Source organism: Heterodontus francisci, chromosome 13 (genome assembly GCF_036365525.1).
Source record: "Heterodontus francisci isolate sHetFra1 chromosome 13, sHetFra1.hap1, whole genome shotgun sequence".
Classification (NCBI taxonomy): domain Eukaryota; kingdom Metazoa; phylum Chordata; class Chondrichthyes; order Heterodontiformes; family Heterodontidae; genus Heterodontus; species Heterodontus francisci.
Genome location: NC_090383.1, coordinates 2133371 through 2397280, shown reverse-complemented (window position 1 = coordinate 2397280; position 263910 = coordinate 2133371). Strand labels below are relative to the sequence as shown.

Genomic DNA, 263910 nt, shown 5'->3' with positions numbered 1-263910 from the left:
CAGGGGAGGGGGAGGGGGTGGAGGGGGTAAGATGAGGGGAGGTAGTGAGGGTGTGGGGAAGATCAGGGGAGGGGGAGGGGGAGGGGGTGGGGGGGTAAGATCAGGGGAGGGAGGGAGTGGGGGGGGTAAGATGAGGGGAGGGAGGGAGTGGGGGGGGTAAGATGAGGGGAGGTAGTGAGGGGGTGGGGAAGATCAGGGGAGGGGGAGGGGGTGGGGAGGTAAGATCAGGGGAGGGAGGGAGGGAGTGGGGGGGGTAAGATGAGGGGAGGGAGGGAGTGGGGGGGTAAGATCAGGGGAGGGGGTAAGATCAGGGGAGGGAGGGAGGGGGTAACATCAGGGGAGGGGGTGGGGGGGGTAAGATGAGGGGAGGGAGGGAGGGAGGGAGGGGGTGGGGGTTGATCGAGGGAGGGAGGGGGTGGGGGTGATCAGGGGAGGGTGGGGGGGGTAAGATCAGGGGGGTGGGGGGGTAAGATCGAGGGAGGGGGTGGGGGGGTGATCGAGGGAGGGAGGGGGTGGGGGTGATCAGGAGAGGGAGGGGGTGGGGGGTAAGATCGAGGGACGGAGGGGGTGGGGGGGTAAGATCGAGGGAGGGAGGGGGTGGGGGGTGATCAGGGGAGGGAGGGAGGGGGGTGGGGGGTAAGGTCAGATCAGGGGAGGGGGGTGGGGGGGGTAAGATCAGGGGAGGGAGGGGGTGGGGGGTAAGGTCAGGGGAGGGGGTGGTGGGTAAGGTCAGGGGAGGAAGGGGGTGGTGGCTCGTAAGATCAGGGAAGGGAGGGGGTGGGGGGGTAAGATCAGGGGAGGGAGGGGGTGGGGAGGTAAGATCGAGGGAGGGAGGCAGTGGGGGAGGTAAGATCAGGGGAGGGAGGGGGGTGGGGGTAAGATCAGGGGAGGGAGGGAGGGAGGGGGTGGGGGGTAAGATCGAGGAGGTGGGGGGTAAGATCAGGGGAGGGAGGGGGTGGGGGCCAGGTAAGATCTGGGGAGGGAGGGGTCAGGTAAGATCAGGGGAAGGAGGGAGGGGGTGGGGGGTAAGATCGAGGGGGTGGGGGGTAAGGTCAGATCAGGGGAGGGAGGGTGTGGGGGGTAAAGTCAGATCAGGGGAGGGAGGGAGGGGGTGGTGGCTTAAGATCAGGGGAGGGAGGGAAGGACGGGTGGGGGGGTAAGATCAGGGTAAGATCAGGGGAAGGTGGGGGGGTAAGGTCAGATCAGGGGGGGAGGGAGGGGGTGGGGGGGGTAAGATCAGGGGAGGGAGGGGGTGGGGGGTGTAAGATCGAGGGAGGGAGGAGGTGGGGGGGTAAGATCGAGGGAGGGAGGGGGTGGGGGGTAAGATCAGGGGTGGGGGGTAAGATCAGGGGAGGGTGGGGGGGGGGTAAGATCAGGGGGGGATAAGATCAGGGGAGGGGGAGGGGGTGGAGGGGGTAAGATGAGGGGAGGTAGTGAGGGTGTGGGGAAGATCAGGGGAGGGGGAGGGGGAGGGGGAGGGGGTGGGGGGGTAAGATCAGGGGAGGGAGGGAGTGGGGGGGGTAAGATGAGGGGAGGGAGGGAGTGGGGGGGGGTAAGATGAGGGGAGGTAGTGAGGGGGTGGGGAAGATCAGGGGAGGGGGAGGGGGTGGGGAGGTAAGATCAGGGGAGGGAGGGAGGGAGTGGGGGGGGTAAGATGAGGGGAGGGAGGGAGTGGGGGGGTAAGATCAGGGGAGGGGGTAAGATCAGGGGAGGGAGGGAGGGGGTAACATCAGGGGAGGGGGTGGGGGGGGTAAGATGAGGGGAGGGAGGGAGGGAGGGAGGGGGTGGGGGTTGATCGAGGGAGGGAGGGGGTGGGGGTGATCAGGGGAGGGTGGGGGGGGTAAGATCAGGGGGGTGGGGGGGTAAGATCGAGGGAGGGGGTGGGGGGGTGATCGAGGGAGGGAGGGGGTGGGGGTGATCAGGAGAGGGAGGGGGTGGGGGGTAAGATCGAGGGACGGAGGGGGTGGGGGGGTAAGAACGAGGGAGGGAGGGGGTGGGGGGTGATCAGGGGAGGGAGGGAGGGGGGTGGGGGGTAAGGTCAGATCAGGGGAGGGGGGTGGGGGGGGTAAGATCAGGGGAGGGAGGGGGTGGGGGGTAAGGTCAGGGGAGGGGGTGGTGGGTAAGGTCAGGGGAGGAAGGGGGTGGTGGCTCGTAAGATCAGGGAAGGGAGGGGGTGGGGGGGTAAGATCAGGGGAGGGAGGGGGTGGGGAGGTAAGATCGAGGGAGGGAGGCAGTGGGGGAGGTAAGATCAGGGGAGGGAGGGGGGTGGGGGTAAGATCAGGGGAGGGAGGGAGGGAGGGGGTGGGGGGTAAGATCGAGGAGGTGGGGGGTAAGATCAGGGGAGGGAGGGGGTGGGGGCCAGGTAAGATCTGGGGAGGGAGGGGTCAGGTAAGATCAGGGGAAGGAGGGAGGGGGTGGGGGGTAAGATCGAGGGGGTGGGGGGTAAGGTCAGATCAGGGGAGGGAGGGTGTGGGGGGTAAAGTCAGATCAGGGGAGGGAGGGAGGGGGTGGTGGCTTAAGATCAGGGGAGGGAGGGAAGGACGGGTGGGGGGGTAAGATCAGGGTAAGATCAGGGGAAGGTGGGGGGGTAAGGTCAGATCAGGGGGGGAGGGAGGGGGTGGGGGGGGTAAGATCAGGGGAGGGAGGGGGTGGGGGGTGTAAGATCGAGGGAGGGAGGAGGTGGGGGGGTAAGATCGAGGGAGGGAGGGGGTGGGGGGTAAGATCAGGGGTGGGGGGTAAGATCAGGGGAGGGGGGATTGGGGGGTAAGGTCAGGTCAGGGGAGGGGGTGGTGGGTAAGGTCAGGGGAGGGAGGGAGGGGTTGGGGGGGTTGTCAGGGGACGGACGGGGTGGGGGGTAAGGTCAGGGGAGGGAGGGAGTGGTGGCTCAGGTAAGATCAGGGGAGGGAGGGAGGGAGGGGGTGGTGGGTAAGGTCAGGGGAGGGAGGGAGGGGGTGGTGGGTAAGGTCAGGGGAGGGAGGGAGGGAGGGGGTGGTGGCTCAGGTAAGGGGAGGGAGGGGGTGGGGGGGTAAGATCAGGGGAGGGAGGGGGTGGGGGGTAAGGTCAGGTCAGGGGAGGGGGTGGGGAGTGTAAGATCAGGGGAGGGTGGGGGGGGTTAAGATCGAGGGAGGGAGGGGGTGGGGGGATAAGATCGTGGGGGGGGGGTGGGGGGTAAGGTCAGATCAGGGGAGGGAGGGAGGGGGTGGGGGGTAAGATCAGGGGAGGGAGGGAGGGGGTGGGGGGTAAGGTCAGATCAGGGGAGGGAGGAGGTGGTGGGTTAAGATCAGGGGAGGGACGGAGGGAGGGGGTGGGGGGTGAGGTCAGGTCAGGGGAGGGGGTTGTGGGTAAGGTCAGGGGGGGAGGGAGGGAGGGGCTGGGGGGTGTCAGGGGACGGACGGGGTGGGGGGTAAGATCGTGGGGGGGAGGGGGTGGGGGGGGTAAGATCAGGGGAGGGGGTGGTGGGTAAGGTCAGGGGAGGGAGGGAGGGGGTGGTGGGTAAGGTCAGGTCACGGGAGAGGGGGGGTGGTGGGTAAGGTCAGGTCAGGGGAGGGAGGGAGGGGGTGGTTAAGGTCAGGGGAGGGAGGGTGGGGGTGGTGGGTAAGGTCAGGGGAGGGAGTGGGTAGGGGTCAGGGGTGGGATGGGGTTGGGTGGGGAAGGTCAGGGGAGGAGGTGGGTGGGGGGGTAAGATCAGGGGAGGATGGTGGGGAGGGGGTGGGGGGTAAGGTCAGATCAGGGGAGGGAGGGAGGGGGTGGGGGGGTAAGATCAGGGGAGGGAGGGGGTGGGGGGGGGTAAGATCGTGGGAGGGAGGGGGTGGGGGGTGATCAGGGGAGGGAGGGATGGGGTGCGGGGGTAAGATCAGAGGAGGGAAGGAGGGGGTGGTGGGTAAGGTCAGGTCAGAGGAGGGAGGGGGTGGTGGGTAAGGTCAGGGGAGGGAGGGGGTGGTGGGTCAGGTCAGGGGAGGGAGGGAGGGGGTGGGTTGTAAGGTCAGGGGACGGAGGGGGTGGGGGTTAAGATCAGGGGAGGGAGGGAGGGGGTGGGGGGTAAGATCAGGGGAGGGAGGGAGGGGGTGGTGGGTCAGGTCAGGGGAGGGGGTGGTGGGTCAGGGGAGGGAGGGGGTGGTGGGTAAGGTCAGGTCAGGGGAGGGGGTGGTGGGTCAGGTCAGGGAAGGGAGGGAGGGGGTGGGTGGGGAAAGTCAGGGGAGGGAGGGGGGTGGGTGGGGTAGGCAGGGGAGGGGGGTGGGTGGGGATGGTCAGGGGAGGGAGGGAGGGAGGAGGTGGGGAAGGGCAGGGGAGGGAGGGAGTGGTGGGGAAGGTCAGGGGAGGGAGGGAGGGAGTGGGGTGGGTGGGTAAGGGGGAGGGGGGTGGGTGGGTGAGGTGGTGGGGGGGAGGGGTTGTGGGTGGGTGAGGGGAAGGGGTGTGGAGGGGAGGGGATGGGTGGGGAGGGGGCGGAGAATGAGGAGGGGGAGAGGATGAGGGGAGGAGAAGGAAGAAGTGGGCTACGAACAGAGAGTAAGAGAAGAGTGGGGAGGGATTGACTGGGTTGGATTTGCTGTTGTCAATGTCAGGCGGTCCTCTGGTTTTATTCCTTATTGACATTTTGTAGGAGTTTGATAGAACTAAGGCCATTTAAGAGTGAATCACATTGCTGTGGGTCCAGAGTCACATGTAGGCCAGACCAGGTAAGGACAGCAGATTTCCTTCCCTAAAGGGCATTAGTGAACCAGATGAGTTTTTACAACAATTGACAGTGGTTTTAGAGTTTTTAAACCTAGACATTGATTAATTGAGTTTAAATTCCATCTTCTGCCATGGTGGGATTTGAACTCATGTCCCCAGAGCAATATCCTGGGTTTCTGGTCCAGTGACAATACCACTATGCCATCACCTCCCCTCTTGTGCCATTGTTTTTGCTTTCGCTTTGGACAGTGAGTTGTGATATGGACAATGGTTTGAAAAGACAGTTGGAAAAAAATTGCCAAGGGAGCAAACCCCATCTCAGCCTATTCCAGCTCTTTGAAAAGCTCTGCGAAGCAAATGTAAGAAATTGCCTGAATAATTTTTTTTTGGTTAATTGGTGTATGTGTGTGTGTGTGTGTATGTGTGAGGGGCAAAGGGAACTTTTATATTTCAATCTGTGTGTTAATGCTTTTCATTGTTACTGGTTAAGACTTGTTTTATAATAAACTGATAATTTTGTTGTTATCCATAGTGACCATCCATGGAAAACCACTATTCATAATTTGATCAGACACTCAGTCAGCTAATTTGAGTTTTCAAACTCAATATCACAAAAACAACAGACAATTCTCAGCAGACGCTCATTGAAAGGACACTGATCAAAATGCTTACATAGGAACAGCAGGAGGCTGTTCACCCCTCGAGCTTGTTCTGCCATTCAACGAGATCATGGCTGATCTGCGAGCTAATTCCATATACCCTCCTTTCCCCCCATATCCCTTAATACCTTTAATTAAGAAAGATATATCTGTCTCAGTTTTAAAAACTAACAATTGATCTAGCATCAATTGCTGTTTGTAGAAGAGACTTCCAAACTTCCATTACTCTTTGTGTGAAGTACTGTTTTCTGATTTCACTCTTGAAAGGTTTGGCTCTAATTTTTAGGCTGTGTTCCCCCTAGTCCTAGACTGCCCAATGTGTAGAAATACTTACATTACTGTTTAGTAGCAACAAAACTACAAAAGGTTAAACTGCTTTTTGTTTTGTAAAACATTTAACAACAGAACATACATTGAAAGAGATGGTATAGTTAAAGTACATTCAACACTTAAGAACATACGAATTAGGAGCAGGAGTAGGTCACTCAGCCCCTCGAGCCTGCTCCGCCATTCATTAAGATCATGGCTGATCTGATTGTAACCTCAACTCTACATTCCTGCCTATCCCCAGTAATCTTTCACCCCCTTGCTTATCAAGAAACTATTTATCTCTGCCTTTAAAAATGTTCAAAGACTCTACTTCCACCACCTTTTGAGGAAGAGAGTTCCAAAGACTCATGACCCTCTGAGAGAAAAAAATTCTCCTCTCTTTTTTTAAATGGGTGACCCCTTATTTTTAAACAGTGACCCCTAGTTCTAGATTCTCCCACAAGAGGAAACATCCTTTCCACATCCACCCTGTCGAGACCCCTCAGAATCTTGCGTGTTTCAATCAAGTCGCCTCTTACTCTTCTAAACTCCAGCAGGTACAAGCCTAGCCTGTCCAACCTTTTCTCATAAGACAACCTGCCCATTCCAGGTATTAGTCTAGTCAACCTTCCCTGAACTATTCCAACGCATTTACATCCTTCCTTAAATAAAGAGACCAATACTGCACACACTACTCCAGATGTGGTCTCACCAATGCCCTGTATAACTGAAGCATAACCTCCCTACCTTTGTATTCAATTCATCTCACAATAAACAACAACATTCTATTAGCTTTCCAAATTACGTGCTGTACCTACATACTAACCTTTTGTGATTCATGTACTAGGATACCAAGATCCTGCTGCATCTCAGAGCTCTGCAATCTCTCACCATTTAGGTAATATGCTTTTTTATTCTTCCTGCCAAAATGGACAATTTCACATTTTCCCATATTATACTCCATTTGCCAGGTCTTTGCCCACTCACTTAACCAATCTATATCCCTTTGTAGCCTCCTTATGTCCTCTTCACAACTTACTTTCCTACCTATCTTTGTGTCATCATCAAATTTAGCAACCATACCTTCAGTCCTTTCAGCCAAGCCATTTATATAAATTGTAAAAAGTTTGCTGCAGAAGGGTCAATAAGTAAAGGCTTGTTAAAGGACTAAACCAAGAGACCCAGGAGTCTCGAGACTTAATACTCAACATGCCAAAACAATGCAAAGCAACAATCGAGCAAGCTATTGAAATGTTGACCTAAACAGGCAAAATACTGAATTTGAGTAAGAGAGAACTGTGACGGAACTATAGCAGAACTATAAAGGTCAAACCGTATTTTGTGTCTAGGTTGCTGAGATATAAGGATGACATTTCAGCTCCAGAAATAGTGCCAAGAAGAACAATGAGGTTGAACCCTAGTGTCAGTAGTTGACTTAGAATCAATATCATCAAAAAAATTATCCAGTCATTTTAACATCACTGTTTGTGGGATCTTGCTGTGCACAAATTGGCTGCTGCATTTCCTACATTACAACAGTGACTACACTGCAAAAGTACTCCATTGGCTGTAAACGCTTAGGGATGTCCTGAGGTGAACGGTGCTACAGAAATGGAAGTTTTTCTTTCCTTCTTTATCCTTTTGCACTCTCAGTTTTGAGACAGTCCCTTTTTCTAGAAACTTTAAATGCTCCTGAACAAGCCACTGCTGTTTCTTGGTCAACAATCTTTTCTTTTAATCTTTGAATTTCTTTTTCCTGTGCTTCTATTTCTAACTGTTCCTGCTTATTTGATTTTTAAAAAATCTTCATAGGCAGTAGCAGCTGTTGACTGTAACTAACCCATCTAATTCCAAAAAGATTTTACCCTGTTCCAGAATATCACATTCTCCAGAGAGAATTTTCTCTGCACAGAAGTGAGCAGCTTTCTCTACAAACAACTCTTTATTCTCTACCGCACCATCCAGATGGTCTCACACAGGTTTAAACAGCTCCTCTCCCTAACAGACGTTGTTGCTTTTATTAAAAACAGGAAGTGCTGGAAATACCCAGCAGGTCTGGCAGCATCTGCGGAGAGAGAAACAGAGTTAACATTCTTTGTTAAGCCTTTTATTGTCGTTTTTTTCTCATTCACCAACCCCTCTATCTGAGTCATCACTGTCACATATGGCTCGTCTGTCTTGGTCATCACAGTGACCAACGCCTCACCGAATATGTCAATTAGCTGCTTTTGAGGTGTTTCCCTGACAGTTGCCATGGCTACTCAAACTACAGGAGGGATAGCTCCGTACCCCTGTGGAAATGATTTCCTACTTAAATGAAATTCGGTTTTGTACAATTCTCGACCATCCTAAGTACTCGGTATCACACAAACAGGACTATTGATAGTTAGGGTGCTGCCTCATTCACCAATTGTAAGACATTTGGAATCTGACAACCAAATTCATGGTTTGCAACTCAATCCTTTTTATTGTGTTTGACACATGAAGTGTCTCTAAGCATTAGACATATAGAGAAAGAAACAATATTACCCTGTTTGCCCCCTGGGTAGAGACATAACCTTCATCAATCCTCTCTCTACAAATTGTAAAGGAAAGCTCAAGATATTTAGTATGATAGTAGAATGAAGGGTAGGTAGTTATTTAGATCTTAGAGTAGGTTAAAGGTTCGGCACAACATCGTGGGCCGAAGGGCCTGTACTGTGCTGTACTGTTCTATGTTCTATATCTTTAGGTCTCTAATCATGCAAACTGTCCTTGCTGATTCATTATGGCATGACAGATGTTGTTGTGAACAACACCCACAAAATGAAAGAGTTTGTACAAACTTCCAGATGCTCAATCTGTTTATCATCTAGGATGCAACTCATCATCCTGAACTCATTGTCCCATCTCCTTATCTTAAGATTGTATTGGCTATCTCGTTCCATAATTTGGTGCAAAAATAAGGCAACAGGTTTGAATCACACTCCCTGCACTTTCAGCAGAATCAGCTAAATTGCATCCTGACACATTAAACCATAAAGCGTCCTAGGAATGAACAATTTTAACCTTTTCATTATTTCTAGCTACAGTACAAATTCACAAAGTATCTGTAAAAATAAAATTAAAACTTTAATTATGTGAAATATAAACGGGTCTTTTTCTGGGTGGCAGGCAGTGACTAGTGGATACTGCAGGGATCAGTGCTTGGGCTTCAGCTATTAACAATATATATTAATGACTTGGGTGAGGGAAGTAAATGTAACATTTCCAAGTTTACAGACAACACAAAGCTGGGGGGAATGTGAGCTGTGAGGAGAATGCAAAGAGGCTCCAATGTGATTTGGACAAGTTGGGTGAGTGGGCAAATGCATGGCAGATGCAGTATAACGTGGATAAATGTGAGGTTATCCACTTTGGTTGTAAAAACAGAAAGGCAGATTATTATCTGAATGGTGATAGATTGGGAAAGGGGGAGGTGCAACGAGACCTAGGTGTCCTTGTACACCAGTTGCTGAAAGCAAGCATTCAGGTGCAGCAAGCAATTAGGAAGGCGAATGGTATGTTGGCCTTCATTGCAAGAGGATTTGAGTACAGGAGCAAGGATGTCTTACTGCAGTTATACAGGCCTTGGTGAGACCACATCTGGAGTATTGTGTGCAGTTTTGGTCTCCTTATCTGAGGAAGGATGTTCTTGCCATGGAGGGAGCGCAAAGAAGATTTACTAGACTGATTCCTGGGAAGGCAGGATTGACATATGAGGAGAGATTGGGTCAACTAGACCTACATTCACTAGAGTTTAGAAGAATGAGTGGGGATCCCATAGAAACCTATAAAATTCTAACAGGACTAGACAGGCTAGATGCAGGGAGGATGTTCCCGATGGCTGGTGTGTCCAGAACCAGGGGTCACAGTCTCAGGATACGGGGTATGCCATTTAGAACCGAGATGAGGAGAAATTTCTTCATTCAGAGGGTGGTGAACCTGTGGAATTCTCTACCGCAGAAGGCAGTGGAGGCCAAATCATTAAATATATTCAAGAAGGAGACAGGTGTATTTCTTGGTGCCAAAGGGAGCAAGGGATATTTGGAAAAAGCGGGAACAGGGGACTGAATTCGACAATCAGCCATGATCTTTTTTGAATGGCGGAGCAGGCCTGAAGGGCTGAATGGCCTACTCCTGCTCCTATTTTTCTGTGTTTCTAAACCAAACATCATCCTGCAAATATAAATATATATATATATGTATCCTTTCTTCGTGTTCACTGTCAGTATTGGCATTGTGGTAGATACTGATAGATAGCTGAGTCTCACTTATCCATTATAGACTTCAAATTATAGCTGCATTCAATAGAAGGCAATATTATACCTCCTGTATCTATAAGCAGACATTTAATTTAAAAGAGGAAATTTCCTGTAAACCTAATTGTGCACCAGCAGTGTTAATTTAGTGATGTCATGAAATAACATGTCAGTATCTCCGAGTGTGACTCACACTGCTAGTAAAGATCATCTCAAGGAGCAGCTGGAAAAGGGCAAGGAGAGATACCTGGGAAATGGCCCAAAGATTTTCTTCAGTTTTGTCTGGAGACTTACTTGTTGGCTGAATTAGTCCTGTGCATTAAGGGCAAGGAGTCCAAACATCTCACCATTTTTGAAGATTGAATATCTATTATTAGAACCAACTTGTAGCAGTTCAGTCATAATACTGCAATGGAAAATTTCTGAGTTCTAAAAATAAGCATCAAAAATAGCAGAGGTAAGAATCTTAGCATCATGTCATACATTATCTGTGATTATTTATATATATATATATATATATATATATTAAATCAAACGTTCTTACTATAATAGGAGTCGTATCAATGTGTCCAAATCCACTTCCTCACTTTAAAGCATGATTTAGGTTGGCAAACAACCACAGAGTTGACTGAATGCAGTGTTTTCAGAGTGGTCTTTCTTGGGTTGAAACATTAAGCTATGTCTGCCTGCCATGCTAGTTCAGGATGATATTGACAATCCCACTGTATTGAAGAAAGAAGGATATTCTCCTGGTGTCCAGTCTGGCATTCCCTAGCCAACACCACCAAAACAAAAGCTTAACTGGTTCTCCATCTCGTTGCTGTTTTGGGATCCTACTGCCATGTTTGTTTACATTACAAAAGTCACAGTATCAGAAGTAATATATTATGCGCATTGAGAGGCTTCTGAAGAATGCAGAATGGATTGCTAGCTGGCTTCAAGACAGAAAGCAGAGAGTGGGAGTAAAGGGTAGTTATTCAGAGTGGCAGAAGATGGGAAGTGGTGTTCCTCAAGGATCAGTGCTGGGACCACTGCTGTTCACTATTTACATTAACAATTTGGATTTTGGAATCAAAAACACAATTTCTAAATTTGAAGATGACACCAAATTGGGTTGGAGTTGGGGTTGGTGATGGTAATTCATGAGGAGGACATTAATAAACTTGCAGAATGAGCAAATAATTGACAAAAGAAGTTCACAGATAAATGTGAGATTTTGGTAGGAAGGTCACTTGTTACTTGGAAGGTGCGAGTCCACCTTGGCCTCCTCCTGAAGTCCCCAGCATCACGGATGCCAGTCTTCAGCCAATTCGATTCACTCCACGTGAATTGAAGAAAAGACTGAAGGCACTGGATACTGCAAAGGCTGTGGGCCCTGACAATATTCCGGCAATAGTACTGAAGACCTGTGCTCCAGAACTTGCCGCACCCCTAGCCAAGCTGTTCCAGTACAGCTACAACGCTGGCATCTACCCAGCAATATGGAAAATTGCCCAGGTATGTCCTGTCCACAAAAAGCAGGACAAGTCCAACCTGGCCAATTACCATCAGTCTACTCTCAATCATCAGTAAAGTGATGGAAGGTGTGGTCGACCGTGCTACCAAATGGCACTTGCTTAGCAATAACCTGCTCACTGATCCTCAGTTTGGATTCCACAATCCACTCAGCTCCAGACTTCATTACAGCCTTGGTTCAAACATGGACAAAAGAGCTGAACTCAAGAGGTGAAGTGAGAATGACTGCCCTTGACATCAAGGCAGCATTTTACCAAGTATGGCATCAAGGAGCCCGAGCAAAATTGAAGTCAAGGGGAATCAGGGGCAAAACTCTCTGCTGGTTGGAGTCATACCTAATGCAAAGGAAGATGGTTGTGGTTGTTGGAGGTCAATTATCTCAGCTCCATTACATCACTGCAGGAGTTCCTCAGGGTAGTGTCCTGGGCCCAACCATCTTCAGCTGCTTCATCAATGGCCTTCCTTCAATCATAAGGTCAAAAGTGCAGATGTTTGCTGATGATTGCACAATGTTCAGCACCATTCGCGACTCCTCAGATACTGAAGCAGTCTGTGTAGAAATGCAGCAAGACCTGGACAATATCCAGACTTGGGCTGATAAGTGGCAAGTAACATTCATGCCACACAAGTGCCAGGCAAAGACCATCTCCAACAAGAGAAAATCTAACCATCTCCCCTTGACATTAAATGGCATTACCATCACTGAATCCCCCACTATCAACATCCTGGGGGTTACCATTGACCAGAAATAACTGGAGTAGCCATATAAATACCATGGCTACAAGAGCAGGTCAGAGGCTAGGAATCCTGCGGCATGTATCTCACCTCCTGACTCCCCAAAACCTGTCCACCATCTACAAGGCACAAGTCAGGAGTGTGTTGGAATACTCTCCACTTGCCTGGATGGGTGCAGCTCCAACAACACTCAAGAAGCTCAACACCATCCAGGACAAAGCAGCCCACTTGATTGGCACTCCATCCACAAACATTCACTCCCTCCACCACCAACGCACAGTGGCAGCAGTGTGTACCATCTACAAGATGCACTGCAGCAATGCACCAAGGATCCTTAGACAGAACCTTCCAAACCCGCGACCTCTACCAACTAGAAGGACAAGAGCAGCAGATGCATGGGAACACCACCACCTGCAAATTCCCTCCAAGTCACGGACTATCCTGACTTGGAACTATATCGCCGTTCCTTCACTGTCGCTGGGTCAAAATCCTGGAACTCCCTTCCTAAAAGCACTGTGGGTGTACCTACCCCACCTGGACTGCAGCGGTTCAAGAAGGCAGCTCACCACCACCTTTTCAAGGGTAATTAGGGATGGGCAATAAGTGCTGGCCTAGCCAGTGACGCCCACATCTGATGAATGAGAAAAAAAATTGCATACAGCAGGTGCTGTTGGGCATAATTTTGTTGGTCATAGTAACATCTTGCGCATTGGCTGCAAAAACTGTCAGTAAATTTCTAATCAGTGTCAGCACGACATATTAAATATTTGAGAAATTTTAAGTGGCTAGTTTTAAAACAACTTTGCCTGTTTTTCTCCTTTTATAGCAAAATAACAGGGGAAAGACCCTGGTTCAATGGCAGTCCACAGCCTATCGAACAAGACCGAGCGTACACCAACAATGTGTGTCTACTGTTCCACCATATCACACATAAGCATAGTTCACAGAGTTTACGCTCTGCACCCAAGGGGTTAACTGAGGGTGCCATCTCTAAATGGCAAACAGGACCACATATTGGAAATCCAACATTTATGGAACAAAAATCACGAAGGAGTGAATCTGGCGTATGCATTCCGCAATACCAGTATTGTGCAAACACATTTGGGAACGGCTCTGCTTTAGTTTTACTACCCACGTAGGAAGGGAGAGAAAAGAAAACAAAACTTTGTGACGAAAAACACAAAGGACAATATCAATACTGTAACAGCTGGTATGTGTACTGGCCCCTCCTGTAACAGAATATTTCTAAGCACTAATGCCTATCTGCCACAACCTAACCCTGAGAGCTGGAGCCGCCAGATGAGTTTATCAGCTGCCAAAACCAGGTTTGATTGCCCTGTCTGTAAATCACGCTGTGTGGATACTGGGCACTTCTAGTGCATTGCAACCTACCTGAGATCCCTTCAGGGTCCTCCTCATATTGGGAAGCCCATTGGGTTCCATAGTGTTATAGGGAAAGATAAAATCAAGCAATTGTCACTGCAAAGTTTAAGAAATGGAAAGCAGGTCAGAAATGTCCTGAAAGTAGTAAAAAGAAGTTATTTTATTGTCCTTTAAATTTACTTACCTGCAATAGTCATCACCTGACAACACTGGGCTCTTAATTACAATGGGTATTATTTACAAAACCTTAGTAACAGAGTAAAGCGAGAAAGAATGGTCTCAGAACAGCGTGTTTGCATCATTTAAACATAAGGAAGCTTCCCACCATTTCTCCTGTCTGTCACAGCCAGAAATTAGCTAAATGACCAGCTAATCTGTTTTTTAAGGGATAAATATTGGCTAGGATACTGGGGAAAATTCTTCTTCATGATCTAGGCCATGGAATCACTTACCTGCATCTAAGAAGACGGCAAGATGATCAATAAAGCATTCAATATCCTGGCCTTTATTAATAGAGAACAAGAGGTTATATTGAACTTGGATAAGACACCAGTTCGGCCTCAGCTCGAGTATTGTGTCCAATTCTAGGTGCTGCACTTTAGGAAAGATGTGAAGGCATTGCAGAGAGTACAGAAAAGATTCACAAGAATGGTTCCAGGGGTGAGGAATTTCAGTTATGAAGATAGATTGGAGAAGTTGGGACTGTTTTCCTTGCAGAAGAGAAGGCTGAGAGGTGATTTGATAGAGGTATTCAAAATCATGAGGAATCTGGACAGAGTGGATAGAGAGAAACTGTTCCCACTCGTGAAAAGGATTGAGAACGAGAGGGCACAGATTAAAAGTAATTGGCAAAAGAAGCAAAAGTGACATGAGGAAAAACTTTTTAACACAGACAGTGGTTAAGGTCTGGAATGCGCTGCCTGAGAGCGTGGTGGAGGCAGGTTCAATTGAAGCATTCAAAAGGAAATGAGACTGTTTTCTAAAAAGGAAGAATGTGCAGGGTTACATACTCCTTTAGTACTTCCCCCTCCAACAGTGCAACACTCCTTTAGTACTTCCCCCTCCAACAGTGCAACACTCCTTTAGTACTTCCCCCTCCAACAGTGCAACACTCCTTGAGTACTTCCCCCTCCAACAGTGCAGCACTCCTTTAGTACTTCCCCCTCCAACAGTGCAACACTCCTTTAGTACTTCCCCCTCCAACAGTGCAACACTCCTTTAGTACTGCCCCCTCCAACAGTGCAGCACTCCTTTAGTACTGCTCCCTCCAACAGTGCAGCACTCCTTTAGTACTGCTCCCTCCAACAGTGCAGCACTCCTTTAGTACTGCTCCCTCCAACAGTGCAGCACTCCTTTAGTACTGCTCCCTCCAACAGTGCAGCACTCCTTTAGTACTGCTCCCTCCATCAGTGCAACACTCCTTTAGTACTGCTCCCTCCAACAGTGCAGCACTCCTTTAGTACTGCTCCCTCCAACAGTGCAACACACCTTTAGTACTGCTCCCTCCAACAGTGCAGCACTCCTTTAGTACTGCTCCCTCCATCAGTGCAACACTCCTTTAGTACTGCTCCCTCCAACAGTGCAGCACTCCTTTAGTACTGCTCCCTCCAACAGTGCAGCACTCCTTTAGTACTGCTCCCTCCATCAGTGCAACACTCCTTTAGTACTGCTCCCTCCAACAGTGCAGCACTCCTTTAGTACTGCCCCCTCCAACAGTGCAGCACTCCTTTAGTACTGCTCCCTCCAACAGTGCAGCACTCCTTTAGTACTGCTCCCTCCATCAGTGCAACACTCCTTTAGTACTGCTCCCTCCAACAGTGCAGCACTCCTTTAGTACTGCCCCCTCCAACAGTGCAGCACTCCTTTAGTACTGCTCCCTCCATCAGTGCAGCACTCCTTTAGTACTGCTCCCTCCAACAGTGCAGCACTCCTTTAGTACTGCTCCCTCCATCAGTGCAACACTCCTTTAGTACTGCTCCCTCCATCAGTGCAACACTCCTTTAGTACTGCTCCCTCCAACAGTGCAACACTCCTTTAGTACTGCTCCCTCCATCAGTGCAACACTCCTTTAGTACTGCTCCCTCCAACAGTGCAACACTCCTTTAGTACTGCTCCCTCCATCAGTGCAACACTCCTTTAGTACTGCTCCCTCCATCAGTGCAACACTCCTTTAGTACTGCTCCCTCCATCAGTGCAACACTCCTTTAGTACTGCTCCCTCCATCAGTGCAACACTCCTTTAGTACTGCTCCCTCCAACAGTGCAACACTCCTTTAGTACTGCTCCCTCCATCAGTGCAACACTCCTTTAGTACTGCTCCCTCCAACAGTGCAGCACTCCTTTAGTACTGCCCCCTCCAACAGTGCAGCACTCCTTTAGTACTGCCCCCTCCAACAGTGCAGCACTCCTTTAGTACTGCTCCCTCCATCAGTGCAACACTCCTTTAGTACTGCTCCCTCCAACAGTGCAGCACTCCTTTAGTATTGCTCCCTCCAACAGTGCAGCACTCCTTTAGTACTGCCCCCTCCAACAGTGCAACACTCCTTTAGTACTGCTCCCTCCAACAGTGCAACACTCCTTTAGTACTGCTCCCTCCATCAGTGCAACACTCCTTTAGTACTGCCCCCTCCATCAGTGCAACACTCCTTTAGTACTGCCCCCTCCAACAGTGCAGCACTCCTTTAGTACTGCTCCCTCCAACAGTGCAGCACTCCTTTAGTACTGCCCCCTCCAACAGTGCAGCACTCCTTTAGTACTGCTCCCTCCAACAGTGCAGCACTCCTTTAGTACTGCTCCCTCCAACAGTGCAGCACTCCTTTAGTACTGCTCCCTCCAACAGTGCAGCACTCCTTTAGTACTGCTCCCTCCATCAGTGCAACACTCCTTTAGTACTGCTCCCTCCAACAGTGCAGCACTCCTTTAGTACTGCTCCCTCCAACAGTGCAACACACCTTTAGTACTGCTCCCTCCATCAGTGCAACACTCCTTTAGTACTGCTCCCTCCAACAGTGCAGCACTCCTTTAGTACTGCTCCCTCCAACAGTGCAGCACTCCTTTAGTACTGCTCCCTCCATCAGTGCAGCACTCCTTTAGTACTGCTCCCTCCAACAGTACAGCACTCCTTTAGTACTGCTCCCTCCATCAGTGCAACACTCCTTTAGTACTGCTCCCTCCAACAGTGCAGCACTCCTTTAGTACTGCCCCCTCCAACAGTGCAGCACTCCTTTAGTACTGCTCCCTCCAAAAGTGCAGCACTCCTTTAGTACTGCTCCCTCCATCAGTGCAACACTCCTTTAGTACTGCTCCCTCCATCAGTGCAACACTCCTTTAGTACTGCTCCCTCCAACAGTGCAACACTCCTTTAGTACTGCTCCCTCCAACAGTGCAACACTCCTTTAGTACTGCTCCCTCCATCAGTGCAACACTCCTTTAGTACTGCCCCCTCCAACAGTGCAGCACTCCTTTAGTACTGCTCCCTCCATCAGTGCAACACTCCTTTAGTACTGCTCCCTCCAACAGTGCAGCACTCCTTTAGTATTGCTCCCTCCAACAGTGCAGCACTCCTTTAGTACTGCTCCCTCCAACAGTGCAACACTCCTTTAGTACTGCTCCCTCCATCAGTGCAACACTCCTTTAGTACTGCTCCCTCCAACAGTGCAGCACTCCTTTAGTACTGCTCCCTCCAACAGTGCAGCACTCCTTTAGTACTGCTCCCTCCAACAGTGCAACACTCCTTTAGTACTGCTCCCTCCATCAGTGCAACACTCCTTTAGTACTGCTCCCTCCAACAGTGCAGCACTCCTTTAGTACTGCTCCCTCCAACAGTGCAGCACTCCTTTAGTACTGCTCCCTCCAACAGTGCAGCACTCCTTTAGTACTGCTCCCTCCATCAGTGCAACACTCCTTTAGTACTGCTCCCTCCAACAGTGCAGCACTCCTTTAGTACTGCTCCCTCCAACAGTGCAACACACCTTTAGTACTGCTCCCTCCATCAGTGCAACACTCCTTTAGTACTGCTCCCTCCAACAGTGCAGCACTCCTTTAGTACTGCTCCCTCCAACAGTGCAGCACTCCTTTAGTACTGCTCCCTCCATCAGTGCAGCACTCCTTTAGTACTGCTCCCTCCAACAGTACAGCACTCCTTTAGTACTGCTCCCTCCATCAGTGCAACACTCCTTTAGTACTGCTCCCTCCAACAGTGCAGCACTCCTTTAGTACTGCCCCCTCCAACAGTGCAGCACTCCTTTAGTACTGCTCCCTCCAAAAGTGCAGCACTCCTTTAGTACTGCTCCCTCCATCAGTGCAACACTCCTTTAGTACTGCTCCCTCCATCAGTGCAACACTCCTTTAGTACTGCTCCCTCCAACAGTGCAACACTCCTTTAGTACTGCTCCCTCCAACAGTGCAACACTCCTTTAGTACTGCTCCCTCCATCAGTGCAACACTCCTTTAGTACTGCCCCCTCCAACAGTGCAGCACTCCTTTAGTACTGCTCCCTCCATCAGTGCAACACTCCTTTAGTACTGCTCCCTCCAACAGTGCAGCACTCCTTTAGTACTGCTCCCTCCAACAGTGCAGCACTCCTTTAGTACTGCTCCCTCCAACAGTGCAACACTCCTTTAGTACTGCTCCCTCCATCAGTGCAACACTCCTTTAGTACTGCCCCCTCCATCAGTGCAACACTCCTTTAGTACTGCTCCCTCCAACAGTGCAACACTCCTTTAGTACTGCTCCCTCCATCAGTGCAACACTCCTTTAGTACTGCTCCCTCCAACAGTGCAGCACTCCTTTAGTACTGCTCCCTCCAACAGTGCAGCACTCCTTTAGTACTGCTCCCTCCATCAGTGCAACACTCCTTTAGTACTGCTCCCTCCAACAGTGCAGCACTCCTTTAGTACTGCTCCCTCCAACAGTGCAGCACTCCTTTAGTACTGCTCCCTCCATCAGTGCAACACTCCTTTCGTACTGCTCCCTCCATCAGTGCAACACTCCTTTCGTACTGCTCCCTCCAACAGTGCAACACTCCTTTAGTACTGCTCCCTCCATCAGTGCAACACTCCTTTAGTACTGCTCCCTCCAACAGTGCAACACTCCTTTAGTACTGCTCCCTCCATCAGTGCAACACTCCTTTAGTACTGCCCCCTCCAACAGTGCAGCACTCCTTTAGTACTGCTCCCTCCATCAGTGCAACACTCCTTTAGTACTGCTCCCTCCAACAGTGCAGCACTCCTTTAGTACTGCTCCCTCCATCAGTGCAACACTCCTTTAGTACTGCTCCCTCCAACAGTGCAGCACTCCTTTAGTACTGCCCCCTCCAACAGTGCAGCACTCCTTTAGTACTGCTCCCTCCAACAGTGCAGCACTCCTTTAGTACTGCTCTCTCCATCAGTGCAACACTCCTTTAGTACTGCTCCCTCCAACAGTGCTGCACTCCTTTAGTACTGCTCCCTCCAACAGTGCAGCACTCCTTTAGTACTGCCCCCTCCAACAGTGCAACACTCATTTAGTACTGCTCCCTCCAACAGTGCAACACTCCTTTAGTACTGCCCCCTCCATCAGTGCAACACTCCTTTAGTACTGCTCCCTCCAACAGTGCAACACTCCTTTAGTACTGCTCCCTCCATCAGTGCAACACTCCTTTAGTACTGCTCCCTCCAACAGTGCAGCACTCCTTTAGTACTGCTCCCTCCAACAGTGCAACACTCCTTTAGTACTGCTCCCTCCAACAGTGCAGCACTCCTTTAGGACTGCTCCCTCCAACAGTGCAACACTCCTTTAGTACTGCTCCCTCCATCAGTGCAACACTCCTTTAGTACTGCTCCCTCCAACAGTGCAGCACTCCTTTAGTACTGCTCCCTCCAACAGTGCAGCACTCCTTTAGTACTGCTCCCTCCATCAGTGCAACACTCCTTTCGTACTGCTCCCTCCAACAGTGCAGCACTCCTTTAGTACTGCTCCCTCCATCAGTGCAGCACTCCTTTAGTACTGCCCCCTCCAACAGTGCAGCACTCCTTTAGTACTGCTCCCTCCATCAGTGCAACACTCCTTTAGTACTGCTCCCTCCATCAGTGCAACACTCCTTTGGTACTGCCCCCTCCAACAGTGCAACACTCCTTTAGTACTGCTCCCTCCATCAGTGCAACACTCCTTTAGTACTGCCCCCTCCAACAGTGCAACACTCCTTTAGTACTGCCCCCTCCAACAGTGCAGCACTCCTTTAGTACTGCCCCCTCCATCAGTGCAACACTCCTTTAGTACTGCTCCCTCCATCAGTGCAACCCTCCTTTAGTACTGCTCCCTCCATCAGTGCAACACTCCTTTAGTACTGCTCCCTCCAACAGTGCAGCACTCCTTTAGTACTGCTCCCTCCAACAGTGCAGCACTCCTTTAGTACTGCCCCCTCCAACAGTGCAGCACTCCTTTAGTACTGCCCCCTCCATCAGTGCAACACTCCTTTAGTACTGCTCCCTCCATCAGTGCAACCCTCCTTTAGTACTGCTCCCTCCATCAGTGCAACACTCCTTTAGTACTGCTCCCTCCAACAGTGCAGCACTCCTTTAGTACTGCTCCCTCCAACAGTGCAGCACTCCTTTAGTACTGCTCCCTCCAACAGTGCAGCACTCCTTTAGTACTGCTCCCTCCAACAGTGCAGCACTCCTTTAGTACTGCCCCCTCCAACAGTGCAGCACTCCTTTAGTACTGCCCCCTCCATCAGTGCAACACTCCTTTAGTACTGCTCCCTCCATCAGTGCAACACTCCTTTAGTACTGCTCCCTCCATCAGTGCAACACTCCTTTAGTACTGCTCCCTCCATCAGTGCAACACTCCTTTAGTACTGCTCCCTCCAACAGTGCAACACTCCTTTAGTACTGCTCCCTCCATCAGTGCAGCACTCCTTTAGTACTGCTCCCTCCATCAGTGCAGCACTCCTTTAGTACTGCTCCCTCCATCAGTGCAACACTCCTTTAGTACTGCTCCCTCCAACAGTGCAACACTCCTTTAGTACTGCTCCCTCCATCAGTGCAACACTCCTTTAGTACTGCTCCCTCCAACAGTGCAACACTCCTTTAGTACTGCTCCCTCCATCAGTGCAACACTCCTTTAGTACTGCTCCCTCCATCAGTGCAACACTCCTTTAGTACTGCTCCCTCCATCAGTGCAACACTCCTTTAGTACTGCTCCCTCCATCAGTGCAACACTCCTTTAGTACTGCTCCCTCCAACAGTGCAACACTCCTTTAGTACTGCTCCCTCCAACAGTGCAAAACTCCTTTAGTACTGCCCCCTCCAACAGTGCAACACTCCTTTAGTACTGCTCCCTCCATCAGTGCAACACTCCTTTAGTACTGCTCCCTCCAACAGTGCAGCACTCCTTTAGTACTGCTCCCTCCATCAGTGCAACACTCCTTTAGTACTGCTCCCTCCAACAGTGCAGCACTCCTTTAGTACTGCTCCCTCCAACAGTGCAGCACTCCTTTAGTACTGCCCCCTCCAACAGTGCAGCACCCCTTTAGTACTGCCCCCTCCATCAGTGCAACACTCCTTTAGTACTGCTCCCTCCATCAGTGCAACCCTCCTTTAGTACTGCTCCCTCCATCAGTGCAACACTCCTTTAGTACTGCTCCCTCCAACAGTGCAGCACTCCTTTAGTACTGCTCCCTCCAACAGTGCAGCACTCCTTTAGTACTGCTCCCTCCAACAGTGCAGCACTCCTTTAGTACTGCTCCCTCCAACAGTGCAGCACTCCTTTAGTACTGCCCCCTCCATCAGTGCAACACTCCTTTAGTACTGCTCCCTCCATCAGTGCAACACTCCTTTAGTACTGCTCCCTCCAACAGTGCAACACTCCTTTAGTACTGCTCCCTCCATCAGTGCAGCACTCAAGCAGCATCCTAGATTATCTGCTCAAGTTTCTGTTCTGGTACTTTAACTTACAACCTTTGGAGTATGAGTGCTACTCACTGTGCCGTGGGGGAGACCTGGAATAGAAACTAGACTACCGGATTTGTAGTTCTCTTTGTCTTTTTTGACACTCCTTTTGAATACAAACACAGTTTTAGCCTATTTCCAAATGACTGGCTTTACCCCAGTGACTAACAACACTCTCATATTCACTGTCAATCCTTCCACAGATCTGTGCCTCCGGGACTCTGGGTTAAATATTACCTAGCACTGGGAATTTATTTATCTCAAACCCTTTTGACTTTCCAGGAGTTCTTTCTCATTTGTAACCAAGTCTTCAAGCTTATTTGCATCTTTTATTTTACAAATAGTTAGTGAACGGAGAAAGTAATGATTTGAAGTGAATTGCAGCTTGTCTCACAATGCTCTAGCTGGCACAGGAAATAGATTTTTAAAAATCAGTCTTTTTTTAGTTGGATAAAAGGAAATTTCCCTCGGGACCTGGGTGTACTGTGTCTGAGGATTTGCCAGATGATACAAGGACACAAGAAATAGGAGCAGAAGTAGACCATTTGGCCCATCGAGCCTGCTCCGCCATTCAATACTATCATGGCTGATCTTGGGCTACAATTCCATTTTCCTGCCCACTCTCCATATCCCTTAATTCACTGCAAGACCAAAAATCTATCTATCCCAGCCTTAAATATATTCAGTGATGGAGCATCCACAACCCTCTGGGGTAGCGAACTCCAAAGATTCACAACCCTTTGAGTGAAGTAATTTCTCCTCATCTCAGTCCTGAATGATTGGCCCCTTATCCTGAGACTGTGTCCCCGTGTTCTAGATTCCCTGACCAGTGGGAACAATCTCTCAGCTTCTACCCTATCAAGCCCTTTCAGAATCTTGTATGTCTCAATTAGATCACCTCTAATTCTTCTAAACTCCAGAGAATATCGGCCCAATTTACTCAGCCTCTCATCTTAGGACAACCCCCTCACCCCAGCGACCAATTTAGTAAATCTTCGCTGCACTGCCTCCAGTGCAAGTCTATCGTTTCTTAAATGTGAAGACCAAAACTGCAGACAGTATTCCAGGTGCGGTCTCACCAAAGCCCTGTACAATTTTAGTAAGACTTTTTTATTCCTGTACTCCAATCCCCTTGCAATAAAGGCCAACATGCCAGTTGCCTTCCTAATAGCCTGCTGCACCTGCATGTAAACTTTGTGCATTCCTTGTACGAGTACCCGCAAGTCTCTCTGAACATCAACATTTACCAGTTTCACACCTTTTAAAAAATATTCTGCTTTTATATTTTTACGACCAAAGTGAACAACTTCACACTTCCCTACATTATACTCCATTTGCCATCTTGTTGCCCACTCACTTAACCTGTTTATATCTCTTTGCAGCCTCTCGACATCCTCCCCGCAGTTTACCTTTCCACTGAGCTTTGTATCAACAGGAAACTTAGATACATTACTCTTTGTCTCTTCATCCAAGTCATTAATATAGATTGTAAATAGCTGAGGCCTCAGCACTGATCCTTGCGACACCCCACTATTCACTGCCTGCCAACTGGAAAATGCCCCATTTATGCTCACTCTCTGCTTCCTGTCTGTTAACCAATCCTCTATCCACGCTAATATATTACCCCCAACACCATGAGCCCTTATCTTCCCTATTAATCTTTTATGTCGTACTTTATCGAATGCCTTTTGAAAATCCAGGTATACTACATCTACCGGTTCCCCTTAATCTAGGTTAGATCCTTTAAAAATTCTAATACGTCAAACAGGATTTCCCTTTAATAAAATAATGCTGACTTTTTCTAATCATATGTCTACTATGCTTTTCCAAGTGCAATGTTAAGAGTTCTTTAATAATAGTTTCCAGCATCTTCCCAACGACTGACATTAGGCTAACTGGCCTGTAATTCCCATTTTCTTTATTTGTTCTTAAGATATGGGCATTACTGGCCTTGAACTGAGTGTCAAGCACATTGCTGTGGGTCTGGAGTCACATGTAGGCCAGACCAGGTAAGGATGACGGATTTCCTTCCTTAAAGGGTACAAATGAACCAGATGGGTTTTTACAACAATTGTTTTACAACAATGGTCACCATTGGATTAGCTTTTATTTCCAGATCTATTAGTTGAATTCAAATTTCACCATTTGTTGTGGAATTTGAACCAATATCCCCAGAGCATTAGCCTGGGTCACTGGAGTACTGGGCCACTGACATTACCACTACACCACCACCTCTTTCTCTTTACCTCCTTTTTTGAAAAGCTGTGTACCATTTGCCAACTTCCAATCTGACAGGGCCATTCCTGAATCTAAGGAATTCTGGAAAATCATAGCCAGCGCATCCACTATCTCTGCAGCTATCTCTTTTAGAACCCTAGGCCATCTGGTCCCGGGGACTTGTCAGATTTTAGTCCCTCAAGTTTCTCCAATACTTTTTCTCAGCTGATATTAATTTCCTCACTCTTTTTAGCCCCTAGGTTACTGCCTATTTCTGGTATGAAGCTTGTATCTTCGACTGTGAAGACAGACACAAAATATTTGTTCAATGCCTCTGCCATTTCCTCATTCCCCATGATGATTTCTCCTGTCTCTGCCTCTAAGGGACCAATGTCTACTTTAGCTACTCTTTTACGTACTTACAAAAGCTCTTACAATCTGTTTTTATATTGCTAGCTAGTTTACTCATATTCAAACGAAACCAGCTACTGTGTCACCCATCTCCCCACCCCCTAGAGAAACTAGTTCTCTGCTGCTCTACTGTGAAGAAGCTATGATAACATAACTGGTGTGAAAGGTCACTGGAATGTATAAATGGAATGGCTTTGCGTCAGTCTGAAGTGATACGTGGGAGGTGCCAGTTCTTGAACCTGATTATTCTGGTTTGCATTCGTACCTTTCACCACTTGATGACTAAGAATGACGCTGAAATCATTATGTGGCAAAATATTTAGAAACTGCACGTACTTCACATCGGTCAAGTATATAGACATTGTAGTGTGTTTTCTGAATTTAACTGATCCATTTACACATTACGGTTTTATTTAATAAGTAACTTGGATTCTGTATGAAATGACCACTAAATAAATGGGATCGGAAATACAGGAAGGAACTCTGAAAATGAATGTTATTTCAGTAAATAGAATGCTTAGACCTGAAGTCTGACATTTGACAGGTCAATAAAAACACTGCCTTATTGCTTAACAGCTGACGTTTAAACATTCTGATCTCACAATACTGTCATGTTCCATTAATAACCCTTTGAAGATGTCGAGGCATTTCTTTGCCAACATTAAAATGATCCCCAGCGTATTTTTTGAGGGTAGGAGCACTTTCATCTGTTTACTAAGATCCTGGATAGACACCTCTGTGTTGTTGCGACTAAATTCTACAGCATTTACTGCAGAGGATTGTGCAGTGTGTGAATAGGGTGTGAGCTGGGAACAGAGGGGCCAAGTGTTCCGGAACCACTGTGATCAGCAGGCACACTACTTCCATTATACATCTGGTGCCTGGAGTTGGATTCTAGTGGGAAAAGAGGCTGGACTGTAAATGTGCCTGCAGTGAGGCTTCTTTGATGATTTCCACCATTGGAAATCTGGTTTAGGTGGATTTTGTACCTCGCTTGCTTGTACTTTTAATATTTCCAAACATCAACAGAAATATTACCGATAATATTAGATAGCGGCCCAAGGAACTGTTATGGCAGCTAAATCTCAAAATTATTTTCCTAGAATGTCATGGATGAGAATTTTGCATTTTTTGGCGGGCGGGCTTTTATTCCCGACCTGTGGTCAGGTAGTACAGTACAGGTAGTACAGTACAGGTAATACAGTACAGGTAGTATAGTACAGGTAGTACAGTACAGGTAGTACAGTACAGGTAGTATAGTACAGGTAGTACAGTACAGGTAGTACAGTACAGGTAGTATAGTACAGGTAGTACAGTACAGGTAGTACAGTACAGGTAGTATAGTACAGGTAGTACAGTACAGGTAGTACAGTACAGGTAGTATAGTACAGGTAGTACAGTACAGGTAGTACAGTACAGGTAGTATAGTACAGGTAGTACAGTACAGGTAGTATAGTACAGGTAGTACAGTACAGGTAGTACAGTACAGGTAGTATAGTACAGGTAGTACAGTACAGGTAGTTTGAGCAGCGTGACAGTGAAACTGCATGACGAAGCAGTGAACCTTACTCTGTATCTAACCTTTTTTTAGGTGATGACAGCTGAGGTAGTGGAGTAAGACTCATTGTTGGGGTAGTGTAGAGTTTTATTCTGTATCTAATCCGTGCTGTACCTGTCCTGGGAGAATTTTGTTTTTTGATGGAATGTGACAGGAAAGAAAATGGAGAAATTTTGCCCATTACGATTGGCTGTTTTATTATTTACCAAGTCAAAAAGTGCAGAGTTAACAAACTAAAACGGAAAAAAAACCTGTCGGACCGTCACAACAATTAGAAGGTAGCTCACCAAAACCTTCTCGAGGGCGATTAGGAATGGGCAGATACCATGAAAGATTACAAACAATGTAGAATTAAACACACCTGTGACGTGAATAAAAACTCTTGCCAAAACCCAAACACCTGAAATCCAGTTCAAAGACACTTGAAAGGTTTTAAAGAAAAGGCATAGATTAAGGTTTGATTGCAATGAGATATTGGTGTGCACAGGAAGATATTGGCAGCTCAAATATTTTAAGGGAAGTATGTTATTCACTACACTGCTAGTTTTTTTTGATTAGAGATACAGCACTGAAAGTGGGAAGCTCTTGATTCCTGTTGACACTTGACAAGGATTCAAGCCCAGATTTGACTGTTTTCCAACAATCAACTTACTGTAATTTCTGGAAAATAAGCAGGATCTCTTCAGGGTCAAAGCGGCTTCAATGTGATTGGAACTTGGAACTAAGTCACTGCTGTGGCGGAATGCACCAGGTACTTGAAACAGGCTGGTACGCAGTGTACCAGGGCACTGTTTAATTATTAATCAGCTAGCCAAACTCATTTACAAAATCTGGAGGTATCAGTCTGTCACTGAAAGCTGTGCTTCTTCAACTCCAGATATTACAAGCTATGGTTCCGATAGGTAGAGTGGTCTTGGATGGGCAAGCAGTGGGACCAGAGAGTTGAATTGCAGCATTCCAACATTCCTATAAGTAGCTCTGGTAAACTGCCTGCCACCGGCTGCTTACACTCCAACCACACTCCTGTCCGCCTTTGGAGATCTCCAGGCCATCAATCAGCTAAACTGTGCCAAAGTTTTCTAGAATAAAAACAGTGCAGAAAACACTCAGCAGGTCTGGCAGTGTCTGTGGAAAGAAGAACAGAGTTAACATTTCAGGTCTGTTACCTTTCATCAGAACTGGGAAATGTTAGAGATAGAAAAGGTTTTGAGCAAGTGAAAAGGGAGGGGGGTGGGGTGAGGGGAGAATGGAGATTTGTGTATCTTAAATCATATAATTATCTCTGTTACATTTTTAAGTTTAAGATTTACCAGGATTGTCCCAGGGATGGGGGATTTTAGTTCCAAGGATAAGGTTGTTACAAGGAAAAGCTGGGATTGTTCTCCCACTACATCCATTATACATCTGGGGAAGAGGGTCTGGGGGTTGAGCTGGGGCTGGGACGGAGGGGGTGGGGGGGGGAGGGCTGGGGATGGGCGGGGGAGGGGCTGGGGCTGTGGCTCACACATTGCACAACAGCCAGGGATCAAATGCTATGAAGGTTTGTATGAGGGAACCAAATAAATTCAAACAGCATTCAGCCAGTTTCTCCTGGGGTGGTGGTGGGGGATGGGTGTGGGTGGGGAGGGGGTGGGATGGGTGGGGGGGATGGGTGTGGGTGGGGAGGGGGTGGGGGGGATGGGTGTGGGTGGGGAGGGGGTGGGATGGGTGGGGGGGATGGGTGTGGGTGGGGAGGGGGTGGGGGGGATGGGTGTGGGTGGGGAGGGGGTGGGGGGGATGGGTGTGGGTGGGGAGGGGGTGGGGGGATGGGTGTGGGTGGGGAGGGGGTGGGGGGGGATGGGTGTGGGTGGGGGGGATGGGTGTGGGTGGGGAGGGGGTGGGGGGGAGGGGGGATGGGTGTGGGTGGGGTGGGGGGGATGGGTGTGGGTGGGAAGGGGGTGGGGAGGGGGGATGGGTGTGGGTGGGGAGGGGTTGGGGGGGATGGGTGTGGGTGGGGAGGGGATGGGGGATGGGGGTGGGGGGGATGGGTGTGGGTGGGGAGGGGTTGGGGAGGGGGGGTGGGTGTGGGTGGGTGGGGGGGATGGGTGGGGAGGGGATGGGGGTGGGTGGGGAGGGTTTGGGGGGGATGGGTGGGGGTGGGGGGGATGGGTGTGGGTGGGGAGGGGGTGGGGGATGGGTGTGGGTGGGGAGGGTGTGGGTGGGGAGGGGGTGGGGGGGATGGGTGTGGGTGGGGAGGGGATGGGGGTGGGGGTGGGGGGGATGGGTGTGGGTGGGGAGGGGGTGGGGGATGGGTGTGGGTGGGGAGGGGGTGGGGGGATGGGTGGGGAGGGGGTGGGGGGTGATGGGTGTGGGTGGGGAGGGGATGGAGGGGGGTGCAGATTGTGTTGTGAATGATGTATCCAGTGTTTGATGCCTTTGTGATCTTTATTTTGTTTATTTTTTGCTGCCAATACTTATGGAAAAGAGTGATAACAATTGAACAAGTTGGCTCAGTGCACTGCGCCCTGAAGCGAACGATGTTTGGGTAGAATCATAGAAGGTTTAAGGCACAGAAAAAGGCCGCTTGGCCCATCGTGTCTGTGCCAGCCGAAGAACAATCCACCTATTCTAATCCCACATTCCAGCATTTGGTCCGTAGCCCTGCAGATTACAGCACTTGAGGTGCATATCCAGACTCCTTTTGAATGAGTTGAGGGTCTCTGCCTCAACTATCCTTTCAGGCAGTGAGTTCCAGACCCTGCCACCCTCTGGGTGAAAATACATTTCCTCATCTCCCCTCTAATTTTTATACCAATCACTTTAAATCTATGCCCCCTTGTCACTGACCTCTCTGCTAAGTTGAATAGACCCTTCACCTCCACTCTATCCAGGCCCCTCAAAATGTTGTACATTTCAATCAGATCTCCCCTCAGCCTGCTCTGTTCCAAGGAGAACAATCCCAGCCTATCCAATCTTTAGCAGCAAGAGAGAGAGCAGTTCGAGCAAGCAGCTGGGGACAGATTATGGAAGAACTGATACTGTGGTCATTGGGGGGGGGGGGGGGGTGGTGGAGACACAAAGCCAAAGGGCAGCTTTGGAGAGAAGGGCTGGACGCTTGGAGGATTGACCACAGATGGGGGAGTGGAAAGGGGCAGAGGAAGAGTGAGAAGATGTGCAGGGCTATGGGAAAAAGGTGGGGAGTGGGACTAGGTGAGTTGCTCTTGCAAGGAGCAGGCACAAACACATTGTGTCTTATAACCATTCTATGATTCCTTGGAGCAAAGGAGATTGAAGGGAGATTTGATAGGGGTGTATGACAGGCTTCGAAAAGTTAACAAGGGAAAAACTGTTCCCATTAATTGATTGTACAAGGACTGGGGGACACAGATTTTGAGTAAGAGATGCAGGGGGAATGTGAGGAAGAACTTTTTTTACGCAGCGGGTGGTAATGACCTGGAACTCACTGCCCACGAGGGTGGTGGAAGTAGAGACAATGAATGATTTCAAAAAGGAAATTGGATGGGCACTTGAAGGAAATAAACTTGTGAGGCTATGGGAATCGAGCAGCAGACTGAGACTGAATGGATTTCTCCACAGAGAGTCAGCATGAACTCAATGGACCGAATGGCCGTCTCCTGTGCCATCACTGACTATAAGAAAAGGGAAGGTCTGTGATAGGGAAGAGGGTGGGACAGATTAAATGACAAAAGGTTTCATGGTACAAAGCCAAAGGGAGTGGTAATGGGATAAGTAAAGAAACAAAAGCTGTGTCCAGAGGGGGTGTGAATGACAGGATAGCAGTCGTCCAAACACAAAGTAGAGATTAAAATAGAAACAAGAGAGAGAAAAAAACAGCAAAAAAAAAACACAAAACAAAATGGGGGCAGAGGTTATGATCAAAAATTGTTGAACTCAATGTTGAGTCAAGAAAGCTGTAAAGTGTCCATTCAAAAGATGAGGTGCTGTTCCTCAAGCTTGCATTGAGCTTCATTAGAACATTGTAGCAGGCCAAGGACAGAAAGATCAGAGTGAGAGCAAGGTAGAGAATTGAAATGACAAGCGACAGAAGCTTAGGGTTATGCTTGCGGAACAGGATTTCTGGATATAGGTAAATGAATTACTGTGGGGCGAACGTGCACTTTATACAGAACAGAAATAGAAGCCCGACCAATTTTAACCACTCCACCATTGGCGGTCGTGCCTTTAGCTGGAATTCCCTCCCTAAACCTCTCTGCCTCTCACCTCTCTCTCCTACTTTGAGACATTGCTTAAACCTCCCTCTTTGACCAAGCTTTTGATCATCTGACCCTAACGTCTCATGTGGCTCAGTGTCAAATTTTGTTTGATGATCACTCCTGTGAAGCCCCTCGGGACATTGGATTGTTAAAGGTGCTATATTAATACACATTGTTACTGTTGTAGATTTCACAGTTGGGTAAATTGGAGACGCTTAAACAATGATATATTTCAATGCATCTCAAGACACCAGGTAAGACCAAAAAAAAAGTCTGCAGAAGGAATGTTAAACGTTAATAAGGAAGGATGTCAAATTAAATTGAAATGTAACAGCACTGCCTGATGTCTGCATTGGTGAGCAGCACCAAGAGCAAGTAATCCTCTTACATTAAAACTTGACTTTTAGGCATTCTCCCTTCTTCCCAGAACAAACTGGTTAATACAACTGGCTTGTATTGATCAGTACAATCATTAGAAGATAAATATATGATATATGAAGGAGCTTGTTAATGGGATGTGATCTGAAAGACCATTTTAATGATTGTTAAATTTAAACTAACACACAAGCCCCATCTTGTGGCCATTGTGTTGTATGGCTTTACTTTCTTGCATGTGTATTTACATCTAATTTGACGATGGGGGGGTGGGGGCAGGTGCAGTGCTTTCCAGTGATACAGAGCTTTAATTCCCATGTCTGAGTTCCCAAATATCAGCTATATTGCAGTGAGGAGATGCCAGTCTAGGGCCATCAAGTTTAGGTGAAGGCATTCCTGGAAGGTTTGATCCTGTATTGTTTGACCATGTGATGCTTGATCACTTTACTCCTGCCAATTTCAATAGTATTTTGTTGTCACAGTCTCTGCTTTAAAAATATTTAAATACTCGATATAAATTTTATTTTCAGATGTCCACTTTAGTTGTAGAAATCTCCCTTTACAACTCCTATTCCAAAGACCTGAATCCATAATCCAGGCTGACAGCTCAGTGCAGTAATGAGGGAGTGCTGCATGGTCAGAAGTGTCAGATTAGACATTAAACTGAGACCTCCTCTGCCCTCTTAGGTTGGTGTAAAAGATCCCATAGCACTATTTTGAAGAGCAGGGGAGTTTGCCCTGGTGTCCTGATCAATATTTATCCTTCAACCAACGTCACAGATTATCTGCTTATTGCTGTTTTGCTTGGACCTTGCTGTATCCAAATTGGCTGCCACGTTTCCTTCAGTAGAACAGTGACTTCACGGCAAAATTGGCTATAAAGTGCTTTGGGACATCCTGAAGTTGTGAAAGGCGCTATAGAAATGTACATTATCTTTATTTAAATAGCACAATTTACCCTGCATCATTTAATTATTAACTGAAACACTGAGCAGAATCAGCTACAAGCAAAAGGAAAATAGTCTGTCAGTTCAGCTGACTGGTATTGATGTACCTGGAAATTTAAAATGTGGCAGAGACAGCATTGTGCCAGCTACACCCAAAGCAAGAGAATCTCAACAAAATATCAAGTACAAACAGACGTTATAAAGAGACACATTTCAATGGATAATTTTAATTATTTCAATGAGTCACGTATTAAGATTTAAAACAGAATTGAAAGTTATTTTGGATGTTATTACTGTGTGAAAAATGGCTCTACCCCATTGTGGTACAAAAGGAGGATCTCAATGCTAGTGGCTTTAAAGTCTTCTTTGGCCTCCTTGTCTCGAGAGACAATGGGTAAGCGCCTAGAGGTGGTCAGTGGTTTGTGGAGCAGCGCCTGGAGTGGCTATAAAGGCCAATTCTAGAGTGACACACTCTTCCACAGGCGCTGCAGATAAAATTGGTTGTCGGGGCTGTTACACAGTTGGCTCTCTCCTTGCGCTTCTGTCTTTTTTCCTGCCAACTGCCAAGTCTCTTTGACTCGTCACTCTTTAGCCCCGCCTTTATGGCTGTCTGCCAGCTCTGGCGATCACTGGCAACTGACTCCCACGACTTGTGATCAATATCGCAGGACTTCATGTCGTGTTTGCAGACATCTTTAAAGCAGAGACATGGACGGGCGGTGGGTCTGAGACCAGTGACGAGCTCGCTGTACAATGTGTCCTTGGGGATCCTGCCATCTTCCATGCGGCTCACATGGCCAAGCCATCTCAAGCACCGCTGGCTCAGTAGGGTGTATATGCTGGGGATGTTGGCCGCCTCGAGGACTTCTGTGTTGGAGATACGGTCCTGCCACCTGATGCCAAGTATTCTCCGGAGGCAGCGAAGATGGAATGAATTGAGACGTCGCTCTTGGCTGACATACGTTGTCCAGGCCTCGCTGCCATAGAGCAAGGTACTGAGGACACAGGCTTGATACGCTCGGACCTTTGTGTTCCGTGTCAGTGCGCCATTTTCCCACACTCTCTTGGCCAGTCTGGACATAGCAGTGGAAGCCTTTCCCATGCGCTTGTTGATTTCTGCATCTGGAGACAGGTTACTGGTGATAGTTGAGCCTAGGTAGGTGAGCTCTTGAACCACTTCCAGAGTGTGGTCACCAATATTGATGGATGGAGCATTTCTGACGTCCTGCCCCACGATGTTCGTTTTCTTGAGGCGGATGGTTAGGCCAAATTCATTGCAGGCAGCCGCAAACCTGTCGATGAGATTCTGCAGGCACTCTTCAGTGTGAGATGTTAAAGCAGCATCGTCAGCAAAGAGGAGTTCCCTGATGAGGACTTTCCGTACTTTGGACTTCGCTCTTAGACAGGCAAGGTTGAACAACCTGCCCCCTGATCTTGTGTGGAGGAAAATTCCTTCTTCAGGAGGACTTGAACGCATGTGAAAGCAGCAGGGAGAAGAAAATCCCAAAAAGTGTGGGTGCGAGAACACAGCCCTGTTTCACACCACTCAGGATAGGAAAGGGGTCTGATGAGGTACCACCATGTTGAATTGTGCCTTTCATATTGTCATGGAATGAAGTGATGATACTTAGTAGCTTTGGTGGACATCCAATCTTTTCTAGTAATCTGAAGAGACCACGTCTGCTGACGAGGTCAAAGGCTTTGGTGAGATCAATTAAAGCAATGTAGAGGGGCATCTGTTGTTCGCGGCATTTCTCCTGTATCTGACGAAGGGAGAACAGCATGTCAACTGTCAATCTCTCTGCACGAAAGCCACACTGTGCCTCAGGATAGACACGCTCAGCCAGCTTCTGGAGCCTGTTTAGAGCGACTCGAGCAAAGACTTTCCCCACTATGCTGAGCAGGGAGATTCCACGGTAGTTGTTGCAGTCACCGCGGTCACCTTTGTTTTTATAGAGGGTGATGATATTGGCATCGCGCATGTCCTGTGGTACTGCTCCCTCGTCCCAGCACAGGCATAGCAGTTCATGTAGTGCTGAGAGTATAGCAGGCTTGGCACTCTTGATTATTTCAGGGGTAATGCTGTCCTTCCCAGGGGCTTTTCCGCTGGCTAGAGAATCAATGGCATCACCGAGTTCTGATTTTGTTGGCTGTATGTCCAGCTCATCCATGACTGGTAGAGGCTGGGCTGCATTGAGGGCAGTCTCAGTGATAACATTCTCCCTGGAGTACAGTTCTAGGTAGTGCTCAACCCAGCGGTCTGTTTGTTTGCGTTGGTCAGTGATTATGTCCCCTGATTTCGATTTGAGGGGGGCGATCTTCTTGATGGTTGGCCCAAAAGCTCTCTTAATGCCATCATACATTCCTCTGATGTTTCCGGTGTCGGAGGCCAGCTGAATATGACTGCATAGGTGTTGCCAGTAGTCATTTGCACAGCGCCTGGCTGTTGTTTGTGCAGTGCTTCTGGCTGCTTTAAGTGCTACGGATGTTAACTCGCTGGGGGCTTTCTTGTAGTTCAACAGTGCAATGCGCTTAGCGGCTATGACAGGTTCCAGCTCTTCAAAATGAGATTGAAACCAGTCTGCATTTCTCTTTGCACGTTTGCTGTAGATGGCGTCTCTGATGTGGGCCCACTTGGTCTCAGCATCCCCTGTGGGAGTGTTTTGAAGGGCTGTTACAAGTGAATTTAGAAATTTTTGTAACAGCTGTGGGTGAGAAATTCTGCTCGTGTTGATGCTCGGGTGGCCCTTCTGCTTGGAATGATGCAACTTCTTTGGTCTGAGTCTAACCTTGCTGCACACCAGGGAGTGGTCGGTGTCGCAGTCCGCACTGTGGAAGCTGCGTGTGATTTGAACACTGTTTAAGGAGGCTCGCCTTGTGACGATGAGGTCTAGCTGGTGCCAACGACGCGATCTTGGGTGCCTCCATGAAACCTGATGACAGGGTTTAGTGTGAAAGAACGAGTTGGTGATGCAGAGGTTATGATAGGTACACAACTCAAGCAGTCTCTGCCCGTTCTCATTCATCCTTCTAACGCCATAGCGCCAAAGGCAGGAGGGCCACGAGCATAGCCCTAGAGGAAAACACTGGGAACTAGCTCGAGGATATGTGTTGCAGGATCAAACTGGTATTCCATCACTGTTGTGATGCTCCACCACTTATTAAAACTTCTCATCCTACAACACTTGGAAATTGTTACTAAAGGTTCATAAATTCACCCGCAGTTCTAGTATAAAGATCAGTTTGGCAAGTAGTTCCACTAGAACTAGTGGGCGGCGCAGTGGCGCAGTGGTTAGCACCGCAGCCTCACAGCTCCAGGGACCCGGGTTCGATTCTGGGTACTGCCTGTGCGGAGTTTGCAAGTTCTCCCTGTGTCTGCGTGGGTTTCCTCCGGGTGCTCCGGTTTCCTCCCACATGCCAAAGACTTGCAGGTTGATAGGTTAATTGGCCATTATAAATTGCCCTAGTATAGGTAGGTGGTAGGGAAATATATAGGGACAGGTGGGGATGTGGTAGGAATATGGGATTAGTGTAGGATTAGTATAAATGGGTGGCTGATGGTCGGCACAGACTCGGTGGGCCGAAGGGCCTGTTTCAGTGCTGTATCTCTAAACTAAACTAAACTAAACTAGAACACTATGGCAGTGAGTGAAATAATATGCGAGAGACAGATTTAGTTAATTCAAGTTATTTTTCTAGGTTTCTTGTATTTCTACACTGGAAACCGGGAATACAATTATGTACGAATGAAAAACTGCTCAAGGAATACAAAAGAAACAAAGCAGGCTATTGGTAGGACATTTATTATTTTTATGCCTTCCCTACATAGGACAATGAACATATTGAATATTAACTGTTACAGTGCAGCTCAAGATTCCTTACGCAAGATTTTAATGGAGATAAGATTCAGTTTGATTCATTTTCAAGATTCAGTTTGATTCATTTTACCACAAACACTGAACATTACACAACAGTGATTATATTTAGATAGGCAATGTTCTCAAACACTTGACAGGTACTCAGAGGCTGTCTTTTTCTCCCCAACTAGCTCTTTGGCAGTATCTTTCATCTTTTCACAGGAGAAGTCACTGATTGGCAGACATTCAACAATATTCCAAGTTTTATTCTGGAACAAAGACAGGCAATAAATGTACATCTCCATGTAAATAAAGCACATTTTAAGAATTAAAACATATTTCACACGAGTATCGCTAAAATCAGCCACTCTACAGATACGGTTCTTATGAAGCAATTAGAATACAGATGAAATATGCTAATACCTCCCCGAGATAGACTACGAGCAGCTAGGGGCTAAATTAAAAAGCAGAACCTCAAACCACTGCGGCACAGTGGCGCAGTGGTTAGCACCGCAGCCTCACAGCTCCAGTGACCCGGGTTCAATTCTGGGTACTGCCTGTGTGGAGTTTGCAAGTTCTCCCTGTGTCTGCGTGGGTTTCCTCCGGGTGCTCCGGTTTCCTCCCACAGCCAAAAGACTTGCAGGTTGATCGGTAAATTGGCCATTATAAAATTGCCCCTAGTATAGGTAGGTGGTAGGGGAATATAGGGACAGGTGAGGATGTGGTAGGAATATGGGATTAGTATAAATGGGTGGTTAATGGTCGGCACAGACTAGGTGGGCTGAAGGGCCTGTTTCAGTGCTGTATCTCTAAATCTAAAAAAAAGAGCCACAAGCAAATTGGAGTAGGGCAAAGATTAGCGAGAGAGAGCCAGCGAGCAAGTGACACAAAGAGAGGGGCTAAGGTAAAAAGGGAACTTTTATATTTCAAATCGGTGTGTTTATGCTTTGCTTTATTACTGTTTCAGACTTATTTTATAATAAACTGATAATTTTTCTTGTTTATTAAAGAAACCTGGTCAGTGTGTTTTATTCTGGGATAAAAATCGTCCCCATGATTGACCATATCTGGTGTGTGGGAATAAATTTTAATATATGTTGTGACCTGTGGAGAAGTGGAACTAGAATAAACAATGCACTCCCTGAGCTGGGAGTCGGGGACGAAACTGAGCCTGCGCAGTGAGCGAGTGACCTCACTATGATGTCATCATGCATGCGATGCAGCTTCTTGCAGATTTGGTGTCAGGAGGGTAAGTAAACAGGTGGTCGGGTCGGGCTCAGGTCGAGTAGTGGCGGGTTCGGGTCGGGTTCTTTTTTCCCGACCCGAGCAGGCCTCTAACTCACCTCCCATCTCTCCGGTGCTTGTCCACCGTCAACAAGGCACAAGTCAGGAGTGTGATGCAATACTCTCCACTTGCCTACTCTCCAACAATGCTCAAAGTGCAAAAGTCACCCAGGACAAAGCAGCCCACTTGATTGGCACCCCATCCACCACCTTCAACATTCACTCCCTCCACCACCGATGCACAGTGGCAGCAGTGTGCACCATCTATAAAATGCACTGCAACAACCCACTAAGGTTCCTTCGACAGCTCCTTCCAAACCCGTGACCTCTACCACCTAGAAGGACAAGGGCAGCAGTTGCATGGGAACACCACCACCTGCAAGTTCCCCTCCAAGCCACACACCATCCTGACTTGGAACTATATCGCCATTCCTTCACTGTCACTGGGTTAAAATCTTGGAACTCCCTCACAGCACTGTGGGTGTACCTACCCGAAATGGACTGCAGCGGTTCAAGAAGACAGCTCACCACCACTTTCTCAAGGGCAATTAGGGATAGGCAATAAATGCTGTCCTAACCAGCGACATCCACATCCATGAACAAAAAAAAAAAATTCTTACAGGACTTGACAGGGTAGATGCAGGATAGATGTTTCCTCTGCTTGGGGAAATGGGGTGTCTAGAACCAGGGGACACCGTCTCAGAAAAAGAGGTAGGCCGTTTGGCACTGAGATAAGGAGGAATTGCTTCATTCAGAGTGGGGGATCTTTGGAATTCTCTACCCCAGAGGACCGTGGAGGCCCAGTCATTGGAGTATATTCAGGACAGAGATCGACAGATTTCTAGATATTAAAGATAAAGAGATATGAGGGAAAATGGTGTTCAGGTAGATGATCAGCCATGGTCTAGTTGAATGACAGAGCAGGCTCGAGGGGCCGAATGGCCTACTCCTATTTGCTATGCTCCTGTTTCGAGAAGGAAAACAAATCAATTAACAGCTTACCTTGATTTTAACCGGGAATGAATAAACCAAGTCTTCGGGGATACCGTAAGTATTCCCATCAGAAATCACTCCCATGGACACCCATTCACCCTGAACAAACAGAAAAGTGTCATCAATCTTGCACCATCTGCCTCAAGTGTAGCTTTATTCAGGAAGCTCTAAAGATCTTGAGTGGAATAATCAAAATCAACAAAAAGTTCAACTGAATTAGCAAGTGCGTGTTAGAAAAGGCAGGCTCTGGCACATATTCTGAACAGACAGCATGAAACATTTGTTAGGTGACAATCAAATTAATTCTCTGATTTATATTGTAATGTGAGCTTGAAAATCCACTGGATGTTCAAACTACAGAATTTAAAAGCTCCATGTCAACTTTGATGGCAATAAAGTAAATTTATACCATTTAGAAGCAGAACCATGTATTTTTGTTGTAGTGGGGAGCCGATACTGTTGCTAGAATGGGCTAGAAGAGTTGCTGGAAAAATGTTGGCCAGATTAATGACACGGTGTTATCAGCGTAAGAAATCCAGCTTACTTGGCAAGGTAGAATTACATTACAGGTTGTGAAACTCCACAAAGTGCTGGTGCTGCTCCATCAATAGCCTTGCAAAAAAGGGAGCTCCCCACAAGATTCAAGAATTGGTGCTGTAAATAGAAATTAAACTTGCCACAGAAAGTCAGGGCTGCAATTTCACAAGATAAGGAACCTTTTAATGAGTTTTTGCAATGCCACTCAATTTTGGTGGCCCAGAAAGGGAATGGAAATCGTCAAGTCTCACTCCTGCAACAAGTAAAATGTTGAGGTTTATTAAATGCTATTTTACTTTTCCTTACTGTATTTTTTTTTTGTCTTAATGCAATCTTTCTTTCCCTCTCTATTTCTCTTTCTCGAATGAAATCAACTAATTCACCCGATTTCTTTCCGCAGCATTCACTCCATTGCTTTCTTTTTCTACCTATAAATTTCCTTGAATTTGGCAGAACGCCGGCTCTGCCGTTCAGAAGTTCCAGACGTCCTGTTATCAGCTCACGCAGCTGGAAATGACGGGTGTAGAAAAAAATCCAATTAACAGCGAGGTGGCCCTCTCTAACACATTCTGGGCCAGTGAACAAGGTACTTGGCATAGAACGCATGTGGGCCTTGAGCTTGAAAGTTTTAATACTGCTAGAGGGTAGGGAAGCAAGACCCAATAATAGATGTTCAAAAACACAATGGGAGCAGAGACGTTTTTTTTTGGTTGGAGGGGAGGGTCAAAGAAAGTTAAAAACAGGATTCTTTGATCATTTATCATAAAGCACCAGCATTCAAATTCTACAGTTCATGCCTACACAGCTTCCACGATCCCTATCCAGTAAGGTGCAAACTGGGGAATGAACATGCTAGTGTAAAGCACAAAACAGAGTCTTATAGGAAGCATAATATAAAACATTCAAAGTGAATGACATATGCAATGATTATTCACTCCAGGGAAAGAATTAGTGTAAAAGGTAGCCCAGTTCAGATAGTTAGTTAACATACCTCAGGAGTGCCAAACCAGAGGTCCCTCAGGTGATCAGAAATTGCCTTAGCAGCCGACATTGCACTAGAAAGTTTCCGTGCCTTAATCACTTCGGCACCACGCTGCTGCACAAACTGTCCGTACAAAGAAAGAAACAAGTTTATCACCAATATTTCAAAACAATCCAAGTTTACCAATTTGATTACATGCCAGTATGTCACTTGCAGTGTCAGTATCAGGGAGTGGGAGCTGGAGGTTTATCTTTTTCTCAACTTTCTTTCCTAAAGGCACTGACTGTTCTGTTGGGATGTGGTTCCAGCAGCATTGCTAACTGCCACAGGAAACTAAACATATTTTAAGCCTGTGCACAAAGATAAAACCAGATGGAAACCAATACATAAATACATTTAACAGCACTATTGACTGAAAATAAATATCTGGGAAGTCATTTTACACAGCACATTTATAAACGGAATTTTTTTTTTAAAAAACAGTATACTTAAGGAAACTCAAATCTGATGTCTAACCAGGGCTGTTGGACACAAATGTATTTTTTTAGAACCACAATCAACGTCATGTATACTGGACACCAGCTTGACAGAACAAACATTATATGTGACATTTGCCGATCTGGTTTACAAAATTCATGAAGGCAACAAATTTTGCAAAAGCAACACTGTTGTGAGATCAGATTAAAACCATCTGGTGCTTTGTTTAAAACCAAAACACACAGTGTCACCAAATGCTTTTGAACAGCAAGATATATTTTGCTGTTTTACAACCATCCCTCTTTACCCTTGCGAGAGCACTGGACAGACACTGCTGCATTAAATGGTGTGGCATTCAATTTCAGTCCCTGTTTAGTCCCAGAATCTGATTTAAATGAAAAGCAAACTTTACTGGCACTGCTTCAAAGCTTACAGTGCTTCTGATAATGATATTAACATTCTTTGACCAAGAACACAGTTCTGGCACGGTTTCTAGGATTGTGCCTGTGTTCACAACTCTCATGCAATATTCCTTCCCTCACTCTCCTTCCAACTTTTTAAACTAAGTCACATACAGCCATAAGTTAGCAGCAATCAAAATGATATTTTTATGCCAATGATTATGCATGCATCACCTTAATATTCCATTTGGAAAAAATAAAGTAAAAAGAAAAGAAAGACTTGCATTTATATAGTGCCTTTCACTACTACCTGACATCTCAAAGCGCTTTACAGCCAATGAAGTACCTTTTGAAGTGTTGTAATACAGAAAATGCAGCAGCCAATTTGTGCACAGCAAGCTCCCAATAACAAAGTGATAATGACCAGATCATTTTTTTGTGTGATGTTGATTGAGGGATAAATATTGGCCAGGACACCGGGGAGAACTCCCCAACTCTTCTTCAAAACAGTGCTGTGGGATTTTACATCCACCCGCGCTGCAAGATGTGGCCTCAGTTTAACATCTCATCCAAAACATAGCACCTGTGACAGTGCAGTGCTCCTTCAGTACTGCACTGGAGCGTCAGTGTTGATTTTTGTGCTCAAGCCTGGAGTGGAACTTGAACTTGGAACCTTGTGATTCAGAGGCGCTATCCACCGAGCCAAAGCTGACATTATCAAAACAAGAAGCTTGAAATGGGTGTGTAAAAGGGTAGAGTTCTTTAAGTAGCCTCAACCTCTCAGTCTGAAGGTAACACACCAGTGACAGAGACTAATCACTGACTTCTCAAAAACAAGAGTATTGTACTGAGTATCCCAGGTTTAGGATTTTGTAAATTAACACACTGTGGGCTCCTCAATAGCAAGTTTATCCAGAGTGGCTGACCCACAGACTAGGAAGGTGGCCAATTTGGACTCCATTCTATGCCAATTTACCTGTGCTAGGCAGGGCACTACATTTTCACCTCAGTAACCCTTGGTAAAAGTGCATGGGAGAAGACAAAATGGCTTCAGTTGTTATCTATGCAAATTACCTGCTGACGTTTACTGAAAAATACAATAATGGCCACTTTAGGGAAGGTATGGCAGGACCAGCCTGGTGCAGCATAATCCAATAAAGGAGCTAACACCTTGCTCCATACAAAATAACCAATTTAATTTCCACGGCAATTCAGTTTTGTAAGTAAAATTGGAGAAGGTATATGGTATTACCGAATTTGCAAATATTTTTGTTAAAACTTGGCATCTGTATTTTTAAAACTGAAGTGGCATCCAATTATTCAACTTTTGGACACCTTGCCGAAAACAAAAGCGGGACATCAATATATACTCACTATCATGGATATGGCTACTTGATTCCCAGAGGCCATTCCCTTGAGGACAATTACTGCTAAGGTAGTAATAGAGAAGTTATTCCAATTCTTTATTAGAAAGGTACCATCAAACTCTCAAAACAATGCTCAGGGCGTACTGTCATGAATATCCCCATGATTGGGAAAAAGGGCTAGGATTTTATTTGCCACTAGAGATTCACCGAATGAGTCTACTGATTTTAGTCTTTTTGAATTGGTTTACAGACACGAGATAAGACATCCTCTAAAACTAATCAAAGAAAGGTTTCTAGAACAGAGATATGAATCTTCAGCACTAGATTATGTATCCGTGTTCTGGGAACGGCTTACAAAAGCTTGCAATGTGGCTCAGGAACACCATTAAGCATCCCAAACCACTATGATAAAATGGGTAGACAAGCATGCTAAGACCTGGACATTTCAACCAGGGGATGAAGTGTTAGTATTATCTTTACAGGGTGAACCATTAAAAGCACGGTTCAGTGGTCCATATAAAGTGGTCAAAAGAATTGGCAAGGTAAATTATTTGACTGACACCACAGATCGCCAGAAAAAGAGTCAACTGTGTCATGTCAATGTTAAAACATTATCATCACAGGGAGGATAAGCAAGCAAGGGTATGCCAGGTAGTAGGGACCATGAAGAATGAAAGGGTCGGAAGGAGGCCTAGACAATTCTCAAATTGAACCGATTATCCAGTTAGCTAATTCTGAATTGCTAGGAAGATTGGACACCATGCTTTCATATTTAGGTGCAGAACGAGAAGTCCTAACAAAGCTACTCACAGCATTTAAGAGAGTCTGTAGGGATAAGCCAGGATGTACAACCTTAGCCGCACATGTGGACGTAGGGGAATCTGTTCCTATAAAACGGCATCCTTACTGCTTAGGTATAGACAAACAGGCCCAGGTAAAAGCAGAAATCCAACACGTGCTGAAAACCACCTAATTGAAACTAATCAAACCAGCTGGAGTTCACCAATAGTATTAGTGCCTAAACCAGATGGGTCAACCAGATTTTGCATAGACTACAGAAAAGCTAATGCAGTAACAATGGCAAACTCCTGCCCAATTCCTCACTTGGAAGACTGTATTGACAGAGTGGGACGTGTCACGTTTCCTACAAAGATAGATTCATTAAAGGGATACTGGCCAGTTTCCTTTAACATCCCGAGCTAAAGAAATATCAGCTTTTGTCACACCAGACAATCTTTAAGAGTGCCGAGTGATGCCATTCAGGCTATAAAATGCCCCAGCAACCTTTCAAGGACTAATGAATCAAGTGATAGCCAGTGTTCCTAACTGTGTAGTGCATCTTGGTGATGTGATGTATAAGTAACACTCGGAAGGGACACTTGAAACAGTTAAAAAAAATTTCAAGCAGCTGATTTAGTGATAAACCTGGCCGCAAGTGAATTCGCAAAAAAGAGTGTGACCTACCTCGGGCATATAGTAGGGCAAGGACAAGTTTGCCAAGAACGGCGAACGTACAAGCCTTGGTGGAGTTCCCTACCCCCAAGACTAAGAGACAACTCAAGTTTTTGGGGGATGTGTGGTTTTTAAAGAAAGTTTGTACCAAATTTCAGATTGTAGCTGCTCCACTAACAGATTTGCTACAGAAAAAGAAAACCAAGTTGGCACGGTCAGGGGAATGCCAGGCATCTTTTGAAAAGCTGAAGGCCATTTTGACGAATGAACCAGTGTTGGCTGCTCCAAATTTTACTAAGCCCTTTAAAGTTAGCGATTGATGCTCATGACCTGGGGGCTGGTGCAGTCCTGTTACATGATGAATCAGGCATAGAAAGAGCAGTGGGATACTTTTCAAAAAAACTAAATCGCCACCAAAAAGAATTGCACCATGGAAAAAGAAACGTTAGGTCCATTATTGGCTCTTAAACATTTTGAAGTCTCTGTCTGCAACAACTACAGAGAAACACTAATATATACTGATCATAACCCATTTACCTATGTGGAAAAATTTTAAACCCAGAATGCCAGAATATTCCAATGGAGTTTACTGCTACAACCCTATCACTTAAAGTTTGTCCACGTTATTGCAGATGCTTTGTCATGAATCTAACTTTGTTTGAGTTATATGAGTAAAGATGGTAGAAAGCAAAATTGTATTAATTACAAGTATAGAGTGAATGGGAGACGAGTGTGGAATGTGTTTAAAATGCTTAACTTTTTTTTTTATACATTGCAATGAAACACATTCAAAAATGGTGCTTCATTTCACCAAGGACAGAGGTGTTATGGAGTTTTCCTTTTTTTTGTTAAAACTTGGAATCTGTATTTTTAAAACTGGAGAGGCTGACCTTTGTGTGTGTTTTTTTTAAAAAAAAGGTTGACCTGTAAACAAGTCTTTCTGGAAAGCTTGTGATTTCCAGTAAACATAGCAGGGGGTTTGACCCAAGAGTTACCCTTTGTTGTGACAACAGAGAATTTATGACTTAGCTTGAGACTTGCTTGGAAAAAAGTTTGTTTCACTTGGAACTGTTAAAAGATGCTGGTTTTTGGACTAAAAGCAGGCAGATAAAATCTGCATATGGACCTGCCAGGAGATGAGAAAAAAAAAATAACTGTTACCTCTTTGAGGAATCCCTACTAGTGAAAAGCAAAAGCCTGTATGAAGTGGTACTCTTACATCCTGCATTTTTAAGAAACCCTGAATGCTTGCAGAAACCTTGCATCTTTAGAAGACTTTTGCCTCGAATGTGAGAACTGATGCTTGTTGGAAGAACGATGTGAAGCTTCTGCAGTTGAATTTCTTTGAATGCCTACTCAAAATTGACCTTGCTTGCAAAGACTCCAAGTGGCATCCAACTATTCAACTTTTGGATACCTTGCCAAATCAAAGGACTTCCATCTCTTTGCTTCAGTATAAGTTTTTTCCCCCCTTTATTCCTTTAAAACAGCTGTAAATAAAAATCCCTTTTTTCCCCGATTAACTGGTTTTTGGATTGTATGTGCGTGTGGGCTATGATAATAATACGGGGCTTTAATATTTTGACAAACGTATCCATTTACTTCATCATTGGTTCGGATTTGGTTTTATAATAAATAGATAATTTTGTTGTTAAATATTAAAGAAACCTAGTTGGTGCACTTTATTCTGGGGACAAATCGAGTATCTAATTGGCTGTTTTGGTAAGTGGGAAATTTATTGATATGCTGTGAACTGTGGAGAAGTGGGACTGAATAACAGTGCACTCCTCAGTCGTAACAATGGATTCATTGTAAAAACTACAAAGGAAACTGAACTTAGAAGGGACTAGTGCCAATTCCGAACTCTTTCTGATCACTGTTGTACTTATTGGTATTCCTTATAAATGAATACAAATATTTATGAAGATGAATTATAAAGTTACTTACACTGATAAAGTCACCCTTCAGCCAGCTATCATTCTTAACAGCATCAAAGACGCTCATTTCCTTTCCGTGAACTTTTACGGTAGCATGGCTGACATCTGGATATTGAGTGGAAGAATGGTTGCCCCAGATGATAACATTCTTTACATCATTAGAAGCCACGTTCATTTTGTATGCAATCTAAAAGATAGCGAATATTACAAATTAAGCTTTAAGAGAAACAGAATTTACATCAATAAGCAGAACAGAGGGGGAAAAATATCTTCCAACCTTTCTAAGTATCGCCATCAGACCGCAACTCGTTTATTCGGTCTAAGTTCTCAATCTCTGTCCACATTTGTTATTTGGAAACTTGCAAACTGTTCATTCAAAACATTAATGAAATCTTGGATGTTACCTTATCATTCAACCACAACTGCTATTTTGTGTTTAAGTACAAGAAACTACATAATGAACTAAATGCGTGCTTTTTTTTGGCCATTGTCCCAAAAAGCAGAGAGAAAGGTCTCGAGCAAGATTTTCAAGACAACTGAATTTTGGCAAGATGCAGAATGAAGACCCTCCCCCGCCACTAAATAACTGCACTTTAAAGCTGACTCTACAAATACCTGAGCTCTTGCTCGGTTATAATCCAAGCGAGTCAGGCAAGAGAAGTTCTCTTTCGGAATCGATGGTGCACACTTAATTGCAGTCAAACAATTGGTATTGGCTGGGTTGCCCACAACAAGAACCTGTAAAGAAATAATATGATTTGTTACAACTGTACCAGAAAAAAGAATCCAGTATTAGAGTCAGAGTTATACAGCACAGAAACAGGCCATTCGGCCCATCGTGTCCATGGCGGCCATCAAGCACCTATCTATTCTAATACCATTTTCCAGCACTTGGCCCGTAGCCTTGTATGCTATGGCGTTTCAAGTGCTCATCTAAATACTTCTTAAATGTCGTGAGTGTTCCTGCCTCTACCACCTCTTCAGGCAGTGTGTTCCAGATTCCAACCACCCTCTGGGTGAAAATTTCTTTCCTCAAATCCCTCTATCTAAATCTCCTGCCCCTTACCTTAAATCTATGCCTCCTTATTGATACCTCCGCTAAGGGAAAAAGCTTCTTCCTATCTACACCCCTCATAATTTTGTATACCGCAATCAAGTCCCCCCTCAGCCTTCTCTGCTCCAAGGAAAATAACCCCAGCCTATCCAGTTTCTCTTCATAGCTGAAATGCTCCAGCCCAGGCAACATCCTGGTGAATCTCCTCTGCACCCTGTCCAGTGCAATCACATCCTTCCTATAGTGTGGCAACCAGAACTGTAGACAGTACTCCAGCTGTGGCCTAACTAATGTTTTATACAGCTCCATCATAACCTTCCTGCTCTTATATTCGATGCCTTGGCTAATAAAGGCAAGTATCCCATATGCCTTCCTAACCACCTTATCTACCTGTGCTGCTGCCTTCAGTGATCTATGGACAAGTACTATCTAGGGTCCTGCCATCGAATGTATATTCTCTTGCCTGGTTAGTCCTCCCAATATTCTTGAAACATTTCTTTAATGTATTACTGGTAATGTTTAAGGGCATGAAATTGTAACAGGTATGGTAAAGCTCAAAAAAAAACTTTCATCTAACAATGCAAAGGAAATAGGATCTGAAGTATTACCAAATGTACAAGGTGTTCAATTAGGCATAACAAATCAGGTGTTCCTGGAATATTAAAATAAACTAAAGAGTTAAACCAAATTAACATTGAGTACATGCTTATTTAAGTTTGCAGTGTCTGAACTGTAACCCAAAATAAAAACTGCAAGGTAACTGCCGTTTATTTTACCAATGTACACAAGCAATTTGTAACTGCATTTCCATGACCCCATTACCTGCAGAGTTGCATGTTTTCTACAGAATTTTTGATCACATTTCATAGAAAGAACATTTCACAGGTTTAGACAAACAATTAGCAAAAGAAAATGCAACATAAAAGATGGGACTAATAGACGGGGCAGCACAGTGGCACAGTGGTTAGCACCGCAGCCTCACAGCTCCAGGGACCCAGGTTCGATTCTGGGTACTGCCTGTGCGGAGTTTGCAAGTTCTCCCTGTGACCGCGTGGGTTTTCGCCGGGTGCTCCGGTTTCCTCCCACAGCCAAAGACTTGCAGGCTGATAGGTAAATTGGCCATTGTAAATTGCGCCTAGTGTAGGTAGGTGATTTGGGATTACTGCAGGGTTATTATAAATGGGTGGTTGATGGTCGGCACAGACTCGGTGGGCCGAAGGGCCTGTTTCAGTGCTGTATCTCTAAAAAAAAACTGGGCACTGGAGTTGTTTTGAGTGTATGTGTTTGTACATACCTAACATTTGTTTTTATTTCAAATTTCCAGCATCCGCAGTATTTTGCTTTTGAATTCAGAAAATATAACTTGTTAAAAGGATAGGCAGGAAGAAAAAAAACCTTACGTCAATTTAAGAAACACCCTGGGATCTTCCAACTCCTGAACATGATCCAGGAGACCAGATAATCCCCAGCAAATCCACTACCTTCTATATGTAGCTATGCCCAGCAGGTATCCCATTCCACTCATTCAGGAACTCAACCAGATCCCTTCTGAATGTCTGCAGCGACTCCGCACTCTGGTGGGCATCGTCACTCTGCAAAAAGAAACTCCCAACATTGGACATATGCTTTCCTTTTGGAACTTGTACTTGTGTCCCCTGGTCCTCCCTAATCATTCAGCTCAAATAACCTATCCACTTTGACAGAGTCTAATCTTTCATTATTTTAAAGCTCTCTATCAAACCTCTAAGGCTTCAAATTTCTAAAGTTAAAAATTTTATTTTATTTTTATTTATTTAGAGATACAGCACTGAAACAGGCCCTTCGGCCCACCGATTCTGTGCCGACCAAGAATCACCCATTTATACTAACCCTACAGTAATCCCATATTCCCTATCACCTACCTACACTAGGGGCAATTTACAATGGCCAATTTACCCATCACCTGCAAGTCTTTGGCAGTGGGAGGAAACCGGAGCACCCGGCGGAAACCCACGCAGTTACAGGGAGAACTTGCAAACTCCGCACAGGCAGTACCCAAAATTGAACCCGGGTCCCTGGAGCCGTGAGGCTGCGGTGCTAACCACTGCGCCACTGTGCCGCCCCATCTTTGATTTTGGTCACCTGTCCCAATATCTCCTTATGTGGTTCCGGGTCAAATTTTATTTGATAATTGTTCCTGTGAAGTGCCTTGAGATGTTTTACTACATTAAAGGCACTATATAAATGCAAGTTGTTGTTATTCTGGTAATTATGGGCTATTGAAGGATGAATGCAGTGGCTCTCCTCTGAACCTTTTCCAAGGATTATTCATCCCCCACCATATGAGGGGACTAAAACATGACTATTTTGATATAGCCTGAATAAACCCTATACAGAGAAAGGAGTGCTTTTTCTAATTTAACTGTGCTGGCAATATGCCCCAGCACTACACTGGCTTTTTGTATCAGTCTTGCTGCACTGGTCATAGATCTTCAATGTCTTTTGCAATGATAATGGATGTCCTTTGCCCACTCAGTGCCCTTAAACAAGCACCCTGGTGGTGACCCTATTTACTACAGTCAAGCATCTGACTGATGCTTGAATACATTTATTTGCAAGAAACTTTTTCTTATGAATATATTAAACAGTCCTATTTGATGCACTCTTTATTCTACTCCTAATTCATATGTTTTATGTTCTGGTTTCTTGTTTCCATAGTAATGTTACACATTGACATCAACTGCACTAGTCATCGACAGGACCAATTATCCCAAATCCTTCTGAATCAGGGCAGCATCTGGAGAGCGAGAGACGACGTTTCAGGTTCATGTCTTGATGATTCTGATGAAGGGTCACAGACCTGAAACGTTAACTCTGTTTCTCTCTCCACAGACGCTGCCAGACCTGCTGAGTATTTCCAGCACTTTTATTTCAGATTTCCAGCATCCACAGCATTTTGCTTTTGTCCTTCTGGATCCAGTTACATTATTTATTATTTGTCTTGATTCCTACTTCAGTTTTTCTTAATAAACTTGGCGTATTTTGCTTACAATAGACATCCAATTCATACATATCAAAAATAGCTTGGGCCCCAAAAGTGATCCAGAGTACCCTAATCATAACCCTTTCAGAGTCTGTAACGTTCCCATTTTTGTCGGCCTTGCTTTTAAGCCAATTATCTACCCATTTCCATGCTTCACCCCATTTTAATTACTCTTTATCCTTTCCTTCCATCCCAAACTTTCGAAAGAATCCAAGTATATAATATTGATTGCATTTCAACCACATCAGTGATAATTCAGTACAGTTTTTGGAAGGCAAGTTTAAATATGGTCTCTCCTTCTGTTTTTTAGTTTTTTTTAGTTTTAGATATACAGCACTGAAACAGGCCCTTCGGCCCACCGAGTCTGTGCCGACCATTAACCACCCATTTTATACAAATCCTACACTAATCCCATATTCCTGTCACATCCCCAACTGTCTCTATATATTTCCCTACCATCTACCTATACTAGTGACAATTTATAATGGCCAATTAACCTATCAACCTGCAAGTCTTTTGGCATGTGGGAGGAAACCGGAGCACCCGGAGGAAACCCACGCAGACACAGGGAGAACTTGCAAACTCCGCACAGGCAGTACCCAGAATCGAACCCGGGTCCCTGGAGCTGTGAGGCTGCGGTGCTAACCACTGCGCCACTGTGCCGCCCAGTCCTACCAGTCCTTTAACAAGTTATATTTCCTGAATTCAAAAGCAAAATACTGCGGATGCTGGAAATTTGAAATAAAAACAAATGTTCTGATGACACGTCACTGATCTGAAATGTTAAGTATTTCTCTCTTCAGACCAGCTGAGTATTTCCAGCACTCTCTTTCTACTTTCCAAATGTTCACAATCTCTGTATAGAATCTCAATAGTTACACAACAGATGGTGACCATTCGGCCTGCTGTCTCTGCGCTTCAGCAACTCAGCTAGTGCCACTCCCCAGCCTTCTCCCTGCAGCCCTCGAATGCCTCGATTGAATCCGCCTCCACTACATACTCAGGCAGTGCATTCCAAATCTCAACCACTCGCTGCATGAAAATGTTTTTCCTCATGTCGCTATTGCTTCTTTTGCCAATTACCCTAAATCTGTGCCCTCTTGCTCTCCATCCTTCCACCATTGGGAACAGTTTCTCCATATCTACTCTGTCCAGACTCCTCATGATTTTGAACATTTCTATCAAATGTCTCAACCTTCTCTTCTCCAAGAGAAACAGCCCTAACTTCTCCAATCTATCCACGTAACTGAAGTTTCGCATCTTTCCTAAAGTGTGGCACCCAGAACTGGACACAATACTCCATTTTAGACTGAAACAGTGTTTTATACAAGTTTAACATAACTTCCTTGCTCTTGTACTCTATGTCCCATTAATAAAGCCCAGGATACTGTATGTATTATACACGCTCTCAACCCGTCCTGCCACCTTCAATGACTTATGCACATATACCCCCAGGTCCCTCTGCTCCTGAACCCCCTTTAGAATTGTACCCTTTATTTTAGACCATCTCTCCACATTCTTCCTTCCAAAATGAATCACTTCATACTTCTCTACATTAAATTTCATCTGCCACTTGTCTGCCTATTCCACCAACTTGTCTATGTCCTTCACAATGTTTCCAAGTTTCCTATCATTCACAAATTTTGAAATTGTGCCCTGTACACCAAGGTCTAAGTCATTAATATATATATCAGGAAGAGCAAGGGTCCCAGCACTGACCCCTGAGGAACTCCACTACAAACTTTCCTCCAGTCCAAAAAACATCCTTAACTACTGATCTTTGTTTCCTGTCACTCAGCCAATTTCGTATCCATGTTGCTACTGTCCCTTTTATTCCACGAGATATAATTTTGCCCACAAGTCTGTTGTGTGGCACTTTATCAAATGCCTTTTGGAAATCCATGTGCACCAAATCAACATTACCCTCATCAAACCTGTTATCTCATCAAAAAACTCCAGCAACTTATTTAAACACCATTTGCCCTTAACAAATTCATGCTAGCTTTCCTTAATTAACACACATTCACCCAAGTGACCATTCATTTTGTCCCGAACTAATCTTTCGAGAAGTTTCCCCATCACCAAGGTTAAACTGACTGGCCTGTAGTTGCTGGGCTAATCTTTACACCCTTTCTCGAACAAGGTTATAACATTTGCACTTCCCCAGACCTCAGACGCCAACCGAGTCTAAGACTGGAAAATTATGGCCAGTGCCTTCGCAATTTCCACTCTCACTTCCTTCAATATCCAGATGCATCTCATCTTGTCCTGGTGCCTTAACTTCAAGTATAGACAGCCTATCCAGTACCACCTCCTTATCAATTTTAAACCCTTCAAGTGTCTGAATTACCTCTTTCACCACGACCTGTGCAGCATCATCTTCCTTGCTAAAGACAGATGCAAAATGTTCATTTAATACTTTAGCTATGTCCCCTGCCTCCATTCGTAAATCCCCTTTTTGGTCCATAATCAGTTCCATAGAAACACAAAAATATTACAGCACAGAAGGAGGCCATTCAGCCCATCGTGTCTGTGCTGGCTGAAAAAACTAGCCGCCCAATCTAATCCTGCCTTCCAGCACGTGGTCCGTAGCCTTGCTGATTACAGCACTTCAGGTGCATGTCCAGATACCTTTTAAAAGAATTGAGGGTTTCAGTCTCCACCACTGTTCCTGGCAGTGAATTCCAGACACCCAGCACCCTCTGGGTGAAAAAGGTTTTTCCTCATGTTCTCTCTAATCCTTCTATCAACCACGTTAAATCTGTGCCCCCTGGTAATTGACCTCTCCGCTAGGGGAAACAGGTCCTTCCTGTCTATTCCATCTCGGCCTCTTATAATTTCGTACACCTCAATTAAATCATCCCTCAGCCTCCTCTGTTCCAAGGAAAACAGCCCTAGCCGATCCAATCTTTCCTCATAACTGCAATTTTCAAACACTGGCAACATTCTTGTAAATCTCCTCTGCACTCTCTCAAAGAGGAATTATGTCCTTCTTGTAATATAATCTCCCCTGTCACCAATTGCCCCATTATTCAATGCCTTGCTACTAAAAAGAATTAAAAAGATGAATGTGGCTTCACACCGATTACGATTGTACTACAGCCAGCGTGAAGCCCAGAGCGTTGCAAGTCTGCTTCATCGAGGCAATGTCTTACTAACTCTATAAATTTGAGTAGGACGGTCTTGCAGCTGCATTAAAGTGCGCAGTGTGAATTTTCAAGCACTAGCAACATTCTTGTAAATCTCCTCTGTTCTCTCTCCAGAGCAATTATGTCCTTCCTGTAATGTGGTGACCAGAACTGTACGCAATACTCCAGCTGTGGCTTAATCAGCATTTTATCCTGCTTTTGTATTCTATACCTCTGCCAATAAAGGAAAGCATTCCATATGCCTTCTTCACCGCTTTATCTACCTGTCCTGCCAGCTTCAGGGACCTGTGGACATGCACTCTAAGGTCCCTCACTTCTTCTACCCCTCTCAATATCCTCCTGTTTATTGTATATTCCCTTGCTTTGTTTGCCTTCCTCAAATGCATGACCTCTCACTTCTCCGGATTGAATTCCATTTGTCACTTTTCCGTTCCCTGAACTAAACTTCCACTCCTCCTTTTACCACCCGTTTACTATTTATGTGCCTACAGAAGACTTTTGGATTCCCTTTATATTAGCTGCCAGTCTCTTTTCATACTCTCTCTTTGCTTCTTACTTCCCCTCCGAACCTTCTACAGTCAGCCTGGGTCTCCATTGTATTATCCACCTGACATCTGTCGTAAGCACATTTTTTCTTCTTCATCTTAATCTTTATCTCTTTCATCATCCAGAGAGCTCTGGATTTGTTTCCCTTCCTTTGCCCTTGGTGGGAATATACCTTGACTGTGTCCGAACTATCTCTTCTTTAAAGGCAGCCCATTGTTCAGTTACTGTTTTGCTCACCAACCTTTGATTCCAATTTATGTAGGCCAGATCCATTCTTATCCCATTCAAGTTTGCTTTCCCCCTGTTAATTATTTTTACTCTGGATTGTTCTTTATCCTTTTACATAGCTAATCTAAACCTTATGATATAATGATCACTGTCCCCTAAATACTCTCCTACTGAAACTGGATTCACTTGACCCACCTCATTCCCAAGAACCAGGTATCACACAGTGCCTCCTTTCTCATTGGACTGGAAACATACTGTAGAAAATTTTCCTGAACACACTTTAGGAACTCTTGCCCCTCTCTGTCCTTTACACTACTACTATCCCAGTCTCTACTCAAATAATTGAAGACCCCCATTATAACTGCTTTATAATTCTTACGGTGTATAGTGTCGTATGTGAGTAGTCCCTTTGTACACTTGTCAGCCGCACATTCACGACAGCATGGATGTGAACAAGGAGCACTGGTCTCTCACTATTATTCAACTCTTACTTATGCTTCCAAGGAGCTGGTAGTGCACACCAGTGGGCACACCCCAGGGCCTCAACCAGACTGGCGTGCTAAACTAAGTGAGGGGAACAGCAACTTCACAAGATGTTGTACAAGGGGCGTCACCCTTTCCAAGTACATAAAGCCTGGACCAGCGGCTGAGGCAGGAGAACTCACTATTGAGAATCAATGGCTCAGAAGGTGCAACAGCAAAATATGAGACACATCTATGGCAGTCATGACACTCAAGGACAAATAGGCAATCACCTTGGAAGAGTCAGGGTACTCCCCCATAGTTAGTCATGGAATCTAGTTTAAACAACGGTAGTGATGTAGGCAGACCTGGGCCCCCTGCGGAGATGTCTACGGTAAATAGGAACAGTGAAGATGATGACTTATTAGGAAGTAGGAATAGCTGGGTGAATGATGAGGGCAGTCTGAACCAGGAAGAAAAGCTACCATCTGATGATGCTACTCTCAAACCCTGAGAAGAACTCTTGAAAATCGGAACACGGATTGTGAGGACACTCTACCAGAGTGGTAAAATAGACAACTGCATGAAAGAGATGTTAGACTCAACATTGACATCTTAGGATTGTGAGACTTTAGATGGACGGCATCTGGGAAAATAGACAAAGGTAAACAGGTGATGATCATCTCAGGTGGTAGAGAACACACGAATGGAGTTGGAATAATGATGTCTAGGAAGGTAGCAAAAACAATGCAAGGGTACTGGCCAACATCAGAGACTGATTATGGCAAAATTTAAAGGGAAACCAATGAACATTGTGTTTACAACTGTGTGGTACATGCAGGATCACAGTGATGAAGTGATGGAAGTATGATACGAGGAGGTGCAAAAAACATTGAAGCATGTGAAGAGTAGAGACATCTAGATAGGCACAAGCGATTTGAATACAAAGGTTGGCGGGGGGGGGGGGGGGGCATGCAAATGTGGGAGCAGTTTCTGGACGAGGAACAAAGAACAGAGGTGAATGTGAGTTCTGTGAGGAAAACTCCTTGGTCATCTTGAATACACTCTTCAAACAACAACCAAGAATGTACACCTGGAAGAGTCCAGGAGATGTTCATGAAAATCAAACAGATTTTTTGATGATCAATGAAAGATACAAAAATAGCATCAAGAATGCCTTCACTTACCCAGGTACAGACATTAATTCAGATCACTGCCTGCTTGTAAAGATGATGATGATCAGGCTGCAAATCCCAAAAAGGAATCCCATGAAAGATCAAGCCAACTTAAACAGACAGAGAGGAAGATGTAATGATGAAGTATGCTGCGGCGGTTACAAAGTATGAAGCTTTACTTCAGGAAGGGACAGTGCAAGATCTTAGTGAAGAGGAAACAACAGAAAGGCATTGGGAAAGGCTGAAACAGAACATGAAATACACTGTAACTGAGACAGTCCCAAAGAAAGAGGAGGAAACATCAAGAGTGGATGACAGATGAAAAACTAAATATGAAAAGGAGACAGAAGAAAAATATGACAAAATAGAAAGGCAGATAAGAAAAGCATGCAGGGTGGCCAAGGAAAGGTGGTTATGAAGATTGTTGCAAGGAAATAGAAGAACTGGAGAAAAGGCGCGATGAGAGCATCGCATGAGAAAGTTAAAGCACTGGCAGACAAGAAAATAGTCACAAATAGTGGCTGTATAAGGAGCAAGGAAGGTGAACTTCTCTTTGAAAAAGAAAAGGTCGAGAAACAGGTGGGGTACATCTCAGTGAGCTGTATGATGATGAAGACGGAGGTGAATTGGTACCACCAGAGGGAAGAGAAGGACCAGAGATAATAGAGGCAGATGTCAGTGCAGCGATGAAAAAGATGAAAGCAAAGAAAGCACCTGGAATCGATGAAATACCAACAGAATTCCTGAAAGCCCTGAATGATGTTAACATTGGGAAACTGACAGACCTTTGCAACAAAATTTACAGAACAGGATTCATACCTTTGGATCTTATGCAGCCAAAAGCCCTAGAGTGTTTAGAGCACAGGACAATAAGCCTCATGAGCCAAGTGATGAAAATGATTTTAATTATCATTTTGGAAAATAATGATTCAGACCAAAGAAAGGAAGAGAGAGCACCTTTTAACTCGAGAGTAATGATCGAATGATATCTGGAAGTACAAAACCTGTAAATATATGTTTATAGACGATGAGAAGGCTTTTGATAGAGTCTACCATCAGAAAATAATGGAGTGCTTAAAGAAACTAGAAAGAAATGGCGGCACAGTGGTTAGCACCGCAGCCTCACAGCTCCAGGGACCCGGGTTCAATTCTGGGTACTGTCTGTGTTTGCAAATTCTCCCTGTGTCTGCGTGGGTTTTCGCCGGGTGCTCCGGTTTCCTCCCACATGCCAAAGACTTGCAGGTGATTGGTAAATTGGCTGTTATAAATTGCCCCTAGTGTAGGTAGATGGTAGGGCATATGGGATTACTGTAGGGTTAGTATAAATGAGTGGTTGTTGGTCGGCACAGACTCGGTGGGCCGAAGGGATTGTTTCAGTGCTGTATCTCTAAATAAAAAAAAAATTAAAAAAATAAAAGGATAATTCAGAATCTATACTGGAATCAATCAGCGGTGATGAGACTAGATAGCAGCTCGTCAGAAAGCTTCCCAATGAAAAGATGATTGTGTCAGGGATGTATGTCCTCAAAACTGTTTAACCTGTACACTGAAGCTATCTTCAGAGACATAGAATGTCTACCAGGTTGCAATATTGGTGGGTTGAACATTAACAACTTGAGATACACATAACACTGCACTGATTGCAGAGTCAGAAGAGGCCCTACAGGAAATTGGGAACAAAATGAATACAAGGAGTGTGGATTACGAATTAAGAATGAATGTGAAGAAAACCAAGACAATGGTGATAAGCAGTGACCTAACCCCAGAAGTAAAAATTGAAATAAATGGTCAAGTCCTGGGTCAAGTGAAATGGTTCACATACCTTGGGCAGGTTATCACAGACGATGGGAGAACTGACGGAGATCCGAAGGAGAACTGAGATAACCAAGACCAGCTTTGTCAGAATGAAGGACTTGTTAACATCAAAGAAACTGACCCTGAATCTTAGGAAAAGAATGCTGAGCTGCTACATTTTGTCATTTATGTTATATGCCTCAGAGACATGGACAACAAATAAAGAGACTACTGATAAGCTGAATGCATTCGAGATGTGGACATATTGCAGGATGTTCCGCATATCTTACAGACAGACTAATGAGGAAGTGCTGGAAATGGCTGACGAGAGGAACTTCGTGCATAACATCAAAGAGAAAGGTCACATCATTACAGCAGAAGGTAGACAAAGACAATTATTGGAAAGATCAATGGAAAACGTAGGAGAGGGAAGCAGAGAAGAAAATGGATGACAGATATAATGGACTGGATACAGCTGACCTATGCAGAATGTGTAAGGACAGCACAGGACAGACAGAGGTGGAGTTCCATGACAGTCAACCTTCTGGGAAGATGACAACAACAAACGAGTAATTCTTGTGCCTCTCCTTGCGAATTTGTTCCTCTACATCTTTCCCATTGGTTGGTGGTCTATAAACTACACTGAGCAATGTCATCGTACTTTTTTGTTCCTTACATGTAGCCAAATAGATTCAAGATTTTTCCGACAATTAATGTGGTTTTAATTCCCAGGGTGTATTTTGTTTAACAGGATTTTTTTAAAGCCACTTGCTGGTCCTTGGGTATCTCCCTTGAATATGGAAAGATTACAAAAAAAAGTAAAATTTACCAGTCCCAATTAAATATGTGGCTGCAAATTCTACATGAAGATGGCGCCACTTATAAACCAATTCCAAATTTTTGTCACCTTGACTGTCTTTTTGGCGAACGTGTCCAAAGCAATACCCTGGGATTTGAAGATCTTGACATTCGCTTGCAGCAGCTCCTTCCTTTCCATGCCCTCCCGCCTAGGCATAGAGCCCACCAGAATCGCCACATCAATTCCCTCGAAAGCAACCTCCTCTTTGTCAGTTGCAATGACATCTGCAACAAACAGACATAAATTAAGAGCAATCTGATTTCTATGATGAATTATATTTATTAAAAAAAAACAATCAACTCCCCTAATGGCATTCCTAGTCCAGAACAGCACTGACAGCAACCTAGATTCAGATTTTCAGCAGGTGAGTGCTTGGTTCAGAAAAGGGAAACAAACTACACTTTCCCCCTCAAGTAAACCACTGCATATTGTCAGGGAACTGTTTTGTTTCTCCTCTGTTTAAAACAGTGTGCCTTTAAGACTGAGCACAGTGTGCCAGCAGCTGCACCGTTTCCTAGGCCACAGCAGGAGAGAGGTCACATGGTGTACTGTAACTTAACTGTGGATAAAGACTGGTTTCAACCAGTTTGAACTAGAGTCCAGCAAAGCACCCTCTGAAGGAAGAAGCTGTATATCTCTCTTAGCAGGAGAATCTACATTTATCTTAAGGCTGTATTGCCTTGGAAAAAAAATCTGGAAAAACATTTGCCTTCAAGAGGGACTCCCTGTCATTTGTTTGTGTTTGCTGGAATTCTCAGTAAAGTTTCTACTGAAAAACTACCAATTTTAGAATCCAAATAGACCTGTGGCTATACTCCTTGTTAAAAGAACCCGTCTAAGAGCGAAGACCAAAGTACGGAAAGTCCTCATCAGGGAACTCCTCTTTGCTGACGATGCTGCTTTAACATCTCACACTGAAGAGTGCCTGCAGAATCTCATCGACAGGTTTGCGGCTGCCTGCAACGAATTTGGCCTAACCATCAGCCTCAAGAAAATGAACATCATGGGACAGGACGTCAGAAATGCTCTATCCATCAATATCGGCGACCACGCTCTGGAAGTGGTTCAAGAGTTCACCTACCTAGGCTCAACTATCACCAGCAACCTGTCTCTAGATGCAGAAATCAACAAGCGCCTGGGAAAGGCTTTCACTGCTATGTCCAGACTGGCCAAGAGAGTGTGGGAAAATGGCGCTACGACACGGAACACAAAAGTCCGAGTGTATCAAGCCTGTGTCCTCAGTACCTTGCTCTATGGCAGCGAGGCCTGGACAACGTATGTCAGCCAAGACCGACGTCTCAATTCATTCCATCTTCGCTGCCTCCGGAGAATACTTGGCATCAGGTGGCAGGACCGTATCTCCAACACAGAGGTCCTCGAGGCGGCCAACATCCCCAGCTTATACACACTACTGAGTCAGCGGCGCTTGAGATGGCTTGGCCATGTGAGCCGCATGAAAGATGGCAGGATCCCCAAAGACACATTGTACAGCGAGCTCATCACTGGTATCAGACCCACCGGCCGTCCATGTCTCCGCTTTAAAGACGTCTGCAAACGCGACATGAAGTCCTGTGACATTGATCACAAGTCGTGGGAGTCAGTTGCCAGCGATTGCCAGAACTGGCGGGCAGCCATAAAGGCGGGGCTAAAGTGTGGCGAGTCGAAGAGACTTAGCAGTTGGCAGGAAAAAAAGACAGAAGCGCAAGGGGAGAGCCAACTGTGAAACAGCCCCGACAAACAAATTTTTCTGCAGCACCTGTGGAAGAGTCTGTCACTCCAGAATTGGCCTTTATAGCCACTCCAGGTCCTGCTCCACAAACCACTGACCACCTCCAGGCGCTTACCCATTGTCTCTCGAGACAAGGAGGCCAAAGAAGATGCCTGCTGCAACCGAAGTGCTTTGAACACCTGTTATAAAGTGTCAAATTCACCTGGAGACTTCGGGAACAAAGAAATGGCTGACCAACTAAAAGCATATTTTGGTTCTGTCTTCACAAAGGAGGACACAAATATCATACCAAAAACGTTGGGGAACACAGGGCTTAGTGAGAGAGGGGAACGGAAGGAAATCAGTATCAGTAGAGAAATGGTGTTGGGGAAATTGATGCGATTGAAGGCCAATAAATCCCCAGGGCCTGATGGTATGCATCCCAGAATACTTAAGGAAGTAGAAATAGTGGATGCATTGGTGGTCATCCTTCAGATTCTATAGACTCTGAAACAGTTCCTACAGATTGGAGGGTAGCTAAATGTAACCCCACTGTTTAAAAAGGGAGGTAGCAAGAAAACAGGGAAATATAGACCAGTCAGCCGGACGGCAGTAGTAGGGGAAATTCTAGAGTCTGTTATCAAAGATTTTATAGCAGAGCACTTGGAGAACAGTGGTAGAATTGGACAGAGTCAGCATGGATTTACAAAAGGGAAATCATGCTCGACAAACCTACTAGAATTCTTCAAGGATGTAACTAGTAGAGTTGGTGAGGGGGAGGGGGAGCCAGTGGATGTTGTTTATATGGACTTTCAGAAAGCTTTTGACAAAGTTCCACAAAAGAGGTTAACGTGTAAAATTAAAGTGCATGGGATTGGGGGATGTGCATTGTGATGGATAGAAAATTGGTTGGCAGACAGGAAACAAAGGGTAGGAATAAATGGGTCTTTTTCCAAATGGCAGGCAGTGACTAGTGGGGTACCCCAGGGATCGGTGCTAGGACCCCAGCTATTCACAATATATATTAATGATTTAGATGAGGGAACTAAATGTAATATCTCCAAATTTGCAGATGACATAAAACTGGGTGGGAGGGCAAGTTGTGAGGAGGATGCAGAGATGCTGCAGGGTGATTTGGACAAGTTGAGTGAGTGGGCAAATGCATGGCAGATGCAGTATAATGTGGATAAATGTGAGGTTATCCACTTTGGTAGCAAAAACAGGAAGACAAATTATCTGAATGGCTGTAAACAGAGAGGGGAATATGCAACGAGACCTTACAGTCGCTGAAGGTAAGCATGCAGATGCAGCAGGTGGTAAAAAGAGCAAATGGTATGTTGGCCTTCATAGCGAGAGGATTTGAATATAGGAGCAGGGATGTCTTGCTGCAATTATACAGGGCCTTGGTGAGGCCACACCTGGAATATTGTGTGCAGTTTTGGTCTCCTTATCTGAGGAAGGATGTTCTTGCTATAGAGGGAGTGCAGCAAAGGTTTACCAGACTGATTCCTGGGATGGTGGGACTGACATGAGGAGAGATTGAGTCGGTTAGGATTATATCCGCTGGAGTTCAGAAGAGTGAGGGGGGATCTCATAGAAACCTATAAATTTCTAACAGGACTTGACAGGGTAGATACAGGAAGGATGTTCCCGATGGCGGGGGAGTCCAGAACCAGGGGTCATAGTCTAAGGATACGGGGTAAACCTTTCAGGACTGAGATGAGGAGAAATTTCTTCACCCAGAGAGTGGTGAGCCTGTGGAATTCGCTACCACAGAAAGCAGTTGAGGCCGAAACATTGTATGTTTTCGAGAAGGAGTTAGATATAGGTCTTGGGTCTAAAGGGATCAAAGGATATGGGGCAAAAGCGGGAACAGGCTACTGAGTTGGATGATCAGTCATGATCATAATGAATGGTGAAGCAGGTTTGAAGGGCCGGATGGCCTACTCCTGCTCCCATTTTCTATGTTTCTATGTTTCGAGTGGCATCTGATTGTTCTAATATGGGACATCTCACCAACCAGGAACATAACAGGATTTACAACCCAGCCACTTAATTTATTCCTAAGAAATACTATTTTTTAAAAACTGGTTAACCGTTAATTTTTGAATGCACGCGTTAGGGTTAAGAGAAAATAAGTTATAAAGTCTTTAGACATAAATTTATCTTAATAGTGTTTAAGATTTAGTTTATTAATAGTTTAGTTTAGAGATACAGCACTGAAACAGGCCCTTCGGCCCACCGAGTCTGTGCCGACCATCAACCACCCATTTATACTAATCCTACACTAATCCCATATTCCTACCACATCCCCACCTGTCCCTATATTTCCCTACCACCTACCTATACTAGGGGCAATTTATAATGGCCAATTTACCTACCAACCTGCAAGTCTTTTGGCACCCGGAGGAAACCCACGCAGACACAGGGAGAACTTGCAAACTCCACACAGGCAGTACCCAGAATTGAACCCGGGTTGCTGGAGCTGTGAGGCTGCAGTGCTAACCACAGCGCCACTGTGCCGCCCAATAGTTAATTTGTTATTGTCTAAAAATACCTGGATTGGTCTGTTTAATTCTGGGGGTTAATAAAGTGTTTAATTAGGCTAATTTCCAGTAGATGGGAAATTTTAATATGCTGCGACCTGTGGAGTACTGGGACTGAATTGACTGTGCATTGCTCCCAACTTGGTTGTAACAATATCCATAGCATGCTTGGTAGGAGTAGAACTACTTAGGTAGGAGTTGCTGTTTTCCTGGGTGTGGTCAATGTTGCTTTTGCTATGAATTTCTAGCAGACAGGGAAAGGAAGAGCAGTTTCCTTTCCTCTTAGAGCGAGCAGCCATGATATTGCCAGAACTTCGTCTGTTAAACTGACAAGTTAAGCACCATGTATTTCAAGGCCAGAAGTTAAGTCAGTCAAGAGAATCTTTATTTGCAAGATTGACCTCAGGCTAGGAGTGGGAAAGGTTCGACACTATAGTTTCTTAGAATTTGGTTCTCCCTCCAGAAGGTATGGATGACAAACATCAGTTGTTGTTGCTCAGTGCTCCAGCTTTAGAAAGGCTCCAAGAGCTTCCCCCAATTATTTAATGGACGAGCACACTCCTGATGTGATATTACGCTATTTGGAGCAGAACTGGGACACCAGTAATGTGATACACTGGCCTCAGCATGTATGAACTAGGGAAGAGAAAAGAGTCCACAGTTCCCACTCCTGAATGTCTTCCAGTGACCTCTGCTTCAAAGTGTGCCTGTGGGAAATGAGGTTAAAACAAGACTGTACCTGTCCATAATGCCTCTCAGACAAGTAGCCTGTCAACAATCGTACTGAAAATCATAAGTGAATATTTATTTTATTGAGGCAGAAGAGTTCTGCCTGCACTCATGCAACCAGACCCAAGGATATGCCAGCACCTTTGAGAGGAGTAAAAAAAAGAACACTCCCAATGACTTTTAAAAATTCCTCAGGTTTGATCCAATCTGCAATCCACACATTATATAGGTCAGAAGGCAACTGCCTTAATAAGTTACAGGCTTTTTCTAAGCTTGCACACAAGGCTTTTTCCCTAATCAGCAATTCCAAATTTGTAATGTCACAAGAAAATAGGTCATTGTTATTTACTTGTGCTCAGCAGCTAAACCAATGAGAGTTGCGCATTAAATCTTCCTCTTAACCAATAGTTGTGAAACACTAATGATGCAATGTACACATTGAACAGATTGAATCACATTTAACCTGATAATCTACATCCCAGAGTACTTAAGGAAGTGGCCCTAGAAATAGTGGATGCATTGGTGGTCATCTTCCAAGATTCTATAGACTCTGAAACAGTTCCTACAGATTGGAGGGTAGCTAATGTAACCCCACTGTTTAAAAAAAGGTAGAGAGAAAACACGGAATTATAGACCAGTGAGCTTGATGTCAGTAGTGGGGAAAATTCTAGAGTCCATTATCAAAGATTTTATAGCAGAGCACTTGGAGAACAGTGGTAGAATCGGACAGAGTCAGCATGGATTTACGAAAGGGAAATCATGCTCGACTAATCTAGAATTCTTCGAGGATGGAACTAGTAGAGTTGATGAGGGGGAACCAGTGGATGTTGTTTATTTGGACTTTCTGAAGGCTTTTGACAAAGTCCCGCATAAGAGATTAGCATGTAAAATTAAAGCGCATGGGATTGGGGGTAGTGTATTGCGATGGATAGAAAATTGGTTGGCAGACAGGAAACAAAGAGTAGGAATAAATGGGTCTTTTTCCAAATGACAGGCAGTGACTAGTGGGGTACTGCAGGGATCGGTGCTAGGACCCCAGCTATTCACAATATAGATTAATGATTTAGATGCGGGAACAAAATGCAATATCTCCAAATTTGCAGATAACACAAAACTGGGTGGGAGGGTGAGTTGTGAGAAGGGTGCTGAGAAGCTTCAGGGTGATTTGGACAAGTTGAGTGAGTGGGCAAATGCATGACAGATGCAGTATAATGTGGATAAATGTGAGATTACCCACTTTGGTAACAAAAACAGGAAGGCAGATTATCTGAACGGCTATAAACTGAGAGGGGAATATGCAGCGAAACCTGGGTGTTCTCGTACATCAGTCGCTGAAGGTAAGTATGCAGATGCAACAAGTGGTAAAAAGGGCAAATGGTATGTTGGCCTTCATAGCGATAGGATTGGAGTATAGGAGCAGAGATGTCTTGCTGCAATTATGCAGCACCTTGGTGAGGCCACACCTGGAATACTGTGTGCAGTTTTGCTTTCCTTATCTGAGGAAGGATGTTCTTGCTATAGAGGGAGTGCAGCGAAGGTTTACCAGACTGATTCCTGGGATGGCGGGACTGACGTATGAGGAGAGATTGAGTAGGTTAGGATTATATTCGCTGGAGTTAAGAGTGAAGGGGAGGGATCTCATAGAAACCTATAAAATTTTAACAGGCCTTGACAGGGTAGATACAGGAAGGATGTTCCCGATGGCGGGGGAGTCCAGAACCAGGGGTTAAAGGTTTGCCCCGTATCCTTAGACTTTCAGGACTGAGATGAGGAGAAATTTCTTCACCCAGAGAGTGGTGAACCTGTGGAATTTGCTACCACAGAAAGCAGCTGAGGCCAAAACATTGTATGTTTTCAAGAAGGAGTTAGATATAGCTCTTGGGTCTAAAGGGATCAAAGGATATGGGGCAAAAGCGGGAACAGGTTACTGAGTTGGATGATCAGTCATGATCATAATGAATGGCGGAGCAGGCTCGAAGGGCCGAATGGCCTACTCCTTTTCCTATTTTCTATGTAACCTTGTATTAAAGATTTTTAAATATGGTACACAATCATTGCAAAGGCTCAATTCTAACAAAATTAATAAAGTAGCTATACAGCTCCACCACTGGTGGATTTGATTCCCAATAGCACAGTTAGCTGCGTTTTAATGACTTTCAGTTTAACAAATTCTCAATTGGCAGCTGAAATTGATTTTATTTTCAGCACAAAGGAGGTTCGAACTAAATTTGCAGTGCACTGTATTTAGAGTTAACCAAATGCTTTCAAGTAGAAAACAAGAGGATATTTGTAACAAAACTTAGGTGCTTTAAATTTAAATTAACATCTAATGCTCATTTAGCCTACTTACCCTGCACCAGTGGAAGACTACAGTCTCGGATTTCCATCACCACACCTTCTAGCACTGTCATCATTGGTGTAATATCAAGCAGCAGAAGAATGAGGGGCTTTGGGAATTATTAAAAAAAAACAATTCAGTACTGCACAATAGGTGACACTCACCATTCATTCTATGTAATTCAGTGGAATGAAGTATTTTACGAAGAGATAATATCCCTTCAGTAGGTTTCAACTTGGATTCATGATCCACATACAAATTCACAATCTTGGCTGTTCTAAGATGAAACTTCTGAGACAAGACACTATTTTACAGCTGTGAAGGGAAAGAAGTTTTCCCAATCGTCACCAATTGTTGCTTTTGCTACCAGCATTAAATATGTCAATTTGTTAGGCTTTGCCCAGCTGGGTGCAATGCTACAAGGTTAACCTACAACATTGCCGCTGCGGTGAAGATGAGATTCAAACTCATTTCCAAAAAGGAGAAAATGACTTTTCCTGGTGAGAAAGCTGCCTGCTAGAGAATGTAATGTCAGCAGCAGATCCATCTTCAGCCAGTCCTAATGCTATGGAAACCAGCATCCTGCCTGGTTCAACATGCTATTTCTGGCACTCCTATTTGATTTTAAATAGTTTTGGTGAGGGCTGGATTCTAAATTGAAAGTTCTATTTGTTTTCTTTAGCTCTCATCCTATTACCAAGCATTGCTCCTTTCTTAACATACAAACAACCGTGTTATTGCCACACGCCACTGTTCTAGAAAAGCAAAGTAAAAGACTATCTGCTCAATCAACTGTGTTTTTTTTTAAAAACAGTAAACATTACCTGGTCTTTTCCAAAAACATCGCCCTTTGCAATGTTGTAGAGAAGGGAATAGGCAATCTGACCAGCAGCACCGGTTACAAGAACTTTAATGGGCTCTGCCTAGAAGAGAAATTGAACAGCGGGAGAAAGGTTGAGTGATTCAGAGATGAGCATCATTTAAAAAAATACACATTTTCCAAAGTTCAGTCTTTCTGTAGGTGCCAGAAAATGAGCTGCTTCTGCTACACAGCATCCTTTATAAATAGACTAAATATGCTACGCTGCAGGGTTACAGCGTAACATTTTGCACAAGCACTTTGAAAGATTTAACATTTAAATAAAAAACTGAACTTCAAGAAAAAAAACATATCCTTGCAAAATTAAACCCATAGTATCAGTTTGCAAAGCTGAATTGGAATTGATTTGTCTCTGCCATGAACAGAAGAGCATTGAAGCTGAGGCAGATTATTGATCAATTAGCTTCAGAAAGGTTGGTATTAATCTGTGACACACACACACACAAAATCATTAAATTAATTTCACCGAGAAAACTCTTCATTGGTTTAGGAACAATGAAACTAAATTACCCTTTGTAGAAGCAGAAATATAAAATTAGAACGATTTTCAGGATCACATCTTGTAACCAAGGAAACATAACTGGCTTTTACAGTGCCAATACAAACAACAATGTGCCTTTTTATAGCATCATGCAAGTACATTTCATAGGCAGAGGTCAGATTACTGTATCATGTGAACTATCACATCACTCACAAACCACTCCAACACCAGAAGAATTTTCAGCACTGGAAAATGCCACTACACTCCACAATCCTATCTCCCTTTTAAAACAAATCAACCAATTTCTCCAATTAATTGATATTCAGTAACCCCTGATAAAACTTTGCGAATGCCGTGTGAAGGGGTTTAGCTCGAGTGACGTTTCCAGTAAAATCGCAGGTGGGATTTGCTGATTTTTGCGTTAGTGAACCAGAAAGAATGGCTCGTTGTGCAGTTCCAGCACAATCTCCTGCTTAAGGACAGGGTATTTTCTTTTGAAGTGAAAATTGCACAGAAAACCATTTGATATTGTGCTCAAAATTTTACCTGACATTGATCCGGCATTAAATTTAAACCATTCACAAAATGGGGTTTTCCTCGTGGAGAGTCTAAATTTCTTTTAGAAGAGTTTGATGCTCACTGTTGGGGTGGGAATTAATGTAATGCCCATGGTATTTAGCTTGGTTTAAATGTTTGGAAATTTTTCATTTGTTTAAAGTTTCAGAGCTCCAGTTGCATCTCTAATTCTTGGTTACGATGTTAGCTCGAGAAGGCCAGTACAAACCAGTTTTGCACCTGTGACTGGGACTAACTGCGCATTTGTTCAATGAAGCATGAAAGTCTTCACATCCTTGCTATGTGCTCTGATCTGATGATCATAATGTATTCGCTGCTGAGGAAAGCCATTCAGCTCATCCATCCAGATAAACCCTACACAACATTCCCCGATTACCTATGCAAAGTGACCCTCTGACAACGTAGACCCCCCCCCCCGCCGCCGCTGACGTTGTCAGAGCATTCCCAGTTTCGCACATGCACAGAACAGATGCTTGCTGCCAGTATGGTGCTGCGCAGGCACAGCCTACGTCAGCACCCGGCTGGCCACGCGAACACGACTAATTCATGCATGTGCACAAATTAGTCATTTGTTACTCGTCACCCCCCAGCCTCACCACTTCACCTCACTCGGCTCCCTCCCACTTTTGGGCCCTGTGCTCTCTCCCGCTATCGCAGCCTTTCTTCCCTGCACGGGGGAAGTATGGAAAAGAGAGTGACAAGATAGGCAGGGGAGTGGGAGCACAAGCAGCTGAGGGGGAAGGAGGGGCGAGGCCATAGATTCTGTTGAAATGCACATGCAATCCTGCACATGCAGCTATCCTGGAGCTCAGGTCTAAACATAAAGCTCACTGAAGTGATGCTGGATTAAGTTGTTGATTTGGCTCTCTGCCAGTGTTCATGCTGAACACAAGCTCCCAGGATTTATGAGTTCCAACTTCCAAAATGCTTGAAATCTCTAAAATCTTCACTGGTTTAAAATTTGGGTTTATGTCCTGAAATAATAGTCAATAAAATGTATTAAACAACCCATTGCAGGAGCAGAAGCGGGGACCAGATGTGGTCATTTTGTTTTAGTTTGTGATATATTGAGCAGTGCCATCTTTGCTACTGGCAAAACGTCACAGACAGTGACGTTACAGTGCATGAGGCTACATTTGTGCAAATACTGCACCACCTAGTGACTGTGTTGCCAGCAAATGTAACCTTTTCTGTACCCAACTGTTTAAGGTGGTTCCAGGGCTTTTACCTCCTACACTCTAATCTGCACACCCATTTCACATGTTTATCACTTGAAGAACTATTTCCGATATCAGTCCTACAATTACTGTATACAAGCATGAACACGTCAGCTTTGCAGTTCTATCTCTAACACATGAATGTCTCCCCTATTTCTCAACAACTAGAACTGGACACAGTACTCAAGGTGCGGTCTAGCCAACCAAATGTACAGTTTACTCAGAACTTCCTCCAACTTGTCTCCCGTAGATAACATTCTGTTTTGTTGATTGCTACTATACATTGGGCTGAACTTTCCCACGCCCTTGGAGGCGAGGCAATCAAATTCTATAAAAGAGGCGTTAGGCTGGTTTGCCAACCAGTTTCCCATGTCCGGCCACTTTTCCCAGGGGCATTCTGGGTCTGATGCCAGCAACCGCCCCCCCAACCCCGTCCATGGCAGAATGCCAATTAAGGTTGTTGGGTGACTAATTATTGGCAACTTTCACACCACACAGCAACTTTGCATCACACGTGCCCCCGCTGTGTCAGCACTCAGTAACTAAGAGGTGGCAGCTTCACAGTTGGAGGTCAGAACTGTATGAGAACTGAAGAAGTTTTAACGGTTACTGACAGAAAATGGGAAGGCTGCTGTCTTCCCATTAAGTATGGAATACCTGGAGACGGACGTCTCTGATGTCACGGGCCTAACAAGGTCTCAGCCGCTCCAGATACTGGTGCCAGCTCCAATACTTCCCTGCCACTTGGGCCTCAACAGTACTCCCACTGTTCATACAGTGAAGGCTGCTGTACTCCCTTGTAGTGGGCCAGTGCCTGCAGCTCCTGTCTCTGGAACTCACCACCATACCTAATTGGAGGGCAGCTTAGAGGAGGAACAACTGGACACCTCCCAAAAATATTCAGCCAGAAGCGTAAATGACCCCAATGTCGGGTTCCTAACGTTTGTGGCAAAATTCATCCTGAGGAATCTATTAAGATTATGTTTCCTTCAATTTCACTTTGCTCTTTTAAAATCAATCATTCATTCATGGAGTACACGTACTGATCATTTTTCCTTTCCACATGCAGCACATCACATCAATCGTTGTTTGAATAACTCATACGACATGTTAGGAGCTGCCACCTTCAATTCACTGCCCCTTAGTTTTCTATTGCTTGGAAATAGAGCCAATTTGTATTGAGTTTCTGAATTGAAATATTTATGTAAATTATAGACTGTTGTGATTCCAACATCAAGCCCTGGGCCACCCCAATGTTCTTTTAAGATGTTGCGACGAGGACTGAAATCAATTTTGTCAAAGACCACACCAGCCGAATGAAAGGGATAATTTTCAAGGTCATTGCTTCTATTCCGGCTGCACCTTTCCAAAATTGTCGGGGAAGTCTTCCCTTGAAAGAAAGCTTTGGAGATATTTAGAAATAACCACATGTATCCAGTGTTTGCATGGTTTCATAGTCTGCTTTTAAAAATAATTTATAATCAGTTGCACTCAGCTTCCAGGTAAAAATCTGACCTTGCCTTGGTCTATATGAAAGACCAACTAGATTGACATGGTGTTTTCTTCCTACTCTACGCAGTTCATAATTTAACTTCTCAGAACATTAAATTTATACAAAAAAAACTCCTTAGATTGTTGTCCCTTGTTATGACATCCTCTACCCAAGTACAAAAAAAAATCTATTTCATGCAATGTTCTTGCGTTGCTTAATCATGTGATTCCTTAAGCCATCTACTTTTCAACATTAGTTATTTCATTGCTACACATCTTTCACAGGATCAACAGATTTAACCTTGGCTGGTAAATGTTGTGCAGTCATATACAGACTGATTCTTAACTGGAGTTTACATTCCCCACATTACATTGACAGTTTGGTGGAAGGTCAGAATAAACATTATCCTGCAAAATTTTAGTTAGAGTTATAGCTAGTGTGTGACAGTTAGTTATTTCTAGTTAGTAAACTAGTTAGTTATTTCTAGCGAGTGAGCTATAGTGAATTAACCTACTTCCCCCTCAGTGGCCCCAGATATCCACCCAGGTTATAAAGCAAGGTCTTAAGGGTTTATAATGAGGAAAGGAAGCCCACAAACCAGCTCTGAATCACAATATGAGAATAACACCTTATGAGCAAAGCACAATGATGTTTGAGATAGACTATTTTGCTGCATGTAAGCAATGATTGAGACATAATGAATATATGAATTAGGAGCAGGACTAGGCAACTCGGCCCCTCCAGCCTGCTCCACCATTCAACAAGATCATGATTGATCTGATTGTAACCTCAACTCCACATTCCCACCTAACCCCGATAACCTTTCACCCCCTTGCTTATCCAGAATCTATCTACCTCTGCCTTAAAAATATTTAAAGGCTCTGTTTCCACCACCTTTTGAGGAAGAGTGTTCCAAAGACACACGACCCTCTGAGAAAACATTTCTTATCTGTCTTAAATGGGAGACCCCTTTATTTTTTCTTTACCCACAAGGGGAAACATCCTTTCCAAATCCACCCAGTCAAGAATCTTCAGAATCTCAGATGTTTTCATCAAGTCGCGTCTTACCCTTCTAAACTCCAGCGGATACAAGCCTAGCCTGTATCTTTCCTCCTAAGCCACCCATTCCAGGTACTACTCTAGTAAATCTTCTCTGAACTCCTTCCAACACATTTACACCCTTCCAATACTGTACACAGTAATCCAGATGTGCTCTCACCAATGCCCTGCATAACTGAAGCATAACCTCCCTACTTTTGTATTCAATTCCCCTCCAATAAATAACATTCTATTAGCTTTCCTAACTATGTACTGTACCTGCATACTTACCTTTTGCAATTCATGCACTAGGACAACCAGATCCCTCTGCATCTCAAGGCTCTGCAATCTCTCACCATTTAGATAATATGCTATGTCTTTTTTTTTTAATTCTTCCTGCCAAAATGGACAATTTCACAGCCCCTTCCACAGCCCTTAAGCAGGGACTGGGATACTAACCATTCCCCAAACGGTAAACAGGGACTGAAATACTGACATAAAAGCAAAATACTGCAGATGCTGGAAATCTGAAATAAAAACAAGAAATGCTGGAAATACTCAGCAGGTCTGGCAGCATCTGTGGAGAGAGAAACAGAGAGTTAACGTTTCAAGTCAGTTCTGATGAAGGGTCACTGACCTGAAACAATAACTCTGCTTCTCTCTCCACAGATGCTGCCAGACCTGCTGAGTATTTCCAACAGTTTTTGTTTTTATTTCAGATTTCCAGCATCTGCAATATTTTGCTTTTAGTCAATAAGCAAGGACCGAGATACTGACCATTCCGCAATCTTTTAGCAAGGACCGAGATACTGACCATTCCGCAATCTTTTAGCAAGGACCGAGATACTGACCATTCCGCAATCTATTAGCAAGGACCGAGATACTGACCATTCCGCAATCTATTAGCAAGGACCGAGATACTGACCATTCCGCAATCTATTAGCAAGGACCGAGATACTGACCATTCCGCAATCCATTAGCAAGGACCGAGATACTGACCATTCCGCAATCCATTAGCAAGGACCGAGATACTGACCATTCCGCAATCTATTAGCAAGGACCGAGATACTGACCATTCCGCAATCTATTAGCAAGGACCGAGATACTGACCATTCCGCAATCTATTAGCAAGGACCGAGATAGTGACCATTCCGCAATCCTTTAGCAAGGACCGAGATACTGACCATTCCGCAATCTATTAGCAAGGACCGAGATACTGACCATTCCGCAATCTATTAGCAAGGACCGAGATACTGACCATTCCGCAATCTATTAGCAAGGACCGAGATACTGACCATTCCGCAATCTATTAGCAAGGACCGAGATACTGACCATTCCGCAATCTTTTAGCAAGGACCGAGATACTGACCATTCCGCAATCTATTAGCAAAGACCGAGATACTGACCATTCCGCAATCTATTAGCAAGGACCGAGATACTGACCATTCCGCAATCTATTAGCAAGGACCGAGATACTGACCATTCCGCAATCTTTTAGCAAGGACCGAGATACTGACCATTCCGCAATCTATTAGCAAAGACCGAGATACTGACCATTCCGCAATCTATTAGCAAGGACCGAGATACTGACCATTCCGCAATCTTTTAGCAAGGACCGAGATACTGACCATTCCGCAATCTATTAGCAAGGACCGAGATACTGACCATTCCGCAATCTATTAGCAAGGACCGAGATACTGACCATTCCGCAATCTATTAGCAAGGACCGAGATACTGACCATTCCGCAGTCTATTAGCAAAGACCGAGATACTGACCATTCCGCAATCTTTTAGCAAGGACCGAGATACTGACCATTCCGCAATCTATTAGCAAGGACCGAGATACTGACCATTCCGCAATCTATTAGCAAGGACCGAGATACTGACCATTCCGCAATCTTTTAGCAAGGACCGAGATACTGACCATTCCGCAATCTATTAGCAAAGACCGAGATACTGACCATTCCGCAATCTTTTAGCAAGGACCGAGATACTGACCATTCCGCAATCTATTAGCAAGGACCGAGATACTGACCATTCCGCAATCTATTAGCAAGGACCGAGATACTGACCATTCCGCAATCTATTAGCAAGGACCGAGATACTGACCATTCCGCAATCTATTAGCAAGGACCGAGATACTGACCATTCCGCAATCTTTTAGCAAGGACCGAGATACTGACCATTCCGCAATCTATTAGCAAGGACCGAGATACTGACCATTCCGCAATCTTTTAGCAAGGACCGAGATACTGACCATTCCGCAATCTATTAGCAAGGACCGAGATACTGACCATTCCGCAATCTATTAGCAAGGACCGAGATACTGACCATTCCGCAATCTATTAGCAAGGACCGAGATACTGACCATTCCGCAATCTATTAGCAAGGACCGAGATACTGACCATTCCGCAATCTATTAGCAAAGACCGAGATACTGACCATTCCGCAATCTTTTAGCAAGGACCGAGATACTGACCATTCCGCAATCTATTAGCAAGGACCGAGATACTGACCATTCCGCAATCTTTTAGCAAGGACCGAGATACTGACCATTCCGCAATCTATTAGCAAGGACCGAGATACTGACCATTCCGCAATCTATTAGCAAGGACCGAGATACTGACCATTCCGCAATCTATTAGCAAGGACCGAGATACTGACCATTCCGCAATCTTTTAGCAAGGACCGAGATACTGACCATTCCGCAATCTTTTAGCAAGGACCGAGATACTGACCATTCCGCAATCTATTAGCAAAGACCGAGATACTGACCATTCCGCAATCTTTTAGCAAAGACCGAGATACTGACCATTCCGCAATCTTTTAGCAAGGACCGAGATACTGACTATTCCGCAATCTATTAGCAAGGACCGAGATACTGACCATTCCGCAATCTATTAGCAAGGACCGAGATACTGACCATTCCGCAATCTATTAGCAAAGACCGAGATACTGACCATTCCGCAATCTTTTAGCAAGGACCGAGATACTGACCATTCCGCAATCTATTAGCAAGGACCGAGATACTGACCATTCCGCAATCTTTTAGCAAGGACCGAGATACTGACCATTCCGCAATCTATTAGCAAGGACCGAGATACTGACCATTCCGCAATCTTTTAGCAAGGACCGAGATACTGACCATTCCGCAATCTATTATCAAGGACCGAGATACTGACCATTCCGCAATCTATTAGCAAGGACTAGCCGCTACTCCGGACAAGTCACCGCGACCTCTGTCTTCGTCTCTGTTCGACCGCAGCAAATGTAGAGGGCATCACGTGCTCCCGCCACGTCCCGCGTTGACAGGGATTCCGCGCAGTGCTCTCTGGGAGATGTAGTCTCCGCCTCCGGATAGACAGCGCTCTGATTGGACGATCCCCGGCGGACCGGACTCCAACTCCCAGCGTACAGCGCTCGCCCATCTCACACCCAACATTCCTGCGCCTGGCGCAATTCAGGTTCTGGGGAAGAAATAGTGCCACAGCTTAGTGCACCAAACCCCTAAGCTGTAAGAATTAAAACAGTTGGTTTACTTTAATATATTAAGAATTTGTTCTATATTCTAGAAGTGTACAGCTTTTTTTGCCGACCCGTTTGTGTCGCTTTCAATAACACCTTTTTTTAAACGACCGTCGGAAGGATCCGGGACAGGCCGAAATAACAGGCCCATCGAACCAATGCCCCGGAAGAGATTGCGCTAGCCTGCCTATCCAATGGGCAGCCTCCGCTGGTTGCTTGGAGACGGAGGCACAGTAAGGATATCGGCTCCGGACAGGCCGGACAGGTGAGTCCGGGGCAGTGCGGGGCGGGGAGTGAGGAGCCAACAGGTAAAGTTAAAGAAAAACAGAAAGTGCTGGAAAAACTCAGCCGGTCTGGCAACATCCGTGGACAGAGGTTAGATAAATACTTGAAAAGGAAAGAACTTGCAGTGCTGTACTTGCAGTGCTGTGAGGACAGAGCTTGGGACTAACTCTTACAAAGAGCCAGCACAATGGGATGGGTCAGACAGTCATAAAGCCATAGTCTTCTGCGGCACAGAGGCCGTTTGGCCCATCGAGTCCACGCCAGCTCTCTACGGAGCTGGGCTGTCAGTCCCACTCCCTGACTCGTTCCCTGTGGAAGTCCAACTTCCTCTTGAAGTCATTGATTGTCTCCCTTGCATCACCCTTGTGGGCAGTAAGTTTCAGGTCATTACCACCCACTGCGTTAAAAAAGTGCTTCCTCATTGTCCCCCTGCATCTTTTGCCCAAAATTATCAATCTGTGTCCCCTAGTCCTTGTACCATTTGTTAATGGGAACAGAATTTCCTTGTCTATCTTATCTAAGCCTGTCATAATCTTGTACACTTCTATTCAATCTGCTTTGTTCCAAGGAGAACAATCAAGCTTTTCCAACCTAACCTTGTAACTAAAATTCTCCATCCCAGGAACCATTCTGGTAAATCTCCTCTGCACGCTTTCAAGGACTCTCACATCCTTCCTGAAGTGTGGTGACCAGAACTGGATGCAGTACTCCAGTTGGGCCTAACCAGAGCTTTATAAAGGTTCAGCATAACTTCCCTGCTTTTGTACTCAATGCCTCTATTTATACTTTACTAACCACACTTTCAATATGTCCTACCATCTTCAGAGATCTATGCACAGACACCCACAGGTCCTTCTGTTCCTGCACATTCTTTAGAACTGTGCCATTAAGTATATATGGCCTCTTCCTATTCCTTCTGTCAAAATGCATTACCTCATATTTGTCAATATTAAATTCCATCTGCCACATCTCTGCCCATTCTGCGAGCCTGTCTATGTTCTGTTGCAGGCTGCTCATATCATCCTCACTGTTTCTGCACCTCCGAGTTTGATATTGTCAGCAAATTTTGAGATTATACTCTTTCTTCCAAGATCCAAATCATTTGTATATATCAAAAAAAGCAGTGGTCCCAGCACTGACCCTTGGGGGACACCACTGTTTACCATCCTCCAGTCTGACCATTTACTACAACTTGCTGTTTTCTGTCTATAACCCAATTTTATTTATCCAATTGGACACTGACCCTCCTATTCCATGAGCTTCAATTTTCTTAACCAGTCAGGTCAAATGGCACCCCGCCCCCCCCCCCCCCCCCCCCCCACTTGTGCTGTTTAAGTATAAAGGGGAGTGAAAATGGGAAAAGAAGTAAAAGATGTGTCCAGAAGAAGAATAAATAGTTACTGCAGAACTATTACCAGTACCTGCTTTCTGAGAAACTGGGAGCATTGGTTATGATGTGAAATTATTGAACTCATTGTGGAAGCTGGGAGGCTGTAAAGAGCTTAATCGAAAGATGAGGTGCTATTCCATAACACAACTACATGTTTTTTTACTGCAGTTTTTTCAAAAAAAAAATCATTGCAGTGGAAAGCATGAACACAGCCTTCCAATCTTAATAAAGCTGGGATTGGAAAGACTATTAGAAATCTTGTTGGAAATCTAACAATGTCGGTCCTTAATGTATGTGTTATAAAGTCCTCCCATATTGTAACCTATTACTGTAACTAGAAAACATAAGACTGAGGTGTGACCTGATGGAGGGCTTGAAGATTATGAAAGGGTTTGATTGGGTATACATAATGAAGATGTTTACACTTGTGTAGGAGTCCAAAACTAGGGACCATCAATATAAGGTAGTCTGCAATAAATCCAATAGGAAATTCAGGAGCAACCTCTTTACCCAGAGAGTGGTGAAAATGTGGAACTTGCCACCAGGGAGTGGTTGAGGTGAGTAGCATAGATACATTTAAGGGGCAGCTAGATAAGTACATGAGAGAGAAAGGAATAGAAATTTGCGCTGACAGAGTTAGATGAAGAGGGGGTGGAGGGAGGCTCATATAGAGTCGAAGTAGCAGCCTGGACCAGTTGGCCCGGATAGTCTGTTTTTGTGCTGTAATTGCTATGTAATGTAATTACTGTAAAACTATAATAAGATTATTATTTTTTATAAATAACATTCTACTTTTCATGGAATGTTGATATCCCATACCCAGGAAAAAAATTGTCATTACAGTAGCATTAATAAGTCTGCCCAATGTACAGTTCTTGGAGTAAATGCAGTGAAAGTGTACTTTGAGTTAATACCAACTCATTTTGTTTTTGATTATTTGTTTAGGCTATGTATATAATTCATGTTTAAGAAGTTCATCTATCACACTCTGAGTTCGATTGATTCTTTAAACAAAGAACTGATCTTAAGATCTGAATCTGGAAGTTACCTCAGTCCTGTATCTACAGTTTTACAGTGTGTAATAATCTCAGTAACATGCTAATGATGGTTACAGCTGCATTGAAATTGCATTAAGTAACGGTTGAAAAGTAACTAGTTCACTTTTTAAGAAAATAAATTGAAAGTCTTATCATTGGAGGCAGCTAAATAAAAAATTCTTTCTTCACTCCTGTTTTTAATGCTTCCTACAAGAGGCAATGCTTGAATCTAGTGAGGCAACTAAAGCTGTATTCACTGGTGTTAGAGACCTTATCAGTTGGAATTGGCGTAAGTAACACCTCGCCTGCAGTTCATTTCATATTGACATTGCTGCTCAAGCAGTTCATGAACAAAACCTCAACCCAAGCTCGCCTACTGCCATAAATCACAGTCCAGAGTGTTAATTTTTTTTATATATAGAGATATATTGATGATTTTCCATTGAATTGTATTTTCCTTTTATATCAGTTATGTAGCAGAGAATTTTAAACTTTACTATTTGTTGCTTAATATCTGTTATGTCTGGTGAAAAGCAAGAACCCTATTGTCTTTGAGCAATATCTAGTCAGTATTTATTTTTAAATGACTGCTTCAGGTTAAAAAAAAATGCAAATTTAGAAGAGTACACATGTAGAATTACAGATGATTGGAACGATGCTAAGCAATAATGTTCCTGCACTGTGAAGGTTTCTTTAAACAAGACATTGTGATGTTTTAACTGCTTTAGAAATTATTAGAGTCATAGAGTTATACAGCACAGAAACAGGCCCTTTGGCCCATCGTGTCTGTACCGACCATCACGCACCTATCTATTCTATTCTCTTTTTGCAGCATTGGCCCGTAGCCTTGTATGCTATGGCATTTCAAGTGCTCATTTAAATACAACTTAAATGTTGTGAGGGTTCCTGCCTCTACCACCCCTTCAGGCAGTGTGTTCCAAATTCCACCCATCCTCTGGGTGAAAAACATTTTCCTCAAATCCTCTCTAAACCTCCTGCCCCTTACCTTAAATCTATGCCCCCTGGTTATTGACACCTCTGCTAAGGGAAAAAGTTTCTTCCTATCTACCCTATCTATGCCCCCATAATTTTGTATACCTCTATCAGGTCCCCCTCAGCCTTCTCTGCTCTAGGGAAAACAACTTTAGCCTATCCAGTCTCTCTTCATAGCTGAAATGCTCCAGCCCAGGCAATATCCTGGTGAATCTCCTCTGCAACCTCTCCAGTGCAATCACATCCTTCCTATAGTGTGGCGACCAGAACTGTAGACAGTACTCCAGCTGTGGCCTAACTAGCATTTTATACAGCTCCGTCATAACCTCCCTACTCTTGTATTCAATGCATCGGCTAATAAAGGCAAGTATCCCATATGCCTTTCCAACCACCTTATCTACCTGTGCTGCTGCCTTCAGTGAGCTATGGACAAGAACATCAAGGTCCCTCTGACCCTCTGTACTTCCTGGGGTTCTACCATCCATTGTATATTCTCTTGCCATGTTAATCCTTCCAAAATGCATCACCTCACATTTCTCAGGGTTAAATTCCATTTGCCACTGCTCTGCCCATCTTACCAGCCCATCTATATCTCCCTGTAATCTAAGGCTTTCCTCCTCACTATATATGACACCACCAATTTTCATGTCATCTGCGAACTTACTCTTCATACTTCCTATATTCATGTCTAAATCATTAATGTACACTACAAATATCAAGGGTCCCAGCACCGATCCCTGTGGTACACCACTGGTCACAGGCTTCCACTCGCAAACACAACCCTCGACCATCACCCTCTGCCTCCTGCCACTAAGCCAATTTTGGATCCAATTTGCCAAATTAGTTTAGTTTAGTTTAGAGATACAGCACTGAAACAGGCCCTTCGGCCCACCGAGTCTGTGCCGACCATCAACCACCCATTTATACTAATCCTACACTAATTCCATATTCCTACCACATCCCCACCTGTCCCTATATTTCCCTACCACCTACCTATACTAGGGGCAATTTATAATGGCCAATTTACCTATCAACCTGCAAGTCTTTGGCATGTGGGAGGAAACCGGAGCACCCGGAGGAAACCCACGCAGACACAGGGAGAACTTGCAAACTCCACACAGGCCGTACCCAGAATTGAACCCGGGTCGCTGGAGCTGTGAGGCTGCGGTGCTAACCACTGTGCCGCCCCTGGATTGTCCTGGATCCCATGGGCTCTTACCACCTTAACTAATCTCCTATGTGGGACTTTATCAAAAGCCTTACTGAAGTCCATGTTGACTACATCAACTACTTTACCCTCATCTACACATTCAGTCACCTCCTTGAAAAATTCAATCAAGTTTGTTAAACATGATCTCCCCCTGACAAAGCTATGCTGACTATCCCTGATTAATCCCTGCCTCTCCAAGTGGCGATTAATCCTGTCCCTCAGAATTTTTTCCAATAGTTTCCGCACCATTGATGTTATCCTCACGGTCTGTAATTACCTGGTTTATCCCTGCTACCCTTCTTGAATAATGGTACCACATTCGCTGTCCTCCAGTCCTCTGGCACCTCTCCTATGGATTTGAGAGGATTTGAAAATTTGTGTCAGAACCCCTGCTATCTCCTCTCTTGCCTCACGTAACAGCCTGGGATACATCTCATCTGGGTCTGGGGATTTATCCACTTTTACGCCTGCTAAAACTGCTAATACCTCCTCACTTTCAATGATAATTTGTTCGAACATATCACAGTTGTCCTCCATAGTAACACAGATGAAAAGTAATCATTTATAACCTCACCTACATCCTCTGGCTCCACACACACATTTCCACTTTGTTCCCTAATGGGCCCTACCCTTTCCCTGGTTATCCTTATGCCTTAATATACTTATAAAATGCCTTGGAATTTTCCTTTTTCATGCCCCCTCTTTGCTCTCCTGATTACTTTAAGTACCCCCCTACACTTTCTATACTCAAGGGCTAGAGAATTGCAAATGTTACACCCTTCTTCAAAAAAGGGTGTAAAGATAAGCCCGGCAGCTACAGGCCAGTCAGTTTAACTTCGGTGGTGGGAAAACTTCTAGAAAAGATAATTCGGGACAAAATCAATATTCACATGGACAAATGCGAGTTAATTAAGGAATGCCAGCATGGATTTCTTAAGGGAAAATCATGTTTAACTAACTTGCTGGAGTCTTTTGAGAAGGTAGCTGAGAGGGTTGATGAGGGCAATGCTGTTGATGTGGTGTACATGGACTTTCAAAAGGCATTTGATACAGTGCCACACAACAGACTTGCGTGCACACTTGTAGTTCATAAAATAATAGGGACAGTAGCAACATGGATATGAAATTGGCTGAGTGACAAGAAGCAAAGCGTAGTGGTTAATGGATGTTTTTCGGGCTGGAAGAAGATTTGTAGTGGAGTTCCCCAGGGATCAATGTTGGGACCCTTGCTTTTCTTGATGTATATTAATGACCTAGACCTTGATGTACAGGGCACAATTTCAAAGTTTGCAGATGATACGAAACTTGGAAGCATTGTGAACTGTGAGGAGGATAGTGTAGAATTTCAAAAGGACATAGACAAGTTGGTGGAATGGGCAGACAGGTGGCAGATGAAGTTCAATGCAAAGAAATATGAGGTGATTCATTTTGGTAGGAAGAACATGGAGAGACAATATAGAATAAAGGGTACAATTCTAAAGGGGGTGCAGGAGCAGAGGGACCTGGGTGTATATGTGCATAAGTCATTGAAGGTGGCAGGACCGGTTGAGAGAGCAGTTAATAAAGCATACAATATCCTGGGCTTTATTAATAGGGGCATAGAGTACAAGAGCAAGGAAGTTATGCTGAACTTGTATAAGACACTAGTTCGTCCTCAGCTGGAGTATTGCGTCCAATTCTAGGCGCTGCACTTTAAGAAAGATGTGAGGGCATTGGAGAGAGTACAGAAAAGATTCACGAGAATGGTTCAAGGGATGAGGAATTTCAGTTATGAAGATAGATTGGAGAAGTTAGAACTGTTTTCCTTGCAAAAGAGAAGGCTGAGAGGTGATTTGATAGAGGTATTCAAAATCATGAGGGGTCTGGACAGAGTAGCTAGAGAGGCACTGTTACTACTTGTGAAAGGTTCGAGAACGAGAGGGCACAGATTTAAAGTATTTGGTAAAAGAAGCAAAAGTGACATGAGGAAAAACTTTTTCACGCAGCGAGTGGTTAAGGTCTGGAATGCGCTGCTTGGGATCATGGTGGAGGCAGGTTCAATTGAAGCATTCAAAAGGGAATTATACTGTTATATGAAAAGGAAGAATGTGCAGGGCTATGGGGAGAAGGCAGGGGAATAGAACTGAGGGAGTTGCTCTTTCAGACAACCGGTGCAGACATGATGGGCCGAATGGCCTCCTTCTGCACTGTAACAATTCTGAGATTCTGTAAAGACAGGGAAAATAGAAAAACATGGAGATGAAGAATAACCAACAGATTGAAAGATTTATATAGTATTTGATCTTAGTACAAGCTTTTTCCATATGGCATATGGTCTTTTAAAACTTTTCCGCATGGTTATTGAATATTGACACCTTGTGTTTTGGGTGAAACAATAGTAAAAGCCTTTCAGTATCGTATTTTCTTGAAAGAATATACAGTCTATCCATGCATTTTTTATTGGCTGATTACAGGGTCATTACAGCCACAGTACAGGTAGTATTTCATCACTTGGAATAATAAAAGCTTTGGGGACAAGTACAGTGCATGTTATTTCTAACTAAGGAAAGTTATCGTAATTTTCATCTGACGTCTATGTATAAAGCCATAATAATGTATAATATAAAATTGCTATTTGTGTCATACTTCTTCCTTACCACCTTACTAAGTTGCATAGAGCTTAGACACAGGTTGACAGATGTGGATACCCCCAGTATATGTGGGGTACTGCTGGAGTTAACTATTGTGCAGCTTGCCACCATAGAGCAATGACAAGCTGAGATGGACAAATCCCATCCTCAGTGACTGATATACCTTTCTATATCCCATCAATTTGGCTGGTAGTTCATCTATAATACCCTGGAGTGGTATGGAACTACCTGGCTCAGGTATCCAGCCTACCGCAGTGGGTCGACATGGTTCATATTTTCCATCACTACATCTTTCATCTTCTCTTCCCGAACCATCCCCAAGGACAATAATCACCGGTTGATCACCAGGAAACTACAGATGTTGGAAATACTCGGCAGGTCATGCAGCATTTGTGGAGAGAAAAACAATGACTATAGTTTTGAGCCCTTTATTTTTCTTCTTTGGCCTCCTTGTCTCGAGAGACAATGGGTAAGCGCCTGGAGGTGGTCAGTGGTTTGTGGAGCAGCGCCTGGAGTGGCTATAAAGGCCAATTCTAGAGTGACAGTCTCTATTGATGGACAGCAAATATCACAAGCTTATCACATGCTACATGGTGATTTGCATGATTCCCTGTAAAATGTGTGCACCATTGCTACCACTCTCCTGAGCACAGTATGGCTAAACATTAAACACCATTCGGCAATCATTGGATCGGTGGAGTTTCAGCAGCAACTGCTTACCTCTCTGTAATCCAATCATTGTACGCGCATAACCCTGAACCGTGCTCAAAAATGGGGTGGCTACTTCCTACAGCTGCCCAAGCATGTTCCTGAATTATCAGCAAACTTAAAATAAGGGCAGGGACACAGCGGAGGAGAGTTCTACCATAAATTTCTCCCCTGCCCAATGAAGACTGGTGTAACCATACCTCCATAGAACAGGAGATTTCAGTCCAGCATCTCATGTCTGTGAACTATTTTGCCTCTTACTGGTGCACTTTCTATGCAGATGTTTAAACACAGTTTAAACTGATCAGCTACAAAATAAATTGGTTAATAAATATATTATAAGCAACCACAGCAAGGTTGGATCATGAGCAGCAGAAGCCCGAGTAATATGACTAGTCAGATAGATTTGTCAAGTGACTGCTACAGTAATAAGAGAGGCTTGCATTTCTGTAGCAATTTTCAAAACCTCAGGACATCCTAAAACACTCTACAACCAATAAAGTTCTTTTGGAGTGTAGTTACTGTTGTAATGTAGGAAACACAACACTTAATTTTGCACACCAGCAAGCTCCCACAAACAGCAATATGATAATGACCAGATAATTTTTTTTCTGATGTTGGACAAGGGGGAAATATTATCCAGGGCATCAGGGAGAACTCTCCTGCTCTACTTTGACCATGAGATCTTTTTACATCCACCTGTGAGAGCAGACTGGTCTCAGTTTAATATCTTATTCGAAAGATATCTCCTCTGACATTGCAGTGCTCCCTCAGTACTGCACTGAAGCGTCAGCCTAAATTTTTTTGCTCAAGTTTCTGGAGTGGAACTTGAACCCACGACCTTTTGACTCAGGCGAGAGTGTTAATGATTGAGCCACAGCTGACACTTCATTGAATCAATCAGTGCAGTGATGCAAATCATCTTTGATTTGTTAGGTGGTGTAACAACTAGATGCATTAGTGGACTTCTGCAAGAGCTGACATTGCATTAAATTGACCCTGGTGGTTGCTTGTACCAATTAAACACTCATTAGAAATTGTACCTCCATCCCATGTGCAACAGTTATTCCACAGTCGAATCTATTCTCCAGTAACTGCTTAAACAACTGTATAGAAAGTGAACCAGAGTCAAAATAGTCCACAGACATATGTTGCTGGACTGAAATCTCCTGTGCCGTGGAGGTACGATTACTCCAATCTCCATTGGGCAGGGGAGGAATTTACGGTGGAACTCTCCTGCACTGTGTCCCTGCCCTTATTTTAAGTTTGCTGATAATTCAGGAACATATTCGGGCAACTGTAGGAAGTAGCCCACCCCGCTTTTGAGCACTGTTCTGGAAATTGTAAAATGCCAGCTGAACTGCCATTGCCATATCAGTTTCATGTTGCACCAGATCTTTGGCTTTTTTTCCCAGCTTCACATTTGTCTGGTACCCAGAAACATTGACGTGACATTTTTGGTTTGTATTTCTTGTCTGAGTAATAATGGAATTCCCATAGGCAATTTTCTTGATTGATGCAAGAGCATCTATTCCCTTCATCATTGTAGAAACCTCTATCAGACCATCCATAAGTCTGTACCTTTCTAAAATGTAGAGTCCTAACTTTTTAGCCTATCTTGATAACTAAGATGCTTTACACTGGGAGTAAGTCTAGTGGCCCTGCTCTGTACCCTTCCCAAAGCCTCAATATCATCCAGCGTGTGAGGAGACCGAAACTGGACACGTTATTCCAAGTAAAGCCTGACTAAAGTCTTGTGCAAGGAAATTTTTGTTTGCTTTGACTTAGTCAATTAGCCTATAAACGTGCCCCAACACTCTGTTTGCTCTAGCTATCACTTTTTGCAAGACTGACATTCAATTTTCCAATCCCTTAACACAATTGTGAAACTAAAACTGCGAGGCACATGACCTTGATAAGTGGAACTCTTCTGTTCATCCAATGGCTATTTTCAGTTTTTTCCTAAAGACTTTGTAAAGACATTTCCTTTTCACTTAGTTTTGATAATGTCGAGGCACTATGTTGATTGACAGATTAATGCCGACCAGTATCTGTGGGGTTATAGAGAGACGAGGAGGAAAGCAGTTTACGTCGTACAGTTTGTGTCATGTTGCCAAGTATAATGGGGATAGTTACTTAATTCAAAGCAGGAGTTCAGTTGATGTTCCCTTGATTATATGGGAGAGAATGGAGGGTCTAGAATAAAACTGATCAAATGTGATCTCTTTGGGGTCTGTGTGCAAACACTGTAGCAATTCTCCAAACGTGTGCCCTCTTCACGTGCAGCTCTCTGCTGCAATCAGTGAAACATAGAATCAGTTTATCCACCTAGTACTCGGAGGTATTGGAATGTGGTTTTGAGAATGTTACATCTGTTAAACCTTCCTTCCATCAAATTAACAACTGTTTGTATGACGACAGCCAGACTTTGAGTTAGGAGTTAAAATCCACTGGGATTATAAGTATAAGTAATACTGTGAAGTATTTAAACATATTGTATTATAGAACTTATTTCCTATCATTTCAACAATGGGGATATATTTTTCAAGATTTACCCTGGAATTCAAGAAGTGTCGGTAGTGAAACTGCCATAAGAGGGCAGCATTCTCACCATAAAAATCAGCAATGAGCACAAGACTGGTTAACAGGTCATGGAAATTGCAATTTGGTGAAAATTGTTTCCAAATGAAGCCATCAAGACTCCTTGATAGGGTATTGAATCAGCAGGGTACTCCTAAGGTATAGTCTGTACAGTTATGTAGATTATTTAGTATGCTGGAGTGCTGGGCTGTAGAACTCTGGGGCATGGGCTTACTCCTGCAATTTCCCATATGTAACTTCTCTATTGCAGTCAAGCTGGCTGATAGAGTGCTGAATAGAGATAAGGGAGAGAAAAATTTAACAGAGGAAATCAGAAGCTGGATCATTTCGATCATAATTGTCACTGTCAGTGGTCCAGGTCCTGCTTGCACACTTGCGCTCTCAGTTGGGTACTATAAAAATAGGATTTTAAAATGACTTTAACTAAAAAAAAATTACCTGCAATAAACCATCACAGCAGATTGTAACTGTCCTAAGGTTTGTTTGAACTGTTCTACTTATGAACCAGTCATAGGGCTTTATGGAAAATTAATAAACCCCTAACGAGACAGTGGCATAGTGGTAATGTCACTGAAGTAGTAATGCAGAGGCCTTGGGTAATGACCTGGGGACACAGGTTCAAATCCCACCACTGCAGCTGGTGGAATTTAGATTCAATTAATAAAAACTGGTATTAAAAGCTTGTCTCCGTGATGGTGCCATGAAATGATCATTGATTGTCTGGTTCACTAATGCCTTTTCGGGAAGGAAATCTGCCGTCCTTACCTGGTCTGGCCTACGTGTGACTTCAGATCCACAGCAATGTGGTTGACTCTTAAGTGCCCTCTGAAATGGCCTAGCAAACCACCCAGTTCAAGGGCAATTAGGGATGGGCAACAAATGCTGGCCTTGCCATGAAAGAATAAAAAAAGACTTACAGTATGAAAGGGAAATCATGTTTGACCAATTTATTGGAGTTTTTTGAGGATGTAACAAACAATGCAGATAAACGGGAACCTGTGGATGTGCTATACTTAGATTTCCAGAAGGCATTTGACAAGGTGCCACATCAAAGGTTACTAAACAAAATTAGAGCTCATGGTGTTGGTGCTAACATATTAGCATGGATAGAAGATTTGTCAGCTAACAGGAAACTGATAGTAGGCATAAATGGATCATTTTTGGGTTGGCAAGATGTGATGAGTGGAGTGCCACAGGGATCAATGCTGGGACCTCAACTATTTAGAATTTATCTCAATGACTTGGATGAAGGGACAGAATGTATAGTTGCTAAATTTGCTAATGACACAAAGATAGGTAGGAAAGTAAGTTGTGAAGAGGATGTAAGGAGTCTGCAAAGGGATATAGATAGGTTATGTGAGTGGGCAAAGATTTGGCAAATGGAGTATAATGTTAGCAGGAAGAATAGTAAAGCAGCATATTTAAATGGAGAGAGATTGCAGAATTCTGACATACAGAGGGATCTGGGTGTCCTGGTACATGATTCACAAAAGGTTGGTATGCAGATATGGCAAGTGATCAGGAAGCAACTGGATTTTTGTTGTTTGTTGCAAGTGTTATGGCCAAGTGAGGAGGGGGGTCGCAGTTGCCCCCATTTGACTGCAACAGGGTTTATTCCTTTTTAAACCGTGGTTGTGCTTATCACCTCCTTGAGTGTTTACCTTTTACCTTTGCTGTGATTGTGAAAGAACCAATTGGACAGGTTTTCTTGAGTTTAAACAAGAAAGAGGTAAGTTTATTATACTTAACACTAACCCACATTTAAAAATACTAAAAAATACCCTACATACATTCACACAAGAATCTCTCACACACAAATAAATTACAGAGGGAAAAATAGATTAGGTGGGTGGATTAAAGTACAGAATAAGTGGAACTTAAATACACAGTCTGTGAAATGAATGATCCGGTAATCCTCCGACTGAAGCTGTATTCTTGAAGTCTTCGCTGGTCAAAATGCACCTTGTGGTTGGCCTGCTTTGCTTAGGGTTTTCCTGAGGGCAGAATTGTAGTTGGCTCTCTTCCCCTGGTTGCTAGCTGTAGCATTCTGCAGGATTGGAAGGTCACCCAGTCGCAGACAGTTTTCAAACTTGATACTTTCTGCGAGGAGAGAAAGAGAGAGAAAGAAAGGGAAGCATGCAGGCTCCTCTGCTGCTGCATACTCAGTTACTGCTTGTCTTCAGTAAGTTTAACAAAACTCCTGTTTTTTCAGAGATGGACAGACAGTCACATGGTTCTCTCAATCCCCTTGTTTTTAATGAAATACAAGGTTCAGAATTGGCTCCACAGGTTCCAGGTTGCCAATATTTACACTCTGAGGGGTTTGCTCTTTCAAAGTCAATGTGTCAGGATGGCCTGGGCTGCTAATGAAGCATTCCTAAGTAATTGAATTGCTTAGAACAAGCCATTGTTCTGGTTCCAGGGCTTCTCAGACTTCTGCCTGCAATTCAGTCTCCTGGTATTTCAGATGCAAATTGCAGTGGCCATTCTTGGCTGCTAGTTTTTTTTAAAGTTACTGCAGGATTTCTTTCTATTAAAGGTCTAATGTAAGTTTCCAACCAATGAAATTAATATTTCTCATTTAGCATATGGGGTTTTCCTGACACAAGGGGAATGGAATATAAAAATAGGGATGTTTGGCTACAGTTGTATAGGGTATTAGTGAGACCACATCTGGAGTACTGTGTACAGTTTTGGTCTCCTTATTTAAGAATGAGTGATTTACCCAAGATGGCTCCTGGACAGGCAAAGGAGTTCCTTGCTGTATAACTCTATCCTTGGTCAACCGTTCCCATCCATTGCCCTTTCCCTCCCAATCTCCTCTCTTTCACTGTTTAAGTTCCCCTGCCTCTAATAGTGGGTGCATTTCAACCCAAAGTATTAATCAATTGCTAGTTTACAGTGCTGTAGACCCGAAGTAACTCAATGTGACCTGACAATCTACACTCCAAAGGACAAGGGAAATATGCATCCTTTGTGCTTACTGCCTCATTACGGCTTGCAAGTTACTGCTTGGATATCATCTGCTGAGGAACGTGTCGTCCGCCTGGGTTGTGGAGTTCTACTCGTCCTGGTGTGGCCACCTGGAAGGTGCTGGCCAAGGACATGAAAAGCGGCCTGAGTGCACATGGGGCGGTCGTCAATGTTCAGGGCCTCAATCCAGCCTCAGCCGTCCTTCTGCCGTCACTGCTGGGAGCCAGGAAAGAAGCTCCACTGTCAGCTGGATGACAACCACGAGCGCAGCGTCGGCCTGGAGGACGCTGATATCGAGGAGGCTGTGGGCTGGCCCGCTCGCCAGGGGCGCGACCCCTGCCGGATGCCTCCCCCCTTCTCCCCCCTTGCACCCACTTCCCCTCGCACCATCTTCCCCTGCCCCCACCACCTCCTCCCCCCAGCAATCAGCTATCCCTGAGCTGGGGCCCTAAAAACCCCACTGCCTTGTGGGCGTCTCGGGAAAGACCAAGGCTAAGGGAGTAAACCCTAACAGAAAATCCAGAGCAGAACCCCTAAGGCGGTCATGTGTCACCTTTGGCATGTTTCCGGCAGTTCCTGCAGCCATACTGGTGCCAAACATCGTGCTCTGCACTCCTTTGGACCCCACCAGGAGGCCAAGAGGGGGGTTTTGACACTTGGGCAACTCACAAACTCCCAGGCATCGCCATGGAGAGGTCACTCCATAGTCGCCTCACAGCGACCAAAACAACATGGAAGGCAGCAGTTACGGGTCATAAGTTCAGCTTAATTGGCATAGAGATTGGGCGCCACGGGTTGTCTTTGTCAGTGGGAGAGGTCATCGCATCTCACTGGACAGCTACTGCCCGCCTCAAACCGGGCAGCTCCCAGTCAGAAAGGTTCTGTCCCGCCACAGTCCACCTGCTTCAATGGGTGCTTGGAGCTCAGGGTCATTGCCCGAAAGGTGGACTGCAACACCGCACCAAACAGCACGACCAAAAAAGGAAAGAAGGTACCAGCCCTTCGTTTTGCAAGCTGGAACGTCAGAACTATGTGTCCTGGCCTGTCAGAAGACCTTGCACAAATCTATGATTCTCGGAAGACCGCCATCATTAACAACGAGCTCAGTAGACTCAATGTGGAAATTGCAGCACTTCAGGAGACACGCCTCCCTGCGAGCGGATCTCTAAGAGAGCAAGACCACACCTCCTTCTGGCAGGGTAGGGATCCTGAAGAACCAAGACAGCATGGTGTGGGCTTCGCCATCAGAAACTCTTTGCTCAGCATGATAGAGCTACCTTCAAATGGCTCGGAACGCATACTGTGCATCCGACTGCTCACCGCCTCTGGTCCAGCACACCTACTCAGCATCGATGCTGTAACACTCTGCTCCCCATCTGAAATAAAAGACCAGTTCTACGAAGAGCTCCATAATATCATTAGTAGCATTCCTAATATCGAACATTTGTTCCTGCTGGGGGACTTTAATGCCAGGGTTGGGGCCGACCATGATTCATGGCCCTCCTGCCTTGGGCGCTATGGCATTGGAAGGATGAATGAGAATGGACAGAGACTGCTTGAGTTGTGTACCTATCATAACCTCTGCATCACCAACTCATTCTTTCATACTAAACCCTATCACCAGGTTTCTTGGCACCCAAGATCATGTTGTTGGCACCAGCTGGACCTCATTGTCACAAGGCGAGCCTCTTTAAACAGCGTTCAAATCACACGCAGCTTCCACAGTGCAGACTGCGACATCGACCACTCCCTGGTGTGCAGCAAGGTTGGACTCGCCAACGCAGCTTCATCACTCCAAGCAGAAGGGCCACCCGCGCATCAACACTAGCAGAATTTCTTATCCACAGCTGTTACGTAAGTTTCTAAATTCACTTGAAAAACTTCTTCAAAACACTCCTGCAGGGGATGCAGAGACCAAGTGGGCCCACATCAGAGACGCCATCTATGACTCAGCAATGCCCACCTATGGCAAACGCGTGAAGCAGAATGCAGACTGGTTTCAATCTCAGTTTGAAGAGCTGGAACCTGTCATAGCTGTTAAGTGCACTGCACTGTTGAACTACAAGAAAGCCCCCAGCGAGTTAACATCCGTAGCACTTAAAGCAGCCAGAAGCGCTGCACAAAGAACAGCCAGGCGCTGCGCAGATGACTACTGGCAACACCTATGCAGTCATAATCAGCTGGCCTCAGACACCGGAAACATCAGAGGAATGTATGATGGCATTAAGAGAGCTTTTGGGCCAACCATCAGAAAGATTACCCACCCTGTACCCCCCCCCCCCCCCCCCCCAAAGTCTAAATCGGGGGAAACTATCACCGACCAACGCAAGCAAATGGACCGCTGGGTGGAGCATTACCTAGAACTGTACTCCAGGGAAAATGTTGTCACTGATACTGCCCTCAATGCAGCCCAGCCTCTGCCAGTCATAGATGAACTGGATGAACAGCCAACAAAATCGGAACTCAGTGATGCCATTGATTCTCTAGCCAGTGGAAAAGCCCCTGGAAAGGACGGCATTACCCCTGAAATAATCAAGAGTGCCAAGCTTGCTATACTCAGCACTCCACGAACTGCTTTGCCTGTGCTGGGATGAGGGAGCAGTCCTACAAGCCATGCGCGATGCCAATATCATCACCCTCCATAAGAACAAGGGTGACCGCGGTGACTGCAACAACTACCGTGGAATCTCCTTGCTCAGCGTAGTGGGGAAAGGCTTCGCTCAAGTCATTTTAAACAGGCTCCAAAAGCTGGCTGAGCGTGTCTACCCTGAGGCACAGTGTGGTTTTTGAGCCGAGAGATCCACCATTGACATGCTGTTCTCCCTTCGCCAGCTACAGGAGAAATGCCGCGAACAACAGATGCCCCTCTACGTTGCTTTCATTAATCTCGCCAAAGCCTTTGACTTCGTCAGTAGACATGGTCTCTTCAGATTACTAGAAAAGATCGGATGTCCCCCAAAGCTACTAAGTATCATCACCTCATTCCATGACAATATGAAAGGCACAATTCAGCACAGCGGTGCCTCATCAGACCCCTTTCCTATACTGAGTGGTGTGAAACAGGGCTGTGTCCTCGCACCTACACTGTTTGGGATCATCTTCTCACTGTTGCTCTCATAGGCGTTCAAGTCTTCAGAAGAAGGAATTTTCCTCCACACAAGATCAGATGGCAAGTTGTTCAACCCGTCTAAGAGCGAAGACCAAAGTTCGGAAGGTCCTCATCAGGGAACTCCTCTTTGCTGACGATGCTGCATTAACATCTCACACTGAAGAATGTCTGCAGAGACTTATCGACAGGATTGCGGCTGCCTGCAACGAATTTGGCCTAACCATCAGCTTCAAGAAAACGAGCGTCATGGGACAGAACCTCAGAAATGCTTCATCCATCAATATTGGCGACCACGCTCTGGAAGTGGTTCAAGAGTTCACCTACCTAGGCTCAACTATCACCAGTAACCTGTCTCTCGATGCAGAAATCAACAAGCGCATGGGAAAGGCTTCCACTGCTATGTTCAGACTGGCCAAGAAAGTGTGGGAAAATAGCGCACTGACACGGAACACAAAAGTCCGAGTGTATCAAGCCTGTGTCCTCAGTACCTTGCATTACTTTATTAACTCTCTGAGAGCTGATGGGAGGATGAACAATAATGGATACCCCAGTAGGGGATGCAGTGCTGCCCCTGCAGAACTGTCATGTTGATCTCTCTGTGAAGTATGACTATCTCCGTCTTTCCATAGTAGGACAAGAGGGTCCACAACAACAGGGAGACATCGAGGACTGGCAGAGGCATCCCAGACACCAGGCCTTTCTCCGTGGCTGAGGAGGAGGCAGTTGAATAGTGGGGACCCAGGGTGGCCGCTCAATAGTGGATGGTGAGACTGGAGTGTCTGCGCGAGACATTAAGGATTGTCTTCCATTGACATACAAATCACTTCTGGTGATCGCCATCACGCATAGTTGGCATGACGCGATCTGCTCATCCTAACCCACATGTTTGTGTTCTCTCATGCAGGTTGGCGTCCACAGGAGACTCTAGTAGAAAGGGGACATAATTCCACCTCTGAGATGGATCCGAAGTCAGAGAAAACACCGTCACATGACTCTCCTGCACCTTCCACCAGCACAGATACTTTCACTTTGATGGGTTTCTGCTCGGCTGTAGAATCAGGGTCACAAGCTGGTGAGAGCACCACACACACATGCCCTAGCAGCTAGCTGAGACAGCCGAGGCCTCTGACAGTCGGAGGACTGTGGGTGTCCGAGCCAAGGCTGATGACAGCACAGGGCATGCTGGAGTTTCAGAGAAAGGTGAGGCAACATCTGGCGGAGATGCTCGAGGCAGTGTGCAGCCATGAATGGACAATATAGGAGTCCATCCATTGCCATGAGTGCTGCCATGTCTCAGGCATGTGAGCACATGGCTTCCTCCGTTGAGAGGTTGGCGACCCTCTTGGAGAGCCAGATCCAACAAGTGTGCGCAGAGCTGCACACCATTGCCTTGGCCATAAGTTCAATGTGGCAGTGGCAAGGTGAGAGAAGAACAAGGCCCCTGGAGTCTTCTCCAACTCCTCGTCCTTCTCTGATCAGCCAGGAGGTTCAAGGGAGCCTTGAAAGGGAGGAGGAGCGGTTGCCCTCCACATGGGGGGCTCCCCTCAGGGCGCTTTGAGTGTGGACTGTGGTTCCTTAGCCCCCCCCCCCCTGCCAGTGAGTGAGCCCAGCTCCAGTAGCTGTGATGCCCAAGGAAGGTCCTGCACCATTATACCTGAGACGGCCAGAAGACGTCCGCCAAAGTCATCAGAGGCCAAGGGGCAGCCTGATCAGGAGCCTGTCTCCAGCCCAGCTGCTAACACAGGGACCACACCACATAGAAGCACCCGAAAATGTATAAAGAAAACCACCTAGAGCCACTGGGGCTTTCATGGGTATTTGACATTTGTTTTCTCATATCAAGTTCTTTTGTTTTTGAAATTAACTTTCATTGTGGAAAAGTGATTATTCTGTCATTAATTGTGAGCTGCTAACTACACCCTCCACCCCCCTCCCCCCTCCTTAGTGAATGCCAGTACAGGCACAGCCCTCATTTGATTAGCGTCTCCCATGGGACATAGTGCACGGTTCCGCTGGGCACTCGGCACTGAACACACAAAGAAAGGAGACGACAGACTGCATTGAGGTGAGTCTTTATTGTTTTTATTTTGAGAGGCCATCATGGTGGCTGGAAACGGAAGATCAGTTTGGGCAGGGTTTCCAGGAAAAATGCGGCAACAGGGGTTTCAGGGCAGGCCTTGCTGAAGGAATGCAGCATCAATTTCTCTATTTCTTACATGTGCTTCTAAGAACTTCTCAAAGGGATGGAAAAACTGGCAGCCTTTTCTAAGAGCTGGAACAGGCTAAGTTGGGGTTTGTCCTTGGCAGGTTGATTCTTTAACTCCTTTTCAGAACATTGTCCATACCCCAAATACCTGTCCAAAGCGCAACCAAAAACATTTCAGGAGTCAAGCCCCCTGACCCCTATAAATCTTGACCTGTCACTTCTCGGTAACCATCTTCCCCAAGCCAAAAAAGCCCCCTGCTGGGTATTTATCTGAAAACAGGTGCCTTCCAGTAACTGTTGTTTACAAGCCAAGTCCAAAAGATCTTCTGATGACCTCTTTTTTTTTAAAAAAAGTCTCAAAGTTCCAGCATCTATGGAATTTTTTTTCAGTTTTAAAACACAAATCCTCGTAATTTAACAAAAAAAATGGAAACACTCATAACGGTTGAACAATAGGCTGAGGTCAGAGATGCCAGCATGAGAGAAAGGTGTCGAATTAAAATGGCAGGCCACCGGAAGCTCGGGGTCATGCTTACGGACTGACCAGCGATGTTCCACAAAGCTTCACCCAATCTGCATTTGGTCTCCCCAGTGTTGAGCAGACAGCATTGTGAGCAGTGAATACAGTATACTAGATTGAAATAAGTAAAATCACTGTTTCATCTGGAAGGAGTGTTTGGGACCTTGGACAGTGAGGAGAGAAGACGTAGAAGGGCAGGTGTTGTATCTCCTGCACTTGCATGGAAAGGTACTGTGGGAAGGGGATGGGGTGTTGGGGGTGATAAAGGGGTGGACTAGGCTGGCATAGACTTACCTGAAGACCGGAGCAGTGGCAGGCAGACCTGGGAGGAATTGCATCCTGAGCGGGGCTCGAGGCCCTTACTTACCTGTGGACCGGACGGCGGCAGTCTCTCGCTCTCTCTCTGCCAGTTGAGGTTCAAAAGAGGGAAAAAAGAATTGCAGTGACATGGGAAATCTGTAAGGTGATTGGTTGGGTAAGTAGCAGCTGTTCGTGCCTGTAAATAGCTTTAAAAAATAAGGGGAAATTTTTTTTTTAAAAAACCTCAAAACCTACCGTATAAATGATAAGGTTAGTACAACTAAAGTGTCTTTTTTTTTAATTAGTGTAATTTATTAAGGACTTTAGATTGTAGTGGGTAGTGCTTGAAGTAGAACAAGGCCCCTAGCGTAATATTTTTTAATTAAAGGGAGTAACTAAGTAATCTAAAGGTAAGTCATGGCAGGAGAGCTCGCACCCCTGATATGCTCCTCCTGCACTATGTGGAAAATCCGGGACGCTTCCAGTGTCCCTGACGACCATGTGTGCAGGAAGTGTATCCATCTGCAGCTACTGGCTACCCGCATTACGGCGCTGGAGCTGCGGGTGGATTCACTGTGAGCATCCGGATGCTGAGATCATCGTGGATAGCACATTTAGCGAGGTGGTCACACCGCAGGAAAATGCAGCAAAGGCAGAAAGGGAATGGATGACCACCAAGCAGAGTAAAGGGATGCGGGTAGCACAGGATTCCGCTGTGGCCATCCCCCTCTCTTACAGATATACTGCTTTGGATATAGTTGGGGGGAGATGGCTCAGGAAAGCAGCAAGAGCCAAGTTCATGGCACTATGATTGGCTCTACTGCATAGGAGGGGGAGGAAGAAGAGTGGCAGGGCTATAGTGATAGGTGATTCATTCGTAAAGGGAACAGCCAAGTGTTTCTGTGGCCGCAAAAGAGACTCCAGGATGGTATGTTGCCTCCCTGGTGCTAGGATCAAGCATGCCTCTGAGCGGCTGCAAGGCATTCAGAGGGGGGAGGGCAAGCAGCCAGTTATTTATTTTTATTTTTTATTTTATTTAGAGATACAGCACTGAAACAGGCCTTTTGGCCCACCGAGTCTGTGCTGACCAACAACGACCCATTTATACTAACCCTACAGTAATCCCATATTCCCTATCACCTCCCTACACTAGGGGCAATTTACAATGGGCAATTTACCTATCACCTGCAAGTCTTTTGGATGGCAGGGGAATGGGAATCTGAGCAGGGAGACAGAGGAGAGGGAAACAAGGATAGAAATGAAAGACAGAAAGGTAAGAAACAAAAGTAGAAGGCAGAGAAAACAAGGGTGAGAAACAAATGGGGCCATAGTGCAAAATAAAGCTAAGATGACTAATGTCAAAAGACAAGTCTAAAGGCATTGTGTCTTAATGCGCAGAGAATTTGCAATAAGGTAGATGAATTAACAGCGCAAATAGATATAAACGGTTAAGATATAGTAGCGATTATGAAGACATGGCTGCAAGGTGACCAAGGATGGGAACTGAACATCCAGGGGTATTCAATATTTAGGAAGGACAGGCAAAAAGGGAAAGGAGGAGGGGCTGTGTTGTTAGTAAAGGAGGAAATCAGTGCAATAGTGAGGAAGAATATTGGCTCGGAAAATCATGATGTGGAATCTGTTTGGGTGAAGCTAAGAAATACCAAGGGGTAGAAAACGGTGGGGGTTGTCTATAGGCCCCCAAACAGTAGTGGAGATGTAAGGGATGGCATTAAACAGGAAATTGGAGATGCATGCGATAATCATGGTTGACTTTAATCTACATATAGATTGATCAAACTAAATTGGCAATAATACTGTGGAGGAGGATTTCCTGGAGTGTGTACGTGACGGTTTTTTAGACCAATACGTTGAGGAACCAACTAGACAACAGGCTATCCTAGACTGGGTGTTGTGCAACGAGAAAGGATTCATTCGCAATCTTGTGCGGGGTCCCTTGGGGAGGAGCGACCATAACATGATAGAATTCTTCATTAAGATGGAGAGTGAAGTAGTTCAATCCGAAAGTAGGGTCCTAAATCTAAATAAAGGAAACTACAAAGATATGAGGCATGAGTTGGCGATGATAGATTGGGGAACTTTACTAAAAGGGTTGACGGTGGATAGGCAATGGATAATATTTAAAGAAGGTGTGCATGAATTACAATAATTATTCATTGATGGCTGGCGCAAAAATAAAACCAGAAAGGTGGCTCAGCTGTGGCTTACAAAAGAAATTAGGGATAGTATTAGATCCGAAGAGGAGGCATATAAACTTGCCAGAAAAGCAACAAGTCTGAGGATTGGGAGCAGTTTAGAATTCAGCAAAGGAGGACAAAGAGGTTGATTAAGCAGGGGAAAATAGAATATGAGAGTTAACTTGTGAGGAACATAAAAACTGACTGTAAAAGCTTCTATAAATATGTGAAGAGAAAAAGATTAGTGAAGACAAATGTAGGTCCCTTACAGTCAGAAATGGGGGAAATTGTAACGGTGAACAAAGAAATGGCAGAACAATTGAACACATATGACCTCCCAGAAATGTTAGGGAACCAAAGGTCTTATGAAAGGGAGAAACTGAAGGAAATCAGTATTAGTAAAAAAAAAGCCCTAAGGAAATTAATGGGGTTAAAGGCTGACAAATCCCCAGGGCCTAATGATCTACATCCCAGACTACCAAAAGAAGTGGCCCTGGAAATAGTGGATGCATTGGTGGTCATCTTCCAAAATTCTATAGACTCTGGAGCAGTTCGTACAGATTGGAGGGTGGCAAATGTAACCCCACTATTTAAAAAGGGAGGGAGAGAAAAAACAGGGAACTACAGATCAGTTAGCCTTACATCAGTAGTGGGGAAAGATGCTAGAGTTTATAATAAAGGATGTAATAGCAGAACGCCTGGAAATCATAAACAGGATTGGGCAAAGTCAGCATAGGTTTACAAAAGGCACGTCATACTTAAATCTACTGGAGTTTTTTGAGGATGTAACTAGTAGAATAAATAAGGGAGAATCAGTGGATGTGGTGTATTTGGATTTTCAGAAGCTTTTGATAAGGTTCCACATAAGAGGTTAGTGTGCAAAATTAAAGCACATGGGATTGGGGGTAATATACTGGCATGGATTGAGAATTGGTTAACAGACAGGAAACAGAGAGTAGGAATAAACGGGTCTTTTTCCGGGTGGCAGGCTGTGACTAGTGGGGTACCACAGGGATCAGTGCTTGGGCCTCAGCTATTCACAATATTAATGACTTGGGTGAGGGAACTAAATGTAACATTTCCAAGTTTGCAGATGGCATAAAGCTGGGGGGAATGTGAGCTGTGAGGAGGATGCAAAGAGGCTCCAATGTGATTTGGACAAGTTGGGTGAGTGGGCAAATGCATGGCAGATGCAGTATAACGTGGATAAATGTGAGATTATCTACTTTGGTTGTAAAAACAGAAAGGCAGATTATTATCTGAATGGTGATGGATTGGGAAAAGGGAAGGTGCAACGAGACCTGGGTATCCTTATACACCAGTTGCTGAAAGCAAGCATTCAGGTGCAGCAAGCAATTAGGAAGGCGAATGGTATGTTGGCCTTCATTGCAAGAGTACAGGAGCAAGGATGTCTTACTGTAGTTATACAGGGCCTGGTAGACCACATGTGGAGTATTGTGTGCAGTTTTGGTCTCCTTATCTGAGGAAGGATGTTCTTGCCTTGGGAGTGCAAAGATTTACTCGGCTAATTCCTGGGATGAAAGGGTTGACGTATGAGGAGAGATTGGGTCAACTAGGCCTATATTCACTAGAGTTTAGAAGAATGAGTGGGGATCCCATAGAAAACTATAACATTCTAACAGGACTAGACAGGCTAGATGCAGGGAGGTTGTTCCTGATGGCAGGGGAGTCCAGAACCAGGGGTCACAGTCTCAGGATACGGGGTGTGCAAGATGAGACATTTCTTCACTCAGAGGATGGTGAACCTGTGGAATTCTCTACCGCAGAAGGCAGTGGAGGCTAAGTCATTAAATATATTCAAGAAGGAGACCGATGTATTTCTTAATGCCCAAAGAGATCAAGGGATATGGGCAGAAAGCGGGAAAACGGGAATTAGACCATTAGCCATGATCTTTTTTGAATGGCGGTGCAGGCCCAAAGGGCCTACTCCTGCTCCTATTTTCTATGTCTTCTATGTCTATTGAGGGAATGGTCTTCAGGATGCTGAAAGTGGAGGGGAGGCAAAGGTGTGTTTGGTAGTGGCAGACACTGGAGGTGGTGGAAATGGCGGATGACCATTGAATACGGAGCTGGTGGGGTGGAAGGTGAACTCAAAGGGAACCCTATCATGGTTCTGGGAGGGAGGGTAAGGTATGGGAGCAGGAAAAGGGTCAGACACGGTTGAGGGCCCTGTCAACACGGTGGGGGAAAATCCTCGGTTGAGGGAAAAGGAAGGCATATCAGAAGCGCTGGTGTGGAAGGTTGTATCATCACAATAGATGTGCCTGAGAAACTGCACTATACTCTTTTGATGTCCTCTGTCACCTGACTCTCCCTGTCCACACCCACCTGCCCTTCTATCTCCTGTGAGTCACTGTGGCTTGGCAGTTGGCTCACATTGGTCCTGTCAACATGGGTAAGGTGGCTCTGGAGGTCCAACAGGCATTATTAAGATGAGGTCCTAAGCCCAAAATAGGATGAGCACTGGGCCTGCCAGTTTGGACCTGCATGGGAATGATTGCTTAGTGTTACTGTCATTTCAAAATAAAAGCATTAAACGATTATTGTTTGAAAGGCGTGTGTGTAAACTTCTGGAAAATTGCTTGGCTGGAATCAGATTTTATATGTACACCTTATGCATTAGCTTCAGGTCTTACTTTTGTCACCACCCTGTAACTTAAGAGTTTTTCTTTGTGCTTTCCAAGTTTTAGGAACCGATGACTCAGTAGCTCATAACAATGGAATGGGATTCATGCTCAAAATTTGCAAAATTAGCTAACAATGTTGCATTTGGAGCACCAGATTACCAGGATTTTTCAAATTGCTGCAGTAATCTAGCAATTTAGGTCTAAATCTAAGCTATAGTTACATGTGTGGAAAAAAAAAAGCAGGGCAGCAGTTGCGTGACAGTACATTCCCCTCAGATAGTGCTTAGTACCAACAACTGTACTCTGAGCCTACTTCAATATTATCAGTGAAAAGCTGACAAAACGCCTTGGGAATAGAGCAATTATGTGTAAAAGTAGATCTGATGCACCTAAAGTTACTTTGTTCATAAGGCCACAACAACAGTTCTATGTTTTTGAGGGTGTAGTTAGATTATTTCTTTATTACTTGCATGTGTGTTGATACCAACAATGATTGTGTTAATTTGGAGTAATTAATTACAAGTTTAATATTGAAACGTACTGAAATTTTGTTTAGACCATTCTTTAGAAAAATAGTTTTGCAATTTTTAAACCTCACCCAGATAAAGTTGACCTGCCTTACTTTGATCTAACTCTTAAAGTAAGATTTCTGGTGTTTTAGTTACCGTTAAAGCAAAGGTTTTGACAATGAGCATTTATGTGCTTCTGTGTTAAACATTTTGCTACCTGTCCCACTGTCTGCTTGCGTCTTTTTGTAAAATCTTCAGTTTGCTATCGGTATATCTGAGCAGACCTATCTTTACTGTCTTCACTTTACTGGAGTACTAGAGCTATGCTGTTTATGTTGGATTGACTTCAAGGATCTTCCCATATCTGTGAAGGATACACTGCCATTAATTTTCTATGCAACAGGACGCTTCCAGGCTACCCTTAGCTGCCAGCTAAGTCAGTCTGCAGTTCATACCAATCTAAAGCATACAAACATACGAATTAGGAGCAGGAGTAGGCCACTAGACCCCTCGAGCCTGCTCTGCCATTCAACAAGATCATAGCTGATCTGATTGTAACCTCAACTCCTGCCTATCCCCAATAACCTTTCACCCCCTTGCTTATCAAGAATCTATCTACCTCTGCCTTAAATATATTCAAAGACTCTGCTTCCACTGCCTTTTGAGGAAGAGAATTCCAAAGACTCACGACCCTCTGGGAGAAAAAAATTTCTCCTCAATTCTCTCTTAAATGTGTGGCCCCTTATTTTTAAGCAGTGACCCCTAGTTCTAGATTCTCCCACAAGAGGAAGCATCCTTTCCACATCCACCCTGTCGAGACCCCTCAGGATCATGCTTCAATCAAGTCGCCTCTTGCTCATCTAAACTCGAGCGGATACAAACCTAGCCTGTCCAACCTTTCCTCATAAGATAACCTGCCCATTCCAGGTATTAGTCTAGTAAACCTTCTCTGAACTGCTTCCAATGCATTTACATCCTTCCTTAAATAAAGAAACCACTACTGTACACAGTACTCCAGATGTGGTCTCACCAATTCCCTGTATAACTGAAGGATAACCTCCCTACTTTTGTATTCAATTCCCCTCGCAATAAATGATGAGATTCACAGAATCACTGAATTGTTAAAGTGCAGAAGGAGGCCATTTGGCCCATCATGTCCACACTGGCTCTCTGAAAGAGCAGTTCCCTGTTAAAGTTAAAGTTTACCTGCAGTGTAGATTAATCACCAGTGTAGCAACAGTCGGGAACATTCCAAGCTTACCAATGCAGGGGGTCAACCTATTGCTGGGCAATGAATTAGTAGGAAGCACAGTATTGTACCCAGAGGGTCCAGGACAGTCCATGGAGACTGGAGAAACTGAGGGGAACAAACAAACTCTGATGTTCTGATGAAGGGTCACTGACCTGCAATGTTAACTCTGTTTCTTTCTCCATAGATGCTGCCAGACCTGCATTTTTTGATTTTTAATTTAGATTCAGAACTCAGCAAGAGCAAGGTGCAGGAGGAAATCCCAGACTCCTCACAGAGGCAAAAAGACAATTTGTCACCCAGTATCATCCTGGAGATAGGAATTATCAATGTGCCAGGGCCTGAATTGTTCAAGCTATGTTTTGGGGAACCAGCAGTTAAGGGGTTAACGCTTATGCAGACATTAAAGCTTGCCACTAATCAATGACAATGCAGTAACAGAAATTTGTATTCTACAAGCTCCACCAACAACCACATGCTTATTGAGATTAACGTTCCCAAAGTATTCCAAACAGATAGAGAAACTCCAACCACATTTGACAACATGTAACTAAGATGTGATCTTTTAATGGTACCTCATCCAAAGGAAGGATGATGAAAAAATTCAAAACTTGAACAAGAAATGGCTGTTGGAGGCAATGCTAGCTGTAGCAGTTATAAGATTGAGGTGTGAATGAACATGTACGGTGGTGTGAATCCTATGTCTGTCTGTCTTTAAAAAAAAAACATACAGAAACGAAATCTGAGGAATTTCATTTTTCCCCCCTTTTGCGGGGGGAGGTGCAATGTTGAAAAAATAGACTCAAACTGAAGTCATAAAAATTGAGCGTATCTCTTTTTGAAAAAAAAAATGGACAAGGCTGCAAAAGATGGCTGCATGTGTGTTTAAACATTGCCACGCTGTCTGCTTAGAGCAATGAATGCGAACTAGGCTGAGAGATATCAATTACACCCATCCTGAAACATTCCTGAATTAAATGGGTTCTACTGAAACAAAAACAGTATGAAGTGGAAACATCATTACTGGATTATTCTCAATTCTGCCAGAATATGATATGACAAACTTTTACCTTAAAAAGGCAGCCCAAGAGAAAGAGACCCAGAAAGAAGCATCACCAAACAGTTTGTCCAGCTAAGAGCTGGCGAAAATCCAGTAAGCCAGAAGGAAGGCATTCTGCTGTGAATTCTACATTTCCAACTTATGCAGCAGTGAATTGAAAGTTATCTTCTGTCTTCAAACTGAACTTTCAACCAAGAGAGGAATCTACAAACGGCTCAGGCCCACAACCAATGAGGTCATGAATTTGAGGGAATTCAACTGGTTTGCCATGAACTCCGACACCCTACCTCACTTGAAAGCCACTTACCCCTTTTCCTCTCTTCACTTCCTCGTGTGTGTGTGTGTACGCTCACGAGCGAGTGAATGTGTGACTGGATGCAATTGTGACAATTTCGAGATAAGGCATATTGCCCAATAAATAATTAATCTTCTGTTTTAGCCTACAAGAAAATCTGTCACTGTCTGTTTATTTGGCAAATAAAACACAAAAGGGTTAAACCTAACAACAAAAAACATTTGCTGTGGTCAGTGGGAGTTGTACCATCCACACCCCTCACTGCGTGGCCGTAACACACTTCATACAGGCACTGGGGACTCAAACTTGTCTTTTCTGCCACAGTGATATTTGGATTTCCTTGTGTAGAGATTGTTCCTGTGGCAATGCAATGTCAGTTGACATGAATATTAATTTTGGTATTTGAGCAAATGCTATTGAGTGAAGGGTGGAAGAACTGGGGCGTTTGATGAATCTGACTTTATTTTGGAGAACGTGGATTGAACATGGATTGCTCAGTTGAAGTCATCTAGTTCTCGTCAATGAGGTGATGCTGAACAGCTTAGGCTGCAGGCAACTGTTAGAATCTTCCTTCTTCATCACCCTCTATGTCAAAAAAAAGCCCTCTCGCTCATTATCCAATAGTGACTCCATGTGTTGTCTCCATTGCAGTGCAAAGTTATGCAGCATACAGCAAAACACAGTGGTACAGGACAGACCCTGGGCTGTATTGAAGAAAGCCATCAGATTGTCCAAGTGGCAGAATCGTTGACAGAGGATTGCAACAGTCTTCTTGTTGAAGGCTTTAGTTGATCTATGGATCTGATTGTAAGTCTATTCCTCAACCAAGTGTGGGCTGCTAAGAAGAGTCAGGAGCCAAATGTTCAAAGGATAGCCATCATCTCCAAAGCATCCTTCCTTATAACTTGCTGTGCAGGGGAAACAATTGGGGGGGTGGGGGGCGATGAGTGGATGATGGACACAAAAGCATCGCGGCAGCTGTGAACAAGGTGGGAAAAGACCTGAATGACATGCTGCTGGTCATCACATACCTGTTGCATATTAATAGAGTGGAAAGTCTTCTAATGCATGAAGGCAGTGGCATTGTATGAAGGGTGACATGAGTGTACATCTTGGATTGGGATGATTTATTTTTTATTCAGGGGACGTGGGCGTCGCTGGCTATGCCAGCATTTTATTGCCCATCCCTAATTGCCCTGTGAAGCTGGTGGTGAGCTACCTTCTTGAACCGCTGCAATCCTTGGGGTGTAAGTACACCCACAGTGCTGTTAGGAAGGGAGTTCCAGGATTTTGACTCAGTGAAGAAACAGTGATATAGTCAGGGTGGTGTGTGGCTTGGAGGGGAACTTGCAGGTGGTGGTGGTCCCATGCATCAGCTCCCCTTGTCCTCCTCGGTGGTTAGAGGTCACGGGTTCAAAAGGTGCTGTCAAAGGAGCTTTGGTGAGTTGCTCCAGTGCATCTTGTAGATGGTACACACTGCTGCCAATGTGCATTGGTGATGGAGGGAGTGAATGTTGAAAGCGGGCTGCTTTCTCCTGGATGGTGTCAAGCTTCTTGAGTGTTGTTGGAGTTGCGCCCATCTAGGCAAGTGGAGAGTATTATATCACACTACTGACTTGTGCCTTGTAGATGGTGGACAGGCACTGGGGAGTCAGGAGGTGAGTTACTCGCCACAGAATTCCCAGCTTCTAACCTGCTGTTGTAGCCACAGCATTTATGTGGCTGGTCCAGTTCAGTTTCTGGTCAATGGTGACTCCAGGATGTTGTTAGTGGGGAATTCAGCGATGGTAATGTCTTTGAACATCAGGAGGAGATGGTTAGATACTCTCTTGTTTGCGATTGTCATTGGTTGGCACTTGTGCAGCACGAATGTTACTTGCCACTTTTCAGCCCAAGCCTGGATGTTGTCCAGGTCTTGCTGCATGTGGACATGGGCTGCTTCAGTATCTGAGATGTAGCGAATGGTGCTGAACATTGTGCAATCATCAGCGAACATCCCCACTTCTGACCTTATGATGGAGGGAAGATCATTGAGCAGCTGAAGATGGTTGGGCCCAGGACACTACCCTGAGGAACTCCTGCAGTGATGTTCTGGGACTGAGATGATTGACATACAACAAGCACAACCATTTTCCTTTGCGCTAGGTATGACTCCAACCAGCAGACAGTTTTCCCCCGATTCCCATTGATTCCAGTTTTTCTAGGGCTCTTTCATGCCATACTTGGTCAAATGCTGCCTTGATGTCAAGGGCAGTCACTTTCACCTCACCTCTTGAGTTCAGCTGTTTTGTCCATGTTTGGACCAAGGCTGTAATGAGGTCAGAAACTGAGGGAGCCTGGCGGAACCCAGACTGAGCGTCAGTGATCAGGGTATTGCTGAACAAGTGCTGCTTGATGGCAGTGTCGACCACCTCTTCCATCACTTGGCTGATGATCGGGAGTAGACTGATGGGACGGTAATTGGCAGGTCAGATTTGTCCTGCTTTTTGTGCACAGGACATAACTGGGCAATTTTCCATATTGCCGGGTAGATGCCAGTGTTGTAGCTGTCCTGGAACAGCTTGGCTAGGGGCACGGCTGTTCTGGAGCATAAGTCACCAGAATGTTGTCAGGGCCCATAGCCTTCGCAGTATCCAGTGCCTTCAGCCATTTCTTTATCACATGGAGTGAATCGGATTGGCTGAAGACTGGTATCTGTGATGCTGGGAACCTCGGGAGCACTATCCTAATGTTTCTAGATATACATGGAGAAATTTGATGAATATATTTCATCTAGAAAACAAGACATCCGTCACCTGTTTAATGCAAACATGGGCTGATGACAGAATGAGTCTAATATTCTGACCATCTGGAAGTAGCCAGAGGCAAAGAAGTACAGGGCTGTAGTGACCCTGACTGTAACGGGCAATGAATGAGGTGCGAGCTATAGCTCTTCTTGCAGCATGTCTCTCTCTTTCTACCTCTGCATCTGTCTCAGTCTCTTTCTTTCTATTTCTGTGTCTGTCTGTGTGTGTCTCTCTTTCCATTTCTGTGTCTATCTCAGCGTATGACTCTCTTTGATCCCTGTTTGTGTGTCTGCTTCTATGTGTGCGTGTATGTGTCTCACCTTTATCTGATTTGTAGTCATACTATTTTCAAAAACAGAGCGAAATACTGATATAATTTGACATTTTCATTGCGAAAAATAAATAACTGATTATTAATAATCTTGAAAATAATTGAAGCTGTCACAGATGTGTAATGAGTGCAGTCTGTTATATTTCAAGTCAGTGTCCTGTCCAATTCCTTTTCCTCTGACACTCCATTCTCTCTCTTTCATATGTATGACTTTTTTTAAATAAAATGCACTCAAAATAAATTTAATTGAGTGAAGCTTTTGAAATTTATCCTGTAGCTTTTATTCACGTTATCTTGAAAAACAACCCAATACTGTCGGGGGCAATGAGCTGCATTGTCACTTGAGCTGAATAAATGCTACCAATGCATCCTCCAAAATTGTGTACAAGGCAGATGCTCAGACTGTGGAATGTACATTTGGCTAACTGAGCCAAAGCTCTGGCGAAATCCAGGATTTCAGGAGAGACTAAGACCATCAAGTTATTTTTATTTGTTTTAGAATGTGTGCGATGCTTGGGCCACATTTATTTCCCATTCTTTTGTTGCCTTGAGAAGATGGTGGGTTTTCTCCTTGAACTGCTGCAATCTTTGTAGCCATATTGCTCCCATAATATTGTTGGGTCAGGAATTTGATGCAGATATGAAGTAATGGTGATGTATTGCCAAGTTAAGATAGTGTGACTTGGAGGTGATCATGCAACATTATTGCTCTTATCTTTGGTGCTATTAGAGATGATGGAGTGATATAGATGATGCTGTTGAAGTGTACTTGACAAATTGCTTTAGTGCTTTCTGTGGATAGTACGTGGTGCACTCACAGTGCACTGGTGATAGAAGGAGTGAGGATTCAGTTTAATGGCAGGGGAAGCAAGGTACTCAAAAAAAAAAACCCACAACTTTGTAGTTATTTTAACAAGTATTTTTAGAGTGCTTTGATTTGTTTCATCTTTTATTGGTAGCTTCTATAACTAGCCAGGAAACCATAAGACTCAACGGATTCTCTCATAGTTTTCTAGCCATTTTTCACATTAAATTCATACTTAACTTATCTCTTCAGTCAATTTTTGGTTCACAGCTGCAATCTGTGGAAGTATAATAAAGGTGTGAGAGGTGAGTAAGTATTGCACAACAGAAAACTTGCACTAAATGCATGACTTTTTATATGACTTAGCAACCTCCTGTGGCATTGAACACAGTCAAGATCAAGTATTGTCCAGATGAGGTGGGATTAGAAAGCGGGAGATAATTGGACCGTGGCTTGCATATGTAATTCTTTCCCCATTTTAAAGTAATAAATTCTGCCTTATGTTATATAATTCTTTGATTTGAACTTACTATATATAGTTAAATAGGAAGATGTATGACAATTTGGGAAGCAAAGGGTTTCGGGCATAGGAATTTCTTTGTAGTGCGGTTTGAGGAGCTGGGATGGTGAAGCTCCACTGGGGTGAGGGTGTAATTTCAGCATGGCAAGTTTACATAGACATTTTCGATTATAGCTGTAGGCATATAAAATTATAATAGAAAAGATTACAGGAAGTAAACGTAGACACAAGATTGACCTTTATTTACCCTCAAAACTTGATGGTCTATCACTGACACAGCTCAAATCTATGATACAGCACAAAGTGAGCATTTACTCATTTCACTGTCATTTCAGCAGCAATCAAGTTAAATTTTAAAACAGGAAGCTTATTTTGCAAATATAACCGTGCATATCACTATGTGCATTCTGCTGACATTACTGATCAGCAGAATTCCTATTAACATCAAGTTGTCATGCCTATCATAACAAGTTTGAATAAAGTCGATCTGATGCAACATAAACTGGATTTTGTTTAATAACAGACATTGCTTTGTATGATATTAGTGTTTTAATTTCTTTATAAATTCAACAGTACTAGAAATTCTTCAATTGATTTTTAACTCTCCCTTATAGAAATTTGACACTAATATATTTTTCTTTCAACTCTTGCTGAAACTTCATCTTTTTCACCTTGTTCTTACATTTCTTTTTTAGCCCTCAAGGCCCTTTCTATCATTCGGTATGAACTTTTCAACTTTTCACTTCCACTCTGACCTTTGTTATGCAGGGGACTGTATCCTATTAAGCTTTAACCTTTCCTGTCCACCTTGTTTTGACTGTTTTTGCCGAGTATTGCATTTGCCTGCAGTATCAGTTGTACACTGAGTGTTGGACTTCACTAATGTTGTCAGTGATTGACATACTGTACACATGATGCTTACCATTTTTGTGAATAATGTTCACTTAAATTCATTCATCTGGATGTTCGTAATCCTGTCTTTTTTTCTGCTTGTCAGCAGTTGTCTTTCAAACAGTGTATCCATAACAACTTTAGAAGCCCTTATTAAATGTAGATCTTTCACTACAAATGCAGCCTTCTCCTGGGGTTAATTTTTCTGTCGTATTGAACATCACACCATTTTTTTCACAATATTACTTGCTGCTTTCATGTCATTTTGGTATTTTAATTAACATGCCCACTTTAAAAAAAGCAAAATTCTTTCCTAGCATTTGAGTCTACTTCTGATAATTCAGTAATTGTTTCTGCTTAAAAAGTGAATTACCCAATAATTTGAATTAAGCAATTCTATTGTATATCTGGATATAAGAATTTATGATGGCAATATTAAAAAGGATGGGCACTACATATTATGCACATTCGTCCAGTTGTCCCCTGCCCTCTAACCCAGCTTTATCTGAAGACAACACTTGATCTTGACTGCTTATGTGCAACACCATGGAAGATTAGCTGGAGCTAACAATAATTTCTTGCTTAAATTATGGTAATAAGCTATTACTTTTACTGAATAAATTATTTTTAAATAGTTTACTTGTGGCTAATCTCAGTGGGTGGAATGTCACAATTCTCATGTTTCTTGCAGCCCACAGAAATCTCAGGTTTTGGCCAAATAGTTGCCAGTTTGAATTGTTCAGCCAATGTTCATTTCAGTATTCACATGCATTCTGCCAGAGAAACTAATTATTAGGGGGATAGATCTATTTTCCACTTTGTGATTGTACACAGTGAATGTGGCATTTCCATATGTGTGCATGTTAGGACAATTAAGACAAGGTTTTGTCTTAATTGTACACAATTAAGAAGTGGAATCTCAGCCTGAGTTCTTTCAATTATGAAAGTTGTCTGTTTGAGATAGCTGCTACGATTGTTCTATCTGAGAAGGCATATAATGTTCAACTTGACTGAGGATGAAGCAGGCGACTAAGGAAAACTGAATTTCCAAGTGGAAGGTTGGTTTTATTTATTTGTTCATGGGCTTTGGCCGTCGCTGGCTAGGCCAGCATTTATTGCGTATCCCTAATTGCTCTTGAGAAGGTGGTGGTGAGCTGCCTTCTTGAACCTTCTCAAACCGCTGCAGTCCTTGTATCGCCCCAAAATCCATTTTGTTGGTGTGTTTCAAATGCTTTGTGAAATCGAGTGGGCTGAGGAGGAAGTCAGTGACTGGGATCCATGAGTTTCTTTCTACAGCTCGGTACTGTTTCATTTATTTAAGAGCTCTACCTGTGACAGTTGAAGGTGTAGTTGCCTTGAATTTCTTTGCCAAAGGGTCTTTCTAACGTCCAGGAGGAGGTTAACATTTTACTGAACGCCAGTGTACACTAGAGGTAATTAAAGTTTTACATTTTATTTAATTTTTTAAAAAAGTTTGCAAAACAAGAGGTTTTACACATGTACAGTGTCTTCAAGTGATAAATTATGAACATCAGCAAAGTGATGTAAGGTGTTGTCGACAATGCTATCAAGTGGCACTTACTCAGCAACAATGTGCTCACCAATGCTCAGTTTGGGTTCCACCAGGGCCTCTCAGCTCCAGACCTCATTATGGCCTCGGTCCAAACAAGGACAAAAGAGCTGAATTCCAGAGGTGAGGTGAAAGTGATTGCTGTTGACATCAAAGCAGCATTTGACCAAATGTGGCATCAAGGAACCCAAGCAAAATTGAAGTCAATGAAAATCGGGGGGGAAACTCTCCACTGGTTGGAGTCATACCGAACATAAATGAAGATGGTTGTGGTTGTTGGAGGCCAATCATCTCAGCCCCAGGACATTGCTGCAGGAACTTCTCAGGGTAGTGTCCTATGCCCAGCCACCTTCAGCTGTTTCATCAATGACCTTCTCCAATATAAGATCAGAAGTGGGGATGGTCGCTGGTGATTGCACAGCGTTCAGTACCATTTGCAATTCCTCAGATACTGAAGCACTATGTACCTGCACGGAACAAGACCTGGACAACATTCAGGCTTGGGCTGATAAGTAACAAGTGACATTGGGGACACACAAGTGCCAGGCAGTGACCATCATCAGGAGAAAATCTAACCATCTCTCCTTGACATTCCAATGGCATTACCATCACTGAATCCCTGACCATTAACATCCTGGGGGGGTGAGGATTATCATTGACCAGAAACTTAACTGGGCTAGCCATATAAATAGTGCGGCTACAAGAGCAGGTCAAGCTGGGAATTCTGTGGTGAATAATCCACCTCCTGACTCCCCGGACAAGTGCAGCACTGACAACACTTGAGAAGATCGACACTATCCTAGACAAAGCAGCCCGCTTGATCGACACCCCATCGACCACCTTAAACATTCGCTGCCTCTACTACTAGTGCACAATGGCAGCTGTGTATCATCTACAAGATACACTGTAGCAGTTCGCCAAGACTTCTTAAACAGCACCTTCAAAATCCACAACCTGTACCATTTAGAAGGACAAGGGCAGCAGATGCATGGGAACACCATCAACAAGTTCCCCTCCAAGTTGCACACCATCCTGACTTAGAACTATACTGTTGTTCCTTCACTGTCGCTGGCTCAAAATCCTGGAACTCCCTTCCTGACGGCACTGTGGGTATATCTACCCCACATGGACTGCAGCAGTTCAAGAAGACAGCTCACCGCCACCTTCTCAAGGGCAATTAGGAATGGGCAATAAATGCTGGCCTTGCCAGTGACATCCACAGCCTAAGAATGAATTTTAATAAAAGGAAAAAGGTGAAAATAGACCATCAAACCCATCAATAATCACATTATTCATTATACAGTGCAATCTCAATCACTAATGATCTTTGTCATGTACCATTTTCCCAAGCTGCATGCTGACTTCCTCACTAAGATGTAATTCCTTCTCTTCTTTCATAGTATCTGTACCAAGTATGTCATTTGGCCTACACTTAAACATCCTAGCTCTCCTTCAACAACTTTGCACCCCTATTATCGTTCAGTCTCATCCTTCACATAAACTGTGTCCCATTCAACCTCACCATCTCTTATTGTCTTTATTTTCCCAAGATCTTGCTCATGGACAAGGTCATCCCAGGTCACTTCCTTGGCTTAGTTAGTGCCCGTATAGCCTTAACTGTGCCCACTCCAACTTCCTCTTCATCTACCCATGGAAAACACTTGTATCCCTCACTAATTCAATCTCAGACTCCCAACTTCCTCTCGTTTCGTCATATGCCTATCACAACATTGCCGCTGCTGTAACTCCTTTTAATTTATAATTTTTGCCTTTTACCCCCTTATACCCTTGAAATTATCCTTTGTCTTGCGCACAGATATAGATCTCATTTTTGTTCTCAAGCCAGAAGGCCATAAACCTAATGCACATCTAGTTTGGCCACCCTTTGCTAGATCTGGCTGAACCATTATTACCTCTCAAGGCAAAATTGCCTACGACTCCAAAATCATCTTGGAGGACAAGGACAACCCAAGGCCTATCTTCTGTATAGCCACAACCTCCTCATAGTCTTTCCTCATAACCCTCTCCAATGCCACGAGCTCGAGGGATTTTCGTCTAAGGTTGACCCCATCAGTGTCTTCCACCTAGCCTTCCTCTTCCAATCCTGCTTCTGACTTTCTCCCAGTCCCACTCTCAGCATAGAACCGCATAGAGTCATACAGCACAGAAACAGGTCCTTCGGCCCATCGTGTCTGTGCCGGCCATCAAGCACCGAACTATTCTAATCCTATTTTCCAGCACTTGGCCCATAGCCTTGTATGCTATGGCGTTTCAAATGCTCATCTAGATACTTAAGTGTTGTGAGGGTTCCTGCCTCTACCACCCCTTCAGGCAGTGCATTCCTGATTCCAACCACCCTCTGGATGAAAACATTTTTCCTCAAATCCCCTCTAAACCTCTTGCCCCTTTCCTTAAATCTATGTGCCCTGGTTATTGACCCCTTCGCTAAGAGAAAAAGTTTCTTCCTACCTACCCTATCTATGCCCCTCATAATTTTGTATACCTCAATCAGATACCCCCTCAGCCTCCTCTGCTCTATTTCTTTGCATTGTTAGTCCTCCCAAAATGCATCATCTCATACTTCTCAGGATTAAATTCCATTTACCACTGCTCCGCCCATCTTACCAGCCCATCTATATCGTCCTGTAATCTAAGGCTTTCCTCCTCACTATTTATGACACCATCAATTTTCATGTCATCTGCAAACTTACTGATCATACCTCCTATATTCACATCTAAGTCATTAATGCACACTACAAACAGCACCGATCCCTGCAGTACACCACTGGTCATAGGCTTCCACTCGCAAAAACAACCCTCAACCATCACCATCTGCCACTAAGCCAATTTTGGATCCACTTTGCCAAATTGCCCTGGATCCCATGGCCTCTTAACTTCTTAACCAATATCCCATACGGGACCTTATCAAAATCCTTACTGAAGTCTATGTAGACTACATCAACTGCTTTACCCTCATCTACACATTTAGTCACCTCCTCGAAAAGTTAAATCAAGTTAGTTAGACATGATCTCCCCCGACAAAGCCACGCTAGCTATCCCTGATTAATTCCTGCCTCTCCAAGTGGGGATTAATCCTGTCCCTCAGAATTTTTTCCAATATTTTCCCAACCACTGATGTTAGACTCACCAGCCTGTAATTACCTGGCTTATCCCGGCTACCCTTCTTGAATAACGGTAACACATTCTGTGTCCTCCAGTCCTCTGGTATCTCTCCTGTGGCCAAAGAGGCTTTGAAAATTTGTTACGGAGCCCCTGCTATCTCCTTCCTTGCCTCATATGACAGCCTGGGATACATCTCATCTGGGCCTGGGAATTTATCCACTTTTAAGCATGCTAAAACAGCTAATACTTTCTCCCTTCCAATGCTAATATGTTCAGGTATATCACAATCCCCCTCCCTGATCTCTGCACCTACATCGTCCTTCTCCATAGTGAACACAGATGAAAAGTAGTCATTTAAAACCTCACCTATGTCCTCTGGCTCCACACACAGATTGCCACTTTGGTCCCTAATGGGCCCTACTCTTTCCCTGGTTATCCTCTTGACCTTAATATACTTATAAAATGCCTTGGGATTTTCCTTTATCTTGCCCATCAGTGTTTTTTTAATGTCCCCTCTTCGTTCTCCTAATTACTTTTTTAAGTACCCCCCCCCCCCCCCCCACACACTTTCTATACTCCTCTAGTGTCTCCACTGTTTTCAGTGCTCTGAATCTGCCCTAAGCCGCCTCTTTTTTTTTCCTCATCCAATCCTCTATATCCCTTGACATCCAGGGTTCCCTGGACTTGTTGGTCCTACCCTTCACCTTAACGGGAACATGTTGGCCCTGAACTCTCACTGTTTCCTCTTTGAATCCCACTGGTCTGATGTTGACTTTCCTACAAGTAGCTGCTCCCAGTCCACTTTGGCCAGATCCTGTTTTATCATATTGAAATCGGCCTTCCCCCTATTCAGTACCTTTATTTCCGGTCCATCTTTGTCCTTTTCCATAACTACCTTAAATCTTGCAGAATTATGGTCACTATCCCCAAAATGCTCCCTCACTGACACTTCTACCATTTGTCCGGCTTCATTCCCTAGGATTAGGTCCAGTACTGCCCCTTCTCTTGTAGGACCTTCTATCTGCTGGCTCAAAAAGCCCTCCTGTATGCATTTTAAGAATTCCGCCCCCTTCAAGCCTTTTGCACTAAGACTATCCCAGTTGATATTAGGGAAGTTGAAATCCCCTACTATTACCCTTTATTTTTACACCTCTCTGAGATTTGCCTACATATCTGCTCCTCTATCTCTTCCTGACTATTTGGAGGCCTGTAGTACACTCCCAGCCAAGTGATTGCCCCCTTTTTGTTTTTAAATTCTACCCATACGGCCTCATTTGAGGAACCTTCTAAGATATCATCCCTCCTTACTGCAGTAATTGACTCCTTGATCAGCAGTGCGATGCCACCTCCTTTTACCACCTCCTCTGTCACGGCTGAAGATTTTATACCCTGGAATAATGAGCTGCCAGTCCCGCCCCTCCCTCAACCATGGCTCTGATAGCAATAATATCATGTTCCCATGTGTTAATCAACGCTCTCAATTTATCTGCCTTACTAGTAAGACTCCTTGCGTTAAAATCGATGCAATCCAGCCTTGGTTTATTCACTTGTGCCTTAACAGGTCTATATTTGCTCTGCCTTCCAGACTGACTCAGTTTCTCTTCTATATTTGACTGTGCATCCCCCCCTACTCTACCTTCACTCTGTATCCCATCCCCCTGCCAAATTAGTTTAAACCCCCACCCCCCAAAACAGCACTAGCAAACCCCCCCCTCCCCCAGCAAGGATGTTGGTCCTTTTCCGGTTCAGGTGCAACCCGTCCAACTTGTACAAAATCTAGTAAAATAAAACAATTAAGCCGCTCATGCCCTGCTGTCTGAGATGTTTAGAGGTAATTTCTGCAAAGATTTATTGTTTTATTTAGTAGTTGTCTGTTGGAGATTTGCATAGATCGTTTTAAAATGGATATGTCCCCCACAAATGGGAGGAGTTTTACTTGTGTAAAGTGTTGGTCATTGTTGTGAAACATCTTGTTGATTCATATGGGCATTTGTTTTGTAAAATACTCAATATTCATTTTCCTGTATGATATGGGATTATGGTTTTTAAAATTTATTTTGAAAATATGGCAACACTGGTAAGGCCACATTTATTGTCCGTCCTTAGCTTCCCTTGGTTTTGCGACTTTGAATCACTACAATAATTGTTACGATGATGCATGCACAGTGGTGGCAGGTAGGGAATTTCAGGTATTGATCTAGCAATGGTGAAGGAATAGTGATTATATCTTCTAATCAGGACAGTGTGTTACAAGGGTTTTAGTTTTGTACTAAATCTTAGAATTCTGTGTGTTTCAAAAAATTGAAAGAAGGATTTTCAGTGGACACCTGCAAATAGCTGAAATTTTTGGATGTTGACTTTGTGTGTAAGAATAGGAAAAGCGAACAGTTTCAAGGAAGCCTGCTGGGGGTTTTTGACCCTCTCAGAGCAACATTTTGAATGATGGGATGCACTGATCGTGTGATCGGCTCGGGACGGCTTAACTTCTTTTGGACCCTTTTAAAAGCCAGTGAGTTGGACAAAGAGCAGGCATTTGAAATTTTGAAACTTAGGCCTGACCTGCCTGGAGGCTAGAGAAAAAGACCTCTCTGGAAAGGAAACTTGCACCTCTTGAAAAGAAACCTTGTATTTGAAAGGTGACAGATTCCTATCGCCTCCTGTCTCTGAAGAATTCCTGCATTCATTGTGGTTTCTCTTGCCTCCTGTGTTTTGGGAAATCCTGGAACCTGAAGAAAGCTTCTGCTACTATACTGCTGCCATGAGTCCTAAGCAGACCTGTTGCTACACCCCTGCTGAAGGACCTATGTGACATCTGTTGTAGCCGAATTGCCTTGAACGCCTACCCATCACAGACTGTTCATCAACCTCGCCAGAAGAGACTTCATGTGGCATCCAACTATTTGACTCTGGGACACCTCACTCAACCAAAGACTTTCCTACTAGAATGTGACAAACTGATTTATTTTATTATTCCTCCTATTCCTAAGAAACAGCTGTAAACCAAAACCCTTTTTTCCCAGTAAACCAGTTTCTTTGAATATATATGTGTGTGCATGAGGACTAGTGAAATAAGGGGCTTATATATAGCCGAGCGCGTCTACCCTGAGGCACAGTGTGGCTTTCGTGCAGAGAGATCGACCGTTGACATGCTGTTCTCCCTTCGTCAGATACAGGAGAAATGCCGCGAACAACAGGTGCCCCTCTACATTGCTTTCATTGATCTCACCAAAGCCTTTGGTCTCTTCAGACTACTAGAAAAGTTTGGATGCCCGCCAAAGCTATTAAGTATCATCACCTCATTCCATGACAATATGAAAGGCACAATTCAACATGGCGGCACCTCATCAGAGCCCTTTCCTATCCTGAGTGGCATGAAACAGGGCTGTGTTCTCGCACCTACACTTTTTGGGATTTTCTTCTCCCTGCTGCTCTCAGATGCGTTCAAGTCTGCAGAAGAAGGAATTTTCCTCCACACAAGATCAGGGGCCAGGTTGTTCAACCTTGCCCATCTTAGAGCGAAGACCAAAGTACGGAAGTCCTTATCAGGAAACTCCTCTTTGCTGATGATGCTGCATTAACATCTCACACAGAAGAGTGTCTGCAGAGACTCATCGACAGGATTGCGGCTGCCTGCAATGAATTTGGCCTAACCATCAGCCTCAAGAAAACGAAGATCATGGGACAGGACGTCAGAAATGCTCCATCCATCAATATCGGCAACCACGCTCTGGAAATGGTTCAAGAGTTCACCTACCTAGGCTCAACTATCACCTGTCTCTCAATGCAGAAATCAACAAGCGCATGGGAAAGGCATCCGCTGCTATGTCCTGACTGGCCAAGAGGGTGTGGGAAAATGGCACACTGACACAGAACACACAACTCCAAGTGTTTCAAGCCTGTGTCCTCAGTACCTTGCTCTATGGCAGCGAGGCCAGGACAACGTGTGTCAGCCAAGAGTGACATCTCAACTCATTCCATCTTTACTGCCTCTGGAGAATCCTTGGCATCAGGTGGCAGGACCGTATCTCCAACACAGAAGTCCTCGAGGCAGCCAACATCCCCAGCTTATACACCCTACTGAGCCAGCGGTGCTTGAGATGGCTTGGCCATGTGAGCCGCATGGAAGATGGCAGGATTCCCAAGGATGCATTGTACAGCGAGCTCGTCACTGGTATCAGACCCACCGGCCGTCCATGTCTCCGCTTTAAAGATGTCTGCAAACGTAACATGAAGTCCTGTGACATTGATCACAAGTCGTGGGAGTCAGTTGCCAGTGATCGCTGGAGCTGGCGGACCACCATAAAGGTGGGGCTAAAGAGTGGTGAGTCGAAGAGACTTAGCAGTTGGCAGGAAAAAAGACAGAAGTGCAAGGAGAGAGCCAACTGTGTAACAGCCCTGGCAACCAATTTTATCTGCAGCACCTGTGGAAGAGTCTGTCACTCTAGAATTGGCCTTTATAGCCACTCCAGGCACTGCTTCACAAACCACTGACCACCTCCAGGCGCTTACCCATTGTCTCTCGAGACAAGGAGGCCAAAGAAGAAGGAGCTGTGCACATAATGACTTTTGCATTTGCCTACATAACTACATGACTGCGCTTCAAAAATAATTTATAGACTATGAAGCACTTTGGGATGTCTTGAGGATGTGGACGTGGAGTACAAATGCAAGTTCTATGTTTATTTCTGCTCCATTGCCCACCTTTTAAGATTGCTGGCATCACTTCTCCTCAAAAGTCTTTCCTTAATCCCTCTGTCCTCTCCAGGTATCTCCCTACTTTAAGTTCTCTTTCCTCTTAAAAAAAAAATCCATGGACCTGTTGTCAGCACCCAGATCGGTGCCACCTCTCCCATCATTCCTTTTGTGCTCCCCTTTAATCCGGTTTCTGCCCTGCCCAAGCACTCGTCAGCATTACCATTGACATCTTTTGTGACCGTGACCAGAATGCACTATCCTTCCTCATTCTCCTTGATTCCCTGCAGTATTTGACAAGAGTCAAGCATTGCATCCTTTTCCACCAACCTCTCCCCTCCCCCACATCTCCCCCTCACTGAATTGTGTGGCACTCTTATCCTGATTTCATCACATCTTCTCCCTTGCTACTTTTTCTTCCCCTCCTTCAAGAATCTGTTTTAAACCTACCTCTTCAATCTTGTCTTGGACAGCAGCTCTAATCCATCCTCTATTTCTTGGCCTCCAGCTATTTCTGCCCTTAAGAAGCATTTTGGGATCATTCATTATGTTGAAGGTGCTGTATAACCTTAGTAGTTCTTGAATTCTGTACACAACAGAAAAATTTATCAGGGTTTACATTTTGCAAGCTCCTCCTGATCTTAAATTCTTCTTTCATACCACCTCTATCTTTTCTTTCCAAAAGAGAAAAGTCCCAGTGTTGTTTATCTTTCCTCATATTCTCCTCCCGCAGTTCTTGAAGTAGTCTCGCAACTTTACTTTGCACTTCCTTCAGTAATCAGAATTTTGTTAGTGTATTTTTGTACTGAGTTCCAGAATTTCACAGCCAGTACATTTTTCTACTTTTAATGGAAGCTTAGAGCTTAGCTATAGTTTTGTGTGTAATTTAATTTCAGGCTATGAAATTGATATATTTTCCCTTTATTTTTCTCCTTGAGCCTGACCCTTGCTGATGCTGCTGTCAACCAGATGTTCAGACACGGGGAGCAGCAACTAAGTGATAGCTATCATTCCAAATTAACCTTCCAAATTCTCTCCCTTCCCTATTGGGAAGCACATGCTTTGGTTCTGCCATTGCAGTATGGTGTGGAATGGGAATCTAATCTATGTCTCTACTGTACGCTGCTGTGTTTTGGTGCTGCCTCCTTGTGTGCATCTTTTATTTACTTCTTCCTTCTCTCTGTCTCCCAGGCTACCCACAATGCTGAGAGAAACCTACTCCTAGGTTTCCACCAATACTGAATTTGACCCAGTGTTGATTACTTACCATTAATATTTTCCTTTCTTTCCCCGAACCAAAATGAGCATCTGCTTGACAATACAGTCAAGACTGGGAATGCACCAAGCTTGCAATCACTCCCTCCCACATTAACATTCTATTTTCTTCATAGTATAATTTATATTTTATATTAGCTGAAGCCCTGCTTTCTGCAATCCGATTGGTTCTTTAGGTGAAGGCTGCTCTGGAGCCCTGTAAAAACTATATACAATTCTATAAAATATACGAGAGTAGAAACCAGGTTAACTGCTTCATTAAAACAGACAGAGGAACCTAATGTGAGTTTAAACATCCATACAATGACAATTATAATAGTAATTTCTAACCTAATGTGATTTTTTTTTTACTCTAAAATATTTGATTCAAAGCTTTTCAACACTTAACTATTAACCCCTTTGGGTTTAGTATTGGGAATGGTGCCGGACTGATAGACAGTCACTGTAGTTTTTATTCTGGCCTTGGCCCTGCTCGCCTCACTCACCAAGAAATCTCAAGACTGGAAGAGACATAGGACCATCTAGTCTAGCTCCCTGTTAGCAATCAGTTGCATTTAATAATGTATTTCTCTTTAAGGCACTGGTTAAATTTTACCATCATGATGTCTAAGCTACAGTCTCTCTTGGTAATCTGTTCCAGTAACTAACAACCCTCTCGGTAATGTTACTTGCGTCTCACCTGAAACAATTTCTTGATTTAAACTGATCTCTCCTTGCTCTGCTATGTTTTGCCAATAAAAGTAGTTCAGACTAATCTATATTTCTGAGCGTTATTATTTTAAATGCCTGAATCATATCCCTAAAGGTCTTCCCTCTTCCAATGCGAAGACTTCTAGATCCGTGAGTTTGTCCCCTTATGCTTCATTTTCCAACCCCCTTTATCACCTTTTGTACCTTTACCAACTCGGTCACAATCTTTCTGTAGACTCCGTTCCAAATCTACCCACAGTACTGCAGGTGGAACCTGGTCAATGCTGTTCTTAATAGTAGGATTGCTTCCGTTAATCTACTTATTTTTTTTAATGCAACTCAACATCTCATTCTCTTTGACAACTGCCACACATTAGTTTTCTGTGTGAAACTGAATCGCTCAAACTGCCTTGAATCAGTTTAAAATGAGCACAAGAGCCTCAATCTGGCCAAACAGAAAAGTAAAGGTAGTGTAGTTGGGTGTTTTCTGGCCTGAAGTCACTCCTGGACTCATTCCCCAGTCTTGGCCAGTTCTAGACCCCACTCCTCAGTTTCAAGTCACTCCCCCAAGCTATTTATGTATTTATTTAAATATTACTGCAATGATGAGTATATCTTTTCATACTAAATAATTTTTCATTGCCAAAAGCCATGTGCGTATGACAATTACATTAAGGTCATTTTCGCCTTGAAGGTGTGATTGAATTGGAAAGAAATTTCAGTCAAGGGATAGAGATTCTTGCTTAAACCTCTGTCAAGAGAATTTGTTTTTTTCTGTATTGGAAGAACACTTGTATGCAGGGTTTAATTTATTGTAAGCTGTAAGCAAGTTTGCACATGACTTTAAAATGGAATGCCAAGAAAGATAATAAGCACACTGCAGTAATAAGTTGGGTGTGGGGTTTCTTGCATGTGGTTGACAGCTTGTCAAAAAATCTGATGGGGATTCATTCTCTCTTAGGAGAACAGAGGTTGTTTCAGGTGTACAATAAACTAATTGCATTTCCCCTGAATGGATAATTGTCAGACTTCAGGACTCCTATCCAAATTTTCAGGAGTCTGATAACATTTACAATAGTTCCATCAAAGTGTCTTGGGGTGATCTTATCCAGATTACTGAAACACAACCAAACTCTTCTACAATTTGAACTTTTCCTTTCTTTTATCTTTTTTGTTAGTTTATATATTGTCCTTTTCATTATTCACTTTTATTTTTCCATTGTTCTTGCTATTTTATCATCTTTATTCAGTAGCAAATGAAAACTTTTACCGTTCTTTGACTAATTTTATCGTCTAACTTTTAATTTTTTGTCTTAATCTAAATTCCGTAATTGTCATTATTTTGTTTGCAGTATTGCAGAGTTTATGACTGGAGAGATTTGCCTTATTTATTTCTATCCCTATCAATAAATGCTGCCAAAATTAGAGATTTAGCGTGATTGGTTGAGGAAGCTAGTGGTGGGCATGGCATTACGAAAGTTCGGGTATGTTTAAGGGTTATTTACTCGTGGTATTATTAGTAAAATGTTTCAACTTTTGCTAGTGCAGCTGAAGAGATGAATCTACATGTTAGATGTTTGTATTCCCCTCTTGTCTATTCAACAGGCACCTGGACAGCATCAAGTGAGAAATTAATGGAAGGTTTTACCGAGTCAAGTGCTGGAATTAATGAATTCTCTCTAATCCAACAATGTACTAATTTTAATCTTGTACTTAGTTCTAAATCTTCTGTGTAACAATGTTGAATTGTTAACATTGCGGCACAGTGGCGCAGTGGTTAGCACCGCAGCCTCACAGCTCCAGGGACCCGGGTTCGATTCCGGGTACTGCCTGTGTGGAGTTTGCAAGTTCTCCCTGTGTCTGCGTGGGTTTTCTCCGGGTGCTCCGGTTTCCTCCCACAAGCCAAAAGACTTGCAGGTTGGTAGGTAAATTGGCCATTATAAATTGTCACTAGTATAGGTGGGTGGTAGGGAAATATAGGGACAGGTGGGGATGTTTGGTAGGAATATGGGATTAGTATAAATGGGTGGTTGATGTTCGGCACAGACTCGGTGGGCCGAAGGGCCTGTTTCAGTGCTGTATCTCTAATCTAATCTAATCTAAATTACAATAAAGTAATAGCTGCAAGAAAATAATCTATAGAATGCCAACCCTCGGTGGTGGTTTATTTGTATTTATTGTTCATGCAGAAAGGTTATGATAGAAAAATGTCTCCACGACCTTATAGCTTTCAAACAAAATTCTTATAAAATAACCATGAACATGGAAATATTGATCTGAATGTCAAGAACTTGATGTCCACATTGATGTGTGTTGTGACCTTTCTTGCTGAATGTCATACGTATGCATATTATTGTAGGATTTTATACTGAGACAGAAAAATTGACTTATTTATAACTTTTCTATTACAAATATGCTGTAATGATTTTGGAGAAAAAGGTGACTTAATGCCCCTTTCGGCCCTCAAAGTAAAATGGTTATAATTTTGAGTAGCAAGTGTTATTTTCAAGAGAGCCAGTTGGTGAAGGATAATGCTGGAGCCAATCTTTACTCAGTCTTATATTTATTTACAGAGTGAAACATTACAAGCATACACCTCCTAACTCAACCACACCATAGTTTCAGTAACTGTCTCTTTGTATGTGCTCAAGTAAGACCCCAATTAATGATGTCCACCTGCATATAATTAAATACAATTGCTATGCAATTAACAGGCAGCTCAGCTGGGAAAACATTCATTAGGTCCCCAAAACCTGTAGCTAATTATTGTGCCGGCTGTGTGGTAACAAAAGATCTGTCTCTGGATGGTGGGAACGACAGGTAGAACCTGACTGTCCACACATCAGTCATGCTTCATGTCAGCTGATCGCAAAATATAGTCAGAGGCTGTAATGGCATATTCTGCAGTTATAACTAAATAACACCAGTTCTTTATGCAGGGAGTGGGAGAATATGACTGAAAATGTGTTTAAAAGAGTGGATCATAATCTATTATGTTTCCACTTCTCAGTTACTTCCCATTTCACAAATAAAGCAAAAGTCATTGCAATCAAATCCTGATAACATCATCCCTGTCAGTCATTATTAAACTTGAAAGTCATTGATTCTATCAGGAAAAAAGGGTTTAAATAAGAATTAAGAGTTCTGAAAAGTTAATTTTAAAAGGATGTGGGGATAACTGACCTGATCTTCTTAAGTGTTCTAAAAGGGTATCATCCTGGATCTTTGTTTACTGATTTAAAAAAAAAACGACATCAAAGTCTTTCTGTCTGAAAGAGGATGTCAAATTAGGACCATAGTGCAACAACGTTTCAGTCTGTAATTGTGTGGAGCAAATCCAGGACAGGCTTGACTTGGAATGTAAGTTTTGATATGTTTTTAGGTGTTTCAAAATAAACCAATGGTTTGAGAAACAATGTCTAGTTTGTGTGCAGCTTATGTACTGCTTAATATTTATGTCAGTATTATATTTGTGTGATATCCTCCCATCAGAAGTTATAGCATTCTGTTTTTCTGCCAATTTTTCTATATTTTAGACATTTTTAACTTCTGACGACTCCATTTTAATTGTAGAAACCATTTCCTTTTGTGTCTACTTGATTAGAATTTGATGTATTTGGGATGCCTTCCACCGTTTTTTTATAAACTTGGAGGTACAACTTGTACACCAGTGTCATTTTATGGATTTTGCCAACCAGTGTAAAAATGGCCAATGTGATTTCTGCACCATTAAGACCAATGCAATAAGTTTTATGATAAATGATCATGCGTTCTGTGAACAAACATTTTAAAAACATCTCAGATGTATGCATTTTTTCCCCAACATGATCTCAGTGCACTTGGAGATGTAGTTTTTATACAGTGAAGTGACATGATCTGAAAAAGGCAGCATAATAAAGTCTGAAGATGTGTAAAAAGTGCTATGTGATGTGATAATGGACCAAACAGACATGGAAAGAGTTAGTACCATGTTAGGTAATCCCAGGACAGTAGTGGGGACCCACAATTGACATCAATATCCATGGGCATGGGAACAGAAAAATAAGCCATGGCTCCCATTCTCAATCACTATCCAGCATCTCTGTCAGTGTCAAAGGAGTCCCTGGTTGCCTTTGCTATATTTGTTTTGGCAGTTGTTACGACCAGGTGAGAAAGAGGTCTAGGGTTCCCTTTCAGCCTTCACCTGGTCTTACTGTAACATGGTTTAATTTTAAACACGCTGTTTTTAGCTCCCCCTTAGTGAATCCTTGTTCAACACTTTTCAATTATAAGGCAAAGCCACCAGCACAAACAGGCTTTCTTAGGTTTAAAGAAGAAAAGTTGAAATTTATTAAACTTAAAATCTAATTCAGTTAACGCCTACAGATACACGATGCGCCCACGCTAGTATGCATACGCGATACGCACATGCAGATAGGGACAGAAAGCGAAGAAAAATAAAGTGGAATGGTTTGAGACAATATCTGAAGAGTTTTTGCTATGGGTCTTCGAGCTCACTGTTGAGTCCTTGATGGTAGATAGATCTTGCTTTACGTTGGGGCCCAGTATTCTTCTTAAACCTTGTTCGCTGTAGGAGACTTTTCTCTCTTGGGGTTCATGTGTCTTCAGTGGATTCAGTTCCGTGAGAAAGATATGGGAGCAGACAGGAGAGGCTGTGGCGAACCAGCCAGGAGATGTCTTTTCAAACTAGGAGCAAAGAGCTTTTCTGCCAGCTCTCAGTTCAAAACTGTATAATTCAGAAAAAAAACCCAGACTGCCAAGCAGGTTACTCATGTGACTAACTGGTTTGACCACGTCTGTTTGTGGATTGTATTGGAGCAAGGGATAGCTCCTTTGTTCCCAAACATTGTCCGTTAATGTGCAAAAATATCTTTCCAGCCAGGGGCCTGGCAACCCCTTGTAACAGGCCGCCTTTTCTTCCCAGCAACAATTTGAAATTTAATGTCCATGTAGCGAAATTAATGTGCCTCATCCTTGGCAGGTGGAGGCCTGCATGATACAGTGAATAGATCATTAGTACTGTCACGGCTCACCATACAAGAAATGACTGCTTGAATGATGGAGATCCACTACTGCTCAAAGAACTAAACCCCCAGGAGGAAGGCAATTAGGTGATTATGGTACTCTTCAAAGTTTTTGACCAAGTGCATCTGAAAGTTAGAAAACATATTTTCTTTCCTTTTCGCATTATGTAGGTTTTACGTAGCTTTCACGATCATGTTCTCAAAAATCATGTACCAATCTAAAATACATTAGTTGAAATTTACAGCTTAGAACTTTTGAAGATCAAATCAGAACTATCTAGCTTACAATGAAGATTTATAAAATCAATGTGTTTCTATGTTTATGACACTTTAACTTCCTTTAAAAAGTAATCTAACTCCAGTTCTGGATTGGTTCCACTAAATGCAAACTATTTTTGTGAAAGCAACATTTTTAGGGGTTTGTGTGCTATTTTAATTGGGTTTACTTTAAATGGGTTTACTGGGGAAATAAAAAAGCACTCCAATGAATTATAGGCAAATGTTTTAACCAGAGGGTTATAAACAGATAGGCATAAAAGGTCCTGTGGCATTATTTGAAAAAGGGCAAAGGAATTTTCGGATTGTACTGGCTAACATTTATTACGAGCATACGAATTAGGAGCAGGAGGAGGCCACTCGGCCCTTCGAGCCTGCTCCGCCATTCAATAGGTTCATGACTGAACTGATTACTCCACATTTCCACCTAACCCGATAACCTTCCACCCCCTTGCTTATCAAGAATCTATCTACCTCTGCCTTAAAAATATTCAAAGACTCTGCTTCCACTGCCTTTTGAGGAAGAGAATTCCAAAGACTCACGACCCTCAGAGAGAAAAAATTTCTCCTCATCTCTGTCTTAAATGGGAGACCCCTTATTTTTAAACAGTGACCCCTAGTTCTAGATTCTCCCACAAGGGGAACCATCCTTTCCACATCCATCCTGTCAAGACCACTCAGGAGCTTGTATGTTTCAATCAAGTCGCCTCTTACTCTGCTAAATATAAGACAGCCCACCCATTCCAGGGTATTAGTCTAGTAAACCTTCTCTGTATTGCCTCCGACACATTTACATCCTTCCTTAAATAAGGAGACCAGTACTGTACACCGTACTCCAGATGTGGTCTCACCAATGCCCTGCATAACTGAGGCATAACCTCCCTACTTTTGTATTCAATTCCCCTCGCGATAAATGATATCATTCTATTAGCTTTCCTAATTACGTGCTGTACCTGAATACTAACCTTTTGCGGTTCATGCACTCAGATCCCTCTGCATCTCAGAGCTCTGCAATCTCTCACCATTTAGAAAATATGCTTTTTTATTCTTCCTGTCAAAGTGGACAATTTCACACTTTCCCACATTATACTCCATTTGCAGACCTTTGCCCATTCACTTAACCTATCTATATCCCTTTGTAGCCTCCTTATGTCCTCTTCACAAGTTATTTTCCTACCTATCTTTGTGTCATCAGCAAATTTAGCAACCATACCTTCGGTCCCTTCATAGTCATTTATATAAATATTAGAGACATTATGGCACAGAAGGAGGCCATTTGGCCCATCAAGTCCATCCTGGATTTCTATAGGACAATCCAGTCAGTCTCATTTCCCCGTTCTACCCCATAGCCCTGTAAGTTTATTTCCCTCAAGTGCCTATTCAATTTCATTTTTATTCATTGTCTCTGCTTCCACCACCCTCACAGGCAGTGGGTTCTAGATCACTACTACTTGCTGCGTTTAACAAAAAAAGTTCTTCCTCACATCCATTACATAGAATTACATGGAATGTATAGATGGCTTGGCCATGTGAGCCGCATGGAAGATGGCAGGATCCCCAAAGACACATTGTACAGCGAGCTCGCCACTGGTATCAGACCCACCGGCCGTCCATGTCTCCGTTATAAAGACGTCTGCAAACGTGACATGAAATCGTGTGACATTGATCACAAGTCGTGGGAGTCAGTTGCCAGCATTCGCCAGAGCTGGCGGGCAGCCATAAAGACAGGGCTAAATTGTGGCGAGTCGAAGAGACTTAGTAGTTGGCAGGAAAAAAGACAGAGGCGCAAGGGGAGAGCCAACTGTGCAACAGCCCCAACAAACAAATTTCTCTGCAGCACCTGTGGAAGAGCCTGTCACTCCAGAATTGGCCTTTATAGCCACTCCAGGCGCTGCTTCACAAACCACTGACCACCTCCAGGCGCGTATCCATTGTCTCTCGAGATAAGGAGGCCCAAAAGAAAAAAGAAAGATAGCACAGAAACAGGCCATTCAGCCCAACTGGTCCATGCTGGTGTTTTTGCTCCACAACAATGCAACTAAGTGTCTGGAGGATTGAAAATACAGCCATTTACTGTCATATTGTAGAACCATTTTCTTTTGCCTCCAATACACTGTTCCACTAATGAATTACAGCTACGTAGCCAAGGTTTCATATATTTCATATGACTTTCCACCTATTCATAATTTTTAATAGAGCATGTCAGAATCAAGATTAAAGAACATTTTCTTGTGGGTAGCTATTGTGTTATACAGGAGGTTAAACTGTGAAATCGACAAACTTGCAGTCTCTCCCAAATACAAAATATTACAAAAGATAGCACATGGAATTTGAGCCATTAGTTAATGGATTTCTCAAAAAGTGCTGCCTTCTGGGGCTTACCAGCAGACCCAGCTACATAATAGCAAGTCCTGTGGGAGAAAAAGAAACTGCTGTTCTTTTCCTGCTTTTTCTCAACTAATGGGTAAGAAGGTTAATGTGCGAATGTGTACTGGTCCCCAGGTTATTGACACATTTTTATCTTAAAATATGGTTAATGAGGGACTATTTTGCAATTCCATTTGCAAAGATGTTTAGTTTAATGTTTAATGGAAGCTAATTAATTTTCACATGTTGGGTTCTTGCTTTGACAGAGCTGAGTTCCATCTGCCATCAGATGTCTTTCTGTCTGACTGAACTGCACCTGTGGTCGATGAAGAATGCCTTACAAATCAAGGGTAATTGAACTCTTGCCTAGTCTTTGTAACTTTTGATTTAAATGGTTTTATTCCTTCCATTCTTGCATCTAGAAATACGTTGAGTTTTCATACATGTATTTTTCGGTCGGACGTTTGCATAGCTGTTAATATAATTATGGTATCTATTATGTTTTCATTTAAATTGAATTTACCTTTTGATACACTGATACCAATTAAAAATCAAATTATAATGTAGTAGAAATACAGATGTAAATTGTATTTCTTGATGCAGTTTACATCTGTATTTTCACCACTTTCACATTAAGGAAAATAAATGTTGATTTGTGTTTGTTGAACTGTTAGAACGTTATACACTACAGCCAATCAACCGGTGGGCAGAACTGTTTTGCTCACTATAGACGTAATGTGAGCTCAGTGATATTTAGACAGTTCTGTTTAAATAAAAAGCTGTACTGCTGTATCTACACGAAAGTGTGAAACTTTGATCAATCTTGCATAATGATTTTTCTGGATTGTTGACACCATTTAAAATCTGCATTGTTACGACTGAGGCGGGAGGAGTGCACTGTCTTTCTCTAGTTCCACTTCTCCACCGGTCACAACATATGTTTAAATGTGTACCCAGTTACTGATGCCGCCAATTATATACTCCACCTATTTTAGTTTCAGAATCAAATCCACCAACCAGGTTTCTTTAATAAACAGCAAAAGTATTAATTTATTATAAAACAAGACTTAGTCAATAAAGATGCAAAGTTTTAACACAGTTTGAAATATATATACATTTTCCTTCTACATATCCCCCCTCCCCCACCACACACGCACGCACACACACACTGGTAAATGGAAAAATAAAGATGCTTTGGCCAAAGTACTTGTTAATTCTAGAAGAAAAGGATAAGATATGTTATGTTCCAAATGGCATACAGTCTGGTGTCGAAGTATACGTAGACAAGTCACTGGGATCTTTTCAGAAGCAGGTCATTGAGGAGATGTCGAGAGGACATCTTCCAAAAGCTTCTCATAAGAAATGCGGGATCAGGCGTTATAGCCATCACACACTGGATTTTTTGCAGGGTTTCTCAGAGAGGTGGAGAAAAGATGAGCTGGGTGTTTCTTTCAGCAGGCTACAAACCCAACTGACTCAAAACAGTATTCAAAAATGAAACCCATTCTTGAGCACCATAAATCTTGACATGTCACTTCTCTTGTAAACAGCTCCCCATAGTCAGAAGGCTCTTGTCGTTTACTTAGCTGAAGACACGTGACATCCAGTCAATGCTTTTAAACAGAGTCCTTCCAGTGACCCTTTAAAAACACATCCATGGAATCCCCTCAGTCTCAAATGAATCCATCTCCACAATTCGAAAACACAAGTCCTCAAAAAATATTTTAAAATGGAAGCACTTTCATAACCGCATCCACATTCAACATATATGGTTGGCATCCTTCCATCAATGAAAGATGATGGATATGCAGCAAATAGTCCATTTAGATGGGGTATCTTCTCTTGGTGCACCTTTGCTGATGGCTGTGAAGGCCAATCCTTGGGAGGCAAGTTCCGCCACAAGTACTGCACGTGAAACTGCCAAGTGACGCTATGTGTTGTTATTTTTGGTGTTGGCCCTGTTGCTAAGCTGCTGTAGCAATTGGTCGTCGTGGTAATGCACACCAGTCCCCAGGATGTGTCGCCATTTCCCTCTTTCACCATCTAGTGACTCCCAGGTGAGATAGTCGACAGTTAGGGCCTTCATGTCATGCTTGCAAGCATCATTGAAGTGGAGCTTTGGGCACCCCACTGGTCGTCTGGCGCCGGCTACCTCACCATACAGAAGGTCCTTGGGTATGTGACTGTCTTCCATCCTGTGGACGTGTCCGATCCACTGAAGCCATCTCTGTTTGATTAGTGCCAATGCATTTGGGAGCTCTGCCTTTGAGAAGACTGCCACATTTGTGATTTTTGTCCTGCCAGGATATACCCATAATGCACCGCAGGCAGTGAAGATGGGAATTATTGAGCTGTTTTTCCTGGTCGCTGTAAGTCACCCATGTTTCACAGCCACAGCAAAGTGCAGAGAACGCAGCCCTTATAAACCATCAGCTTGGTCCTACTGGTCAGTTTGGTGTTATCCCATGCACGTTTTATCAAATATTGAGTAAGACGATTTTTAGGGTTTTATGCCTTGTGAATTTGTTCTGAAAAGAGCAGTTGTTTCCTTGAAAGGGAATTTTTAGAAGACCTGGCAGGTCTTGACATTTTGGGCAGCATACAAGAGTACTTTCCATTAGGAGTCACTTAGATAGTAATCAGAAGTGGAAACAGTGGCAAATTTCCCCATTCACTTAGGGCACTGATGTCAATTGCAATACACGTCTGCCACTTTGGTGAGATCAGTTAACTCAGCACAACCAGGAATGAAACCTAGGATCTTCTAGTCAATAAGGTTCACCTACAAGCTGCTTTTGAAATATCTTAGAAAGTTGTCACTTAATAGCAAGAAGCATTTCTTCAATTGTTGACCTAGAATTACATACACCCTGACACAATGATCACAGAATCACAGAATTATTACAGCGCAGAAGGAGGCCATTCGGCCCATCGTGTCCGCACTGGCTCTCTGAAAGAGCAATTCCCTTTGTTCCATTCCCCTGCCTTCTCCCCATAACCCTGCACATTCTTCCTTTTCATGTAACAGTCTAATTCCCTTTTGAATGCTTCAATTGAACCTGCCTCCACCACACTCTCGGGCAGTGCATTCCAGACCTTAACCACACGCTGTGTGAAAAAGTTTTTCCTCGTGTCACTTTTGCTTCTCTTACCAAATGCTTTAAATCTGTGCCCTCTCGTTCTCGATTCTTTCATGAGTGGCAACAGTTTCTCTCTATCTGCTCTATCCAGACCCCTCATGATTTTGAATACGTCTATCAAGTCACCTCTCAGCCTTCTCTTCTCCAAGGAAAACAGTCCTAACTTCTCCAATCTATCTTAATTGAAATTCCTCATCCCTGGAACCATTCTCGTGAATCTCTTCTGTACTCTCTCCAATGCCCTCATGTCTTTCCTCAAGTACAGCACCCAAAATTGGGTGCAATACTCCAGCTGAGGCTGAACTAGTGTCTTATACAAGTTCAACATAACTTCCTACCTCTTGTACTCTATGTCTCTATTAATAAAGCCCAGGATACTGTATGCTTCATTAACTGCTCTCTCAACCTGTCCTGCCACCTTTAATGACTTATACACATATATATAGCCAGATCCCTCTGCTCCTGCACCCCTTTAGAATTGTTCCCTTTATTTTATATTGTCTCTCCATGTTCTTCCTACTTAAATGAATCACCTCACATTTCTCTGCATTGAACTTCATCTGCCACCTGTCTGCCCATTCCACCAGCTTGTCTATGTCCTTTTGAAGTGGGAAATAATTTCAGTCTTCATGAAAAAAGTGAAGCCAAAAGGATAAAGAAAAATGATGAAAAGTTAAAAAGCAAAGAAAATACTTAAAGAGCTGTTCCATTTACCGAGGGTTGTATAACTTCAAAAATTCCAGACATTTTTAAAAGTTTAGATATAATAGTTAATTGAAATGCACATTTAGTCATTCGAGCTAAATTGTATCCCAGGGTCTTCCTGAATCCAATTTCTACACATTAGATGCTTAAAGTTAGCCCTGTAGAGGGACTCAATTGAGAATATATTTGCAGGATTACAAAATTCCCATTAATAAGTTTTCAAGTTTTGGCCTATATAGGTCTTTCAAAAAGTTAACATTAATAAGCTGTGAAATTATCTGTTTTTGGATGCTAATTTTAAAGTTTAAATACTACTTTTATTGTATCCAAACAAAAACATCTTGTATGCTTGACCTTTTTAATATCAATTTTACAACAGATACAGATGTTGGCACCTATCAATATTATGATAAGAGAGAGGCAGGTAAGTACAAATTCATATTGATATTTGAGTTACTTTGCTAAAATTGTGAATCATCTTAATATAGTAAAATACTAGATTCCACATTTATGCACCAGAATTCCAGCAGAGGGCATCAAAATCCAACTGATACAAATACGGTTTTAAGCATTACTTTATGAATAACTAAAAACATTTGTTAATCCTGGAAGATGTTTGCTGGTTTGGTGCCCTTCCATTGTAGATTATTTCTTGTTCTTGACCAGGTTAGCATGGAGGTCTGTGTGTGCACCTTTTGGGGTTAAAATGCAACTTCAGTGAGAGTGCAAAATGCATGTTACGGAATTACGTGATGTGTTTAATGAGCAATCAGTTCATTACTGGGCATTTAACACACTCAAAGTTAAATTTCACCACCTGTTTGTCAATTGTGGTATTGTCCCTACATTGCTGATGCCAGACAGATTCTGCTTCTATTCTTATTCATCTTTTTAGCTACAAATTTTTTTTGTTAAAGTGTACTGTAGTTATGTCATTTCTTTTTATTCTCATTTTTCTCATCTTAAATCCCTTTAGTGTCACCATCAGACTGTGGTTACCTGGAAGAGAAGCAGCATATGGCAGAGGGTGAGTAATGTGTGGTGTGGTAGTACGACAGAATGTCATTTAAGCTCTTAATAATTGGAGTAAATGTTCTTTCACCATTTCTGGCAAGTATGAATCTATTTCCTTTACGTAGATATCACAGCTTTTCTCCAACAGAGAGAGCAGCTTCTTAGAATAAAACAAAATGCTGACAAATGGCACACTGAATGCTAGCAATCTAGTCTTCCTGGTCCCCTTTGATAACAGAATATTGTCTTGAGTCATATGTCTCAGATATCACATTAAATATGCAAGCCATGTCCTTACTGAGCCCTTTTGTCTGAATATCCTTCTGAATCAAGTAAAAATCAAAGAATCTACAAATCTTCTGTCATCATTTCTTTCAAGAAATGTTTTTTAAAATGCGACTCACAATAATAAATAGAATTGAATAGTACTTCATATTTTTAGGGCAGCTTTCACTCATCAAAATTTAACACTTAACCACACCAAACTAATAAGTGAATACGGTCATTGATAAATCCAAAAGGGAATTCAGGAGAAACTTCTTTACCCAAAGAGTGGTTCAAATGAGAGTCTGGAGCTTCAACTGGTCCTTGAAACTCGCTGATAATAAGATGAAGCCAGCAAGCTCATTTACCTTGATCCTGCCACCAGCCTCATTACACAGGTGTGAGCCAATTTCTAGGCCCATGTTTCCAAGACATGCATTTCCCGAATTTGTTAGTTTTTCTTTAATTTTGGAAAAAAGACAGACATTTCTTAAGCTTTCCAATTTCCAATAAACGTAGAAAGTCCGGTCTCTGAATTCTGCCCTACTCATACACTGCATTACATGTAAAAATAATTTTTAACTGTATAATACTTTGGTAAATCACAAATTTCCAGATTGTTTTAACATTGATTCATAGAATCATACAGCACAGATGGAGGCCATTCAGAACATTGTGCCTCTGCCAGTTCTTTGGTAGAGCTGTTCAATTAGTCTCACTCCTCTGCTTTCCCCATTGCTCGTAATTTTTTTCTCCAAATATTTATCCAATTTACTTTAGAAAGTTCCTACTGAATCTGCTTCCAACCACCTTTTCAGCAGTGCATTCCAGATCATAACTCACTGTGTAAAAAAAAAACTAATTCCCCTGGATTTTTGCCAATTAACTTAAACCTGTGCTCTAGTTACTGAATTTTTTATTTATTGGTTTCATTTGATAAATTTGAGTTTTTAAAAATGTATTCTTAAATACTAGATGTTTTTGTCAAGTTCAGATTAATTACTGGCGCTATAATATTGGAATAATTTGGGTAAATGGTATGATGTAACTCTTCTCGTTATATTCAAAGGATTACTTTCAAATTTCCTTTGTCAGCTCGAGAATACTTGTGGACACCCAAGAATAGACGCCCAGATAAACGTCGAGGCACCCTCAAGGAGTTTGAGGTACCTTCCTAGTTACAAAGTTGACAGTAAACAATTATACTTCTTTATTCATCTTTCAGCAACTTTAATTTTTGCGAAGGATCAGCCTGCACAAAGATCATAACCAGCCTGTAGTGCAATGGCATGTTCTGAAACAGTTGCATCTTTGTTTTCGAAGTATGCTAATCTCTCCTGATTGGAAATCAGAAACACTTTAACCATTAGTGGCAACGAATGCATCTGACATAGCCATCTGTGTTCTTGTTGTCCTTCAGGAGCTGCTGCAGTGCAGCCGTTGTGTGCTGAGCAAATGGAAGAACAAGAACTTTTGTCAGGTATATGTTTTAACAATTATCTTGGGTTGTTCATTTAGTTTAATTTAATTGAACCTTTCCAGGCTTGGCTTTACAGTTACAAATAATGCAACATATGTAATGATGTGCAACATATATAACGGTGTGTCTTCAATTTCTTATCAGCTCAACTATCCAGATAATTTGTATATACAGTGGACAGCACATTTTTTACAAAGGCACCCAAGTATTTATATAAGTATTTTAATTTTATAAATGTTATATTAAATCAAAGTATAATTCTAAAACCGTTATAAAAACAGAAAGTGCTGGAAATACTCAGCAGGTCTGACAGCATCTGTGGAGTGAGAAGCAGAGTTAACGTTTCAGGTCTGTGATCTTGCAACAAAACTGGCAAAGGTTAGAAAGGAATTAAAACAAGAAATGCTGGATTCACTCAGCAGGTCTGGCAGCATCTGTGGAAAGAGAAGTAGAGTTAACGTTTCGGGTCAGTGACCCTTCTTCGGAACCCTTCGGTTCCGAAGAAGGGTCACTGACCCGAAACGTTAACTCTACTTCTCTTTCCACAGATGCTGCCAGACCTGCTGAGTGAATCCAGCATTTCTTGTTTTTGTTTCAGATTTCCAGCATCTGCAGTATTTTGCTTTTATTTTAGAAAGGAATTAGGTTTTTAAGCAAGGCTGGGGGTGGGGCGGGTGGTGTTGGGTGTGGAAGAGAACAAAAGGGAAGGGAACTTTCCGCTAAAACTGTTCCCTGGATTCTACAAGAGCAACTGAAATAGCCGTTTGTTTCAGAAGGTGCAACTTAGCTTTGAACAAATTCGCAAAAATGAATTTTGGAAACCTATGACATTAACTTATGAAAAATGTGCAATCTGTTGAATTAATGTCCACTGAAAAGCCTTTTCTTAAACTTTTAGCAGTTCTTGCAGAATATGTTACCTTGGTATATGTCCTTTTTCAGCATGAATTTCTTAACATATGTAATACAAAGCAGAAGACAAATGAAAAAACACAAAATTAGTGTTAATATTTTCGACCACGTTACAGATGTAATATCAGAATTGGTGGTGGATTATAATCTTCAGTACTCTGGTTAGTAAATGTAGCATAGAAATTGCTTTCAGGATCCCGGAAATTGCTCCTGGGGTCTCATTATACTAAAGCAGTGAGCTGTGGGTGTCCTGGCAGCTCGTCAGTCCAGCACTTCCCAATTTTCACCAGCTTGCATGCTGCGCCAGCTCTTGGCTAAGTCCAGAAAGGAAAGAAGGTCATAAATATAAGACTAATAAATCCAATAAGATAGATCAAGAGAAACCTCTTTACCCAGAGCGTGGTTAGAATGTGAAACGTGAAACTCGCTATCACAGGGAGTGGTTGGGGTGATAATGAAGTCAAAGAACAAAGAACAGTACAGCACAGGAACAGGCCATTCGGCCCTCCAAGCCTGCGCCGATCTTGATGCCTGCCTAAACTAAAACCTTCTGCACTTCCGGGGTCCGTATCCCTCTATTCCCATCCTATTCATGTATTTGTCAAGATGCCTCTTAAACGTCTCTATGGTACCTGCTTCCACCACCTCCCCCGGCAACAAGTTCCAGGCACTCACCACCCTCTGTGTAAAAAAACTTGCCTCACACATCGCCTCTAAACTTTGCCCCTCTCACCTTAAACCTATGTCCCCTAGTAACTGACTCTTCCACCCTGGGAAAAAGCTTCTGACTATCCACTCTGTCCATGCCGCTCATAACTTTGTAAACCTCTATCATGTCGCCCCTCCACCTCCGTCGTTCCAGTGAAAACAATCCGGGTTTATCCAACCTCTCCTCATAGCTAATGCCCTCCAGACCAGGCAACATCCTGGTAAACCTCTTCTGTACCCTCTCCAAAGCCTCCACATCCTTCTGGTAGTGTGGCGACCAGAATTGCACGCAATATTCTAAGTGTGGCCTAACTAAAGTTCTGTACAGCTGCAACATGACTTGCTAATTTTTATACTCTATGCCCCGACCGATGAAGGCAAGCATGCCGTATGCCTTCTTGACTACCTTATCCACCAGCGTTGCCACTTTCAGTGACCTGTGGACCTGTACGTCCAAATCTCTCTGCCTGTCATTACTCCTAAGGGTTCTGCCATTTACTGTATACTTCCCACCTTCATTAGACCTTCCAAAATGCATTACCTCACATTTGTCCGGATTAAACTCCATCTGCCATTTCTCCGCCCAAGTCTCCAACCGATCTATATCCTGCTGTATCCTCTGACAATCCTCATCACTATCCGCAACTCCACCAACCTTTGTGTCGTCCGCAAACTTACTAATCAGACCAGCTACATTTTCCTCCAAATCATTTATATATACTACAAAGAGCAAAGGTCCCAGCACTGATCCCTGCGGAACACCACTAGTCACATCCCTCCATTCAGAAAAGCACCCTTCCACTGCTACCATCTGTCTTCTATGACTGAGCCAGTTCTGTATCCATCTTGCCAGCTCACCTCTGATCCCATGTGACTTCACCTTTTGTATCAGTCTGCCATGAGGGACCTTGTCAAAGGCTTTTCTGAAGTCCATATAGATAACATCCACTGCCCTTCCTTCATCAATCATCTTTGTCACTTCCTCAAAAAACTCAATCAAATTAGTGAGACACGACCTCCCCTTCACAAAACCATGCTGCCTCTCGCTAATAAGTTTGTTTGTTTCCAAATGGGAGTAGGTCCTGTCCCGAAGAATCCTCTCTAATAATTTCCCTACCACTGATGTAAGGCTCACCGGCCTATAATTTCCTGGATTATCCTTGCTACCATTCTTAAACAAAGGAACAACATTGGCTATTCTCCAGTCCTCTGGGACCTCACCAGTAGCCAATGAGGATACAAAGATTTCTGTCAAGGCCCCAGCAATTTCTTCCCTTGCCTCCCTCAGTATTCTGGGGTAGATCCCATCAGGCCCTGGGGACATATCTACTTGGCCATTCAACTGTGGGACCACCTAGTTGGCCAATGTTACATTAATGGCCATTTCAACAAGAACTAGAAATCTGTTGTGGGAAGTAAAGGGGGACAGGAATATTTCCTAGAATCATTAATTGAGAAAAGGAAGGCAAGTTTGGAGAAGAAAGAAGAATAAACAAATACATAAAGTACCTGTATCTTGAATAGATATTGAAAATTTCCAGTAAGTCACAGAATGAAAAAATTATAATTGAGAGGTTTTTACCAAAGGATGAACAAAAATACTCACATTCTAAGTTAATTTGAAAAGTCGTAGTTAAATAGTATTATAAATATTAGAATACTTTTAAATGATTCTCATGGGGAACCGAGCTCAGAGACAATGCAAGGCGGGAATACTAAAATTGTACTCTTCATTGCTGACCACACCAGTGTGTGTAGGTTTAGGCCCATTATGGCACATTCCAGGTGCTTGCCAGCTCAGAGGCCAGAATCCCTAGCACCTGAGGTGCAGTGGGGAGATTAATGAGGAGGCCCGTACCCCTCACATTAGCTGTGCCAGCCTCCACATTTACAGTAGGTCCACACTGAATTCAGGAAAGCATGAGTTTGTCAGGGTAGGAGTGGCCAGCCCTACTCTCTCTGACATTGGGGATAGAATTTGCTGTGAATGGAGTTTTTTTACCCTGGACAAGATCTTCCCCGAAACTACCAGTGAAGCCAGCACTCAGCATATCCAGTCCTAGAGTTATGGCGGGAAGGTGTCAGAAGGCAAATTGACATGAGGATACATTTTTTTTTTGCAACAAGTTTTGGATAAGTACTCAAAGGATAAAAGTTTACAAGGCTTTAATTGGATGCCTGCCAAAGAGCTGGCTGAGGCACGATGGACTGACTGGCCTCTATCTGTGCTGTTTCATTCTACAATTCTAAGGCCTACAGATTTTCAGGACCTTTAGTCTATTTCATTATCCAAAATTTGGAAAGGAATCCCAGATGTTGAACACTCAGCTTCATGGCTTGGCGTAAAAACAACTGTTATGTAAATACTAACCCAACTTTGAAAATATTTCATAGTGCTTTTGTGGCTATAAAGAATGCATTATCCAGCGTGATGGTTTCACAGACTACACTTAACATCATGTCCTGTCTATTTCAGCTTTTCTTTGGTTCGGGTGTACTGGTATCATTAAGCCTCTCTGGGCCACATCTGGAGAAAGCCATGATCGACAGGACCTTAGTGGGGAGGCTCATCTCTGACACCATCAATGATGGTAATTGTATCCACATGAAAATCAAATGTCTAAATTAACAGTGACAGATGAAAAATGATGTGGCAACAGACTTACTAATTACTCTCACTGGGGACTTGTAAAAGCAACAAGTAACTGCATGTATTGTCATAGTTACAACCTTTCAGTGATAAATTATGAATACACTTTTGTACAGAGAGCTTTCCAGGTCTTATTTTTAACATATAATAAATCAATTTTCTAAAAGTTTCACCTTTCTTCAACAAAGCTGCTTGGGGTCACATTAGCGTTAGTAATGGCAGATTCTGGAACATAATAGTCTTTAAATCCAGTATTTGTATACTGTAAACACAATAGTACTTCTTTTGCACTTAGTCTTTTTACGTAATGTCCGTAACATCAGGGACTATTCAAAATCATATTAATAGGTACTGCTTTTCAAGAAAAAATGTTCTAAAATATCAGCTATATTTATCACCTATTTACACATGTATTCTACACTCTCAAATTCAAAGCATTTGTTTATTTAAACAAATTGTGCCATTGTGTGCAAAGATAGTTTGCAAGAAAAATTCAAATTTAGTTGTGAAGAACTATTTTGCAATACCTATAGACTATTTTGTTCAGATATAAATATAAAAGAAAAAATAACAAAACAGTAAAATATTAGAACCAAAGTGCTGATTGGGCAGGGATGAGGAGGGAGAGGGCAGGGGAAAGGGAGAAGGGGAGGGAGATGAGGGGAGGAGAAAGGGGAAAAGAGAGAGAGGCAGAAAGGAGTGCGGAGGAGAGAGCACAGGGACAGGGGAAGAGAGAGGAAGGAGGGATTGAGAGATGAGGGGAGGAGAGGAGAAGGGGACAGAGGGAAGAAGAAAGGAGGCAGGAAAGGAAATGGTGGATAGAGGGAGAGGGGAGGAGCGTGGAGGAAGAGCTTAGGGAACAAGGAAAGCAAGGGGAAGGGGAAAGAAGTAGAAAGAAGTTGAAGAACAGGAGAAAAGGAGTAGGGAGGGGACAAGCCGAAGGAATGAGGGGAGAGGAGGGAATGGGGAAAGAGGGAGTAGGGAAAGGAGAACAGTGAGAAGGACAGGGTAGCAGTAAGTGAGGGAGAATGAAGTAGATGGGAGGAAGGGGAATGGAGGGGGAGGGGTACTGTGGGGAAAGAAGGAAGAGGAGGAAGAATGGAAGGAGGTGAGGATTGGGGGGAGAATGTACAAAAGGAGGGAAATGAGCAGTGGGAAAGGGAGATTGAAGGGTGGGGAAGACGGAAAAGGGGAGTGGGAAGAAAGAGGGTTGAAGCACAGGGCAAAGGGTGGCGAGAAGGATATGCTGGTGATAGTTTTTTTCAGTCAGTAGGTGGTGAAAATTTGGAACATGCTTTTGCTTCAGTGGTGGGCAGGAGTTCTGGCTGACAAATGCTGTGGAGATCTCTGCGTGAAGTGGCAGTGGGGAGGTGCCAATTTGGAAGTGTTGCCCCCAGTGGGGGGTACTGTTTATGCTCAGTTGGTGGGGGATGTGGTTAGGTGGGGTTGTTGCTTCTGATTACCTTTTCCTCAGCTGAAGGAGGGAATTCTGCCCATCATGCCTGTGCCAGTTCTTTGAAAGAGCTATCCAGTTAGTCCCATTCCCCCACTTTTGCCCCACGGTCCTACACATTTTTCTTTTTCAAGTACTTAGCCAACTCCCTTTTATAAATTATTATTGAATCTGCTTCCACTGTCCTTTCAGGATAATAACTTGCGTTTTGGAAAAAAAATGTCTCCTGATCAAAAGTTCTTTTACCAGTTATTTTAAATCTGTCCTGTGGTTACTGACCCTCCTGCCACTGGTAAGTTTCTCATTTGCTCTATCAAAGACCCTGTAGAATTTTGAACACCTCGATTAAATCTCCCCTTAATCTTCTCTGCTTTAAGGAGAATAAACCTTTTCTCATTCCTCCATAAAATGAAGGTCCTTATCACTTTCTTTTGAATTTTTTTCTTGATATTTCAAAAGATTGGCTTTTTTGGCAAAGAACTTTGGGATGTAATACTGTGGTGTCTGGCTCAAATACATTAATCACATGTCATTTTTAATGAATGAAGTGTAATGAGCAGGGTTTCCCTTGGCGGGAGTATTGTATGAACTCAGGCAAAGTTTGCATTTTCCCTTCTTGAGCATAAGTGTCGTATGTCAGTATGCAAATGTCAATGGAGCAGGTTTAGGTTCTTGATAATTTTCCAGCTGCTGTTATTGTATAATTTTTGAGCAGGCCACCTCTGAGATAAATGTTCTTTTGCTTATCATGACATTTACCTCTGCAGTGCACTAAATTGTAATGGTGATAATCTGATGATAGATGTCAGATGTGCTAGCATTATTTGCCAAGGGCTGTGTAAGACTAGCTTCTCCTGGCATTGCATTCATCAAAGCCACCATAAGATGTGTTTTGACCTTGGGTTACCCGGCCAAAGTCAAAGCTGACCTATTTCTGCAGGAGTGCGGGATACCACACCTCAGCACCTACAGACGATGGTCCCAGGGGTCATTGATCTGGTCAGGAGGAAACGATTGCCACTCCTCCGGCCTGGGTATTCTGCAGGGAGACAACTTCATCTCTCAAGTTGAGGAGGTGGTAGGCGGTCTCCTCCTTGTAACAGACTTAATGTGCAAAAACGCTTCACTTTGGTTAATTAGCGTGTACACCCTGACTCAAAACAGCAAGCGGCTGTCATTCCAGATGGTGACTTCAATTGCATCATTGATGAGAGTGGATGATTTGGCAGGACCGACAGCACACTGGATGTAACCTCTAGACTCCTGATGCAAATTGTAAAGATGCCGAGCTGCATGACATCTTCAGCAACCCTGCAGATGGAGCGCAGCATAGATACACCTGGTCGAGGCCAGATGGTCTGACAGTTCCAGGATCGACTTCCTGTTTGTGTCCCGACGTTCACGGTCAGATCCACCGACATCAAACTGGAGTTCATCTCTGACCACTGCCTTCTGCTGGCTATTACTTACAGGAAGACCTGGAGCTTGGCAGGGGGACATGGAAGCTGAACATGAACATGTTGACCCTAGAAAACATTGAGGAACCCAAAGGGGATTACAAAGGTTGGAGAACAGTGAAACCCCTCTGCAAGTCCCCGAAGCACTGGTGGGAAGCGATCAAAGTGAACATCAAGAGGTTCTTCAACCTCAAAGATGTGCAGAAGATGAGAGAGAGAGAGATAGAGGGAAGTGTCCCGACTCCAGAAAAGCATGCAGAATCTGCTCTGCTGCAGTCGATGAAGATCGATGTCAAGGAGGATCTCCAGGAGGTGAAGAGCCAGCAAGCCTCGCTTTTTGCTGTGGAGGCCTCCAAGGTCATCATTCGGTCCAGAGTCCGCTCCGTGGAGCAGCATGAGGCGTGCCCCTGTTTCTTCTTTGAAAAGGTATGCAGAGAGAGCCCTGTAATCAGCAGCCTGAAGAAAGAGGATGGCTCTGTAATGTCATCACAGTCTGACCTATTGAGGATCAGCAAATCCTTTTATGCCAAGCTGTATGACATGAAGCACACTGACAGCATAGCCTCCGACCAAGTGGGAGAGTCTGGACAAACCGTTAACGCTGGACGAGCTGACAAAGGCCGTCAGGTCAGACTACCTGAAGGTGCTGGGGATGTTGTTTGGAGAGGCTGGGACGTGAGCCAAAAACTGGCAGCAGCATATAACCAAAGTGAGGCAGAAACTGGGCATGTGGGAGAACACAAGAAATAGGAGCAGGATTAGACCATATGGCCCATCAAGCCTTCTCTGCCATTCAGTATCATCATAGCTGATCTTGGGCTTCAATTCCACTTTCTCACCTGCTTGCCATATCCCTTGATTCCCTGAGACCCTCTGGGGTAGAGAATTCCAAAGAATGTAGTAATTTCTCCTCATCTCAGTCCTAAATGATGGGCCCTTGTCCTGAGACTGTGTCCCCGTGTTCTAGATTCCTCAACCAGTGGAAATAATGTCTGTGTCTATCCAGTCAAGCCCGTTTAGAACCTTATATGTTTCAATGAGATCGCCTTTCATTCTTCTAAACTCCAGAGAATATAGGCTCAATTTACTCAGCCTCTCATCATAGGACAACCCCACCCCCACCCCACCCATCCCAGGGACCAATTTAGTGAACTTCACTGTACCGCAAGTATATCCTTTCTTAAATATCGAGACCAAAATCGCACACAGCAAAGCTGTTACCTCTCCATTGTGGGTAGGAACCTGGTCATGAGGTGCTCTCCGTGTCGCTGTACATGGCACAGGCCTGGCCCATACCCCACTCTGCGACAGTCACCCAAGCCATCTTCCACTTCACCTGGAGATCAAAGATGGACTGTGTCCACAGGGACATCATGTACGTCTGCAGATAGAGGGCAGAAAAACGTACCCAATGTCACCCTCATCCTGATGGCCACCTTTGTATGTGGCTGCATCAGGTTGTGTGTAGACCCTCAGTATGCAAACACCAAGTGTCATTGCATGCTGAGTTTCTATCTGTCCCCCGTGTTGCAGAGGATGTGTCCCACCTTGTGGTGGAACGCTCCACTCAATTGGACCATGCTGTACCACTTGTCCCTTGTGGGAAAGTTTGTGCACAAAAACCCCTTTGACCACAAGTCCATCAGGCAGTGGTCTGCACGTAATGTCCTTGAGGCCCTGCAAGAAAAGGAGATGGTAGATCCAGTCATAGGAACATAGGAGCAGGAGTAGGCCATTCAGGCCATAGAACCTTCTCCGCCATTCAGTACGATCATGGCTGATCATCCACTTCAATGCCTTTTTCCCACGCTATCCCCATATCCCTTTATGTCATTGGTATTTAGAAATATGTCAATCTCTGCTTTAAACATACTCAATGACTGAGCTTCCACAGTCCTCTAGGCTAGATTCACAACCATCTGAGTAAAGAAATTTGTCCTCATCTCAGTCCTAAGTGGCTTCCCGTTTATTTTGAAATTGTGTCCACTGGTTCTGGTGGATCCCTGAGCAGACTGTCAGTCATTTGGCAGCACTTTCAAACAAGCACCAAGATGTAGCTGCTTGGCTGGTGGTGAGCAAGGGCCCTTCCAGCCAGATCCTTCACGCATGCCTGGAGTCTCACCTCCTCCGCGCATTAACCTCGAGGCGGCTGCAGTGGGAAAGAGACAGTCACCCATCTGCTTCTGGAATGTGCCTTTGCAAAGAAGATCTGGAAAGAGATGTAGTTGTTTTTGTCGAGACTCATCTGAGCAGCTCCGTGACGCAGGACTCGGTGCTCTATGGGCTGTTCCCAGAGACGCACACAGAGACAAACAACTTGGTGAAAGACGCTCTTTTGTCTGCCGAAAACCTGTTGGTCTTCCAGTGCAAAGAATTGTCCACGACCGAGTGTTGCAGACTGGCACATTCCAAGATCCAGAATTACGTGCTGAGGAGCACACTAAAGCTTGGGACAGCTGTTGCAAAGACTCAATGGGGAAAGGCCACAGTCTAAGGCCTGCTTGCCGTAGTAAACGGAGGGGCTGGAAACTATGTAAACACCTCGCGCTGTATGTTTCATATGAAATGTATGTGGTAAATATCATGTGTAATTGCAGTTGTATTGTGGCACTTCAGAGTGCCACATGCTGTGTAGAAAGAGCATGAACCGTATTACACTTTCTGTTCTAGCCAGTTTGAAATGTTATGGAATGAATTTTCACCAATTTTATGAATAAAGTATATTTTTGGGAAAAAATTATCACCAGTGGCACTAAAACAAATTGTGGGTTGGTAATATCATCAATGTTCACCCTTGCTGACCAGCTTAACCCCTTCCTATAAGCTCCTTGTTGCTGTTGCTCATGAACAAGAAAGCAATGGGGGTGAAATTGGTCTTCACTGGTTTTTCATCACGTTCAATTTTCTTTTCCATTGAGTTGAAAAGGAACTCGGGTGGGGTGTGAAATGAGCTGCCAAATTCACTATTCCCAATTTTTCAGTACCAACAAAGTCCAATTTTGCCCCCCAGTATTTTTTTTTTTACTACTACCCAGAAGAATAAACTGCAGCAAGAACGTATTTGTGGACTGGCAATGTCTACCATTGCCAGAAAAATGTTTCTAAGGTTGATAAAGTTATTAACAAATTTTGGAAACCAGATTTTATATGAGTCAGACTGCAAGAACAAGATTATGGAAAAGAATGAATCTCCTGGTTTTAATCTTTTGGCTTTGTTTAGCTGTTCTTGCAGACAATTTTATGATCATAACTTTTCTGGAGACCAGCAAACTTTGCTTTATCCAATTTACAAAGAAACAAGGTTCCCCAGATGTCGAAAAAAGAATTGAAAAACTTTCCTCTTCTGATCTTAAGGTATGTGCAACTCTTCTGGAGAATTTTATCTGTATTGACTTCATTCATTTATCCTCCATGTACCATCAGATAGAGTGGCCACTGGAGAGAATCACTGAGACAGCATCCTGCCAGAAGTATTATACTCTTTTTAAAGTAATGTAAGAATTGTGTGCTCTTTCCCTAATTGAACCTAAATTAACCACATTGCGTAAGCAGAGACAGTCTGCAATATAGGTTTCATAATGCCCTGTTTCAAATCAGTCAAGGTCTTCCCCCCCACGCCCCCCCCCCCCCCCCCAGTACAAATGGGAATGGCAGACAATAACCAATGTGCCCTGTCACTACTGGCTCTGTGGCCACGGCAACGTTGTCCCATAGGTACCCCCAAGCAACAGGAACTGTCCCGAGTCAGGTGGTACTCCCATCTTAAATACTAATTTGGGTGTTATACATAGCACCTGACTTGCATTCTTGCAGTCCAGGTGCTGGACGTGTGAGCGATCCAATATCACCGTGTGCTGGGTGAGTGGGGTGCCTCCGGGTACCCAATCTCCGGATGCAGTCCCCTGACCTGATGCTAATAAACCTCACACCAGGATATTCTGCCACAAGCCGCCCAAAGTCAGCCTGGAGATAATGTTCATCCCAACTTGTTTCATCAAATATTCTCACTGCAGTTCAAATTAAAAATACTACAAAAAATGCCCATTCAACATTTTAATTTTTGTGTGTCCTGTCATGGGACTTTTCCTTTGAAGACTGGATAACTTTACTCTATGTATTTTCAAGAAAATTGGCCTTCAGAATTGAACTGTGATTCATACCTAAAAAGCAGAGACACTTCTGTTCATATGCCTTACATAGGAAGACATGGGACTAACCAGTTAAAGAACACACTTAGGATAGTGTCCATATCTCCTATGACTGGGAGAAAGCACTCTCCTTTTCTGTGACCTGACATTTATGCTTCCAAATCTTGGCATTAGCTCCTCTGCTTGAAAATGCCAGACTGCCTGTCCTAAATTACTCTGAGGCATGCAGGATCTTTGATTTCTTCCAAAGCTTTTCTTTCAGTAAGTACCTTGGTTAGGAGGCTGTGCGTAGATTTCGTTTAGAAAACCCTTGGGTCAGTTTTGCCTAGCTTTAAGCAAAGTAGGTAAATTTAACAATCCCTATGTACTACCAAGGAGACCTTCTTTATTTCCTCAGACATGTATTCCGTCATGTTAAAAGTATTAATGAAATATGGAAATTTCCCTCAATACTTGGGACAGGAACATATAATTCAAGGTACTTCACAAATGAGGATGATTGCATACCATTGCAAAACTGTAAGCTCAGTCTTAATGGCCTTGAATTTATGCTGTGTAATTGTTAGCATGCGTGCTTAATGCATTATTTACAATTCTTTTGTCACCTATTTTAATAGAAATATTAACCCAATTATTTTAAATGGGTGATGTCTCTGTTAAAGTAACAGAAGAATGAATTGTGTATCTCTGAGCAGTAATGAGCAACGTTTACATTAATACTGAGTGATGCCAATGTCTATATCGAATTTCCACAATTAATCGGATCCCACAGTTGAGACTCATCCCCCGAGACAGGCTGTGGTGTAAGTAACTGGGGAGGCACAGCAGCAGGAGGCAGCATTGGTTCCAGGCTCCAATAATGTTCCTTCGGCCTCTATTACTGTGAGAGCAAGAGGCAACAGTGAGATTATACTAAGTGCGGTGCTTATTCCTTGAATTAATTTATGATCCAGCACCTGTAGTTCCTTTCTGCCTTTTGGAATTTGTCTGTGGGGTATCTTTGCTGAAAATTTACATTTTAGTTGTGCTTAGTTGTATTTTTACACTAATGCCATTTAATGATTAGCGTATTATAGATCTATGCTCTCAAAATTAAATACTATAACGTGTTACAAATGCTCTTCTAATCCCATGGTATAGTTTTATTGTTGCAATTTCTATCAAGACTGCAGTTTATGTATGTATCATATTAAACCTATTCTGATATATTAATAGAATAGTCAGACAGGTTATTCCTGCTGCCTCCCTCCTGCCTTAATTGAACCTCAGGTCAAAAGAATGGTGAATAAACCCCTCGGACTGAATTTTTGGGCCTGCCTGAAGGCAGGTGTGGAGGCAGGGTGGCCATTTTAGGGGAGACGAGTTCAGGGCCTGGGCAGACAATTAAAAGAGCCCAGGTGCTTCTCTGAAGCTAGAAGGCCTTTAATTGGTCCTCTAGCTTCGAGAGCCTCCCCATCATCCATAATTGGACAGGAACCCATCTCCATGCCAGTTACTGGCTCACTCATGTGAAAATCTTAACTTTTATCCGTTTTCCCCTCGAGGCAGGTTTCTGACCAGAAAACAAACCCGGCTCCTGTTTCCCACCTTCATGGCAAAAATTCAGTCCCTGATGAAGGCACTGTTATAAATCGTGAAGGAAAGCTTGCCTGGTTTCATGTTTTAGAAAGTTCCTTTAAAAAGTTCAGCCCTACAAACCAATTCAGGAATATTAAGATTCACCCCTTCTCACCTGGTGTGCTCAGAATGAGTTACAGGCAAATCTGGGTTCTACCCTTGATTGTGCCTTGTCATACTGCAATCACACCATAGTTTCACCTTGCCTTCCTTCGCCAAACCCCTTAAATCATGTTCTGATGAAAGGTCATCAACCTGAAATGTTATCTCTGTTTCTCTCTCCACAGATGGTGCCTGACCTGCTGAGTATTTCCAGCATTTTCTGTTTTTGTCCCGTAAATTATGGAATTGCCAGTCTCTTATTTGGAGTTTATTCTTGTTGTTCATTGTTGTTATTTTGAGTCTCTAACTGGTTAAAAGGAAAATATGATGGATGGAAAAGTGCCAGTATCTTTAGTGATTTGATTAGTTCTGTACCAGCCAATTAACAGCAAGGAATTTGAATGAAAGAAATCTTGCACTGAATTAATCTAGGCTAAGTGTGATGTTTGAAGCTTGTGTAGATGTACAACTTGCAAATTGTAGGTAGATTGATTCATAAAGATAGGTCTTGCAATGTATTGTAAATAGTTATAGCAGCTGCATGTCTTCTATTGAGAAAATACTTATTTGATCTCCTGGGTAAAAAAACCATTTTCCCTTGTGAGATATGCAGTGATTTATTGATGTAATTGGGATATGTGGGGACAGGGTGCAAACTCATTTATTTGCCCACCTGCAACAGATGAGGAAAACACTATGGAGGTAATTTTCACTGTTACATTAATATGGCAGAATAGATTGCTCATCTGTTGTGGAACCCACTGATCCCAATGGGTTGAAAATCGGGCTGGTTCTACAACAGGCAATAGGCTGGCAATCCATCCTGCCAGATTAACACTCAGGCGGTGACAGCGCAAAATACACCCCATTTATTTATGTTCATGGAACCATTATCTCTGAATAGATCTCTTTTAAAAAAAAAAAAATAATTCTTTCCAAATGCTTTGTTGTGGAGATGTGCACCCCTGCTGTGCTCTCACAGTCCCAGTGGAGCATCCACCTTGCAACCACAAAACACTGACTCGCCATGGGACAGCTGCTAGTGTATGTTGAGATATATAATATATTGTTTGTTTTCAATGGCCTAGTTCTTGAGTGATTTCCAGCCCAGGAATACTAAAGAAAGTCACTGTATTCTAAAAGTGTGTACTATATTCCATAATTAGATATACTTGTGCTTTTGTACAAATGAGTTGTAATGTTGTTTAGGGTTAGTTGTCACCAACAACCATTGCAATTAAATTTATATAGAACCTTTAATGTTCCGAGTCACTTCACTGGAGTGTTGTCAAAAATTGACACTGAGCTGCAAGGGGAGATAGTAGAAAAGGTGACCTAAAGCTTGATCAGAGGTTTAGCTTTTCAGGAGCAACTGAACATTTGGAGAGATTCAGAGAGGAAATTTCAGAGCTTAGGACCTAGGCAGCTGAAGGCACAGCCACCAATGGTGGAGCGATGAAAATCGGGGTTGCACAAGAGGCCAGAATTGGAGGAGCACAGAGATCTCGGAGGGTTGTCGGGCTGGAGGAGGTTACAGAGATAGGGAGAGGTGAGACCATGGAGGGATCTGAAAATGTGGATAAGAATTTTAAAATTGAGTTTTGCTGGATCAGGATCCAATGTAGGTCAGCAAGCATAGAGGTGAAGGATGAACAAGATGTGGCGCATGTTAGTATACAGGCAGCAGAGTTTTGGATGAGCTCAAGTTTACAGGTGGCTTAAGATAAGAGACCAGCCAGGAGAGCATTAGAATATTCACGTTTAGAGGTAACAAAGGCAAGAATGAAGGTTTCAGCAGCAGATGAGGTGAGGCATAGGCAGAGTTGGGCAATGCTATGTAGGTGAAAGATGGTGGTCTTGGTGATAGACGGTGCCCAGGGAGAGGGATGGAGTTAATAAAAACAGAAGATGGTCAGGCAGCATCTGTGGAGAGAGAAGCAGAGTTAATCTTTCAGGTCTGTGACCTTTCATTAGAGATGGCAAAGGTTAGAAATGTATTAGGTTTTAAGCAAGTGATGGGGGGAGGTGAGGAAGAGAACAAAAGGGGAAGGTGTGTGATTGGGCAGAGGGCAGGCGAGATGTCATGGGACAAAGGCAAAGGGAGTGTTAATGGTTGTGGTGAAAGAGAAAGCATTAGACCAGAGAGAGTGTTAATGGCAGAATAATGAGCAGCTCTGTTCAAATGCTCAAAATGAAAAACCAAGTTTAAGGCAGGCACATGATAAAAACTAAAATAAAATAGTAAAAAATAATAAACTAAAATTTTAAAAAGGCCAGTCGTACTCTGAAGTTGTTGAACTCAATATTGAGCTCGATTAAGCACTGTACAGCCTTCCGGACTCAACATTAAGTTCAACGATTTCAGAGCATGACTGGCCTTTTTTTTAATTTTATTTTTTTATTATTTTATCACATGCCTGCCTTAAATTTGTTTTTTCATGTGTTTTTGGATAGAGCTGCTCATTATACTGCCATTAACACTCTCTGGACTAATGCTTTGGCTTAATTTTACTAGCCCACTGGTGTTGGGGATCGTGGCAGGGGGGCCCAGAAAATTCTTCCAGGAGAGGCCCACCATGACCCCCTCGATACCAAAGAAGGCCCCGCCAGATTTTACTGGCGGCGGCGAGGCCTTGGTACGGCCCACCCACCACTTGGCAGCGGAACCTTCATTTTAATAAAATTAAGTTAAAATCATTCAAATTAACCTACCTTGTCCCAGCAGCCGTCCCACACCGATATTCCAGCCACCGCCTGGAACTCCCGTGCTTTCGGAAATCCACGTCATGACACTGGTGGGAAGGGGGCAGGAGAGAAATCTTCAGGTCAGGAGGGTTGTGGGTGTGGGGAAAACTGCTCCAGTTGGTTCTGGGGATGGTGGGAAGCGTTTGACGGTCAAATGGTCTGAAGGTGGGGAGGGCGGGGGGGCTGTGAAAGTTCGGCATATTCAAAAGTGTTTTTTTGGAGGGATATGTCAATTTATTAAATGAGACCTTAGTGGGGGGGAAGAGGGGAATCGAAGATAAATTATAATTTTTCTGCAGTTTGTATGAAAACGGCACCTTTAAAAATGTAAATGAACGTGAAGGGCCTGAAGCCCTTTTAAAATGGCGCCAGCGCCTGTGCGGTGGTGCTGGACGCCATTGCCTGGGATGGAGCGACTGTCTCCTCTACGTCATCGGGGGCGGCCATTCTGGCTGCTTCATTTAAATGAGCCCCCATGCAAAATATCGCCGTGGTTCATAGACAGCCGCTCCTCGTGGGTGGACTGCCGAGATCAGAGCGCACCGCCGTGATTTGCAGCATGCCAGTAAAATTCACGCCAAAGCATTAGTCCAGAGAGAGTGTTAATGGCAGTATAATGAGCAGCTCTGTCCAAAAGCACAACTTGAAAAACCAAGTTTAAGGCAGGCACATGGTAAAAAAAAAAATTAAATTAAATTTTTTTTTAAATGCCTGTCATGCTTTGAAATTGTTGAACTCTGTGTTTTGTCTGGAAGGCTGTCGAGTGCTTAATCGAACTCAACATTGAGTTCAACAACTTCAGAGCATGACTGGCCTTTTTTCACTTTTATTTTTTTTAATTTTATTTTTTTACCATGCCTGCCTTAAAGTTGGTTTATCATGTTAAACTTTTGAACAGAGCTGCTCATTATTCTGCTGTTAACACTCGCTCTGGTCTAATGCTTTGTCTTTCACCACAACCATTAGCACTCTCTTTGCCTTTGTCCCATGACATTTCTCCTGCCCTCTGCCCTCTCATGCACCATCTCTTTTGTTCTCTTCCCCACCTCCCCCTCCCCTTCACTTGCTTACAACCTAATACATTTCTAACCTTTGCCTGTTCTGATGAAAGGTCATCAAATTGAAACGTTAACTCTGCTTCTCTCTCCATAGATGCTGCCTGACCTGCTGAGTATTTCCAGCATCTTCTGTTTTTATATCAGATTTCCAGCATCTGCAGTATTTAGCTTTTATTTTAGAGGGATGGAGTTGACGAGGGAACGGGGTATGTGGCAGGGACTGAAGACAGTGGCTTCGGCCTTCCCAGTATATAGTTGGAGAAAATTCCTGTTCATCCAATGCTTGATGTTGGACAAGCAGCATAACAAATGGGAGGCAATCCAAATATCAAGAGTTTAAAAAAAAAAATTGTTCTTGGGATGTGAGCATTGCTGTCAAGGCCTGCATTTAATGCCCATCCCTACTTGCCCTTGAGCAGATGGTGGTGAGCTGCAGTAATTCAAGAAGGCAGCTCACTACTACCTTCTCAAGGGCAATTAGGGATTGGCAATGAATGCTGGCCTAGCCAGCAATGCGCAAATCCCACAAATGAATAATAAAATGATAAAGAAATTACTCATATTTGTTCATATTGTGTATTTAAAATCCTGTTTTAATACTCTAGCTCTTTAGGAATTTGAATAAAAATTAAAACTGTGTATAGTATTTTAGTAAACTGGTTAAAAGTTTTGCAAGACTGCGCTGTCAAAGTTCTCTTGTAATTTTTTTTACACTTTTAATAATTAAATCTGTATATTTTTTTCAACTGGAGAACACAAATGTATTATTGGACTTGACTAATTGGTTGTGTGTGGAGATGCAATCGTGCTAATCCTTCCTCTGTCTGATAGGTAGAAAGCTTATTGAACATTTATTGTATTGGGAAAATTCAAGCAATTGGGGTAAAATCTGTGTAAGAATAGAACAGTGAAATGGTTTAGATAACTAACGCAGTATGATGAGTTAAAAGCGTTGAAAATTCTGGGTAGGTGGACAGCATCAAAAGTTTTTCTACAATTTGTAGCACCTTTTTGATCATTCAAGGCTTCTGAGAGCAATAATATTATGACTGCAAATAGAGAAGACCTCTGTTTGACTGCATAAATGCAGCAAAGGATTTTCAGCATTAACCCTGTTATAATGGCCTGAGACAAGTGGTGAGATCACAATTTGGATGAGCGTGATTATTTGCTAACTACAATACATAAATGGAACGGGTTCTTAACACCGTGTGCACTCTGGCATTATCGCATTACTGGGATCCTTTGTTGCTTCCCAGACAGGAATATAAAAGCAATCTATCCCATAGTGAAACTGGCTCCAGAAGCATTTCCCTGATAAGGGGAACCCCTGCCCTTCATGAGTGCCTGGTCCGGTGGGCTTAGCTGTATGGCTAATCCTCAGAAAATGGTTTGATTATTGCTGACCAGAAATAGCAAAATGGTATTTTTTCTTGCTATCAAACTCTATTAATTCCTTAGGTAGGTTACAGCACAATTTTTTATGTGACATGTAGATGATACACTGTTTGTATTTTAATAATATTGTGCTGGCAGCCCTTTTTTATAGGGGGACAGGAGAGAAACTGAAAATTATAATTTTAAATTTACTACTAGTTCTATCACTATATTGTAACGCCAGAACATTTGCCAACTCCATAAAGCTACTAAATACTTCCCTAACACTGCTGATTTCAGGTTAGTTTTATACATTAAAAGTCACTTTTTTTCTGGGTTAGAAAACTTCAGTAAAATAAGATTGTTTCAATTTGATCAAAGTGAAAACAGAAACCATTTTATTATGCAGGGTGTTTCAGTACAAATCCAGGCAATTTTAACATTTTAGTTTTGTTTCTTTGTAGATTTCTTACATTGATTTACCGGGACCTACAGGACGGAGGGTAGAACGACATTTGGCCATTAACTGTATGCAGAATATGGTGATTTGCTGGTGGAAAACAGCTAATGGAGCTGCCTGGCCTTGGTCTCCAATATCCAATGAAAGTGATCGAGCTAATGTGGTGTTGTTAAGCTGCACAAATGGCAGACTTGAGGTAGAATATTTCATAAACTGCAGTTGCAGTGAAGTGAACAAATTTAGATTGCACAATGTAGGTTTTCCTTTTTATCCCAGGTCAATAGTGCTATTTTTTCTAGCTTTTTTTAGGGTGGGTATTTTGGGAAAGTTTCCCAAGTTTTTCTTTATTTTATACCCTACTTTGGCTGCCTGACGGAAGCCCCTGTAACTGGGGTTCAGGTGCATGTTCTGTTTCCAGGTTGCTGCCAATGTCCCATATGGCCAGCCGTATGGGGTCCCTGGGGATAACCAGGTGTGATCTACCCCCGATGGGGTCCCTGAGGATAACCAGGTGTGATCTACCCCAGTGATGTGGATATCATTTGGAATGGAACCAGGCAGATTCAAATCTGCTTCCATTCTCAACTCGTGCTTTACAATTTTTTTTATGTTGTTTGATATTATACTTGGAACCAATTTTGTTCATAACCCAGATATTATGTGGAATATTATTACGATTTTTTTTTTTACTGTGTGAAAAGGTTTTTCTGTTCATGTCTAATTAAAGTGATGTTTGTGATGTGTGCCACAGTGTGAAATCACGCTAGCTATTTTGACTAACACACCCTGACATAAATCAATTCTCGATTTTTCTTTCGAGCACCAAAGACTTCAATCATAGCAAGCTGACTTATATGTTTCCTTTGTTGAATTTTCAATCTGCAAGTTAAGCCAATTTTCTACTCAGAATGTACCATTTGAACCTATTATTTAGTCTGGTATGTGGTTTTCATGGACCTTCTTGCAGTGGCCGTGCAAAAGATGTGTAAAATTGAAACACATAAACTGTTTCATAAACATTGCACTTGGAGATGCTTTGCTTGATTGTAAGTTTATTTTTAAAAAGCATTATTGGGATTGTTCCATTGCAGGAATATAATCAATCACATTGTGCTTTCTTTGAACAAATGTAATTCAGAAGTTGTGATAACCATTGTTCTACCCCTAATGTAGATATGTTTTAAATGGTTTTGTTGTGGTTTATTGAGGGTGTACACTTTCATCATGCCTTCAACTAGCACTTGCTTTCTATATACATTTTCTTTTACCCCAGTTATTTTCACTCTTATCTGCTCAAAATAGGCCTTTGATTCCTTTCCATTACCTCTTTTTTTAAACAGTAAGAGGGATGAAATGTTAATTATAGGCAAATTGGAGGTCCAGGCTTACAGGTAGATGGATTAATCAATAACTGTTTTCACAGGGCTTTTATATAATTTTTAAATTTTAAGTCATTCCTTAATAAACAGTTCCATGACAAAAATTGGTTTTAAAAAACATAAGTTACAGTGGCTGTATAGTCTTTTCAGATTCTGCTGTTTTTTGAACTGCGGAAGATTAAGTCCTGCTTAAGGATTGTTAATAGCTAATGTTTTTTGTGGAACGTTAATTAGTAAAAAGGTCAAAGGATCTAAGAGGGTCGATATCTGTATTTAATAACCGTGTAGATTTTCAGGGTTATATCTGAACACAGCAGGATCTGGTACTGCCTGATTTGGAAAAGGGGTTGTCCCCACAGGAACCTCTTGGGTTAGCCAAGTTTTAATACTTGCAATAAGATTTTGACTTTAAAGGGCTGCTGACAGAGGGGATGCATGCAAGTAATGGTACTTGGCTGCATGGGGCAAATATTGGGCTGGATTATATGATGGCGAGCTCAAGAAATGGCCACCGCTATCTTAAGCACTGTCGTCATTTTTAAAAGGCAGTCAGCCCTGCCGGGGTATTTAAATATTTAAAGAGATATATTCCCCCCAGAATTTCATAAATAAAGTTCCAACGCTCCTTTCCCAATAACAATTACATTAACTATTTGCCCTTTTCCCCCCAAACCACTTACCTTTAACATCTGACCTCCTCCCTCCCGCCCTCCCAACCGCAAACTAAAGGCCAGCTCGGGTCTGCAAATGACACCTGACCCGAGCCCGACAGAACCACATCCGACCCGAGCCCGACCCGGCCCGAGTCCTTTCATTTTGTCCCGTGCCCGACCCGACCATCAGTTAACCTAGCTTCTGTTTTTCACTTTGTTGCTTATCTGCACAAGCTTAAAATAACTGTGTAACTAAACAACCTTTCAAGTCCAAAACGTACATGGACCTTGGAGCCACTTACCAGAGGTGTTGATCGTGTGTCCGACCCGAGTCCGAATGCTGGACCCGGAAGTGTTGTGCCTTGTTTCCCCGGCCAGGGATGTGAAGGTGTGGGAGTGCCGGCCCACCACGCCAAAAATCGTGGCGGGCCCTCAAGATTGTGGGTGATTATATTTAAATTAATTAATTTTATTTTTAAATATTCAAATTGTGGTCCTATCACCCACTGGCTGGGTGGGGGAGGAGCCTCCATGGAGTCTCGCTGCTGCCGGGAGGATCGGGCCGGGCCCCGCCAGCGTCGAGGTCCATGGCGGGCCTCATTGGGAGCCATCTTCAGGACCCCCAATGGATCATGACATAGAGGGCTGCTTAAAATCCAGCCCATTGTGTTAGCCTTCAAAAAGGCTATGCATAATTTCAAAGCAGATTTGAGTCTGATTGAAGACCTTTTTTATAAAGTAACCAGCACAATAAATGTAACATAAATCAGAATCTTGGGCTAGTGATAAAGTGGCACAGAACTCCAAACTCATTATTTTTTTACGTTGCTCTCCCCCTGCCCCATCCTCTTCCTTCTCTTCCGTCCCCTATCCATCTATCCATCAGAGAGATTCTGTGTGGGGGGTGGTGGTGGAGGGGGCGGTGGTGGAATCTCTTGTGCCTACTGAGAGTGTCATTCGTTTTTTCTTTTACACTGGTCCTGGATGATGCAGCAGTGAGTTGGGCTTCCAGCAGCATTCAGTACTTCTGGCACGAATAGCTCTTTGTCGGATTGTAGAAATAGTTCTAACCATTAGTGCCCTTCAGAATGCTTGGCAAATGACTCCCAGGCTGTCAGAACCATTTTCTTCTTGCCTTTATCTCCACTAGCATTATCTCCATCACAGCTTCTGGAAATCTTTCGGCCTTGGTAGTTGCAGACCCCACCTCACCCACCCCATCCCAACCCTGGTCCCTCCATTGATGCTCCTTTTTATTATTGCTTTTCAATTTTCAAGTGCAGCTCCAGTGCATGTACACCTCTGGATATGCAGCTGTTGCAGTCTTTTAACTGCTGCTGCAAACCCCAATTTCTTTCCCTCCTAGCAGTGGAGACCCAGTCAGGAGCAGGATTCTTGCTGAAAACCCATCTTGTATATTATATAAGACCCTTCTTGAGGAAAGTGCAGTTGGGTGTCGGCAGGATCAGCTGGCCAATTGGAAGTCCTGCCCCACCCTTTTTCTGACTATATCAAGAAAATCCAGCCATTGGTATCTGAACTTTTTAAAATATTATGCATTACTTTACAAACACAAGTACTGTACAGTATTTTTCCATGAGCTGTCATTTGATTTCTGAAAGTAAAAGCAAGAACAATATAGCAATTGTTCACATGTTATATTAACTATTCACTTTACTTAATTTGTGTTCTGTTTCTCCGTCTTTTCAGATTTTAAGCTTCACGCGCACAGAAGGTGATCCACTTGATACTGGTTTCAGTATTAATCAACCCTATCAGGTCCATACAGTAGAATGCTTCATCGGCCCAGACAAAGAGCCAATGGCAGACAGCTGCATCTATGAGTGTACTCGGAATAAATTAAAACTTGTGGCAGTCATTAGCATCCCATTGAGGTCCAAAGCCACTTGCTGCAGCAGAAATATTATAGAAGATAAGCTTGCAATAGGTTGTGAGGATTCTTCACTGATTTTATACGATGCTCATCGCAGGGTGACTTTACTAGCTCAAGCTGATCTGGTGCCTTCTTTGATGGAATGGCATCCTGATGGTGCAATAATTATAGTGGGCAGCTCTCAAGGTGAAGTTCAGTGTTACGACATGGCATTGTCACCAGTGAAGATGCAGTTGTTAGCAGAGGACATAAAACCTACAAGCAAAGTTCAGCTCAACCAACACTTTGCTGTAACAAGTAGATTGGCCCAAATTCAGTGGACAGCTCCTCGGGTCATTCCTCCAAGCAGCGACAGCCTCTATGTGCATGATCTCATGTTTCTGAGATTTGATAAAGGGCCTGTTGGAGTACTTTGCTTGAAACTAGGTAAGCTCTCTGCCACTCATCAGTGCATTTGTTCTATCCTTTGTATTCTTTTCTAAAAAAAAATGTGTAAATTGCTTATTTTCTTCAGTTTATTAATTAATTTGATTAAAAGTCATAGCTGTGATTCATAGCATATCCTCTAACTTACTGGTATCTCCAACTTTACATTGTGGAATATACTTGTGCACAATGGGATGGATTTCACAGTCAGTGGTGAAGCTTGTTACTGACCTCGAAGAAATATGTCCACAAAGATCTAGCAATCTGTGTGCCGTGGATTTCCTCTTTCCTGATGTCAGTTGGCACCAAGTCAAGGAGATCTCCAGGCATCATCAGGAGTGATGCCAGATGTGCAGGGTAAATAACCTATCAAATGGAAGTATTTTCACGGACAGCAAGCAAGAAAATTGAAATCACTGAATCCCTTCACTTTGAATTTACACTTTCAGAGAGTGAAATAAATGATTATGATTGGATTAAGATAGAAACTAAAATATATTATAAACAAACTTTTAAGAAGATATTACTTTCAAAGTGTGGAATTGTTTTTATCTTAATGGAGAGATTTGACATTCCACAAACATAAAATTAGCTTTTCAGGGCTAGTGAGAGTGTTTAGCAGCAATTATGAAGTTAGTACGCCAATAAAATCCTATTTACCACTCATTCTAAAAGTTGAAACATTTTTCAAAGGTTTTTATAGTCAGACTAACAGCGTAAGAGTAGAAGTTCTTGTCAGTTCAATGATTGCTTACTCTGGAGGACTTCAGCTGTGCATCCTCTGGAGAAGCGTCGAATCATGGACAGCAACTTCTGGTTTTTTGTGTTGTTCTGCAAGTTTCGAAGAATGATAGGTGATCTAATTGAAACTTACAACATTTTTACAGGGGTGGATATAGATAGGATGTTTTCCCTGGGTGATGAGTCTAGAACCAGGGACATAGTCTCAGAATACGGGGTAGGCCATTTAAGACTGAGATGAGGAGGGATTTCTTCACTCAGAGGGCGGTGGATCTGTGGAGTTCTCTGCCCCAGAGGGCTGTGGAAGCTCAAACATTGAGCATGTTCAAGACAGAAATCGATAGATATCTGGATACTAACGACATCAAGGGATATGGGCATAGCACAGGAATGTGGCATTGAGGTAGATGATCAGCCATGATCCAATTGAATGGCAGAGCAGGCTTGATGGGCTGAATGGCCTACTCCTGCTCCTATGTTCCTGTGTCAGTTTTAGTGGAGTATTAATGGTGAGCACTGATGGTTTCGTCATCATTATCATTGCAGAATTCGCATAATTGTAAAATATATTTGGAATAACCTGCAAAAAGAATGCAATATTCATTTGAGCCAGTCATAATAAGATATGTATAGAAAAAACCTGAAGTAGTCTCGAGAGAGTGAGTGTAAAATATCCAATTCATAATGTCATGATTAGGAATTTGATTGTCAACCATTCAATACGCCAGTCAAATTTACCATTAATTTTCCTGCCATGTGAAAACTCTGTGCTTTGGAAATAGTTATGTGCTATGTGTCTTAAAGCTGGAGAATAATCTGGTGATCTACTAACCATGACGTTAGATTTTTTCCCCCAATTGGCGAAAAAGTTCTGTTTTTAGTTTCTCCTTTTTTTTTTAATATATATATATATATATATATATATATATATTATATATATTCTTTTTCTTTTGGGCCTCCTTATCTCGAGAGACAATGGATACGCGCCTGGAGGTGGTCAGTGGTTTGTGAAGCAGTGCCTGGAGTGGCTATAAAGACCAATTCTAGAGTGACAGGCTCTTCCACAGGTGCTGCAGAGAAATTTGTTTGTCGGGGCTGTTGCACAGTTGGCTCTCCCCTTGCGCCTCTGTCTTTTTTCCTGCCAACTACTAAGTCTCTTCGACTCGCCACATTTTAGCCCTGTCTTTATGGCTGCCCGCCAGCTCTGGCGAATGCTGGCAACTGACTCCCACGACTTGTGATCAATGTCACACGATTTCATGTCACGTTTGCAGACGTCTTCAAAGCGGAGACGTGGACGGCCGGTGGGTCTGATACTAGTGGCGAGCTCGCTGTACAATGTGTCTTTGGGGATCCTGCCATCTTCCATGCAGCTCACATGGCCAAGCCATCTCAAGCGCTGCTGACTCAGTAGTGTGTACAAGCTGGGGATGTTGGCCGCCTCGAGGACTTCGGTGTTGGAGATACGGTCCTGCCACCTGATGCCAAGTATTCTCCGGAGGCAGCGAAGATGGAATGAATTGAGACGTCGCTCTTGGCTGGCATACGTTGTCCAGGCCTCGCTGCCATAGAGCAAGGTACTGAGGACACAGGCCTGATACACTCGGACTTTTGTGTTCCGTGTCAGTGCGCCATTTTCCCACGCTCTTTTGGCCAGTCTGATATATATATATATATATATATATATATATAATCCTGTAGTTTTTCCAGAAAGTATGTGTTGTGCTTTTAAGGCTGGAAAAGGATCAGTACTGCTTTAAGGCAACCAGTTCCAGGGACCGTGAGTCAAAGCATGCATTCTCGTTGCCATAGGATACAGCCACTCAGAGACTGAGGTTAAATATACATTGCTGCGGATTGACGTTTGAAACTAGCTGAAAAGACTGGCTTTTGAGACACAGTTAACAGACACAGACAGACTTCTGGACCAGCATGAACCTAACAGAGTTCTCTGATAATTTAAACTGAAGGAAAATGAATTTTAGACTGATCACTTTTTCACCCCTCAAAATTCTAAAGCCAAATTGATTCATTGAAGTGTTTGTGAGTTGTTGATCGGCTGAGATCATCGCTGGACAAAAGAGAAGTTGAAGTTTCAGATGTTGGACATTTTCTTTTTCCCCCATCGGACAGCTGTGAGGACTTCAAGCAACCTTGGACTGTTCCACATTGGAAGATTCCACTTTGGCAGGAGCGTAAATCTGCAAGGACACTAATTTTTCTATTTTAAATGTTGGTTATATCTTAGTTTTCTTTAATTTGGAAAGTTTAAAGTGATATATTAGGCGATCTGTGGAGTGGCGGGACTGATTTGACAGTGCGTTGCTCCCACCACAATCAGAATTATATATCTTGATTGGGGTCTTTGTCATGAGCAGTCGGTCAGTCAAGAATGTGTGCAATCCAAAAAACCATAGAACTTTCAAGCCATTTGATCCATGATGTTCATGCTGAGTCTTTGCTAGAGCAATCCACAACTCCAGAGAGCTGTGAAAGTCACCTCCAGGCTTAAGCAGGTACAGTATCAACTGAGGTTGGAAAGGTCGATGAAGGATATCGGAACAAGATGGGTAATGTGATTAGGATTATTTGCTGTAGGAGTAAATATTGATGGAACTTTTTAGGGTGAATGGCTTGTTTCTGTACTGTAATTTCTATTCCTTGCTCAGTGTGTGAATTTATTGCATGGAGATTTGTACTGCAGACCCACAACTTCTTATTGATATGTGGAACCCCATTGTGGTAGAGCCTGGAGACTTAATATACAAACAAGTTGATGTCAGATTGAATCGATCTACAAACTCAATAGTTAAATCCCCAGCATGTGGTGATCTAACAGCCTAACTGTAGCATACAGACCGCAGTGTAAGCATGGACTTCTGCAATTCATGTCCCAAAGAGCAAAATTGAGCAGGGCTAGGGAGGAAAAAATGATCACCATGTCTAAAATCATTGCTCAGTTGGTTGTCCCTCCTGAATATAATGTTTAAACTATTTTTAATAATTCCAGAATTAATGAAGTAGTTTTATGCGCACACATTATGACATCAGGATTTCACAATAGGAATGAGTTCCAACTAACTTGGATCTACTTTTTGCGGTGCCGGTATGATTTGATCCTGCAAACTCAAAGTGAGCTCGGAAGCAATTTATTCCAAGTCCAGTTACTGGCCTGTAGATGTGCTGCACTGCTATCTTTCATTACTTCTTTTAAACTCATCTTGAAAATAGTTAACTTTTTTTATCACAGTCTTCCATTTCTACATTGCCAAAGGCTGTTGTGGGCAGCTGCATTGTGTTCTGAAGCACTCCATTAATTACAGTTGCATGTTTGATCCATTTCTAGATGCTGCCCATTACAAAAATGATAAATCACCTGGTTACCTGTGAGGCATACTGCTTTCTCTAGGAGCCTGCGTAGCATTTTTTGCTCTCCCTAGTGGTTTGGCTCATGCCTGTTTCCCAGAAATCTAGATTTTACTTCATATTGCAAGCACATTTCATTTCACTTTTATTGCCAGCAGGCTCTGAGAAGGGATTTAGAGTTCGAGCTGCTAATTGCCAGCTTGTAATTTTAATTGGACTGCTTCCCTGGGCACTGTTCTTAAATCAATTAGGCAATGAGTTGTCTGTCACTTCATTCTCCTGTGTAGGTCATTTGGAAGCTCACCACCCACAAGAGGTCAAGCACCCAGATGGAAGAGTATTGACATCTACAATTAACGTCTCTCACTTTTTGTGATTCCTGGTACCTGATTACCTCAAACATTCCAAAAATGTAATGACTGAACTTTTTTTCCTAACAATATTGCATTGTTACAAGTCACAAGACTTGTGTGACTAGAAATGATGTGCCAGTGAGTCCTGCTCTTCTGCCATAGTTACAAGGTTAAGCAGCATTCTGATTAGTACTCCTTGTTACTAAGATCAAATAAATTCTCAGCATCAATCGACTCCTAAATAATTAACCCCTTATGTTAGTGACCTAGTTGTTAGACTGAGACTGACATAATTGCCTGGACCTACAGTATTTAATTCAGTGGTTTCGCTCAAATTAACATCAGGCTGAGGCATTTGTAATTAATCATAATTGTCCTGTAAATTGTCTTACTTCAGTAGTGCATTTTCTTCTTATGATAGGTGCCATATTGAGAGGACAGCTGGGTCCCACTGAACTCATCCGCCAATATATTCGTTATGAGCAAATCGATGAGGCCATTAATATCTTGTGTGGCATGAACTGGAACACTGTGGGCCCGCAGTGCTACACTTGCCTCATTGCCGTTGTGGATCACCTCCTTAAACAGAAGCTTACACCAGAAAGAGAATGTGAGATATGAATCAAATACTAAATTAAGTGCAGTATTCTCCAGTTGTTAGCGGGCCTTGCCCTTGTCTGCTAAAACTGTTCACTATCCCAGGTTCATCATGGAATGCAAAGATAACCCCCTGGCTTTTTTCTACTGCATACCATCTTCTTAAACCCCTCTCCCCTGTCCCTCCATCCTCACCTCCAACAATAAGTGTGAGGAGCTCATGGACTTATTTATCACTAAGATCAAGACCATCCAATCAGCTGCCTCTGCCATGTCCCTCCCTTTCACTAGCCCATGTGGCCAGACTTTTTTTAATGCTCCCTCCGCCCTAGCCCTGAACTCGCATCTTTATCTAGTTTCTCTCCTGTCTCTGAGCTCATCTTGTCCATGAGACCACTTCCTGCTCCCTTGATCCTATTCCCACTAAACTGCTGACCACCCAACTCCCCCTCTTGGTCCCCATGTTAGTTGATATTGTAAATGGTTCTGTCTCTTCAGGTGTTGTCCCTCTCTCCTTTAAATCTACCATCATTACCCATCTCCTCAAAAAAAAACCCTTGACCCCACTGTCCTTGCAAACTACTGTCCCATCTCCACCCTTTCTTTCCTGTCCAAGTCCTTGAACGTGTTGTCGCCTCCCAAATCCATTCCCATCTTTCCCAGAACTCCATGTTAAATTCCCTCCAATCAGGTTTCCACCCCTGCCACAGTACTGAAACAGCTCTTATCAAAGTCACAAATGACATCCTTTGTGACTGTGACAAAGGTAAACTTACCCTCCTCCTCCTTCTCGACTTGTCTGCCGCCTTTGACATAGTTGACAACACCATTCTCTTCCAACGTCTCTCCACTGTTGTCCAGCTGGGTGGGACTGCTCTCATCCTGTTCCATTCCTATCTATCTAATCGTAGCCAGAGAATCACTTGCAATGTCTTCTCTTCCCACTCCTGCACCGTTACCTCTGGTGTCCCACAAGGATCTATCGTCGGTCCCCTCCTATTTCCCATCTACATGCTGCCCCTCGGTGACATCGTCTAAAAGCACAGCGTTAGTTTTCACATGTACGCTGATGACACTCAACTCTACCTCACCACCGCCTCTCTCGACTCCTGCACTGTTGTTAAATTATCGGACTGCTTATCTGACAACCAGTACTGGATGAGCAGAAATTTCCTCCAATTAAATATTGGGAAGACAGTAGCCATTGTTTTTTGGTCCCTGCTCCAAGCTCTGTTCCCTGCCCACTGACTCCATCCCTCTCCCTGGCAACAGTTTTAGATTAAACCAGTCTGTTTGCAACCTTGGTGTCACATTTGACCCCGAAATGAGCTTCCGACCTCATATCCACATTATCGCTAAGACTGCCTATTTCCACCTCTGTAGCATTGCCTGACTTTGCCACTGTCTCAGCTCATCTGTTGCTGAAGGCTTCATTCATGCCTTTGTTGTCTCTAGATTTGATTATTCCAAATGCACTCCGAGCTGATCTGCTACATTCTACCCTCCGAAAAACGGAGGTCATCCAAAATCCAGCTGCCAATGTCAACTCGCACCAAGTCTCATTCCCCTATCAGTCCTGTGTCCACTGACCTACACTGGCTCCCGGTCAAGCAATGTCTTGACTTTAAATTCTCTTTCTTGTTTTCAAATCCCTCCATGGCCTTCCTCCCTCTTCTCTATAATATCCTGCAGCCCCACAACCCGCCAAGATATCTGCACTTCTCTAATTCTGGCCTCTTGAGATCCCCGATTTTAATCGTTCCACCACTGTGGCCGTGCCTTCAGTTGCCTAGGCCCTATGCTCTAGATTACCCTCTCTACATCTCTCCACTTCTCTACCTTGCTTTCCACTGTTAAGACACTGCTTAAAACCTACCTTTTTGACCAAACTTTTGGACATCTGACCTAAAATCTCCTTGTGTAGCTCAGTGTTGTATTTTGTTCCAGAATGCTCCTGTGAAGCACCTTAGAATGTTTTATTACATTAAAGGGGCTATATAAATGCAAGTTGTTGTTGTTTAATGCAGTTCTTCAGTTTCTCTTTGCGTACTGCAAGGGTTTTATGCATGTTGAATAGGGGTCTCTTAATTTTTAGTGTCATCTTGAAACTCCTCTATGCCAGTGGATTCATGTGACGTGAGCTCAGTAACAATAATAACTTGTTTTTATATAGTACCTTTATATAGCAGGCACAGACACGATGAGCCGTGGCTTCTTTCTGTGCCGTAAACCTTCTATGATTCTAATGTAGTAAAACTTCCTAAAGCACCTCACAGGAGTGTTAACAAATAGAAAGTTGACAGAGCCACAGGAGATATTAGGATAGGTAACCAAAAGCTTAGTCAAACAGATAGATTTTAAGGAACGTCTTAAAAGAGGATAGAAAGCTGGAGGAGCAGAGATGTTTAGGGAAGGAATTCTGGAACTTGGCGCCTAGACGGCTGAAGGTACAGCCGCTAGTGGTGGAGTGAAGGAAGTCTGGGGATACACAGGTTCTTGGAGGATTGTAAGGCTGTAACAGTTTACAGCGATAGGGAGGAGTGTGGTCATGAAGGGATTTGAACGTGCGGATGGGAGAATTTTAAAATCGAGGCATTGGTGGACCGGAGGCCAATGTAGGTCCCACATACCTGCAAAGGGTGTTGCCCAATTGTTGCTTAAAGCAGGCTACTGGAGATGCATTTATAGACCCTCACAGGAGGGGAGGGAGTCGGCAGTTGGGGGTGGGGTGTTGGTGAGGGGGAGGAGTGGAAGCTGACAACAGTCTTGAGATGTGCACTGGAGACAGACGTGGACTGCAGCTCTTCCTGACTCCACATTCAGGTAAGTATATTTCACAAAACTTGGAAGTTCTAATATCTGGACCACCACAACAGGCAAAATGGGCTGTGGTTTAGTGTCTGACATGAGGGAGTTGGGGAACCTCCAACAATACAACACTCTCTCTCTACTAAGCTGGTGTCTCAGTCTAAATTATGTGTTCAAGTCCTGCAGCAGGTTTGAATCCACAACCGTCTTAATTCAGATGTGCGAATGTTACCATGTGATTAATTTTATGTTCAACAATACAATACATTAAGTTGAGAGGGGAGGTGAAGACGAAAATAAGACTGGCAAAGAGAGAATATGAGAATAGAATGGCAGTCAACATAAAAGGGAACACAAAAATCTTCCACTGACATGTAACTAGTAAGCGGGTAGTAAGAGGTAGAGGCCTGCTTTAGGTCGGGAAAAAGAACCCGACTCGGACTTGACCGAACCACAGCAGGCCCGAGCCTGACCCGGCCCGAGTCCCTCCGGTTTTGCCCCGAGCCCAACGCGACCTGAACCCGCCACTACTCGGCCCAACCCGAGCCCGACTCGACCATCCCTTTACTTACCTTCCTGACACCGAACCTGCAAGAAGCTGCAGAGCATGCACGATGACGTCATAGTGACGTCACTTGCTCACTGCACAGACTCAGTTTCGTCCCGGACTCCCAGCTCAGGTAAGTTTTTTTTTTTTTTAGCTTTAATACTTAACCGGCAGACCGCTTACCATGCGTGTCCGGCCGGACCCGACCCAACTCGATCTGGACTCAGCCCGACCCGAGCCCGAAAGCCGGCCCCAGAAGATGGGCCCCATCCGACCCGAACCCGACACCTGTCTTCGGGTCCCGTCGGGTTCGGGTCAGGTAGCAGGCCTCTAGTAAGAGGTAGAGTGGGGACTAAGAAGGCAATAGATGCTTTGAGGCACAGAGCAAAGCTAATATACTTAATGAGTACTTTGTATCAGTGTTTACTAAGGAAGAGGGATCTGACAAAGTATCAGTAGAAGTGGAGAGAGTCGAGGCAATGGATAAGGTAAAAATTGAGAGTGAAGAGGTAATGGAAAGGCTGGCTGTGCATCCCAGGTTGCTAAAAGAAGTGGGGATGGAGATGGCGGAAGGGCTTGCCATAATTTTCCAATCTTCCCCAGATATAGGGGAGGTGCCAGAGGATTGGAGAGTGGCAAATGTGACGCCCTTATTCAAGAAAAGATGTACAGACAGTCTAGCCATTACGGGCTTGTTTAACATCAGTGGTGGGTAAGGTTTTAGAAGCAATAATCAGGGGAAAAAATCAACAGGCACTTGGAGAGATTTGAATTAATTAAAGATAGCAAGCAGGGATTTGTAAAAGGCAGATCATGCTTGACTAATCCAGTTGATTTTTGATGAAGTAACAAAGAAGGCTGATGAAGGGAATGCGATGGATGTTGTCTATATATGGATTTTAAGAAAGCGCTGGTTAACAAAATTGAGGCTCATGGAATCGGAGGGCCAGTGTCCAATTGGATTAATAAATTGGCTCAAGGACAGAAAATAGCAATTCGTGGTAAATGGTTGTTTTTCAGATCGAAGGATGGTGGACAGTGGTGTTCCCCAAGGGTCAGTGCTAGGACCACAGCTATTTTTGCTTTTTTTTGTTCATGGGATGTGGGCATCGCTGGCTAGGCCAGCATTTATTGCCCATCCCTAATTGCCCTTGAGAAGATGGTGGTGAGCTGCCTTCTTGAACCGCTGCAGTCCATGTGGGGTAGGTGTTGTTCGGAAGGGAGTGCCAGGATTTTGACCCAGTGACAGTGGAGGAACAGCGATATAGTTCCAAGTCAGGATGATGTGTGACTTGGAGAGGAACTTGCAGGTGGTGATGATGCCATGCATCTGCTGCCCTTGTCCTTCTAGGTGGTAAAGGTCGTGGGTTTGGAAGGTGCTGTCTAAGGAGCCATGGTGTGTTGCTGCAGTGCATCTTGTAGATGGTACACACTGCTGCCACTGTGCATCAGTGGTGGAGGGAGTGAATGTTTGTTGATGGGGTGCCAATCAAGCGGGCTGCTGTGTCCTGGATGGTGTCGAGCATCTTGAGTGTTGTTGGAGCTGCACCCATCCTGGCAAATGGAGAGTATTCCATCACACTCCTGACTTGTGCCTTGTAGATGGTGGACAGGCTTTGGAGAGTCAGGAGGTGAGTTACTCACTGCAGAATTCCCAGCCTCTGATCTGCTGTTGTAGCCACAGTATTTATATAGCTGGTCCAGTTAAGTTTCTGATCAATGGTAACCCCCAGGATGGTGATAGTGGGGGATTCTGCGATGGCAATGTCATTAAACATCAAGGGGGGAGATGGTTAGATTCTCTCTAATTGGAGACAGTCATTGGCACTTGTGTGGCACGAATGTTACTTGCTACTTATCAGCCCAGGCCTGAATGTTGTCCAGGTCTTGCTGCATGCGGGCATGCAGTATCTGTTGACCTCTTTCAAGTTGTTGGACCAGGTAGGGTTGACCAACCCTCCCAGATTGGGGCCTGGGTCTCCTGAGTATTGCTGCTCATGGCCTGGGAGATCTGTTTAAATTTCTGTTCCTGTCACCCTCACTGTTGCAGAGTGCCAGACCAACTGGTGTGTTGGAACAATAGAGATCAGGTGAGAGGAGAGAGTTGAGGAATCTGGATTGGGGGTGGGTGGAATTTGGAAAGAGAAGCAGCCTGAAGAATGGTATTTGAGGAATGTGGGGGGAGGGGTGGTTGGGGTCCAAGGTAGAGGGAGACTGCGAAATGGCATCTTAGGGGGAGAGGGGGATCCTGGGGCCTGGGGGAATTGGACTAGAGGCGGGGCTGAAAGGGAGACTGAGCAATTGGTTGGACATGGGGATCAGTATTTTCTGCAGAGCCAGGAGCAGCGGCAACAACTTGGAGAATGGGAGCGGCACAGTGGCGCAGTGGTTAGCACCGTAGCCTCACAGCTCCAGCGACCCGGGTTCAATTCTGGGTACTGCCTGTGTGGAGTTTGCAAGTTCTCCCTGTGTCTGCGTGGGTTTCCTCCGGGTGCTCCGGTTTCCTCCCACAGCCAAAAGACTTGCAGGTTGATAGGTAAATTGGCCATTATAAATTGCCCCTAGTATAGATAGGTGGTAGGGGAATATAGGGACAGGTGAGGATGTGGTAGGAATATGGGATAAGTGTAGGATTAGTATAAATGGGTGGTTAATGGTCGGCACAGACTCGGTGGGCCGAAGGGCCTGTTTCAGTGCTGTATCTCTAAATCAAAAAAAAATCAAATCACTGCCAAAGAGGAGCAACCAGTAAATGAATAAGTGAAACCTAGGGGGCTTACTTTCGGTTAACAGGGATGGAGACTGAGGATTCCCACAGGGAAAAACCAAGGGGGAAGGAAGATTCTTGAACTGACCACATGTGACTAGTAAGGCAAACCACACCATCATTTAAAAGCAAAGGGATACATTTTTAAAAAGATGGAATACAAAATCCTGGAATTTCCCCTCTCCCCATCTGTGGATTCCACTCCCCCTCTCCCCATCACTTTGTTCTCCCCTCTCAGTTTCCCCTCTCCCCCTACCTCAGATTTTACATTATTGGTTTCCCCTCTTCGCTTGCTCACAGGTGACCTCCTAGTTTTCGAAACTTCTCTCACAACAGCTGGATTTTTGGAGGGTTTTTAGGTTTTATTTTTAGTGTTTTTAGTCAGATGTCATGTTGAATGTAGTTAACTATTGGCCAGAACACCAGGGATAACTCCTGCTGCTTCTTTGCAATAGTGCTATGAGTTCTTTTACGTTCATCTGAGAGGGCAGATGGGGCCTCGGTTTGACATCTCATATGAAATTTGGCACCTGCAACAGTGCAGCACTCCCTCAGTACTACACTGGAGTGTCAGCCTTGATTTTTGTGCTCAAGTCCTGGAGTGGGACTTAAACCCACAACCTTCTGACTCGAGCTGAGAGTGCTACCCACTGAGGCACAGTTGACCCCCAACCCAGTAAATTGGTAGCAAATCAGTTTCCATTTTGAACATCATTTAATATAATATGATGGATTCTCTTCAGATGAGTGTTCAGCAAAGAACATCATTTAAACCTAAGGAAACAGGCAAGAGAATTGAAAAAGTTGCAGTTTAGTTAAATAACTCAAATATTTACATAGTTTATTCATGTCACTTTTATAAGGCTCATCAGGCTCACACTTAACTCCTAGATAGTTTATTTTAACTCCAACTAAAATTGAAGAAGCTATAATTGTTGTGCCTTTTATCACTAGCTGCCATTGTGATGAAAATATAGTAAAGATGGCCAGAGATTCTGCATAGGGATCAGTTGTTACCTCTCTTTTAGAAGTAACAATGCATTTGGTGTGTGGCCTGAGTCAGCCTTGATTTCCATTTCACACAAAGTGTAAAAAGATGTCTGAAATAAGTCACCAAGGAAGGTGTATATGGGTTGATAAGTTTTAAGCACAAATTTACTGCAGTAATTTTGATGGTTTTGTTGCAAGTTTCTTTTAAAAATGATGCTTTAACTCTGCAGCACAACTTGAAGCAAGTCTTGGAACATTTTATGTCCCTGCAAGACCCTTATCTGATACAACTGTGTTAGAATACAGGGATCCGATCAGCCGATATGCCAGGCGCTTTTTTCACCATCTACTCAGGTGAAGAATACTAATATTCTTGTTAATTTTGTACCTGTTTTTGCTTGTTATTTTCATAAATACTATAGAGTAGAAAACGCAAGGGGCAGATTTCACCTTTATAATGTGGGTACAGTGGAAGATCACAACATTTTAACACTTAAAATAAAGGTGAGTTTTAGTTTGTACCAAACCAGTTGTGTCAGAGGTGCAGTGAGCTTTAGTAGAAGATCCAATTCTAGGATGTGTTTGTTAAGCTTGTACATAGGAATTCATTTGTTCCCAACTTAGAAACTCCTGGTCAAACTTGTGAATTATGTTATTTTTGTCCAGTTTGTTTATTTCATTTATGATGACTGTAGAACACAATCTTAAAAAAATTAAAGGAGAGATTCTCCATTACTGATGTCTTTGAGGCTTTTGTGCCACATCACTAGAGCAAAGCTAGCCTGTACTGCATGAACTAACTGACCCTAATTTCATCCTGTCAACTTGTTTGAATAATTATTCATAGCTGCCTGTGCAGTTTAGCCCTGTGTAGGGAACAAGCTTAATGGGGAAAGTGGAAAATGTGGCCATCAAGTCCAATTAAAGGGATGTGCGCTCTTAAAGGTAAGTGGCTATGTATGAAGAGAAGTAATATTCCAGCCTTTATCAAGTTTCCATATGAACTTTAGATAATGCCAGCCTTAGCCAAGGCAGTGGGAGGGATAAATGTCAGGCATTAATAAAGTGAAAGGAAGACTAATGTGGAGTCACATGACACATTCTTTGGGGAAGTGACGGAATAATACAGCACCTGTTTAATGGATGACAACTGGATGTGCAGGCACATGAGGTGAGTGCAGGGAGATTTGCCCTCTTTGACACTTCAGGACATCCTCCCCAGAGAACAGCATTGTACCATCCAGGCAGCTAATGGTAATCAAGCTCAGCACTACGTACATGACCCGCAGGTTCTAGGAACAGATGCAGCAGCAAACGACACAATTAAAGAAATCTCACAAGGAAAGACTGTGCAATATTAGCATATTTTTCAAAAACAGCCCAAGATTGTATAGCATAAAGTTTTGACTGTCAGTCTGTTCCACTTTTACAGCTCACCCATGCAAGCATCATATAACAGTGCTTTCATTGCATATCCACACCTCATTGGGTACACTTTCAAGATGCAACATACAGTTCAAAATCTTGCCATACTTACATCTTCCAAGGCCATAATATCTCAAGTCTTTGTAAAACAACCTAGCTGCATGATTGTTCATGTTAGCTGCATGAAACATACACTTGCAGGCGCCAAGGTTGGCTTGCAAGTTGTACATGTTTATCACTATGCATCTACTCCTTCAACTTCCAGCATCTCCACGGTACCTTCCTGCTTCCACAACAACAGGGCAGCTTGAGAGTACTACTGTGTGCAATTAGATTAGATTAGATTAGAGATGCAGCACTGAAACAGGCCCTTCGGCCCACCGAGTCTGTGCCGACCATCAGCCACCCATTTATACTAATCCTACACTAATCCCATATTCCTACCAAACATCCCCACCTGTCCCTATATTTCCCTACCACCCACCTATACTAGTGACAATTTATAATGGCCAATTTACCTACCAACCTGCAAGTCTTTTGGCTTGTGGGAGGAAACCGGAGCACCCGGAGAAAACCCACGCAGACACAGGGAGAACTTGCAAACTCCACACAGGCAGTACCCAGAATCGAACCCGGGTCCCTGGAGCTGTGAGGCTGCAGTGCTAACCACTGCACCACTGTGCCGCCCTAAATGCGACAGTACAGGAACTATCTATACTTTTAAATGTTAGATTATTCTGTCGATCACTGTGTCATGAAACTAACTTGAGATACCTCACTCTTTTGCATGTTGATGAAATTCTACACAGTTAGCATTTTTAATAGTTTGCTCTATTTTGACAGGTACCAGAGGTTTGAAAAGGCTTTTCTGTTAGCGGTAGATATATGTTCACGAGACCTGTTCATGGTGAGTCATTTCCTGTAAATTTCTGTGTCACCTGCTAGTTCCAGGTCTGGTGCTATTGTTAGCATTTGTGTTTTTTAAAGCAGATTGGTGTCAGACAGGCTACAGGGCAAACACACTTATGTACACCGAGTCTTTATGAAATTGGTCAATAGTTCTTCCTTGTCCTTTTGACTTATTGACAATTTCTCACCATGGCCATGTATTTTGCTGATCACAGTTCAGACATGTGGACTTTTATCTTTTTTGTGCATGATGCATGTAGATGACACTTTTCAGTCTGACAGACAATATTGCTAGTTCACTCCCTGAAGAGGTACAGCTGCAGCAACCAAAATATGGGGTGGAGCGTGCTTTGGAAACTGAACGCTTTCAATATGTCAGCCTAGCAAATGATAAAAGTCTCTGCAGGTACTTTTCAAACAAGAAAGCTAAAGTACAAACTCAAAGGCTTTGACACTTAACCCTTTTTTTGGTCCTCCCATTTAATTAGCTACAGAAGTAAAATTAACCTGTGCAGAAAGTCTAGTGTGAAACCCAGTATGCGGTCCTTGTTTCCAGAGATCTTGCACTACAATGCCACAGTCAGGTTGGATGGACAAAGCTGATAGCACTTTCCTAAGTCTCACAGCATGTATCTTCTGTGCAGAAGCTTTGATTGTATATAAAAGCATGAAAAGAAAAGGCCATGTTTGGCAGGGGGGTGGGGAATCTGTGCCAGTGTCTGCTGTTACATAACAAAGACATTCTATATGTTTTTCTGCAATTCTAGAAAATATTTTACTGTTAATTCTACAATATTATAAAGTTCTCTTGGGTATCTCGAGGAATGATTCCTCGGTTCAAAGAGAAGGCCGTGCAATCTGTGTCAATTGTTCTGTCGTTATTTTTTAAAATATCATTCAACAAAGTATAAAGTATTTTTGTCATTGTAACTAGTTGCACTCAAAGCTGTCCTGATGGCTTCCCACTTGGAAAGTAAAGCAGCTTGCTGTTGGTATCGCAACAGCAACAACACACCACAATTTGAAAGGGATATTTGCACCTTAATTGCTATTTGTTTTTGGTGATTTATTCACTTTTCTTTCTGGGAGTTCTCCTTTATCATCTACCTTTAAACTAAAAGGATAGGCTGGAGGTCTGCTGCTCAGCATCCGCCATGTCACTTTAAACCTAGCCACTAGTAGGCATGAGAGATTCAGCCCGTGTGATTTGTGTTTTAATTTGACCTCCTTGGCTGTGACCTCACCAGAATCTTCACTGGAGTCAAGACCACCCTGTTCTCTTAGTTCCAGCTTTTTAACTTCAAATTCCCTTCCTTCTCTTTCTCTTTGCAATTCTAGTTCGTTTTTTTTATTGTCGATTCTTTTTCTAGTTCAAGTTTTCTTATTTCTATTTCTTTTTCCTTGTCAAGCTACCTCGTCTGTAACTGCATTTTAGCTGATTTAACTGCACTACCCTCATGTTTGCTTTTTTCTGCTTCCAGTTGTAAACGTTGTGCTATTACTCCAATTATGTCTGCTTTCTTAGCTCCTGTTTTTAACTCTAACCCCAATTTTGCTGCCAATGCTATTAGCTTAACCTTGGTTAAGTTCTGCAAATCACTCGGGGTTACATCCTCCATCCCCAGAAAAGTCACAGCAGCTTTAAAGACATTCCAGTGGTGTAGACTTTACTCTATTACACAAGAAACCTGGGTTCTTTTATTTTAAATTTTTCAATTATTATTACCCCACTTACAATTGTACATCGTCGGCGTTGGGTTTATCCCGCACAAAGCGCCCAATTATATGGTACGACCGAGGTGGGAGGAGTGCACTGTTTATTCTAGTTCCACTTCTCCACAGGTCACAACATATATTTAAATTTCCCCACTTAACTGATATGGTCAATCATAGACTCTATTTTCCCAGAATAAAACGCACCAACGAGATTTCTTTAATAAACAACAAAATTATCGGTTTATTATAAAACCAGTCTTAACCAATAATGAAGTAAAACATACACACATAGATTGAAATATTAAAGCCCCTTATTTATTTTAGACACACTCACTCACTCACACTCACTCACTCACCTCACTCACTCACTCACTCACTCACTCACTCACTCACTCACTCACTCACTCACTCACTCACTCACTCACACGCACACACGCACACACGCACACACGCACACACACACACACACACACACACCAGTTAACCGGAAAAATAAGAGGAATTGTTGTTTATAGCACTGATACAAAGAAAACAAAAAAAAAACTTGTCCTTGGTTTTGGTTTGGCGTCCCAAATGCATATAGATGGCTGTCACTGGGATCTTCCTAGAACAGTTTTTTCCAGGTGATGTTGAAGTTCAGTTTGGGTAGACTTTCCAAGAAATGCAGCTACAGAGGCTTCAGATAGGTCTTACAGCAGAAATGTGGCAACAAGACAGTAACATTCATTTACAAGCCATGTCCAGGAACCTTCTAGTGACTTTGTTTAAGCTCAGCATCACTTCAAGATTCCAGATGAATCAATGTCCATAATTCAAATAGAAGTCCTTAAAACATATTTTACAAAAATAAAGAAGCAATCTCGTAACATTAAGTAAAAACTGTCATCACAATTATCCTCCACTTCTGGTCGTTTGGTAGTACAGAACTTGAGAATTGCTGAAAATAGCGACATGTTGTCAAAGCTTTTCGACTTGCACTCATCAGGACAATACACATTTTCGGCCCTGAAAAGTGCCCAGTCTACCTCAAATCACCCTGGAAAGGTAATGTATCCCAAAAAATTTGAGCAACAGGTAAAGTTAGTTGTTTCACACTGCTACTATGCAGTAGCAACACATGTGGTGTTCACCACTAACAGGATTCTGCCGTCAAACCAAAATGACATCCTGCCTATCATGCAAATGAATAATGTGATATATGAATGTCAATGCCAGTGTGATGCTAGGTATATAGGCCGTACATCCCAAAGACTGGCGGATCGCATCAAACAACATGTCCCTTCTGCTGTTCGCAACGGGCAAGGTACAGGCCGTACCCAACCAGCCTGTGCTTGCAAAACTCAAAACACAGCATCCAACATTAAATGTGATTCCGCGATTGGACAACATTTGCTAAATAATCCACAGTGTGCTAAGAATTATGCTGACAACCAATTTAAGATTGGCAGTAGCGCTTGCAGTGTGGTGCATTTGCGTGTACTGGAAGCTACATAAATTAATACACAGGGCCCTGTACTTTGCAGACAGAAATAACATGTACACACATTGCGCCTGTTTCAGCTGAACAAAATAAGTGACAGCCTTTCGCTGGTTCATTCCTCAGGGCAATACCTTGACCAATCAGAGTCAACCTGCCTGGTTTAAATTTCAAACGAAGCTTGGCAGTTAACTATCAGTCACCGTAAACTGGTGCATCCTCCATGGCGACGCCTCTACCAATCAGAGTTCACATGCCAACCAATCAGCACTCTCTTCTCATGCAGTATAAGTTGTTGTTTTCCCTTACATTGGTTATTCTTGCATATTGTCCTGATGAGTGCAAGACGAGAAGCTTCGACAACATGTCTCTATTTTCAGCGAATCTAACTTTGTTTGAGTTCTATGAATGCATAGATGGTACAATGCAGAATTGTATTAATTCCAGGTAAAAAGTGAATGGGGATGAGTGTGAAAATGTGTTTTAAAATTTTGTCATCTTCTGTTTTTTTACACTTTGTAATGAAACGCATTTAAAAATGGCGTTTAATTTCTCCAAGGGTGGAGGTGTTGTGAGATTGCTTGTTTTTTTTGTAAAATATGTTTTAAGGACTTCTAGTTGAATTATGGGCATTGATTCATCTGGAACCTTGAAGAGATGCTGAAGAGTCACCAGAAGGTTCTTGGACTTGGCTTGTAAACGAGTCTAACTGGAAGGCACCTGTCTATGGATAATCACCCAGCAGGGGCTCTTTTTGATTTGGGGAGATGTTTACAAAGAAATGACAGGTCAAGATTTAGAGAGGTCAGGAGGCTTGACTTCTGGAATGTTTTTAGTTTTAGTTTGAATTGTTACAACAGACAGTTGGTTTTTGCCTGCCGAAGAAGACCCAGCTCATCTCTCTCTCTTGAAAAGAAACCTTGCATTTCCAGTGTGTCCGTTTCCTATTTACAACTATATTTGAAGAAACCCTGTGTATCGAATGTGTGGGAACTGAAACCTTGTTGCCACATTTCTGCTGTAAGACCTATCTGAAGCCTCTGTAGCTGCATTTCTTGCAAACTGATCTTCAACATCACCTGGAAAAAACTGTTGTAGGAAGATCCCAGTGACAGCCAACTATACGCATTTGGGACGCCAAACCAAAACCAAGAACAGGTATTTCACCTAAGTGTCCTTTTTTTGTTTCCTTTATAACAGTGCTATAAACAACAATCGCTCTTATTATTCTGGTTAACTGGTGTATGTATTTATGTGTGTGTGTTTGTAGGGAGGGGCTAAGATAAATAAGGGGTTTTAATATTTCAATCTATATGTGTATGTTTTACTTCATTATTGGTTAAGACTGGTTTTATAATAAACTGATAATTTTGATGTTTATTAAAGAAATCTCGTTGGTGTGTTTTATTCTGGGGAAAATATGATTGTATCGGTAAATGGGAAAATTTTAATATATGTTGTGACCTGTGGAGAAGTGGGTCTAAAATAAACAGTGCACTCCTCCCGCCTCAGTCGTAATATTAAGGACTTGGAATAACGCTGTCACATAGGACTTTTCTGAGCCTTCCTTCCTAGGGCGGCGCAGTGGTTAGCACCGCAGCCTCACAGCTCCAGCGACCCGGGTTCAATTCTGGGTACAGCCTGTGTGGAGTTTGCAAGTTCTCCCTGTGTTTGCGTGGGTTTTCGCCGGGTGCTCTGGTTTCCTCCCACCACCAAAAGACTTGCAGGTTGATAGGTAAATTGGCTATTATAAATTTCCCCTAGTATAGGTAGGTGGTAGGAGAATATAGGGACAGGTGGGGATGTGGTAGGAATATGGAATTAGTGTAGGATTAGTATAAATGGGTGGTTGATGGTCGGCACAGACTCGGTGGGCCGAAGGGCCTGTTTCAGTGCTGTATCTGTAAATAAATAAAATAAATAAATTTGCACTAATTTAGAAAACTGCAGTTTTAAAATTTGTCTTGCCTGTGTGGATTAAAACCAAAAATAGTAAATAGCCTAATGCATTTGAGATTTACTGAACTGTTTGCTGTTTTGTTTTGAATTCTAAAGGACATTTATTATGTGGCTTTGGATAAGGGTGAATTGGCACTGGCTGAAGTGGCTAAGAAGAAAGCTAATGAGGTTGATGCAGAAACAATAACAGCTGAAGTTGGTAAGAGTTAATTGTTAATTCTTTCTAAACAATAAAGCATTTTTATTTAGATCAGTCTTTTTTAAAATGCCTCAAATGTAGATCCAGTAACATTGATTAGAGTTGGCAGCTAATTGGCTTGAAGATTCATGAAAAAGATTTATCAGAATTCAAGTTGTGTTTTACAGCTGTAGCACAATATGCACTGTGAAAGTCTATAAACATTTTTGTAGCACTTCATTTTAAGTAGGTAAATTGTGTCCTTGCTGCTATACCATCCAACTCAAAGTATTCAATATTATTGCATTATGGAATATCAGTAAAATGATTATGATGGAAAACATATGTTAGCTGGAATCTATAAAATATCTTCAAGAGTCAAGTGATACACTAATATAACAGGAGACCCTTGAAGCCCAATACAAGCATCCTTTGCAGTCCCAGCAGTACCGGGGAGGACCTCTTGTAATGGGATCTGTTTCCTTACTTCTCAACCCTATTCAAGGAGCTTCCCTCTTCTCTGCCTTCCCTGCTCAAGAGGATTAACTGCATGGTTTTGGGTGGGGTGGAAAGTGTAGGTATCGCAATTGGGTGGCACAAGCTGGATGGACCAGAGTGTCTTTATCTGTCCATCATTGTTCATATGTCCCTTCTAATAGAAGATATGGGGGGCAACTTTCAAATTCAATGGGGGTAAATAAAACTGGTGGTGCTGGGTTGGTCACCCACTTTACACCCTGCCTGATTTTCCTGTTCATTTACTTCCATAGAAGCCTCCGAGCCAATAGCCACAAGATTTACACCACTGCCTAAATTAATGGGAGAAACTATTCTGAACTAGCAAACCAAGCCCTTACTTCCAGTTTACAAAGAGGGTACCACAAAAAATTCAGGAAACTCAAAGAAAAGATGCATTTCCTCCTACCATGCTCTGAAATAGTGCTAAAAACATGTGCAATGCAAAGGAAAAATGGCCGTGAATCCTTTACTTTCATTTTTCATCTTAAAAGCATATCACCAACACTTTCTTGATAGATTTTCTGGCATTTGCAGCTGACGGTGCCTGAAAAGCACACAACGATGAACAGTACGAGCACGTGGTTGTCGGAGCACTCTGCCAACAGATTTCCTCTTATTAGCACCAGCTGGTAGTTTGTGAATTAGAATTCAGTTCGTTAAATAGATCTGGAATTAAAAGCTACTATCAGTAATGGTGACCATGAAGCTATCAGATTGTCATAAATCCCAACTGGTTCATGTCCTTTAGGGAAGGAAACTTGTAGTCCTTACCCACTCTGGCCTATGACTATGTGGTTGGCTCCTAACTAACCTCTGAAATGGACTAGCAAGCTCCTCAGTTGTCAGCTCACCACCACCTTCTCCAGGGAGCAACACCCATATCCCGTGAATGAATAAAAAAAAAAGAGGGACAGATCGCCACCAGAAAAACCTTTCCTGCCTCCTGAACTGCCATTTGTTTGGAGCTTAAAATGGTTGGTTAGTATTTGTCAAGAAAGGGCTTCATTTTAGCTTTTTGAATTTTAAAAATGCTGTGTCAGAACATATTGCTGAAATGCTGCTAATCCCTTACATTTTGTAATGATGTCCATGATCAATACTGTCCCAATCCTCCTGCTTTTGTGATGTGGTTTTTGCTGGGGGCAGATTAGGGGAACCAATCACAAGTCCCCTTGGCAGCTGCAGAAGAAATTTGCCTAGTCCAATCCTGAGCCACTAATAACTGTTCCTCCACCACAGTATAAACGTCCTCCCTGACAATATGACTAGTGCCTGCCTCCTTGAATATAAAGAGCAGGCTCACAGCCAAACTGGCGCCCTCCTCTTATTACTGCACCATTGTGCTTCACTCCCACAATTTATTTTCTTTCATCTACTAATTGTGCCCATGGTGATGTTCATTTATCAAGGCAGATAGCAGTGTCTATTTAAGAAACAGTTCTGTTGAAGCTGTAGAAATTCTAGTTTCTTCTGTCCATTTACAGGAGCCAAACTGCAGATTTATCTGGTTACTGTATGAGAGGAGTACTTCCTCGGTGTTCAGAAAGATCATGTTTATCGTACCCAAATTCTAAAGGCCACAACCTCTGTGCAACTCCTGACCCTCTTCGCATAACCGTCACAGAGATCATCACTGAGAACTGCAGGCATGTGTCCATAACAATCACCATCTTGTTTAACAATCATAACTGATCAAATCCCCTGCTGGTTTGGGCGTGCACGTGGCAACAGAGGCTTGAAAATTAGCGTAATGATAGGTCAACAGATGGATGGTAATGCTTTGTTCATGGATGTGAGAACTCAATTTCTTAGATGGTCGCAACTGAAAAAGACAGAAAGTCAACTTGAATATAACAACAAGAAACATTTTTATTTACAGAAATTCATATTAGCTGGAGAAACTTGTCAATTTATGCACAGCAAGGACTTCCAAACACCCATACTTAATGGCCAGATAATCTAGTTTTGGTGGTGTTGGTTGACAGAAGAATGTTGGCCAAGACCCTGGGCTGTTCGAGAGAGGCCGTGTCATGTTTTTAATCCATCAACATGGCAGCCAGGGCTTTCGTTTAACAACCCAGCCAGCAGGTAGTATCATCGACAATGCAACATTCCCTCAGCATTAGACTAAAGTATCAGCCAAGGTGAGAGTGAGGTCTGAACCCACTGAGAGGGCTACTAGCAGAACCAGGCAGACATTTACATAAGCATGCACACTGCAGAAGGTGAACACAGTGGGGAGAAGTTGGTCTGTGTTGCACCTATTTTTGGATGAAAATTAGAGTTGCGTGGACCATTTCCCAGCTGCAACCTCCTATGCTTGATCGCCCCAATTTGACAGCTGGCAATTCCTGTGTCTGGAGTACCTGGCTAAAATGAGTGTTAGGTTCCTTGAATATGTTAAATAGGTGCCAAAGGCCTGTTTTGGGACCTGAATGGCAAATTCATCAAAAAAATTGGGCCTACAGCAGCCTTAATGATACTGCTGGAGGTCACTGACAAACGGGCAATTTGTTCTCCCAGTGGCTCCATAGCAATACTGTGGAGTGCTACCAGTAAATGGTGAAGCAAATGGAGGGAAATGCACAAAAAGTCAGAGTCAAACGAATGGAGTATTCACATTGGAGGTAATATAGACCTGTAGGACATTGTAGCAATTAAGTTGGTCAAGGCCATGAAGGAATTTCAAGACAAGGGCAAGAATTTCAAATTTACCACATTGGGGAAAGGGAGCCAGTGCAGGCCAGCAAAGACAGGTATGTTGGGCAAGCAGGACTTGTCATGGGATAAAATGCGTGCAGCAGAGTTTTGGTCCACATCAGCCACGTCACCAAATTGCTCTTCGCCTGCATGTTCCCTGAGGTTTGTGCTTCTGCATGCTGATGTGTTTCTCAGTTGTGATAGTGTGAATCATGCAGCACATCACTTCTTTAGGGCTCCCCTGTGATCCAGGCAACACAATTGCTTCTTCCAGACTGCAAATCACTGCTTAGTGAGCATCTTGGCTTTTGGCATTGGCTCCAATGTAGCGTTCCTTTCTCCCACTGGTTGTCATGGTAATCGATGGCACCAGCCCAGGTCAAAGTGAATCGCCAGAAACAGGCCTTAACAAGCTTAAAATGAAAGTAAGAAAAATATTCTGCTGAAGATTTTGGCTTCACTTTGGAGCCAAAGGAAAATTTTTCATTATTGTTCCTGTTATAGTCTCAATGTCTGGTTGTTGTCCGTCAGGTTTAGCACCTATGGCCGTGGGCAATAAGCCAAAAACCCAGCAGAGCAAAGAGCACCAGATGGTGCGAAAGGTTAGATAAAATGCAGTATTTCCCAATTCAAATGAACATGAACAGCTTAGACTGAATTTAAATTCTTTTTATGACCAATCTACTACCACTAAACTGATTTCTAAGTATATTTTTCTTGTAGCAGGAGCTTGATACTTTCTAATGAGGAAGCTAATATTTTTATTTACATCGCACTTTGATAAATAAGTAAGATTTAATGAAATGGATAGTGGTAGAAATTGGACTTCATTTATGGGCACAAAACAGCTGGAACTAGGCCCAGTTTCTAGACCAACATGATGTGCCCAATGATTCGTGAAAAACGTCTGACCTGAAATTGGATTGGGTCATATTCAGGTGTCACTGTTGGCTGCCTAAAACAGATGTTGGGCCCCTTACATCTGCCAGCTTTAGGTTCCCTCACAGAAATTGGGCAGTGCTGAGCTGGGCAGGGACGCTGTTGGTAAGTTTTTTTTTTTAAACCTTCCTTTGAGACCAGGTGCTTCATAACTCTAGAACTCCTGGAATCATTACCACCACCCCTCCCCCCCCCCACCCCATTTCCTGCTCCGGACCCTGGGATTCCCCCCGCCCCACCGGGTCCACTACCAATGAGGCAAGGGGCCCAACATAAGTCCTCTGCAAAAGTGAAAACTGCCTTTGTAGGCAAGACAGGCACTGACCCTGACACCTCACGCAAAAAATGTTAGAGGTCGGCCTTTGGTCTCCTGGTTGGGTGTGTGCTGTCTGCAAAGCCCTGACTTTGGGTCCAAAAAAAGACCTAAACAAAATTTGATCCGAAATTCTTAATGTTATACTTCTGACAGTGTCATGAATTTGTAGTAGATATGTAGGTCAGTAGATATGAGCACAAATTCCCCCACTTGAGTCACCAAACTAGAGCTTCCCATTCTCCTTATCGCGTATCTGTGCACCAACAGACCTATTGACATGCTCCCTCGCTAGCCGTGTTTTCACTGGGATATTGGGTGTCCCTCTAGTTAGTTCTAGCTGCCTTAACTCCCTTTGGAAAGCTCTTGCTTTTTCCACTGCATCCTTTTCTCCCCATTCTTTCTCCCTTTCTTGATGCTCACTCTCTTCCTCTCTGTGGAAAGTTTTTTCTTTTTCTTGGAATTTTAATTCTAGTCTCCTCTGTTCTAATTGTATTTTTGCTAACATTACCCTGTCTGTTTCTGACTCTGACCTTGTTTCTGAATCTTCAGGTTCAAATGAAAAATGGTTGGCCACGTGTCTTAGGATTTTAGATTTACTAGCTTTCGAATGGAGAGTAATCCCGAGCTGCCCAGCTTAATTCCTCAATTCTTCAATAGATAGGGCATTTAACCTATCCCAAGTTGCTTCACACTGGCTTAGGAAGGTACTGGCCTTGATTGTGGACATGTTAGTACACTAGCAGCAAAAACCACAAGAAAACCAGTATTGAAGTTTTTAAAATTTTGATAGGGATCAATTTGGTTTCCCACTTCAAATTTCTCATTTGTCTTTGGATTGCGATCATGGACTTTAACCCCCAAATTTCTATTACGTCCAGATGAGGAGGGGTCACAGTCGCCCCTCTTGCCTTTCCGCTTATTTGACCACAGCAGGGTTTATTCCTTTTTTTAAACAGTGGTTGTGCTTACCACCTCGGTAAGTGTTTTACCTTTCATCTTTAATGTGATCGTGAAGGAACCAATTGGACAGGTTTTCTTGAGTTTAATCAAGAAAGAGGTGAGTTTATTATACTTAGCAATCTAAAACCAATCTAGAAAAAATAATAAATTTACGCTACACATTCACATGAGACTCACACGCATATAGATTACAGAGGGAAAAGTAGATTTTGTGGTTGGATTAGAGTCCAGAATAAATGGAAATGATATACACAGTCTGTGAAGTTGGATGATTCGGTGGTCTTTCGGATGAAGCTGCATTCTTGAAGTCCTTGGCTGGTCAACGTGCACTTGGTGGCTGGCCTGCTTGACTCGAGACTTTCTTGGAGGCAGACTTGTTGGTGGCTCTCTTTCCCTGGTCTCTGACTGTAGCAATTTGTAGGTTTTGATTGTCCACAGTTGCAGGTGGGGTTAAAACTTGTGTTATCTACAGAGAGAGAGAGAGAGAAAGGTACACAGCCTGCCTGCTGCTGCACAATCTAACTTACTGCCCACCTATCTTTGTTCAAGGAAACTTGCATCTTTCACAGAGATGGGCAGATGGTCACATGGTGGCCTCGGTGTATTTACTGGAACCTTCTAATGATATTCAAGGTTCGTAATTGGCTCCCCAAGCCCCAGGATGCCAAAATTTACACTTGGAGGGGATTTGCTTTTCACAGTCAAGGTGTTAGGATTGTCTTGAATGTTGTGCTAAAGAAGCAATATTGGGTAATGCAATCACTTAGAACAAGCCATTGTTCTGGGTCCATGCTGCCCAGAACTCTGTCTCTAGGTGGGTCTTCGGAATATGAAAAGGTGTTTCAGATGCAAATTGCGGTGGCCATCTTGGCTGCTAGTTTTGTAAAAGATAACTGCAGGATTTTTTCAAGTAAAAGTTTAATGTATGTTTCCAACCGATGAATTAATAATCCCTCATTTGGCATATCGTGTTTTTTTGACACACAATACATTGAAATTTTAACAGTACTTAAAGGGAACATTACAGTATAGGACACTACATTCAATTTTGCTGAAAACAGTGAGTCATACTAAATGGTGGTTTTTCAGACTGAAGGATGGTAGACAGTGGTCAGTGCAGGGACCACTTGCTTTTTTTTTGCTGTATGTAAATGACCTGGATCTTGGAATACAGAGTAGAATCTCAAAATTTGCCAGTGAGGTGTGGCAAACAATGAGGATGATATGAACTGCCTGCAACAAGATATAGACTAGCAGCGTGGGCAGAGAGGTGGCAGATGGAATTTAATACTGACAAGTGTGAGGTAATGCATTTTGGCAGAAGGAATCGGGAGAGGTAATATATACTTGATGGCACAGTTCTGAAGAATATCCAGGAACAGAGGGAGCTGGGGGTGCATGTGTATCAACCTTTGAAGTTGGAAGGACATATTGAGAGTGTGGTTTGTAAAGCATATAGGATCTTGGGCTTCATAAATAGAGGCATTAAGTACAAAAGCAGGGAAGTTATGCTGAACCTTTGCATCCAGTACAAGGATGTCCTTAAAGCCTCCCTGAAAAAATGTGACATCGCCACTGATTTGTGGGAATCTCTTGCCCGAGACCGCCCAAAATGGAGAAGAAGCATCCGCAAAGGTGCCAGCCAGTTCGAACAACGTCGACATGCCTAGGCAGCGACCAAGTGCAAACAGAGGAAGGAACGTTCGGAAATTCGAGCATCCCATCCACTCACCTCATCAAACACCACCTGCCCCTCCTGTGGCAGAGTGTGTGGATCCAGAACTGGACCATTCGGTCACCTAAGGACCCACAACCCTGGAGTGGAAGAACGTCATCCTCATTCCCTAGGGACTGCCTAAGAAAGGAGGGTATTGAATCCAGTTCTGGTCACCCCACTTTAGGAAGGATGTGAGGGTCCTTGCCAGGGTGCAGAGGAGATTTACCAGAATGGTTCCAGGGATTTTAGTTACAAGGTTAAGTTCGAACAACTGGGGTTGTTCTCCTTGGAGCAAGGGAGATTGAGGGGAGATTTGATAGAAGTGTACAAGATTATGACAGGCTTAGATAAGTTAGACAAGGAAAAACTGGTCCCATTCACTAATAGTATAAGGACTAGGGGACACAGATTAAATGTTTTGGGCAAGAAATGCAGGGGGAATATGGAAAAACTTTTTTATGCAGTGAGTGGTGATGATCTGGAACTCGCCCACAAGGGTGTTGGAAGCGGAGGCAATCTCTGACTTCAAAAGGAAATTGAATGGCCACTTGAAGGAAATTGACTTGCAGGGCTATTAGGATCGAGCAAGGGAGTGTGACTAACTGAATAGCTCTGCGGAGAGCCAGCATGGACTCGATGAACCGAATGGCCTCTTCCCATTCCATAAATGACTCTATGACCATATAGATCTCTTGCCATGTTGTACAAGTGTGCATTAGCAGGAGTATGGCAGGAACTTGCATGGATGATGGTGATGTCTATGTGAGTGATGCCATCTCCATAAGACCATTTTCTTAAATGATTGTAGATCTGACCAATAGTGTACAGGCCCAGCAGAGATCATGTACTGACCCAGCACTAGGACATACTGGACTACCTCCATTCCGAGAAGCAAACATTCACCTAACTTCCTCTTCCCATTGGGGAAACACTGAAAAGGAGTTCAATGTCAGGACGTAGAAGACACTGAACATGCATTGCCGCCAAGGTAAACCACACCTGGACAAAACTGCACCATTAGTAGCGTGAGTAAAATTCAATATATTGCGACCCTAATGTGCACTGAGGCTTCATCTGAGATGGGACAGAATAGGATAATTTGGGGAAAATGCTATGGTACTCCTATATCTTGATGTAAGGCTGTGTCCAATGGTGGCAATTCTTTGAGTAGGATATGTGGCACATGTTCAGATCAGTGTTGATCATTGGATTTTCAGGTGGTTTAGGTGAACGTGTCATCTGTTGCAACCTGACTTATCTCTTGCAGAAGAGTTACTTAGATATGTCTTCATACTTTTGGTCCCTCCCTCATTCTGTCACTAGTTAGTTTTGTCTTCTGCCTGCCTGCCTGCACCATTGCAAGCCCCTTTACAGGGCAACGTTGTGCTGCTGTGTGTTTTCCGTGGGGAAGTAGATGATTTGAATGGCCTAGGCACACAGACCACTTGTGTCCTGTGTGTGCAATTGTATAGCATTTATTTATTTTATTTATTTATTTAGAGATACAGCGCTGAAACAGGCCCTTCGGCCCACCGAGTCTGTGCCGACCAAGAACCACCCATTTATACTAACCCTACAGTAATCCCATATTCTCTACCACCTACCTACACTAGGGGCAATTTACAATGGCCAATTTACCTATCATCTGCAAGTCTTTGGCAGTGGGAGGAAACCGGAGCACCCAGCGAAAACCCATGGGGTCACAGGGAGAACTTGCAAACTCTGCACAGGCAGTACCCAGAATTGAACCCGGGTCTCTGGAGCTGTGAGGCTGCGGTGCTAACCACTGCGCCCCTGTGCCGCCCTTGAGCATGATTTGAGAGATTCAGTAGACAGCTGCTGCTGCTGTTTGAAAATATTTTGGTGTCAGAAGTTAAGACAGTGTCTACCTTGACACACCCTGAACAGTCCCCGTAATGGAAGTGATTTCCATGTCTGGGTGTGTGGAGTCTGCGTAGTTATGTGACAACCCCCTTAGGGAATTTGTTCCAATGTGTCTAGGTACATTTGGTCACATGAATAGAGATGGTATGAGGGCAGGCCCTAGGTGATTCCCTAAGGTGCCGATGTATCTGCCATTCCTCTTCGGATCCTTCTTCCTAAAAATAGGAATACTCATAGTGGCTATGTAGAAATCGCAAAATAAAATATGCTGATAAATTGGCACAAAGATGAATTTCAGCTTTAAGAAGGTTTCAATAAATTCCTTTCTTGGAAAACAGCTAAAAGGTTATCAGGCAAAAAACCAAACAACAAAGAAGTACTGAAATATGTACGATCTCAGTAACTACTGCCAGCAATCAAGTCCCATTTAATAGAAAAGAAACCAATAATACGGGATAGGGCCTTCCCATGCAGGCCCCCATTTCATGCAGGCAATGCACACTGGAGCAGTATTCAGGTATTTCAAACATATTAAGGAGCCATCATCTAATTTGCATTAAGTTTTTCGTCCATAATGAGTTTAGTGTTTCTATGTTGCATTATGGCACACATTGCGCATTGGGCACTTAGAAGATCTTGGTGCCCTATAATGGCATGTGCAGCTATGCTACAGAAACTGAAGAATGCATTATTGATTTGTGGAGAACTGAATAGATGTCGGCCTCATCTTGATTGGTAGCACTCTTACTTGTGAGTCAGAATCTCGGGGTTCAATCCTGACCCCAGGAACTTGAGCATAAAATCTGGACTGATAATTCAGTAGCATACTGAAGGAGTTCTGCACTTTTGGAGGTCCCATCTTTAAGATGAGATATTAAACCACACCCTCAAAGATGGACTTAAAAGTTCTCATCAGACTATTTGAGGAAGAGCAGAGAATTCTCCTGGTGACCTGACCAGTATTTATTATTCAACCAACACCAGCAAAAGTAGATTATTTGGTCATTTATGTAACTGCTTCTTGTGGGATCTTGCTTTGCACAAATTAGCAGGCCATGATTCCCTACATTATAACAGTGAAAACACTTCAAAAATGCTTATTTGGCTGTGAAGCACTTTGGGGCATGCTAAGGTCATAACAGGTGTGGCGCAGTGGTTAGCACCGCAGCCTCACAGCTCCAGCGACCCGGGTTCAATTCTGGGTACTACCTGTGTGGAGTTTGCAAGTTCTCCCTGTGTCTGTGTGGGTTTTCTCCGGGTGCTCCGATTTCCTCCCACAAGCCAAAAGACTTGCAGGTTGGTAGGTAAATTGGCCATTATAAATTGCCCCTAGTATAGGTAGGTGGTAGGGAAATATTGGGATAGGTGGGGAAGTGGTAGGAATATGGGATTAGTGTAGGATTAGTATAAATGGGTGGTTGATGGTCGGCACAGACTCGGTGGGCCAAAGGGCCTGTTTCAGTGCTGTATCTCTAAACTATATAAATGCAAGTTCTTTCATGCTTAGGGAGAGGAAGCAACAATAAAGGACCAGTTTTCTTCTGGCTTGCTTCCCAGCAGTGCTGAGAAACAGGTATCCTGCAGAGGTCAAAGGAGCGTTATTTCTTTGCTCCCGTTTTGCACATGAATAGCAGTGCGCTTGCACTTCCTCACCAGCTCTTCTGCTGTCTGTACCCAACTACACCTGAAGAGCGCATTTCAATTTAAATTGCATGCATATGAGTGCCAGATGGTTTTTCATGCAGAATTGTTCTAAAAGGGCAGGGTGCACAGCATGGACAAATTGCCCCCATAAAAACCTGGTACTAGCATTTCCTGAGCTGGTGGTTATGCACTATCTGTCTTAAGAAACAGGAACAAGAAAGGTAGTTATTTTAGTCCTATGAAGAGAGATTGAGTAGATTAGGCCTATATTCGCTAGAGTTTAGAAGAATGGGAGGTGATCTCATTGAAATGCAAATTTCTTCAGTGACCTGACAGGGTAGATGCTGAGAGGCTGTTTTCCCTTGGCTGGGGATTCTAGAACTACGAATCATAGCCTCAGGATAAGGGATCGGCCATTTAGGACTGAGATGAGGAAAGGTAAGGCCAAGAGAGGCGGGGGTCACTGTCACCCCTGTTGCCCCTCCTCTTAATTAACCGCAACAGGGTTTATTCCTTTTTTTATAACAGTGGTTGTGCTTAGTCCTCAGTACCTTGCTCTACGGCAGCGAGGCCTGGACAACGTATGCCAGCCAAGAGCGACGTCTCAATTCATTCCATCTTCGCTGCCTTCGGAGAATACTTGGCATCAGGTGGCAGGACTATATCTCCAACACAGAAGTCCTTGAAGCGGCCAACACCCCCAGCTTATACACACTACTGAGTCAGCGGCGCTTGAGATGGCTTGGCCATGTGAGCCGCATGGAAGATGGCAGGATCCCCAAAGACACATTGTACAGCGAGCTCGCCACTGGTATCAGACCCACCGGCCGTCCATGTCTCCGTTATAAAGACGTCTGCAAACGCGACATGAAATCGTGTGACATTGATCACAAGTCGTGGGAGTCAGTTGCCAGCATTCGCCAGAGCTGGCGGGCAGCCATAAAGACAGGGCTAAATTGTGGCGAGTCGAAGAGACTTAGTAGTTGGCAGGAAAAAAGACAGAGGCGCAAGGGGAGAGCCAACTGTGCAACAGCCCCAACAAACAAATTTCTCTGCAGCACCTGTGGAAGAGCCTGTCACTCCAGAATTGGCCTTTATAGCCACTCCAGGCGCTGCTTCACAAACCACTGACCACCTCCAGGCGCGTATCCATTGTCTCTCGAGATAAGGAGGCCCAAAAGAAAGAAGGTTGTGCTTACCATCTCTGAGTGTTTTACCTTTTACCTTTACTGTGATCATGAAAACCAATCAGACAAGTTTTCTTGAGTTTAAACAAGAGGTGAGTTTATTATACTTAATCTAAAACCGATCTAAAAATAATTTTTTTAAAAATCGTACATATTCATGCACACATTCATGCAAGACTCACACACACGCACACAAATAGATTACAGAGGGAAAAATAGATTTTGTAGTTGGATTAGAGTCCAGAATAAATGGAACTTAAATACACAGTCTGTGAAGTGGATGATTCGGTGACCTTCCGGCTGAAGCTGTATGCTTGAAGTCCTCGGCTGGTCAAAGTGCGCTTTGTGGCTGGCCTTCATGGCTCAAGGCTTTCTTGGAGGCAGACTTGTAGTTGGTTCTTTTCCCCTGGTCCCCATCTGTAACAATCTGTAGGCTTGAAGGGAGTCACAGTCGCAGACGGTTTTCAAACGTGTATTATCTAGGGAGAGAGAGAAAGGGAGGCATGCAGCCTTTTCCTGCTGCACATTCTGAGTTACTGCTTGCCTCTTTGTCCAAGTTTAAAAAAAAATGCTTTGCCTGGAATGGGCAGGCGATCACATGGCTGCTTCAGGTTTTCTGGAACCTTCTTTGGTTCTTTCTGGAAATTCAAGGTTAGGAATTGGCTCCAAAGGTCCCAGGATATCAATTTACACTTGGGGGTGGTTTTCTCTTTCAAAGTCAAGGTGTTAGGATTACCTTGACTGTTGGGTTAATGAAGCAATTTCAGGTAATTCAGTCACTTAGAGAAAACTATTGTCCTGGGTCCATGCTGCTCAAACCTCTGGCTCCGGGTGGATCTTTTGAATATGAAAAAGTGTTTCAGATGCAAATTGCGGTGACCATCTTGGCTGCCAGATTTTTTTTTTTTAAAGTTAACTGCAGGGGTTTTCCCATTAAAAGTTTAATGTAAGTTTTCTACCGATGAAATAAAAATTCCTAATTTGGCATATTGGGTTTTCTTGGCAGAAATGTCTTCACTTAGAGGATTGTGAATCTTTGGAAATCTCTACTGCAGAGGGCTTATGTATGCTCAGTTGTTGAGTATATTCAAGAAAGGGATTGCTAAGAGTTTTGAATAGGAAGGGAATTAAGGGATATGGGCTAGTGCAGGAGGGTGGAGTTGAAGTAGATCAGTTATGATTTTATTGAATAACAGAGCATGTTTGAAGGGCCAAATGGCCTTTCTGCTCCGATTTCTTCTGTTCTTATGACTTTAAAAAAAAATGTTTATTTTTCTGCTTCAGTAGATGTTACTGAATGCTGTTAGTCTTTACGCTCAGTGACAGAGGTTGTGTTCAGTACTGTTCCACGCTACCCCACTGCGCACCCCCCCCCCCCCCCCCCCCCCCCACCAAGCTTTTGCCAATGTGACCTACTCAGACTCGACAAAGGAGGTCACAAACCCCCTTCACAGCTATTGAAGTCATTTGACCGGACCCCTCCTGTCTCACTAAAAAGAGTTTCTGTACCAGAGATCAGAATCCACCCCTACCACAACCTGCTACCTTGAATCAAAAGAGTAGCATACAGTCAAATCAACAGTATTTTCCTATCCTGCACTATCATTCTACTTAACCACACTTGTTTCCTCTGGAGCTTCCAGTTGTTCCATCTCTTTAACATGGCTGTATAAAAGCAAAGTACTGCAGATACTGGAAATCTGAAATGAAAACAAGAAATGCTGGAAATACTCAGCAGGTCTGGCAGCATCTGTGGAGAGAGAAACAGAGTTAACGTTTCAGGTCAACAGTTGATTTGACTGCAAAAGCTTGGGGGGGGTGGGGAGGGCGCGGTGGGGTAGTGTGGAACAGTACTGAACGCAACCTCTGTCACTGAGCGTCAAGACTAACAGCATTCAGTAACATCTACTGAAGCAGAAAAATAAACATTTTTTTTTAATGTCATAAGAACAGAAGAAATAGGAGCAGAAAGGCCATTTGGCCCTTCAAACATGCTCTGTTCAATAAAATCATAACTGGTCTACTTCAACTCCACCCTCCTGCACTAGCCCATATCCCTTAATTCCCTTCCTATTCAAAAATCTTAGCAATCCCTTTCTTGAATATACTCAACAACTGAGCATACATAAGCCCTCTGCAGTAGAGAATGCCAAAGATTCACAACCCTCTAAGTGACAGACCCGCTGAGTATTTCAGCATTTCTTGTTTTTATTATCTTTAACATGGCTGCTGTCTTTAAGGTCCACCACTCACACCAAGTCCTGTTCGCTTATCATCCGTATGTTCACTGACCTGCATTGGCTCCTGGTTAAGCAACCCCTTGATTTTTAAAATTCTCATTCTTATTTTTAAATCACTCTGTACCTATCCCTGTAAGCTCTGTTACAAAAGTGCCTCTGTGTTTTGTCAAATATGTTTTTAAAGGCTTCATTTTTGAAAGACTTGAGAAATGTTAAACTTTGGGTTTTTCAAAGGGAGTCGTGTAAAGTCCACTTGACTTTGAAAAACAGTCCCTGGAAATGTTTTTTAAAAGGGGCACTAAGAGGTCTTGTGAGGAAAACAAGCCTTTCCGGGAAACCACCTGACATCTAGCTCAATAAACAACAGAGAACTTTGGACATCTGGAGAAGTTGTTTACAAAGAAGTGACAGGTCAAGATTGATGGAGGTCAAAAGGTTGATTTCCTGTTGTCGGTTTCGTTTTTGAATTGTTTTAAGTTAGGGTTGAACTATATAAAAAGGAAACGAACTTCCGAGGAGAGAAAAGAATTACCAAGGAAGGAGAGAAGACCACAACCCAGCTCAGCTTTCCAGCACCCCTTTAAAAGACCCTGAAGTCCACTGTGTCAACTCATCTCATCTCCTGTCTTTGAAGAAAAGCCTGCTAAATTAATTCTCAATGCCGCCTGAAAAGAACTGTTCTAAAAGATCCCAGTGACCCTCTACATGTACTCGGAGGCCAGACTGTATGCCAGTTTTTGGAACACAGCATATCTCATCTGCTGTTTTTTCAAGAATGAACAAGTATTCAACCCATGTTTTTTTCTGTCTGTAATAGAGCTCTAAAAACAAAAATGCCTTCATTTTTCCAGTTAACCAGTGTGAGTGTGAGAGGCTATGGTTAAAAAGGGAACTTTAATATTTCAATCTGTGTGTTTATGCTTTACGTCATTACTGGTTAAGACTTGTTTTAAAATAAACTGATAATTTTGTTATTTTTAAAGAAATCTGGTTGGTGTGTTTTATTCTGGGCTAAAAATAGAGTCTATGATTGACCGTATCGGTAAGTGGGGAAAAATTTTAATATATGTTGTGACCCGTGGAGAAGTGGGACGAGAATAAATAGTGCACTCCTCCCGCCTCTGTTGTAGTACCTGCTCCAGTCCTACAGCCCTCTGAGATCTCTGCACTCCTCCAATTCTGGCCTCTTGAGCATCTCTGATTTCCATCACTGCACCATTGGTGGCTATGCCTTCAGCTGCCTAGCCCCTAAACTCTAGAGTATCCTTCCTAAGCCTCTCTTCCTCTCCTCCTTTAAGACATTCCTTAAACATACCTCTTTAACTGAGTTTTTGCAGTGCATTTGCATTGCTCCAGGACTGTAGTGAGAGATTAGTTCCTATGCATTAAATTTAAATTAAATGCAAAATTGAAAAAATATATTTTTAAAAGATACAAACAAAAAGAAAATCTGGAAAGATTTTAGGCAGCTTCTACATCTTGAGAACAGGAGATAATCCCTTTTGAGATTCTAGTAGTTCTTCCGTATGAACAGTAGCCTTTTTTTTAAAGTTAGTGTCCTGCAACTGTGTTGCCTAGATTTTCTGATCAGGTTGAAGCATGGCCAGAAGTGTTGCCATGCAAGAGTGCAGAATATCACTGTACATATGTCCCAGTGTCTGTGTGTTAACATATTCCCTAAAATAGCTAACACCAAGGAGTGGGAGGTCAATCATTATGAGCCGGGAAATCAATGTGTTGTTGCAGGAATTAAAAGGTTATTCATGTCAGAAAGCATGCCGGGCCCGTCTATTTTTGAACTCAACTCAGGAGACCAGGTCTACGTCGATCCCAAGAGATTCTTATATACATACAGCCTCCCACTTGAGCAGCACCTAGACAAAGCACAAGACTAGCTTTAAGAGTACATACACTGTTGTTAAGGGGAAGCTGTAAAGCAAATGGTAATAAGTTACACATGACCTGGTTTGAGATTAAAGATATGCTGCACTGATGTGTTTGCAGAGAGTGCTCTTGCCCAGGTTTGGCTGCATGTTTAATCAAGCAGTAATGTGATATTTGTGCTTTGCCTGGAGGATTTAAGGCAATGTAAATGAAGGCATACTTGTGGAGGACATGGGAAGATATAGAAAGAACTTTTAATGTAATGGCCATATTTCCAAGTTAAACAGTTTCCTGTATAATAACTTGACAAATAGCTTTGCAGCCAGCATTGGATTCTGTTCCACTGCCTCACTAAGCTCGTTCTGCTCCTCTTGGTGTATTAGGGCCTCAATGATGATGTTACTCTGATGTACAAAGTTGTACAGCATGCAGCACACTGCTATGATCCTTGAAACCTTAGCCAGACTGTATAGCAGGTATGCTCAATGATTGATCAGGTGAACACATACACTTCATTCCTTATCCCATATATCCATTTACCCTTGTGCACAATCTTACTGCTTTTTCCTAATGTGCGTGCAATTTTTCTTTTGTTATGGAGTGGCAGCTAAACGAAGGGTGTTGTGACCAGTGCATTGTGAAGCTTTCTGTAGACTTGTATTCTGTTCCTCTTGTTATATTCTGGCAGGTTTTTTTTAATTGCCTCATGATATTGTCAGGACATGGAAATGTATGTGCCTATTATTACTTACTGCTCACTTTTTAAGTCTACCTGGGTTTTCAGATCAGCAACAGTGTTCAAATTCATGTTTTAGATTATAAACATTTGCTGTAAACAATCGGGCTTTGCCTAAGAATTTTGTCAAAAAGTAATGTGTGCAAGAACGTAACCTGGCAAGCACTACAGGCTATTCTATTTGCTCGATGTCCTCATAGCTATGACATGGGAGCTTCATTCTGAATTGTAAGTACTGTGTCAAGGAAACCATAAGCTCATGTATTTAGAAGATAAGTGCAGTGAATTGCAAAGTGTTGTGAAAACTATTTCGAGCTTTGCCATAGCCATTCAGAGCTGGGATATTCTGAAACGATAATATCACTTTTAGTATTCCATTCCAGCTCTCCCAGCATTATGACAGTGGGATAGCTAATCCCAGGAGATTGGGTGGTGCAGTGGAATTGCACTGGTCAGCACTGGGACCTAGCTTTGATTTCAGCCCAGACACATAAAAGATTGTTTTTTTAAAAATAGAAAAGCAACATTCTACATGTTTTTTTAAAGTTTATTACCTTTTCCTGGTCTGAATCCCAAAGAACAATGAACAAGATGTGAGAGACCTGAACATCAAGAAAATAATTCGTTTAATATGGCTGGGCATGTCTTATTGTAATATTTTTTAGAAATTGTGTTGCAACATCCCAAAGGCCACTTTCACGATATTGCACAGCAATTCCTCCCACATGGGATATATTCTATACTTCATGTTCTTTTCTATTTAAATTGCTTTCAGAAATTGCATTGTTACAATGAGACCTTTTATTGTTTTAGACAAAGATATTCATTTTTTTGTTGCTAAACATACCTATGTACTAGTTTGAAATGCTTTCTTGTTCATCTGTACTTGTGTTTCTGCAGGTTCTGTGGAGTTTTTCATTGTTGCATCAAAGATTTATGGGGCTTTCAATATGCAAAGTTTAATGGTGTAATGTATTGAAGAATTGCTTGTTTCCTAGAAAAAACATGGCTGCTGTGTTTTCAGCTAAAGTGTGGCAAATTCACTTTAGAATATTTGTGGCTTTAGGCTAAAATGACACAGATTACATACCAGTCAAACTGATACACAGGGAAATCAAGTGTTAATAGCCTGTGAAAATCTTGAAACCACCATTTAGAGTACAGGGAAATTGTTCCTCCTTGGAACTGAAAAGGTCCATTAACATGTCACTGTTTATTCATGAGCACCTTGCTCTGGCCAGCCTATACACAATGACAAACTCTGCACACTAGGACAGAAAAACAATACATCTAAAAATTTAGAATGAACTACTGCAAATAGCATAATATATATAAATTTCTCTGACTTGCTAAGATTTTCAAAGAGCTGCTAAGAAAAGCTGCCCATTTAATAACTATTAGGATAGCGTACCAGTTTACAGAACACAGTTTGCCGCACAATTTTCATTATTCTTTCACGGGATTTGAGTGTTGCTGGCAAGGCCACTTTCTTGAACCCTGGCAATCCATGTAGTCTAGGTACACCTGCAGTGCTGTTAGAAAGGGAGTTCCAGGACTTTGACCCAGTGACAGTGAAGGAACGGCGATATAGTTCCAAGTCAGGATGGTGTGTGGCTTGGAGGGGTATTTGCAGGCGGTGGTGTTCCCATGCATCCAATACCCTTGACCTTCTCGGTGGTAGAGGTCACAGATTTGGAAGGTGCTACCGAAGGAGCCTTGGTGAGTTGCTGCAGTACATCTTGTAGTCATAAGTTAAATTACTGCTAGATGTTACTGTTTGACAAAATCCCAAAACATGGGGCTAGATTTTGCAGTCAGCGGCGAAGCAATGACATTCACTGCTAACCTCGAAGAAAGCTGCCCATTAAGATCTAGCAATCTCTGTGGCTTGATTTTCCCCTTTCCGGACATCAGGTTGTTTCTGGTGCCAAGTCAAGGTGATCTCCAGGCATTTAGCAGCTGTGATGTCACCAAGCAGGCTAAGCAACTAATCACATTGAAGTATTCTCATAGACAGCAAGCCAGGAAGTAAAAACTACTGAATCGCTTCACTTTTAATTTTAATCCAAAGATAGAAAAATAAATAGAATGTACACATAGGATTAAGGTAGAAGATAAAATATCATAAACTTTTAAAAAATTAAAATATATGGAATTTCTTAACATTATGGAGAAATTTGACATTCAACAAATATAAAATTACTCTTTCAGGGCCAGTAAGAGTGTTTAGCAGTAATTATGAACTTAGTACGCCATTAACATCCCAGTTACATCTCATTCAACAAGGTGCAACTTTTTCTAGGGTTTTTACAGCAACACTAACAGCATAAAAGTGGACATTCTCATCAGTTCATAGATTTCCAATTGATTGCAGTCTGGGAGAACCTCAACAACGCACTCTCTGGGGAAGTTTCTGGATATTCGCATCTAACTGCGTATGTGCGGACTTCAGAAGTTGCTGTCAGTTTCAGAGGGATAATAACAAGGAACACTGATAGTTTCGCTGTCTTTGCTACTGCAACATCTGGGCCATGGTTGTTTTGTCATAAGTTTTGTTTTTTTGAAAACTGAGAGGTCTGGGTACCTTTAAAAACTGGGAGAAGGGTGTTTCTTTGAGCCTTGAGTGTTGACATTTAGTGTTTGAAGAGTGCAGGCTGTAAACCAGTATCCAAGCAACAGAAAGATTTATGGCAGTCTTGTGATTTGGATTTGCTGGAAGCTTCCAGTTCCATTTTGGCAGTGGAAGAAGAAACCAGGGGGCTGTGAGCAGCTGAAAGCGTTACTGCTGGAAACTGGCCAGTAATACAGCCCATAAAACTCTCTTGAAAAATAATTCCTGTATCAAAGAGGAAGAGACCCAGAGAAAAGAGGAATTACTACACTCTGTGAAGTAACACTACTTTGGAGAAAGAAAGCCTGTGTTTCGGGTGGGGTAGGTTGCCTCCATTCAAGAATTCATGCCTGAAGAATGAGTTCTATGACTGCTGTGCTTTGTGAAGAAGGCTCCTTTGCTGAGAGCAAGTCCTGTTGACTTTTGGGTTTTGGAAGTTCCTGAACTCTCAAGAAAGTTCCTACTGTTAGACTGCTACTTTCAAATTTTAATAGACCTGTTGCTGCAAACTGTTGCTGAAAGAGCTGTGTGACGCCTGCTACAGATGAACTACCTTGCACGCCTACCCACCATAGACTGTTCATTAATTTCTCCTGGAGAGACATCAAGTGGCATTTGACTATTCGACTCTGGGACACCTCACTGAATCAGAAAATACCACCAGAAGTTGCAACCCAGTTATTTTATTATTCCTGAGAAACTGCTGTAAAGACCATATTTCCGTTTTCTCCGGTTAACCATTGGTAATTGGTATGTGTGTGCATGAGGATTAGGAATATTAAGGAGTTATAAAATCCATTCATACAAATAGACTAATTTCATTATTGTATAAAACTAGGTTTATCAAAAAATTGTTAATTTTGTTGTTTAAAGAAACCTGGTTTGGTGTTCTTTATTCTGGGGATAAATAAAGTGATTAATTTTGCTATTTTTCTGGTCGGTGGGAAACTTTACTAATATGCTATGACCTGTTGAGTAGTGGGACTGAATTAATGGTGCATTACTCCTGCCTCAGTCATAACAGTTTTAGCTCAAGCTTTTTAAAAAAATTAAGTTGTCTGAGCGTGTGGCATTGTTACCACACAACATAAAAAGTCACTTCACATTCTGCATGGTGCTGATTATGCTCTAAGCCATCAATAATAGACATCATTAAATCAAATTGTACCATTTTTAAAAGTGCATTACTCCTGTGGCATGTTAGGAAATGAAGGCCAGCTAATACTACATTCAGATGAAGATGCCCCCTACATTCATTGTTTTCATACTTGTTGGCAATAAAATATGAAACATAGCTGCACTTAAAGCAAAGCTTGACAAGGTATGGCAATAACTGCAGTGTGCAGTGGAAGTCACATCTAAGAGCGGTTTAAAGATCTTCAGTGGACTAATAATCCTAGGCCTAGGCTAAAACTCTGGGAGCTCGATTCCCACCACGGCAGATGGTGAAATTTGAATTCAATTCATAAATCTGGAATTAAAAGCTAGTCTAATGGTGACCATGAAACCATTGTTAATTGTTGTAAAAACTCATCTGGTTCACTAATGTCCTTTAGGGAAGGAAATCTGCTGTCCTTACCTGGTCTGGCCTACATGTGACTCCAGACCCACAGCAATGTGGTTGACTCTTAAATGCTCTCTGAAATGGCCTAGCAAACCGCTCAGTTCAAGGGCAATTAGGGAATTGCAATGGATGCTGGCCTAGTCAGCGACACCCACATCCCACAAACAAATTTTTAAAAATGCAACTTTTTAATACAACTGGTGTCCAGATGCTCCAAGTTGGAGTGTTGACTAAACTCTTGGTATCCAAAGGGAAACCTATATAATCCATCTTTCCTCTCTTTTGAGCTAAAGGTAACACTCAATGTTTCTTCCCTATCCTTTCTAAACTACTTTTGTCATGCATCATCTGTGGCTAGGAAGACTTGACCCTGCTTGTGGACCCTCCTAGAAATCCACTCTGGAAATAGCCACTACAGAGAACTCTGTCACTCACTCACACAATGTCTCTGATTTATTTTTCCTTTGCTGTGATGAAGATCTCAACCTGCTTAGCACCTCTTGTAGAGCCTTTATTAGCTCAAAGTCAAAGCTGATTGTCCGTCTAGTTTAACTATTAAGTTGCCTTTTGGCCCATATCTTAATTGTACAGTATGTTAAAAGGTACTTTATATCATTTAGAGTTTTGTAGCTGAACATACCCATTTACTACAATAAACTCTCATTAACTGATAAAGGGCATACACTTAAAGCTGTTTTAATTAAATTGGCATCTTTAGATTGCTAGACTGTTGGCACACTGTCCAATTAAATGCCTATAAGCAAAAAAGCTTCCATTCTGTTGAAGTGTATGTTTCAGCAACACTAGGACTCCAGGAACTGAAGGACAGTTACTAAGTTTTTCACGAGAGTATACACTGTCTACTGTCCCCTTAGTAACGCCCTGAAATGGGAGTTCTGATCCATCATGTTTTCATACTATACGTTTAAGTCATGTTTGTAATGTACTTTCTCTTTTATCTTTATTGCCTCCAGGTTTTCCTGTTAATTTTCAGGGCTTGAACTCAAGTTCATACTTTTCTATTTTTCCTAATACCCTGTTAGACAGGTATACATGAAGCAAGTAAACATTAAGCTTCCTTGCCTCAAGCTGCTATTGTCCGTGTCACTAAACTTTCTATGCTACAATTAACACAAAAATATACCTTTTCCATCAGGGTTACAGTTTCCACACATTCTCTTCCTTATTCTGCTTGTTAGATCACGTGTAAGTAAAGAAACCCTATACATTTTCATTACCTTGTTTCAGATGTATTGTGCTGTGATGACAACGATTCATTAAAATTTTAAGTGGTGTCAAGAATGCCTTGCTTGCAAGTTAGAAATTCCTGGCAACATTTGGCTTTTAAGGGTAAATTTGAAGAAACGTAATTGTATTCAAGCTTTCTTCCATGAACTGATTTGGTAACCCTTTCATTAGTGGAATTTTTTTAGACTGTTAGTATAACTGTACCTTAGAGTAGTAGAACACAGTCTATTTCCACAAGTTCTAAATGTTTTGACTTTGGGCAGAAATGAAATGCTTTCCCGCAGTCAGCAAGGGGAAATCCCAAGCAGATGAGCTGGTCTCCCCCGCTCTTCTGCCTCTCCAGTTATCAATCAACAGGAGTTGGGTGCAGACCAGTGGCTCTCGGTCTGCAGAGACAGGTTTCCTCCTCAATCGGTCTCAGACGGTCTTCTCTCAGTCTGCAGAGACCAGTTTCCTGCTGACCCTCAGTCTGAGTTCTAGTGTAGATGCGAGAACCTAAAGAGGAGACAGTAATCAAAACATTTTTGAAGGCAAACATTTAAGAGTCACAAGTCATACTTGATGGAACTTTCTCTTGATTCAGACTGGAAATTGTTAAATATCAGCTGTCATTATTTAAAAAATAGATATCATCAAAAAATTTGCCAATACCATGTGATTGTATTCGTCTGTAATACATATGGGCTGTTTTCCAACATTGCACAGACTTGTACCTTGCATATGTGTCTTATTGCTATGTTGACTGAAATCTATTTGAAGTATTCTAGTTTTCAAATCTTTGAAGAGTACTATCTACAAGGAAGCCTTGAGGGATACAGGTGGCTCTGCATATATCTATGCTGCCTTTTACCTTTAAGATGATAGGATAGTTTTCGTTTCTGGCCATTGCCTCAGAGGCTCCCCTCCCTCAATATTAACTGTCATAGTAGAGTATTTCTGACAAGCATTATAATCTAGTTACCAGTCAGACTGGATTGAATGTTTCACTGTTGCAACAAGCAAATGTTTCTGTTCAGCAAAAAGTTACCTAGCTGCCAAGAAATAGTAATGGGTGAGCTTTTACTGATGTTTTACTGCGCTGTTCTTTGAAGTTGTACACCGTAGACAGGCTCCCCTTATTGCTTTTATTTCCTAGTATTTACATACAAGATTTCCTTGTATAAGCAGATGTTATTGACTTTATTATTGTTCTACTCAAGATCTTATATAACTTGCTTTCTAGTTTTCCAGTTCACAAATCATGAGCAATGGATGTGGGGACTTACGCTACTTAGATGTTCACATATTATCCGATGTACAGCTCCTGCCAGTTTTCCTTTCTGTAGTTTAGCAAGGAGATCTTGCCTTTCCTCTGCTTAAGGACCAGACATTGAATAGCAATTACAATCACAGTGAAGACCAAGTACCGATTCTAGTTGAAACTGGGATTGCCCTAGTTATGCTGTAGATATTCTCTGGGACTGCTATCAATATAGAGTGACATGCAGCTAGTGGACTTGAATTACATAGCCAGTTGGACTGTACTTGGTTTTAGAGATATTCTGCACACACGTGCCTGTACTCCTGAATACAGCCCCATTCTCAGATGGAAGATTTATAATGCCTTGAGAGAGTCTGCTTTCTGTTAATATGAGAAAGATTTCACACTAAATTTAAGTTCTCAAGAGGTCCAATGGATTACCCTGACATTTTTTGATCATGGCTTGGCTGGAGCTAAACTATATTTACAACAAAACCCAAACAACATGAGACCACCTGTCTTCACTGTGCTTGAGACATAACTTTCAAATCATACCAGTGACTTTTCATCAGCGTGCTTCAAAAACAACTCTGCCTTTTCTTAAAAGCGTTTCAACCTGGATCTTTCTCGCTCAGGGCAATGTATAAACACATGTGCAAAATTATTGTTTGTACCTTTTAAAAATTCTTTCATGGGATGTGGGTGTCGCTCGCTAGGCCAACATTTATTGCCCCATCCCTAATTGTCCTTGAGAAGGTGGTAGTGAGCCGCCTACATGAACTGCTGCAGTCCATCTGGTGTAGGTACACCCACAGTGCTATTGGGAAGGGAGTGCCAGGATTTTGACCCAGTGTCAGTGAAGGAATGGCAATATAGTTCCACGTCATGATGGTGTATGTCTTGGAGGGGAACTTGCGGTTGGTGGTGTTCCCATGCACCTGTTGCCCTTGTCCTTCTAGGTGGTAGAGGTCGCAGGTTTGGAACGTGCTTTCAAAGGATCTTTGGTGACTTGCTGCAGTGCCTGTTGTGTATGGTACACACTGCTGCCACTGTGCGTCGGTGGTGAAGGGAGTGAATGTTGAAGCTGGTGGCTGGGGTGCCAATCAAGCAGGCTGCTTTGTCCTGGATGTCATCGAGCTTCTTGATTGTTGTTGGAGCTGCATCCATTCAGGCAAGTGGGCAGTATTCCATTACACACCTGACTTGTGCCTTGTAGATGCTGAACAGGCTTTGGGGAGTCGGGAGATGAGTTACTTGCCACAGAATTCCCAGCCTCTGACTTGCTCTTGTAGCCATTTACTTATGTGGCTGGTCCAGTTCAATTTCTGGTCAATGGTAGCCCCCAAGATGTTAATGGTGGGGGATTCAGTGATGGTAATGACATTGAATGTCATGGGGAGATGGTTAAATTCTCGCTTGTTGGAGATGGTCATTGCCTGGTACTTGTGTCGCAAATGTAACTTGCCACTTATCAGCCCAAACCTGAATGTTGGCCAGGTCTTGATGCATATGGATATGGACTGCTTCAGTATCTGAGGAGTCGCGAATGGTGTTGAACATTGTGCGATTATCAGAGAACATCCCCACGTCTGACCTTATGATGGACGGAAGGTCATTGATGAAGCAGCTGAAGATGGTTGGGCCTTGGACATTATCCTGAGGAACTCCTGCATTGATGTCCTGAGACGGAAATGATTGACCTCCAACCACAACCATCTTCCTTTGTGCTAGGTATGACTTCAACCTGTAGCAGAGAAAAATCACACTGCATGTGCACATTGGATTAGTAAAATGTGCTACCACACGGAGGCCTAGGCTTTCCCTTATGATGAATATAGTGCCAAAATAGCACTGGAGCTACACTTCCACCAGTCAGTGTAACTCCTCCCAGCACCAGTCCACTTTTCTTCATTGCATATTCCTGGTGCTTTCCTGGAGCAAAGGAAAATCCAGTGCTGCAGCAACGGAAAGGCCTATGGCAGTCATTTTATGTCCATGACAGTATGGCTTACTGAGGCTGGTGCTTCTTCAGTGAAATTTTAGACTTGGCTATTTTTCAGACTCTTACAAGCTCCACTAAACATTACAGAGTCCCTGGAAAGCAAGGCGCCATTGTCAGTGTAGATAAAGAAAATGCCTTCCTGGCCCCACTGTTTCTGGTACTCTTATTTACTCTATTAATATTGTAGTCTGGAACAGACTGAAATAGCCCTAACCAAAGTTCCAAAAAACATTCTTTATAACTGACCAGGGTGCATTATTCCTCCTTGAATTCTCTGCAGCCATTGATACCATCCTCCTCCAGCACCTCTTCACTGTTGCCCAACTAGGTGTGATTGCCTTTGCATGGTTTCATTCATAGGTATTCAATCATAGCCAGAACATCTCATCAATGGCTTTCCTTCCCACACCACCCTGCCAGCTGGGGAGTCCCCACTCCCTATCAATTCTTGGTTCCACATCTTCATCTACATTTTGATCCTTGCCAAAATTATTCACAGACATGGGGTCAACTAATATTGCTATGCTGTCTACCTCTCCACCACCTCTCGCGACCCCCTCCACTGCCCCTGTGCCATCAGACTGCTTATTTGACACTAAGTTTTGGATGAGTTATTATTTCCTCTAGTTGAACATTGGAAAGACTGAAGTCCAGGTGGGTAATTTTGAATTTGGATGATAGTTGTGTGCAAATTCGTTGCCATGTTTCCTATATTACAATTGTGAGTATAGTTCAAAAGCACATAATTAGCTGTAAAGCACTTTGGGACATCTTGAGGTCATTAAAGGCATAATAGAAATGCAAGTCTTTCTTTCTGTGCAATACTGGTCTCTGCTTTACTTTAACCAACACCCTTATTTTTGCATGGAAAATAGAGGGACCTCTTCTATTGAGTATATATAGGAAAACAGGTTCCAGCATTGTAACTGAAATAGGAAATAGTGGTCTTGAATTGCAGAGATCAGCAGAAGAACTGAGACCCTAATGGACCTGTTTCACTGTCTGCAGTATCTAGTGGTAGCTGCTGGACACTATTGCATACATATGAATTAGGAGCAGGAGTAGGCCACTCGGCCCCTCGACCCTGCTCCGCCATTCAATAAGATCATGGCTGAACTGATTACTCCACATTCCCGCCTACCCCCGATAACCTTTCACCCCTTTGCTTTTCAAGAATCTATCTACCTCTGCCTTAAAAATATTCAGAAACTCTGCTTCCACCACCTTTTGAGGGAGAGTTCCAAAGACACTCAACCCTCTGAAAGAAGATATTTTTATTGCCTATCACTTACAGCTGATTCCCATCCAAGTCAATCATGAGCCTGCTATCCATAGCAATATTGTACAGCAATCATTTTCCAAAGCTTCTCTGAAATGTAAGGTTTACTCTGACCTGTCTATGCATTTGAGGTGTTGCTTCAGTATCTCAAATGTCTGATCGTTGAGGGCCCTCTTTCACTCTTGTGCCACATTATATCTATATTCAAGTGCAAGATTGTGCAGTGTGTCAGTGGCCATGATTTTACAACATAAACTCTGAAGAGTTAACTATCCATCTTTCTTTCTCCTTCAAACATCTGGGTCATACTTGATACTTTCATTCTGAGACAGTCATATATCCGTGCACTGAAAGTATATTATTTTCTGGCTGTATTTGCATATCATTTGCACAGCAATGGGATTTTAGCATTTCCTGTTTAGTTATACTGAGGGTTGATGGTGTGCACAAGATGGCTATGTGCCTCTGCTCCTGATCTATGCTGAGTTGTCAGTGCATGGCAAAGCATAGCTTCATTTACCTACTTATTGGAGTAGGACATAGTAAAGCAGTGGCCTCCAGAGATAATCCCTTGTGGTGCCCAGAGGACAGCTTAGCATAAAAGTTAAGGGCAGTAGTGACTTTCATTTCCACTGCCAGTGCAGTGAATATGATGGATTGCCCTGGCAAAGCTTCTTGGAGCTGATGACAGATGTCAGGCACAGCCTCACTGCAGATCACGAGGCTTTTTGATTTGATAACGCATAATAGCTAATGCTTTTGCAATCTATCTACTGCCTAGAGTAATAAATGCTGCATTTTGTGCACCTCTTAAGCCCGCTGTTTTTTTTTCCAAAATATACTTTATTCATAAAAATCTGTAAAAATTATATTACCAGTTTCAAACAGCACCAAGTCAAAAAATACAAATAGTGCAAAGGAGGTCCGTTTGCTTCATTACAGTCATGAGTTGCCTCACAATCCTTCCATTTCACATTTGTCATGCCAATTACATTTTTACATTTTACAGCAAATGAAAATTTTCCCGATACAGTTCGAGGGGTTTCCCATGGATCCAGCCCCTCAGTTCAGCTTGGTGGGGGGACCTTACACTGTGGTCTTTCCCCATTGAGCCTTTGCTGCGGCTGCCCCAAGCTTTAGTGCGTCCCTCAGCACGTAATCCTGGACCTTGGAATGTGCCAGTCTGCAACATTCGGTGGTGGACAACTCTTTGCGCTGGAAGACCAACAAGTTTCGGGCAGACCAAAAGGCGTCTTTTTCACCGAGTTGATAGTCCTCCAGCAGCAGTTGATGTTTGTCTCGCTGTGTGTCCCTGGGAACAGCCCGTAGAGCACAGACTCCTGTGTTACAGAGCTGTTTGGGATGAACCTCGACAAAAACCACTGAATCTCTTTCTCCACCTGCTTTTCAAAGACACATTCCAGGAGGAGGTGGGCAACCGTCTCTTCCCCACCAGAGCCACCACGGGGGCATTGTGCAGAGGGGGCGAGACTTTGGGCGTGCAGGAAGGATCTGACGGGGAGGACTCTTCTCACCACCAGCCAAGCTACATCTTGGTGCTTGTTTGAAAGTTCTGGTGATGAGGCATTCCGCCAAATGACTGGCGGTCTGCTCGGGGAACCATCCGACAGGATCCACCGTCTCTTTTTCCCGTAGGGCCTTGAAGACATTCCGTGCAGACCACTGCCTGATGGATCGGTGGTCAAAGGTGTTTTCCCACAGAAACTGCTCCACGAAGGATAGGTGGTACGGCACGGTCCAACTGCATGGAGCGTTCCGCGGCAATGTGACCAGGCCCATCCTTCGCAACACCGGGGACAGATAGAACCTCAGCACGTAGTGACACTTGGAGTTTGCGTACTGGGGATCTACACACAGCTTGATGCAGTCGCACACGAAGGTGGTCATCAGGATGAGGGCGATGTTGGGTACATTTTTCCCGCCCTTATCCAGAGGTTTGAACATCGTGTCCCTCCGGACCCGGTCCATTTTGGATCCCCAGATGAAGCGGAAAATGGCTCGGGTGACCGCCACAGCGCAGGAGTGGGGTATGGGCCAGGCCTGCGCCACGTACAGCAACAATGTGAGTGCCTCGCACCTGATGACCAAGTTCTTACCGACAATGGAGAGAGATCGCTGCCCCCACATGCTCAACTTTTGCTGTACCTTGGCTACTCGCTCCTCCCAGGTTTTGGTGCACGCCCCGGCCCTTCCGAACCATATCCCCAGCACCTTCAGGTAGTCTGACCTGACGGTAAAGGGGACAAAGGATCGGTCAGCCCAGGTTCCCAAAGAACATGGCCTCGCTCGTGCCATGGTTAACTTTGGCTCCCGAGGCCAGTTCGAACTGGTCGCAGATGCTCATCAGTCTGCGCACGGACAGCGGATCCGAGCAGAAGACGGCGACATCATCCATGTACAGGGAAGTTTTAACCGGAGTGCCTCCACTGCCTGGGATTGTCACCCCTCTTATGCTCGCATCCTTCCTAATAGACTCAGCAAAGGGTTCAATACAGCAAACAACAAGACCGGGGAGAGAGGACAGCCCTGTCGGACTCCAGATTGGATCGGGAAACTTTCCGATTCCCACCCATTGATTGAGATTGCGCTACTGATGTTTGCGTAGAGCAGTTTGATCCAATTGCAGATTTCCTCCCCAAACCCCATTTTGGAAAGCACGTCCATCATGTAGGTGTGCGATATCCTGTCAAAAGCCTTCTCCTGGTCCAGGCTGATGAGGCAGATGTCCACCCTCCTGTCCCGTACATAGGCGATCGTATCCCTAAGTAGCGCGAGACTATCAGAGATCTTCCTGCCGGGTACAGTGCAGGTCTGATCGGGGTGAATCACCAACTCCGGAGCAGACTTGACTCAACTGGCTATGACTTTGGACAGAATCTTGTAGTCAACATTCTTAAGCCCTCTGTGTGTCTGAATGGCCCACTACTCCAGTTACTGTATAGTGAGATACCTGGAAATGGTTGCAGCAGTCTGCTTTTCGAGCACCTGCGTTACTATGCACTTCTGAGAGCTTGGTGATACTTCAAAATGTAGTCACTCTTTAAACTCACTAATGACAGATCTGATTTGGAGTTGGGGGCCAATTTTAACTCATTCCAGCAGTATAAAGGACTCGATCACAGCCTGAAAACTGTGATTGGCATGTAAATGAAACCCAGTCTTGAAAAAGCTGGGGTGTCACCCTGTCAATAAAGATGAGGAGACAGGCGCACTCTGCTTCTGACCCTCCCATTATCCACCTGAAGTTAAAATTGGCTTTCATCACTGTACTTTGGATTAACCCATTTGATTGGAGTCAGCTGTTTAGAAATCAACCTAATATCTTCAGTAGTGACATTGAAGACTATTTAAGAAGTACTACTACAGTTGTGAAGAAATGCATTTACTCACTAGGTTGTATGTTTGGAAGAGTTGAAAAGAACTACAGCAACAATACTTGGACTTGGGAACCTCTTAATTTATTCGAAGAGGCACACAGAATTCATTAAAACTTTTTCATTAAAGAAGATTGAGAGGGTCACGATCAGGGGTGTAAAATGCTGAAAGGCATAGATAATATGCATGTAAATATGTTATTTAACTTCTTATGTGAGAGTAGAACACTAAGAGTGCAGAACTAATAAGCCTCAAGCAAGACTTTTTGAAAGTTTTACATGTGGTTCTTTATCTCCCTCAGATTAAACAAGCTGGAGAGAGTTCTGGTTGTAAATTGTACATGATCTCATATTTGCATGTTTGTATTTCAGCTGTTCATTCTTGTAATATATATTTTGTAACTCACAATTTTGTGTCTCCACAGTTTGAGAGAATTGTTTACAGTGCTGGTCAACACTGTATCAAAGATTAAGGGCTTGACTTTTTCAGTTTCCTGTAGGGGCAAGTGTGGGTGCGGGTGCGGATTGAAAATTGCATTCCCAGAAAGAACATAGGACATGGAACATAAGAAATAGGAGCAGGAGTAGGCCATTCGGCTCGCCGAACCTGCTCCGCCATTCAAACAGATCATGGCTGATCATTTAACTCTACGCCATTTTTCCCCACTATCCCCATATCCCTTGATGTCACTATTCAGAAATCTGTCGATTTCTCTCTTGAACATGCTCAATGATTGAGCTTCCACAGCCCTCTGGGGTAGAGAATTCAATAGATTCACCGCCTTCTGAGTAAAGAAATTCCTCCTCATCTCAGTCTTAAATGGCCTACCTTTATTCTAAGACTGTGTCCCCTGGTTCTAGACTCACCAGCTAGAAGAAACATCCTATTCCCTGAGAAAGTGGCTCCTAGTGTCCGTCCAGCATTCAGATACAAATGCAGAGGCTCTACAACCAAAGGAGAGCCATCTCCTAACACAAAGTTTCATTTAGACCATTAGCAGCTTGAAAATGTGCCTCCGTTACCTTGACTGGTTGGGTGGTCCCTCCAGTACGAGCCAGCGAGGGTGTCTTGTATTGTGGTCGTCTGCTGCGCCCAGCACAACATGACTGTACAAAGAGGCCTGAAGCTGGATGAAGAGGAGGACCTGGAGCGGAGCACCACTGCAGAAGAGGAGGGTGAAGGCGGTGCTGCAGAGGAGCCTGTTGCCAGACGTGGAGGAAGACCACCAAGGCTGTAAGGGCCATGCTGATTCAGCAACATTTCACTTGAGTGCCTCTCACCCTTATGACAGATGACTGTAACTCACATTCCATCAGAGAAAGAAGTCATCTAGCAAGCGCACACATCGGAAGAATCCCATTGCCACACAAAACTATTGAGAATGGGGTCTCCATCACCAACATTCTCACCACAGCAAACCCAGGCCCCCTTGTCACCCTCCCCTCCATCCTCCCCAAACTCCATTTTCCTTTTGACATCAAGCAATAATAATACACAAGTCTGATCAAAAGCATTAGCATTATTATTACAGGAAAATTCAATGAACAAACAAATTGAGAAAACAGCATAAGGTGACCCACAAAGTGCAACTAATGGCGTAGTGCCTTGTGTTCTGTCCACTTCTGCAGGGTGCTTCCCTTGTGGCTGGGGAAGAGGTGCAGGCAGCCTATTCTCTTGTCTCTGCCTCCGGCTGAGATGCCCATGGCTTCTGTCCTCGTCTTGGAGTTGCCCATAGGGGCTCCTCCACAGGCTGCTGCACCTGTGTCATTGCAGAGGCAACCTCTTGTCACAGGAGCTTGCAGCATGGATGGTTCCTGAATCAGAGTGGCTAAGGAGGTGAGGGATAACGTGGGTGGCCCCTTCATCAGCCTCTTCAACTTCCTCAGCCCTTTCATGACCCCCTTGCATGCTGGATGATGCCACCAGCTGGGATGCAGCTGGCATCCACTCCAAGCATCTCTGCACCATAAGCAACACTGAGCGTTCCATGCTACAGAGAGTGTCACTCTGTGCATATCAATGCACTGCTCCTACATCCACTGAGTGATCTGCGTATGGCTCGCCAATAGGTCAGCCACTCTCTCAATGAAGGAGCTCATGCACTCAGAACCCTGTGTCATAACATAGGAAAAAGGAAATAGGAGCAGGAGACTACCATTCAGCCCCTCGAGCCTGCTCCGTCATTCAACTAACCATGGCTGATGATCTACCTCAATGGCATTTTCCAGCACTATCCTCATATCCCTTGATATCTTTAATATCTAGAAACTTATTGATCTTTGCTTTAAACCTACTCAGTGACTGAGCCTCCACAGCCTTCTGGGGTAGAGAATTCCAAAGATTCACCACCCTCTGAGTTAAGAAATTCCTCCTCATCTCAGTTCTAAATGACCTACCCCTTATTCTGAGACTGTGTACCCTGGTTCTAGACCCAGGGGAAAACATCCTTCCTGCATCTAACTTGTCGAGCCCTGAAAGAATTTTGTATGCTTCAAAGAGATCACCTCTCATTCTTCTAAACTCTAGAGAATACAGGCCCAGTCGCCTCAATCTCCTCATAGGACAATCCTGCCATCTCAGGAATCAGTCTGGTGAACCTTCATTGCACTCCCTCTATGGCAAGTATGTCCTTCCTAAGATAATGAGACCAAAACTACACACAATACTCCAGGTGTGGTCTCACCAAGGTTCTATATAATTGCAGCAAAACTTCTTTACTCCTGTACTCTCATCATCATTCAGTAAAGGCCAACATACAGTGCACATTCTTCTCCATTCTCTGCCCATGGCTCCGCAATGCCTTAGGGATCTCCGACATTTGGAAACTCATCTGCCTCTGGTACTCCAGAAAAATCCACCTCCTTTGTGACACCCGAGGCCCAGCATCTTCGCCCAGTGAAGCATGGCTCTCTCTGTCCTGCATCCTCCAAGGGGGACTCCCCCACAGCTGACTGTGCCTCATACTCCTCCTCCTGCTCACTTGTGATGTGCTGCTCACCCAATGCTTCCCCCCCCCACCCCCCCCGCAATCTTTATTCAGGCCCAACGGAGGTGAGTGTATCTATGCTGCTGGATGATGCGGAGGAATGATGTGATGGTGCAGCCTCTGGGACATCTCCCCTCGCTGAGGAGGTCAGCGACAACTGGGCTGGGACACTCTACTCCCCCTTCATTACTAGCCCTGTGGGAAATGCAAGAAGGTGGCGATGAGAACACGGGTTACTCAGCAGGTGCCTCAGCACAACCAGCCCCATAGATGATAGTGGTTATATGGTCAAAGCATGCATTGAGCAGCAGTTTCCTCCATGCCCTTCGGAAGATCGGGCTATCAAATGATCCTGCTCTTCACGGCCTCACATCTCGCCATCGCCCCTGGTCTGACATGATGGCACCTTCTTGATTTCCAGTGCCGCCACCTATACCAGGGTCAGAATATGGAGTAAAAACAGAAAGTGCTGGAAAAGCTCAGCAGGTCTGGCAGCATCTGTGGAGAGAGAAGCAGAGTTAACGTTTCAGGTCACAGATTCTGAAGAAGGGTCATTGACCTGAAACATTAACTCTGCTTCTCTCTCTACAGATGCTGCCAGACCTGCTGAGTATTTCCGGCACTTTCTGTTTTTATTTCAAATTTCCAGCATCCGCAGTATTTTGCTTTTATATCAGTATGTGGAGGTCCGGTACACGACCACCCGTCCGAAACATTTCCTGGGAGTTGTTTATTTATTTAGAGATACAGCACTGAAACAGGCCCTTCGGCCGACCATCAACCACCCATTTATACTAATCCTACACTAATTCCATATTCCTACCACATCCCCACCTGTCCCTATATTTCCCTACCACCTACCTATACAGGGGGCAATTTATAATGGCCTATTTACCTATCAACCTGCAAGTCTTTGGCATGTGGGAGGAAACCGGAGGAAACCCACGCAGACACAGGGAGAACTTGCAAACGCCACACAGGCAGTACCCAGAATTGAACCCGGGTCGCTGGAGCTGTGAGGCTGTGGTGCTAACCACTGCGCCACTGTGCTGCCCCTTGTGTGCTCTCTTATCCTGCAGCATGAGGAGAGACTGATTTATGAATGGGCTGCCCTCCCTCACATATTCCAGCATGACCTTCACAAGAGCTGTTGCGCTCCTGAGTGATGCCGCCTACTCAGTTGTGCCCCATTTGTGAGGGTTGCTCACTTCTCAGTGATGCAACTGGGCATTTGAACTGACAATGTTAGGGAGACCTATGGGCACTCAGTCTGCTCTGCTTGTCTCTATGCTGGTGTATAGAGAGTTGGGGACCTGTCATCCGGGTGTCACTTGCCACTCACCTTTCTGGACCTTAATCAGGTCATTGAAACTTTTTCTACACTGGACCCACGTCCTTCTGGTCACTCCTCAGCTGCTGACCTCCGTCACCACTTCCATCCAGGCCCTCTTTCTCTGGCTGTAGGTTTGTTGTTTCTTCCAGATGTCGGAAACAAGATATCCTGTCTATCGGCGTCAATTAAAGCCTCAAGGGAAGCATCGGAGAACCTTGATGCTGCCCACGGATGTCTGCCTATGCCAGTGCTGGCCCTCTCAGTACCCTGCTGCTCCATCTCGTCAGTGAACAGCAAGCCCAGTCATGTTTGCTGTTCACCTTTTCAAAGGGCCCTTGGTTACTGGGTCCTGCTTCCAAACCACTCCTGGCATTGCTAATTGGGCACCGAACTCACCCCTGGGCCAATTAGGCCATTTGCATGTGCAAATCGCATTGCAAAACTGACGCTGACGCAACACGGGGTCAGGACCCGGAAATGATCTGGCTGTCGGGTTCCTGACCCTGGACTGAAAATCCAGCTGAAAGATTTCACTATCTGAAGTTCAGCAAAGGTGAGATTTCTAGACTGCTCCAGAAAGATCCAAATCTTCATAAATGTAATTCCAATAGTTCATTCAAAGACTTGTTAAAATTTACTCAGTTTTAAAGTATACAAAGTTGTGTGTCGCATTTCTTGAATTTTATTTGATCATTTTGCCACCAAAAGAAGTTGAAAGTAGTTACTTCTACTCTGTTTAAAAGCAATGTGCATTCTCACAAGTTTTTTTAAAAAGTCTCCTGGAAGAAAGGTGGTTTAATATACTAATCAGAAGTAGTATTTGCCAGAAATCAAACAATAATTTGTCTGGGTATTTGAAAGACATCAGTCATAGTCATGCTGGAAAACCCTTTGAATCTGTCCGTCTGTGAGACAGACAGGCTTTTTAACAGATTGAGGACCCTTTAAGAGTATACACTGAGGATGCCAGTCAGTTTTCTGGAAATATGATGCTCTAGAGGCAAGTGTCAAATATCTGTGAAATCCAGGGAACTCGGGACGGAGTCGTTCCACTCTGGGTTATAGCACAGGATGCAGAGAGACTATTTAATCTAAGCAAACCCCATTCATAATATTGTTTTGATGTATAGTGAACAGTTACTTTGTCTTGCATGTTTACAGATGTTTGTGAAAGTGCTAACTATTGTTTAGTGAAAGGTGCATGTAGTGTATTTGGATTTCCAAAAGGCATTCGATAAGGTGCCACATAAAGGGTTACTACACAAGATAGAGCTCATGGTGTTGGGGGTAATATATTAACCTGGATAGAGGATTGGTTAACTAACAGGAAACTGTCGGGATAAATGGGTCATTTTCAGATTGACAGACTGTAACTAGTGGAGTGCCACAGGGTTCAGTACTGGGGCCTCAACTATTTACAGTTTATATTAATGACTTGGATGAAGGAACTGAGTGTATTGTAGCCATAGCTTGCTGACGATACAAAGATAGCTGGAAAAGCAAGTTGTGAGGATACAAAGGGCTGGTTTTTACCAGCACCCCCCACCCCCGCCCCAACGTCGAGGGTCGTGGCTGGGTGGGGAGGCGTAAAATACGTCCGGAAGAGGCCCGCCATGGACTTCGATGCCGGGAAGGCCCTGCCCCATATTACTAGTGGCAGCAAGGCCTCGTGGCGGACCCCTGCTGCTCAGCAATGGAAACTTAATTAAAATATTTAAATTAATTATGCATTAATTAACATTTACCTTGTCGCAACGGCCGTCCCTCACCAATATTCCTGCCAGTTGCCGGAAGTCCCGCGCCTTCAGATCTCCATTCGGAGATCCGAGGCAGAACACTGGTGGGAGGGGGGAGGAGTGAAGTTTTCAGGGCAGTGGGGGGAGCGGAGAAAACTCTTGCTATTGGCTGAGGGGGTGATGGGAAGGGGTTGAAGGTCAAAGTTAATAAAGTTCAGAATCAGAAGAAAAGTTTTTTTGGAGGGAGAGGGCAATTAATAAACTGATTAGTCATGGGGTGGGTGGGAGAGGGAATTGGAACTTTGAATAAAATTTTTATTTTTAAAAAACTGTCACTTTAAAAATTTAAATGCTTTGGAAGTGCCTGAAGCCCTTTAAAAATGGTGCACCCGCGCCTGCACAGTGGTGCCGGACGCCGTTACCGGGGAGGGAGTGCCCGCCGCTTCTGCGTCATCTGGGGTGGGTGGTCTGTCCCGGTCATGTAAATGAGCTGCGGACACATCTTGTGCGTGCACCACGCCGTTTTTGAAGCTGAGATCAGCAGCGAGCTGGATGTATTCAGCCCAAAGACTCTGTAAAGGGATATAGATAGGTTAAATAAGTGGGCAAAAATTTGGCAGATGGAGTACAATGTGGGAAAATGTGAGGTTCTCCACTTTGGTAGAAAGAATCGGAAAGCAGAATATTATTTAAATGGAGGGAGACTGCTGAATGCTGTGGTACAGAGGGATCTGAGTGCCCACGTACACAAATCACAAAATGTTAACATGCAGGTACACCAAGTAATTAGGAAGGCAAAAGGAATATTGGCCTTTATTGCAAGGGGGATGGAGTATAAAAGTAGGGAAGTCTTGCTACAACTGTACAGGGCATTGGTGAAACTGCACCTAGAGTACTGTGTACAGTTCTGGTCTCCTTACTGGAGGGATATACTTGCATTGGAAGCAGTTCAGAGAAGGTTCACTGGATTGATTCCTCGGATGCAGGGTTTGTCTTATGAGGAAAAGTTAAGCAGGTTGGTCCAATGGAATCATCGAAAGTCTAAGGCACAGAAAGAGGCCATTTGGCCCATCGTGTCTGTGCCAGCCGAAGAACCATCCACCCATTCTAATCCCACCTTCCAGCATTTGGTCCGTAGCCCTGCAGATTACAGCACTTGAGGTGCAAATCCAGACACCTCTTGAATGAGTTGAGGGTTCCTGCCTCAACTACCCTTTCAGGCAGTGAGTTCCAGACCACCACCACCCTCTAGGTGAAAAGATTTTTCCTCATCTCCCCTCTAATTTTTCTACCAATCACTTTAAATCTATGCCCCCTCATCACTGACCTCTCTGCTAAGGTAAATAGGCCCTTCACCTCCACTCTATCTAGGCCCCTCAAAATTTTGTACATTTCAATCAGATCTCCCCTCAGTCTTCTCTGTTCCAAGGAGAACAACCCCAGCCTATCCAATCTTTCCTCATAGCTGCATTTTTCCAGTCCTGGCAACATCCTCGTAAATCTCCTCTGTACCCTCTCTAGTACAATTACATCCTTTCTGTAATGAGGTGACCAGAACGGCAGACAGTACTCAAGCTGGTGCCTAATCAATGAATTATACAGTTCCAGCATAACCTCCCTGCTCTTATACTCTATATCTCGGCTAATAAAGGAAAGGATTCCATATGCCTTCTTAACCCCCTTTTCAACCTGTCCTGCTACCTTCAGGGATCTGTGGACATTCACTTCAAGGTCCCTCGCTTCCTCTACACCTCAGTATTTTCCCATTAATCGTGTATTCCTTTTCCTTGTTTGACCTCCCCAAATGCATCACCTCACACTTCTCCAGGTTGAATTCCATTTGCCACTATTCTGCCCATCTGACCAGACCATCAATATCTTCCTGCAGCCTACAGTTACCCTCCTCGCTATCTACCACACGGCCAATCTTTGTGTCGTCTGCAAACTTCTTGATCATGCCCCCTACATTTACATCCAAATTGTTAATATATACCACACAAAGCAGGGGACCCAGTACTGAGCCCTGTGGAACGCCACTGGAAACAGCCCTTCAGTCGCTCAAATGCCCGTCAATAATTACCCTTTGTTTCCTGCCACTGAGCCAATTTTGTATCCACCTTGCTGCATTCCCCGGATCCCATGGGATTTTTTTTAACCAGTCTGCCATGTGTGACCATAGACCACATCAACTGCACTATCCTCCTCTATCTCCCTTGTTACTTCTTCAAAATGTTCAATCAGTTGAAACTCATTGGAGTTTAGAAGAATGAGAGGTGATCATATTGAAACATATCAGATTTGAGGGGGCTTGACAGGGTAGATGCAGAGAGGATGTTTCAATTTCTTCTCTCCGGGTCACTAATCTTTGGAATTCTCTTCCCCAGAGAGCAGTGGAGGCTGGGTCATTGAATATATTCAAGGCTGAGTTAGACAGATTTTTGATTTACAAGGGAGTCGAGGGTTATGGGGGGCAGTTGGGAAAGTGGAGTTAAGGCCACAATCAGAACAGCCATGATCTTACTGAATGGCAGAGCAGGCTTGAGGGGCCAAATGGTCTGCTCCTCTCCTATTTCTTATGTTCTTAAGAAAATTGGGGAGAAAGGCTTATGCTTTTCAATTTTGTGCTTAACACTTTAAATACAAGATGTTACTGCAATGTAGCAACAGTCCTCCATTACGCATTATTACTTTTGCAAAAAATAAATAAATATTTTGGTTTAGAATTTCCAATTGGTGTTTCACTTCATATACTTTATTTTATTTCCCCCCACAATTTGTATTTAGCAGTGATGATCACTGCGAGGGAATATCTATTTTCATGCTGGTGAACAGTTGCTGCCAAAGTGGCAGAAATAGCGATCAGAGATGCATGCCATTACTAACCCAATTCTGACTTTCCTATGTTCAGTACTAGTTGAGAGAGAATTAACTTGGGCAAATACTGCCCTGGATTTCATTTTTTAAAAATATATAAATTCTCTTAAAAGGCTGGAATCCTGTATTCAGCGAGTCCAGACTTCAGTCACGTGTCCAAATAACATTGTTGTGGTGAACTTAAAGCAAGGAAATGTATTTTGTTGTAGCGCAACACTCCTATAGCCATTCAGCAAGAGTGTTTACTGCGTCATGGTTGGCTGCTTCTAGTTTAAACAACATTAGAAGATCATTAAGCTGTCCAACTGAATGCGTAATTGGCTGTTTACCTGCAGTACAGTAAAATAGGTCAAGTGATCAGCGGGATCAGACATTTCCTACAGTGGTCCTTAAACACACAGCCCTCCCATCAGCTAATTTGTAATAGTCCCTCTAGTTAAGCACTATATACTACATATTACTGTGGGTTACTTAATAATTTAATATGCTTTTTGATATATCAGAATTTTATACAAGAAAAGTTACATTTTCTTTCCTGGGTTTTACGTTCTGACATTATATCATTTCACAGATGTCCACAAAAAGTGAGATTATTTGAGTGAGGAATAATAATTTTTGAGAATTGGAAAAGGTTATTGCAAGACTGACTTCCAATCAAAGATCAATGTGTGAATTCCAGTCTTATGATTCATTCAAGGAAGGATTTAATTACAGATTAACATTACTTTCTACATATTAATGCTGCCAATATTTGTGTGAGTCATTTTAGTGGGCTTTTTTTTTTAAAAAAGCAAGCTCGCCTACTTGCCTGGATCTGAAAATGTGTGTGTTGGTAAGAGAGGTTTTCAATGCTTATGAGACTGTAGGAATCCAGTTATGCCTTATGCCAAAAATGTAACCAAGGGGCTCATCTACATAAAGAGCTGAACATAGGAAATAGGAGAAGGAGTAAACAGTTTAGCCCCTCAAGCCTGCTCTGCCATCCAAATAGACCATGGCTGATCTTCTACCTCAAAGCCATTTTCCCACACTATCCCCATATCCCTTGATATCTTTAATATCTAGAAATCTATCGATCTCTGTCTTGAACATACTCAATGATTGAGCCTCCACAGTCCTCTGGGGTAGAGAATTCCAAAGATTCACCACCCTCTGAGTTAAGAAATTCCTCCTCATCTCAGTTCTAAATGGCCTACCCCTTATTCCGAGACTGTGTACCCTGGTTTTAGACCCCTCAGCCAGAGGAAACATACTTTCTGCACCTGCCCTATCAAGCTGTGTAAGAATTTTGAATGTTTCAATGTGATTACCTCTCATTCTTCTAAATTCGAGAGAAAATAGGCCCAGTCTCTTCAATCTCTCCTCATAGGACAACCCTGCCATCCCAGGGATCAGTTTGGTAACCTTTGTTGCACTCCCTCTATGGCAAGTATGTCCTTCCTAAGGTAAGGACACCAAAACTGCACATAATACTCCAGGTGCGGTCTCGCCAAGGCTATTTACAAGTGCAGTAAGACTTCTTTACTCCTGTACTCTCATCCTCTTGCAATAAAAGCCAACATACCATTTGCCGCCTTAATTGCTTGCTGCAACCACATGTTAGCTTTCAGTGACTTATTAACAAGGACACCCAGGTCCCTTTGGACATCAACACTTCCCAACCTCTCTCCATTTAAGAAATACTCTGCATTTCTGTTTTCCCTACCAAAGTGGATAACTTCACATTTTAAATATAAATGATGGTTGGAACTTCACAAAGGACAGCCTTGATTTCTACTGTGTGCCTACTTTCTACCTCAGTGCTTAACCATAGAAATATTCTGTGTTTGTGTGTTATGACTGTCTAAGTGGTATCTGTTGGAGTTATTAGAAAATATCTATTTTGTATTCACCAACTACACATTCAAATATCTAATTAGCATAATTTTTTGAATTTGTTATCCTTAATAGCATAAGTAGACAGTACAAGTTATTGCTGAACTGTTGGTAAACAGTAATTTTCCAATTAACCAATTTTGACCTGATATCTATCAGGTTTCCTAAGGATAGAACTTAACATTTTGAGTGATTAAAAAGGATGAGGGAAAGCTATGGGAGTGCTCCATGGATGAAAATTGTGCCTCCAACTCTTCCATTAAAAAGACTTCCTAAATATATTCTGCTTGTTCGGAGATACTTCATTACAGCAGGCATGTCTTTTGTTTTGCCATCATGGATTATGCAGTGACATAACTTACAGGGATGTTCTTTGAGCAAGTCTATTAATTTTCATTTACTGGAAATACAGACTCAAAATGATGAGTTTCAATGAGGTTAAAAATATATCGCTTAAACCAACATCTCCCAACAAGCAAAGGATATCTTTTTTTTTTAGAAAGTACTTTGTATAGAGAGTGCTCCTTCAGCCTTTTCATATTATTTTTTCTCCTCCTTTTCTAAGACCCCATCTCAAGCTGGGTTGCAGCTATCAGTAGCCTTTTGATAGCTTGCCCAAGGAGTCATTCAGGTGTATGACCCAGACAGTGAATATTGGTGGGCTGTTCTACCATGTGGGGGCTGGGAGCAATGGCTTCACAACCAAATGCAATCCTCTCCATTGGGGGAGACTAAACGCAGATTGGGTGACTGCTTTACACAACACCTCCATTCAGTCTGCAAGCATGACCCTGAGTTTCTTGTCATCTGTCATTTTAATACTCCGGTCCATTCCCACTCTGACTTTTCTGTCCTCCGCTTCCTACGCTGTTTCAGTGAAGCTCAACGTAAGCTCAAGAAACAGCATCTGATTTTTTGATTAGGCATTCTACAGCCTTCCGTACTCAACATTGAATTCAGCAATTTCAGATCATCATCTCTTCCTCCATTTTGTTTTGTGATTTTGTTTTTGGACAGCAGCTGTTTATAATGATTCTCCTTTCCCATTAGACACATCACTTGTTTCTTTTCCCATTATCAACTCCTTTTGCTTGCAGCATCATCCCTTTGCTCAGTTAATCTTCCTGTCTTCCACCCTATCTCAGACCTTCCCTTTTGTTCTATCCTCCCCTTTCCCCATCTCTGTACTTGCTTTAAACCTGTCACATCTCTAACTTTTTCCAGTTCTGATGATAGATCATTGACCTGAAACGTTAATTCTGTTTCCCTCCCCACAAATGCTGCCAGAGATGCTAAATATTTCCAGCATTTTTTGTTTTCATTTCAGATTTCCAGCATTGGCAGTATTTTGTATTTGCAATTGTGTTCTCGCTTGACCAGAAATGGAATTGAAGGTTACAAAGACAATGCAATTTTAGATAGATGGATAGTTTATGGAGCACTAAGTGATTCATTATTCAGGACACTATACAATTTGGAGGAGGCTCACAGTTTAATTTTTTTTGAAAATTTTTCTTACATTTACCTGCCTCTGTCAGCAAAAGTTAGTACTTTTGAAAGGGCAGGAGAATGTAAACTGGACATAGTCCTTTGGAGAAAATGGGCTCCAAGTCAAAAGACAATTCTTGACTCCACACTTTGATAGGTTCTTCTGACATCCACAGTGCTAAAGACATTGTAGTGTTGGAAAGAGGGGATGTCCTTGAAGGGGCAAGGACAGAATCCATTTGGTTAGAGATCAGAGGTAAAAAGGGTATGTGCTACTGGGGGTATTCTATAGGTCTCCAAATAGTTAGAGAGAGAGATAGAGGAGCAAATATGCAGGGAAATCACAGAGATGTGCAAAAACTATAGAGTGGTGATATTGGGGGACTTTAATTACCCAAATATCAATTGGGATAATTTTAGAGTAATGGGAAAGGGGGAGGAATTTCTGGATTGTATTCAGGAGAACTTCCTTGATCAGTATGTTCTCCACCCAGCTAAAAAGGAGGCAATGCTGGATCTGGTGCTGGGAAATGAGGTGAACCAAGTGTCTGTGAGGAAACACTTGGGTAAGAGTGATTATCATATCATAAGGGGTGGCGCAGTGGTTAGCACCGCAGCCTCATAGCTCCAGCGACCCGCGTTCAATTCTGGGTACTGCCTGTGTGGAGTTTGCAAGTTCTCCCTGTGTCTGCGTGGGTTTCCTCCGGGTGCTCCGGTTTCCTCCCACATGCCAAAGACTTGCTTGTTGATAGGTTAATTGGCCATTATAAATTGCCCCTAGTATAGGTAGGTTGTAGGGAAATATAGGAACAGGTGGGGATGTGGTAAGAATATGGAATTAGTGTAGGATTAGTATAAATGGGTGGTTGATGGTCGGCACAAACTCGGTGGGCCGAAGGGCCTGTTTCAGTGCTGTATCTCTAAACTAAAATAAGGTTTAGACTCGCAAGATAAGCAAGGAACAATATAAGGTTAAATGGCTAGATTAGAAGAGGACTAATTTCAATGCAATAGGATGGGATCAAGCCAGGATAAAATTGAATGAAAGACTAACAGGAAAAACTATAATGGAACAATGGGTTATCTTTAAGGCAGAGATGCTTCAGGTACAGACTAGGTACCTTCCAACAAGGGGGGGAAGGTCGGGGAACCTAAAAACAGGCCTCCTTGGATGATGATGCAATAAAGAAATAAGTAATTTACAAATGGATATGGAAGGTTAGGTGAATGGGCCAAAATTTGGTGGAGTTTAACGTGGATAAGTGTGACGTTATCCATTTTGGTCGGAAGAATAGAAAGGCAAATTATTATCTAAATGGAGAGAAACTTCAGAGTGCTTCGGTGCAGAGGGATCTGGGTATCATCGTGCATAATTCGCAGAAAATTAGTATGCAGGTGCAGCAGGTAATAAGGAAGGCAAATGAAATTTTGGCATTTATTGCTAAAGGAATAGAGTATAAATGTAGGGAAGTGTTGCTGCAACTGTACAAGGCATTAGTGAGATCACATCTGGAGTATTGTGTACAGTTTTGGTCCCCTTACTTGAAGAGGGATGTAGTTGCATTGGAGGCAGTTCAGAGGAGGTTCACTAGATTGATTCCAGAGATGAGGGGTTTGTCTTATGAAGAGAGATTGAGCAGTTTCGGCCTTTACTCTCTAGCGTTTAGAAGAATGAGAGGAGATCTAATTGAGGTATATAAGATGATTAAGGGGATTGACAAAGTAGACATAGAGAGCATATTTCCTCTGGTGGGGCAATCTAGAACGAGAGGTCATAGTTTTAGGATAAGGGGTAGCAGATTTAAAACAGAGATGAGGAGAAATTACTTCTCTCAAAGGGTTGTGAGTCTGTGGAATTCACTACCCCAGAATACGGTGGATGCCGGGACATTGAGTAAATTTAAGGAGGAGATGGACAGATTTTTAGTTAGTAATGGGTTGAAGGGTTATGGAGAACAGGCAGGAAAGTGGAGATGAGATCAGCCATGATCATATTGAATGGCGGAGCAGGCTCGAGGGGCTGAATTGCCTACTCCTGCTCCTAGTTCTTATGAGGGAGATAGAGATTATGATGAAACAAAAAAAAAGAGGGTATATGATGCATGCCAGGTGAATTCTTCAAGTGTGATCCAGGCCAAATACAATAAGTTGAGAGGGGAGGTGAAGAGGAAAGTGAGACTGGTAAAGAGGGAATATGAAAATAGAATGGCAGACAGTGTTAAAAGAGAACCCAAAATTCAGCATGGTTTTGTGAAAGGGAAATCATGTTCAACCAATTTATTGGAGTTCTTTGAAACAGTAACATGTGCTTTAGATGAAGCGGGGGGGGGGGGGGGGGGGTCTGTTGATGTACTGTTCTTGGATTTCCAGAAGGCATTTGCCAAGGTGCCACATAAAAGCTTATTGCACAAAGTAGGAGCTCATGGTGTAGTGGGAACATATTAGCATGTAGAAGATTGGCTGGCTGGAAGAAAACAGAGTATGCATAAATGGATCCTTTTCTGATTGGCAGGATATGATGAGTGGAGTCCCGCAGGGGTCTCTGCTGGGGCCTCAACTTTTTACAATTTATATCAATGACTTAAATAAGGGGAGTGATGGCATGGTAGCTAAATTTGCTGATGACACAAAGATAGGTAGGAAAGTATGTTGTGAAGAGAACATAAGCAGGTTGCAGATGGATATAGATAGGTTAAGTGAGTGGGCAAAAATCTGGCAGATGGAGTATAATGTGGGAAAATATGAAGTTGTTCACTTTGGCAAGAAGAATAAAAAAGCAGAGTATTACTTAAACGGAGAACGACTGCAAAATTCCGAGGTGCAGAGGGATCTAGGTGTTCTAGTGCATGAGTCACAAAAAGTTAATATGCAGATACAGCAAGTAATAAAGAAGGCTAATGGAATGCTATCCTTTATTACGAAAGGAATTGAAAATAAAAGTAAGGATGTTATGCTTCAGCTATACAGGGGATTGGTGAGACTACATCTCGAATACTGTGTGCAGTTTTGGTCTCTTTATTTAAGGAAGGATGTAAATGCGTTGGAGGCGGTTCAGAGGAGGTTTACTAGATTGATACCTGGAATGAACGGGTTGTCTTAAGAGGAAAGGTTGGACAGACTGGGCTTGTTTTCACCTGGAGTTTAGAAGGGTGAGGGGAGACTTGATTGAAGTTCATAAGTTTTGATAAGGTGAATGTGGAGGGGATGTTTGCTCTTGTGGGTGAGTCCAGAACTAGGGGGCACTGTTTTAAAATTAGGGATCGCCCTTATAGGACAGAGAAGAGGAGAAATTTCTTTCTCTTAGAGGGTTGTGCAACTTTGGAACTCTCTGCTTCAGAATGTGGTGGAGGTGGGGTCATTGAATATTTTTAAGGTCAAGGTAGGTAGATTCGTGTTAGGCAAGGGAATCAAAGGTTAGCAGGGATAGATGGGAATGTGGAATTTGAGACACAAAGAGATCAGCCATGATCTTATTGCAAGGCGGAGCAGGCTCGAGGGGTCGAATGGCCTACTTCTGCTCCTAATTCATATCTTCTACCGGGTAGTAAGAGGTGGAGTGGAGCCTATTTGGGGCAGAGGGTAATATAGACTTAGAAGCACAGGGCTTTGTATCGATGTTTACTAAGGAAGAGGAATCTGACAAAATATCGGTAGAAGCGGAGGGAGTAGAGGCAATGGATAAGGTAAAAATTGAGAGTGTACTGGAAAGCTGGCTATGCTTAGGGTACACAAGTCACCTGGTCCAGATGGCTTGCATCCCAGGTTGCTAAAGCAAGTGGGGGTGGAGATAGCAGAAGGTCTTGCCATAATCTTCCAATCTTCCCTAGATATGGGGGAGGTGCCAGACGATTGGAGAGTGGCAAATGTGGTATCCTTATTCAAGAAAGGGTCTAAAGACAGTCCTTGCAACTAAAGGCCAGTTAGTTTAACATCAGTGGTGGGTAAGGTTTTAGAAACAATAATCAGGAGAAATAAATCAACACGCACTTGGAGAGGTTTCAGTTAATTAAGGCTAGCCAGCATGGATTTGTATAAGGCAGATCATGCTTGACTAATATAATTGAATTATTTGATGAACTAACAGAAGGTTGATGAAGAGAATGTGGTGGATGTTGTCTATATGGATTTTAAGAAAGCATTCGACAAAGTACCACATAAAAGGCTAGTTAACAAAATTGAGGCTCGTGAAATAGAAGTGCCAGTGTTCAGTTGGATTTAAAAAATTGTTTTAAGGACAGAAAATAGCGAGTCGTGGTAAATGGTTGTTTTTCTGACTGGAGGACGGTAGGCAGTGGTGTTTCCCCAAGGATCAGTGCTAGGACCACTGCTTTTTTTTTTGCTATAAATAAATGGCTTGGATCTTAGAATACAGAGTAGAATTTCAAAATTTGCTGATGATCCCAAACTTGGAGGAGTTGTGAACAGTGATTCTTTTAAAATTTGCTTTCATGGGATGTGGATGTCACTGGCAATGCCAGCATTTGTTGCCCATCCCTAATTGCCCTTGACAAGGTGGTGGTGAGCTGCCTTCTTGAACCACTGCAGTCCATCTGGGGCAGGTAAACCCACAGTGCTGTTAGTGAGGGAGTTCCAGGATTTTGATCCAGCGACGGTGAAGAAACAGCGATATATTTTCAAGTCAGGATGATATGAACTGCCTGGAACAGGACATAGGCTAGCAGAATGGGCAGACAAGTGGCAGATGGAATTTAATACAGGCAGGTGTGAGGTGATGCATTTTGGCAGAAGGGATAGGGTGAGGCAATGTAAAATTAATGGTACAGTTGTGAAGAGTGTGCAGGAACAGAGGGACCTGAGGGTGCGTGTGTATAGATCTTCCAAGGTGGCAGGACATATTGAAAGAGTGGTTAATAAAGCATGGGGGATCTTGGGCTTCATAAATAGAGTGCAAAAGCAGGGAAGTTATGCTGCACCTTTATAAAGCTCTGATTATGCCCCAACTAGAGTATTGCATCCAGTTCTGGTCACCACACTTGTGAGGGCCCTTGAGAGGGTACAGAGGAGATTTGCCAGAATGGTTCCAGGGATGGGGGAATTTAGTTACAAGGTAAGTTGGAAAAGCTGGGGTGGTTCTCCCTGGAGCAAAGGAGATTGAGGGGAGATTTGTGAGTGGTGTACAAAATTATGACAGGGCTTATATAAGTTAGTCAAGGAAGAACTGTTTCCATTAGCTGATGGTACAAGAACTAGGGGACACAGATTTAAGGTATTGGGCAAGAGATACAGGGGAATGTGAACAGCGAGTGTAATGACCTGGAACTCACTGCCCACGAGGGTGGTGGAAGCAGAGACACTCTGTTTTCAAAAGGAAATTGGATGGGCACTTGAAGGAAATAAACTTGCAGGGTTATGGGGATCGAACAGGGGAGTGGGACTAATTGGATTGCTCTGCAGAGAGCCGGCATGGACTCGATGGGCTGAATGGCCTCCTTTGCCACAAATGACTCTGACATGTGCATTTTTCAGTAAGAATCCTTACATCGCAATCAGGAATGGTCAATTTGGTTTTAATTTTCCTCTGATCAAGAATGCTTTCAATTGCAGTACCCCTACCATACTAGTACTTTGAGATCAGCTAACTCAGCATTGGCCATGGATGAAACATGGGACCTTCCTATTCTGTATAATGTAATATTATATCAGGAGGTGCATTTATCTATCAGGATATAGGGTAATCCTTTCACTATCTTTTTTGGGAAATGTAGAATTGTATTTACAAATACATGATCGATTAACCTGATTGTACTGGCATTGCCTGATGTTTATTTATTTTTATTTTATTTATTTAGAGATACAGCACTGAAACAGGCCCTTCGGCCCACCGAGTCTGTGACGACCATCAACCACCCATTTATACTAACCCTACATTCCTACCACATCCCCACCTGTCCCTATATTCCCCTACCACCTACCTACACTAGGGGCAATTTATAATGGCCAATTTACCTATCAACCTGCAAGTCTTTTGGTGGTGGGAGGAAACCGGAGCACCCGGCGAAAACCCACGCAGACACAGGGAGAACTTGCAAACTCCACACAGGCAGTACCCAGAATTGAACCCGGGTTGCTGGAGCTGTGAAGCTGCGGTGCTAACCACTGCGCCACCCATGTTTGGCGGTTTCCTGTATTGCACCTTCATTTAATTAATTTTTTGTGCTTTAAATCCTAAAATCTGTTTCTCTGTCCTGCATACTACCTTTACACCATCTAATGGAACAACACAAAATACTTTTTCAGCATTACATGTATATTGTTTTATTTTTACTCATTAGTGCTTTGGTCTAATCATCTTCTGAATTCCTTTCAAAAGTGTGTTATGAGCCATTTACATGTCAAAATAATTGTGGATAAACTGTCTGTAGTAATATTGTAATTTACCTCAGAATTTAAAAACATCCTCTAGGCACCCAGTTGGTAAATCATTGAATCGCAGCATTGATTATCATTTTCCTTCTATGCAAGAGTTTTCTGGTTCTCACATTGGTCACTGGATGGAGCTGTTTATGGTGATGAAAGTGAGGGAGCTCTCATGGGCCTTGCACATTGTGTTTCCTGCTGTACAGTTTGGAGCAGAATTGACTCTCTGCTTCTGCAGAGGCTGGTGACCCTATTTATTCTTTTCTCTCAATTGCACATCTGGAAAGAAATGGATGATTAAAACGGAAAATAAAACTGCACCTAGAACACAACATTTTATTGGATTTTTATCAACCTTGACTAATAACTTGGTCTTGTCAACCATGCTCCTTTTGTAGATCGAATACCATAAGTACAGTAAGTCATAATTGTACTCGCTTAGTGACATAGACTGTCGAGAAATGAAGATCAAAGTCAAATAAACTCTGACTTGCTTCGTATAAAATGTGAGCCTCCAGCAATATATCCTGAATTGACTTGTACCGCTGTTGGATTTATGTATAATGTAGCACATTCCAAACAAGTGGTGGAGTGTTAACATTGACAAAAGTCTTTATGTAGGCATTGTGGTGTATGTAAATTTGCACTTTAGGTGTGCAGTCAGGTATGACATTAACAATTTAACAGTATTTAATTCACATATTTGCAGGGTGTTTGCTGTAAGTCCCTGTCAAAAATGTGAGAGTCAGTTTAGTGAAAATTGTTCAATGGTAAAATAATGCTTAACCCTTCTAAAATCTAAATTGTTTAATTATATATTTCCTTATTGCAGCAAGCTGGCTGGGGAATAAACATAATTGTAAGTTTATGACCTGATCTTGTATTCCCTTGTGAGTTTTTGTGCTCATCAAGATGAGAAATTAAATATTTTTCCACTTTTGGCATCATTGCCAGCACTGAACAATCTCCGGTTAGGTGTCACACCACCAGATGCACACTGAAACTCCCAATACTCTGCCATCTTTCAATACCTTTGGGTCACATTCCTAAACCATGGGGCAGTTTTGTATTATCCACCCATGCCTCTTAAGCCCTGGGTTGAGACTGCCTGTTACAAAATTGAGACCGGATTTCAGATGGGATCCCTAAAACTTGGCGAGAAACTTTAATCCCGTTAGTCTTGGTTCATTTCAAACTTGAAGCCCAGGTGACCCATACATCATACCCATATACCACCCAAGACATTGCTTTTTATTCTTTCCCCATACGCTTAATTTTCTCTTATCCCCTTTTCCTGAAAGCATTTACTCCTTGCAGGGGTTTTATTAGTTACCTAGCAGCACCACAGTCTTCATGTTTTGGCCTTAAGCATTGAGTGGCAACAGGCTACTCTAACATGGAGGCATCACAGCTGGGTGCAATGCAGTGCTCACCCAACTCTATGCATACCCTTCTAGAAAAGTGGCTTGTTTGGTGGGGCAGGGGCAAGGGCAGGGGTGTCCACTTGCTGGCAATCAGGAGCAGGAGCCCTGCCTAATTTTCCCTTCCTTGCCTGGCCCTGAGGCCAACTTTTAATGTCCCTCCCACTGCTTGACTGAGGCCACTGGCTCACAGAAGAGCAGATTGTTCCTGGGACTCTACTGGTTTGTATTGCTCAGCTACTCCTACAGAGTTCGGCTGGTGACCTCAAAATATAAATATCTCAAACTGCTTGTGGATATAATAGAAATTATACAACACATTTCACACAATGGGAATGCATTTTGGCTGCAGACCAGATTAAATATGAAGAGTTTACTGAACAAATATTTACAGCTAAATCTACTTTTGTTCAAAGGAATTAATACAGTACATGTGGGAATGAAAATATTTTGACTTTTCACTTTTGAGACATAATTATTCATTTTTGGTATTCATTTAAATCTGAAGTAACCATTTGTTTTGTATTTTAAAATACTTCTCAGTAATACAAGTTTTTTTTAAAAGCCTCATTTTTGATTAGAGATACAATAACAGAAAACTTCATATGTTTATTTATGCTTAAAACTGTTATATTGATGTGACGAATCAAAGCATTGTCACTGGAGTCTCTATTCAATTACTTATTGCTATTCTCAAGTAAAAACAATTAATTTAAAATCACCATTTGTCTCCAGTTAAAGGAAATTAAAAACTCATTATTTTAGGGAGTATTTTTATTTGTGTTTTTATCAGCAGCTTCCAAAATATCTCCATGTGCATTGTTTACTCTAGTATTTTTTATCAATAAACATTATTGTAGTCCTCCCAAGTTTGCTTTAACTATACAGTATTCATTGCTGACTATGTGGTCTCTACAATGGGGAGACCAAATGCAGATTGGGTGATTGCTTTGTTCAGTCCCTAAGCATGAACCTGAGCTTCCAGTCACCTGTCATTTTAAATCTCCATCCTGTTCCCGCTCTGACCTCTCTGTCTTTGGCCTCCTACATTGTACTAATGAAGCTCAATAGAAACTCGAGGAACAGTATCTCACCTTTTGATTAGGCACTTTACGACCTTCTGAACTTAACATTGAATTCTACAATTTCAGATCATGACCACTGCTGCCATTTCTTTCAACAGCAGGTGCTAGTAATGATTCTGCTGTTGTCATTTAAAGTTCCTCTGTGTCCATCATTTGTTTCTTTACCTGGCCCATTACCATTTATTTTTGCCTTGCACCATCATTCCTATTGTCATTTAATTTCTCCTGCCTTTCACCTGTCACAGACCTTCCATTTGTGCTTTTCTCCTTACCCCTTTCCCTGCCTTTGTACTTGCTTAATACCTGGTACATCTCTAACTTTTTGCATGGACCTGAAACGTTAACACTCTTCCTCCTTCACAGATGCTGTCTGACCTACTGAGTATTTCCAGCATTTTCTGATTATATTTATGCTTTAAATTAATATTTTAATACTTTTTTTCTGATACTTCTGATATTCATAGAAACTCTGGAGTACTTACATGGAGGTGATCCTTTGACGGAAGACAATACTGAACTCCCATCTACATCATTTAATGCTGAAAGATCAAAGGGCAGGAATCCTCCTTCAGGGTCAGGCAGCAACAGCAGCCATTCATTACAGCTTAATGCACAGAACAATCCTTATAGCAGGTGAGAAACACTGTCGCAAGTGATGTCAATCCATCCGTTCATTTTTATGATTTTTTTTAAAGATAAACGAGATCTAAAATTACAGCTTGTCCAGGGTGTGTCAGTGTATTCTGATTTATTTGTGAAATGCACAGTTTACGTGCAGTGGATTCATCAGTATACTTTTTGACCATGAAATGCACAAGTACTTGCCCCACATTGATTTCACCTGTGAGATTTGCCTTGAATGGTATGGCATACGTTTTCTATTGTGATGTATGCAAAGTTACAACACAGGAACAGGCCATTTGACCCAATTAGTCCACGCAGGTGTTAATATTCTACTCAAGCCCCCTCCCATACTTCTTTATCTAACCCTACCAATGTATCCTTCTGTTCCTTTCTCCCTCGTGTTTATCTAGTTTCCCCTCAAATGCATCTATGCTGTTCGCCTCAATTTAGAATGGACGTTTTCGGGTATTTTAGACTGGAATCGCCTACTAACACAACCACCTCTGCTTGACATGCCTTGTTGGTCCTTCTGTTCCTGCAAAAATCTGAGAATCGGGATTCCTGCAGGGGAGCCCACACTCAAAAGGGCTAGGAAGCTTTCAAAGCCAAAACCAAAGATCTTCTGACTCACCTTTTCCCTCTTGAACTCTTTGGTACTTCAATCATAAGCTTTGGATCTGTGGACACTCGGGTTAATTGACCATGATAAGCAACAAGTATAATCATGTCATAAATTATGCAAAATTATGTTTATCTACGTGACATCATTGTCTGATCATTCCAATATTATGAAATTTTGGCTACTTAAGACAGGAGTTTCCACTGCTCACTCCAAGCCTGAGAAGGAAATGTACGAAATAGGCAGAGACCTTTCCAGACTAACTGGCATGTTTATGCTCCGTCATATCCCCAGGGGTCAGCAACATGTCCATACCAGTGTCCGTGGTAAAACATTTTAAGGTCCATGACTGGTAATTTCAGGGCTGAGAAATTTCCTGTTGGCTTCTCCTTTCCGACCAGACTGGCTTAAAAAAAAATCACACTGTCCGTTTCACAGCTGAATTGGAATTTCTAAGCTCAGATCTTTATCCAGCCACCCTACTGTGCAGCTCTATTTATACAGTGGTTAACATGGCTCATTTGTAGCAGATGCACCCTTGTGCCTCAGGACATGTTCACTCACTGTGGTAGGTAGTCTCTTCTGTCTCGCCATCAGATATGGAGTGACCACCATGCTGTCCTAATTCCATGGCCACCTCCTCCACCAGGCTTAAGACATGGAGATAAGGCACTCCACCGGTGGTCTTGACATGCTCTTTCCGATTGTGGGCTGTCTTCTCCTGCAGATACAGTGATGAACAAAGTTAGTCTCCCAGCAGGGGCAAGTCCAAGACCTTTGATGATACTCCAGCGGTCCATGATGCGGACACACATATGCCTCCTGCATGCAGTCCCTCTTGAGGGACTGTGTCGGGTTATACAATGACTGATGTGTGCCTCTCACCAAGATGCAGCCAAGCCTCAGGCAGCATGTCTTGCTGTCCTTCCCCAATACACATGACTGGCTGGTCACTCCCTTTCCACCAAACACTCCCTCTCACTCTGCCACATGCAATGTCCAAAGGGTCCAAAGTGTTTGGAGCACTCACCTTAGCCCAAATCAGGTCATTGACCCACTTCCTGCATTGGATCCACGTCCTGGGGGTGACCCCATGGCTGCTGATCTCCTTTGCAATCTCCATCTAGGCTTGCATGGTCAGGTGGGCAGGTCGCTTCCACCTGTCCCTGGGGAAGAGAACCTCCCACCTTATCCTTGCAGCCTGGAAGAGAATCTTGAGGGAGACATTGCTAAACCGTGGGGCCACCCGGTGTCTTACTTCAGCTGTGGGTGCTGCAGGCTTGTGTTCAGCTCCTTGCCTATTAGGGAGCAGAAGCAGCAGAAGGGGCAGCAGAGAGTACTCAGGAAGGCACTCCTTTAAACCAGGCAGCAGTGAATAAAGGGATGGCAGCGCTTTAAATATGGCACCAGCACCTGCAGTCTTGTCAGATAATGGCGCCATCACGCCTCATTCCCCACCTCTGGTGCTTGATTGCACGGGCCCCATGCCTCCCCTTCCTTAATTGGCTAGCCACCATGTGATCATGGTTGGCTGGCTGCATTTTGCTCGTGCAGCAACAGCACCTGCTTCCAGTACCACCACCAAGACCCCGCGCCATTACTTCAACCTGCCTATTTTTTCTTTCTTTTGCTCATTTATCCTTGTCCGAATTAAATTTCATCTGCCATTTTTCACCAATTTATAGACTTTGTTAAATTCATCTTTTTGCCCCCTGAGTTACATCCTCAGATTCAACTCCTCCTCCAAGGCATGATTTTATATTGAGCCAAATCGCTGCTGCTGCTGGTTGTGGCTCACAGGGTGAAGAGGAAGGATTGCACAGCACTGGGGAGGCCAGTGCATAACACAAACTGCACCTCCCATCCCAGTGTCAAACAAGGTGGAATTAATTAATCAATCAAAAAAATTTCAAAGTTCTTCTGTTCATGTGGGGCTGATCCGTTAAACACTCACCATAATCAGTTCAGAAAGCTGCCTTTATGACACAAAAGTGCTGGGCCAAATAGATCAGGTTTCTACTCTTAGTGGCAAATAGTCACTTTACAGTTATAATGCATTCAAAATAAAAAAGATGCATCGCAGGATGTTTTAGTGTTAACTGTGAGAATGATAAATCTCCTATGAGCTCGATACATTTAAATTCATGGGGAACACAATGTAGTTTAGTTTAAACACTACACCAATCAAGGGGTTTCCTTTCTAAACCTGCCAATCAGATTTTCCTGAGACCAGTATTCAAAAACAGTTGAGATAATTTTTGTTTGGCGTCCCTGCCTAAAATGTAAATGCGTGTATTTTATACAAGGTTCACTCAATTATTCAGAAATAGAGGTTGATTAATACCTGGTTCGGGCATCGCAGCATCGATTCCAGACACAGTGCCCAATTTTAAGCTGTAATTGCTTCCATAAGAACAATGCTGCAAATCTGGATTAAAAGTGCAAAATGCTAAACATATGTTACAGGTTTGTTAGGATCTGAAGGAGAAAATTTCACCCGGGCCTGAAACCAGCACTGGATATCGGGCGCACATCATCAAAACAGCACGGTTTTCACTTATGTTGAAATCAATGATAATTGGGCAGTTGCCACAATGGTTAGTCACTTCACAATGCTGGTTTCAGCCGAGGTAGTGAGTTAAAGATCTGTTTAGTACTTCAGTGTCAGCCGTGGCTCAGTGGGTAGAACTCACCCCGAGCCAGACAGTTGTGGGTTCAAGTCCCACTCCAGAAACTTGAACTCAAAATCTAGGCTGACATTTCACCGCAGTACTGAGGGAGTGCTGCACTGTCGGAAGTGCCAAACCCGTCTTGGATGAACATTAAAGATCCATGGCACCACTGGAAGAAGAACAGGGGAGTTCTCCCTGGTTTCCTGGTCAATAGTTATCCCTCAATCAACATCACAAAAACAGATTACCTGGTCATTAACAAAATATTATAAAGTATTTACAGCCTAGAAACAGGCCAGTCGGCCCAACAGGACCATGCTGGTGTTTATGCTAACCCTTCCTCATCTAATGCCATCAGCATATCCTTCTATTCCATTCTCCTTCATATGTTTATCTTGCTTTCCCTTGAACGCATCTATGCTATTCACCTCGACTACCCACTGTGGCAGTGAGTTTCATATTCTTAACATTTCCCTGTTGTTACATCCGAGGCTGCAGGATTGCACTGTCTTTCTCTAGTTCCACTTATCCACGGGTCACAACATATATTTAAATGTTTTACCCAGTTACCAATACGGCCAATTATATACTTGATCTATTTCAGTTTCAGAATAAAATCCAATAACCAGGTTTCTTTTATAATAAATTAATAATTTGTTGTTTCTTAAACAAAACTTATCAATAAAGATGCAAAACTTTAACAGTTTGAAATATGAAAGTATAAATATATACCCTTCTAAAATAGCCCCAACATATGCATGCACACACCAGTTAATGAAAAAATAAAGAAGTTTTCTATGCAGAGATTCACTTTACAAAAAAGACAAACAAAAATATTTTGACCAAATAATTGTTAATTCTTGAAGAAAAAGGATAAGATATGGTATGTTCTCCGCTGGCCCTCTGGTCTGGCGTCCAGGTACACGGAGATGGCTTTCACTGGGATCTTTTTTGGAGCAGTTCTCTTCCGGCGACCTCGAGGGTTAGTCTGGCAGGCTTTTCAGGAGAAATGCTGCATTTGTTTCTCCAGTTCTCACACTGGATTCTCAGAGTTTCTCAAAGAGGTACAAAAGGATGTTCTGATTAAAGGCCTGCTTGGGTCTGCAAATGAGACCTAACCCAAGCCTGACAGAACCCCATCCGACCCCAAGCCCGACCTGAGTCCTTCCATTTTTTCCCACGCCCGGCCCGACCCAACAGTTAATTTACCTTCCATTTTTCACTTTGTTCCTTATCTGCACAAGCTTAAAATAACTGTAACAAAACCACCTTTAAAGTCCAAAAAGTAAATTAACATTGGAGTCACTTACCTAAGGTGGGGATAGAACATGTCTGATCCGGCCCGACCCGACCAGAGCCCAAATGCCGGACCTGGAAGTGCGACCCAACCCAACCCGAACCCGACACATGTCGTCTGGTTCGGGTCAGGTAGCAGACCTTTAGATCTGGTGGCTTCTCTCTTAGTGGGCTTATCGCCAGCTGACTCAAAACAATATCCAAAAACAAGACCAACTCATGACCACCGTAAATCTTGGCGTCATTTCTCGGTAAACAACTCCCATAGTCATCAAGGTTCCTGCTGTTTACTTAGCTTCAGACATGTGACTTCCAGTAAGGGTTTGTTTTTAAACAAAGTCCCAAGTTCTTCCAGTGACCTTTTTAAAAAAAAAACAAGTCCAGCATCTGTGGAATCTCTTCAGTCTTTCAAATGAATCAATTTCCACAATTTTTAAAGAGTCCTCAAAAAAATTTTAAAAATGGAAGCACTTTCATAATACTGTATAAAGAAGTTTCTCCTGAATTCCCTATTGATTTGTATGATCTCTCTGTTCCTCTGCTCCATTTAAGCACATTTTCCAAGGCATATGTGCCTCCTTATTCTTCCTACAAAATGTACTACCTCATATTTATCTATATTGACTTTGTCAGTTACTACCCACTCTGGAAGCTTCCTGTCTTTTGTCACAGTCCTTCATTATATTAACTACACACCCTAATTCTGTGTCATCCACAAATTCTGAAATTGTACTTCGATTCCCGAATCCAGCTGTTTGATGTAAATGGTGAACAACAGTGGAGACAGCACCGATCCCTCTGGAACACCACGTCCCACCATTTGCCAATCTGAGAAACTACCTTTACCCCCTACTCTCTCTTTTCTGTTTCGTAGCCAGCTTGCTATCCATTTTGCTACTTGTCCCCTGATGCTTCATGTTCTAATCATAGTCACGAGTTTACTATACAGTACCTTAGCAAAGACTTTTTGGAAATCCAAATATATTATGTCCACTGCATTACCCTTATCCATCCTTTTCTGTTATTTTTTCAAAGATTTCAGTAAGGTTGGTCAAGCATGATTTTGCCTTTTGAAATCTGTGACTACTCATGCTTGACTGATTTAATTTAAATTTTTGATAAAGTAACAGAGAATGAAGGGAATGCAGTGTATGTTTATATGGATTTTAAGGAAGTGTTTGATAAAGTACCATATAAAAGGCTGGTTAACAAAATTGAGGCTCATGGAATAGGAGAGTCAGTGTCCAATTGAATAAAGAATTAGCTTAAAGACAGAAAACATTGAGTTGTGGTAAATGGTTGTTTGTCAGACTGGAGGATGGTAGACAGTGGTGTTCCCCAAGGGTCAGTGCTGGGACTGTTGCTTTTTTTGCTATATATAAATGACTTGGATCTTGGAATACAGAATAAGATTTCAAAATTTGCCGATGATACCAAACCTGGAGGAGTGACAAACAGTGAGCATGATATGAACCACCTGCAACAGGCCATAGATAGGTTAGCAGAATGGGCATACAAGTGGCAGATGGAATTTAATACAGACAAGTATGAGGTGATGCATTTTGGCAGAAGGAAGAGGCCATATATACTTAATGGCACAGTTCTAAAGAGTGTGCAGGAACAGAGGGACCTGGGGATGCATGTGCATAGATCTTTGAAGGTGGCAAGACATATTGAGAGAGTGGTTAGTAAAACGTATGAGATCTTGGGCTTTATAAATAGGGGCATAGAGTACAAAAGCAGAGAAGTTGTGCTGAACCTTTATAAAGCTCTGGTTAGGCCCCATCTAGAATATTGTGTCCAGTTCTGGTCATCACACTTTAGGAAGGAGGTGAGGGTCCTTGAGAGGGTGCAGAGGAGATTCACCAGAATGGTTCCAGGGATGATTTTAGTTACAAAGTTAGGGTAGAAAAGCTGGGGCTTTTCTTCTTGGAGCAAAGGAATTGAGGAGAGATTTGATAGATGTGTACAAGGTTATGACAGGCTTATATAAGTTAGACAAGGAAAAGCTTTTCTCATTAACTGATGGTACAAGGACTAAGGAACAGATTGAAGGTTTTGGGCAAGAGATGCACGGGGAATGAGAGAACTTTTTTTTAACACAGCGAGTGGTAGTGACCTGGAACTTGCTGCCCATGAGGGTGGTGGAAGCAGAGACAATTAATGATTTCAAAAGGAAATTGGATGGTCATTTGAAGGAAATAAACTTGCAGGGCTACCGTGATCGAGCGAGGGAGTGGGACTGACTGGATTGCTCCACAGAGAGCCAGCATGGTCTTGATGGGCCAAATGACCTCCTTCTATACCATAAATGACTCTGACTCGATTATGTTTTCAGTTTCTAGATGTTTTTTCTGTTACATCTTTGAATAAGGATTCTATTATCTTTCTTACCATTGTTGTTAAGCTACTTGGTCTATTGTCACCTGGACTTGTTTGATATCCTTTTTTAAATATAGGAATTACATTAGCTGTTCACCCATCCTCTGGCACTATTCCCTTTGTAATAGTGCCTCTGCTACCTCTTCCCTAACTTCTTTTAATGTGCATGGATGCAATCCATCTGGACCTGGAGTTTTATCCTCTCTAAGTTTGATTAGTTTCAGTTATCTGCCCTATTTCTGTCTTAATTGCCTTTATATTTTTGATCTCTTCATCTAAAGTCATGTCCAGTGTTTCCATGATAAATGCCAAGGCAAAGTAATTAATATTTCTGGCATTTGGCTGCCTTTGCCTGTGAGTTTATCCTGTGTATCCCTTAGTGGCCCTATCTCGATATTGATTTTTCTTTTCTTATTTATGTGGCTGTAGATTACTTTATTGATGAATAGGAAATTAAATGGTAATTTAATTTAGTAGGTTTTCTTTGCCTTCCTAATTTTTTTTAACTTCTTTTCTCACCTTTGCATATTCCCTTTTGTCATCTATGTACTTTGTGGATGCCTTTTTTTAGATTCAGTTTTGCTTTTATTTCTTGATTAATCCATAGTGTGTCATTACTGGCTAGTTTGCTCTTGTTTTTTAGTGGAAGATATTTCTCCCGGACTCTATCAATCACCATTTTGAAATGTTTTCCACTGTTCTATTTCTTGTCAATAAATTTTTCCAGTTTAATTTTTCCTAGTTCCATTCTCATCCACTTAAAATCAGCCTTTCTCCCCCCAGTATATTACTTTGGGCTTTGTCTTACTTATGTCCTTCTCAAGCTTTACCTTAAGATCTTATGCTGTGGTCACTATTACCTAGATGCCCCCCTATACTTACTTGTCTTATCTGATCTGGTTCACTTCCCATTACTAGATCCAGCAATGCGCTCTCTCATTCTACATACTGGGTAAAAAAAAGGAGTCCTGCATGCACTGTACAAGCTCCATTCTTAAAACACAGCATGTTAACCTGGCTGTCTGTCATCTCTCCCATTATGGCATTGCCTCTCTTCCTTTTCATTTTTCTCTCTGGAAAGTACCTAGAGCTATTTTTCTGTGTCAAAAGCACTATAGAAATACAAGAACTTTTTTTGTTCTTCTGTTAGTGAATAGAACTGTTTTAGGATGCACAATCTTCCTCTTTGTCTCTAGTGATCAAGAAGCAAGGAGACCTAATAGTGCATCTCTGATGTGGTAAGGTACTGAACATCTTTGGAACAAGTAAAGCAATATATTTTTAGATGATCAATGGGGATGCTTAGAACAAAAAGGAATGTCCATAAATTTTCCTACTTTAAGCCCCTAGTACTACACAGATTTTGTTTCTTTGTTTAATCCACAAAGGTCATTTGTCCTTCTGTTAGTTTTCAGTCAATAGGAAATGAACAGCTCAGACAGACCACATCTCTTTTCAGATCAAACCAAGCAAGTCCTAGGGTATGGGATGGAGATGCTCCGCCTTCTACAAGGCATTTTGTAGCTAGCTGAGAACTGGAGAGGCTCCAGTGCAACTATCATTTTTCAGGGTCTTAAACCTGCAGATTTATTGGTTGTGACTAAATAAAATCACTCTCTGTCTAAGTAAATCTGATGCATTTGATGTAGCGTTTTTTTGCATAATAACAGCGTTGTCTGCTGTATAATGTCCTGGAACTGCAATATCTTTGCAAAATTGCAGTTTGTACATATATTTAAATTGCTTTACAAAAAGTGGAGCTTTCATAAGGATGGCTGTAAATGCAGTGAAACTCTGGCAAATGATGTATCTATCTATCCGCTTCCTACCAAAATCAGTCAATTTAAAAGGAGCCATTGAAAGAGAGGATGGACAAGCTTAAGCTGGTTTAAAACATAAAGTAAGAGGGTTAGAGCAATTTGACTGCCAAAAAAGCAGTTTACAACCCTGGGCAGTATTAGTAATAGTGCCTTAGAAAGCCGATCAAGATGCTACAGCAAAGATAATAGGGCTGAGAAGAAAACAATCCCTCCATTTTTTCCCAGCCTAATCTGGTCTCAGATGAAGTTTCATTGTCTCTTCTGCCTAGCCAATAAAGCTTATGGTGATGGAGCAGCAGCCTTATTGAAGCTTTATTTGGCTGAAGGAAAGCTGATGAAGAGCACAATCACTTCACAATCAAAGAGGAGAAACCACAGCAGCATTTCCTAAGCTTCACTTTATGAGAAGACTGAAGATAACAATTAAATAAAAAACAGCATTATTCCTTCCAGATCTTTATCATTTGTCAGCAGGCAGCCAGTTAAAACAAAGCATGGTGTCAGTCAAAGTCCAATTCTTCAGCACAGTCGCAAAGACGAAGGAAAGAGCATCAACATATACTGCTCAGAGTAGGTAAAAAGGGACAGCAAGGTTAAGATATAGGCATGAAAATGCATAATTCATCTACCAGGAATGCCAAGACATAGGAAGCTGCCGAGTTAAGTATGTGGAATTTCTGTTTATACAGCAGGGTGGGTGGATTACATTGCTGATGTACCAAATCTACAGTTGTTTTAAAATAATTTTACAAATATGAAGTGTCTGTACTTAACCAAGATCAGACTATATTGCTAAATATTGAGGCTAGGTGCCTTTTTAATTGCACTTACATTGACATCAACTACATTTGAGCATTTGATGTAAGTTGGGGACATTTCTGAAATTTGTGGGGACGTGGTTATCAGATACTTAAGCCTAGAAATTCCACCGGGCAGCACATATTTCTTGGGCACTAAGCAGCCTTATATGGCAGTATGCCAGGCTGGAAGCTTGCTACCCATTATGTTAGTGTAGGCAAAAAAGGAGGCATTCAGGGCCCTCGCTTGAAGCAGGTGTTAGGATGTTTGCGTATTCAAATAATGAGTCTCACCCCTGTTTGAGGCCCTCTGTGCAGGATTGGGTTGCCCTATTCAGGAAAACCAGGTCTACATATGGCCTAAGGCAGTTGTTAAAGGGGCAGCCTCTACCCTGCCTGACACTAACCCCTATTCACACTTCCCATCCCCTTTGGGGAGTTACCAGGGGCAGTGGCTCAATCTTTGAGTCCTCTTCAACGAACTCCCTCAGGGATGCCCATTAGTTGTCTGCAATTCAACTGCTTGATAATGAAACCCAATATCATATGCACCTTAGGCTCCTGGAAGTGACACCTGTGATGCTCGAATTTCTAGGCCATATTCATGGATACTGCAAAGGCTATGGGCCCTGACAATATTCCGGCAATAGTACTGAAGACCTGTACTCCAGAACTAGCTGCGCCCCTAGCCAAGCTGTTCCAGTACAGCTACAACACTAGTATCTACTCGGCAATGTGGAAAATTGCCCAAATGTGTCCTGTCCGCAGAAAGCAGGACAAATCCAACCCAGCCAATTACCGCCCTATCAGTCTACTCTTGATCATCAGTAAAGTGATGGAAGGGGTCGTCGACAGTGCTATCAAGCGGCACTTGCTTAGCAATAACCTGCTTACTGACACTCAGTTTGGGTTCCCCTAGAAGTGCTCAGCTCCTGACCTCTTTTCAGCCTTGGTCCAAACATGGACAAAAGAGCTGAACTCCAGAGGTGAGGTGAAAGTGACTGCCCTTGACATCAAGGCAGCATTTTACCAGGTATGGCATCAAAGAGCCCTAGCAAAACTGGAGTCCGTGGAATCAGGGGGAAAACTCTCCACTGCTGGGAGTCATACCTAGCACAAAGGAAGGTGGTTGTGGTTGTTGGAGGCCAGTCATCTCAGTCCCAGGACATCACGGCAGGAGTTCCTCAGGGTAGTGTCCTAGGCCCAACCATCTTCAGCTGCTTCATCAATATCTTCCCTCCATCATATGGTCAGAAGGGGGATGTTTGCTGATGATTGCACAATGTTCAGCACCATTTGCAACTCCTCAGATACTGAAGCAGTCCGTGTAGAAATGCAGCAAGACCTGGACAACATTCAGGTTTGGGCTGATAAGTGGCAAGTAACATTCATGCCACGCAAGTGCCAGGCAATGACCATCTCAAACAAGAGAGAATCAAACCATTTCCCATTGATGTTCAATGGCATTACCAATGCTGAATCCCCCACTATCAACATCCTGGGGGGTTACCATTGACCAAAAACTGAACTGGACGAACCACATAAATGCTGTGGCTACAAGAGCAGGTCAGAGGCTAGGAATTCTGCAGCTAGTAACTCACCTGCTGTCTCCCCAATGCCTAGCCACCATCTACAAGTCAGGAGTGTGAGAGAAACGCAGGAGTAGGCCATTCAGCCCTTCGAGGCTACTCCGCCATTCAATACGATCATGGCTGATCTTCCAAACTCAGTACCCTGTTTCCACTTTCTCCCCATATCCCTTGATCCCTTTAGCCCTAAGAAATATATCTAACTCTTTCTTGAATATATTTAATGATTTGGCCTCAACTGCTTTCCGTGGTAGAGAATTCCACAGGTTCACCACTCTCTGGGTGAAGAAAGCTCTCATCTCAGTCCTTAATGGCTTAACCCTTATCCTTAGACTGTGAGCCCCTGGTCCTGGACTCCCCCGCCATCGGGAACATCCTTCCCGCATCTAGTCTGTCCAGTCCTGTTAGAATTTTGTAAGTTTCTGAGATCCCCTCTCATTCTTCTAAACTCTAGCAAATTGACGAGCCTAATTGACCCAATCTCTCTTCGTCAATCCTGCCATCCCAGGAATCAGTCTGGTGAACCTTTGCTGCACTCCCTCCATAGCAAGAACATCCTTCCTCAGATAAGGAGACCAAAACTGTACATAATACTCAAGGTGTGGTCTCACCAAGGCTTTGTATAATTGCAGCAAGACATCATTGCTCCTGTACTCAAATCCTCTCGCTATGAAGGCCAACATACCATTTGACTTCTTTACTGCCTTCTGCACCTGCATGCTTACTTTCAGCAATTGGCGCACAAGGATACCCAGGTCTCGCTGCACCTCCCCCTTTCCCATTCTACCGCCGTGCAGATAATTTGCCTTTCTATTTTTGCCACTAAAGTGGATAACCTCACATTTGCCCACTCATTCAACCTGTCCAAATCACACTGGAGCTTCTCTGCATCCTCGTCACTGCTCACACTCCCACCCAGCTTTGTGTCGTCTGCAAACTTGGATATGTTACATTTAATTCCCTAATCTGTATCATTAATATATATTGTGAATCCTGGAGTCCTAGCACTGATCCCTGTGGTTCCCCATGTGTTGCTGCCTGCCACTCGGAAAAGACCCATTTATTCCTACTCTTTGTTTCCTGTCAGCCAACCAGTTCTCTATCCATCGGTACCTTACCCCCCCAATCCCATGTGCTTTAATTTTGCGCTAATCTCTTATGTGGAAACTTATTGAAAGCCTTCTGAAAGTCCAAATACACCACATCCACTGGTTCTCCCTTATCTATTCTACTAGTTACATCCTCAAAAAATTCCAGTAGATTTGTCAAGCATGATTTCTCTTTCGTAAATCCATGTTGCCTTTGTCCAATCCTGTCACTGTTTTTCAAGTGCTCTGCTATTACAGCTTTTATAATGGACTCTAGCATTTTCCCCACTATTGATGTCAGGCTAACCACTCTATAATTCCCTGTTTTCTCTCTACTTCCTTTTTTAAAGAATGGGGTTACATTAGCTACCCACCAATCTGTTGGAACTGTTCGAGTCTTTTGAAAAATAACTAGCAATGAATGCATCTACTATTTCTGGGGCCACTTCCTTAAGTGCTCTGAGATGTAGATTATCAGGCCCTGGGGATTTATCGGCCTTCAATCCCAACAATTTCCCTAACAACATTTCCCTACTAATACGATTTCATACAGGTCCTCCTTCTCACTGGACTCTATGTTTCCCCAACATTTCTGGGAGGTAACTTGTGTCCTCTTTTGTGAGGACAGAACCAAAGTATGTATTTAATTGGTCTGCCATTTCTTTGGTCCCCATTATAAATTCCCCCATTTCTGACTGTAAGGGACCCACATTTGATGGAATATGGTCTACTTGCCTGGATGGGTGCAGCTCCAACAACACTCAAGAAGCTTGACACCATCCAGGACAAAACAGCCTGCTTGATCGGCACCCCATCCACCACCTTCAACATTCACTCTCAACCCACAGTGGCAGCAGTGTGTACCATCTACGCAATGCACTGCAGCAGCTCACCAAGGCTCCTTCGACAGCACCTTCCAAACCTGCAACCTCTGCCACCTAGAAGGCCAAGGGCAGCAGATGCATAGGAACACCACTTGCAAGTTCCCCTCCAAGCCACACACCATCCTGACTTGGAACTATGTCGTCGTCCCTTCACTGTCACTGGGTTAAAATCCTTTCCTACCAGCATTGTTGCTGAACCTACCCCCAAGAACTGCAGCTGTTCAAGAAGGCAGCTCACCACCACCTTCTCAAGGGCAATTAGGGATGCACAATAAAATGCTGGCCTAGCCAGCGATGCCCACATCCCATGAACGAATTCTAAAAATATATCTTTTATTAAGTTTTCAATTTTCCAGGTAGTATTTCATGTCATCTGGCAAAGTTGTTGAAAGCACTATCATGCAGCTGGATACTGCTATTGAATAAACAGAAATATCTAATAATTCAGCACCCTGTCTGATGAAGTTTAAACAATGACTGTCATTTTAACAAAGAATCAACCCATGCCTGGGATTTTAAACCACTGCCAATTTATTGACTGAAAGAAGCAAACTGATGTTATTGATGAAACCTATATAGTCTGTTAAGGAATCGTATTTATTTTCTCCTTGGATTAAAACCGTGTACCTTTAAGACTCTTTGAAACAGTGTACCTTTAAGACAGAGAGAAGCTTTTGGATTGCTGAGGCAGTGTGGCAGCTGCATTTTGTTACCTAGACCACAGCAGGAGAGGTCACATGGTATAATGTTTTGATTTGACTGTAAAACTGACAAAAACCAGTCTCAACCAGCCACCAGCAAGGTGTGTTACTGAAGAAAAGAGTTGTCTAGTCTCAGCAGAAATTCTACAAGGAGCTACAGGCCAAATTAATTGCTGAAGGAGAAAAAAAAAAGCCTTTTTTTTTTTAAGAGACGATTTGTGTTGCTGAAGGCAGCAAAACTCCTTTTCTTTACTTCCAAGCCAGGAAGTATTTGCTACAAGATTGAATCTCTCTTGATTGATTGTATTTTCCAGAATTCGCCGGTGGGCTTTGATGCCTGCTGCAGCCGAAGTGTTTTGAATGACTATCTAATGAAGAGACTATTTCATCAAATCCATGTGGAGACTATGCATAGCATTTGATTATTTTCACATTAAATACCTCACCCACCTGGAATGTAATCCACAAAGACTTATTTATTTATTCTTAAGAAACAGCTAATTTTAAAAACATCACTTTTAAAACCAGTTAACTACTGTTATTTTTGAATGTAGGTGTGTGAATGGGGGAAGTTAGGTTAAAATAAGTTATAAGGCCTTTAGACATAGGTTTATCTTAATCATGTTTAAGATTTAGTTTTTTAATAAATAGTTAATTTGTTGTTGTCTAAAGATACCTGGTTTGGTCTGTTTTATTCTGAGGGTTACTAGATTGTTTAATTTGGCTGTTTTCCAGTTGGGTGGGAAAACTTTAATACACAGTGACCTGTGGAGTGATGGGACTGAATTGATAGTGCATCACTCCCAGCTCAGTCGTAACAAGTCTGAGAGTCTAATAGGGCATTGCTTTCTTCCATTTTCTAATTTTGCAACTTTTATATACAAAGTCCATATTTTATTTATTTATAGACTGCCATGTCAAATGGGAATGTTCACTTATTTTGTATTCCTTCACCTTCTATTTATAAACTGAAACTATGTAAACAGAAAACTGCACATCATTGTGTTTCTGTAGTACCTTTGACTTTTCAAAGTCTCTACAGCACTGGTTTAGTGATGCACACAATTTGGTACAAAAGCTGAAATTATCTCCATGTTGGATTGAAGTTTGTCCTCATTTACTGGCATTCTAGTGTCTAGTTGATGCTTTATTAAAAAAAAATCTCATACACATTCCATTCATTTGTTAAATTGTAATGGACAAAACCCTTAGTTGCTTGAAAGATGAGAACCCAAGGCTAAACTGTAGAGTGACTGGGCACCTATTGAATAATCACAAGGGTAACAGACTTTTCAAACCAATGCTTAATATGTAAACAAAAAAAACCTTCAGATAAAAAGGAGCAGTTTTGAAATGGTGAATAATTCAGACAGCTGTGTACCTCAGCTGATGTAAATAAACACTGACTTCAGTACCATTTTCTCATTCTCCTCTATTCAGGTCTTCATACCATAACATGACCAGTGACACGGGGAGTGAACTTGAGTTCAGTGCCTATGCTACAGCCCTGATAGATGACCCTTTGGCCCGGACCCAGGCAGGTAAGAGACTTTGACTGATATAAAAATGTACAACAAAAGATTTATAAACAAACATGTCTCACGCCTGAAGGCTTTGCAAGTAGATGTTTGAAAGAAGCAAGAAAGTGAGAATTTAGAAAATTTGCTATGCAGTAAGCTTTTTTTTTTAAAAAAGAAATGTTCCCAAGCTGATGGTAAAATCCTTATCAAAGCATTTATCAGGTTAGAATTTAAAACTTAAGTGCACTCTAGGCTTTTAATTTCTCTAATTTTATTTTAAAACTAAGTAATATCATTTTACACTCCAGTGAATTATATCACTGGTATTTTAGTGATACCACAATAACCTCTAGGTTTACAGTCCATGCAATTTTAGAGTCAGAGTTATACAGCACAGAAACAGGCCCTTCGGCCCATCGTGTCTGTGCTGGCCATCAAGCACCTAACTATTCTAATCCCATTTTCCAGCACTTGTCCCATAGCCTTGTATGCTATGGTATTTCAAGTGCTCATCTAAATACTTCTTAAAAGGTTGTGAGGGTTCCTGTCTCTACCATCCCCTCTAAACCTCCTGACCCTTCCCTTAAATCTATGACCCCTGGTTATTGACCCCTCTGCTAAGGGAAAAAATTTCTTCTTATCTATCCCCCTCATAACTTTGTATACCTCAATCAGGTCCCCCCTCAGCCTTCTCTGCTCTAAGGAAAACAGTCTCTCTTCATAGCTCCAGCCCAGGCAACATCCTGGTGAATCTCCTCTGCTCCCTCTCCAGTGCAATCACATCCTTCCTATAGTGTGGCGACCAGAACTGTACACAGTACTGCAGCTGTGGCCTAACTAGCGTTTTATACAGCTCCATCATAACCTCCCTGCTCTTATATTCTATGCCTCGGCTAATAAAGACAAGTATCCCATATGCTTTAACCACCTTATCTACCTGTGCTGCTGCCTTCAGTGATCTAGTCTGACTTTTAACTGTAAGGATTAGTTTTCATTTTATTTTTAACAAGTTCGCAGTTTTTAAATAGTAACACTAATTTATGAATGTCACTCAATATGCATCATTCTGTCCATTATTTTGATGTAGTATAAAGGCAAACACAATATCTTCTGTATTTTTAAGGGAATTCTTTTGATGGAGAACCACAGGTAAGATTTTTTTTTTAAATTTTGTGCATATGCAAATCATTTTAAATAAAAACACACAGGCTGAAAATAAATCTTAGGGCCATCAGCACCTGAATAAGGTAAAACCAACTCAATCACAGAACTCATGTTCCAATTGTAATATTTCCATGATGACCATGTGCATCACTTATACTTGGGCCACCATTTATCTCAATTTCCTTCATTTTTAACAATGCTTTCAAGGTTTGTCAGCAATAGATAGAAACTGTATACAGGTTTCAGTATAATACATCATTTAATTAGCTCAAACTGGTATGATACAGTTCTGTCTATTTATTGTTTAAATATGGTGTCACATGAGAACTTACTTTGTCTACCCTATCCACCTAGCTACATGCGCGAGAGACTGAATAGCCTACTATTGCTCCTATGTTCCTCGAATAGAATCATTTGTTTAGATCCCACTCACTGCAGTATAAATCCAGGCTAGTGTGAAACTACTTTTTAAAAATAGTTCTAGTAAAAATGTTTTAAGAAAGTGGCCGCTCCTAATGAAAATTAGCTACACAGGGAATGGGGCTCTTCATATGCATCCAAGTTTACATATGTACCATTCTAGGGCTAAGTATAATTCTAGTCTTCCAAAAAGAGTATTGCATTACACAGGTACTGGTTTATGACTGATAGCTTCAGTAGAACTCCAGCCTAAACATCTTAAACACAAACATTGGAAGCCGTACGACCATCTTTATTAGATTCAGTGTAAGTGAACAGTGTGGATTATTCAGACACTTCCTCATATCATCATAATTAATCTCACTGATTAGTTACTATGCAGTTTTCATGCTTATTAAAAATGTTCTTCCTTTGCAGGAACTTGAAAACAGCAACACTCTGAAGGTGGTACACTTTGGTCTAGTGTGAAAAGGCATTTTTATATTGACATACAGAATTAGTAATTACTTGGTGTTGCCAATAGGTTAATGTACAGTAAATATCTTGGCATCACTCTTAACTGTACATTGACCTACCGGTAACACCTCCACAGCACAGGAGCCAAGGTCAAGATGAGAGTGAATCTCATAAGGAAACTGGTGCGTACGATCTGGGGCAGCAGAGCCAATACACTACGCACTGCTTCACTCCCCCTGGTCTACCCACCAGCAGAGTACTGCTGCTCAACCTGGATCAGGAGCTGCCACACAAACATGGTACATATCTACCTCTGGGAAATCATGAGGATTATTTCTGGAATGTTGAGTCCAACACAGCTCCAGTGGTTTCCCGTGCTTGCACACATTGCACCGCCTGATGGCTGCAGGGGCAAGCTTCTCCTCAAAGAACACCACTGACTGACAGCTAACAAAACACTCCCATTGATATGGAATCTCAAAAAACCTCATGCACTTATCTGGAATCTCATAGCCCCTACTGGAATACACTCCTCACCCTATAAACTGATGGTACTCCTCCTGGTTGACTGCTATCATCATCAGCTGCAACCTAATAACTGACCTGAGTGGTGAAGTCCCAGGTTCCAACCTCCCACAGAAAATCTTAACCTTCAACCACTTGAGTGACGGGCCAGGGAAGATGTGGCACTTGCTCCACAAGTGGAACGAGGACCAGCTCCAATGATGACTGTAGCCGTGCACAAAATAAGTGGTCTTTAAATGTGATGCCTTTTAATTACTGTTGTGTCCACCTGAGAACATAAATAGGAATAGACTGTCTAGTAAAAGGGATCTGGCTGTTTCTATTGTTTAATCAACATCATAAAACAGAAAAGGTTGCCACAGTTTTTTTTTTTAAAAACTCTTTCATGGGATGCAGGTGTCGCTGGCAAGACCAGCATCTCTTGCCCTTGAACAGAGTGGCTTACTAGGCCATTTCAGAGGGCAGTTAAGAGTCAGCCATATTGTTGTGGGTCTAGAATCATATGTAAGCTAGACCAGGTAAGGATGACAGCTTGCCTTCCCTGCAGGACATTAGTGAACTAGATGGGTCTTTAACAACAATCGACAATGGTCACCACTAGACTATCTTTCAATTCCAGATTTATTAATTGAATTCAAATTTCACCAGCTGCTGTGGTGGGATTCGAACCCATGTCCCCAGTGCATTAGCCTGGGCCTCTGGATTACTAATCCAATGACATTACCTCCTCCCCTAAAGTTCCAAAGAATGAAACAATGTTTGAATTTTATCATTCCATTGCTTTTCTCCTGCAAAGCTATTTTGATTGCAGACAGGCATAGTCAATATGCTTTTAAGTGATGGATATTCCTTGTATAATCTTGTGCAACATAGATGTCAAAATTAAAAGCATCATCATTTCATTATGCTGCTGCATTGAATTACTTCACATTTTATTCAGTAACTGCTCCCATATAGCCACAATACATTATCTACATTTAGTTCCATGTAAACATATTCCTAGTTTTTGTATTTAATTATTTGTAATATAAAAAGAGTTCATAAACAACTTATTCATTGACTTCAGATCTGAAGGAATTTGTATCTTTTCATTATACCCACTTATCTATTCTTTGTCTATTATCTTAACATTTTGTTTTAGATATTTTATTTATGCAGTGTGTTTGGAAAGCAGGATGTCCATAGGAATACCACTGTGCTTATGCTCTTAGATTTAAATTCAGGTTATGTTGAAAATCATCCCTTTTCTCTACTGCAGCAAAATTCTCTTGAGAATAAACAGTTTGTGGCAGTACCTTGTTTTCATACACAAAATACTATCTGAGGACGGCTTTTGTCCATTTCACTCATGGCTTTGGTCGAGACTGATGATGGCCTGTATGAGGGATTAATCTAGCATCAATCAGTGGTATATAATCCTTCATGCATGGCATTTTTCTTTGCTTTGTATGTTAAGAGGATTTAAGTTTAGAATGCATAAATTGATGCTTAAAAACCTACATAAGATCAAAATTACTTCATTTTTCAGAATTCTTGTGTTCATTTCACCCATTCTATTTTGAATTTCTAAACAGGAATTATTTTATAACATTTAATTGTCATAATACATACTAGGGACCCCAACGAACATCACTGAGGATTGGCTATTTTGGAAGCTCTGTCTGATAATGGGCCAGTGCATGTGATATCAAACTTGTTTAATGTTTTGATTGTAGATATACACTTGTGTGGTTAAAATGTCTAAGGAACACATGATGAATTTGAATGTAGTGTACTACAATACTTGTGAAATATTAAAGTATAAATAAATAATGCATTAAAAAAATCATTAGCAATTGGAAGAACATATATAACATGGTCAGCATCTGTAAAAGCAAAGTGAGGTTGTAATGTGTTGCATGTGCAAACCATTATGGGACCTGATGACAAAGATGAACATGTGCAATTCTCAGAAGGAACGTCTGGATATTGCTCAGAAGTGGTGATCCCGAGTGCTGTGGACAACAATAAGGAACAGAGCCCTAAACCAAATTTTCCCCTTCTAGTCTAGGGACTCACAATCATACTGACCCACTGCCATACTAGCTTAAGATGTGCTAAATCTACACAGAGCAGTGATCAAACCATTAACTTTTCTGCCCTGTATTACTTAGTGGTATTTTCCAACTGAGCCCCTATTGAGACAGAAGACATGTTTGCTCATGGGGTTGTCAGGAGGTGGCTGAAATCTATAACTTTCTGCTGTGGACATGGGAAAGCTATTGGTGAGCTGTAATTCACTGCACAGGCATGCTGAAGTTGAACCTGTTAAAACTGTGCAGCTTGCCAGCAGAGTGCAGGTCAGACTCAGGCGAGGACAGGTCACCCACCAGGTTCCGTTAGGGTGGCTGATTAAGCATCAAGAGCAGCCTGGTTCAGAGAGAAGATTGCTGAAGTGGCAGAGCATTCTGACCTTCCATTGCAAGGTGTGTCACCTCAACCATCTGCATCCCTAATGAATCTTCACATATGAAGATGTTAGTTCAAGACAAAAATGGGGATAATACCATTTTAATGTGGCAATGGATGGTGTTGAGGAATAAAAGGAGAGTGAGGCTTTCTAGACTCCTATTCCACACATATGCATTTGGACCATTTGATTAGCACTATTTCCAAGGTGATACGCTTGTCAGCTGGGTTTTCTGGGACTTTAAGGGCAAGAGAAGTGTGATGCTGAAGAAATAGACTAAAAATGGAGTTATTAAAAACTGATTACTTGTTTAAAAAATGATCAGTGCTGCAAAAGATAGCTGCATGTGTATTCAAACATTGTTCTAAACAGTGTCGCAAAGTCAAAGCTAACAGGTGTCAATTGCAACCATCGTAAAACATTTCCAAATTGAATGGGGGTTGGGGGGGGGGGGGGGGGGGGATTCTGAAACAAAATTGGGCGAAGTAGCCACTTCCTCGACCATTGTCAATCACTACAGGAAAAGAAAGTATGCCTTCCCAGCAGAGGGGAGATTAATATATTTTTACTTTAAAAAGCAGCCCTCAAGAGGGAGGGAGCTGGGAGAAAATCCAGAAAAGCTGGTCTCTGCTGTAGAATTCTACATCTATACTTGTACAACAATGAATTAGAAGCGATCCACTAACTTTCAACCATGAGCAAAACCTACAAACACCTCAGGCCTGCAACCGAGAAGTTGAATTCCGAGAGAGTTCAACAGGTTTACTGTGACCCCCCACCCCCGGCCAACCACTTACCTGTCTCCTTTTGTGTACACACAAGCAAATGTGGTTACAATAATTTTGGCGCAATCCATATTGACTTAAAAATAATTGATTGTGTTTTGTCAAATGAACAGGTTTAAACCCAACAACAATTAACACTTGCTACAATCTGGTGAGAGTTGAACAGTGGGAACTACCCACACCCCTCACCATGTGGCAGTTGCAGTCTTGATCAAAACTACATGAGGAAATTGAAAACTTCTTGAACTGCACTGAAGCTCTTTGTGCACAGGCTGTCAAAATGCATCTGAAAATGTTATTACCTTGTGTTGTCTGAGGTCATCTCATCCACAACACACCTTCCCACTCAATTAGAGGCCAGAGCTACCAGCTGAGTATTGGCAGAATTTGAAATGTGTTTAGTATTGACAGGCAGAGAGATCTGGGCGTACAGGTCCACAGGTCACTGAAAGTAGTCAAGAAGGCATGCTTGCCTTCATCGGTCAGGGCATAGAGTATAAAAATTGGCAAGTATTGCTGCAGCTGTACAGAACCTTAGTTAGGCCACACTTAGAATATTGCGTGCAATTCTGGTCGCCACACTACCAGAAGGACATGGAGGCTTTGGAGAGGGTACAGAGGAGGTTTACCAGGATGTTGCCTGGTCTGCAGGGCATTAGCTGAGAGGTTGGAAAAACTCATTGTTTTCACTGGAACGACGGAGGTGCAGGGGCAACATGATGGACGTTTACAAAATTAGTGGCATAGACAGAGGGGATAGTCAGAAGCTTTTTACTAGGGGACATAGGTTTAAGGGGCAAAGTTTAGAGGGGATGTGCGAGGCAAGTTTTTTTTTAATACAGAGGGTGGAGAGTGCCTGGAACTTGCTGCCAGGGGAGGTGGTGGAAGCAGATACGATAGCGACGTTTAAGAGACATCTTGACAAATACATGAATAGGCAGGCTTGGAGGGCCAAATGGCCTGTTCCAGTGCTATACTGTTCTTTGTTGGCATTTGTCAGCAGTGGAGGATTAGATTAGATTAGAGATACAGCACTGAAACAGGCCCTTCGGCCCACCGAGTCTGTGCCGAACATCAACCACCCATTTATACTAATCCTACACTAATCCCATATTCCTACCAAACATCCCCACCTGTCCCTATATTTCCCTACCACCTACCTATACTAGTGACAATTTATAATGGCCAATTTACCTATCAACCTGCAAGTGTTTGGCATGTGGGAGGAAACCGGAGCACCCGGAGGAAACCCACGCAGACACAGGGAGAACTTGCAAACTCCACACAGGCAGTACCCGGAATTGAACCCAGGTCCCTGGAGCTGTGAGGCTGCGGTGCTAACCACTGCGCCACTGTGCAGTGGCGATGGGAGACCTGCAATTGAAATAGAGTCTGGAAGCACAAGGGAGGACTGAGACAATGTAGAAATAAGCAGTCTCTGTCATAATATGGGTTCAAAACCCAACACAGGGTGGAACAAGTTGTTAGTCTGATTCAGCCTACAACAGTGGCCAGGAAGAAAGTGGGTGGGGGAAATTCAGTGGAGAGAGTTTGAAGCTCGAGCCCTCCCACAGTTTAGCTTGAGGAAATTAAGATTCAAATCATGTTTGGAGTATTGTGTAATACTTTGATCAATGACAAGATAGTCAAAGATAAGATCAGGTACAAAGAGATTATTCAGGGCTGAGGTAATCACAGAAAACCAGAAACTATTGGTAGAGCAGCTGAGGGCTGTAGTCATTGTTGGAAAACTGAAAGAAAATGTTGCTGTCAAAACTGAGGTACAAAAATGATTTTTTTTTTAAAAAAAGGTGGAAGTTGCACCTGTAAAAATCAAACTGGTGGTTTGGATTTTTCATTCTTTGCAGCTTTTATTTCCTGCTCGGTGAACAATTTGCAAAGTTTAGCTGTGCCACATGTAAGTCAGCATAAAAATTAGATTCCCTGCCTGATTAATTACAAGTGCAGTTTTTTAATGAACAAATGCAGTGGTCAAATTATATCAAACTCTTGCTACAGGACTTGTCAACATAAAATGCAAGAGACAGGATAGCTTAGGAGAGAAAGCTCAGGACCTTATCTATTAAACTGAAAGCTTATGGTATTTACAAACCTTCACTGAGACAATATACAATGAATGAAGTACAGAACATAGGAACATAATGAAGGGAACAATGAAAGATGCATTAATTTCAACTATGGTAGGCCTCTAGTAATGTGGTCATCAAGTGATTGTTGACCATATTCAAGGCAACAGAAACCTGAGCTACATTGTTAACTGAATATAATGATTTGTCACAAGCTCTTGGTAACTTGCCTGAAGAGTATAACATCAGATAGTCAGTAGTAGTTGAATCTTGCCCTGAAAAGTAAACTTCAAACAGAATTAAATATCATTGAATCACTTGGGATTGTTACAAGAGCTGATGAACACACTAAATAGATTAACTTTCAAACTGAAATGCTCAAGTTTCTTGATCCACAGAATCTGAACAAAGCAATACTAAAGACAACACAAAAGCATAATACTGCAGATGCTGGAAATCTGAAATAAAAACTGAAAATGCTGAAAATACTCGAGGTCAGACAGTATCTGTGGAGAGATTAACCCATCAGAACTGGGAAAAGTTTTTAAAAAAAAATTTATTTAGAGATACAGCACTGAAACAGACCCTTAGGCTCACCGAATCTGTGCTGACCATCAACCATCCATTTACACTAATCCTACATTAATCCCATTACCCTTTCACATCCCCACCTTCCCTCAATTCCCCTACCACCTACCTATACTAGGGGCAACTTATAATGGCCAATTTACCTATCAACCTGCAAGTCTTTGGCTGTGGGAGGAAACCGGAGCACCCAGCGGAAACTCATGGGGTCACGGAGAACTTGCAAACTCTGCATAGGCAGTACCCAGAATCAAACCCAGGTCGCTGGAGCTGTGAGGCTGCGGTGCTAATCACTGCACCACCCTACCATTTAGTAGGTTTTAACCAAGTGAAAGTTGGAGGGGGGGTGAAAGCAAAAAGGGAAGTCTGTGATTGGGTGAAAGATGGAGATTAAATGGCAAAAGTTTTGGTGGTGCAAGGCCAAAGGGAATGGTAATGGGACAAGTAAAAGAAACAAGAACAAAAGATACATCTAGTAGTGTGAATGGTAGAATGAACAGCTGCCATCCGAAAGCAAAAATAAGCAAAACTGAAACCCATTGTATACTAAAATCACAATGGTCACCCACTAAGAATATAAAGATCACTGAAGTATAATGGGCATGTGACATACACTCCCGAAAATAAACACACAACTGACACCTTCTGAGTCCAAGTAAAAACTGTCAAAGTTCTGGTGATGAAGTATGTGCAAAGAAACTTGTTCAGATAAGACAATGGCTTCCTTGAGGGAAAATGCAGAAAACGATAGCCCAGATACTACAGAAAATTATCTACAGCAAAACAAGGGTGTTGTGGATTAATGAAATGGAAAATTCTCATGGATAAAGGGTCCGGTTTTCAAAGAGAGAAAAGTTGTATTTCCTTGCACTCTAAAGAGATGATAAATGTTCCATGATTTTCTTTTATTGAGACAGGAAGCTTGAACCCAAATATAATAAACCTAGCAATAGACTATGGCTGTTAATGTGCACAGGAGAGAGCCATTTGTAGTCAGTTAGAAGACCATTCCAACACACGCACAAATAAAAAAAGGATTGCTTAATAGTTGTGGACTATAGTCCTAATTCCTAACAAACCCACTGCCTTGTGGGCGTCTCGGGAGAGTCCAAAGCTAAGGGAGGAAACCCCAACAGAAAATCCAGAGCGGAACCCCGTAGACAGTCATGTGTCACCTTTGGCACGTTTCCGGCAGCTCCTGCAGCCATACTGGTGCCAAACATCATGCTCTGCACTCCTTTGGACCCCACCAGAAAGGGCGAGAGGGGGCTTTTGACACTTGGGCAACTCACAACCTCCATACATTCGCCCAGGCATGTTCCATGGAGAGGTCACTCCATAGTCGCCTCACAGCGACCGAAACATGGAAGGCAGCAGTTACGGGTTATAAGTCCAGCTTAATTGGCATAGAGATTGGGCGCCATGGCCTGCCTTAGTCGGTGGACGAGGTCATCGCACCTCACTGGACAGTTACCGCCTGCCTCAAACCGGGCAGCCCCCAGTCAATAAGGTTCTGTTTCGCTACAGTCTACCTGCTTCAATGGGTGCTTGGAGCTCAGGGTCATTGCCCGAAAAGCGGACTGCAACACCGCACCAAACAGCACGAAAAAAAGGAAAGAAGGTACCAGCCCTTTGTTTTGCAAGCTGGAACATCAGTACTGTGTCCTGGGCCGTCGGAAGACCTTACACAAATCAACGATTCTTGGAAGACCGCCATCATTAACAATGAGCTCAGTAGACTCAATGTGGAAATTGCAGCACTTCAGGAGACACTCCTCCATGCGAGCGGATCTCTACCAGAGCAAGACTACACCTTCTTCTGGCAGGGTAGGCATCCTGAAGAACCAAGACAGGATGGAGTGGGCTTCGCCATCAGAAACGTTTTGCTCAGCATAATAGAGCCACCTTCAAATGGTTCAGAATGCTGACTGTCCACTGCCTCTGGTCTAGTACACCTACTCAGCATCTATGCTCCAACACTCTGCTCCCCACCTGAAGATAAAAACCAGTTCTACGAGGAACTCCATATCATTAGTAGCATCCCGAACACCTGTTCCTGCTGGGGGACTTTAATGCCAGGGTTGGGCCGACCATGACTCATGGCCCTCCTGCCTTGGGCGCTATGGCATTGGAAGGATGAATGAGAACGGGCAGAGACTGCTTGAGTTGTGTACCTATCATAACCTCTGCATCAGCAACCTGTTCTTTCACACTAAACCCTGTCCCCAAGTTTCTTGGAGGCACCCAAGACCACATCGTTGGCACCAGCTGGACCTCATTGTCACAAGGTGAGCCTCCTTAAACAATGTTCAAATCAGACGCAGCTCCCACAGTGCGGACTGCAACACCGACCACTCCCTGGTGTGCAGCAAGGTTAGACTCAAACCAAAGAAGCTGCATCACGCCAAGCAGAAGGGCCACCCGTGCATCAACACTAGCAGAATTTCTTAGCCACAGCTGTTACAAAAATTTCTAAAGTCACTTGAAAAAGCCCTTCAAAACACTCCCACAGGGGATGCAGGCACCAAGGAGGCCGACATCAGAGACGCCATCTATGACCACCTATAGCAAGTGTGTGAAGCGGAATGCAGACTGGTTTCAATCTCACTTTGAAGAGCTGGAACCTGTCATAGCCACTAAGCGCATTGCACTGCTGAACTACAAGAAAGCCCCCAGCGAGTTAACATCTGGAGCACTTAAAGCAGCCAGAAGCACTGCACAAAGAACAGCCAGGCGCTGCGCAAATGACTGCTGGCAACACCTATGCAGTCATATTCAGCTGGCCTCCAACATCAGAAACATCAGAGGAACGTATGATGGCATTGAGCGCTTTTGGGCCAAAGAAGATCACCCCCCCGCTCCAATCTAAATCAGGGGTCACAATCACTGACCAATGCAAGCAAATGGACCACTGGGTTGAGCACTACCTAGAACTGTACTCCAGGGAAAATATTGTCACTGAGACCGCCCTCAATGCAGCCCAGTCTCTGCCAGTCATGGATGAGCTGGACGTACAGCCAACAAAATCGGAACTCAGTGATGCCATTGATTCTCTAGCCAGCAGAAAAGCCCCTGGGAAGGACAGCATTACCCCTGAAATAATCAAGAGTGCCAAGCCTGCTATACTCTCAGCACTACATGAACTGCTATGCCTGTGCTGGGACAAGGGAGCAGTACCACAGGACATGCACGATGTCAATATCATCACCCTCCATAAAAACAAGGGTGACCGCGGTGACTGCAACAACTACCGTGGAATCTCCCTGCTCAGCATAGTGGGGAAAGTCTTTGCTCGAGTCACTTTAAACAGGCTCCAGAAGCTGGCTGAGCGTGTCTACCCTGAGGCACAGTGTGGCTTTCGTGCAGAGAGATTGGCCATTGACATTCTGTTCTCCCTTCGCCAGCTACAGGAGAAATGCCGTGAACAGATGCCCCTCTACGATGCTTTCATTGATCTCACCAAAGCCTTTGACCTAGTCAGCAGACGTGGTCTCTTCAGACTACTAGAAAAAAAATCAGATGTCCATCAAAGCTACTAAGTATCACCTCATTCCACGAGGATACGAAAGGCACAATTCAGCATAGCGGCACCTCATCCGACCCCTTTCCTATTCTGAGTGGCGTGAAACAGGGCTGTGTTCTCGCACCCACACTGTTTGGGATTTTCTTCGCCCTGCTGCTCTCACATGCGTTCAAGTCTTGAGGAATTTTCCTCAACACAAGATCAGGGGGCAGGTTGTTCAACCTTGCCCGTCTAAGAGCGAAGACCAAAATACAGAAAGTCCTCATCAGGGAACTCCTCTTTGCTGACGATGCTGCATTAACATCTCACACTGAAGAGTGTCTGCAGAGTCTCATCGACAGATTTGCGGCTGCCTGCAACGAATTTGGCCTAACCATCAGCCTCAAGAAAACAAATCTTGGGACAGGACGTCAGAAATGCTCAATCCATCAATATCGGTGACCACGCTCTGGAAGTGGTTCAAGAGTTCACCTACCTAAGCTCAACTATCACCAGTAACCTGTCTCTCGATGCAGAAATAAACAAGCGCATAGGAAAGGCTTCCACTGCTATGTCCAGACTGGCCAAGAGTGTGGGAAAATGGCACACTGACACAGAACACAAAAGTCCAAGTGTATCAAGGCTGTGTCCTCAGTACCTTGCTCTACAGCAGTGAGGCCGAGACAACGTATGTCAGCCAAGAGCAACGTCTCAATTCATTCCATCTTCGCTGCCTCCGGAGAATCTTTGGCATCAGGTGGCAGGACCGTATCTCCAACACAGAAGTCCTCCAGGCGGCCAACATCCCCAGCTTATACACCCTACTGAGCCAGCGGTGCTTGAGATGGCTTGGCCATGTGAGTCGCATGGAAGATGGCAGGATCCCCAAGGACACATTGTACAGCGAGCTCGCCACTGGTATCAGACCCTCCGGCCGTCCATGTCTCCACTTTAAAGACGTCTGCAAACGTGACATGAAGTCCTGTGACGTTGATCGCAAGTCGTGGGAGTCAGTTGCCAGCGATCGCCAGAGCTGGCGGGCAGCCATAAAGGCGGGGCTAAAGTGTGGCGAGTCGAAGAGACTTAGCAGTTGGCAGGAAAAAAGACAGAAGCGCAAGGGGAGAGCCAACTGTGTAACAGCCCCAACAACCAATTTTATCTGCAGCACCTCTGGAAGAGCCGGTCACTCTAGAATTGGTCTTTATAGCCACTCCAGGCGCTGCTCCACAAACCACTGACCACCTCCAGGCACTTACCCATTGTGTCTCGAGACAAGGAGGCCAAAGGAGAGAAAAAAAATAGTCCTAATTAACCAGAAATCTGTCTTTAGAGAATTTCTGGTAGTAAATTGGTCAATCAAGTAATTAAATTCATTGTCTTTATATTGAGCTTGTTACTTTTAGACATCTCAAATTTGTAAAATGTTAATGTTTCAAATTTTAGTTGTTTTTGATAGCATTTTTGCAAGTTTTTTTTTTTGCTTAGTACTATCTTTACCCATCCAATCATAACCAGACCATCACCTGAAATGGCACCTCTCACTGGGAGTCCCCAAAGATCCATCCTTGGTTCCTTACCTTCATGTCATTGCTTGGGATCAGCTTCCAGATGTACACTAATGACACCTAGCTGTTGTTGTACAACCTCTCTCAACCCCTTAACTGTTTGTGATATTAGACGACTTGTTCAAAATCCAACACAAACTGTAATTTCCTCCAATTCAAGATTGGGAAGCTGTTGTCTTTGACCCTCCACCACAAACTCTATAATCCTCAGCACAAAATTTCTCCATCTTAGTGAACCAGACTTGTCTCACCCTCTGTATTCCATTCAAGCCAGAGCTGAATTCTTGATCCCATATCTTTGACATAAAGACCATATACTTCCACTTCTATCACCACCCATCTTGACTCTTAAAAAATCTCATCGATCTCTGTCAGCTCCAGACTTGACTAGTGTAGTGTACTACATCTACAAGATGGGAACATTTTCCACACTCCATAAACTTCAGTTCATCCAAAAATGGATCTTCCAATGAAATCTGCACACCCAATGTGATCAGGTGATTTATTCAATGGTAATGGGCCTTGCTACATTAGGACAGAATTCTAAGTTTATAGAAGAGTGGAAATTTAAGAACTCAGTGTTATACCCCCATATCACATGGTTAAAAATAATGAGCATCATTAGGAAGAATCATAATTGGGTCAAGATCCAGAAATGAGTTGAAGCTGGAATGAAGGTCACCCTTAGAACATGGGTTTTCCCAGTGCAACCTTTGATGGATCATCCAGTATTCGCCAATCTAACCATTAAGGGTGAGGTTACCCATTTTGAAAATGTGATTATGCTTGTAGAATCAAACAGAAAGAACAGACTTATCATGAACAATCAGGTCAAATTTTTACACAATGGTTTTTTTCTCTTTTTTTTTTAAATTACCAGGCAAGAGCAGAAGTAGCTGACAAAACTAAGTTCTGGCAAATTGTGACCAGTTATTACATTGTGAAAAAGGCTGTCAACTAGATATTTACAACTTAACACATGGCAATAACTAATACCATGGCACAAGTATGCACAAGACCAGTCAAATCAGAATCTGTTACAAACACTCCCTCCAGAATGCAAAATGAAACTCAGCAAGATTAAAATCAGGTTAAGAAATATGGAAACATTTACTCTGTTTCATGACATTTTAAGCAGACACATCTTATAATTCATGCATTAAGTCAATAGACCGATGACATTGAAGTTTCAATTCTATGGCCCAGAACTTGGTTTGTATCTGCTGGACTGTTTGTTGGACCACCTGTAGACCTTCAGATACCTGCAGGGTCTCCACAGGCAGCTCAACAAACTTTGGAATTTTGTTTGCCTCCTTCACAGGTTTTTTTGTCTGTATGCACATATTCGTCCTTTTGCGGTTTAGACCCTGGACACCTCGTGTCTCCTAGACAACTAGGGTGGCTGACCCATGGTGCAAAATGTCACCCTACCTGCTACTTTGGATATTTAAACATAAGACAGTCTCCCAAATTTAAGAACATGTTTTAATGAATTCAATCAATTATCTGCCACTGCAATGGTGAGACAAGAAACATTTGGGGAGATTATTCACAGAATAGCTGGCAGCCTTACTTTGTGTGACCGGCATCAACCTTTGTCACCAGTCTGCAAGGAGAAGTCATGTGGTAACTGTCAGGTGCAATGTTAGTCTTCCCTATAATGACTAGAAAATGAAAAAAAGTGAGATTTTCTGCAGTATATAGGTTAAAAACATTGTGGCATCTAAAGTTTGGCATCTTAAAATATCCAAATTACACAGTAGGTTTTATTTCCAACTGAAAATTAGGTTTAGAGATGAGTACATCGTATTCTTATCCAATGTCAACAGCACACAGAGCAGACTAATCTCAGGCATTGTCACATCTGATCGAGGGGGGGTAACTGCAGGTGTTGCCACATTCAGGCAATGATCAGCTTTTATAATTGGTTAAAAACTGATTTTGATCTCTTGCCTTTAAGTCCAATACTAATTTTGCTCTTAGACATTTAGTGAAAACAGCTTACTGAAACTCTGCAGTTATGAAAACTAGATAAGATCAAACAGAGGCAATCCCATGCAATTTAATTTATTCAGCATAAAACAATGACCAAATTTTTTTTTTTTTTTTATAAAGGTAACAAAACAAGGCATGAGGAATACTTGAAAACAGTTATGGTGCTCTGACTGGCATTTTTACCTTTCAGGACACTGTAAAGTATAACCTGTAATTAGATATGATAAATGGTGTCAAACTAAAATACTGGTAATTCAGAGAGGCCCTGGGTTGATTTAAGCTTTGAAAAAGAAATGTTTATTCAAATCAAATCATTGAGGTCAGGAGGGCGTGCATGTGGCACTGAGTACTTCTGAAAACAAGGTGTTCTTCTCTCAAGTTTGCCCACTGGCAACAATAAGGCACACCCCAAGATCCAACCTCTCCTCAAAGCTGCATCAGACCTTTGGAAGTTCAATGAGAACATGGTATGCAAAGTCAGCAAAATTCTAAGAAAAGGTTAAAAAAAAAAGCAATTTGGCCACTCTAGTGGCCAGGTATTGATTTCTACCCTGAGGGATGGGTGTTCAAACAGAGACCTTCACTAACTTCAAGCCATTGAACAAGCTTTGTTCGTCTTTTTCAAACCACTAAATACAACACTGAGCAGCAACACAGGTCTGCATCTTAAAGTGGAGACATAACAGACATCAGTCCAAGCCTGCAGAAATACCCCTCCTGACAGCCAATCCTAAATTAGCACTTCCAAGAACCAGGACAATATCTTTGGTGTGTAGACTATGCACTGGGCAGTGACACTGAGTAAAGACAACCTAAAAGTATAAATTTCAAACAGAAAATGAAAATAGGATACCAATATATAATGTCCATTTTCATGTAGAGTTAACTGTAATGCAAACTGTTTGTGATGAGGAAAACTTGCACATGTTGGAAACACACAGGTGATCAGGCAGCATTTGTAGAGGAAGGACATTCTGAAATTTTAGTTGTGCTTTGTCAGAACTGAAGATAGTTCTAATGAAGGTTACACATTCACATGATACCTGGTCGTCTCTTTCAAGGCTGACCAACCTGCCCTGTACTTACAATGTTCTCCACAGCTGGTTTCACTTCCAATCCCAAGTATTTCAATTCCCCTGACCACCTTTGTCAGCTCATCCAAAACAGAGACCAAATTAAGTCCAGCTTGCACATTATTCCTATACGCAGACCTTTGTTGACACCCGATTCCCCAATGTCTCAAACTTAAAATTCTCATCATGTTTAAATCACTTCATGGCCTCATCACTCCATCTCACCTTTTCCAGCCCCATCACCTTCCAACATTGCATCCCTTCAACGCTGGGCTCTCGTGTATCCATCAGCCTCAGCTAGCCCATTAGTAGTCAAGGCCTACACTCAAATTCACTCCCCAAATCCCTTTGCCTCCCCTCACTCAAATTTTATTCACACAATTAAAGCTCTTCCTTTGGCTTAGAGTCAGAGTTATACAACACAGAAACAGGCCCTTCGGTGCATCGAGTCTGTGCCAGTTATCAGACACCTTTCTATTCTAATCCCATTTTCCAGCTCTTGGCCCGTAGCTGTGTATGCTATGGCGTTTCAATTGCTCATCTAAATATTTCTTAAATGTTGTGAGTTTTCTTGCCTCAACCACCTCTTCAGGCAGTGTGTTCGAGATTCCAACCACCGTTTGGGAGAAAAATATTTTCCTCAAATCGTCCTGCCCCTTAGCTTAAATCTATGCCCCCTGCTTATTGACCCCTCCGCTAAGGGAAAAAGTTTCTTCCCATCTACGCTCCTCATAATTTTGTATACCTCAATCATATCTTCCCTCAGCCTTCTTTGCTCTAAGGAAAACAAACCCAGCCTTTTCAGTCTCTCTTCATAGCTGAAATGCTCCAGCCCAGGCAACATCCTGGTGAATCGCCTCTGCACATATCCACACAGTGCAATCATTTCCTTTCTATAGTGTGGCAACCAGAACTGTACAGAATACTCCAGCTGTGGCCTAACTAGCATTTTATACAGCTCCATCATAACCTCCCTGCTCTTACATTCTATGCCTCGGCTAATAAAGACAAGTATCCCATATGCCTTCCTAACCACCTTATCTACCTGTGCTGCTGCCTTCAGTGACCTATGGACAAGTACACCAAGGTCCCTCTGACCTTCTGTACTTCATAGGGTCCCACCATCCATTGTATATTCCCTTGCCTTGTTAGTCCTCCCAAAATGCATCACCTCACTTCTCAGGATTAAATTCATTTGCCACTGCTCCACCCATTTTGCCAGCCCATCTGTATCATCCTGTAATCTAAGGCTTTCCTCTTCACCATTAGTGACACCATCAATTTTCATGTGATCTGCAAACTTACTGATCAGACCACCTATATTCATATCTAAATCATTAATGTACACTACAAACCAAGTTAGACACGATCTCCCCTTTCCAAAGCCATGCTGACTATCCCTGATTAATCCCTGCCTCTCCAAGTGGAGATTAATCCTGGCCCTCAGAATTTTTTCCAATACTTTCCCTACCACTGATGTTAGACTCACCGGCCTGTAATTACCTGGTTTATCCCTGCTATCCTTCTTGAATAATGGTACCACATTCGCTGTCCTCCAGTCCTCTGGTACCTTTCCTGTGACCAGAGAGGATTTGAAAATTTGTGTCAGAGTCCCTGCTATCTCCTCCTTTGCCTCACAGCAGCCTAGGATACATCTCATCTGGGCCTGGGGATTTATCCACTTTTAAGCCTGCTAAAACAGCTAATACTTTCTCCCCTTCAATGCCAATATGTTCACATATATCACAATCCCACTCCCTGATCTCTACACCTACATCGTCCTTCTCCATAGTGAAGACAGATTTTTATCCGATAAGTTTGTGAACGGTCCAGAGATGTTTTCTGAAAGAAAAAGGTGCTAAATAAAAGAATAAAAACAAAAAATGCTGGAAATACTCAGGTCAGGCAGCATCTATGGAGAGAGAAAAACAGAATTAACATTCCAAGTCAATGTTAAAATTTGAAAAAAAGCTAGAGATTTAATAAGTTTTAAACAAGTGCAGAGGCAGGGAATGGGAAGGGAGAGGAAAGAACCAAAATGAGGTCTACAATTGGGTGGAAAACAGGAGAGTAAATGTCAATAGGGAAGACAGTGCAAAGTAAAAAGGAGAAAGATGTGAATGGGACAAGAAATAAAAAGATGGATCTAGGTGATGGAAACAGGAACAGTGCCATCCAAAAACAAGTCAAAAAATGGAGCAAAGGTTATTATTTGAAACTGTTGATCTCAATGTTGAGTCCAAAAGGTTGTGAAGTGCCGAATCAAAAGATGAGGTGCTGTTTCTTGGCTTGTGTTGAGCTTCACAAGAACATAATAGGAGCAGTTGGCCATTTGGCCCTTCGAACCTGCTCCACCATCCAGACTTGGAACTATATAGTCGTTCCTTCACTGTCGCTGAGTCAAAATCCTGGAACTCCCTTCCTAACAGCACTGTGGGTGTACCTACCTCAAATGGACTGCAGTGGTTCAAGAATGCAGCTCACCACAACCTTCTCAAGGGCAATAAATGCTGGCCTGGCCAGTGACACCCATATCCCATGAATGAATAAAAAGATAGTGGCTGATCTACCTCAACTTCACCATCTTGCACCATCCCCATTGCCTTCAATTCCCTTAGTACCCACAAATCTAAATTGACCCCGTCTTGCATATACACACACTGAGTCAGAGAGTTCCAAAGCTCTACAACAGTTCCAGTGATGTACTTTCTCGTTATCAATTCTAAAATGGTTGACCCCTTATCCCAAGACTCTGGCCCAGTGTTCTAGATTCCCAGCTCGGGGAAAACCACCTCATGTATTTACCGTGTCAAAATCCTGGAATCCACTGCAAGCACTGCAGCGGTTCAAGAGGGACTCACCACTACCTTCTCAAGGGCAAGTAGGGCTAGGCAATAAATGCTAGCCTTGCTTGTGATGCCCACATCCCATGAAAGAATTACAAAACCCTCAAAAATTGTGTCTCAATTTTACCACCCCTCATTCTTCTGACAAAACCCCATGGAATATAGGCCTAGTTTATTCAACTGCTCATAGAACAATCCCCTCATTCCATGAAGCAGTCTAGCGAACCTCCATTGCACTCCCGAGGGAAAATAGGTCCTTCCTTTGGAAAGATCAAAACTGCACATTACTCCAAGTGTGGCCTCACTACTGCCTTGTATAATTGCAGTAACTCTTTGCTCTTGTACTCCAATCCATTGGAGCTAACATAACATTTGCCTTCCTAATTGCTTGCTGTACCTGCATGTTCACGGAGATTCATGCACAAGAACTCCTAGATTCCTCTAAACACGAACATTTCCCAGTCTCACGATTCAAAAAATATTCACCTTAAACTTTCCTACCAACGGTGGATAACTTCACAATGCCACATTGCTTTCCATCTGCCATGCTCTTTGCTCACCTGTCTATATATCTCTGCATCTTCCTCACAGCTTGCTTTTCCACCTAAACTTTGTATCATTGGTCAACTGTAGGAAGCCAAGGATAAGAGGTCAGAGTGGGGTGGAAAATTGAACTGAGTCAACCAGAAGCTGGGTCACACTTGCAGACTGAATGGAGATGTTCCACAAAGTAGTCACCCAATCTGCATTTGGTGTCCCCAATGTAGAATAAACTGCATCAGCCACGAATATAGTAACTAAATTGAAAGTATAAGTAAATCACGGTTTAACTTGGAAGGAGCATTTGGGGCTCTGGATGGCGAGAAGGGAGGAGGTAAAAAGAGCAGGCGTTACATCTCCTACACTTGCATAGAAAAGGTGCCGTGGGAAGGGGGTATTGGGGTAACCAAGGAGTGGACCAGGATATCAGAGGGAACTGTCTTTGCAGAATAATGAATGGGGAGGGGGGAAAGATGTGTTTGGTGGTGGCATCATCCTGGAGCTGGTGGAAATGGTAGGGTAGAAGAACAAAAGGAAACCTCAACCTTTATTATGCATCTGGGAGGGAAAGAGCAAAAGTGTGGGCAATGGGACAGACATGGTCAAGGGGTTTGGGATGAAGATAGACCTTTCTTCAATTGAGACTATGAAGCATTGCCTGCTCACAGCACCTTTCCATTCATGTGCAGGGGGTACAATAGCTGCCCTTTTACTCCTCCCTTCTCACCATGCAGAGCTCCAAACACTCCTTCCACTGATACAGCTGTTCACTTGTACTCACTCCCTCTGTCCTTCACCTCCTACACCGTTCCAATGAAACGCAATGCAAGCTCAGGGAACAGCACCTCATCTTTCAAATAGACACTTTACAGCCTTCTGGATATGTAGCTCAATCATTTCAGATAATAATCACTTTTTTGTTTGTGGGGAGCAGCTGTTGGCCACGACTCTGCTGTTACCATTTACATCTCATGACCCATCTTTTCTTTTACTTGTACCATACTTGTCTGTTTTTGCCTTGCACCGTCACCTTTTTCATTTAATCTGTCCTGTCCACCATATCAGACCTTCCCTTTTGTTTCCTCCCCTCCCTCCTTTCCCCACTTCTGTACCTGCTGAAAACTTGTAACGCCTCTAACTTTTTCCAATTTGATGCAAGATCAACCAGAAACATGAACTGTTACTCTCCACAGATGCTGCCAGACTAGAGTATTTTCTAGCATTTTGTTTTAACTTCAGATTTCAATGATCTGTGATATTTTGCTTTTCCATATAAATAGGGAGGACAAAGGTAATGCTGTCAATATTCTAAAGAGTTGTATGCAAGCTTTGAGGGGGCAATTCCAAACACAGGAAAGTGCCAATGACCCATACTGTGGAGTTCATAACTTGGCATGTGATTTTAGGTGGTCAGATGATCAGAGGCGGCCACAGGATCTCAGAATCATAGTCTTCTCCATTGCCTTGTGACTAGTCTGCTACCCAAGGAGGGAGAAGGGTGGTACTCAGCAGCAAGTGGATGATCAGCTCTCTTCCATCAACCTCTCACTCTGCACTTTTAACCTGAGCTTTAATCCACTGGAGTCTTTATGCAGATAGAGATCCAAAGACATCAGGCCTCAGCTATT

General features: G+C 43.3%; 2 protein-coding genes across 10 annotated transcripts; one reads left to right on the top strand and one right to left on the bottom strand.

Annotated features, from left to right (window-relative positions):
• Positions 1 to 34991: 34991 nt before the first annotated feature.
• Positions 34992 to 73076, bottom strand: mdh1ab (malate dehydrogenase 1Ab, NAD (soluble)). 3 transcript variants are annotated; one of them, XM_068044238.1, is made up of 9 exons: positions 72968 to 73076; positions 64926 to 65024; positions 64114 to 64210; positions 56829 to 57004; positions 45107 to 45229; positions 44502 to 44678; positions 38867 to 38980; positions 37348 to 37437; positions 34992 to 35330 (listed from the first exon to the last, which is right to left on the bottom strand). In XM_068044238.1, exons 1-9 carry the CDS (start codon positions 72968 to 72970, stop codon positions 35205 to 35207), a joined length of 1005 nt encoding a protein of 334 aa, XP_067900339.1. In that variant the 5' UTR covers positions 72971 to 73076; the 3' UTR covers positions 34992 to 35204. The 3 variants fall into 3 exon arrangements, with proteins under 3 accessions (XP_067900339.1, XP_067900340.1, XP_067900341.1); XM_068044239.1 differs by having other exon boundaries at positions 72931 to 73025; XM_068044240.1 differs by lacking the exon at positions 72968 to 73076 and adding an exon at positions 70637 to 70687.
• A 174-nt stretch (positions 73077 to 73250) lies between these two features.
• On the top strand, positions 73251 to 246658 carry wdpcp (WD repeat containing planar cell polarity effector). 7 transcript variants are annotated; one of them, XM_068044231.1, is made up of 19 exons: positions 73311 to 73575; positions 122896 to 123025; positions 125848 to 125931; positions 129806 to 129850; positions 130403 to 130453; positions 131800 to 131870; positions 132125 to 132184; positions 136281 to 136395; positions 142585 to 142718; positions 150876 to 151067; positions 154614 to 155223; positions 160105 to 160293; positions 167623 to 167746; positions 169661 to 169724; positions 174975 to 175077; positions 226763 to 226931; positions 242211 to 242311; positions 243414 to 243439; positions 244292 to 246658. In XM_068044231.1, the coding sequence occupies exons 3-19, from the start codon at positions 125871 to 125873 to the stop codon at positions 244340 to 244342; spliced, it is 2166 nt and encodes a 721-aa protein (XP_067900332.1). In that variant the 5' UTR covers positions 73311 to 73575; positions 122896 to 123025; positions 125848 to 125870; the 3' UTR covers positions 244343 to 246658. The 7 variants fall into 7 exon arrangements, with proteins under 7 accessions (XP_067900333.1, XP_067900332.1, XP_067900331.1 ...); XM_068044232.1 differs by lacking the exons at positions 73311 to 73575; positions 122896 to 123025 and adding an exon at positions 73251 to 73299; XM_068044230.1 differs by lacking the exon at positions 122896 to 123025.
• The last annotated feature ends 17252 nt before the right edge of the window (positions 246659 to 263910 follow it).

What these genes read in the sequence shown, in the direction of transcription:
- mdh1ab (XM_068044238.1), bottom strand. An exon ending in ATGTTTTTGGAAAAGACCAG is followed by an intron (nt 64,211 to 64,925) that starts GTAATGTTTACT and finishes TAATTCCCAAAG; the next exon opens with CCCCTCATTCTTCTGCTGCT. An exon ending in TAGTCTTCCACTGGTGCAGG is followed by an intron (nt 57,005 to 64,113) that starts GTAAGTAGGCTA and finishes TGTTTGTTGCAG; the next exon opens with ATGTCATTGCAACTGACAAA.
- wdpcp (XM_068044232.1), top strand. Translation starts at nt 125,871, where the DNA reads ATGTCTTTCTGTCTGACTGAACTGCACCTGTGGTCGATGAAGAATGCC. An exon ending in TTATGATAAGAGAGAGGCAG is followed by an intron (nt 129,851 to 130,402) that starts GTAAGTACAAAT and finishes AAATCCCTTTAG; the next exon opens with TGTCACCATCAGACTGTGGT. An exon ending in GCACCCTCAAGGAGTTTGAG is followed by an intron (nt 131,871 to 132,124) that starts GTACCTTCCTAG and finishes GTTGTCCTTCAG; the next exon opens with GAGCTGCTGCAGTGCAGCCG.